This window comes from Toxorhynchites rutilus, chromosome 2 (genome assembly GCF_029784135.1).
Source record: "Toxorhynchites rutilus septentrionalis strain SRP chromosome 2, ASM2978413v1, whole genome shotgun sequence".
NCBI lineage: Eukaryota > Metazoa > Arthropoda > Insecta > Diptera > Culicidae > Toxorhynchites > Toxorhynchites rutilus.
Genome location: NC_073745.1, coordinates 118,761,206 through 119,049,563, shown reverse-complemented (window position 1 = coordinate 119,049,563; position 288,358 = coordinate 118,761,206). Strand labels below are relative to the sequence as shown.

The 288,358-nt window shown below is 39.2% G+C and overlaps 2 protein-coding genes and 1 pseudogene across 5 annotated transcripts; 2 read left to right on the top strand and 1 right to left on the bottom strand.

The window, feature by feature from the left end:
• Positions 1–11,169: 11,169 nt before the first annotated feature.
• LOC129768127 (uncharacterized) lies at positions 11,170–13,621 on the top strand. Its single transcript, XM_055769565.1, has 2 exons — positions 11,170–11,438; positions 11,606–13,621. Exon 2 carries the CDS (start codon positions 11,617–11,619, stop codon positions 13,171–13,173), a length of 1,557 nt encoding a protein of 518 aa, XP_055625540.1. The 5' UTR covers positions 11,170–11,438; positions 11,606–11,616; the 3' UTR covers positions 13,174–13,621.
• A 102,037-nt stretch (positions 13,622–115,658) lies between these two features.
• Positions 115,659–115,735, top strand: LOC129772168 (U4 spliceosomal RNA; annotated as a pseudogene).
• A 13,492-nt stretch (positions 115,736–129,227) lies between these two features.
• On the bottom strand, positions 129,228–279,649 carry LOC129769228 (uncharacterized). 4 transcript variants are annotated; one of them, XM_055771333.1, is made up of 9 exons: positions 279,555–279,649; positions 278,631–279,216; positions 211,994–212,139; positions 200,316–200,577; positions 190,972–191,159; positions 144,564–144,720; positions 144,072–144,418; positions 129,797–130,043; positions 129,228–129,521 (listed from the first exon to the last, which is right to left on the bottom strand). In XM_055771333.1, the coding sequence occupies exons 2-9, from the start codon at positions 279,006–279,008 to the stop codon at positions 129,336–129,338; spliced, it is 1,911 nt and encodes a 636-aa protein (XP_055627308.1). In that variant the 5' UTR covers positions 279,009–279,216; positions 279,555–279,649; the 3' UTR covers positions 129,228–129,335. The 4 variants fall into 4 exon arrangements, with proteins under 4 accessions (XP_055627308.1, XP_055627309.1, XP_055627310.1 ...); XM_055771334.1 differs by having other exon boundaries at positions 279,453–279,634; XM_055771335.1 differs by having other exon boundaries at positions 278,631–279,172; positions 279,453–279,634.
• Positions 279,650–288,358: the final 8,709 nt, after the last annotated feature.

Genomic DNA, 288,358 nt, shown 5'->3' with positions numbered 1-288,358 from the left:
TAATTCAATTGAAAAACACAGTTACTTGTTGCATATTCACAAACCCAATATGAACGTCAGAGTTTTGTCAGCACATGATTTGAAAATTGCAAAACATTAGAAATTAGCGAAATCAATAATGAAATATAACCAAAAATAGGATCAAAATATTTTCGATTTTTTTCATGGGACAGACTGTAGAAGATCATGATCAGCCGGATTCTAAACCATCAACAAGGTTCCTAGACCTTCGACAAAAGTCTCAATAAATCACCCCAAAATGGCCACATTGTTATAATCCGTACCACTCGCTCGTTTTCGAATCACCGCTTGAGGAAAAGCATCATCTTTCACTAGACAACATAGGAAAACGGTCGTGGCAATCTATTCTGTCCCCCGACGATGGGTGACCGTGCGATAAAAGCTAGAGAAGAGCCTCCGACTCAGCATACGGCTTCGCGGGGCGGCAGCAAGGGCGGCGGAAAATTGGGGATGAGATGCACAACTCCTCCGCATAAAAATGTTTTAAAATGAGTGATGCGAGAAAATCTTGCAGTGCCGCGCATCGAATCTCCAAACGACACACAATGACGGCAGAAATCATCGTTCGATTGTGCGATGCCTTTCTTACTCTAAGCGGCGGTGGATTCTCGGAATGGGTAATAATCGTTTTCTCGTAACCACAAACCCCACAAGCAGGACTAGAGAACGAGTGTCCTGGTCGCAAGATTGGAAAGCGTGTATAAATTTCCCCTTTGTTCGCGCGGCGTTGTTCGATCTCAACGTGGCTTTGTTTGCTTTTGCTGCCTAAAATTCGAGAAGGTTTGCTGCTAGTGGGAGAAGTCGAAGAAAAGTGTCGAAAATGGGATATTGAATGGATTCGAAAAATGATTTGTTTGGTTTGGGAGAGGGTGGTGATGGAGGGAAAATTGCGACATGAAAACAGTCTAATCATTAATTTTGATTTCTTATTGTTGCGGTTTGATGCTGTCTGGGAAATATGCTTTCTTCCGACAGCAATCGTCATTATTATGAATCACGTTTCCTGCATTGTTCCGACGATAGATGGGATTTGTTCTGACAAAAGCGTCGTTTCATCGGGGCAAAGAGGTCGCGAGGGCTATTTTAATGCTCCACTCAGGATGAATAATTCGAAACAGTCAACTGTAATCCGGCTTTCACTCTTGACTGTGAAGTACGAAGCAACCTCTCGTATCATTAGTCATTTTATCTTGTAGAGTGATGACGATATCAAAATCCTATGATATAAAATGGTAGCAGCTTTATGAATATTTTTTCTAAACGTATATACGCATATCACACTGTGAAGATAACCACATTGTTAGTAAATTACATCACAGTACAAACCCCTCAAGTTGTAGCCCAGGTAACAATCCAACAATTAATTTATCTCATCACGTACGCTTTGAAATAGTTGCTATTACCCAGCAATGTCTAGAATTATCACATTCTTCTGTTGTCCCTGCTGCTAGGCATGTGCCACTTAGTCATTCGGAGCTCTTCGTACGGATGGAAGGTATTTGCCAAAACTAACAAAACGCAATCAACGTGTGGACAGGACTATAGCTACTCCTATCCTCCAAATCAGGCCCTTGTACCAGCAGAGGCCGGCAGAAGCTTTTTCTTGTTCACCCCCCGGAAGGAACCTTCACTGATAAACGACAAATTTTCAGAGGAAACATTTCGAATCTAGTTTCGGGGAGTAGTTTTCGATGCTCGATAGTTCCCTTGCGATTGGGTAGCTGCCCAATTGCGGAGCATACGATGGCAACTCTTGTTGTTCGCCTCCGAAAGGAAAACTTTGGAAATGTGTATCCTATCACAACATGGTAAACAAAACAGAGTACGAGCTATGAACAGTGATCATGTCTTGTCTTAATGTTTTCTGCACACACACACACACACACACACACACACACACACACACAGAGCGGGTACACTCATACAGCAAGTGTCCTTACCGACTCCTCCCGCCCGATGCCTCCAGGAACTGTTTGAAAGCTGTTTGTTTTATTTTGCGGGTACAAATGAGTTTGTACATGCGATGCATCCTCGTCCATATCCGTAATGCTTCCGCACTATTCGGTGACAGTGTTGCCAATTACACCCATCCATCTTCTATAAGACCGCCTTCAATGTTTTCCAGAGTTATGCATACAATAAGAGTTTTGAGTCAATCTTTGTGGCTCCCGTAGCCATGTGGTTAGCGCCATACACCGGTAAATTTTTCGTCTAGCAAATTTCTTTCGTTACTGGCACGTGAGTATTCTCTTGATCTTGATACAATGGCTCAGAAATTGCAATCAAGTACAAATATGAAAACTAGAAGTGGGTTATATCTGTGATATAACCGCAAGGTAGACGTAGGTCTACCGCTGGCTCTGTGATCATTTGTTTGAAATCGCATCTGAATCAATTCTCAATGAATGAATGAATAATTATGTCTAAAGATTACTGAAAGTTTTCCTTGTTAGTGTGTTAGTGGAAGAGTATAAATATGAAATTGTTATTAACATGAAATTCAACTATTTCGAACTTATTGGTGGTCCAGAAAAGAACAGTTGGGTTTGCGTGGTTTAGCAAAAGCAACTGATGAAGTTTGATACATAATTCTATTTTGTTCTCGTTAGAATAATGCACGACAGTTTACATGACCACTCCACGCGGAAAAAAAATAGAAACTGAGGCTCTTGGATACGATTGCATCACGGGAACCGAATGCGCAAATCTTCCTTTGCTCGAGAAATCACATCCTGCATGTATTCGCGAATCGCGATGACGCTTTCTCCAGATATCTTGATTTTGCGTCCGTGTTCGGGAACATATTCCGATCACCACAAAAGCATTCATCATCAATGAGCTAGATTGTTATGATTTCAATAGCCTGTTTTCAAAGCATTTTTCAAGCAATTGAAACGCTTTTTTGAACCAATAATTGACAACCATATAACTCTTTGACATTTTATCTTTCGAATGAAGTGATTATTATACTACTCCAATCAGGTATAAAGAGGTATAAAGATTTGAAATCTTGCACTCCAGCGTCACTCTCTCGTTTTCGAACCATTGAACTTAAACCCCGGTACAGAAATGAAAGACGTAGTCCTTCGTCAAAACAGCATTTTTTTTCAAGCGGTCGCCATTTTGTCAAGAAACATGTTTTTAAATTGTTCATGCGATACCGGTATCTTTACTGATTCAGAATCTGTTCGATATTTTTGTTTCAGATAACCAGGAAGGCTGGAATCGTGTACGCCATGGCACAACTTTTTGACGTAGAACTACGTTTTTCAGGAAGGGTGTCGAACCAAAAAACAGGTCGCATTTTGAGCTTGGTGGAGCTTGAGCTTGGGTGGAATGTACTTTTAGTAGCTACTCTCCGTGATTGAACTGAACCAGTGAAATTGCACAAAGATCACTCTGAATGACGCTTGGGAATAGCAAATCATTCTCATTGTGCAAGTTTCGGTGATTCCAGCTTTTAATAGTCAATAACGACGCCGGCCACGTCCTTACACTCACCAGGGGAACGGAAGGAATGTTAGTATGACATTCCAGATGGGTCGCCTCTATAGCGTCGTTCTGTAGCGATTATCATGGAAGGGAAAGTTGTTAGTGGAGAGAGGTAAGAAGCAGGATTTACTGAGGTAAGTGATGTGATTATGTAAACGCAAACTATCAACTACTCGACGAAACGAAAATCTGAAAATCTTATGTGTCACTGCCGCATAGAAAATCTTTGTGTATCCTGAAAAGGGAAACCTGTAAAATTTATTGAACCATATACAGTCTACTCTCCCTTACTCGATGTTCTGGAACTCGATATTTTCTCTAACTCGTTGAAATTCATGGCACCTTTGATTTTACAAACAATCTTCTTACCGTAACTCGTTTTCTCCCTAACTCGATGCCTCTCTTACTCGATGAGTTTTGATTCACTTTTCCATGAATTTTCACCTCCCTAACTCGATTGATTTTCGCGTACATGTTTTTGTGCGTTATTAATTTTTCAATTGCTCTTGAAAGTGATGACTAAGTGTTTGTGTCATCAAGCAATTTCTTTTCAAATATGGAAAACCACGGAATCGGAATCTAAAAGCTGGAGCGGTCAATGGATTTTTTGTCTTATCAAGGAAAAAAGAATAATTTACCTCTCTCAGGTTCTATTCTTCGGGAGAAGGCTTGCAAATTTGTCCAGAAACTAAGAATTCTCAACTTTAAAGCACAACCAACATGGACGGAAGCGATAAACTGCCGTTGCTGGTCAATGGAAAGAGCAAAACTCACGATGTTTCAAAAAGAAGAAGTCATCGCCAGTGACATACGAGAGCAAAATAAAAAGGTATTAATTCTGGAATTATGAGTAATGGTCATACTTATAATATCATACTCATATCTATTTCTTCTCAATGGTCATGTTCGTTGATACAGCACACCCAAAATCTCTCCGACCAAAGCTCAAATCGATTAGTTTACATTTTTTCCATAAATCTTTACTTCGGTAGCAGCTGTACTTCACCATAATCAAGAACCTGAATCAGTACTATCGCCATTTTCGATTAGTTAGTACGATTAGTTAAACGAAGACTGCAATGAATGAAGGATTCAACGGTATTTTTGTCCTTTCATGTTATTCAGCATTCTTACTGTATGTAAATGCACTTTATGACCCCTCAGATATACCGGTATTGGATGCAATTGAAACACTTTCACCCTCTAAGATCAATAAGGTTAAATATGAGACTATTTAAAATTGCTTCAGGAAAGCCGAATATTTTCCTCCAAGGATGATGAAGATATAATGCGTCGTGAGCTTGCTGATGTCGACAGTAGAGTACCGTTCAGTTGCTCAAGGTCCTTTAATGATTAGTGTGAAAAGGACCAAAATTTGATTTGCTGTAATCTGATGCCAGATATCGATATACTGGAATGTGTTGAAAAAGCTGAGAAAACGCTGATTATAGTAGTCCTTTCGAGTTGGAGAATATTCATGAAGGTTTAGATGATTGTGTCGAAATTACACCTTCGAACGTTAAATCAAACCTGAAGAATATGTCCGGAATATTTAAATCAACTGAAAATGTTCCTGTGTACTATTTGAACATTTCTACATATGTGACAGTTCTTGCGTGATCGTTACAATTTAGTTTGAATAGCATACTTAATCAATATTTTCTTCGTTAACCTAGTTCCTTATACAGGTCGGACACGATTATATACAGACTCGATTATATATTAGGCTGTCAAAAAAGTCCTGCGGTATTTTTTTTTTAATTTTCATTTGTTCATAAAATTAGTTACAATCATCTGTTTTAAGTCAAATATGCGCCGTCTTGTTCGATGACTTGTTCCCAACGAGATGCCAACTTCATAATACCCCTGTTATAGAAGCTCGCTTCCTTATTGGCAAAAAACTCGGATAGCCAATTTTCACATGCCTCTTTTGTGGCTAACTTCTGACTACCTAGCTCGTTCGCCATGGACAAAAACAGGTAGTAGTCACTTGGTGCACGGTCCGGACTATACGGCGGATGCAAAAGAACCTCCCATCCGAGCTCCCGGAGCTTCTGGCGCGTCACCAAAGAAGTGTGTGGCCTGGCGTTGTCCTGATGGAAGACAATGCGGCCTCTGTTTATCAAAGATGGCCTCTTCTTCATGAGTGCTACCTTCAAGCGGTCCAGTTGTTGGCAGTACAGGTCCGAATTGAGCGTTTGGCCATAGGGAAGCAGCTCATAATAGATTATTCCTTGACAATCCCACCAAACACACAGCAGAACCTTACTGGCCGTTAATGAGGGCTTGGCCACCGTCTGAGCCGCTTCAGCGGGCTTCGACCACGACCGTTTGCGCTTCACGTTGTCGTAAGTGACCCACTTTTCATCGTCAGTCACCATCCGCTTCAGAAACGGGTCGATTTTGTTGCGATTCAGCAGCGATTCACATGCGTCGATACGGTCAAAGATGTTTTTTGCGTCAACGTGTGTGGCACCCATACATCGAGCTTCTTTGTGAATCCAAGCTTCTTCAAATGGTTAATAACGGTTTGATGACTTATCCCCAGCTCTTGGCCGATGCTACGGCTGCTACTCTGCCGGTCTTTCTCGGCTAATTCAGCGATTTTGTCGCAATTTTCGACGACAGGCCTTCCGGAGCGTGGCGCATCTTCGACGACCTCTACACCAGAACGAAAACGTTGAAACCATCGTTGTGCGGTGGAAATGGAAACTGTATCGGGTCCATAAACTGCACAAATTTTATTGGCAGCTTGAAATGCATTTTTGCCTTTGTCATAGTAGTACTGTAAAATATGTCGGATTTTCTCTTTATTTTGCTCCATATTTGCAACACTATAACTCACGAACGACTTAACCAAACAAAACACAGTCAAGGATTATATTATAGCGCGCAAAAATACTATTCCAACAAGCTATAGTATGACTCGATACAATGAATACAACTAGAACTACGCGCATACAACGACACCTCGCGGAAATACCGCAGGACTTTTTTGACAGCCTAATATGATTCGATTATATACAGTTTGAGAAAAAAGTTTTTACAATTCTAATATGACTTATTTTTAAATAACCTTTCAACTTTGAAGTGAAGTTTAAGTGGCTTTTATAAATTTAGTGTTTCAAAAATCGCGATTTTTGAAGATTTTGTTTGAATTTTCACCAGGAATTGTTTATAACGATATTGCAGCGAAATTAGGAAAGATAGAAGGTGGGTTTCAAAGAACAAATAGTAGAGTGGTTAGTGGTTAGAGAGCTTTACTTGATTGATAGAAACAATCAAGTTTAGTATAAATGGTTGGGATAAAATTAATAATTACACATTAAATTACTAACTTTTAAATTTTCCTCTTCCAAAATGTTATGTGAATCCACTAATTTAAATGTACCACTAATATACCGTTCTGAATCACATTTCGGACACTTTGTTCTAATATCTTGAAATGCTGAACACACTGATGATATACGGTGCACCCGTTGCCGAGTGGTTAGCGTCTCACATTATCATGCCGGGTTCGATTCTCGTTCTGGCCGGGGGATTTTTCGTCAAAGAAATTTCCTTCGACTTGCACTGTGGTCACGCGTATTCTGGAGCATGCCCCTTGGAATACATTCAAGGCGTGTTATTTGGCTTAAGAAATCTCAACTAAGTATTAACAAATTAAACGCTAGTTAATGCATACGTTGAGACTGAAAAAGTTCCACAGGGAACGTTAACGCCATTGTAGAGAAGAAGAGAGTCTGCTGCAAATTAAAATGCGACAGTCTTATTATTGTGTGACGATGCGTCAATTAAAGTGAAATTGTAAACTCTCAAGCACACTGAGTACTTGAACTGAGCGAATCGAACGATTGGCGGAACAGAGAAATGACAAAAAACTGATTTGAATTTTTTTAAACTAACTATCAGCTTAAATATACACTGCCTAGTGCTTGTTGTCTGGAGTCAAACTCCAACAGAAAATTAACCTTCATACTTGTTGCACGAATACAGTTTCAGGGCGCAACATGAAATGTATGGGAAATTAGAAGATCTCGATTCAACACTAATTCAACAAACTAACTATTGAATTTTTTTTAATTTTTTATACTGCAATTGAATATTATCGACCCAAATCGACTGAGCAATAAGCGCTCAAAATTTGATGTTTTTCTTGACGCAACCGATTTAAAGTTTTTCAAAGTTTTTTTTTTAGGGTGCCAATGAAAATGGTCATCTCGAATTTCAAAAAGTTACCCCATAAACAATGTTCACCACCTCGAAAAAACACGCTCTGCAAAATATCAGCTCAATCGGACTTAAAGGAGAGTGGCGCAAAGCGATCAAAATTTATTTTTTTTGAAAATCGAAAAATCACCCAAGGGTTTTCGAAAAAAAAAATGTTATGCCAAAAGTCTTAAAATTGCATGATCGTCGAGATTTAGTGTCATATTTGGAGCGCCCTTATTAGTTCCGCTTATGTCGAACCAGCCTCACTTTAGTTTTTGTTTATTCGCCAAATTTCCGTGGGGGAAGTTCAACATAGCGGTTTGATTATACAACAGGGGTTCGCGTAGAGTCAGCACCACTGAAACGCGTGCGTACGATACTAGCGCGACCCAAAATTTAGTTAGTGAATAAGAAATTGTAATTATAAACATAAGATGAAATAAAAAGTACTGAGCCAGTCGGGCCAGGGTGTAGTATGATTAGTATGCTGGATAAAATTATACCGCGTTGTCTTTTTACTGCCTGGTGGCAAAACCAGCGCATTTGGTGACAGCGGTGGGATGCTGTCCAAACACATTTCGTAACACATTTCCTTGAAGATAATCTGGGAATCGAAGAGAATCCCTAGTTGAGAAAATGTGCGAAGATAGAGATTGTAGTGTAAGAAGAAGAAAATCGAAAAAATATGAATCGTAAAACGTAAAGCAGTACAAGAAGTGACGTTCGAAAATGAACATATCGTAGTGAAAAAAATGTGGGAAATTATTAGTATAGTTAAGCCAAGTAAAACCATCCCCCTGTGGTAGTGGTAGAAAAATGATTCCCGCACGGAGTCGGTTGGAGAAACTCATTTGGTTGAGCCATCGTTGTCTGCTGAGAAGTTTGATTCACGATCGATATTTTCGCTGGACTGTGGCCCCGAGATGTCTATCTACATCGGATCGAATGTGGTAAACTATCCGTTGGTGAAAGGAGGAAGACAGGAACAAACGTTCTCGGAAGAGCAAATGTGAGCCGGACAGACAGTAATCTCGCTGCAATACGGATCTAACAAGGTGACAATCTAGAGGAGCACTAATTTCGGTAATACTAGACATAGGAGCTATATGATATTATATAAACTTTCCCATAAACCATTAAATTAAAAAAAAAAATCCCAAAATAAATTTATAAGTCAATTAATTCATCAAGGGAAATAATCGTATTAGATGTAGGGCAGTTATTTTTATGTCAATATTTAGACGATTGTCATACTTGGAAAGTATTCAAAGTTAACATAAAGTATCTAAATCAGATTCCGATTTTTATAAAATGGAAAATTTGCATTAAAGTTCATGAGAAACTAAAAATGTGGGTTAAAGTTATATTATCAAACATATAAATGAAACTGAATAGCGCTGAAAATGCGAAGAAAACTAATGGAAGAGGCATACACACCCTTCAAATATTAGGCTGTCAAAAAAGTCCTGCGGTATTTTTTTTTGAATTTTCATTTGTTCATAAAATTAGTTACAATCATCTGTTTTAAGTCAAATATGCGCCGTTTTGTTCGATGACTTGTTCCCAACGAGATGCCAACTTCATAATACCCCTGTTATAGAAGCTCGCTTCCTTATTGGCAAAAAACTCGGATAGCCAATTTTCACATGCCTCTTTTGTGGCTAACTTCTGACTACCTAGCTCGTTCGCCATGGACAAAAACAGGTGGTAGTCACTTGGTGCAAGGTCCGGACTATACGGCGGATGCAAAAGAACCTCCCATCCGAGCTTCCGGAGCTTCTGGCGCGTCACCAAAGAAGTGTGTGGCCTGGCGTTGTCCTGATGGAAGACAATGCGGCCTCTGTTTATCAAAGATGGCCTCTTCTTCATGAGTGCTACCTTCAAGCGGTCCAGTTGTTGGCAGTACAGGTCCGAATTGAGCGTTTGGGCCATAGGGAAGCATAATAGATTATTCTTTGACAATCCCACCAAACACACAGCAGAACCTTCCTGGCCGTTAATGAGGACTTGGCCACCGTTTGAGCCGCTTCAGCGGGCTTTGACCACGACCGTTTGCGCTTCACGTTGTCGTAAGTGACCCACTTTTCATCGCCAGTCACCATCCGCTTCAGAAACGGGTCGATTTTGTTGCGATTCAGCAGCGATTCACATGCGTCGATACGGTCAAAGATGTTTTGTTGCGTCAACGTGTGTGGCACCCATACATCGAGCTTCTTTGTGAATCCAAGCTTCTTCAAATGGTTAATAACGGTTTGATGACTTATCCCCAGCTCTTGGCCGATGCTACGGCTGCTACTATGCCGGTCTTTCTCGGCTAATTCAGCGATTTTGTCGCAATTTTCGACGACAGGCCTTCCGGAGCGTGGCGCACCTTCGACGACCTCTACACCAGAACGAAAACGTTGAAACCATCGTTGTGCGGTGGAAATGGAAACTGTATCGGGTCCATAAACTGCACAAATTTTATTGGTAGCTTGAGATGCATTTTTGCCTTTGTCATAGTAGTATTGTAAAATATGTCGGATTTTCTCTTTATTTTGCTCCATATTTGCGACACTATAACTCACGAACGACTTAACCAAACAAAACACTTATAGCGCGCAAAAATACCTTTCCAACAAGCTATAGTATGACTCGATACAATGAATACAACTAGAACTACGCGCTTACAACGACATCTCGCGGAAATACCGCAGGACTTTTTTGACAGCCTAATATATGACGAATGAAATAAAAGTGTAAACAAGGGGATATTGATAAACGTATTATACAGGGTTTTCCAACCTTAAATTCTGAAAGTGAATTGAAATAAAACACACTTAGAATTCGAATTTCGATGAAACTTTTATTTCAAATTAAAGTTTGGTTTATGCCATTATGTGTGAAATACAACATCATTCAAATGTCCACCTAGGGCTTCCTCGCACACCTTGATCCGGAACAGGTAATTTTCGATGACTTTTCGGCACATATGGGGCGGTATCTTGTTGTTGAGTTGGCATAGACATGGTCTTTCGCATAACTCCACAAAAAAAAGTTTAGCGGGTTCAAATCGCATGATCTGGACGGCCAATTGGCATCACCAAAACGCGAAATTATGCGCCCCTCAAATTTCGTTCGCAATATGGCCATGTTCGGTCGTGTTGTGTGGCACGTGGCGCCGTCCTGCTGAAACCACATGTCATCTGTATCCATATCTTCAATTTGTGGCAATAAAAATCGGTTAACATGCGGCCATAGCGCTCACCATCGCCAACAATTGACATACAATATAAAAATCGAACATATACAGATATACACATACATATAATTCGATCAATTTTCCAAAAACATTATACAATGAAATGTTAGGATATATATGCAGATATTGAAGCCACTCAAGAACACATTTTAATACAATTGTAACCATTTACATATTAAAAAAATTGCATTAAGGTACACTGGGGCAAGTGGAATTTGGGGGTAAGTGGATCAAATATAAAGTAAACAAATAACAAAAAATATTTTGCTTTGTTTCCACACAACATCTGCCAAACAATCAATAAACATCTACTAAACGTACTTTTTAGTCGTTGTGAACCACCAGACGCAACCAAATATTGCTTTGTTTACAATCGCATTTCTGCAGCTGCGATCAGAGTCGATTACGCTGTCAGTAAAATTACATTTTCGACGATCGGCAGTTCGGAAAACTGGTTACATTTCACTACTAGGTAATTGAAAAATGCTTATTTTTGTGTTTACCGATACAAAATGTGAAAGATTGTCTTTTTACTATAAAAATCGGCCTGTTTCCACTTGCCCCACATGTTTTTGTAATTGGGTTAAGTGGAATACGTGAAAGTAAACATTGCTTATTGAATGTTTTTAATCTTTACAGCCACCGGAAGAATGGTTCGCAAATACATTCGCAAGCGTTCTCCTGCTAAATACAGTGGACAGGACTTGACAGATGCGATGGATGATGTAAAAAACGGCAAGATGAAGATAAAAGCGGCAGCAAAGCACTTCCGAATCCCATATGCAACACTCTTCAAGCGAGTGAAAGGTCTGAGAGGCATTAAAAGTATAACGGGAGGCCGACCCACTGCTTTGCCGTTGAAGGTTGAAACACAGATCGCCGACTGTATCAAGAAAATGGATAAGTGGGGCTTTGGACTATCCAAAGAGGAGACAATTTTGGCAATAGCAGAGTACGTAAAAGTTAACAAGCTTCAAACACCGTTTGTAAGCGGTGTTCCGGGAGACGATTTTTTCCGGAATTTTAAGCGCCGGCATCATCTATCGCAAAAAAAGCCCCAAGCCGTTGAGGTCGCACGGAAACGAGGAGCTGATCCTTTCGTGATGACCGAATACTTCAAGCTCCTAAAACAGGTGACCACGAACGTTCCTCCAGAGCAGATATATAACATCGATGAGACTAGCTTCTGCCTCGATCCGAGTCGGGTTAAGACTGTGGGAGAAACTGGAAGAGCTGCTCATCGTGTCACGGGCGGTTCAGGAAAAGAAAATTTTACTGTATTGATGGGAGGAAATGCGGCTGGTGACAAATTACCACCACTTATTATTTTCAAAGGATCCAACGTATGGAACAGCTGGATGGCTAGTAAATGTGATGAATTTCCTGGAATAGTTTATGCTGCAACCAAAAACGGCTGGATGGAGACGGATGTTTTCGCCAACTACTTCGAACGGTCCTTTCTGAGCGCTACCGCTGAGGGACAATTGGTCCTACTTTACGATGGCCATGTATCACATGTTTCTCTTGCTCTCATCCAAAAAGCAATCGAGAATAATGTTGTGATACTCAAACTTCCGCCCCACACAAGTCATCTCTTGCAGCCTATGGACCTGGCGGTGTTTAAACCATTGAAGCAAGACTATGACAAGTGCGTTATCCAGTGGCAACGGAATCACTATGGGACGAAGCTGTCTAAATCAGCTTTTTCAAACATTATCTCCAAAGTTTGGAGATCATTTGATTCACAAATAATTAAAAATGGGTTCCGCAAGGCCGGCGTATACCCGTTTTCCGATAAGGTGATTCCGGAAGACAAATACGAACCGAGAGCATGGGCACGTTTCATCGCATCACAGCAAGCAGCTCAAACGTTAGATGACAACACTGTTGAGATCGTCGAAGGATCGAAGAAGGCGCTTCCAAGAGTAACAAACACCAGAGATGCAGCTTCAGCAACTTGTAATTGCATTGCTTCCTCAACAGGGAATGACCAAATGGAAAATGATAATCCACAAAATAATTCTTTTGAAGCGATTCTCCTTGACCATGTGAAACAGATTCCTGTTTCCAAAGCGCAGAGAAAAAAAGTTTGTCCTGGGGCAGAAGTTATAACATCGACTGATGCCGTTGTGAAGCTGGAAACGATCAAATCGGTTAAAGAGGCGACACAGAAAGCAAAGCGTAAGAGAGCTTCGAAGAAATCATAACTGTGGTTAGCGATGTACCTGCTATTTTTATCTATTGACCTGATTTTGAAGACTTGCGAAGCAATAACGATATTTATTGCATTTTTTTTTTATTTCCTTAAATGCATTGATTAATTAATTTTGTATTATCAAAGAATAAAAGAAAGTGAATACAGTTTGTTTTATTCATTCCCAAACACCTTTTTAACAGAGTTTAACTTGTTGTAAACATAAAATTCCAGGTTTCCACTAACCCCCGTATCAAGGGGTAAGTGGACTTTGGGGACTTGGAGATTATTTTTGGCCAAACTTAAAATCTAGTTGAGGAATTCATTTTTCGGTTCCATATATTAATAGCTAATCGGCTACAGTAGTGATGTGTATAATTCGTTTTGAAAAATAATCAAAAACAGGAAAAATAGGACACTTTATTTTTGAAATAATGGTTTTTGGGGTTCCACTTGCCCCAGTGTACCTTATACAATTTATAACATTAAAAATTCAAATAATATATCAGTTATATAGGAAAAACTAGCCGTATGAACCAATTTTAGGGAAACTTTTCTAGTTTCCTCTAAAACTCATTAAGTAGGGGGAGATGAAGCTTGATTTTTTTTTTGACAAAAATCGACGCTCTGGGACTTTCTTTGGTATACGAGACGAAACATATGGTTTTGGGTGTCAATAAAAATAGTTATCTCGATTTTTCATTCGGAACTTGCTGCAAAATGTTGATTTGCATGATAATATACCTTATACAAAATATTAGCTCATTCAGACTTCATTTACTAGTGTCGCAGACGCTGAAATTTGTGTTTTTTGAAAACCGAATGTTCGCCGAAAATCGAGGTTTTTCAATAAAAATTTGATATCAAATGTCTTAAAACTGCATGACACGTCGAGACTAACAGTTATCTCAAAAAAAAAAACACTAAATCTCGACGTTTCATGCAATTTTAAGACATTTGACATCGAAAAAATATTTTCGAAAACCCCGATTTCCTTTACTCCCCCCTTGGGTGATTTTTCGATTTTCAAAAAACTCAAACTTTGACCGCTCTGCGCCACTCCCCCTTGAGTCTGATTAAGCTGAAATTTCGCATAGAAAGTTTTTTCGAGGTGGTGAACGTACTCGTTGATCACAAAAACTCTAAATCTGGAAACCCTTCCACCCACTACCTCCAGCAATATTTCTCGTAATCTGTCCTTAGTAGTTGTTGGCATGTTCGGTTTGCTCCACCGAAGAAAAGTTTCATCCACTGCTCTGCAACCGATGGCCGGAATTCATTTAGGTATGGTACTTATTTGATGAACGTGACTATTAGACAATTTCATTTGTGCTTCTGACTGTTCTGTCCTTTTCATATGTGTTGCTGCTTCTGAAGCTGCTGCTGCAGCTGCCACCCTTCACCCTTTACTGGTGGCAGCAATGAGAATGCGATGAAGATTCACCATCTTGGCAACGAGCACAGCTCATCTCTGCAGCTGACGAACGCATTCCAACTGAGAAGTTTTGTTGTCTTTTCCCCGAGCGACTTTCCTTGCCTTCGGTGAAATGGCTACAGGAAGTTCCTAATGTTGCAAGAGATAAGTTTTGCCGTCACGAACTGTACAATTTGCGTCAAACTGCATGCAGAAGACGATGCGTTTCTATGGGATTGTTTCTCGAGAAGATGGAAGTTTTGCTGATTTGGTTTTCTTTCCTTCGAAATCAAGTACATTCGAGTTACAACTGGGCTCACAACTATGATGTTCAATGTGTAATGAGTATTTGAAGTTTAAGCTTAGCCTGGTCCATGCTGGGAGGAAAGAGTTTCTAATTCCTCTTAACAAATAAACACTAATATGACCGCCTGACTGAACAAATGCAGATGTCAGAGCGCATTTCCACAGCTGTTCACACACCACATGTGAGCAGTTAGAATCAACGGGAGAACGGATGCTAGCGCATGCATAGTCCCAAATAAATAGCAAAATCTGCAAAAAGAATCCCAAAATACGAGTGAAACATTCCGAGCAAAAGAATATTTTAACTGTTTTTATAGTTTTTTTTTCGTGTTTCGCCTAAGCGCCATTTCCTTGCAGTGCACAGTGCAAATGCAGACATTTGGAGATTTTCGCCTCAGAACAATATCTTGTACCAAGCCGGAAAGCGCAAATGGGCCTCCCCTCGAGCATTGGATAAACACGAAAAAGGTTAACGCTGCATATACAAACTGCTGCAGTTGCAACGTTTCGTTCTTTTTTTCTTCTTCTGTTCGCCAGAACGCACACATTTACTTCTGGATAGAATCCAAATGCAGAAAACATAAAATAAAAGCTTAAAACTGACGTTATCTCATAGATTCGAGTCCCGTTCCACCGTAATGGTGAAGGCACCACCGAAAACAGTACCCATAGTCGAAAAAAAATCGCTTCGGGATATCTGCGCTGAAGCCGTGGCTGTTGAATTATATTTTTTTTGCCAGAGATTTTCACATACACGCGTGAAATAACGGCGGGTTCGTTACATGAGCAATGACTGACACGAGGGGTTATGCTGATCCTAAACTTTAGATCGCCCGCGCTCCGATGGTAGCGAATTACACCAACCACGGAGTGTTCACCCTGTGGTACAATATTTTCGGACAAACTAAAATTTACTCTTGTGAGTTTTTTCTCCTGCGTTTCGATGGTAGGATCGACACGGCGTGTTAGTTTTGACTCGAATACCATGGTGAATTATTGAGGGATAGTTTCTAAAGTGAAAAGGATTCATTGCGATCTCATAACCACTCACAGAACCCCTAGCCAACCTAAAAAATTGATATGAATTTCAACCTTTCCCAATAAAATGAACTATTCCAGCACCGCTTGCCCGAAACGACATCTCTATCTGCTGCGCTTTGGCCCCGTTGCATTCGCACCAGTGTTACCCACCATATACGCGAAAATCCGAACCACCAGTGGTGTCCTTTTTAACCACCCTGATGCCACCACTACTGACTGCATTTTACAGCAATAAAACCATGTTTTACGTCTGTTTGCAGTTTTTATTCCTCACTCCAATCCAATTTTTTTTTTTGTTCGGATTGCGTTTGCCGCACTCCGATTAAACGAAAGAACTTTAAGCGATTTGTCCATTTCTGGTCCGCAGTGCGTTGCTATCTCGCAAACTCTGTCCGGCTGGAGCTGGACTTGACTCGAAAATTGACTTGGCTCCACTTTTGCTGAGATCGTATCTTGCTGCTGCTGAAGTGATACTGCTGAGTAGAAATTTATGGACTCCTATTCAATTTGGCAATACTTTGATGCGTCTAATGGTTGTCTTTCGAGAAAGGCTTTATTGAGCCCAGCTCAGGCCATGAAAGACAGACGAGCTTTCGAAGTAAAAATTGGCTATAAATTTTCGTTTATTGTTTACACGTTTTTTTTTCTATAGTCGTTCGACATCACATTCAACTGCATCACAATTTTGCCAATAAACTCGGTCCATGACTACAGTTATCCTAGCGATTCACCAATTATCTATAACTCCTTGCTCGCAAGGCTTCTCTTCTTCTTGGCGTTACTTCGGCAACACTGGCCACATGTCTTGCCGTTCGCATCCTTTAAATCTAAGCGACCTTCAGGATACTGTGTTCGCCGTTAAATTAGACTAGCTCGTGGTTCATCCTTCTTCATATTTAGTTTTCCTGTACACCACAGTCGATTATTCAGGGCACTCCGGGCTCGAGTTGATTTAAGCTTCTTCACACTTCACACCAAGAAAGTAGCCGTGAAAAGATTTTACAATATTTTTATAATTAAACAGATACCAGTTCACCTTAAAACATTTAATAGTTTTGTTTCGTTTCCTTATTCATCCAATAGTACATTTCACATAGTCATAAGGGCGGACAGAGTTTTCACAGGGCACAAGAGGATACACACGTATTGGTTTCGGAAGGATACATAAAAACATACGGTACTTAAGGGTGAGGCCAGAGTGAGCGCGACACGCGATGCGATGCGACATAGTGGCCAGAGTGGACGCGATTGAATGCGACAGACATAAGCGACAGATGTAAACAAGAGGTGTTATTTTCATTTTGTGTACAAGTTTTGAAATAGATTCTGACAAAGAATATTTAATGTTCGAAAGCGTACGTAACTTTTTCTTTCGGAAACAAAAAAGACTTCGGAATCCATTCAATCAATAGGAAAAGAGGAGAATACGGAGAATACCTTCAACTATATCAAGACCTGGTTAAAGATCCGAACAAATTTCGCAACTATACCCGTATGAGCATCGAAACTTTCGAATATACCAACTTTATTAACACTCCAATTGAGCCTGACGAAAAACTTCTGATCACATTGAGGTAAGAAAATATTCAAAAATTATCTTTATGTTCGATTTTGAATCTCTTTCCCCTTCACGTAGTTTTCCGGCATTATTTCACAATCCTTTTTTCTGTGTTTTCTAGGTTTCTTGCAACGGGATTATCGTTCAATGCACTATCATATTCGTTTCGCGTCGGAAGATCAACGGTCGCTGAAATTGTTAAGGAGACCTGTTTTGCACTATGGGTTAAACTACAGCCCCTTCACATGCCACAACCAACTGAATAACTTTTTTTTAGAAATTGCGTAAGATTACTGGAAATTGTGGAACTTTCCCAATTGTTGTGGCAGCATTGATGGGAAGCATATTCGAGTACAATGCCCACCGCTTTCCGGAACAATGTTCTTTAACTATATAAAGTAACCCGACACACTGGCCAGAGGATCTCGCACGACTTCCGGACCTGTTAGACTTCGCTGTCACAAAAAATATTAATAGTAAACGAATTCGATCGAAGATTCTTCTGAACTTATCATCTGATCACTCACCAATACTCCTGGAATACTTCATAGAAAAGAAAGTGAAGCAGAAGTCATCTAATCTCACTAACTTTTCAACGAACTGTACAAAATATAAGACATATATCTCCTCTAACAATCTCGACCTACCCCTGGATAACGAACATCATATCGAGGACGCAGTTAACCAGCTCAGCGTACTCATGAAGAATGCTGCGAAGATAGCTACACCACCTATGAAGACCCAGAAACACAAAAAACTTATTACTGCCTCCCACATAAAAGCAGCAGTTGCAGAAAAGCGACGACTAAGACGTATCTGGCAAAACAAACGATCACCAGAATCTAAAAAACAATTCAATGTGGCACAACGTAAATTAAGAAAGCTATTACAAGACGAGAAAGATGAAAAATTCCATAATTACTTGACTGAATTGTCGCCAAATCAAGATACTAATTACTCACTATGGAAGGCAACTAAGAATCTAAAACGACCTCAGTTACAGTTCCCGCCGTTTAGAATGCCTTCTGGTAATTGGGCCAGAAGTGACGATGAAAAAGCAGCAACTTTTGCAAACCATCTTCAGAAAGTTTTCACTCCGAATCAATCGGGACCAAATCAAGAAACGCTCGAATTTTCTGGTGCTACAAACCGAAACAAAATGAAAATCAAACATCGGCTGGTGAGACATGTTATCAAAAATCATATCAATGTGAAAAAGTCACCCGGTATCGACCACATCAACGGAAATATGATCAAGGAACCTGACCTAGCAATTAAACATCTCACGATAATTTGCAACGCAATGACTCATATAGGATATTTCTCACAAGCATGGAAAATTTCGACCATCATTATGATTCCTAAGCCAGGTAAAAACGCACAGAAAGTGGAATCTTATAGACCTATCAGCATCCTTCCAATCTTCTCAAAAGTATTCGAAAAAATTATCCTAATGAAATCAGCGCCCGAGATTGAAAGATTAATCCCGAATCACCAATTCGGATTCAGAGCAAAACATGGCACTATTGAACAAGTGCACCGATTGATAGAAGAAATTCGTAATGTATTTGAAGGCCACGGATATTGCTCAGCGCTCAAGCATTCGATAAAGTCTGGCACGAAGGACTGCAGTGCCTCAATCGAATGAAATTAAATATATCGGTGTACATCTAGACCGCCGTCTAACCTGGAAGAAACACAAAGCAAAGAAAACGCAATGTTAATAATACATTTGTTAAAATCTAAACTTCAAGGTTGGACGGAGGAGAAATTCACCATTAGTCATCAATATGTGATGATTCGTTGCTTTCGATCGAATCGGATCTATTCCTGCGGGTAGTATTGGTGCCATAAACGTGCAGCAAGACTGTCTGTTGTAGTTCCATGCGCAGTTGTAGCTTGGCAGATGAATTTATTTTTTTCACATGGGATAGCAGGCTAATGAAGAAAGCTTCATCTTCATCTTTCTCTGTAATATATGAAGTTTTATTCTCAAGCAGTTCAAGCTTTCGTTGTTCTAATACCAGAAGTCGTTCTGCATTCTTTCCGTAGTTCTGTTTAATTTTTTTCGCAGGAGCCAGAACTGATTGTACGGTGGATGTCTCGGCTTCCTGGAACATTTCAAGTTGACTCGGTGAAACTTCGAACCTTCCAAAGCGTCGATGTCTTCGTATAAAACCGTACTCTCGCTGTCGGTCACCAAAAGCTTGAGATTACCACTGCACTTCCTGGGCTTCATTTGTTGCTTCAAAAATAGCAAACTGCTGATGCATGGCCAGTTAGTGGAAATGCTTTCTTCACCGGGATTCCCAGATCTTGACTGCGGCAGCTTTCGCAGTTCACGGCCAGAAGTATCCCGTAAATTTTTCCATTTTTTTAGCAGCATACTCTGAAATTCGAAAAATCGTTTCAATATATATTCAAACAATTTCATTTGTCTCACTTACCAGTGATTCCTAATTCATCCGAAACTTCTTTCCAACACTTACTAACAAGAACCCGGTTCCTGTAGTTTCGAGTTTGCTGATTCCAAAGTGCACTTTTTTGAAATATAGCTCCGATTTGTGCTTCCACTTCCACAGACACATCTTCTTCCGCCATGATGTAAACAAATAATAAAACTGACATTCACTTGTCGCGTGTTCATCCCGCGAAAAAGCTGTGCATGTCGATGTTGATTCTGTGTCGCGCAGAAATTCGCTTGTCACGTCGCATCGCACCGCGTTTACTCTGGCATATGAAATAGTTTTTTGCCAGAATTGAATAAATGGAGCTTGCTCGCGCGACAACGCGCGGCTTGTCAAAAATCACGTAGTGTCGCATCGCATCGCATGTCGCGTTCACTCTGGCATCACCCTAAGGCAGTATTCTAGTCTAGAAATTTGAAACAAAAAATTCTTCATATTTCTGGAGTTTAGACGTTCAATATGTAACAAGTCGGTTGAATTGAAGTATATAGTGTAGAATATAATAACTATCTCCATTTATAAGACTGGCTATTTCAACTTTATTGTTGTATTCAGGCGCGAGACATTCAAAAAACTAAAATTCCAGTGTTTCATAACTATAGAACCAGATAGAAAAACTATCACTCCTTTACAATAAACGTCAATTTAACATGAATTACGATAAGTTCCTAATTCGTAGGTCATCTCTAGTCCTCAATCAGTTCAAATAACTCATTCGGGGTGGTTACGACCAAGCTGCGTCATGTTGTAGTGTGTATCTCGTCCTACGCAGAGGATACTGCTCGTTTAACCTCTTTGACTCACTCATACTGCTTGTAAGCTGCATCTACTATTCGTTATATACTATGCAAAAACAGCAGTAAATGATTCTGAAGTACTTCGTTGCACTTCTGAATCTTCATTCGTGTTGATGGTAAACTATCTAAACCAGGCCTTTTTTACGAAAGTTCTCCCCAAATCGTAAAAATCCCATTTTTAAAGCTGAGAGCTTGAGCTTGAACTTGGATAGACTGTACAATTCGTAGTTGCTTCCCGTGATTGACCTGAACCAGCGAAATTACACAAAGAACACACCGAATGACGCTTGGAAGTAGCAAGTCTTTCTCATTGTACAAGTTTGGGTGATTCGAACTTTAAATAGTCAATAACGACGCCGACCACGTCCTTACAGTCACCAGGGGAAGGGAAGAAATGTTGGTATGATTTTCGTCGCCCGAAAGCCAAAAGGGTCGTCTCTATAGCGTGGCTTCTGTGTTCAACATGGAAGAGATAGTTGTTAGTGGGTAAGGGTAAGAGTGATGTGATTATGTATATGCCAACTATAACACTCGACGAAACGAAATTTCGAATATATCTTTTATTTACAACACACGGCAGAAATTATTGTTATGTAACCTTAGAAGGGAAACCTGTAAAAGTAATTGTTCGGCTATATATTTATTTATCGCACGTACTCGAAATCTAATCGCAGCAGCGGAGAGTTAATTTCAAGAAACCTGGGAAGGTAACCGAGAGTACTCTAAAACCAATCGGAGAGGCGATTATTTCCATTCCATTCATTCCAACTTCATTCCTGAGAAGGTAACCAAGGGAACTCCTCTAAAATCAATCGGACCGTTAATCTTTAAACGTATTCTTCATCGAATTTCAGTCGCGATGGCGGGAGAGAATTAAAAGATTAAAAAATAAAAAATTAAATAATAAAAGAGTCCTAGAATAATAGAATTGTAGAATTAAATAATTAAATAATTTAACAATTCAAGAATGAACGAAATGAAGAATCAAAGAATCAAAAGTGACAAAGAATTGTACAAGAATGTACTCAATGAACGGTTACTTTCTTATATAGGGGAAGTGGGGGCTAGTGGTCACACTAAAGGTATGTGGTATGTGAACTCTGGAAATGGACATCATTTCCAGAGTTCACATACCGCGTTTTACGAAGAATATTATATAGTTCAATTTATTGTTGTTCAAGATAGCAAACGGCTTTTATCATGAAAATTCAAAATAGTATCATCATTAGAAAGAAAGGCGAAAATCTAACTTTTTTTTTGCTTGGTGGTAAAGTGGTCACCTAGGGGGGGCAAAGTGGTCACTCGCACATATCAAGCTAAATGGGACAGATTTACGCGTTTTTTCGTCCAAATCTGTTCAAATCACATTTGATATAGTAGGTACATTTAAGAAATAAGCTTGGTCTATTCACCTATAGTCTCAATTTAAATTTCCTCATGCATACAAAAATGTGGTAAGAAACACATAACGTTCCGCATAATGAGGCTTGGTTTAGTTAGGGTGGCATACTTTCCTTGCCACAAAAGGAACCTCTTCAAGAGCAGCATGTGATGACGGATATCAGCTTTAGTAAACAGAAAGTCGTTATTCCCCTATGACCACTTTGCCCACCATGAAAGTTATTTCTATGTTAATTAATCGCTGAGATTAAACAAAATATCTGTTCACCTCTCCTAGAATATGTGAACAGTCGTCCAAACTAATGATGTGTCCAACATATCAGATTGAATAAATTAAATTTCACGAGAAATTCCTTAGATACCATGCGGACAGAATTACGGCCGAATGACTATCGAGAGAGCAATTTCTGTTTTTTTTATATTTTGACATGCGACAGCACTACTGGAGTACAGGGCGACTCGAAAGTCATTAAATGCTTCAAATATAAGTGATAGTTATAGTACCAAACAATCAGGTGACCACTTTGCCCCCCATGACCAATTAGTTAGCTATTCGTTTCCTTTATATGTTTTTTTGAAGTTGTGTTTGATAATCCTGATATAAAATCCGTATAAAGAGATTCAACTATCAACAATTTCTCAAGGATCGTTGTTCCAATACTCTATGTGCCGTAGAGAAACATATTACGTCACGAAACCTCTCGCGGGGTTATTGCACGTTTCACCACTTAACAGTTTAACAGCTTAACACACGATGAGCGAGCGACACACACACTCCAAAAATCCCATTTTCAAAGCTGCGAGTCAAAAAACTTATGTGGAAGCTAATCCCATTAGTTTGACTATTTCAGGAGAACTTCTCTGATGAAATGAAATTCAGCTTGAAGAGCTTTGGTTTGGAGAGAATTTTCTCAAAAAGGCCTGGTTTAGATAGCTTATCATCAACACGAATGAACAGTCAGAAGTGCAACGAAGTACTTCAGAATCATTTACTGCTGTTTTTGCATCGAAAAACAATTCGATTATTGGGTAATTTGGCATCAATTCATAAAATCTGGAAGGTCATGACATGATTTAATGATTAGAGGCTTCGTGCTCCCGTGGCCGAGTGGTTATCGTCAAACCTAACATGCCGGGGGTTCGGGTTCGATTCCCGTTCTGGTCGGGGACATTTTTCTTCAAAGAAATTTCCTCTGACTTGCACTGTGGTCACGCGTATTCTAGAGCTTGCCACTCAGAATGCATTCAAGGCGTGTTATTTGGCATAGAAATCTCAACTAAGTACTAATGAAAATGACGCAAGTAATACTACGTTGAGACGGCGGAGTTCCTCTAGGAACGTTAGTGCCATGTAAGAAGAAGAAGAAGAAGGCTTCAGATTCTGGACTGGTCAGCTTGTTTATCAAATCAAAATCCTGTAAGGAACTTATGAGAAGTGATCGGACGAATAGTAGATGCAGCTTACAAGCAGTATGAGTGAGTCAAGGAGGTTAAACGAGCAGTATCCTCTGCGTAGAACGAGATACACACTACAACATGACGCAGCTTGGTCGTAACCACCCCGAATGAGTTATTTGAACTGATTGAGAACTGAAGATGACCTACGAATTAGAAACTTGTCGTAATTCATGTTAAATTCACGTTAATTTTGTAAAGGAGTAAGAGTTTTTCCATCTGGCTCTATAGTTATGAAACACTGGAATTTTAGTTTTTTAAATGTTTCGCGCCTGAACACAACAATAAAATGAAGATTATTATATTCTACACTATATACTTCAATTTTTACATATCTCATACCATACCGACTTCTTACATATCTCTGGAAACTCAGAAAAAATGAGTGGTTCTATAGTTGTGAAGCGCAGTCTACATCACAGAAAGGACTTTTCAAAAATCCCATTATTTACCGTGTTATGGCCATTTCAATTATGCGGTATCTAATCTGGTACAACCCTAACAATCAACTTCAAACGCGTTTTTCTCGAAACTATTTTTTTAAAAACGGCGTACTCAATATCTCAAGTTCTACTGAACCGATTTTTGTCGAATTTATATGAACACAATCTGTACGCATCTCTCTATCGCATGAACCAATAAAAAGTCATATTTTTTAAATTCAACTATTTAAAAAAAATCAAGAAAACGTAAATAAAACAAATAACATTATATCGGTTATTTCATGAGATAGAAAAAAAATTGTTCTACAAAGATGTCTCAAATATTGTCGAACTATGTTTATCTCTATTTATAAAGATAAGAAAGTTATATTTTTTATTTCATCGACAATTTTGGTCACCCTATTTTTTATAACATAAAAATGAGCGCTCTATCATGTAACAACTTTTTCGAAGACAGTTTTTGTCTAGTGAATTACTGTCGAGCTCCAAATGCTAATTTCCACCTCCTGGACCATTGTGCAGTGGGTTCGTTGTTTGCGCCTTCTGGTGTGGGGGTCAGTGGGCGCTATTCAAAAACACTGTTTAACTATCGAGGGAACATTCGAAAAGCATTATTTTCGTTGATAACTAGCTTACATTGGAATTAATATTTACCTATTTTAAAGACAACGAGCACTGTTGAATCCATCCATATATTTAGATACCGGAAGATGAGTAAATATGAACACATTAATCATCTAGCTTCAATAACTCTATAACTGGGAACCGAATAGCATATTACAACCCAGTTATTCGGATTAAGCAATTACTCCATTCGCAAATACATATATCATGATTAACTTTCCCTATTTCGGATCTTTATTGCAGTCGATAAATTAAATTTTGCCAAAACTATCTGCCCTCGATGATTGCCTATAGCTCCGGTGCTAGCTTAGTTCGCAACCCCCTAATTCACATCGGCCTTCTACCCTCTCATTTCCGAAAGTACCACCAGAAGGACCATCACAACAAAAGCGTATACATTAACAAAATAATTTATCTAACGATACACGTGATACTTGAGCGGTAAACGAATGCTGATGATTCGAGTACGAAATTGAAGCAAAGAACGACCCTCAAGGCTGACCATTGTTACGGCTTTCATTTTTCCGCTGCCTTGTTCCTCCTGTCTGATGTGGTTTTGCATACTTTCGGACTTCGGACATTCCCAAACCCAGCACAGATGAATAGAGAGGTGAATTTTGGTTTACTCACTAAACTAATAGAATATTTTATTGTTTCTTGCATGTGTCCGTCCGCCCATCCGTGAAGCCTGTGGTCAGAGCCGATGAAGGAAAGTTTCGGTTCGACCCCCTTCCGAGTGGACGAATCGTTCTGCCTACCACGGAGTTCCGGAGTAATGAGTGTTGTGTCCGTTCGACCCGTCGAAACTGGCCAACTGTGCTCGGCACTCCAGCGTCAGATGATGGCAACATGCAACAACAAATCGGACCAGGAGTTATTCTCCGGATAGCATGAGTGTGTAACTTTAATTTATTTGCGGAATGGCTACCAAAAGACAAATTACTGTATAATTGTTTCTACAGCCCTTGTTTTGTTGCTAGGTTGGTACTTTGACTTTCCCCGGGTGGGTTAGCATGGCCGGATTTCGATTGCCGGAATGAATTTGCTGGAGAATGAAAAATTTTTGTTACAATTTTGCCGGTTCAGGGAAGCATTGCTGGCCAAATCTCGCCCTGCACCAAGAAATGGATTATGCTAACAATTTGAACACCGCTCGGGATTGGGACAAACATTTAATGAAGTTGTCAAAAGGAGGAAACCATGCTGCGTTAAATGAACTTTTTTTTCATTCTCAAATCGAATTGGTGTGAAATAATATTTGCCACGTCTCACGTGTCTTATGTGAACTATCGCGATATATGCCAATAATTTCGCATAATCAGTTCAATTCTCATTTCAAGGGCCTTATCAAGAAACTACACTCGGATCACATCAATATTAACCGAGAAGCCCCTTTCTTGTTCAATAACTTGTACACCAAAAGCATCGACCGCTCGAGACGGGGAAGCGAATTCAATTATATTCCTTTTCATAAGACAACACTGTGTGTGATTAGAATGCAAATGTGAGCGTATCAGTACATGGATCTTTTTAATCTACCAGCTATCGTAAGTCTTAGGAATGGTGGGTGGTAAAATAGAATACTTTGGGTGAATTTTTAATGTCTCCATATGTATTTATGCGATGGCACCAGCGACAGCCCTAGCCCGGCAAACGCATAACTTATTCATCTCGAATAAAATATGGAATTGTCAAAAGCACTTAAAACAGGCTCACTTTCAGGAGCCAACTCGAAATTAACAGCCCTCGCCCCCGGGTCTAGTCTCCCCGAAGAAAGGGTAGTTTTGCGATACGACTTACACATCCCTTCCTTCCCGCAGGCTTGGTTTACGTTTCCTTGGTGTTTATATGCATTAGAGCGCAGAAAGGGGGGAAATGGTTAGTACTTTACAGAAAGCAAATAGGATCGATCGTTTGTATACCTTATGGCACTCTACAGTTTATGTGCTCCAAGCTGTTGCAGGTGGATGGAAATTTGTGGCATAAAGCTAAAGCCCATCCGACAGTGGGCTGATGAGTCATTGGCAATCGATTAACTTGTTGAGTGACACGGTTTAATAGCGACCCTATGGAAATTTTTAAACGTGTAAGGGCCAGCGTTTCTTACAATTTTGGGAGGTATTTTTTTCGAAAGGGAATACTTATATGTTTATATAAGTTACCTTTATTATCATATGTTATACTGTCAGTCACCGGTGACTGACGCAGTCTGAGCGAAAATTCGGTGTCAGTCACCGGTGACCCCTCCCACGATGTTACCCCTCCAATCAAACCCTCTTATCAAGTCTTTTTTTTTGTTTTCTAATGGAAACTAAAACTTACTGGACCAAAAAAAAATCATTGTAATATTAGACAAAACGAGCAAGAAATCACACAATCTTAACGCGTCTCGAGTCAAAAGCATTGTTTAACCCCTTATAAGTCCGTGGAAACTAAGCTAGGAATCGACTCAAACTTTAGAGAATATAATCCTTACATGAGGAAGAACGTTTATTTACCTTTGATGAAAAATAAACTATTGAAACAGTTGAAATCATTGATGTCAATATAGCTGCCACTGCCCGCTAACCTCAAAAACACTGTTTGACGCTGCCTTGTAAGCTTACTTTATTGCACCTTTGGTTATGTAAAAATTGAAACAATATTTCTAGTGCAGCGAAAAAAAATTTATATAGACTTACAAAGCAAAAATAGAAAATTTGAGTTTTTTATCAAATACACCATTCATTTTATTGAAATAAAATGGGTGGGTTATATCTATCATATAACCGCAAGGTTAACGTGGGACTATCTTAGCTTAGCAATCATTTGCTTGTATTGATAAAATTTTTGATTGAATGAAGTAATTTCCGAATTCAATTGAATTCAATATATTTGCTTTGTGAGTGAAAGGATTGTATAATGCCATGCAAGGTCAATTCATGCATTGTAAAAAGTTATGTTCTTCGTTACAAGTAAATTTCATGACAATCCTTTTACGTTTGATGTGATGACATCTTGGTTTAGAAGTCTGTATTAGGTAAACACATTTCAGTCGGAACAAAAATAACCCCGAGTCGGCATTGCAAATACATAATGCCGACTTTCCCGACGCTGCTTGGTTTTGAAGTCTGTGTTAGGGAACACATTTCGGTGAGAACAAAAATCCCCGTAGTTTCATGTATTTGCAATGCCGATTTCTACAAGGCTGCTTGGTTTTGATGGCTATATTGGGAAACCGTAAATCGGGCCAATCAAAATGAAGCAGTTGGGGCGTTTAGATAACGCTTAAAATTTTACAGTTATTCAATTATTTATCTAATGAAAAATAACATTTCATTAATTGCGATTGAAGCGTAGAAATATTCCGTATCAATTGATGCAAACATCTTTCCGATCCAGTAAGAAATGTCCGAGTTATAAGCATTCGGAATCTTTAATTTTTTCCTGCATATTCTGTGTCTTAAGTTTTCATTTTACCCCCCGTATACTCCGGTTAAACGTAGTCCCACGTCAAAATTGTAAGGGGTTGTATATAAGACACGACCGCATTTTCGACGTAGAACTACGCAATTTTATAATGCAATCCGCTTGTTTGCCACTTCCAATATTATTTTAGAATACATCGTTTTTTTTGCAAAAACTTCTTAGGTTTTTTATTGTTACTACTTCAGTAGTAAAAATTTTTATTTGAAATTCGAACATTTTCAAACTGATAGGCATGGTCTGGTAAACTGATAGAGAATAATATGAATATCGCTACCAGACTGTAGATTTACATATTAGATATATAATATATTAATATATTACATTTACGATTGAACAGCGCTGCCGACCCGCACCATAATTTCCCATTCCCACTCAGACATCGATCACAAAATATAAACACTTTTGCTTTTATATTCCGCTTGCGGTGGAATCGATCCCCACAACATTCAACAATAAGGTATAATGACAATTTTCCCAGGTTTCTCAGTTTAAAAGTACGTTTTAGGGAAACCTATTCCGGTCTACACAACGACAAGCAAGTACAAAAGTACCCAACACCAAAAAATACCCTGAACTGCATGTATCTGCAAAGCGGATCCCCCAGGCACATTAATTTTGAAGTCCGTGTTAGGGAAACACAGCTCGATGGGAATAAAAATACCCCCGACCAGCATGTATATTCGCAAAGCGGATTTCCACAGGTACATCGATTTTGAAGTCTGTGTTGGGGAAACCGTAAATCGGGCCAATCAACCCTTGGCAGTTAGGGCGATTAGATAACGCTTGACATTTTACAGTTATCCAATTGTTCATCTCATGAAAAATAACATTTTATCAATTGTGATACCCGCGTAGAAATATTTCCTATCGATTGATGCAAACGTCTTTCCGATCTTGTTCGAGTTATAAGCATTAGGGTGGGTTTAGACTAGTGATATATTCATGTGAAGAAATATGATGAGATTTATAGAAATCGCATTAACCGATTACACTAGCATGAACTTCTATAATGAATATATTCATATTTTCGGTGAATTTATTCACCTGAAGTAGAACTGCATACAACTTTAGTGATTTCTCACCAGTGAGAAACTCACAAGCGTTTACATATGCTGAGTTTATTCAAGTTATATATACCTCGAATAAGTGTATCATATTTATTCTCACCCGTTTACACCTATTTTTACGTGAATAAATCCATCTATAGCTATAGATCTCCCTTATGTAAACCCGCCATTAGAAACACGGAAGGGAGTTCTTCCAGTTTTCATGAATTTAAACCGTTTAGAGATTAGCGAATTGTAATGTATAGCATATCAAACAAATCTTAGAGAATTTCCGATTCGAATTCATTCACAGTGAAAATAGTTATTAACGTTAAGTTTATTTCATAAAAACGTGACCTGTTTTCTGATTTGGCACCCTTAATGTAAGACGTAGTCCTACGTCAAAAATGCTAAAAAAAGAATAAGCTTTCTCCGTACAATTACCGGCACCTGGTGGGGAAAAAGTGAATAAAGAAATAAAGTTAACGTTACTAGCTATTTTTGCTGCGAACGGATTGGAACAATTTGTATACCAATCGAATTGGAAATTTTCCAAGATTTGTTTGATATGCTATTTATACATTACAATCCCATAGACTGTATATGGTTTAAATTTATGAAAACTGGAAGCATTCCCATTTCTCCATACATTCACAGTGAAAATAGTTGTTAACGTTAACTTTATTTCACAAAAACAGGAAGTGGATTATATCTGTGGTAAAGGGCGAACACGAAATTATTGCGACACATTCAACAGGGCATAACTTTTTTACCATTGGGTAAAAATCAACCAAATTTTGCACACTTTCTCATTGATGTGTATTGTTTACATGCTGTCAAACTCTAAGTCGTGTTTTTCGATTCAACGAGAATGGAGGTGAACCAACGCGAGTCGAGAGAACAAATTCTTTCCAAACACCTGGAATTTCCTGACCTGTCGCACCGGCAGTTGGGGAAAATGTTGAAAATTCACCATTCAACCGTCTCCAGAGTGAAGCGGTTCCAGGAGCGGTTGACGTTGGACCACGGCAAAGGAGCTGGAAGAAAACCGGGACCGGAGAACAAAAAGACGGAGGGAAAGGTGAAGCGGATGATTAAAGCAAATCCCAACGTCTTAAGCCGTGATTTGGCTAAAAAGATCGGCATGTCGCAGAGCCACGTCCAGAATGCAAAGAAGAGAGCTGGACTACATACATGCAAGGTACAGAACTTCCCAAACCGGACTCCTTGCGGTTTGAGGAGTGAGCCTTTCGTGACAAAGGGCACAGTAAATAGCGAGATCTACAAATCTGAGTGCCTCGAGAAGCGCCTTTAGCCGTTCTTGCAGCAGCACGACGAAGCTCCGCTGTTTTGGCCAGATTTGGCATCATGCCACTATTCTAAAAGTGTCCTGGAGTGGTATGATGCCAATTCTGTCCATTTTGTTCCAAAGGACATGAACCCGCCAAACTGTCCGGAGCTGCGCCCGGTGTAGCAGTACTGGGCAATAATGAAGCGGGAACTTCGGAAGAGCAAGGAGACAGTCAAAGACGAGAAGGACAAGTAAGAAAATGGAAAAAAAAACTGAGAAACTGGTACCGGATGACACTGTAAAGACTTTGATGGAGGGCATCAAGCGAAAATGCGCTCAATTTTACACTCAAGACTCCATCGATTAACTTTTCTTTTAATTTTTGAAGTAAAGGGTGTGTCACATCAAATTGCATCACGGAAAAAACGCTGTAGAAATTTAATTTTTAGGAATTATATCTTCAGCTTTCGCTTATAATCAGATTAGAGTGTACAGATCACGTTGGCCATGCTTCACTGTCAATTTTTCGTAAATTTGGAAAAATGTCGTCGAACGAAAAAGAGCGTCGTGAATTAATCCTGTACACTCATTTCGAGAATCCGGAGTTGTCACATCGGGACATCGGTAAGATGCTGGGAATCGTCCAATCCACGGTCAGCAGAGTACTAAAACGATACTTCGAGAACCTAACCATCGACCGGAAGGTGAAGAACGGCAAAAATGAATGCTCCGTCAGTGAAAAAGATCACAAGCGCGTAGTTAAGCAGTTTAGAAGTGGTCCGAGAAGTTCGGTCCGGGATGTCGCCAATAAGCTGAATTTGTCAAGATCATTCGTCCAGCGGACCAAGCAGCGGGAGGGCCTGCGTACATACAAGGTTCAGAAGGCTCCTAACCGCGACGAAAGGCAAAACATGGTGGGGAAGACGCGATCCCGGAAGCTGTACACTGAAATGCTGACGAAGCCGCATTGCCTGGTAATGGACGACGAAACCTACGTCAAAGCGGACTTTCGTCAGCTGCCGGGCCTGTTGTTCTTCTCCGCAGAGGACAAATTCAGCGTTCCGGAGGAGATTCGCAAGCAGAAACTATCCAAGTTTGCCAAAAAGTACATGGTGTGGCAAGCGATCTGCTCTTGCGGAAAGTGGAGCGCCCCCTTCGTGATGACCGGCACGGTAAACGGGAAGGTTTACCTTAAGGAGTGCCTACAGAAGCGCTTACTACCACTATTGAAGCAGCACGAGGGCGGGACCAAGAGAAAATGGATTTCTGTTCAAAAAAAACTACAACCTGACGTTGTACAGAACCTTATGGACGGGGTAAAGAGGAAGGTGCGAGCATACGGGCTTGGGCTCGAAGTATGAATAAAAAGAAAATGCCAAAAGTTGTTTAATAGTTTTTATTTTACTGTCTAAAATTTTCAAAAGGATCGGTCTACTGGGAAAATTTCTACAGCGTTTTTTCCGTGATGCAATTTAATGTGACACACCCTTTAAATATATGTATAAAACTATCCTAAAATTTTGGTTTCATTCTAAACAGTATAAGAAAATTGGCATGACATTTTCGGTGTCGCAATAATTTCGTATTCGCCGTTTATAACCGCAAGGTTGACGTAGGACTATCGTTGATTTAGTGATCATTTGTTTGATGTTAAATCTTAATTCATTCTGAATGAATGAATATTTGGGGGACTTTGGGGGAAAAACGAGAGTGTAACGTTGGAGGCACAAGGTTTTATGCATATAATATTGGCTACGAAAATATTCTACTGATGGGGAAGAATAATCTTCAGAGCTAATTGCACTTGATTGAAAAATTAAAAAACCAAATGTATTTGGTCGCAGTATTATATGGAAAGAAAACATTGAAATTATCTCTTTCGCTTGAATCTAATTTTCAAAACTGAGGAACAAGGGGAACTGGCAGATTATTTTTCAGCAACGATCAAAATGTTGGAATCTATATAATATATGATTTTCCGGATTCTTCTCGATAACCAGCAAACGAAAAGAGTTGCGCGTGTGTATGTGTGTGTGGCGGCTGCTATGATGTCTCAAGCGGAACCAATTTTCTATGCTGGTACTCTCTTGGTCGCCTTCCTCACAAAACAAACTGTATTTGGTCACAGTGCACAATGGTCCAGGAGATGCATTTAAGTGGATATTAGCATTTAGAGCTTGACAGTTATTCTCTAGACAAAAACTGTCTCCGACAAAGTTGTTACATATGATAGAGCGCTCATTTTCTATTGCCAAAAATAGGGTGACCAACATTTTCGATGTAGATAAAAAATCTAACTTTCTTATCTCTATAGATGGAGGTAAACATAGTTCGACAATGTTGTAGTCCCAGCTATTTGAGACATCTTTGAAGAACAAAGTTTTTTTTCTATCTCTTGAAATAACCGATATAGCGCCTTTTTCCTAAGTTGCGTTGGGGTCACCATTAAAAAACTGTTTTTTTTTTGCTCTAACTTTAATATTTCAAATTCTACATACAAACTGTCTTCGAAAGACTTTTAGAACATACTGATACAAACATTTTGCGATGCAGAACTTGTCAATACTTCAACTTCACTCAAAGTTATTGATATTTCTTCCCATACGCTCTCTTCAATTGCTTGCCATTCTTTCTGGGGCAAATATAAAAAATGTTTGTTGACGGAATTTGAAAAAACAAATTCCACTCTATACAATATGTGATTTTCAAAGATATGTTACTTTTTGTGTTCGAGTAAATTAAAATTGAAATCATGAGTTTTTGGGTGAAAACCCATCAATAACTTTGAGCAGGATTAAGATATTGACAAATTCTGCATCACAAAATGTTGGTATTGATTAGCTCTAAAAGTCGTACGAAACAATTTTGATGTAGAATTTCAAATATGAAGTTAAAGTAAAATGACCGGTTTTTTCATGGCTACCCTAATGCAACTCAGTTAAAAACAACTTTGTGGGAAATATTTATTCTTCAGACAAAAACTGTCTTCGACAAAGTTTTTACATATGATGCTCATTTTTATGTTATCAAAAATAGAGTGACCAAAATTGCCGATGAAATAAAAAATCTAACTTTCTTATCTTTATAGATGAAGATAAACATAGCTAGACAATATTGTAGCCCAAATTATTTTAATGAACTTTGAAGAACAAAGCTTTTCTCTATCTTTTAAAATAATCGATTTAGCGTTTTTTCCGAAGTTGCATTAGGGTGACCATGAAAAAGAGGGTTTTTTGCTCTTACTTTTATAATTCGAATTCTACATCAAAGCTGTCTTCGTACGACTTTTAGAGCTTATCGAGACCAACATTTTGCGGTGCAGAACTAGTCAATACCCTAATCCTACTCAAAGTTATTAATGGTTTTTCACCCAAAAACTCATGATTTCAATTTTAATTTACTCAAACACGAGGTATAACATAGTTTTGAAAATCACACAGTATGTAGAGTGAACTTTGTTCTTTCAAATGCCGCCAATAAACTTTGTTTATGTTTGCCCCAGAATGAATAGCAAGCAATTGAAGAAAGCGTATTTTTTGGGAAGAAATATCAATAACTTTGTGTGAAGTTGAGATATTGACAAGTTCTGCATCGTAAAATGTTAGTATCAGTATGTTCTAGAAGTCTTTTGAAGACAGTTTGTATGTAGAATTAGAAATATAAAAGTTAGGGCAAAAAAACATTTTTTTTAATGGTGACCCTAACGCAACTTACAAAATATAGAAAAAAAAACTACAACATTGTTGAACTATATTTACCAACATTGTTGAAACAGATATTTACCTCTATCTATAGAGATAAGAAAGTTATATTTTTTTATTTCATCGACATTTTTGGTCACCCTATTTTTGATAACATAAAAATGAGCGCTCTATCATATGTAACAACTTTGTCGAAGACAGTTTTTGTCTAGAGAATAAATGTCGAGCTCTAATTGCTAATTTCCACTTAAATGCATCTCATGGACCATTGTGCAGTGTTATATGAATAGAAACGATAACGAAAACGAAAACGATAGCATTTTTCCAGATTCTTCTCGATACTCTAAGATAACCAGTGGTTAATGCTAACTCGATAACAACTTGTTAATCGTACTTGATTGAATAATCACAAAACCAAATGAATTCAATCACAGCGTATCATATGGATAGAAAACCTTAAAATGAACTTTTTTGCTTGAATGTATTTTTCAATTCCAAGGGGAATTGGCAGATTATTTTTCAGCAACGATGACATATTTCCGGAATCTTCTCGATGCTGGACAGCAACCAAATGAAAAGAATTCCGCGCATGTATGTGTGTGTGTGTGTGTGTGTGTGTGTGTGTGCGGAACCCTTTTTCGATGCTGGTGCTCTCTTGGTCACATAGCTCTCCTCCTGATGGATTCCCTTCTGGACTAAGATGCACAAACAGGCTCTTGGTGACACCGTTCATCAGCGCTTTCATGATAAACGAAGTTAGCTTCACCACAACAGCGATAATATGCTCTAATCGATGTTCAATTATAACTGAGTGGATCTCTAAGCGGCGCTCGCTTATATACCGATTGATAATTTTAATAGCCTGTTTGAAAACAATTTTAAGGCTATTGAAACAAGTTTTTGGATCAAAAAGTAGCAAGTATTTAACGCGTAGATATTTTATCTTTCGAATGAAGTGTTTATCATACCATTTCTTTCAGTTGTGTAGGAGCTATTAACGCTCAAAATCTCGGTCTCCGGCGTAACGCTTTCGTTTTCGAAACATTGATTTTACTCCCCGGTATAGAAATGAAAGACGTAGTCCTACGTCAAAACGTGACCTGTTTTCTGATTTGGCACCCTTCTTGAAAGACGTAGTTCTACGTCAAAAATGAAGACTGCATGAAACTTCTGATATTTTGCATTTTGCGCTTTTCATATGCATACATGTGCGGTTTCATCATAATCTCAGCCGGCATAGATTTCTTCCCGAAAATTATATCAACCCGCTGTTGAACAACTGCTGCAGTCTTAATCCATCGCACTGCAATTTCTCTCGATACCGGAATGATAAGACAAATTAAATGTTGTGTCGTACTTTGAGAGAAACTCATGTGCCTAGAGCTGAATTTAAGAGGTAGAACGAGAACAGATTAGAATAATGAGCATAGGGGCGGTGCTGACAAGTTTGAAAGTAATGCGAGGAAAACTTGCACCAATGCACTCTTAGTATAGGAACTAAATGTACCCCAGCTTCTCGGATGAAAGTAGCGTGGATATTACGGCTTCCTGTCCTCTATGAATGGTGAATCCGTTTCGCTCTCCCGCATTCATCAGAAAATCATTTCCAATGAATATCTTAGAAAGATTTCTTTGATCCGTCTCTCCGATGGATTTCAATCTCTTTCGCCTTAGATATAATACTATTCGTATATATACCACCAGGGCTGAAAATACGCTCCGGTGAGAGTGAATTAAAACAGCCCCTGGAAGCAGATATTATCAATCCTTCGCCGTAAATAAACTGCAATAACTTTATTTATACTATATGAATATTTTATGAAGTACTTAGCATAATTGAAAATTATTTCCTGAGCTGCAGGTTGCTCTTTTAGCAGCCAGCCCGAGAGCCTCTTCTTTTCCGTTCTCGTTCGTTGATCTCAACCGTATCAAATTTGCAAAACGGAAGCAGCAGCAGCAACAACGCCGAAAAGGGTGGTTTTGCAAAGACGGCGACAGAGCCAAAACAGTAGCCCCATTTCTTATACTATTTTTCCGCTCGAAACAAAACCGATGCCTCCGGGAAAATGTGCGTGTAATTTTAAATTTCTCTTGAGATTTTGAAAAAAGAAAAATTGTGTGTTTTCCCGTGGCTGAACAAAATGTATGAGCGTGAGCTCGCGAACGGAATGAGCCCTTGTCTTTGGATTAACGGAGAGAAACTTTTCTAGTGGAAAAATTGTGCTCGAAGTCGACAATTGAAGAGAGACCAGAGTGTGCTCGAAGTCTTTATGCATAAAAAATTTTAATTTTGCTCTGAATTTGGTGTACTCGTGATGGTGTGTCCAAAAGAAGCTTCCATTGATTTTATGATTTTATGATGTTAATTGTCATAAATTTGAATGTATACGAAAACCGGAAAAAGTAACCCACTGAATCTCATTTTAAAAGACTGCACTCTGAAGAATTGTGGACAAAATTTCACGCTGCAGGAAAACAGTTTCGAATTAAAAAATGCGATCTTCACCGTGAGAATGACCAGCAGAATCATTACACTTCCAACGAAACAATATGCAAATGCGACAGACAGATTTATGTTTAGGAATAAAATTATTCTTGCATGTTGTCCTTCGTTTGTGTCGCCGCCGCCGCCGCTGCTCTAAATTACGCTACATTATTTATGATTAATCGCTGGACATTCTGCTGCCAAAACGATTTACAGTTCATCTCGAACCGGATTCATTTACATACTCATTGACAGCAGTAGCAAAGAAGGACACTCTTGCCAATTACTTTTTTTCTTGTCATAGCGGGAATAATTATGAAAATGGCCTCGGGCTTCAATGAACGGGAATCCATCGTTCGTCAATGATAACTATATGATAACTTTTTCATTCTTCATCGTCTGTAGTGCTTTAACGTTCCTAGGAGAACGTTACAACTTAAAACTGGTATACTTCCCTTTTTGTTTTTGTTAGCATTTGGCTCTGATAGATACATCAAATAACACACTCTGATTGAATTTTGAGTGAGACGTTAGAAAGTGTTCATGGTCTAAACGAGAACTAGGTTTAAACTCCCACTTTGATATTTGCGATCTACGCTGATGTCGCTAATCACTCAATTACGCGAACTACACATCCTCCATATGATGGAAATCAATTCGTTGTGTTCCATTACAATAATAATAATTCACTTTGAGGATTATAATGAGAATTTTGACTGTATTCTATAAATATGGAATATTAGATGGTACGAAAAAACAAACCAACAATTTTCCATTTATTTTGAAATTTTAATCTCATTTTTCAACACATGAATACAATCCAAGATTCGAAATGCCCATCTTTCTCATTCGCGTTTGAGCATTTCAAAACACACATAGAGTAAGACGATTGTTCTGCTGTGTGGCTGACCCTATTTGCACAGTTAGAAAATACAAATTCTCCTCTCGCGGTAGTACCTTAAAAATTATGGCGTGCATCAACCAAACTCATTCAATTTTACGTTTCATTTTAGCAGTTAGTATAACCGTAAAGCGTGCTGCGATTTATAACCGTGTACGACGGCGTAGAACATCTGGTCCCACCGGAGCCGGAGTTCGAACATTGCTGTAACCTACTCCTCTGGAATCCTCCCATCGAGCAGGAAGCCCGCAGAGGAATAAATTTTGATGCTCTCGGTATTTATTATGCAAATAATATTTTGTCATTTTTATGTGAGATTTAATACGATTTACCTACACACACACCGACATTGCTCGACAGGCTCGCTGCTGTCTGATCTCTGGCAGAACTTATCAACCAACCAAGAATGAAGCTGTGGCAGCGAATGGCGGGTTATGGAGATGCTTGCATTACTGTTGGTCAGAATAGTACTAGACATCTCACAGTAGATCTAAAATCCGAATTGGATTCATCCCAAATTATTAATCGATTGATCGAACCCATCAAAATACTTCTCAAAAGCACTGCCTATGTTTCTCGTTCTTTCAGAGACACTCCTAATATAGTGCGTTCAATATGATGCAATCGTATTACTTTAGTTGATTTTCTCCAAGTAATTTGATAGACGGCACTGTAAAGCAGACAAATCAACAGGCAAATGTATCATTCTACCTTTTACCGAGCAGAATGAGGTTATTTATTAGTTATTTTTGGAACTATTCTCCCGAAGGAGCTTCCGCTGTGGACTTGCAAATTCAAGCATCCTGAGGCACAAGAACGATTCGTGTTCGCTCTCTTGTTATCGATCCAACGTGTGATGCAATATTCTCCGTTTTAGACATCGATTTTCATGCCGTTTGGTGAAGAGTGTTTTTGCGTGCTTTGCCAAAGGTGGATTGAGGTGGAAAATAAATGTGGAATAATGATGTAGAACAAAACGACAGTAATAGCTATACCAAAAGGTAAAACGCACTTTTTTTGACTTTGTGATGAAGTTTTCATTCACGATTTATCATTCATCCAGCTAGTGACTGGATGGCAGCAGCGCATAGTGGTCCCTGAAAAAAATTAGGGGGTCAATACTCAGATTTTTGAGCTAAAAATCAAATTTTTGGTAAACTGGGGTTTTTTGGATACGCTGATTTCTTTTTTCAACTCTGTTTCACCAAAAAACCAAAAAAAAAGAGGAAGGGAGGAGAAGCAAGCGGGCAAAGTTAAAAATTTTCAGTTTTTATCGTGTTTGGTATCAAAGTGTATGTTTTCGGATACGCAGTGTTCGCCGCTTATATTTTGTTACATCTATTGCTTGTGGAATTGTAATAGTCAAAGCTGAAAACACAGTTTAAATTTAAAGTTACGTGGTTCTATATCAGTGATTTTCAACCGGTGGGGAATTCCTCCCTAAGGGGGGAATTTGGTCATTAAAAGGGAGGAATTGTGCAAGGGAATATTGTATATTTACTTCGCTTTGAAGATGGCAATTGTTAGCAAAATTTTTCACAAAAACTTTATTGGGGACGCTAAAGTTTGAGATCCTCGGCAAACATTTCCAAATCTGAAATGTAGTGTTCAATTGAACAACTTCATAATGTTTGAAAGACTTTCTTTAGTGAATGATGATGGAACAGACGACGAAACAGTACAGAAGACCATAAAAAAGGAAATTATACAGCATTTGTCAAGACTTTTTACAACAAGTTAAACTTGAAACATATTTTCCTTATATCAAAGAACAAGATCTTGACATGATTTGAAATCCATTCCAGCTGGCAGTAACGAAAGTTTCGAATCAATTTCAGAACAAGCTCATCGATCTTCAAATGATCGATTATTATCTTGATATGCAGAATAAGCGTTTCGATTGTTGTTTTTTTCGTAGTGTTTTTGTGAATCTGGACTTCCTACTATGCTGCTGTAACAGTGTGGATATCGAAGATGGCATGAAGTGTGCTTTTCTACAACGTTCTCAAGTATTACGAGTTTGGCGGAAAGCGTTCAGGCGCCATACTGACTTGACAGACTGTATATACCTTTTTTGTAATCAGATACAAGTATAAAATCAAATTTTCTGCGAATATAACTTGAAAACCGTTTGTATTCTTTTATTATTTTACTGATTTACTACAGACTTTCTTCCGAAATACTGATAAGGGGAAGCACTGGGATTAGTTTTCAGGCCTCCTCCTAGAGATGAACCATTTTCACTATTCGGTACCGCAGTCACGAAATAACATAACAAATATTATATCCTATGAAATATTTTTAAAGCACCATTTATAAGAAGAACACACTACAATTACCAGCTTCTGAAGGAACTACAAATTCCAACTTCAACCATGCATCTTCTTTATTTGAAAATCGGTCCACCATATTGTTTGTAGAGCCCCAATTTTCTACTAATTTACTAACAAATATCCCAATTTTCTTTCGTAGAAGCGCTTGCAAAGTTGATGAAATGTTGGCTAAATAAGTTTTTCCTAGAACGAAGTAGTATAATGAATTCCTCACGGGAGTTGAGGCAGTTATATCCAGCCCAGTTGTTCTTAAATGATCGAACAAACCCTTATTACATAACTGGGAGGCCATATCTACAAAAAAATAATCACATCTATATAAATAAAAGTGTAAGGCAAAATATGTTGATAAGCGGAAAACCCGAAGATGGGATGGTCCGATTTCAGTCTCCTATATTTTGTTGTATTCGGAAAATTCGGAAAATTGAATTTCCATATGTCCGAAAATTACATCATAATAAGCGTTGTTAGTCCATTCGATATTTGCGCTATCGAAATTGATCTTTGTTCGTAAGTGGAAATGGATTTTCAGGCGAAATAACGCATTTCCATATCTTATATTTGTATATTAGGCTGTCAAAAAAGTCCTGCGGTATTTTTTTCGAATTTTCATTTGTTCATAAAATTAGTTACAATCATCTGTTTTAAGTCAAATATGCGCCGTTTTGTTCGATGACTTGTTCCCAACGAGATGCCAACTTCATAATACCCCTGTTATAGAAGCTCGCTTCCTTATTGGCAAAAAACTCGGATAGCCAATTTTCACAGGCCTCTTTTGTGGCTAACTTCTGACTACCTAGCTCGTTCGCCATGGACAAAAACAGGTGGTAGTCACTTGGTGCAAGGTCCGGACTATACGGCAGATGCAAAAGAACCTCCCATCCGAGCTCCCGGAGCTTCTGGCGCGTCACCAAAGAAGTGTGTGGCCTGGCGTTGTCCTGATGGAAGACAATGCGGCCTCTGTTTATCAAAGATGGCCTCTTCTTCATGAGTGCTACCTTCAAGCGGTCCAGTTGTTGGCAGTACAGGTCCGAATTGAGCGTTTGGCCATAGAAAAGCAGCTCATAATAGATTATTCCTTGACAATCCCACCAAACACACAGCAGAACCTTCCTGGACGTTAATGAGGGCTTGGCCACCGTCTGAGCCCCTTCAGCGGGCTTCGACCACGACCGTTTGCGCTTCACGTTGTCGTAAGTGACCCACTTTTCATCGCCAGTCACCATCCGCTTCAGAAACGGGTCGATTTTGTTGCGATTCAGCAGCGATTCACATGCGTCGATACGGTCAAAGATGTTTTGACGTAGTATTACGTCTTTCGGGAACATATTGGGGTACAAATTGAAAATCGAAAATCGAGCACATCGTGAAAATTGTCCAATTTCAAACGCTTATTGCTCAATCATTTCATGATGGATTGATGAAATTTTTGCGTCAATCGATTTCGGCACTCCATAACAATTTTTTATATTGAATAAAATATTATATGTCATGAAACTAACTATCGAACAATTGAAAAATCTGAACCCCTATCGTAACGGAAATATCCACTTCTGATTGGTCGAAATTGACGACACATGCGGCGGTTCCCTAACAGAGACATCATAACCAAGCTGCCTTGAGTAAATCGGCATTGCAAATACATGAAAGTAGGGGGAGCTTTTGTTCTCACCGAAATGTGTTCCCTAACAGAGACATCAAAACCAAGATGCCCAATATAGCAAGTCGAAGGCATTTTTATAATGCAAGTAAGGTGAGTGATACGATTAATTGCACCAAATAACACTTAAATTTTGAACTTTGATGTTGGTTGCTTCGTGAAATTTCGAACAGATCGTGTATTGTGAAAAATTTAGCACAAGTGTAAGTGTAAAATTGTATATGGTAGCAGTTGTGTTAACACTGAACCTACCGATATTCATGTATACCTATTCCTACCACAGCGGGTCAAATGACCCTTCTTTGAAATATTACTATGTAATGCTCAAAATATATTATTTCGCTCAATTTGATAAGGAGTAAATATTCAAGAATACACTGATGATTCTTTTAAGAAAAGAAGTAAAGACAATTGACGGTGAGGTAATGTTACTTTCATAGCAATTTTTAAAAAATCCAAAAGGGGTTATTTGACCGCGCCGTGGCCAGGTTTGTTCCCGCTCGAGAACGGGTCGTTCTGTTTAAGCTGTCCCTTTTGTTGTGTTCATTTTCATCTAAAGAAAGTTCATACGGCGAGAACAATTGGAAAAGTGAAGAAATATTCGAAAAAGTGATTTCTCATATGCTCTACGTATAGTATTAGGTGTTGTTAGTCCAATTAAAATTCGCATTGGGTTTAAAAAATACTCAGAAGGTAAAAATTATAAAAGAAAGTTACCTTTTCCATTTCAAATATGTTTTCTATATATTAAAGTAACATGTTTTTACTGATAATTGTGTTCGGTATTGATAATTATCTTAAATTACATTTGTGAGCTTTTTTTTCTTTATTTCATCCATACATAACACAGGAGGTATTTAGTCTAGGATCACAGAAGGCAGTTTTCATCATATCTCATGTCACTTCGGCATCTTCTATCTGATACGTACCATCCAACGATCGTTTACCATCCTTCCGTCAACATCATCTGGTAAACACTGGTGAAGTGAACAAACAATACCCAACAACCAAACAAAACGGCATCCTAAAAACAAAATTAGGCATATTGAGATTTTAGAATTCAATAAATGTTTCTATGATGGTTAGACACTTCTATTCTCTCTAGGGGGGGCTGCCATACAAATGAAACACAAATTTCAGCACACTCAAGAATTAATCGAGCAAATGAAACCAAATTAGGCATATAGAGGTTATAGGATGCAATAAATGTTTCTATGGTGGTTAGACTCTCCACCCCCCTCTCAAAGTGGGGGCTTTCATACAAATGAAACACATATTTCTACATTACTCGGGAAATAATCAAACAAATGAAAAGAAATTTGGCATATGGAGGTTTAAGGGTGCAATAAATGATGTTACGGTGGTTAGACTCTCCACCCCCCTCTCTAAGGGGAGGTTATCATACAAATGAAACTCAAATATCTGCATTACTCGAGAATTAATCAAGCAAATGAAACCAAATTAGGCATATGAAGGTTTTAGGATGCGATAAATGTTTCTATGTTGGATAGACACTCTACCCCCTCTCTAAAAGTAGTAGGGTAGTAGGTAGTAGGTGGGAACGTGAATGTTTGAAGGTGTTGATAACAAAAAAACAAATTTTGGGCGGGACGAAGTCAGCTAGTCTATAAATAAAAATGAAAGGCCAGATGTGTTGGTAAGCTTAAAACCCGAGGAAGGAATAGTTCAATTTGAGTCATCTATATTTCGTTGTATTCGTCTCTTCCCGTAGATCAATATAGCGGAGAGAAAAATCGGAAAATTCGGAAAATTGAATTCCCATATGTTCTAGAATTAGCTAAGCGTTGTTAGTCCATTTGATGTTGGCGCTAACGAAATTGATTTTTGTTCGAAAGTGGAAAAGGATTTTCAGACGGAATAACGCATTCCCATATCTTCTATCTATATAAACAAAAATGGAAGGCTTAATGTGTTGGTGTGCCCTAAACCCGAGGAAGGAATGGTCCGATTTGAGCTGTCTTCATTTTGTAATATTCTCTGTATCGAACATGTATTCCAAGCAACGGAGAAACATGTTATTTCCAAATGTTTGAAGAATATTGAACGAGAATTTTGTCTGAAAATAATTTTATATTATAAGGACGAATTTTTGACGTAGGACTACGTCTTTCATTTCTATACCGGGGTGTAAAATCAAAGTTTCGAAAACGAAAGCGTTACGCCGGAGACCGAGATTTTGAGTGTTAATAGCTCCTAAACAACTGAACGAAATGGTATGATAAACACTTCATTCGAAAGATAAAATGTCTACGCGTTCTATACTTGTTACTTTCTGATCCAAAAACTTGTTTCAATAGTCTTAAATTTGCTTTCAAAATAGGCTATTGAAATCACCAAACGGTATATAAGCGAGCGCCGCTCGGAAATCCACTCAGTTCTAATTGAACAGCGATTGGAGCATGTTTTCGCTGTTGTGGTGAAGCTCTTCATTTATCATGAAAGCGCGGATGAACGGAGTCACCAAGAGCCTGTTTGTGCCAGAAAGGAATCCATCAGGAGGAGAGTGATGCCACAAACGGTTCCCCGGGAAGATCTCGAAGCAGCCGCTACACACACACACACACATACACGCGCGGAATTCTTTCCGTTTGGATGTCATTCAGCATCGAGAAAGATCCGGAAAATAATCTGCCAGTTCCTCTGGGAATTTAAAAATACATTTATGTGAAAGAGTTTATTTGAATGTTTTCTATCCATGTAACACTGTGACCAAATATGTTTCAATCAAGTGCTATTAACAGATGGTTATCGAGTTAGCATTAACCACTGGTGGGCTTCCAGTATCGAGGAAACTGTGGAAATATCCAATCGTTACTGAAAATAATCTGCCAGTTCCTTTGGGAATTTAAAAATACATTCATGTGAAAGAGTTTATTTTGATGTTTTCTATCCATGTAACACTGTGACCAAATACATTTGGTTTTGTGATTTTTCAATTAATCGCAATTAACAGGATAGCTTCTGAAGATTATTCTTCCCCATCAGTAGGATATTTCCGTATCCAATATTGTATGCGCCCGCAATCGATTATTGCTCAGTTGCCGAAAGTTCCGAGCTCAGAGAGTTCATTCCCCTCTAGTTTGCCTTCCAAATTGCCATCGTAAACCACGCCTTCTCTCGATTCAATCACGCACAAAAAGCATACTGAGGCGATATTCTGGTTGTGAGACGCATTCATTTTTCGTGAGGACATCGACAAAACAACATCGTTGCTGAGGGTGCTGGACGGCGAAGGATCGAGAACTGCCCTGAAACGCAAGCAGTTTGTTTGAAACTGTGAGGGAACACAGAGAAGCCGATCCTTCAGGAGAGGAGAAGGTGACCATCGAAGCAGCCGCTACACATACACATACACGCACGGAATTCTTTCCGTTTGGATGCCGTTCAGCATCGAGAAAGATTCGGAAAATAATCTGTCAGTTCCTCTAGGAATTTAAAAATACATTCATGTGAAAGAGTTTATTTGAATGTTTTCTATCCATGTAACACTGTGACCAAATATGTTTCAATCAAGTGCTATTAACAGATGGTTATCGAGTTAGCATTAACCCCTGGTGGGCTTCCAGTATCAAGGAAAATGTGGAAATATCTAATCGTCACTGAAAATAATCTGCCAGTTCCTCTGGGAATTTAAAATTACATTCATATGAAAGAGTTTATTTTAATGTTTTCTATCCATGTAACACTGTGACCAAATACATTTGGTTTTGTGATTTTTCAATCAATCGTTATTAACAGGATAGCTTCTGAAGATTATTCTTCCCCATCAGTAGGATATTTCCGTATCCAATATTGAATGCATAAAACCTTGTGCCTCCAACGTAACGCTCTCGTTTTCAAAGTTCTCCAAATATTCATTCATTCAGAATGAATTCAGATTCAACTTCAAACAAATGATCTCTAAATCAACGATAGTCCTACGTCACCCTTGCGGTTATACCATAGATATAACCCACTTCCTGTTTTTTGGGGATTAATAAGTGCCACCCATTTTTTAGAATTGAACTTCCACCTATTGGAGGGATCGAAGCTGTTGCTTGTCATGCAAACATCAGAGGCAAAGACCTCTGTATTGTCAGTTTGTATTGGCCTCCGAGAGCTGCGGTTAGCTGCAAGCAACTTGTTGACATGTGCTCACTCCTTCCTGAGCCACGATTGATCTTGGGAGACTTCAACTCTCACGGAACTGCCTGGGGGAACAGTACGACGACAATCGTTCATCGTTGATATATGACCTTTGTAACAGCTTCAATATGACCGTTTTGAATACTGGGGAAACAACACGTGTACCTAAACCTCCTGCTAACCCAAGTGCTCTTGACCTCTCGCTTTGCTCGAATTCACTATCGTTAGATTGCAAGTGGAATGTAATCCAGGACCCCAACGGTAGTGATCACTTGCCAATCAAAATTTCCATCACCATTGGGTCGAATTCTTCTGAATCTATAAACATAGCATATGACCTCACAAGACACATTGACTGGAAAAAATATGCGGACGCGATTGCTCTAGCCATCAATTCCAGAGATGGTTTGCCTCCATTGGAGGAGTATAACTTCATTTCTCGTTTGATCTATGACAGCGCGGTTCGCGCTCAAACGAAACCCATCCCAGGCTCCACTATTCGTCGAAGGCCTCCCAATCCATGGTGGGATAGCCAATGTTCCAAGCTTTATCAGGATAAATCGAACGCATTTAAAGCTTTTCGAAAACGTGGAACCATTGAGAATTTTCAAACGTATTTGGACCTTGAAAATCAATTTAAAAACTTGATCAAAGGGAAAAAGCGTGCTTATTGGCGAACTTTCGTGGGAGGTTTGTCACGAGAAACGTCAATGAAAAAATTATGGAAAGTGGCTCGAAACATGAGAAATCGCTCTTCATCGAATGAAAGCGAAAAGTATTCACATCGATGGATTTTTAAATTTGCACGGAAGGTTTGTCCTGATTCCGCTCCTGTGCAAAAAATTGTTCGAGATATACCACAAGGTAGGTGCGATCTTGATTCTGAGTTTTCGATGGTAGAATTCTCTCTTGCTCTGCTCTCATGTAACAATTCTGCTCCGGGATCGGATAGAATTAAGTTCAACTTGCTGAAAAACCTCCCTGATGTGGCGAAACATCGCTTGTTGAATTTATTCAATCGGTTTCTGGAGCATAATGTTGTTCCAGATGATTGGAGACAAGTGCGAATTATAGCTATTCAAAAACCCGGAAAACCCGCGTCCGACTTCAATTCGTACCGCCCAATAGCAATGCTGTCTTGTATACGGAAATTGTTGGAGAAAATGATCTTGTTTCGCCTTGATCGTTGGGTTGAAACGAATGGCTTACTCTCAGATACACAATATGGGTTCCGCAGGGGCAAGGGGACGAATGATTGTCTTGCGTTGCTTTCTTCAGAAATGCAAATGGCTTACGCCGAAAAAAAAACAAATGGCTTCAGTATTCTTGGACATAAAGGGGGCCTTTGATTCTGTTTCAATAGAGGTTTTGTCAGACAAATTACACTCTCGGGGTCTACCGCCTCTATTGAATAATATGTTATATAACTTGCTTTGTGAGAAACATTTGAATTTTTCTCATGGAGATTCGGCAGTAAGTCGGGTCTCTTACATGGGCCTCCCTCAGGGCTCATGTTTAAGCCCCCTTTTGTACAACTTCTATGTAAGCGACATTGACAATTGCCTTACACAAAATTGCAGCTTAAGACAACTTGCAGATGATGGAGTAGTGTCTGTCGTAGGACCAAACGAATCCGACCTGCAAGGACCCTTACAAGATACTTTGAACAATTTTTCAACCTGGGCCATTGGGCTAGGGATCGAATTCTCCACGGAGAAAACAGAGATGGTGGTTTTTTCTAGGAAGCATAGACCAGCAAAACCAAAGCTTCAACTTTTGGGTAAACCGATCACTCATGCTATGTCATTCAAGTATCTTGGGGTCTGGTTCGACTCCAAATGTACTTGGGGGGCCCATATTAGGTATCTGAGTAAAAAATGCCAACAAAGAATAAACTTTCTCCGTACAATTACCGGCACCTGGTGGGGAGCCCACCCAGAAGATCTTATAATGTTGTATCGAACAACTATTCTCTCAGTGATGGAGTATGGCAGTTTCTGTTTTCAATCAGCTGCCAAAACACACCTCATTAAACTCGAGCGAATTCAGTATCTTTGTCTCCGTATCGCGTTGGGATGTATGCCCTCAACGCATACCATGAGTCTCGAGGTTTTGGCAGGCCTACTCCCACTAAAAGATCGCTTCAATTTATTATCTCTTCGGTTCTTCATCCGGTGTAAGGTCATGAACCCATTGGTGATCGGAAATTTTGAGCAGCTGATCGGGCTAAATTTTCATTCTGGATTCATGACTTCATATCATGAATTCATCTCCATGCAGGTTGATCCTTCTTCGTATATTCCCAACCGTGTTTGTTTTCCTGACTACATCAATTCCTCTGTACATTTTGATCTGTTCATGAAGGAGAAAATCCATGGAATTCCAGATTATCATCGATCGGGGATCGTTCCTACGATCTTCAATGCAAAATATGGGCGTATCAATTGTGATAATATGTACTTTACTGATGGGTCCTCTATGAATGAGTCCACAGGATTTGGAGTGTTCAACGAATTTTTTAGCACCTCCCACAGTCTTCAGAATCCTTGCTCAGTGTATATTGCTGAATTGGCAGCAATTCATTGGGCGCTGGACAGCGTCGCCTCACGACCTGTTGAACACTATTACATTGTAACGGATAGTCTTAGCTCTGTCGAAGCTATCCGTTCAGTGAGGCCGGAAAAGCACTCGCCGTACTTCCTTGAGAGAATGCGAGAAATTTTGAGTGCTTTAACCAGACGCTGTTATGTCATTACCTTTGTCTGGGTCCCCTCACATTGCTCAATTCCGGGTAATGAGAGGGCTGACTCATTGGCAAAGGTAGGTGCAATTGAAGGCGATATTTATCAGCGTCAAATCGCCTTCAATGAATCTTATTCTTTAGTCCGTAAAAATACCATCGTTAAATGGCAACGTAAGTGGAACGAAGATGAATTGGGTCGGTGGCTTCACTCGATTATCCCTAAGGTTAGCCTCAAACCATGGTTCAAAAGTCTGGACTTGAGTCGGGACTTTATTCGCACCTTCTCTCGACTCATGTCCAATCACTGTTCGTTAGACGCGCTACTCTTTCGTTTTAATCTTGCCGATGGCAATATCTGTGCTTGTGGCCAAGGTTACCACGACATCGAACACGTTGTTTGGTCGTGCGAGGTGTATCTTGTTGCCAGATCGAATTTAGAAAACTCTCTTCGGGCCAGAGGAAGACAGCCCAATGTGCCGGTGAGAGATGTGTTGGCTCGGTTAGACCTTGATTACATGTCCCAAATATACGTCTTCTTAAAAGTTATCGATCTTCGTGTGTGATTGTCCTTATATCCTTATATTTTCCTTTTCCTTTTCCTTCGCGAGAAATTAAATCCCTTCTTACTAACAATAGAATAAGGTGAAATGTAAATACATGTTAGATATAAGATAGGCTTAAGAATTGAGTATGATGAATGTGAGTGCGAATGTGAGTGTGAACATTGTCAACATATCCTTATATCCCTTCCTTTTCCTGAAAAAAATGTCACCCTTCTAAACTCGAGCAAACCGCGAGTAATCGGTTCTCTACTTCATTAACACTAGAATTAATGAAAAATGATTATATATACTTGTAACAATACAGATAGGAGTTTGGCTAAACTTATGTAACTGAGCCTGTAAAAATAAACGATTTAATAAAAAAAAAAAAAAAGGACGAATTTTTGTAGAAATACTAGACAATTTATAGTAAAAGGAAATTGTAAAGGGTCGAAGGGTAATCGATCAATGAAGAGTTCAGTGATTGGACTCACTAACGTTCACTTAGTAACATTTTGGGTTAATATTGAGAAAAATCCAAAAGGGGCAATTTCGGGTGAGAAATTCAAGTGCTGAGTGATAAAAGATATTTTGAGGAACACTTTCGTTAAAAAAGTTTTGCGGGGAAATGCGGGGCAATTTTATAAGTCCATCCGAAGCCAAATAAAACTTACAAAATAGTACTTACTTTGTGTGGTGTTAACACATACTACAACCAACTGAATTTTGAAATTGACAACAAATGCAAATTCTTCGTTAGAAATGATTCAAGAAACACAATGAACCAAAAAAAAATCGTTCAGAAACTTCACCAAAACACATGTTAGGAAAAACACGCGAAATAGTGGCACTCGCGAGCATGCGTAACTGGTATCTTATGGCGTTGCCAGGGCAACGATGCGCGCGCGGAATAGGGTGAAACTCGTGATTCTAGATGCCTTGAACATTCTATAATAAGGATTTTTTCCTGTTTATGAAACTTCATTTTTTTGGGTTTTGTAGGCGGCATTTTTTTGAGTTTTCTCAGGGACCACTGTGCGGCGGCGAGGCTCCCAAATGGTTTCATTTGCTGTTTGCAGGTTTGTCTTTTTCTCTAATGATCATGACCATTTTTCCTCCGATCCACTGATTCAACCTTTCTCTCTATACGATCGTATGACAAGCACCAGAATATTTTACGCTATCTTTTGACATAGAACTAAGTCTTTCAGGAAGGGTGCCAAATCAGAAAACCGGTCACGTTTTTATGAAATAAAGTTAATGTTAATAACAATTTTCACTGTAAACGAATGCTCATGCCAATCGAATCGGAAATTCTCTAAGATTTGTCTGATATGATATACATTACAATTCGCTGATCTCTAAACGGTTTAAATTCATGAAAACTGGAAGAACTTCTTTTTTTCCCATGCATTTATTCTGCTGATTCGTGTGCAAGCCCTACCCGTATTTCGAATGCTTATAACTCGAACATTTGTTAACAGATCGGACAGATGTTTGCATCAATTGATAGGAAATATTTCTACGCGTCTATCACAATTAATGCTGTAACGATTGAGCCAGTGCTATAAGGACCATTTTTTATACAGTGTAAGTGTTGCTTTTGAAGTGTTCTGTGTTCATTTGTGTTGCTTCCCTTGACCTATCATTGCCATTTTGGTACAATGTTACCTGTTGACCAAATAAACGAATCACTTACTTTAGATGATGAGTACATTTACATCCTCTGAGGTTTCTCTCCATAGTACATGAGTTTATTATTATAATCATACATCAACTGGGCAGTGTAATTGCATTTGATGATACAAATAATAAACGAATGTTGGTTTAATTGTCTCGTCCTGTTGCCACCAATGGTGTTACACAAATGGACCACAATAATGGTGTCGAATATCCAATTAACGGGTAACAATTCAATCTCCCATAATAAACAAACAAAAACACCACAAAAAAGTGAAAAAATTAACTTCGGTTCGTTTCAGGACTTCAACCTCCAGTCAATTGATGTCATTAATAGTACGAAAGCCATCAAAGAACTGAAACTGAATTTCACCCCCTCTCGTTTTCCCTTCCATTGTCTGCATTGGTGCAATCGAAGCCTCATCACAATCGACGGGTTTATAAATGAGGCTGCCATTTCCGGGTTGCATTCAATTTAACTTTCCAGCAGCAGCGGACAAAGAGCTAGACAAAAAGCTAAAACTCACCGTTCCAGTATTGAGCGAATAGACAAATTTCCAACTAAAAAGTAATCATCCGCATTCGTTTGTGGGCGTTTTTGTCGTCGTTTCCGCTCCAGACAGCGCCCCCGAAGAGTGGTTCAATCGAGATACGAGAGGAAGCGAAAAAAAATGGAACTCTGGCTAAATATTACATCAGCATCTGCGGAAGTGGATCAGTTCAAGATCCACTTTGTTGTCGCTGCGTTTGCTTTGTGAAAAAATGGAAAAGATTCTGTATTCGGGATCCAGTAGGAAATGCGTAGTTAAAGTTTTAATTCTGTTTGCACTTTTCTCTCTCTCACCCGGTTGCCACCAACTTTTTTCTCTGGCTTACAAATTCGCTTCCCAACCAGCAGTGAACCAAGTTCGTTCCTTCGGGATTTTTTCCCTTTGTGATGCAATCCCTCGCTCTCCCGAGCAGAAATTGGAAGTCGCTTTATCCACTTTGCTCCGGTAAATTCGGAATAAGCCATTATTGTTACACGAAAACGGAAAGAGAAAAGTTGGGTGGATGAGAAGGGATAAAACACAAACGCCAGACTGCTGCTGGCGGGGAAAGTGCGAGTTTTCGCTAGCGTCAACTACAATCACGAGACCATCAGAAAGCCACAGTTGCATCGCTCTGCTCATAAATAAGCATGGCACGTATTTCAATATAAATTACAAGAAGAAAATGGTTCTTAAAAAAATTAAAACTTTTGCTCTGGTGGGATGTTGATTTGATTGAAGCGAAAAATAGCATTGGCTTGGTGCGGCTCGAATGTGATATTTGTAGAATAGCTTGTTCCTTCTGTGACAGTGGAAATGGCGCAACAGAAATTGGTTTCTACAGGACCCGAAATCTTCGAAGCTGAAAATTTCGAAATATCGACACTCCTCTCAGTCGCTTCGCTTCGACTAGCACTACTTCTGCATTCGCCGTCAACATCATTAGACTTGACTAGAAAATGAATTGACGAGCGTTAAAAGCGAGGATGACTGATGAGCTATTCTAGTCAACAGTGACTAATGAATACAAATCTGCCTCTTCATTCAACTGACTTCAATCCACACTTCTACTTCCTCTTGATGCGGATCTCTTTACCCGCGTACACAAACTCATTTTTTAGCCCGTATAAAGCAAAACGAAAACTTGATTTCTTTGAAACTTGGACGGTTTATTGTCTACCCACCGTGAACTCAAACCAACGAACTTTGACAGTTATCAAGTATGCTATAAATAGGCTGACCAAATAGTTCAGGAATAAAAACTTTTATATCATAACATAGCTGCCCATGATTGCATAGGAGACGTAATCGACAACACCATTACTGCCCATATTTGCATAGGAGACGTAATCACCAACACCATTAGTGTTGGAAAAACGCATTTTTGTTGTTTCTTTGCCTACAAGCGTAACAATGCGAATTTCCCTTGAAATAATCTGTCCAATTGAAGGGTATTATCGGCAAAAAGAGGGCCTAGGAGATTTTGCGGATTAAAACATATTTTTTCCATTTGGGAAACGCTTACGTCTATTTATGCGGACAATCAATCGTTTCAATGAACATTTGTTCGCATAGCTAGATGTAATCACCAAGTTGCTCTGTCTGTAGCGTTAGTATTTACATTTCCGATAATAGTCAGAGCAGTATTTACATCTCCGTCGGTAGTTTCAGTTGTTATGGGAGAAAACCAAAAAGGTTTGGAAGAAATTTAGTGAAATGTACTAGTACTTTTTTCTGAATACTCTTGTATATGATAAAAACAGCTGGTTCGTGTTTGATTGAATTTGATTGAATTTGTAAAAGCGATCCGCCATGTTGGTCATTTGAGCAACATAATTCACCGATATCACGATGAATCACATCAATATGGTGGAGTGACTTACAACAACGGTATGAATAAATCCTGAGTATGTGGAATAATTCGATGTCAGGTTCGAGGAGGTATATTGCTAAGAACCAGTATTATTTTAATATAACTACTGACCTGATTGTTTCATTATCACACAATTGCTTCTCTTTGTTCATCATGTACAGAAAATAGTAACTATATGAGCAGTGTTTCAATGGCTATTAGGAAACTCTAAGTAATAAGACACTATCGTGAAGGGCATGTTTGGACTCTACAAAGAATGTGATTCAAATGTAGATTTAGTTTATAGCACATAATACTGACAATTGTTGATTTTCGAACGATGTATGAAAGCTGTATGGAACTACGTCTGTTATGCGGACAAACAGGGATTTTTCGGAAATGTTTTTTCAAAATTGCTGAAATGTTTTCGAACAAAAAATTTTTGTTTGCAAGTTGAGCAAACATATTACATTGTGTAGAATGCAAAACGGCATAAAAATCGATTTTGTTCATTTTGTCGTTTACGTCTCCTATACAATCATGGGCAGATAGGGTTTACAACTTAATTCGTTCCATTTTATGCATGAAAAACACATTTATTGGAATAATAAAATGAGTTGAAACATTATTCAAAGTATTGGCCATCGCTAGCCACTTCTTTCTCCATCGGATTCCGTCGAGAAGCGTTCATCTTTTGAGCTTGAGCTTGGGTAGAGTGTACACTTCGTAGTTGCTCTCCGTGATTGACATGAACCCACGAATTTGCACAAAGAACACACTGAATGACGCAAATTATTCTCATTGTGCAAGTTTCGGTGGTTCGCCATTTCATAATGGAAAGATATAAGCTCCAACAACGAGTCGAGATTATTAAAATTTACTACCGAAATTCGGAGGCCTCGACTTTAATAACGATACGTCGTTCTCAAGCGTTGGGCATCTCTGTGACGTCGTTGTTGCGAATTTTGCGAAAAGATCTTGGCCTACATCCTTACAAAATCAAATTGACGCAAGCACTGGAGCCGTTTGACCACCAGAAGCGTCGTATATTCGTGAATTGGGCAGAGCAACAACTTGAAAATGATCCGGATTTTCATCGAAAAATCATCTTCAGCGATGAGGCTCATTTCTGGCTGAATGGCTTCACCAATAAGCAAAATATGCGTTATAGGTCAGACAGCAACCCACACGTACTCCATTAGTCACCATTGCATCCAGAAAAAATACGGTTTAGTGCGATTTATGTTCCGGAGGGCCGTATTACCTGCACGTTACTGTGAATGGGAATCGCTACCACTCAATGATAACCGAATATTTTTGGCCTGAATTGGATGATATGAACTTGGATAATATGTGGTTTCAACAGGACGGCGCCACAAACCACACAGCGAATTTAACAATCGGTTTATTGGAAACCAAGTTTGGTGAGCGTGTTATCTCACGAAATGGCCCAGTCAATTGGCCGCCTCGGTTGTGCAATTTGACGATGTTAGACTATTTCCTGTGGGGCTACGTCAATTCGATAGTCTATGCCAACAAGCCAGCGACGATTGATAAACTTTGTACGAATATAGAAAGTGAAATTTCAGCAGTATCGTCCGATTTATGCTTGAAAACCATCGAAAATTGGGTTCAGCGTCTGGACTTCTGCAAGCGTGCCCTTTCACATGAATGAAGAATTTCATTGATATCCAAAACCGTTTTTGTTTTATTTAAAAAAAACTTTTGTAGCGCTCTTATTGTAAACCCCGATATACGTCAAACCACGTTGAACTCAAACATCGATACATGCATACGGGATACATGAGAGAGAGAGAAACGAATTCATTTTGAAGGAAGTCACTTCAAATGCAATGAAGTCCTTTTGACGGGGAAGAATGAAATAAGATAGTCGAGTCGTAGAGGGAGATAGCGACTAAACGCCCGAATGACTATTGAGTCATGTTGACGGAGAAACTACGTGAAGAAGCCAAAAGTCATTTCCAAATCAAAACGAAGGGGAATTTCTTCATAGTCCGCTGATTATCCTCAGTTGAATATGATTATGCCGAGCCCTGGGTTTCTAATTTAAGAAGTAATATGTGCACAGCTAAGTTCCCGTTGTTTGTCATTCAATAAAATTTGATTTCAATAAAAACATCATGAACTATGTTTAGACATATGGTGAATAAATCGCTTAGACCACTTTCACCACCCAACACAAATTGATCATAGACAACATAGAAAAGGCTCACGCTTAGTGCTCAGTTATCAATTCAGTCCAGTTGTCAAGTTTCTTTCGTTCATTTCAATGGCAAACATTGCGAATTTTTTTTTTATTTTGGCGTCATATAGGGTAAACTATGTTGGTTTATCCAATCGGAAAAATGATCTTGGTTTGTCCACTTTTTGAATGCTCTAGTTCAGCGCACCTATGTCAAATCAGTTATTCAAAATATATAAATAAAATTATCTTTTCCTTGATTTACAGTTTTATAGGATATTTTCACGGATTCACATGTTTTATGGTTTATGAATTCCACCTTCTCTTGGTGTCAATGGGCCCCTCATTTGGGCTAACTTTTAACCAATCACCAGATGATTATTTGGTACGTATTCAGACCTTTTCTAGATTATAACACTTACAAATATTGTAAACATCATGCTTCCACACTATTTTTATAAGATTTATATATCTAAATCATGTAATTAATGCATCTCGATTACCTCAATTCTGATCATGGTTTGTCCGTTGCACTGACGTTGGTTTGTTCACATGATTACTAAAGGGTGTGTCACATCAAATTGCATCACGGAAAAAACGCTGTGGAAATTCGCCCAGTAGACCGATACTTTTGAAAATTTTAGACAGTAAAATAAAAACTATTAAACAAATTTTGGCATTTTCTTTTTATTCATACTTCGAGCCCAAGCCCGTATGCTCGCACCTTCCTCTTTACCCCGTCCATAAGGTTCTGTACAACGTCAGGTTGTAGTTTTTTTTAACAGAAATCCATTTTCTCTTGAAGTCCGCCTCCGATTTGACAACTTTTGGGTTCTTCCGGAGGGCCTGCTTCATAATCGCCCAATATTTCTCTATTGGCGAAGCTCCGGCGCGTTGGGCGGGTTCATTTCCTTTGGCACGAAGGTGACCCCTTTGGCTTCGTACCACTCGAACACGTCCTTTGAATAGTGGCACGAAGCGAGATCCGGCCAGAAGATGGTTGGGCCCTCGTGCTGCTTCAATAGTGGTAGTAAGCGCTTCTGTAGGCACTCCTTAAGGTAAACCTTCCCGTTTACCGTGCCGGTCATCACGTTGGGGGCGCTCCTCTTTCCGCAAGAGCAGATCGCTTGCCACACCATGTACTTTTTGGCAAACTTGGATAGTTTCTGCTTGCGAATCTCCTCCGGAACGCTGAATTTGTCCTCTGCGGAGAAGAACAACAGGCCCGGCAGCTGACGAAAGTCCGCTTTGACGTAGGTTTCGTCGTCCATTACTAGGCAATGCGGCTTCGTCAGCATTTCGGTGTACAGCTTCCGGGCTCGCGTTTTCCCCACCATGTTTTGCCTTTCGTCGCGGTTAGGAGCCTTCTGAACCTTGTATGTTCGCAGGCCCTCCCGCTGCTTGGTCCGCTGGACGAATGAACTTGACAAATTCAGCTTATTGGTGACATCCCGGACCGAACTTCTCGGATCACGTCTAAACTGCTTAACTACGCGCTTGTGATCTTTTTCAATGACGGAGCATCCAGTTTTGCCGTTCTTCACCTTCCGGTCGATGGTTAGGTTCTAAAGTATCGTTTTAGTACTCTGCTGACCGTGGATTGGACGATTCCCAGCATCTTACCGATGTCCCGATGTGACAACTCCGGATTCTCGAAATGAGTGCACAGGATTAATTCACGACGCTCTTTTTCGTTCGACGACATTTTTCCAAATTTACGAAAAATTGACAGTGAAGCATGGTCAACGTGATCTATACACTCTTATCTGATTATAAGCGAAAGCTGAAGATATAATTCCTAAAAATTAAATTTCAACAGCGTTTTTTCCGTGATGCAATTTGATGTGACACACCCTTTATGGCAGCCGCTTGGCTCGCTGCAGATTGTTTATGTTGTCCTTCGCGCTGTTCACCTTTAAAATGACCAACCAAAGGCAACATTCTGAAAAAAGCCTAAATTATGAATGGATCAATATGATGACAGTAAACTCAAGTACATCTACTTGAAAATTCGTATTTTTTCCCTCAAAAGTGGTGGTTTCTAAAACCGGACAAACCATGATCATTTTTCGGACAAACCATGATCATAATTTCTCTTTGCAGTCATTCCATGCCAAACCGATATAGTAGTTCTCACATTTTCGTGAAAATTGGTAGTTTTGTTCTTTATCGCAAAGCATTTGACCCTTATTTTTTTCTTTTTTCATTAGGGCGATCATTTTGTTGTCTGAAAAATCAACTTTTTCCTCTTTTTTCCGAAAATGACTTTTTTTTAAATTCATAACTTTTGAACTACTAGACCGATTCAGATGATCGACATATCAAATAAAAGCCATTCACCTGGTCTTCTTTGAAAAAGTACTATACCTGCAGAAAATACGAATTCTGCTCTCGTTTTTGTTGATTGTATTAGTTTTTCATTTTTTTCATAATCTTGGAACCGAAGGCGCTATATTTTTTTATATCATAACTCAAAAACGAAAAAACGCCTCTCTGGTTTCGACATATGTTATGAGAAAAATCCTCAGCTTTCCAGAAAAAATATAAAATAATATATCGCCTTTATTCCCGAGACTATGAAAACAATAAAATACCCTCAAATATAACGAGAGCAGAATCGGATTTTCTGCAGGTACAGCATTTTTTCAAAAAAGACCAGGTGATTGGCTTTTATTTGATATGTCGATCATCTGAATCGGTCTAATAGTTCAAAAGTTATGAATTTTTGAAAAAAGTCTTTTTTGGAAAAAAGAGGAAAAAGTTGATTTTTCGGACAACCCTAAAATGGAAATAGTCACCCTAATGAAAAAATAAAAAATACGGGTCAAATGTTTTGCGATAAATAACAAAACTACCAATTTCACAAAAATCTGAGATCCACTATATCGGTTTGGCATGGAATGGCTGTTTGAAGAAAATCGTTTGACTTGGGGATTTTCAACAAACCCAAACACGTCTAGATTACATGTGATTTTCATAAGAAAAATCGATTTGCATTTACTAGTTGCGTAAAAACACCCTCAATCGGACATACCAACATCATTTACCTTAACCTGTTGCTGTTTTAATTATGTCCGAAACAAATATTCACTACTGCACGAACAGAACTCTCTACCAGAAAAGAAGATGTTGTAAATCACTTTAAGATCGGATTCTAGGGTGTTTGGCTTTGCTATATACAGGGGAAGGTTGCCCGCTTCCGTTTCCCTTTCCGTTTCCGTTTCCGTTTCCGTTTCCGTTTCCGTTTCCGTTTCCGTTTCCGTTTCCGTTTCTGTTTCCGTTTCCGTTTCCGTTTCCGTTTCCGTTTCCGTTTCCGTTTCCGTTTCCGTTTCCGTTTCCGTTTCCGTTTCCGTTTCCGTTTCCGTGGGAATAGTTTCGCTGCAAAAAATCGAAGGTCGAGCCAGGACCACCATTTTTGAAGATGTCGAAAAAAGGGACTTCCGATTTGGCCTCTGTTTTCCCCCTTTACATCACTCATGATCCATACCGATCAGCATAAAACATAGTTTAAGAGTTGTAGTATTCATTTCAATGCCGAATTCGTCAAAAAATGAAAATTTTATGTGATGAGTTGTCGTTGAAAAAAGGTGGTCGGGTCAGGCCCTCCTTCCCCTAATGTAAAGAACACTGAAATAGACGAAAAAGATTGAATTCATTGCATCGCAATCGCAAATACAAATCGCGTTCAGGCAAAAGTGACCAATACGGAAACTAAAGCTTCGGTGAAGAAATGAACCTTTGAGAGAACGCTTCATTGCAAAATCCACATCCTCATCTAGAAGCTGACTACTTCCCATTGTTGAGCGCAAATGCTTTGATGAACTTTTTTGATTGAGTTCTGCTGTTTTCCCACTGCAAAAGGCCACTATACTGTTATCAATATTTGCCCAGAGTTTAGCACCAAAATGCGCTTGACTGAAGGTAGCGTATTGTCTATCTGATGGGTCGAAACTTTGCCCTTCTTTCGCAGCCCGCAACAATACGAATAGTTCATCAAAGACTAGACACATCGCAAAACTCGTTCTGTGCGGCAGAATGTGTGGATTAGCTGGTAAGAATCCTGTCGGGGGTGTGGGGGATGGAAAAGTTACGAACAGTGATTTTCCCCTGGCGCAGTCCGTTGTATCTTTGTTTCCGATCGGAACTTTCCGTTTTTACTCTGTCTGGCCCAAGCTAGAAAACATTATAAGTCAATAAAACTCAATCAAAGTGTAAACGTGTGTAAAATAATTCCCTTTCTCCGCAATGTGCTGCTTTCGACTTTCCTTTTGCTTTTCCTCCTGTCGTTCTGCGGAATGGTTCGGTAGTCAATAGATGCCCTTTAGCCGTCTGAAGGATAGCGGAATGGCTTGATACCAGCAGATCAATCAAAGAATCGCTCCATCATGCAGACAAAGAAAGGCGCCACCGCTTTGAAAGTTCAACAGAAGTGTTTTGGATCGTGACTTTTCGGGTATGTAAACATGTAAATAGAAAAGTTAAAATTTTATTCTTCGTTCTATTAAGATAAAAAATTCCAATGCCGTATCGTATCTTCCAATCATCAAATGGTTGTCGAAAGTGTTCGCATCACAAACGGATTCATCATACCTAATGAAATTCATCCCCCTCCCATGCAGTAAAGGTACCGTAGATCCCTATCTGCTCCGAATCCACATCCAATCATTCGGTTCCGCAAATCACCCGCAATTTCGCCACTGCGCCTAACCTGTCATCGACAAAATCATGACGAGCAAGAAAAAGTTTTTCCCCGGGAGAAGCAACTAATCAATCAGGAAATGTGCACACGTCGACATTCGGGGTGTCGATGTGCCTTGCGGTATTTTCCCACCCCGCAATCTGTCCGTCACAATGGGTGATTCGGCAATTGCCAGCGGCTAATAGAGCGGGTTGATGTCCACCGCATGGAAGGATGTAAATAAACGATGACCAACCGTCATAAGCACTGTCCGGGCAGAGAGCTTTTGTGTGTCGTCAGTTTGAAGATATTCAGGAAGCTATTGAGAGGTTCAATGGATGCGATTTGGAGATTCGCTCCAAATTGGCAACGCAGATAAATAAAAAATACTGCTTAAGATCGTTCGTATTTGAAGATGAAAATAGTTCGTAACTTCGTAACCGAAGGTTTCTGTGAGCATTAAGTAAGCATTAAGTGGTGTATCATTTTCCATTTACATAATTAGTATTTTTTTTCATTCCGCAAGTATTGTAAAGGGGGCCTCCGTAGCCACATTGGTTGCGCGTTCGCTTAGTAAGATCGATCGTGAGTTCGAAACTCAGGGCCCTCATTGACCATCTTTGTGTTGTTACAGAATAACTACGTCCACGCAACAATCATCAGCGATGGAGATCGATCCACGGTCGAAATATGATCGATTCATCCATACAACTGCTCTGCTCTGCAAGACACATCGGGCTGCTGTTCTATAAATAACTCAACAATGATCAATCAACTGTCTCCGCTGTCCGGTCTAACTGGATAATGAAAGAACAGATAGAAAACTCTTACGCCTAAATGGCTGCTACTGTGTAAATGTGTGTACCATATGGAATGGTATAGAAGGGAATACTCTAACGCCGAAAAATGGCAACTGTGTAATGTGCTAATTATAGATATGATAAATATGTGACATGTACACGATTAAAATTCGGCTCTGTTACAGCTAAAATGTCAATGAGCCTGAAATAAATAAATGGGACAAAAAAAAGTATTGTAACGCATTAAACTACGAACCATTACCATTCAAATAGAATTGGAAGGCAATGATGTAAGTTAAGAATCATCTTATATTTGCTCAAAATTTGAAAATTTATTAACTGTGTCATTATTCAAAATCCGGACGCTTTTTTAATCATATTTTGAATTCCTGACACTTTTGTTTCAAATTTCGAATACATTTTGTCAGCAGCATTGATTTGTAAGAAATTAGTTTTTGATATTAGATTAGTTTTCCATTGTTATTCTATTATTATCTCAAACCAAACATCATACATCGAAATCCTTGGCGCATTCTTTCTAGGGCTTATAACATGCTCTAACGAAACTCTTGCAATAAGAAATTGCAACTTGAACTTCTGATCCATTCGGATGTAGAATCATCTTCTGAATGTGTTTTTATTCCGGACAGCTACACTGCCGTTCTACGCATAGTTGTCCCATGTTCCAAAATCAGCACTGAGAACTGAGAAAAACGCAATCAAAGTTTTCTCGCATATTTGTCTACCAAAAGCTTTAAGCATTTCAATATAGCAATACACCAGGTTTTTTATAAGCACTATACTATTGTTTAATGAAATGTGATGAGATCCCCTCACTGAACCAATCAAGCTTGATTGCGGATTTAAAAATTCATGGTGGGACTGTTATGACTGTTATCAACATGGGACAATTGAACTCGATGTTGTTTTTTGATATACTGGGAACAAACAATATTTTTTTGTGTTTTTCCGAGAGATTATGCATAGAAACATCGTTTTATGAAGAAATGGGTGATTTGCAACACCTTCGCAGAATATGAATCTCATTGTTATCAGGCATTCGCTAACAAGGTGCACACGTGTTCTAATAAACTTGTTCTTATTTGTTTGAGAATTAGTTCGTTCTTCCAAACCAGGAAAGAGTGCATTAGGGCTGCCGAAAGTGTGACATGAATTTTTTGTACTTGAACTTATTCGATACGGATCTACAAAAAACTATGGATGGGTTATATCTATTATATAACCGCAAGGTTGACGTAGGACTGCCGTTGGCTTAGTAAACAATTGTATTTCTTCAATTAGCAATAATCCCACATCGGATCCTCCTCATTGGGTACGATATCGCCGCTGCGCAGAGCTATTTTTTATGTGTATTGGGTAAATTATTGATTAAACTAGTGAATGAATGAAACTATTTACGAATTCAATTGCAAACAAATCCCAATTTAAGTCAATTCATGCATTATGGTAGTAGTTATCCCAGCAAATAGTTATCAACAGTTCAGTGAGTTGACGACATGAAGCGATATCTTCCAATGCAGTCTTGAATAATCGAGCCAGAGCGTTACATTTGTACCTACTTTTGTAGACCGTGATAGTAAAAAGAATTCCGGAGTGTAAAAATGCATGGGGGCATAAAAGTATTGCCGACTTGAATGCATCTGCAATGCCGATTTTCCCAACTTCTTGGTTTTGGAATTTGACACATTCCGGTTTGCAAAAATGCAAGCGAGTACAAAAGTACCCGTAGTTTGCATCTATTTTGCATTGCCGATTTCCCCAGGCTTCATGATTTTTGAAGCCTTCTTCTTCTTGAATGGCATTAACGTTCCCTGTGAAACTTTTGCCGTCTCAACGTATGGGCATTAACTAGCGTCATTTATTAATACTTAGTTGAGATTTCTTAAGCCAAATAACACGCCTTCAATGCATTCCGAGGGGCCAGCTCTAGAATACGCGTGACCTCAGTGCAAGTCGAAGGAAATTTCTCTGAAGAAAAATCCCCCGGCCAGAACGGGAATGGAACCCGAACACCCGGCATGATAATGTGAGACGCTAACCACTCGGCCACGGGTGCACTTTCTTGGATTTTTGAAGCCTGTGTTAGGGAAATATTCCAATTTGCAAAAACGCAAACGAGTACAAAAGTTCCCGCTGCTTGCATCTAATTTGCTAAGCCGATTTCCACAGGCTTCATGGGTTTGAAGTCTGTGTTAGGGAAACATTCCGATTTCCAGAAACACAATCGAGAACAAAAGTACCCGCTGTTTGCATCCATTTTGCAATGCCGATTTCCCCAGACTTCGTGGTTTTGAAATCTGTGTTAGGGAAACATTCCGATTCACAGAAACCCAAGCTAGTACAAAAGTAACAGTAGTTTGCATCTCATATTGATGGGGTTCTGAGAAAATATGTAATCCACTATTTTGCAGCGGCCGCCATCCTGGATTTACATTTTTCATCAATAATTGTATTTTACTAGTGAAGCCCTTTCATTTGATGTCCTGTTGATGGGGTTTAGAGAAAATATGAAATCCGCCATTTTCTAGCGGCCGTTATTTTGGATTTTCAGGATCATGAAATACGCAGTTTCATAATGACTGCAGAGATAAAGGTGTGTTCCAATTTTTGCGATTTCCCGGATCGAAAATCTTTGCTCCACACTCCATACTCCATACTAAGGCTTCTACTATACCCTTATGCAACTCCTTCAATGAGAAATTTAATCTTCAACTTTTGACCCGTCCGGATTTAAAATCATTTTATGAATGTGCTTTTTATTCCGGACATGGGTTTGTGAAATTCACATTGATTTTTGATGTTTTACATTTTTAATTGTTAACAGCTAGGTACTATGTTTGACACTAAACTAAATTGACACAATAATAACTATCAGTCACATTAATTCAACATGCAAAAAAGGTCATGGTTTAGGCATGATTTTGAATGTAATGAAAAAGTGTCTGGATTAAAAGTGTCCGGATTCAGAAGCATCACTCTATCGAATTCCATTCATTGTTTTTTTTCAGTTTAGATTCGCGATCCTGAGGCTGGATGTCCGGAACCTGGTTAATCGAACCCAACTTCCTGATCGGTCAATTCACAAAGTCTTTTTTGTTCTAATTCTGATTTTTGAAAATTAAATTGAATCTGTGAAAATTTACTAACTTCGAACCAACTCATTCGATCGATGTTTCTAGAGTCCCAATAAATTTTCCTCGGCGTTGAGGTTTCCTTGCATACAATTTCACATCGATGATAGCTTTTTAAATAATAGGTCTCCCATTAATCCTCCTGTACTCGCGTGCAAAATCATAACACGTATACTCGCGCACGGTGTCACAGACCGAAAATTGAACTTCTCTGTAATGTTGCCATTGTGTATTTTTCAGGCTTTATTGACATTTATTTGAAGAAGAGGGTATGATTGAATGAAAAAAAACTCCAAAAAAATATGTTTTCTTCGTCTTTATTATGTTTTAATAGTCATCTAATTCAGCCTCCTCAAAATAGAGTAATTTTTGATACTCCAACACAAATAACGAAATTAGAATTTTTCACTGTTATTAATTAAAAGTAAGCAACTGAATATAATTCATGGAAGTATAAACACCTATAAAATAACATAAAAACGTAATTATCGATTGTGGTTTCATCGGAATAAGAATCAGAACATAGCATAACTGCGGGGGTCCCCGTAGCCACATTGGTTGCGCGTTCGCTTAGTAAGCGATCGATCGTGAGTTCAAAACTCAGGGCCCTCATTGACCATTTTTGTGTTGTTACAGAATAATTACGTCCACGCAACAATCATCAGCGATGGAGATCGATCCACGGTCGAAATAAGATCGAGATTCATCCATACGCTCTGCTCTGCAAGACACATCGGGCTGCTGTTCTATAAATAACTCAACAATGATCAATCAACTGTCTCCGCTGTCCGGTCTAATTTGGATTTGGATAATGGAAGAACAGAACGAAAACTCTTACGCCTATATGGCAACTGTGTAAATGTGTACCATATGCAACGGTATAGAAGGGAATACTCTAATCTAACGCCGAAAACATGGCAACTGTGTAATGTGCTAATTATAGATATGATAAACATGTGACATGTACACGATTGAAATTCGGCTCTGTTACAGCTAAATAGCTAATGAGCATAAAATAAACAAAAGGGATGAAAAAAATAGCATAACCGCATTCTCGAAACAAACATATTTTTTACATTTCATGCAGTTGTTGCGTGTTTTTCGCGTCTTTTATCGAAGAGAAGAATGTATAACGAACTTCTAGATAATTACTAGATGATAAAAGTTCTGGAATATAAAATTTACATATTTCTAATATTCTTTTTCTCTGTTTTCTTGGTAAACTAAGATTTAATGCCTTTTGGGGCATAAAAAGATGAAATAAAAAGATTTCTAGGAACTTCCTTTTCTTTTTCTTGTTATCTTTTCGATATTGTCCATTATAAAAACAAATCCCCGAAACTGTAATTGTTAAAAAATTCCATAAGCTACCGATTAGTTTATAGTTTATTGTTTACAATTCTTACACAAGCGAAATTCTTTCACAAGGGTTTATATGTATGACCATTATATTTAGCGAATAATTATGCGAAAGTCAAACATTTACATTTTGCTTTTGAACGTATGAATCTAACGACAAATATATCGACGAATAGTTAATATATGGATCCGTTCAATCCAGTTACAAAACGGACTGAAATCACATAAGAATAGTCCGGTAATGATCTTATGCATCATATTAATTAAATATTCCACGCCACTAACAATAATTTATACATTCCATTCAACAATATTCTGGAATATGAAAAAAGGCACTTGTCCAAAAAAGTTACTCCTATACTCGCGTCGGTGTGTCAAACCGAAAGTGTTAAAAAAGTGGCACACGTCCCCTTTGTACCAACACATGCGATACGCTAAACGATGACGAACGACGAATAACGAAGCTAGAGAGAATCGCAAAGTCGTAGTGTTGATATTTTCTGAGAAATGAACGGATTATTGATTTCTCGGTCTGACAGACCAATGCGCGAGTATAGGAGTGTTAATGCAATACCGTAGTAGGTGCGGTGTCGCGTAAAAGGTGTTGGCAACAATTATCCCCAAAGTTCAATCAATTGCGGCTCAATTCACGTCTTTATCGTGTAGGTCTTGCTAATAACAATTTATGTAATTGTGGTCCAGGATATCATGATATCGAGCATGTTTTTTGGTAATGTAAAAATGCAATTGAAGATTTCAAAAGGTTACTGACTTAGAGATTCGAAAGGGTATACTCATACATGTCAGATCATGATAGCTTAAGTAGTCGCGATCTTAGTATCATGTTCCCCATAAATGTCTTCCTTAGATGTAATTATAATCATAAGTAATATTGCCCGCTTCACTTCCCTGAATTCACCTGTCCATTCTCCATTCCCTTCGCTATGAATAAGCAGAACTTAACACTCGATGAGATCAATTTATTACAGCAGCTACACGAAATTCCCAAGAGAGCACTCATGGCCATAGAATACTTAATATACATCATCTGGCTACAAAGTTATTACAACCCTCAACAAACAGTATTCCGGATAACGTGACAACGAAGGAGCAAATGCTATTTTTATCCATAATACATTTCTATAGTCATAGATTTATTTGACTTAGGTTGATATTTATGTAGATCCTAACTATCTTGACTTGTGTTTGAAAATGTTAAATGCTGACTGCTTGTATTCTTCTGCATAATTGAATAAAAAGAAGAAAAGATTACTAATGTCTTTAATATTATTCTTGTGTACATTTTCGAATAGAATGTACAGGAAACATTTTTTTTCAGGGCTTTCATTTAATTTATTAATGGAGAAATATACAGATTTTGAACAATAAAAAAAACCTAATTCAAAAATTCAAATCACAGTCCTACGTCAAGATCCTGTCTGTGGTCCTAGGTCCAGACCCTTCAACAAAATTATGAATATTTTTCTCCGTTCAATTTTTGTGTTAATGCTGGAAGATAGATAAACAAATAATGATATAATGGATAGTAAAAATATTCTTTGTTATATTGTTCCAGAGCTCGAAAAAACGTCCAAAATTCGTGCCTCTACACAAGAATACCCCCCTTGAAAAAGACTACTTAGAAGATTATATAATGAATAATTCATGAATAATGAATAAAAAACGTGTCTGTTTTCTGGTTTGGTACCCTTATTAACAGACACATTCCTACATCAAACATTGTGCTGGCTCGATGTGGTCCTCTCTAAATACGCGAAAACGTTAGAATTAGCAAAATCTTCCATGTACGATGTGCTCAAATAAATCCACGAAACGATCAGACTGCCCATGTTTGTATAGGAAACGTAAGCGACAAAATGAACAAAATTTACTTTTTCGCCGTTATGCATTCTACGCTATGTAATACATTTGCTCAACATGCAAACAAACATTTTTGTTCGAAGAAATTAGAGCAATTTTGAAAAAAACGTTTCTGAAAAAACCGTTTGTCCGCATAACAGACGTAGTTCCATACAGCTTTAATACATCGTTCGAATATCAATAATTGTCAAACATGCCTGTCACGATAGTGTCTTATTATTTAGTGTTTCCTAATAAATGAATATAAGAAACCATTGAAACGCTGCTCATATAATTACTATTTCCTGTACACTGCACTGCGATGAACAAAGAGAAGCAATTGCGTTTTTTAATGTTTTAATTACCTAAATTTATGCATTTGAATCTTCAAGCAGAGCTGCGATTTGTCGTGACAATCAAGTGATGGTACTCACACAAAGATAATCAACAAATTTTGTACTACGATTATCTTTGGTGACCATCCCAAAGTCAGTCCAATAGTGTGAGAAGAGTATTATCACAACACTAACGCATGGTGAACTTCTACTTGACAGTAGAAATCCGAGCTCCTTGGTGAGTGTCCTGTCGCTGAAATGTCAGAATAGTGCGACACTCAAAAGTCTAGCTGATGGTTTGGTGTTTGGCGATATTCACAACATTCGCCTCTTTGTGTTCGTTCTTCGTGACTAGGGATGCCAGATGTAAATATACAGTTTCATTTTAAATACAATTTGAAGAATATTGTGTTTTCAGGCATGTATTTTCTTTTCAACTTTTCAGACGGCCTTAACGTTTTTAGCGGCACTTCACCGACTCTACGTAGTAATACACGTGTCATTTGTATTAGTACTTAGTTTGTGGAATAACACGCCTTGCGTATCCCCTCTATTCCGGCTCCCGATCGGGTTTGAAATTAGTAAAATGATGCATTTTGTAACCCGTTCGACTTAGATTTTTTTTACGAAATTTGTTTCTCATCATTGCAAGGATACTAAATCTGCAGACATGTTCGCAATTTAATGATATTTAATGTCCTGTCTATCCTGTTGCAAACTTATATTTTCAGTTGCAGACTGTAGGGATATGGTATTTCTTCTCTTTATGACTTGATTCCCTGCGCTTAAAACCCCTTTTTTCAAACATTACTTCGCTATTCTCGCGGTTACAAAAGTATCTGCATCTCAGATTTCATCAACATTTCAGATTTTTGTCGAAAATTTTCAAAAAAATCATCTGGCGTCTCTTGAGGTGATGCATTTACTCTGACAAAGGCCAACACGAAAACAACAAGTCACCAAGTATTTTTGTATTATACATCAAATATTTTTGTGTACAATGGCTCTCTGAGTTGACCGCTACCGATCGCGCCTGCTGTCCAAACTGGACTACCACAAAACGCAAGTTGCACATCTGATTAATCTTCGCTCCCAGGGAGACTTCCCGCATCTCATGTTATACGGTCCTTCCGGGCCAGTAAGAAAACTCGCATCCGTCCGTGGTGGATTAGCTGACCAAAGATACCCAGGATGCGCTGAGAAGAACCATTGAAAATTACGTGTCTAGGTGCAGATTGATTTTGTGCGCCAATTCTACTTCGCGGGTTATTCCCGCGGTGAGAAGTCGTTGCTTGGGAATAAGAAGGCCGGCTCTATCTTAGGAGGATATTCTTAAAATTTTGAATGTAATATTGTCATTTGTTTGTTTCTTGAATGTAACAACACTATTTGCATTTCAACACATTTCTTCGGAGAAAAGAATTACGCTATCCTCATGCTGGAAGCTACCTTGCAAGCTTTCACGGTCAACTAAGAAGTACCGGAAATTGACTGGCAAATATTCCATCGAGAAACCGCCAATCAGATTGTCCTCGAACAAAGTCCACAGAAGCTGGAGGGGGTGAGCGAACGGCTATACGAGCTGCTATTTCAAGGCGTTCTATCGAATGTTATAATCTGTGGATTGGTACCGAATCTGTTTAAAAATTGCGATATGAGTATGAAGACGCAAACATTGAATTTTTCCGGGCATTATGAACACTGGATGCAGCAAGGAAGCAAACATATATTCCATCTGGACGTGTTCGTGGCGCAGTTTGTAACACTGAATAAGAAGTTTCTCAATAAAGCCTCAATGGAAGTGGATGATTTTTGAGCGATTATTTGAGATCGCAATTTTCTTTCGTTTTATAAAAAAAATGAATTTTTTGTGTTCATCTCACGTTTATTAACTAAACTTCAATAGTTCTGGTAAGGCTTAACTCTAAATAAAAAAACAGGAAGTGGGTTATATCTATGGTATAACCGCAAGGGTGACGTAGGACTATCGTTGATTTAGAGATCATTTGTATGAAGTTGAATCTGAATTCATTCTGAATGAATGAATATTTGGAGAACTTCGAAAACGAGAGCGTTACGTTGGAGGCACAAGGTTTTATGCATCCAATATTGGTTACGGAAATATCCTACTGATGGGGAAGAATAATCTTCAGAAGCTATCCTGTTTTCCTCGATACTGGAAGCCCACCAGTGGTTAATGCTAACTCGATAACCATCTGTTAATAGCACTTGATTGAAACATATTTGGTCACAGTGTTACATGGATAGAAAATATTCAAATAAACTCTTTCACATGAATGTATTTTTAAATTCCTAGAGGAACTGGCAGATTATTTTCCGGATCTTTCTCGATCCAAACGGAAAGAATTCCGTGCGTGTATGTGTGTGTGTGTAGCGGCTGCTTCGAGATCTTCCCGGGGAACCGTTTGTAGCATCACTATCCTCCTGATGGATTCCCTTCTGACCTAAGGTGCACAAACAGGCTCTTGGTGACACCGTTCATCCGCGCGTTCATGATAAATAAAGAGCTTCACCACAACAGCGACAACATGCTCCAATCGCTGTTCAATTAGAACTGAGTGGATTTCCGAGCGGCGCTCGCTTATATACCGATTGGTGATTTCAATAGCCTATTTTGAAAGCAAATTTAAGACTATTGAAACAAGTTTTTGGATCAGAAAGTAACAAGTATAGAACGCGTAGGCATTTTATCTTTCGAATGAAGTGTTTATCATACCATTTCGTTCAGTTGTTTAGGAGCTATTAACACTCAAAATCTCGGTCTGCGGCGTAACGCTTTCGTTTTCGAAACTTTGATTTTACACCCCGAAATGAAAGACGTAGTCCTACGTCAAAAACGCCTTGTCGGTTTTTAATCGGATCGTTTTCATGATCCGCAAATAATTATGAAATGGTAAATTTATCAACTTACTTAAATACCATTTCATTCAAATAATTGTTTTGGCTGCACCATGTTTATTTGAAAATTATATTTAATATAACTTTTAAAATTATGACACCATAATCTTTTTTATTTTAAATGTTTGTTCATTTTAACTGCAAGAAATAAATACTCGAATACTGAAAGGCAATTGTTCGAATGAATCGAATATTTGAAAATGGCCCCACGATTAATCGATAATCGAATAAACGATAAATTTAGACATCTCTAACAACAACTTCTACTTCAACAAACAAACCTAAACCAAGGAAAGTGAAGTGGAAGGTAAAACCTAATGTCAGAATTGCCGTTCAGACGTATCTCGTAAGTTTGAATTTATTTACATAGATGGTATCCAAACAACACTAAACATTGGCTACAGTTTCATCGGCACAGTTGATTGCCGTTATAAACCAGCACAAAAAACAAAGCTGCAAATTATGCACCATGTCGGTACCACGATCAAAGCATTCCCTGAATAAATCATATCACATTAGCCGAGCCAGCTTGAGGAAGCATTTGTCAATTTGATGATCAAAAATGTCAAAAATGATTGGAAATGTCTGATCACTCACATTTCTACTACCATCATACGCCACAATCACCGCTCTCGTAACGTAAAGTTGTAAACAGAGCGATCGGCAGTGAGAGGCATTGGAACCAACCGTCATTTGGTTAGGTGTCAGAAACAAAACAGTGAGTATCACTACTGAATATTTGGATCTCACGTGCCGTGAGAGGAATTGAGTGACTATGGTCAGCTTTTTTGTGACATTGACGGTGATGGATTGCAGCTCTGTCTTCAAGTAGATAATGAAACAATCAGATCAGTAGTAAAATCAAAATAATATTGGTTCTTAGCATTATAACTCCTCGAATTCGACATCGAATTATCCCACATACTCAGCATTTACTCATACCGTCACTCCACCATCTTTATGCGATTGATCACGATCATGTTGCTAAAATTACCAACATTTCAGATTACCTTTACAAATTCAATCAATTAAAAAAAGCCCAGAGTAATCGGTAAAAAAGTACTATCATAGACTCGCAACAAATCCAGATTTCTTCCAAACCTTTTTGATTTTATCCGATAACAACTAAAACTACCGACGGAGACGTTTCGACTGTCATCGGAAATGGAAATAAAAAACGCTACAGACAGAGCAACTTGGTGATTACAAATGTTCATTGAAACGATTGATTGTCCGCATAAATAGACGCAAGCGTTTTCCAAATAGTAAAAATATGTTTTAATCCGCAAAATCTCCTAGGCTCTCTTTTTGCCGATGATATCCTTCAACTAGACAGATCATTTCATTGAAATTTTGCATGGTTATGCTTGTAGGCCAAAAAACAACATAAATGCGTTTCCCCAACACTAATGGTGTTGGTGATTACGTCTCCAATGCAAACATGGGCAGCAGAGTAAGCCTCGAAGTTAAACTTACGATTGGTAGCTGCGTTTAATAACATTGATAACAATTATTGCAAACCCCGAGCTTTCGGATACTGATGTCGGCAAGAATACAATTCCAGCCAAGCTGCTGTTTGGTTTTTTTTTTTTTTGTGCGGAAGGGTTGTCGTTATCATGTCTCAACCAATGATCATTGGACGCTGAAACAGAATCTAAAGCTTCAATCATTCAATATCTGGACGCAAAAGACGGATTTATCTCGGAACAATGTGAACCCGTTGAGTACCACGGCTTCATAGCGACTCTATGGAAATTTTTAAACGTATTAGAGCCATCGTTTCTTATCGTAGTGGAGGGTATTTTTGTTCGAAAGGGAATGCTTATAAGCATATATGCTTTTATTAGTTACTTTTATTATCATATCTTATACTGTCAGCCACCAGTGACTGACCCAGTCTTAGCAAAAACTCGGTGTCAGTCACCGGTGACAGACGTGGCAGTCAACATGTTAATGAAATAAATATGCAGAGTACTCAAAATGTAGGTCATTTATCTTATTGCATTTTTGGAAAAATAACGTGAAAATTATTTCGATTTGGTTTTGATGGAAATTCGATTTTTTCTTCGAATGCTATCATCATATTTTAAACACTCTTTTGGCGAACTCGTGTGACCATTTTGTTCCACCACCTCTTTATCTCTGTCGCATCCCGACTCATTATTCCATTCTTGTTCAACCTTGCTCGACAATATTTCTCAATTGAGCAGAATTGAGGGCAGTTGAGATTTTCGAAGAAATCCACCCCTTTGTCTCGAAATCACTATAGAACTACTCCGCTGTATTGGTAACTTGACAAATCAGGTCAAAGCTTTACAAGTCCATCGAGAGCACTAATGTATGAAAAATTACGTTTTACCAGGCATTCTTGCTGGGCTCGGAAAAGTCATATCCAACTGAGGATGGTCAGGGAACTATAGAGCCAACGGCCTTCGCATTCAATTGGAAATGAGTTTTGGCGTAGGACTAGGACTTTCTTTTCTGTACCGGGGTGTAAGTTAAAAGTTTCGAAAACGAAAAAGTGACACTAGGAGTGCAAGGTTTTGAACGTTAATAGCTCTTTGCTGGCTGAACGGAGTGTTATGATAATCATTCCATTCGAAAGGAAAGATGTCCAAGAATTATATAATTGGAAGTCAGAGGGGATCAAGTTGCAAAATTTTTAATTTTCAAATTATTGATTGCAAACTTCAACTTCATTTTTCTCGAAATCATAACAGACCATTATTTGATCAGAAAAATTGTTTCAATAGCTTAAAAATAGCTATGAAAACAGGTTATTGAAATCACACAAATGCGTGTATAAGCTGGCACCCGCTCGGAAATCCATTTAATTGTTATTACGATGTGAGCCGGGGAACGTCACGCCAATGCATTATGCTGTTGTCTCTCAATTCCCTTCTGTTTCTGCAGTCGAACTGAACGGAGCATTAAGCGAAAATCGAAGTATTGATGATAATTCGATGCCGATGGGTGTCATTATGGATTTGATAGTAAAGAATACGAAATGTTTAATATGTTGAATTGGATATTTGACCACATCGAAGAAATCACATTAATGAAAGCAGCGATATAAAATTATTTGTATACGAATGTCGCATTCGATCGTCATTTCCAATAGTCGGGAAGGGGATATTATTTTTGCTCTGTAATTCCGAGAAGGAATCCAATCCTTCTTCTAGCGGTCATAATTCTTCTGCTGAACCAACGAAATGATATGATAATCATTTAATAGAAAAGACAAGAATGTTCAAGAGTTATATGATTGCTACTTATTGACTCGAAAAATCGTTTCAATAGTTTAAAAATAGCTTTGAAAACAGGCTATTGAAATCACACAAATCCGTATATAAGCTGGCGCCCGCTCGGAAATCCATTGAAGCCTTTTAAAAATAAAGAATCGAATCGAGAATCCATTGAGTTGTTATTACGATGTGAGAAAAGGATGGTCATAAGGATGGTTTCTGCAGTCGGACTGAACGAAATGTGGCTGATGAAAGCAGCAGTTTTATTATCGAATCATTCCGAGTAGGATTCCTCCTTTTTAATCATTTCCGGCTACATGAAGTAGTATGACACTCACTTTATTCGAAAGATGAAATGTTTATTGGTTATTTTAGGTTATATCACAGATATAACCCACCTCCAATTTTTGCCTTTTCCAGCAGTTTCTCTGTCAACACAAATAAAAAATCATTCGGTCGTTTTTGTAACTATCTCAGAGATCAAGTTTTCGTTTTATTTTATATGGACGTTAAAATAAGATTGTGTTCGGGGACAACGAGGTACATATCGGAGTGGAGTAGTAGAGGTAGAGTGAGGTCAGGGTGATTAGGAGGCAGATTTGTATTCTTTCACAACGTCAATTAGAATAAACATTGGCTTCAACTACAAATGATTTGACGAGCGTTTAGAGCGAGGATAACTAATGAACTGAAGATGAACTGATGTCATGTAGACGGCGAATGTCTTACTCGAAGCGAAGCGGCTGGGAGGGAAGACGATTTTCATGTTTCATCTTCGAAAATGTTGGACAATGGTTTGTATATTTTGGAATCCCGAAACGAGTAGTTCGTTTCAAGAATATATGATTCGAGTTACGCCTATTGGTAGATTACTCGCACTGATAGAATCAGACGTTTCTTATAATCGATGAACATATAAGTATACTCGATGTAAATTCTGCAATACCTGAAAACTTCAGGTTCATTTCAGGTTATTTCAGTTCAGGACAGGGAAGTCCATCAACGCCAGCGAGGTTTACCAGAACTAACGTCGGTGAGAGGTGTATGAGCGGTGAAAGACACCACACTGCTCTACCTATTGAAAACCCTCACCGTAGCTGCAAGCCATACCGGCATAGGAATTCCGAAGAGTGAGTACCCTGAAAAAATCAATACATGATAGCACGGATCACCATCACCGTTACACAGAACACCAAATTAGTAGGGACACCACACTGTATTAGTAGGAAAATTACAGTTTAGATAATCACACATAACAGAGTGACGTCACAAACGAAAATTTGTTGAAAGTTAGAAGATAGGTTATTGACGAAAATAAGAACGAAAATCAAGAAAATTTCTGAAAAATTTCATTAATTTTGATTAAAGTTTGGACGGCTTAAAATTAGTAAAATAAGTGAATTGTTTTGGTTGGAAGAAAAGACAAGATCGATTTTTCCCGAATCGAAATAGAAGCTTTTCGAATTTCGGTGAGTAAATTGGGAGAGTGTGAGAGAAACGATTTGAAGGAGGATCCTGTAGCGAGGCCTACGGTACGCGCTAGTCTGGGCTACGATTAATCCGAATCCCGAAAGAGGACATTAGTCCTCTGGCGCAAAAGTCAGCAATTTTGCAGACCCGCACGGAACCCCCCTTACAATCCATAGACTTGTTTGTCACGAAAACCTGTTTTTTTTTGTTCGCAGCTGCAAATACCTTGCCAGATCATAGCTTTCTTACGAATTTATCGGCAAAAACGAATTTAAACTTGCTAGGGACATCACCTCGACCAGTGGCCTGTGATGTTGACGTAGGATTATGAAACTTATTTATTTAATGTAATTCATCACTTTCGACTTTATTTAAGAATGCATTGAAATTTCAATATTAATTCTTTTCATACCAAGCGTTCGAAAAATCGAACGGCAACTTTGATAATTTTTCGTGGCTTTGGAAAGTAAGTAATAAATCATTGCTGCTGTAAAACTTTGATAAAAGAACACATATTACACTGTAGATTCGATTGAGCGCGAAATGGAAATCGGAACAAAATTAATTATTAATCATTGACATTTTCACTGACAACAATAAAAATAACAAAATCAGTTTTAATTTTTTTCAAAATCTGAATTTTTAGCGTAACGTAATTTGTGCACCACATTTCCTCTCTCCACAGCGTCTGTAGACGCTGCATTTACATGTCGAACGTTCGATTTACGCGCGTCCGGCTAGCAATGGCATTTAGAAAATGTGCCTCGCCGTTGCATTGGTTGCTCGCTATTGACAGCACAAGTAGGTAAACACAGAAATGTACAGAATAAATGTAAATGTATGGAAAAATGAGGATGCTTCCAATTTTCGTTTATTTAAACCATTTACGGACTAGGAATCGTAAAGTATAGAGAATTTCGCAGCAAAAAGAAGGAACTCACGTTAAAAGTCTTTCATAAAATTGTAAAAAATAAAATTGCTATTCCTAATGGTAACTGCTTTTGCAATTGAACATTACCCTGAGTTCAAAACCAGTGGTGTTTTCCAGTGTATAATTTTCTCAAACAGTTACCAAATCATGAGTCATTGAAGAAGCTATAAGAGAAAAATGATGTTATACATTTTCATTCCTCAGGCGTTTGACACATTATGACGTTCAGTGGAAAAGTTATTGATCGTTAGGACAAACATCAATTCACTTATCGATGATGAATAGATGCTCCCAAGTTATATTGGTTTTAGACACTTTTCCTTAAACAAAAAAGACCCGAACGGAGATCGATTAGCGCTGGTTAATTAATGCTGTCCGCGGGTTCCAAAAAGCTGCGGTCGGATGGAAAAACAGAAAACGCAAATTCGACTAATGCGTTCCCGTTTCGGGGCGACGGGACTATTTCGCTAATAGAATGATGAGTTCCGTCCCTTTCATCTGATTAAGATTAATTACCGAAGTGGGTGAGCGTCGGAGATGGTGAAATTGGACTGGAAGATGCGATTGTTTTTTTTCGCGCGTTGCTGTTCGGCTGATCTAATGAAATGCTAATGTGGCATTTTTTTTTTCAGCGATATTTGGCGTCCTAATTTGGCTGTCGGAGATGCTGTGTTTATGACAAAGGAAAATAATGGAGGAATGGACAAAACGATAGAGCGAAATTGGCTTTCAAAGGACGCAAGATGATTTACGTTCGCTCTAAGCTGAAGCTTTTAACGATAATTTGCATGATGTTGTATTAGAACAGAATATTTTAGCTGGATGATGAAGGCTATTAGAAGAGCTTCAGTTTTATAAGACTTTTACATCTATAACCTTTAACGTTTCGGATCGAAATAAAGAAGACTTTCCAGGTTGAGTGTTGAACGTCAATAGAGGAAGACCTGCTCCCAGTTTATTTGTTTTATTTCGTTGACATGCGTTATGAGCGTTATGCTTTTTCAACACTAATATTACACTAATAAAAACATCTGTCATTTGACATCCGTTATTGTACACTACAACTCTTCCCCCTTAATTTGAGTGAAAGCATTCAAACTGAAGACATTTATCTTCCAAGTTTAAAACTAAAATTTACAGACTACAGTTCACAATTACAATTTCATTAAGAAATCAATCACAATTCATTTCTTTTTAATTTCAGTATACACATAATTTACATCTGCCTTTGCAGTTCTCTTCCTTTTCGAACGCCTTATATAATCTGGCTTCTGCCATTCCATTTTCCGTTTCCTTCTGATCGGCTCCTTAGGTAAACCTTCGAGTTCATCTTCTTCGATGCTGGGGACTATTTCCTGCCTTTCCGATGGGGTAGTTACCGCCACATTATGTTGCTCGAAGTTGTGTCCTTTGACATCCTCAATTGTGATCTATGAGCTGCGATTTGTACGTTTCCAGTTTCCACCTGGAAGATATTTTTGGATATTCTCTTAATAAATTTTGTTTTGAACCAGCGGAAATTATTATGCGGATTATTATTGAGATACCATACAGTATCTCCCGCCATCAGGTTATCCAATAAATCATATGATTTATCCGCGGTACCTTCACAATTTGTTTGTGCTTTCACATCATTAGGCGTTGGAAGATGTAGAAATTTTTTATATTCTTTCTTTGGATTCAATAAATCCAAAAGAATTTTAGGTTTAATTGAGAATATTCTCTCAGATGGCAATTTATCATCACCCGTCAAACAACTATTTCTATAGTTAAACAAAAATAAATTAATCTGATCCTCCAACTTTAATTCAACCATTTCAGGATCTAATAGAAACTTCTTTAAACCTTCTTTCACTGTTCTAACAAGTCGTTCAGCTTGGCCATTGCTCGAAGGATTATAAGGAGGACTTTTGAGTACTTTTACTCCTTGCCTCTCTAGAAAGTCTATAAACATAAACGAATTAAATGGAGGACCACCATCCGATACCAGAACATCTGGTAAACCAAAACGAGCAAAAAATGATACCAGTTTACTGAGGACTTTTCCTCCATCAGTACCTTTCTTCATCCATTCTACTTCTATCCATTTGGAATAACTATCGACTAGTAGTAGGAATGTGTGGTGCATAAAATGGAAAAAATCAATATGAATCCTGCTGAATGGTCTAATAGTAGGCGTCCATTCAGAAAACACCCTTTTTCTTGGAACTACTGCCATACTGTTGCAAACATCACAACTTGATATAATTTTTTCTATATCCGAATTAATCCCGAACCAATACACTGTTCGTCTAGCCATTTGTTTTATTTTTACCATTCCTATATGGTTGCCATGCAAAAGTTTTAAAATCCTGCTTTGCATTAGCTGCGGTATTATAACTCTGTCCTGATACAACAAGCACTCGTCCACAATTTCCAATTCATGCTGATTTGCGAAAATGTTAACAAAGCGTTTGTCAATTCTTTTAGGCCAACCATTTGTCATGAAGGATATGATATCCTGCAGAAATTTATCATTCGCTGTCATTTTGGCTATTTCGACGAAATCTATCGGGAAATCTTTAGAAATATTTATGCTTCTAATGTGTTCTCTCTCAATTCCCTTTGGAATCGGTTCTTTAAGTGGAAATCGCGAACAGAAATCTGCGTTCCCCATTTTACTTGATTCTCTATATCTTATATCGAAGTCATATATTGATAATTCCATATTGTATCGTTGTAAACGTGTCACCACTATCGGATCTTTGCCCGCTTTACCAAAAATTCCTACCAAAGGTCTGTGATCTGTATAAACTGTAAACTTTTGACCGTATAAATATTTGTGGAATTTTTTTATGGTCGATACTAAAGCCAAAGCTTCCAAATGAAGAATAGGATATTTTCTTTGAGCATCATTTAAGGAAAACGATGTAAAATAAATTGGTTTTTCCTTGCCGTCGATCAAATGTGCAATAACACCACCTAGTCCATATCCAGATGCGTCTGATATCACAATAATTGGTTTATTGGGGTCATAATATTCCAGAAAATTTGTTGAAATCAATGAATTTTTTGCAAAATTAAAAGCATCTCTACAATGATTGTCCCAATTAAATTTAACATTCTTTTTCAAAAGATTGTACAAAAATACAACTTTGAGGACAATTTTGGAATAAACTTGTTATAATAATTTATCAACCCCAAAAATGATTTCAATTCAGTAACATCTGTTGGTTCTCTAGCATTCTGGATCGTTGAAATTTTATCTTCACAAGGTAATAAACCTTTCTCACCAATTATATGGCCCAAATATTTCAACTCTTTCACAAAAAAATTACATTTATCTGCATTTATCTTGATGTTCGACTCAGACAATCTTTCGAAAACCTTTAACAACTTTTCCTTACAATTTTCATAATCAGTTCCTGCGATTAACACGCCATCTAAATAGCAAAACACATTTTCAAGTCCTCCCAAAACTTGATCCATTACCTGTTGAAAAATGGATGCACTAGACGATGCACCTTGAGGTAATCTATTATAAATGTACAGCCCTTTTATTGTATTTATCACCATAAATTTTCTGGATTTTTCTGACAATGATAATTGTGTATAAGCACCTTCTAAATCTAATGAACAAAATATCTTGCATCCCGCTAATTTAGCAAATAAATCTTGCGCAACAGGTAAAGGGTAAGTATTTGGAATTATCACCTTGTTTATCGAAACTTTACAGTCAATCACCAAACGAATTTCGTCATTTTTCTTAATTATTATTATCACAGGTGATGCCGATTGGCTCGTTTTTTTTAATTGGAGTTATCACTTTCTCGTTCTCCAATTTTGTCAAATAATTTAAAACTTTGTCCTTTAAACGATAAGGAACGTCATAAGCTTTTTTAAAAATCGGATTATTCTCTTTGAGTACTAAATCTGCTTCATATCCAAAAATTGGATTGGAAAAATCCTTGTCAAAAACATTTGGGAAATCCTCGCAATTTATTTAAAGATGTTTCCTTATTCATTTCACTTAAAGAATTTATAGATTGAGAATTAGAGAAAAAACATCACAATCTATAATCAACAGAAGAAGTTGTTCTGCTTTACCCTTAAATTCGGCATTTACCGACACTTCTCCAATAATTTTCAGTTTATTCCCGTTCACAACAATCAACTGTTTATAGCATTTTTTTACATTTTTACTGAATGTTGAATAATATTGATTTTTATTCATAACCGAAACTGACGATCCACAATTTACCTCCATTTTTATGGGCTTTCCCTCGATTAGTGTCTCCACCAAACATGGATTACTTATTTTATTAATTGACGAAACATACATACACTGGAAATCACCTTCATCGTTGTCGTCACTGTCCTGATCGTCCGTGTTCATCCTCTTGAGTAGGTCGCTTAGTCCGTCCTTACTGGTTCCTGGCCTACCTAAATAATTCACCGAATCTCTTTTCATATTCTTCAATTTGAAACAATTCCTTTTAATATGGCCCGTCATTCCGCAGAAATTGCAAACAATAGCTGAAAACTCCGAGCTTTTATTTTGCTGGTTAACTCTCCAGTAAGTTGATTTAAAATTTTGATTCTGGTTGGCATTTCCAAAATTGTGTTTAAAATTTGATTGGAACCCTTTACCTTTGAATCCCAATCTGTTTTTTACTGGATCCTTCTTCATCTCCGCCATTTTATATGTATTCAATAGTTTTTCCACAGCTTTACCACCATTTGCTTTATCATAATTTTGCATTGAGGATATTCTATCAATGGAAGAGTTTCCACCAAGGGATTTTGCATTTGCACTAGCCAATTCCCAGGTGGTTATTATTCTCTCTGCTGTTTCTAGGGTTAAATTTTCCTCATTCAACAAACGTTGTTGAAAAGATTTTTCACGTAAACCGGCCACGATCCTATCCATAATTGCCGTCTGTTTAAAGTTTTCGAATGCACAAAATTCCGCTTGTAATTTAATAGAGAGAACAAAATCTTCCGCGGATTCATCGGGTTGCTGAACACGATTATTGAATTTGAATCTTTGCATTAGCCCAGATTCTGTTTTATCTAATCTATATTTTAGCTTGTTTATTAAATCGGGATAATTTGCAGTCTCCAATTTATCATTGGGGAACAAAAGTTTCAGCTCTCTGAAAACAATTGCTCCGCCAAGCATAATCAAATGAGCTTTTTTATCCTCTTCCTTTACTCGGTTCAGAATAAAAAAATATCCTAACCGGTCTGCCCACTCGGCTAAAGAAACTCCCTTTCTATAGGGCTCAATTGTGGATAGCAACGTCTGTGCCATAATCCTCACAAAATTTGTCTTCACTTTTATTTATATAAAAAAATCTAGTTTCAGATTCAAATTTAATAAAAAAATTTTTTTAAAAACACTCACCAACTGGATGAACAAGTAAATTTTACCAGGATTTCCTGTCCCTCTATCAGTGCCAGTAGTCCACGGCCAATTTCCGTCGAGCGATTTCGTTTTTAATCCTTGTGTTCCGCTGTTTGCGGGAATGTGGTGGACTGCGTGAATTTCCGTTTACGGGAAACAGCGATATTCAGCGGAATTTCTCCGGTAGATGCAACAGCACTTCGTTGTAGCTGTTTTTCGAGCACAATGAGCACTGTCACTTTCTGCCAGTCTAGAAACTACTTACTTTTTTTGTCACTTTTTCCAATGAATAGTTTGTCCTCTTTTCAAGCTTTTTGAACAAAAAACTCCTGCCCACTTTTTTTGCTAAAACTAGTCTTTGCCGCCTTTTCTTTTAAAAAACTATTTCTTCGCTATACTTTCCACTAAATACTTCACTTTTTTTTATCCTCGTCGCCACTTTTACATCTATAACCTTTAACGTTTCGGATCGAAATAAAGAAGACTTTCCAGGTTGAGTGTTGAACGTCAATAGAGGAAGACCTGCTCCCAGTTTATTTGTTTAATTTCGTTGACATGCGTTATGAGCGTTATGCTTTTTCAACACTAATATTACACTAATAAAAATATCTGTCATTTGACAGCCGTTATTGTACACTACAAAGACCATTGGAGGAAAAATATTTTCCATCTCTTTTGATATATTTTCACATGAAATTCAAATGGAAAATTTAGTTTATTTCGGAAACAGGGTGCAGAAGATGTCTTGTTTAATCGAGACACATTCTACGAAACAAATAATTCCTTTCTAATAGCTCGTGACATCTAAGTCAACATCACCCCGACAACTTTGTTTAGCGACTCCTCTCACACATAACTCAACTCACCAAAAGTATCGTCGGTAATCGAATTGTAGAAACTTTGTCTCTAGCCACACATGCCAACAGCAGATATCAACACTCCACTTGCCTTCACTGGTTTCGCTGCTCCCATAATGGAATCCGAAAATCGAGTTTTTGGGGGTTTCAAATTGCACCTCCGTAGTGGGGGTTTCCACTAATATGTTCGCTGCAATACATCAGAATCAACACTCGAGAGGAGAGAGAAAAAAAAATGTTCACTACCATCCCCAGTTTCAAAGATCTCCCGTCCCTTCCGTCAAAAAGTTTCGAAAGAAAAGAATTTCTTTTCCCCAGCACCTTTAACTGCAGCTGTAAATATACTCGTACTTGCTGCTTTTATCTATTACGGAAAAGTTTCTCCTCGTGTACGCCATCTTTCAAGTCCAGAACTCGTTTCGGCCAAAAACGAATTGTGGAAATTTATAGGACTTTGCTCACTTTTCAAATCACCGGTCGGGTTCCCATCTTACCGCTGCATATCGCCATTCGTGAGAAGGTTACAGGTTTTTTTTTTCTTTTACAATTTTTTTCTGTGGGTGTGGGGTCGCAAGAAATCCAAACGTGTCTGGTTTGATTTAGGATTTTTTCCTCCGCCGCCCTTCACACATACACACACGGACACGGTGGCCGGCATTGAACGAGGGAAATAGAATTGATCAAAAGCCAATGAAACGGAAAATGGTCATTTGGAAACTTTTCACCAGTAGCAGCATCATGCACACAACCGGTGTTGATTGGCTAGGAAAGTTTCACCCGTACAGTTGAATTGAATTTGTTTCCAGACATGGGTGATGAATGGCGCTAGAAAGTTGAGAGTTCCACTGAACCGTTTTTTGAAGAAGAGTGATTATTGATTCGGTCCCAGATTTTAGTTCATGATTTAAGGATAAAAACTGAGAACGGAACCGGTTGGGGTAACGTTGACTAATTGTTCGCTGGGTTAGTTCAAACTTGATTCCATGCCACCGATTCAAGATCGATTCGTAGTCAGGTTTTTCTTGTTCTCAAAACAATTATTTCAATATTTGAAAACATAGTTAACATAGTCCTTGAAGATTAGGGCGACTTTGAACGTATGCTGATTTGGAAATACGATGACTGCAACGGGAGCGCAGCGAGTGGTCACACAACTTCGAACCAGACTCTCTGGTGCAGGCAAATTGAAGACTCAGATCGCGTGAGAAACTCATTTCGTTTCTTGGCCCTATCAATTTCGTCCAAATCTGGAAGAAGTTGACGAATACTAATGAGAGCACCAGAACGACAGATTTGGGCTGTCGCTCAAATCTCAAATTATTATGAACTAGCTGACCCGGCAAACTTCGTCCCGCCCAAAATTTGTTTTTGACGTAGGACTACGTCTTTCATTTCTATACCGGGGTGTAAAATCAAAGTTTCGAAAACGAAAGCGTTACGCCGGAGACCGAGATTTTGAGCGTTAATAGCTCCTAAACAACTGAACGAAATGGTATGATAAACACTTCATTCGAAAGATAAAATGTCTACGCGTTATATACTTGTTACTTTTTGATCCAAAAACTTGTTTCAATAGTCTTAAAATTGCTTTCAAAACAGGCTATTGAAATCACCAATCGGTATATAAGCGAGCGGCGCTCGGAAATCCACTCAGTTCTAATTGAACAGCGATTGGAGCATGTTGTCGCTGTTGCGGTGAAGCTCTTTATTTATCATGAAAGCGCGGATGAACGGTGTCACCAAGAGCCTGTTTGTGCACCCTAGGCCAGAAGGGAATCTATCAGGAGGAGAGTGATGCCACAATCGGTTCCCTGGGAAGACATCGCTACACACACATACACGCGCGGCTATTAACAGGTGGTTATCGAGTTGGCATTAACCACTGGTGGGCTTCCAGTATCGAGGAAAATGTGGAAATATCTAATCGTTACTGAAAATAATCTGCCAGTTCCTTTGGGAATTTTCAAAATATATTCATGTGAAAGAGTTTAATTGAATGTTTTCTATCCATGTTACACTGTGACCAAATATGTTTCAATCAAGTGCTATTAACAGGTGGTTATCGAGTTGGCATTAACCAATGGTGGGCTTCCAGTATCGAGGAAAATGTGGAAATATCTAATCGTTACTGAAAATAATCTGCCAGTTCCTTTGGGAATTTTCAAAATATATCCATGTGAAAGAGTTTAATTGAATGTTTTCTATCCATGTAACACTGTGACCAAATACATTTGGTTTTGTGGTTTTTCAATCAATCGCAATTAACAGGATAGCTTCAGAAGATTATTCTTCCCCATCAGTAGGATATTTCCGTATCCAATATTGTATGCGCCCGCAATCGATTATTGCTCAGTCGCCGAAAGTTCCGAGCTCAGAGAGTTCATTCCCCTCTAGTTTGCCTTCCAAAGTGCCATCGTAAACCACACCTTCTCTCGATTCAATCACACACAAAAAGCATACTTAAGCGATATTCTGGTGGTGAGACACATTCATTTTTCGTGAGGACATCGACAAGACAACATCGTTGCCTAACGTGCTGGAGGAGGTGGACGGCGAAGGAAAACACATACACGCGCAGAACTCTCTTCGTTAGGATGCCATTCAGCATCGAGAAAGTTCCGGAAAGATCTAATCATTGCTGGAAAATAATCTGCCAGTTCCTTTGGGAATTTTCAAAATATATTCATGTGAAAGAGTTTAATTGAATGTTTTCTATCCATGTAACACTGTGACCAAATATGTTTCAATCAAGTGCTATTAACAGGTGGTTATCGAGTTGGTATTAACCACTGGTGGGCTTCCAGTATCGAGGAAAATGTGGAAATAACTAATCGTTACTGAAAATAATCTGCCAGTTCCTCTGGGAATTTTCAAAATATATTCATGTGAAAGAGTTTAATTGAATGTTTTCTATCCATGTAACACTGTGACCAAATATGTTTCAAGCAAGTGCTATTAACAGATGGTTATCGAATTAGCATTAACCACAGGTGGGCTTCCAGTATCGAGGAAAATGTGTAAATATCTAATCGTTACTGAAAATAATCTGCCAGTTCCTTTGGGAATTTTCAAAATATATTCATGTGAAAGAGTTTAATTAAATGTTTTCTATCCATGTAACACTGTGACCAAATACATTTGGTTTTGTGGTTTTTCAATCAATCGCAATCAACAGGATAGCTTCTGAAGATTATTCTTCCCCATCAGTAGGATATTTCCGTATCCAATATTGGATGCATAAAACCTTGTGCCTCCAACGTAACGCTCTCGTTTTCGAAGTTCTCCAAATATTCATTCATTCAGAATGAATTCAGATTCAACTTCATACAAATGATCTCTATATCAACGAGAGTCCTACATCACCCTTGCGGTTATACCATAGATATAACCCACTTCCTGTTTTTTGTTATCAATACCTTCAAACATTCACGTTTTCTTACTATGAGCAAGTTCATGGGTTCAATCGCAGAACTGTTCATTGATTGATCTTCTATTCGACCCCGTTGAATTTACCTTTTACTATAAAATTCCTAGTATTTCAAACAAAACTCATCATCATAATATCAGATTATTTTCAGACACAATTCTCGTTCAAGATTTTTAAACCACTTGCAAATAACATGTTTCTCCGTTACATGGAATAAATGTTTTATACAGAAAATATGATGTATATGAGTGCGTTTCATCACATTAAAATCCATTTTCGAACAAAGATCAATTTCGCTAGCGCAAACATCAAATGGACTAGCAGCACTTGTCACTATGTAATTGTAGAACATATGGGAATTTAATTCAAAAATTTAATTCTCAAACTATCACAAAAACCTTCCCCGGCCCCTAAAACCCCTACATACCAATTTCCATGTTGATCGGTTCACTAGTTTCCGAGTCCATAAGAATCAGACAGACAGACAGACAGACAGAAATCCATTTATATATTAGGCTGTCAAAAAAGTCCTGCGGTATTTCCGCGAGGTGTCGTTGTAAGCGCTAGTTGTATTCATTGTATCGAGTCATACTATAGCTTGTTGGAAAGGTATTTTTGCGCGCTATAATATAGTCCTTGACAGTGTTTTGTTTGGTTAAGTCGTTCATGAGTTATAGTGTCGCAAATATGGAGAAAAATAAAGAGAAAATCCGACATATTTTACAGTACTACTATGACAAAGGCAAAAATGCATCTCAAGCTGCCAATAAAATTTGTGCAGTTTATGGACCCGATACAGTTTCCATTTCCACCGCACAACGATGGTTTCAACGTTTTCGTTCTGGTGTAGAGGTCGTCGAAGATGCGCCACGCTCCGGAAGGCCTGTCGTCGAAAATTGCGACAAAATCGCTGAATTAGCCGAGAAAGACCGGCATAGTAGCAGCCGTAGCATCGGCCAAGAGCTGGGGATAAGTCAACAAACCGTTATTAACCATTTGAAGAAGCTTGAATTCACAAAGAAGCTCGATGTATGGGTGCCACACACGTTGACGCAAAAAAACATCTTTGACCGTATCGACGCATGTGAATCGCTGCTGAATCGCAACAAAATCGACCCGTTTCTGAAGCGGATGGTGACTGGCGATGAAAAGTGGGTCACTTACGACAACGTGAAGCGCAAACGGTCGTGGTCGAAGCCCGCGGAAGCGGCTCAAACGGTGGCCAAGCCCTTATTAACGGCCAGGAAGGTTCTGATGTGTGTTTGGTGGGATTGTCAAGGAATAATCTATTATGAGCTGCTTCCCTATGGCCAAACGCTCAATTCGGACCTGTACTGCCAACAACTGGACCGCTTGAAGGTAGCACTCATGAAGAAGAGGCCATCTTTGATAAGCAGAGGCCGCATTGTCTTCCATCAGGACAACGCCAGGCCACACACTTCTTTGCTGACGCGCCAGAAGCTCAGGGAGCTCGGATGGGAGGTTCTTTTGCATCCGCCGTATAGTCCGGACCTTGCACCAAGTGACTACCACCTGTTTTTGTCCATGGCGAACGAGCTAGGTAGTCAGAAGTTAGCCACAAAAGAGGCCTGTGAAAATTGGCTATCCGAGTTTTTTGCCAATAAAGATGCGAGCTTCTATAACAGGGGTATTATGAAGTTAGCATCTCGTTGGGAACAAGTCATCGAACAAAACGGCGCATATTTGACTTAAAACAGATGATTGTAACTAATTTTATGAACAAATGAAAATTCGAAAAAAATACCGCAGGACTTTTTTGACAGCCTAATATGTATACAGGGTTTTCCATTTCGTGCTTCCGAAAGTATACAGCCCTGCGCTGACAATCGTTTGACATAGCTGTCAGCCAAAGCGTTATATCGTTAGTTGAATGTCTGCCATTTTACAATATGGATCGTTTTAGCATCGCACAACGTGTTAATTTTGTTAAATTATACTATAAAAATGATGAAAAACCGGCAAATGTTTTTCGAGCATTACGGATGGATTTTGGTTGTCATGGACGGCCTACAGAGCACACAATCGCTAATGTAGTGCGTAAATTCGAACTAACTGGATCCGTAGCGGATATTGTGAAACCTGTGCATCATCGTAATGTGCGTTCGGCCGAAAATATTGCTGCTGTTGCTGCCAGTGTGGAGGATGACCCGAATGTTTCGATTTCACGGCGTGCTCAGCAAATGGGCTTGTCAAACACATCATTGTGGCGAATTTTGCATTTGGACTTGCAGCTACATCCAAATAAAGTGCAACTGGTACAAAAATTAGAGCGTGGTGACCATGGAATGCGTCGGGCATACGTCGATTGTGTGAACGAACAACAGCAGCAAAATGCTGAATTTTCGCATTAAATTTTCTTCAGCGATGAGGCACATTTCGAGCTCGGTGGCTATGTGAACACCCAAAATTTCCGTATATGGGGCTCAGAAAATCCACACGTGATTGATGAGAGGCCATTGCATCCGCCAAAAGTCACTGTTTGGTGCGCATTATGGTCTGGTGGAGTCATCGGGCCGTATTTCTTTGAAAATGAGGACGGCGAGACGGTAGCTGTGAATGTTGAGTGCTATGGCCGCATGTAAACCGATTTTTTTTGCCACAAATTGAAGATATGGATACGGATGACATGTGGTTTCAGCAGGACGGCGCCACGTGCCACACAACACGACCGAACATGGCCATAATTTCGCGTTTTGGTGATGCCAATTGGCCGTCCAGATCATGCGATTTGAACCCGCTAGACTTTTTTTTGTGGGGTTATGTGGAAGACCGTGTCTATGCCAACTCTCCGCAAACTCTTGAACATTTGAAAGACAACATTCGTGAAGTTATGACCGAGATACCGCCCCATATGTGCCGAAAAGTCATCAAAAATTACCTGTTCCGGATCAAGGTGTGCGAGGAAGCCCTAGGTGGACATTTGAATGATGTAGTATTTCACACATAATGGCAATTTGAAATAAAAGTTTCATCGAAATTCGAATTCTAAGTGTGTTTTATTTCAATTTACTTTCGGAATTTAAAGTTGGAAAACCCTGTATATATAGATTTATTAAGCTCCGGCTTAATGGAAGCTGTGTGGTACACCAATGCCGAGTCGGCAACACTGATAATATCACCTGTCGCTACTGTCATACATTGAATCGGTGCGTTACTATCACAGACGTCACTGGTGTCTTCCGCAGCATAAACCTCTTCGTTGTCTGGCAGTGAACGCAGTAATTCCTTCTCGAATATACGGTAGAGCGATGGGTGATTCCTTAGCTCCGGACTATTTACATTGGCGACTCCGGCAAGAGCCTGCTGGAATTTAATCAGAAAATCAGTCAGCAGGTTTTGTTTTTGTTGCCGCTTAGAAATCACTTAGGAAATTTTATAATTTGTGAAAGTGATGAATCATAGGCTAAAAAAGAAAATGGCAAACATATATCGGCAGCTGTAAAAAAAAATGGAACGGACACAAATTATCTCTATTTGTATTTCGTACAGGATGATTGCAATTCAGGTCCTGGTATCGAATCGAGATGATCGCGTTGGTGATTGATGGTAGTTTGAGAATCTAAAAATAGTTATTTCACTGTTAGATTTCTAATGGTGGCTCAAAATGGTCACTTATTTGGTTTTATAGCGGACAGGAAAGGTCGCAGTTCAGATTACGGTGGTGGTTCGGGACGACTACCTGTTCGTTGGGACGTGATCGGTAGATACCACGATATATACAATGGTAGCGGATCGAGATGTCCGATTATTTTCCCTTGTAGCGGATGAAATTACCAGAATTCGGATAGCGGTGGCGGCTCGGGATGGCTGCCTGAACATCTACACGTGGACAGGAGATACCACGATTTTGATTTTGGTAGCGGATCGAGATGACCGCGAAAGTTTTGGGTCGAAAGTTGATGCAATCTCGGTGTGACTCTAAATGGAATTAGAATCAATAAAAAGTTGATAAAGTTGGCAATAACATAATAATAGAATATTTTATCTCTGGTATCATACGTATGTTTAAAACATTCGAAGATCGAATCGAAAACCGAAAATGTCTAGTGGTGGAAAATATGTACGGGCTCCGGAATTCAACAACGATTCGGTTCCGATATTTCTTACGATAGACCTGAGACCGTACCTGATAAAGGGCGTTCGGATCAAAAAGTGGTCAAACTAAATTGCGTGTAAATCGATTATTTGTTTATTAAAAAAATCAAAGTATCTTTCTTTTTGAAGTTCAATATGTACAAAAGACGGAAAAAAATCTCAGTTAAGATTCCGGATTCCGGATTCCGGCAAATTGGCGAGCCTTTCGTTTGACGCCTGCCATTAGATTTTGTACAGTCACCTTATCCACTTTCTTCGCCGGAGAACGCCAGTTTGCTTTGAACTGCTTCTCGCTGCTAACAGTTTTTTGGTTCTGCTTAACTATCGCCCAATATTTTTCGATTGAGCGAAGTTCTGGTGTGTTGGGAGAGTTCTTATCCTTGGGCACAACCTGCATCTTTTTAGCGGCATACCACTCCATGGCCTTTTTTCCATAATGGCAGGATGCCAAATCCGGCCAAAACAACACAGACAAGTCATGTTTCTTCAGGAAAGGCAGCAAACGCTTTTGAAGACACTCTTTCACGTAAATTTTCTGGTTGACGGTCCCGGTTGCAACGAAAATGTCGCTTTTCAAGCCACAGGTACAGATAGCTTGCCAAAAGAGATAATTCTTGGCAAACTTTGATAGTTTGATATGCTTGAAAATGTCTGCCACCTTTCCCCTTCCGGTTGCTGTATAATACTCTTATCCGGGAAGCTGTCTGTAGTCTGCCTTAACGTAGGTTTCGTCGTCCATTACCACGCAATCAAACTTTGTCAACAATGTCGTATACAGCTTCCGAGATCTTGTTTTTGCCGTAAGGTTTTGCTTATCGTTGCGATTTGGAGTCACTACCTTCTTATAAGTCGATAGTCCGGATCGTTTTTTAGCTTCATGCACGGTTGTAGACGATATTCCCAACTTATTTGCGACATCTCGAACGGAGAGGTTGGGGTTGCGCTTGAAAGCGCTAGCCACTCTTTTGTTTTAGATTTCGATTTCCCCCAGATCCAGGCTTTCCAGTTGTCGAAAAACGTTCGCCGAACACTTTTATTACTTTGGGTTGATTTGGCCACATTCAACGATTTTGCTATTTCTGCGTTCGTGTAGTTTGGATTTTTACGACGCATGTACAAAATTTTGATTCGTCGCTTGCTTTGACGCCACATTGTTAACTAAAGATCTAATGTCAAAATCCAAATAGAGGCATCATTCTACACACACAAACACTCACAAAATGAGGGGTGATCAGGTTTTTTATTAGAAAAATTTTGATTAGAAAAAATACGGCGAATTTAAGTTGACCACTTTTTGATCCGAACACCCTTTAGAACCAATCTCAATGTAGATACGGATGACAACATATCATATTCCTCGAAGCTAAGCCTGAAGGTGAATATATCCAGAGAACGCAAAAGATAGAAAACACCTTGAATCAGCGGGTGGAAAAGTTAAATTCAGACCAGTTTTCTTCAGAAACATTGAAACCTATCTGCTTTCAATGGTGGACACTACTGCCGAGCTTGTAATGTTTCTGAACTTCAAACAGAGTCCTGATGAATCGACAATAGCATTTCACGCACGACTGATGGATAATGTATGTCTCTGCAGATACAGCAACTCTGATGAAGACCGATTGATCCGAAAGCGGCTCCTGAAAGGAATGCGAAACAAAGAATCAGGTAGGAATGCTTGAATGTTTGGATATGAAACAACGTTTATAATCCAGTCAGCTACCCAAGAAGAAGCTTATGTCGCTGCAATTTCAAAGACAGAGGGCCTGATTCTCGAATACACTTTACGGTGGAAACTAAATAAACGGCACGCCATTGAACTACGTTTTACGAGTTAGTGAAGTGTCGAAGATAATACTGAGTTTTCAGGCAGAATGACCACTTTTCAAATAAAAAATCATTAATGAAAATTAACTTCTTCGTATCAAACTGTGTGAGTGGAAAACTTTGTTTTCTGCATGTGATATAATAATCTCATATAAAAATTTCATCTGAAGATAATTTGATATTATAATGATATGTTTAGTGGGAAATTAATCTCGTATCTAGATGTCGACACCGCACCGTTGTCATCGCGGATACGTTTCATTCCGTTTCCACCGTGAAGTGTATTGGAAGTGTATTCGAGAATCAGGCCCAGAATCTTTTCAAGTATTCCTGGTTGCACGAAACGAACGATGGCACATCAATGACAAATTGCAGCGCAAACGTCAGTATGACGCAACTGTTAATGATGGAATGCATATTAACGCATTACGGACCGCTCACGAGTTTTCTCGTGTTTCGCGTTCCGTCTGTTAGGCTAGGCGCGAATTGAGAAGCGTATAGCGCTCGTAAGCGAACGCGAGACTACCAACACGACTCATACGTGCCACAAACGTAGCGTGGTGGAGCGCATATTGAGTCGCAGTTTGGTGTAAATAACATGCCACTCGCATACAATGACTGATTAACACAGAGTTGCGCGATATATTTATTTACTAACACAATCACCCGACCAGTACAGCCATACAGTGTCAAACCCACGGCGTTATATGATTGTTCACCAACACAACTACCACAACCGGCATGACCAGCACGAGAAACTGTGGTTTAGCCACAGCGTCGCGCGAGTCGTGCCTCACGAGCGCTCCACCATCTCGCGTCATCTGGCCAATTTGCGCCGTTCTATCTGTATTCATTAGCCACAAAAACAGGCGCTATATCGCGCCAAGTTACCCGCGCTATATGCGTCTCAATTTGCGCCTTGCCTTACGGATGGATCATGAAATAACCCGTGTTTTCTTCACTTGATGGTTAAATCCTTGGTCTACCAAGAATCTAACAAGGCCTACCGATGACTCGCGTTCGTCGAATCCAAACCGAAGGAAACGATCTCATTCTTGGAATCCAAACAAATGAAGCGTATAAGTTTGCCCCAAAACGTGCGGTCCTTAATGTGTTAAGAAGCAGCGAACCGTCAATTCCGACAAATGATAAATTTTTGATAAAACCAAAATTCGTTTCCTCGGGCACGAGATTGATGAAAATGGTTTTAATATGAAGGATGAAGTAGAGATTAAGGATATTCGAAGATTCAGACCTCCTTCTACAGTTTCTGAACGCAGGAGTGTCTTGGGTTTGGCATCATTTGTAAGCCCCCATATGAAAGGTTTTGCTGATACAGCCAGTCCTTTGTGGGCGAGTACAAACTTGAAAGAACAAATTGTAAATTGCACGACATCCCTTGGGTATATCACAAAGAATGAAAAAACTATCCTTTACACTGATGCATCGCTGAATGCACTCGGCGCTGTCCTAATTTAGCAAGGAGATAATCAAACTCCTCGAGTGATCAGTTTTGCGTCCAAATCACTAACACCGACAGAAAAAAGGTATCCACAAACCCAACGCGAAGCCTTAGGAGCCGTATGTGCTGTTGAGCATTTCGCTTACTTTTCACTAGGACGGCCATTCACGCTTCGCACAGATACGCAAGGATTAACGTTTGCATTAAAAAAATGAACAAAAATTGCCGATTTTTCATGGGTTCATTTTCACACGCACTGACGAAACATGCAGCATCAATCTTAGTAACATTAGTCAGCAGAATAAATTTGACAGCTCGATCAGGCGAACTCCGCGAACCATGATGGCGAAAACAGTGAAGCTACTCCGTTCAGAAGAGTGCGCGTTCAAAGAACGGTACCCCGCCGCGTCGAAAACGGACATCGTGTGGCACTTTGTGGACGCCAGTTACATCAGCCCGTTCCGGCGTCTACAAAATCTTGGCACTATTGGACAATAATCAAAGCATCGAAAAAAAGCACGGTTCCGGACGGCCGACGACCCTGAGCGACAAGAAGCTGCAAAGGATGCTGAAGAGGGAGATCGAGGGAAAAGTGGCTACATCGCTGCGTGCACTTGGCCGGGAGGTCGATGCAACCGACCAAACAGTGAAAAAGTACCTGGGGAACATGGACAAACATGTCAGGAAGCGGAAGTCCCGTCCACTGGTCTCGGAGCTGCAGGCAATGACGCAGCGGCAGTGGCTGAATAAGATGGTCAAGTCGATTTTTCCGACGAATCGCGACGTGGCAGTGGTGATCGACGACGAGACCTATCTCACCCTGGATGGCAACGACGGGCAGAGTCCTTCGTATTTTACTTGAGCTCCCTTGAACGCTGAATCAACCTCATTTATTCCACTCCTCTACACCCTCACCAGAACGGACCAGCCGAGAGCTGTATGTAGCTAGTCAACAAAGCGATGATAGCTGCATCTTCCGGTGGAATATCTTATACGGAAGAACAAAATGATACAGTTCCCGCGCTTAATGCAGCTGCCCGCTCCATCACAAAGATACCACCAGAAGAGGTAATGATGGGAAGAAAAAATAAACTAGGGCTTCCTTTGCTCTACCCCGGCAAAGCAACATTTGATGACAACCTGCTGAATGTCAGAGATCGCGATTCTGAAGTTCAAGGCAAGGATCGAGAAGATCTTAGACATAAAGCTCGTGAATGCCGAGTTAAGCATGGAGAACACTTGAAAACACACAAGATCAAGTAGTAATAGAGCGACAAGTCCGAGGCAAAGGCGAGTCTCGATTCGATCCACGTGAATACAAAATCATGGAAGAGAAGAACGGTATGCTGATTTTGAACGATGAAACTGGTCAATTACTGAAGCGTCACGTGTCACAAACCAGGGGACTGGAGGGAACCCAGCACACAGAAGAACAACAATGCGACCAAACTGCCAGCATCGAATTCCATAATACATGTGGATGATCAAATAAATCGACGCCCTGAAAGGAACAGACGATCTCCGATACACCTGAAAAACTACATTCAGGTCGCGGAGCGATGATTAAGGTCGCGGTAGATGATTAAACTGAAGCCCTGCAAATCATTTTTTTAATCACTGTAATAAAAAATCATATCGAATGTCTTCACTAACAATGTCCTTTACAATTGAATCCAAAGCGGCCCCGCTCCGAAAATAGCAGGTATTAAAATTGTTTTTGTGTTCGGAAGTTATTGGAAATTCATTTCTGGCATTCTCTCTCGTTAGATCCGACGAAATTTGGGACGAATGAGAACAGTTCAGAAATGACGTTTTATTGTTTACATATTGTCAGTCGTATTGGGAAAGTTGTGTGAAACGAAGTGTCAAATGAAGGAATATACAGAATCCATCTATATAAATCATAACCTCAAAATGAAAAAGAACACACTTCTGAATTTCTGATATTTTATGTAAAAAATCCTCAGCTTTCTAGAAAAAATATGAAAAAATATAGCGCCTTTGGTTCCGAGACCATGAAAACCATGAAAAACAAATACAATCAATAATAAAGGAAACAAAACTTAAATTTTTCGCAACTGAAGTATTTTTTCTGAAAAGGTGATTGGCTTTAATTTGACATGTCGATTATTAAAATCGGTTTAGTAGTTCAAAAGTTCTAAATTTTTGAAAAAAGTAATTTTAGGAAAAAAGGGATTTTTCGGACCACCCTATAAATACGGGTCTAATTGTTTGCGATAAAGGACAATTCTATCACTTTTCACGAAAATCTGAGAACCGCTATATTGGTTTGGCATGGAATGGGTTTATCAGATTATCAGAGTTTAAAAATTTTGGAAAAATCAACAAAACTGAGAGATGATTGTGATATGGATAAGATAATTTCGAAAAACAGATTGTAACGGCATAACGTTTCGCATTCAAACCAAGACATTTTCACGTGTTTATTCGAAATCTCATTTCACAATCTGCTTTTTTTCTCGAGTGGATAGGGAGGGGGTGGGTGGTGTGTGCTACACCAATAACGAGTCAGCAACACTGGTAATATCACCTGTTTCTACTATCATACATTGAATCGGTGCGTTACTATCACAGACGTCATTGGTGTCTTCCGCAGCATAAACCTCTTCCTTGTCTGGCAATGAACGCAGTAAGACACAGTAAGTCCTACTCGAATTCCCCCTGGAGGACAAATAGATTGGCATGCTGTCACTGGCTTGAATACCTCAGAAGTATCGTTTTATGGAAAATTCTCGTTTCTGCTCTTCCTTTTCCTGTTAGAAAACACTTTCCAACTCCATTTTATAATGGGGTGTAATATTATCACGCAGTTATGCAACAGTACCAGTAGCTATGTGGATAGCGTGGTCGTGCTAAACAGCCTTGCATTCCATCTGGCCTTGGTTCGATCCCCGTTGACATCGTATGGATTTCCTTTTTGTTCAATCTCAAAAGAGATGGAAAAAAAGACGGGTGGGTAATATCGGGGACATAACCTGAGTGACGTAGGACTAAACTGCCTTTGTTAAAAAAAATTTATTATGATTAATTCGAATATTATTTTAGAATGCATCGAACTGTATTTTAATAACTCTTTTTTGAAAGGCACTGAAAAGCGCCGTGTTTATGGAACGTTCCAATTTAAAAACTTTGTAAACTCGTGATTTTGAAAAAAAAACATTTTGAACGCCCTCGACGCCTTGTTCCGGATGCTAGTCTGTGTTGTTGCCAAAATCGTATTGAGCGAATCAGTTTGTATAATAAACAAACTTTATGCTACCGCTCCTGCTGCCGTTTAGCGATCGCGTTTGCCACTCACCACAGCTTTCACAGTTAGAAAATTTATTTTTCCCATCCGGCTTGTACCATGTTGTACTTTCAATCTGGAAGAAATGTACGAATTCGTGAAAATTGAATAATTGAATTCATTGATTTTTAGGATAAATAAATATCGCTTTGACTCAAGATCCGAGCATTCAATGTTTTACTCAAATTCCGAACACTTAATTTAAAAAAAATTAATTAACTGTTAGCGAACAAGTGCTGTAATTATCATTTCAGAAAGCGGAACCAAACTGCCATACTATGGATGAAGATTGAAAAGTCTTTAATAACCAGTTAAATTCGCCCAAATCTATGCATCCGGATTGCATTTGTTGCAATTCTGAACGCATTTTGCTAGGCAACGGGTAAACAGCAATGGCACATCGTTTTATCATTTGCCCTCCAGAACTAGACAAGAAATATGTTTTTGCACGATCATAAGCAGATTTGTTAGATTTGCCCCTGCCTGGAAAATAGGAAAGTGACAGGGTGAACATGCAAATTGCTAAGCCAAAGTTTGTTTGCCAACTAGACGAGATTATTAAAAAGTTTTCCTTTGCCCTGGAGAACAGAGTGGACATTAGTAGAAGTTAACAAATAGTAACAGATATATAATGCATTTTATTCCGATTCACCCCTGGCCCTTCCAGTGTGTGTATCTGTTGCCTCCCACTTCTGGTTGAATGTGGCTTCTACTAAGGCTTCTCGTCTGATCCCCGAGAGAGGAAGACGCCAGAAGAACCCGATGCAACTCGCCAAAAGAACCAAAGGTACATAAATTTTCGAAGGCTTAAGCTCAGACTAAAATGAAAACACGAGTTCATACGAGCCGGCGAGCCTTTGCCATTGCAAAGCCAAAAGCCCGAAAGAAGAAATTAAATGCAAATGTGTAGATTTCTCGGCTTCGGTTTCATTCCTTTGCCCCATTTGGTCGAAGATTCCACTGCCCTCTAGTAGAACGAGCGGGTTTAGTCAGATTAGAGCGACTAGCAGTAGGGAATTGGCCGGGAAATTTGCTTTCGCTCTATCGACCGATGAGGACCTTGAGGGGCGGACCCTGTGGCGTGTGGGTTGGTTTCTGCCCAACAGAGCCCCCGTTCCGAGACTAAAGCTGATGAAAGCTGTTTGGACAATAATTGAATTGATAGCAGAAGGAGTGTTAATTTGATTAAAACAATTAGTTAAAATGTTTATGCAAATTCATCAGGAGATTGTTTCAGATTTAATGTGACATTAGGTGAATAAGGAATTTTTCTGTTAGGAAAATAATGGGATGAAATGGCTCGTTTCAAATGGAAATTTTTGGAAGACAATGAACATTCAACAAACCAATTCATGCACTCATTCTGGCAGTATTCCACTCTCTACCACAAAAAAAACTACATACTTTAACTGAGCAACGGGAAATGAGAGCTCAAAAATTACTTCCATTAATTATCCAAACAGCAATCTTCCCACGGAAGCGTTCTCGCGATAGTTTTCGCTTAAAAGTTTCATTATGTATTCAAATAGTATCCGTTTGCTACTGATTGTTTATAATTAGCATGTGCAGCGCTTGCATGTGGCAATTCTCGTTGCGAGAGCTAATCATCCAAGTAAACAGCACCCACAGCGCCAGAGTTGGGTTAGAATATTAAAATTGGGCATGCATAATGCAATACAACACTCCGGTTGCGCTTTCCCAAACGGATTACAAGCGAAAGGCGAAAAGCTTAGATTAGAAACGCAAATATGAAATTATAAACTCGTGATTGGTTTGTTTTCAGAATTTAACAACTTTACTTTATTGCTGTTTGTTCTATCGAGAAGCGTCTAGCATTGACAAGCTAGGAAAAATCTAGTTTTTATCTGAAAAAAGAGAAATTGGTCCATTGCTTCCAATTATTGATTTCTGTATGAACATTCGGCCTTCCTTACCTAGAAAGAAATACCAATATTGGTCAAGTTTCAGGTAATGTCGACTCCCTAGATAAGCTATACTTACTCAACCTGCGGCCCTCTGGCCCACTTTGGTTGACTCACCTGATGTTACCTCTTTTTAAAGTATGTTGTATGTTTAAGAATCGTGAAAACCTAAGGAAACATTATCTACTTTTTGACGTAGGATTAGGTCTTTCACTAATGGGATCAAATCAGAAAACAGAGCACGTTTTTATAAAATAAATTTAACGTTAATAGCTATTTTTGCTGCAACCATATATTAATGATCTCATACATGATCATACCAATCATGCTAATTAGAAATTCTCTAGGATTTGGTTGATATACACTACATTACGATTCTCTTTTTCGCAGAGGCAATGGCGTGTGTGTTTTCTTTCGCTTCCATCGACTTCGTTCAGCAGAAAATATATCATTTTGGCAAGAAAGCGCATTGGTAGTAGTGATCGCTTCATACATAGCTCACTGTGTTTGCCATGTCGCACTTGAAGATGCAACAAACTGTTTGACTGACAGCGGGTTCAGATGAAAGGTTAGAACCCGGTGGTCAATACTGTTTATTTCTTAGTTTTGTGTTGTGTGGTGTAGTCACGTGTCGCTATCAGATCACATGATTCACAGTGGACAGTGGAGAAGTTTCACACAAACAAAAAAGAAAACTAGAAGTGGGTTATATCTTTGATATAACCGCAAGATGGACGTAGGAATAACGTTGACTCATCAATAAATGAGTAACTTATCTATATATATATAAATCTCGTGTCACGGTGTTTGTTACCGAACTCCTCCGAAACGGCTCGACCGGTTTTGATGAAATTATACTCAAAATATTTGGTAGGTATGAGAATAGGTTGTAAACTATATATGATACCGGTAAGATACCGATAACCATACATTTAATACCGAATAGGGTGGCTCTATGCAGAAAAAAAGATCTGGATATTTTTTTTTCAAAAATTTGACTTCATACCATACATATAACCTTAAATTTTTTACCCTAATCCCCTATTTTTAATTGCGATTTTATTATTTTTGTGTCAAAAATATTCTAATAATTTAACCATTGTTCGTTTTTTCAACAGAACGAATTTATTTAAGTTGTTCAATAACTGATGGCGTAACGCCCGCTTCATTGAACATTCATCTACAAATACACAAGTAACATCAATTCATCTAAAGCAGGGAGCATCTCCGACGAGCTGGAAGCCTTTTTCAATGAGCACAATGAGTTATCAAAATTCTTCAAATCACATTTGCTCGGATTACAAAATGACAATCACGCTATTGCCATCAACCCTGATAAAACATCAGCTGGAGAGCACGTGTGTAGATCCAAAGCACAAGCGCTGCTGAAATCATGATAGCACGGTGACACGAGAAATTTAATACGAAGAAAAAACAATAATCTGGAATTCATCGTTGACACACACCGTTCATACGACCCTCGCTATGTTCTTCTTCAATGGCACTAACGTTCCCATGGTTTGCCTTCTCAACGTAGTACTACTTGCGTCATTTTTATTAGTAAATAGTTGAGATTTCTATGACGAACAATACGCCTTGAATGTATTCTGGAGTGGCAAGCTCGAGAATACGCGTGACTACAGTGCAAGTCAGAAGGGTTTCTTTAACGAAAAATCTCTTGCATAAACATTAGACCAACGAGACCCCGTCACAGATACCTAATTCATTATGCACATCATTTCTCATTTTGATTTAATATTTATGAACATGCGACGAAACAAACAGAGGGCGCGCTCGAAGGATTTTTATGTTTATCATATGGTGCAAATTTAGGGGGTCTCCGTAGCCACATTGGTTGCGCGTTCGCTTAGTAAGCGATCGATCGTGAGTTCAAAACTCAGGACCCTCATTTGACCATCTTTGTGTTGTTACAGAATAGCTACGTCCACGCAACAATCATCAGCGATGGAGATCGATCCAAGGTCGAAATAAGATCGATTCATCCATACAACTGCTCTGCTCTGCAAGACACATCGGGCTGCTGTTCTATAAATAACTCAACAATGATCAATCAACTGTCTCCGCTGTCCGGTCTAACTGGATAATGGAAGAACAGAACGAAAACTCTTACGCCTATATGGCAACTGTGTAAATGTGTACCATATGCAATGGTATAGAAGGGAATACTCTAACGCCGAAAACATGGCAACTGTGTAATGTGCTAATTATAGATATTATAAACATGTGACATGTACACGATTGAAATTCGGCTCTGTTACAGCCAAAATGCTAATGAGCCTGAAATAAACGAAAGGGATAAAAAAAAAATATGGTGCAAATCACCATACATGGTCAAGAAACGCCAATTCAAGATATCGTAAGCTGTGCCAACAATTTATGGTCGACATATACGCGAAGGTAGAGATTGAACGACTGCAATTCTTACTGCACAATCAACAAAAGCGGTGCGAGGAATAATACATTCACTTGCGAGACACTATCATGAGCAACGCCGACACAGCTTTAGTTATAGCCAGGCCAAAGCGCAATGCATTGTCATGACATTGCGCGTGTGTTCAAACACAAAATGAAGTTCGATCGTATTCCCACATATTGTTGGTTGTATTCTGTTGAATGGAAAAAGCGCAATTTTGCATTCTGTTCAAGCTCAAGTCCAATCGAGTTGAGTAAATGTGACAACCTTGCCACGCAATTCGACGTAAACAACATTGGTCTCCATGTTCCATTTCTATGAAGCAAAAAAAGGTAATGGTTTTTCGGGGGGAATAAACACGCAAAAATTAGCATTCAAACACATTCAAAACAAATTTAGCATCCAAACGAAATCGAATAATAATTTTCATTCAAATTTCAACAACTTAGAATTATTTCCGAAATTATGCCGATCAAATAGAGAATAAATTGAACCACAAATACGGATGACTTATTTTGACCATTGTTTCGCGACAAGGCGAACGAATGTAAGAGTGTAAAAGTCGATTTCGATCGAATTGTAAAATCCGATCACTCATATGCATATATGAATATTGAGTTCTACAAATCGGTGAAGAGTAATAAAAACATCCATGAATAAAGGAAGCAATATGGCTGTGTTTCAAACTTAGATTACCGATGTGAATACTCCTCGTTTGAATGACAACGATAAAATAACGCGATTCCAAACAGGTCGTTACTCCCATTCCTGCATCCACAGAACCCGCAAGCAGGAGGGCATTGTCTGTCGGAAGAAGACTAGGTCTTCAGAGTACACGAACGAGCAGATAGCGACCGTGAAATCTCAGTGTCGGTGGATGACGAAGAATTATCGCGATACGTCGTTCGTGCTGGACGACGAGAGTTATTTTTCGCTGTCAAAGTCCCACATTCTCGGAAATGACAGATACTATACCAGCGACAAGACGTCCTCAAACTCAAGGCATTCAACTGCCTTTCAAAACTATCAGGCAATTAATTTATACCCCCAATGGTTAGCAATTTAGCTATGAGCGAATTTTACAATTAGTGGTGTAAGAAATCATAAAGTAACACTCAAGACACAGCACTTCCAGGATGACTAAAAACTAGTATTTTACCCAATGTGAATACGTTGTATTCCATGTAGCATAATGCGACACGAACCTCCAATATCAACAAGTTCGAAAGAATGATATAAAGACGAAAAGCCGCCGGAAAACAATGAAATTCAAATATGGAAAATCTCAGCCGAAGATATGCTGTCATTGCCGATGTCTTCTCCAGGGCGCGTTTCCGAAGGATGGATGAATTTTCCACCACTTTTCGTTGCCATAGGTCCCCGAGCAGAGTGTAGCGACAATGACGCTACGAACCGGTTGTCGGGCAAAACCGGTGCGAGAGGAAAAATCTTCGAAAAATCGAGGAGAAAAAAAAGACTTCGAACAATATCTATGCAAATTTATTAATTAAAATTCTAATTAACTTCATAAATAATTATACCACCACTTCATCAAAGTTGTAATTAAATAAAATATATTTTCACTTGCCTCCTCTCGATCCTGAACATTTTCCGCACGAATCGTCCTTTTCTGGATCCCCACATCCTCGACAGCGAATAATGGCGGTGGGAGTGGGGGCGTTGCCGTCGGCCAGGAAGTTGAGATGCATTTTAGATTCAGGCCAACGCCAACGACGATGCCACGTTTTTCCTCATCCTCCGGCATCCTCCACTGCATTGTTTCGAACGAGTCAAAGTAAAATGGCTCCACTGTGGGGCAGCATCTAGTATCCAGGAGCATAAGAAGGAAGAAAAAAATGTTATCTCCCAGCGACATGACACGAAGCAACCTAGTGAAGATGCTGTTTTTTTTCTCGAGTCCTTCCTGCCCCTAAGAACTGGATCTATTGTTTGTCAAGTTTAGCTCGGCGAAAGCGATAAAGGTAAATAAAAGTTTTAACGGTTTTTTGTTGTTGTGCCACCGGTAAAGCGTTAATTAAATTAAGCTCAGATTATCGGGATATAAAGGTGAAAGAACCAAACGCGTAATCATCCCGCGGTTAAGGAAGCAATCATAGCGCTTGGAAGGGGATTGCGCTGGAAACAGTTTAGTGATCTCGTGCTATTTACGTCGCCTGTAAACTTTTCTAATAACGAAGCGAATAAACTCTAGTCTTGAGTAGCTAGACCCCAATTTAGTAACATAGCGTAAAGTAAGTAAGAGCATTTCTTATAACGATTCTCGATTGCAATGATTCCTTTTTTCTAGTCCGATCCGTCAAGTCCCTCGAAATCCTCATCCACAGTATTGACGACGCCCTCATTATTCGCATTTTTCCTTCTCCTTCTCCTTCTCCTTCTCCTTCTCCTTCTCCTTCTCCTTCTCCTTCTCCTTCTCCTTCTCCTTCTCCTTCTCCTTCTCCTTCTCCTTCTCCTTCTCCTTCTCCTTCTCCTTCTCCTTCTCCTTCTCCTTCTCCTTCTCCTTCTCCTTCTCCTTCTCCTTCTCCTTCTCCTTCTCCTTCTCCTTCTCCTTCTCCTTCTCCTTCTCCTTCTCCTTCTCCTTCTGTTGATAACCATTTGCTGCAATAATGCCGTTTAATTCAACAATATGCGTTCGACAAGCATGTCGAAAACGAAGCTTAGTGCCTATAGTTCATCAAATCAAGCGATTTTCTGGTTCGAGAAGCAAGAACATATGAAAAATGCAATAACTTCAAAAGGAACAGTAGAATACAATGATCGCTCCACAATTCTTCCGTTCACATATGTCAAATGTCCAAGGTATCATGCCATACGTAGAAGGATAATGAACGGTCAGACTTATTCTTTAAATTTATTTGTAAAGAAGAACGTTATCTATCGCTATGCATCAATCAACCTCACATGAGATTTGCTCAAACTCTTAAGTTACAAAGCAAATATGCTGAATTCATTGTTTCATTCAATAATTTGATCAAAACAAACAAATGTTTACTAAGCCAACGGCTGACCTACATCAACCTTGCGGTTATATCATAGATATAACCCATATTTTTTTTATTTTAGAGGAGCTTTAACCCGCTTTATCGCTTCGTTGCAGGACAGTTGTTTGGATTATTTACACCCAGTAAGTTGAAAACAGACGGAACAGAAACTGCAACATTTCTTCTCTACACATTGTCTGTAGAACATACGCAGCATTTGCGTTAGATTCGCAGTAGTTTTGGCAAGTGGTTGGCAAGTGATCACTATCGTTGGGATCCTAGATTGCATTCCACTTGCAATTTAACGATGGTGAATTCGAGTTATGAGAGAGATATAGCAGAGAGATATAAATATAGCAATAGCACTGAATTTAACAGGACAATTAGATACTGGGGTTGTTTCCTGTGTGGCATGCCCAGTTCTGACAACACGGGCATCGTCATCGTTTGAAAAATGGAAAACTAAACGGCTAAAAATGGAAAACTGCAGTTTCACTTGAATGATAGCAAAATTGAAGTTTGTTGCCAGAAACAACGATTTTATTTTAAATTAATGCAGCTCAATACTTTGATTGCTATAGGGTAGCAAAACTTTTTTTTTTAAATTATGTTCCTATTATTAGTATGCGATAAAAAAAGTACTGATGCACCTCTTGTAAATCCATTGCATTAATACATATTACTTCGCAGTAACGCATTGAAACTCAAGATTACGGGTCATATATTAATGATGAGCGTTACTCTAAAGATGGAAAACGAACAAATTATTAACACCGATATGTTCCACTTTTTTTAATATAGCAAGGTAAAAAAAGATAAACATTTTATAATAAGCAAGGATCAGGGCGACCGTACGATGAAACTAAAGAACAAAAGTGGATATGCGTGGATCGAGACAACCGCACAAACAAGTACGGCTCAGGACGATTTTATAAAAAAAATGATAATGATAACAGTGCGGATCGGGACGACCGTGCTGTGTAAAAAAGGGGGTAAAATTATTTGCAGATCGGGACGACTGCGCAAGTACGGACTACGAACGACCGTATGGAGAACAGAGCTTGACTCGATATTTTGTTAGTTAAACGTGATCTTTTAGCTCATACATGCCAACCTTCCTAATTTTTCAGGATTTCCCAAACTTTTGGCACGTTCCCTGATATCCTGACAAACACTATTTTTACTGATTTTACTGATATGATCCTGATTCATCCTGATTTTTGTATTTACTGTATCAGAATAAAAATTATCCGCAATAATTATAATGGGGTCCCTGATTTGATTGGATCTGAGAGCTGTTATAATTCGCGTTGATGGCGTTGAGCTTCCAAATAAAATAGCGCCAAATATAATTATTGATTTTCAGGAGGAATGAACATGGTTTTAAAATAAAAGTTATGAATGAAAATTAACTTCTCATTATGAAATTAGTATTCTATATAAACTAAGAACAGTTTTTTGCAGGTGGTGAAAAAATCCCATACGAAAATTGTGTCTGGAGACAATTTTATGTTATAATGAAAAGTTTCAGTAACGATATCGGAAATGTACAGGCAAGTTGTTAAATAAGAGTCAGGAATACGTGTTTGAAGTAACTAAATAGCATGACGCAAAAATTTTCATTCATGTTTGTTTGATGTTTTTTGGCGATGGAGGCGATCTGGCGTAGTGGTAACATCCATACCTCTCACGCAGAGATCACGAGTTAAATTCTCACTCCCGACATTCTTCCAAAAAATGGAAGTAAAAGTGACGAACCAGCCAAAATGTGTTGAAAGTCACTATAATAGAGAAAAGAAGAAAAGAAGGATGTTTTTTGAAGCTCTCTTGCATTTGTCATATACATTTCCTCCAGTCATGGTGATAATACCACTGCAATAATAAAACAGTGTTTGTGGCAGTTACCGGAACCAAACAACCATCAGACGTTTTAACACGTGATAACAAAGTTGTTTACATTTCGAGGGCATATTTGCAAAAACTTTTAGATCTCGAGAGATTTGTAACTCTATTCGATCTACCGAGCTCAAAGAATCAAGATTGTGTAACACAACTGGGCATATAAAACTGAAGAAATGTATGTCTGCCTTCAAAATGATGCTTTTGTTCTCCCAAAAATCGGCACGAACATTCTGGATAACCCAATATGAACTATCCTGATTTATCTTGATTTTTATTTTCATTCTTCCTGATTTTTTAAAATTATAGTTGACAACCCTGCATACATCCCAAAGATGGTTCAAATGTTTTCGGTGAAGGATAATACGCTGAAACAAAATCCACATGCATTTGTTCTTTTCGTCTTTTTTCATTCAGAGAAGATATGTGGTATGCCCAGTTCTGGCAACACGGGCATCGTCAGTATAGCGATCAAGTGGGCTGGGCCCTCGGCACATTTTCCGCCATCTTATCAGCAGGCAGTCATCGTTCGGCTTCGGGAAATTTGGAATCCACAATGAACCATCACAGGGAAATCTGATCTAGAAAAGTAACTGGATCCGTACGGAAGAAATCACTTATATCTCAGAATGGATTAACAGGCTATCCAATTGTTAGTGTATGTTTTTATCCGAGAATTATTATGAAATTTAGCTACACGGATGCCGCTGCAAAATAGAAAACGCATAAGAATTATAACTGGACAATGTTTTACTCTGATCTTTTTATAGGCATCTCTTCGTACCAATTATCTTTATTGTGCAAATAAAACTCTTTAATATCAATGGATTCAAAGCATCTTCGTTAGACTTCTCATTGAAATTCCAAACATCTTCAGCAAGGGTTCATTTTTCCTCTCCACCCTCTCGTTCTGGTTGAACGTTTTCCGCCGGAAGCACTGCTTCAACAGTCTACCGTGAAAATGTTCCTCTGACCAGATGCTTATTTAGCCCCGACACTGTGGCACACATTCACCATTCTGCTCCAAAGTTCTATCATTGCAAAAGTTTAACAATAAATATAAACAGAGCAATTTTCGCCTGAACCCCTTCCGAAATGTCTCGTGCTCCCATACTGGAAAACAAGTCTTCATCCCCCCCACCACCCCTCCACTCCAATGACCCCTAAGCTTTTGGAGCAGTACGTGTCCCCCGAAATCTTGGTTTTAACAATGCCAGCATCCGGCAGAAGCATCTTTCCACGGATCGGAAAAGCCACAATTCATTTTATTATTCTTGGGAGGACTTGTTTGCAGTGTCTCATTCAGCGCCACTCCGTTTCCCGTGCCCGGGTAATAATGACTCCGTCCAAAGTTTAACGATGTTAAAATGTCTTTCTTTTCGACAAACAGTACTGCGGAAAATGCTTCGTTTGTGGCAACCGATTTTTTATGACGTCTGCTTCAATTTCGTAGTCGAAAGAGTCTATTAGATGTGTTTGCTGTTCGTATGTTGCTTAGGATGGGGTTTACAATTGGATTGATTCGATAAAATCTGTTTCTCAAATCCTATGAATCAAACGGAAAATATTGTGTCACATGATTGAAGAGCTGTGGATGGAGGAACGAGCGGAGGAAAGCGATGAAAAAATTTTAAGTTGCAATCGTATGCTAGCGAAGTCAAGAAAAAAAGTCGAGAGCTAATTTAAAAATAAATGAAAGAACTCGACAAATCATGGAGTGAGGGGTAATTTGAAATTGTGAACAGGTAACTACAGTGTGTAATTGGACTGGTCGTAATGTTAGTGGCTGTTTATTCCCGAATAACAAAGACGACAGCGAGCTATGACACTGGAATAGCTTACCATGACGGTTTCCATCACATGAGCATAATTGGATATTAGGCAATGAATTCAGCTCGGTTGCACAGAACGTTTTACTGACTTTTGATCTTCCATTGCTCAGCACCGAAAAAGTGATTCAGAATTTACTATCGCACCGACTTCCTTTCATTTCAGCTTGTCACATTTTCCCAGAGCTAATTTTCCAGCGCTCCACAAATTACAACTTGTCATCATCACATTCCACCCTTTTCTTGCTAAAAGCTTCTTTTCTGTTCGTTAGAAACCCTGAGAGTTAATCAAGCCAATGATGACAATCGTTCCCCAGCTTGTAATGTGAATTTCGTCCCGCTCGCTCATCAACCGACGCCAATTCACTGCAACCCATTCATTGCCCAGGATGCTGATTCGAAGTTTGTGCACAAAGCAACATCACATCCCTAATTTAGCTTAATGAAACTGAGAGGGACCACCATAAGGAAATGAGAAACTAGAAACTACCCGTCCGAGATGGTGCAAGTGCCATAGGAATCAAATCTGCTTTTCTTGATTTCTTTGACTCGCATTGTTACTGCCGGTTGGGGGGTCCACTATCAACAATTTGAGACATAAAGCAGAAAATTTTGGTTCGCGGAGCGGGTATAATGATGATGATGGAAATCCTGCGTCTCAATCTATCCAGAGGGCTGTACAGAGAGCTGATGGTTAGACCAATTTTATTCATAACCAGAATTGGATTGAGATGCTCGATTTTTTCTTAGACCGGACCACAGACTTATTCGAATTTCCAATTTTTTCAATTTTTCATTATTCGAATAAAAAGTCGTATTCCGTAAAATTACTTTAAATATGAAAATCAGTTCATTATATTTGAAAAAAAATCTATATCACACTGTTGAATTCAAATTTATTAAACCTTTAAACCTGATTGCCTTTTTCGATCGCGCGATTCAGCAAGGTTAAGGTTAAGGTTTAAAAAATTCTGAATCCGGAATGACAAAACCAGTTGTATCTCGGGCTTAATTAAGGGTACAAAAAATGTTTTCATATCAAAATAAAGATAATTTATTGTTCTTTTCTGAAAAAAATTGTAAATATTATTTCGTTACAGTTTTGATGAATTTTCGTACTTTTCTTGGGATAACCTTCATCAAAGTTTGAACTTCTTGTTGGTTTTATTCCACGATCTCTTGATGTCTGAACCATCCCGAGTCACTTAGGCACCCATTTTCAATTTCGACTTGACAATTGTCCAATATTTCCAATACTTTTGTCTAATTTTGGAAGGGTTGAGCCCTTTTGACGAATGCGACACCTACGTTAGAGCTCAGAACCACAAAAGTGATGATGTGTGTTTATTCTACACACTTAAAAGCAAGATTCCGACGTGATTATTCATTTTATTTGTATTTAGATTCATTTCAATCATTAAATGTCGTCAGTATATGGTAAGCAAGTTAGAGTTTTGTATATTTACGATGGTTCCAACACGCGATTTGACCAGAGTCATAAATAATCTTCGAGAATTTTAAGATTGACAATGCATACAGATTATGAATACTGTGGATAATGGCAATGAAATCGATATCATAGTAAGATGACTGATATCATTGATTATGTAGGGGCCGATACGAGGAAGATTTGCAGTATTTTTAATGCAACACATACTACTCATCGTTTACCTAGATGAAGAAAATGAGGCAGCACCATCTCACATAGTAGTGAAACGTTGTGGGTGTAAAGACATGGGTCATTTAAACAACTTTGCATACTTGAAACATTCGAAAAAAAATTAGACTACTTTTTGGAAAAAGACAATTTTTTTTCTTAATTTTTTACAAAAATTTATAACTTAAAAAATATGATACCTACAAAATTCTTGTCAAAGGATGAAGTGTAGGAAATTGTTTAAATTTTCACAAAAAAATACTACAATTTTTTTTACTATTAATGTTGAATTCGTAACATTTTTATGTATAAATTATCGCAATTTACATGCTCTGCTAAGTTTTCTCTATTTAGAAACATGTCAAGAACATGTAAAACATGAGAATTTACACACAAATATGTTACGAGCATAACATATTTTTTTTCAGGAGTCTTCATACAAAAATGACTTTTATTCCAAAAACTATAGAAGATAGAAAGTTGATGTCTTCGACAAAAGTTTATATTTTAACAAGATCTAAAACTTTGTCAAATACAGTATATCGCTATCCTGACTTTAAACAAAATTAGGATAAGTTGTATTTTTTTCAAAGAAAACATGAAAAAGTTGTTGTTCGAAAAACTTTTTCCCTGTAAAAGTGCCCATCTTCCGATGTATGGACGACTTGTTGGAAATTGTAAGGGCTATTCATATATATATTTTTTAAAAATTAAAAAAAAACTTTTTTGAGAGGAATCAATTTTAATTTTTAAAATAACTTTTAAAATAACGTTGTGGAACATCTAATTTTTATGAATTTTCTGAACATCGAAATAAAAAAAAATATAAATACATATTTTAGATATTACAAATTAATTTGTTTTTAATAAAAAAAAATAATAAATAAATAAAAAGAGTACTAATTCTTTTCACAGTGTATATTTGTTTTACGTTTGAACAACAATACTCTATAACTCTTTCTAACACACTTTTTCGGTACGACTCATAGCTTTTGAGATATAAATTATCAAAGATTTCTCTTACCAAAATCGATACACCATATTGAAAAAATACACTTGAGTCGGAAAATTCCCAATTGTTCTGGAAAACTCATATTTCTTCGAGAACTCGAGAACTAATAAGGGGCTGTCCAAATACCACGTGGACAGAAAAAGCATGATTTTAAACTCCCCCCTCCTCCTCCGTGGACTAGCGTGGACATTGACTATACCCCTCCCCTGTTGTCCACGTGGACATTCTTCCATATATTTTAATTGAAAAAATGGAAATAATTGCATTGTGCCTATATTCAATTTTAAATTAGTATTATATTATACTTGGTGTTTTTAATGATAAAAAAACAATTCAAGGAAAAACACATTTTTCTTTTTTGTTAATGGTGACTAGAAATCTTCCGATTCATTCATCGCTACAAATCATATATTCTAAAAATGAAGTAGGCAGACGTTCTAAAACTTATCAACTGTACTTTGGCCTGCTCCAGTATCTCAACTTGACTGTTGTCAGTGCAATACAAAACCTTTTCCGTCATCGTTTGGAGGATTTTCAGAGGACGCGTTCCATTCCATATGTTGGTTAAGATTACACCAGCGCATTGAAAATATGTTATATGATTTGCAACATTGAAATCGTTTTATTCTGTTTATAATCGTTTATAATCTTAAATCAAATAACCTTTTTTGAAAAAAAAACAATGCAAATAGGCTTTATTAGTAGTAGCAATTGTTTTCCATTCTTTGATTTTTTCATTAACATTGCCCGAAAAGTTATTCCAAATACTTATATAATAACTTATTTGAATCGCTCTTCAGTTTGTTCCAAATTCTATTCATGTAGTATTGATCACGCTCTTCCTACCAATATATCTTAGAGTTAAGAAATATGTGAAATCGTTGGCTGCAAGAAAAACTCGGTTATGGCAACTGTTTGAAATGGTGGGTTGAAGTTACTATAAAAAAAAATCATTCTTTTTCATCGCATTTGTTCTAATGCGTATGGAAACCTATTTAATCATTTATGTAATAACTCCACTACAATAACTGGTATTAAGCCCAAAATACTACTCCTTCAAAATCGATTTTCGGGGAAATTCGAGAGAACCAACGACAAATACATATCTGCTTTTCTAAAGGTGTTTCCAAAGCAAAAACGAAAACACTATTGATTCCATCCGACATTTGCACCCTAAATAATACTACTGAAATTAGAAACATTTCTTCTGTGACTTCAAAGTACTGTAAACACTGCACAATCAAGAAAAAAAAGAATCAAGGCGGAATCAATAATCTATAATCAAACAATGCATAAAATAACATCTGAAGAAATGTAATTCGCCTGCAGAAAATCTCCGAAAAACAAGTGTCTATGGAAAAGAGTTTTTCTGAAGACACAATTTAAAACTGTTTTAATTGAAGCTAATCGAGGTACTATTAAAAAAAAAATGTCGAAAGCATTCGAAGAAAAAACAATCAATGGGTTTAGGCATACTTCTTTACTGAACTTTGGCTGCGAGATACTAGTTAAGATATTGAAACGATAATAAGAACAAAGAAAACAATATCTTGAATGCCTAAAATGCTCCAATTTGAAGAAAATAATTTCAATGCGGCTAATTCCATAAAACGTAGAATTGTCAAGCTTCATTCCAAATACCCTCCTTGTAAAAAAACAAATTTTGTAATAACATATGCTGATCAACGGCAATCTCACTTGTAGAACTCCAATCTTTCTTTCGGTAGCACAAAGTGATTCTTAACACATTAAGGACCGCACGTTTTGGGGCAAACTTGAACGCTTCATTTGTTCGGATTCCACGAATGAGATCGTTTCCTTCGATGTGGATGAGACGAAGGCGAGCCATCGGTAGGCCTCATTAGATTCTTAGCAAACCAAGAATGTAACCTCCAAGTATAGAAAACACGGGTTAATTCGTGATCCATCCGTAACAGACGAAACACGAAACACGAAAAATCTCGTGAGCGTTCCGCAATGTGTTAAAAAGCTGCTCTCCGGTGCTGATCATACCTAACTCAGCTGTATCAAAGATAACGTCGCCAAATGGACGCTTTATTCGGGAAGTATTTGGGAACGAGAGTACTGTCTATCAGAAAAGGTGGACTGAATCTGCTTCTTTCAATACAAAAGTGCAGAACTCTGTTTTGGTATTATAGAGATTTGGATAGCACTCGTTTCGCTAAGTCCTTCTCAAATTATATATATATATATATATATATATATATATATATATATATATATATATATATATATATATATATAGGGCAACGATAGGGAAAATATGAATTGAAATAAATCACTTTTTGTCAGAAGCTCAAACTGGTAAGTCGTAATCTTTCGAAAACCTTTTCTTTCCTTGTTTTAAAAACTCCCTCCCGTTCATCAAGAACGTATTTTATATATATATATATATATATATATATATATATATATATATATATATATATATATATATATATATATATATATATAAGACATGTATATATACATGTATATAAGACATATATATGACATATATATGTATATATACATGTATATAAGACATGTATATATATATGTATATATAAGACATGTATATATATATATATATATATATATATTTTTTTTTTTTTTTTTTTTTTTTTTTTTGAGAACTTTAAAACAATACGTTTTTGAGAAAAATCAATTTTAATTTTTAAAATAACTTTTTTGTCAGCAAAATTTGTTTTTTATTTTTGGTATTTTTTTGTGAAAATTTAAATAATATAGGAATATCTCATCTTTTAACATGAATTCTGTGGGTATCATAGTTTTTAAGTTATAAATTTTTGTAAAAAATTAAGAAAAAAATTGGCTTTTTCCAAAAAGTAGTCTAATTATTTTTCGAATATTTCAAGTATGCAAAGTTGCTTAAATGACCCATGTCTTTACACCCACAACGTTTCACTGCTATCTGAGATGGTGCTATCAACGACCAGTCGAGTTGGCATGAAATTCGTCAGATACTTCCGGGAAATTCAAAGGAAAACATCATCATTTCAATCGCTGCGCCGTCTGGTTGTAAATCTAGCGTAAATTCGTCAAAGTCAAAGTGCCTTACACCGGACCTTTGTGTGCCTTAATAAACGGAAGGAGACGTTTCTGCGGGCACTCTTCCTTATACATTTTGGAGTCCATTGCCTTGTTTGTGACGAGAACCTTGGTTTTCTGTCCACAGCTGCAAATCCCTCGCCTAAACCATCATCATATATGTTTTGTCATCCATTCATTCACATCAGCTTCCGATCGTAACTACCACTACGTAACGTCCTCTGATCCTTCTGAATATCAGTTGTTCGTTCACGGAAACGTTTCAGTACATCATAAAGGGTGTACCGTTTAAAATCTGCACACACTGAACTTGAAAAAACTTGTGATCTGATGGGTAAAATTGATTGAAATTTTGCATAAATATAATTTAATGTGTATTATTTACTCTCTGTGAGTTGATTTCACCAGGTGCACAAAAGTTTTGAAAAAGACGACGAAAAAATAGTGCGCGCGAAGTAGTTTTACACGAATACTTCGAGAATAAAGGATATGTCGCATCGTGCTATCGGTATAAAAGTTGGGAATCGCAAATTCCACGGTGTCTGGTATCATAAAACGGCTCCAAGAACATCTAACTGTTGATCAGAAACGAAGATCCGGAAAAAAAAACCGTCAGGTCAAGGAGAACGATAAAAAACATGTGGTTGGGGCTTTGGAACGGAAACCGAACGCCTCAGATCGAGATGTGACTAAAAAGTTGCATGTGAGCAAGACTTTCGTGAGGAATAGCAAAACTCGAGCTGAACTACGTACGATTAAGGTTCAGAAGTCCCCAAGCCGTGACGAAAAACAGCCGTGCCCGGAAGTTGTACAACCAGAGATTGACGAAACTGCTACGTAATGGATGACGAGACATTTGGGAAGGTGGACTTGAACCAGATTCCAGGAAACCTGTATGTGACTGCCAAGAATAAATTGGATGTTCCCGAAAACCTCCGGATACAAAAGATGTCGAAGTCCGTCAAGATGTTCTTAATTTGGCAAGCGGAGTACACCTTTCATTGCCGCAAGCACCATTAATGGACAGGTGTGCTCGGAAGAGTGGTTCCAAAGGCATCTTCACGACGGTTCTACGATCTTCTGGCTGGATTTGGCATTATGACCCTACACGAAGGACGTGCTAGAGTGGTATAAGGCGAATGATGTCGATTTCGTGCCGAAAGATTTGGTGATAATCGGATAAAACCTCGAATTTTGAGAATAAATTTTGTTTGTGCGGATTTAGGCCTTTCATAAACACATACATTATCTAGAAATATGCGTTCTTATAATGCAGCTTAAGCAATAACTGTAAAACATCGCATAGCATTGGGGGCGCCCAGGCATGCGTAGCGGTAAAATCGAAAGGGAATTTGTATAATCTGATGTTGGATGATTTTGCGAATATCAAAGAGAGGTTATAGGTTCCATGTACGGACAGAAGCAACTACTCATGATGGATGTTTTTTTACCCAATTGAAAAGTAAAATATAATACGGGGAAAAATCGCTATTGAAAGTTCTTGAATTTTGGCGTTCCAACGGGTCAGCGCCTCCGTCAAACGCCGGGTTTGCCACCCGTACACTACGCTGCTGCTTATGACATTCTAATCCAATGGTACTCGGCCTTTTTGACGTAGGACTACGTCTTTCATATCTATACTGGAGTGTAAGTTCAAAGTTTCGAAAACGGAAGCGTTACGCCGAAGAACGAGATTTTGAGCTCCTAAACAACTGAACGAAATGGTATGATAAACACTTCATTCGAAAGATAAAATGTCTACGCGTTCTAGCTTGTTACTTTTTGATCCAAAAACTTGTTTCAATAGCCTAAAAATTGTTTTCAAAACAGGTTATTGAAATCACACCAATCGGTGTAAAAGCGAGTGTCGCTCAGAAATCCTCTCAGTTATGATTGCGCAACGATTGAGCTACCATCGCTGGAATGAATGGATGTTTCCCTAGCACAGACTTCGAAACCATGGAGCCAGGGGAAATCGGCATTGCAAAATAGACACAATCAGCGGGTACTTTTGTACTCGTTTGTGCTTTTGCAAATCGGAATATTTCTCTAACACAGATTTCAAACCCATGAAACCTGGAGAAATTGACATTGCAAATCAGATGCAATCAGCGGGTACTTTTTTAATCGTTTGCGCATTTGCAAATTAGAATGTTTTCTCAACACCGACTTCAAAACCTTCACGACTTCATGTTGCCAGCTCACTGAACTTCTACGCATACCGTTTGATGATTAGACAAAATTCATGTTGCCAGCTCACTGAACTTCTACGCATACCGTTTGATGATTATACAAAATGTTGATAACTATTTGCTGCGACAGCCATTCGCACTACAATAGATCTAACTAATGGTCGCAGTGGCACAATGCTCCTACAGAAGATAACCACTACCATAATGCATGAATTTACCTAAATTGGGAATTGTTTGCAATTCAATAAATACATACAAAAGATAGCTTTGCGCAGCGGCGATATCGTACCCAATGAGGAACATCCGAGGTGCGATTATTGCTAATTGAAAAAACACAAATGATTACTAAGCCAACGGCAGTCCTACGTCAACCTTGCGGTTATATCATAGGTATAACCCATCCGTAGTTTTTTTTTCAGAGAAGCCACATATACGTGTCACGCATGGTGTCGCGAAATAAAGAAGGATGGTGTCCAAGCCAAGCCAGATTTTCAAGAATGAAATTTTATATTACAAACGTTGTGTATTACTGACAAGGGCTGATGAATGAATGCTTTCACTGAGTGAGCGTTTCGCGAAGCAATGAAACGGCAATTTGCGTAGATTTCCAAATCAATTCTCAGAACTCAACTCTCAGAACATGTACTGTTGATTGCACATTTCTAAGAGCAACATTGAAACATTGAACTTACTGAATATCCAATAAGCTTTTCAGTATCTCTTAGCAAAATAACATTTCTAACGCCTCCAAAAACAACGTACAAAGGACACAACAGAAAATTCAATCGAATCCGGTGTGTAGCGGGATGATGGTGGCGTCGACCGTTGCAGAACAAATTTTTACTTTCAGTTTTCCATCAAAAAACAGGAAATGGGTTATATCTATGGTATAACCGCAAGGGTGACGTAGGACTATCTTTGATTTAGTGATCATTTGTTTGACGTTGAATCTGAACCCACTCTGAATGAATGAATGAATGAATATTTGGGGGAATAACGAGAGCGTTACGTTCGAGACACAAGGTTTTATGCATTCAATATTGGATACGAAAATATTCTACTGATGGGGAAGAATAATCTTCAGAAACTTGATTGAAAAATCACAAAACCAAATGTATTTGGTCGCAGTATTATATAGATAGAAAACATTAAAATAAACTCTTTCGCTTGAATGTTTTTTCAATTCCCAGGGGAACTGTCAGATTATTTTTCAGCAACGATAACATCTTTCCGGAATCTTCTCGATGCTGGATGGCAACCAAACGAAAATAGTTCCGCGCGTGTATGTGTGTGTGGTGGCTGCTCCGATGTCTCAAGCGGAACCGTTTGTGGCATCACTCTCCTCCTGATGGATTCCCTTCTGGCCTTAGGTGCGCAAACAGGCTCTTGGTGACACCGTTTATCAGCGCTTTCATGATAAACGAAGTTAGCTTCACCACAACAGCGACAACATGCTACAATCGCTGTTCAATTATAACTGAGTGGATTTCCGAGCGGCGCTCGCTTATAAACCGATTGGTGATTTCAATAACCTGTTTTGAAAGCAATTTTAAGGCTATTGAAACAAGTTTTGGATCAAAAAGTAACAAGTATATAACGCGTAATCATTTTATCTTTCGAATGAATTGTTTATCATACCATTTCGTTCGGTTATTAACGGAGCTATTAACGCTCAAAATCTCGGTCTCCGGCGTAACGCTTTCGTGTTCGAAACTTTGATTTTACACCCCTGTTTAGAAATGAAAGACGTAGTCCTACGTCAAAATGCAACTATCACCGCTGAAAAATGCCTTTTTCACATCCGACTTAAAACGCACTTCCCTTTGAACCCTCTTTGAACCCGGAAACAATCTTCAAATTCACGAAAATTTAGTGATCGAATGATAAAATTTGCCAATAAGTCATTTACCGCTACCAATCTTGACTTTGATGGACTTTCAAGCTTGTCTATAGATTTTCGTTATTTCATTAGCTTTTCAAAACTGGTTTGAAAAGTTTTTGAGCTATGAAAAATAGTTTTTGGGTCACTAAGTAACAAACATCACTCATACATCTTTTATCTTTCGAAAGTGATTGTCATTTAAGGCTCTCGTTTTCGAAATTGGAAATTTACTCCTCAATACGGATGAAGAAATGAAGTGGTGCAAAAATACCGAAGCACTCTCTACCAGGCGGAATGAAACTCGATGCGGTGCCTCCACCGGACAAAATTGAATATCTGTATGCAATATCTTCCTCCCATTCTTCCTTTGTATCGAGTAACACAGTGGTGTCTAAATCAGCATTGCGAAAGACTGTAGCTTGAATCACTCTTCTCTGTAATGGATGTATGTTTTATTTTGTTTTTCAAGTGATCGTGGAATATTTGTTAATTTTTCGGTGTTAAACATTACTATTCGTACGATAACCAGTGTCTCATTGTAAATTCGCCCATCATCGACTCAAAACAATAGAGCGCGGTTGATTTGATTTGGGTTTCCGCAACGGTGAAACAGCAAACGGCGTGATGGAGAAAAGGCAATGTGGAGAATGTCATCTACCCATCAATGAACTCGAGCCAGTTCGCTGTGGTTTTTCTGTAGCTTTCTATCACATCAGCCAGCAATGTTGTGGTTTTAACAGCCGTGCACAGAAAGATTTGTTTGCTCACAGCAAAGCTCTCTTCATTTGCGCTGCTTATAAACAAGAACTGGGTGGCAGAAGTATCCGTGCCTATTTGGCTGAGATGATCAAGAATGTGCCGGTGGTGCAGATAAATGCAACAGCAACAGATCAAATCCAGCAGATTTGTGAAACGGCCAGTACACTCAGCGATAAAGTGGACCATTTGATGCTTTGGCAAAGTCGCTCTGGGGGGGGGTCTCCGTAGCCACATTGGTTGCGCGTTCGCTTAGTAAGCGATCGATCGTGAGTTCAAAACTCAGGGCCCCCATTGACCATCTTTGTGTTGTTACAGAATAACTACGTCCACGCAACAATCATCAGCGATGGAGATCGATCCACGGTTGAAATAAGATCGATTCATCCATACAACTGCTCTGCTCTGCAGAAATATCGGGCTGCTGTTCTATAAATAACTCAACAATGGATCAACGACTGTCTCCGCTGTCCAGTCTTAACTGTGGATAATGGAAGAACAGATAGAAAACTCTTTCGCCTAAATGGCTACTGTGTAAATATGTACCATTTGCAATGGTATAGAAGGGAATACTCTAACGCCGAAAAATGGCAACTGTGTAATGTGCTAATTATAGATATGATAAATATGTGACATGTACACGATTAAAATTCGGCTCTGTTACAGCTAAAATGCTAATGAGCCTAAAATAAACAAAAGGGATAAAAAAAAAGTCGCTCTGAACAGAATTCTACTGCACCTGTGTGGCCAAGACTCGGAGTTAAACGTCGCCGTGATGACAATGGCCAAACTGTGCGCGAATCTTCCAATTGGGGCACTAAGTCGATTGATTTTAACGATCTCTCTGTTGAAACCATTACACCAGCCCCTCCCCGGATAGATGGTGGCTCTATTTATCTGGCTTTCAGCCAACCATAACCGATGCTGATGTGAGAAAGTTGCCTGTTACTGATGTTACTGATGTTACTCGTTGCCTTGCTGATGACGTGAATAACACAATCGATGTTACCCGTTTGGTATAGCACCAGCGTATATACCCCCTCTAGCTTATCGCTTATTTATGGTATGGATTTTCTGAATCCACGCCAGCAAAACCTCATGCGAAACCATCTCGGTAGAATACTCGACTTGGTGTACACCAATATAGCATACGATTGTATTACAATTAACGAATCCTCTGCTTCATTGCTTCGTGTTGATTCTCATCATCCCTCGCTAGTGGTATCGATTTCAATCCCGGTTCAAGCCGATAACGCCCCTACGAACATTGACAGAAATGCACCACGACCACTCAACTACAGGAAACTAGATTTCAATGATCTATGCCACTATCTCACAAACACAGACTGGAATCTTGTCCTGAATTCCGATTGCATAGATAACATGGCCGAAAAATTTTGCTTATATTTACATTTGTCAGTGGCTAACATTGAATGTACCCATTAGTCAACGTCCCGTTTCATCCGCTTGGAGCAGTGCTGAATTGCGAAGACGCGAAATACATGTCAGCGAAGACTACGGCATCATCGCACAATTGAATCAATGACCGCATTTCGCTCTTCTAGTAATGCTTATCGTAGGTTGAATGCGAAACTGTGCAAATCATATATATTAAGGGTTCAATTTAACCTTAGACGTAACCCTAATGCGTTCTGGGGTTCTGTCAATTCAAAGAGGAAGAAATCAGCTATTCCGGCGCATACTTTTCTTGACAACGAGCAATCAGCCTCTGAATCTGAAAGCTGCAAGCATTTTACTGACTTATTTGCATCGGTCTTTGCAGAATCAATTGCTTCCGATCACGAAGTTGAACGAGCAATCGGGGATGTGCCTGCCGATATAGTGGATTTAGATATGTTTGAAATCACTCAGCCTATTGGTATTGCCGCTAGTAATAAACCGAAGAACACGTTTCCCCTGGACCCGATGGTATTCCCGCCGTTGTATTTCGTCAGTACCTCTTTAGCATATCTATTGAGTATGATTTTCAATCGCTCATTCGAACAGCGCAAATTTCCCGAAATTTGAAAACAATCAATTCTGTTTCCCGTGTTCAAAAGTGGCGATAGACGAAATGTTCGAAATTACCGTGAAATTACGAGTCTATCAGCTGCATCGAAATTGTTCGAAATGAAAGTTAGCCAAAACATAACCACTGGTGCGAAATGCTATATTTCTGCTGATCAGCATAGGTTCATGCCAGGTCGTTCGGTTACAACTAATTTGCTGGATTTTACGTTTACTTGTTTTGCTCAACTGGAAGCTAAAGCTCAAGTAGACTTGGTGTATACCGATCTAAAAGCTGCGTTCGATAAAATTGATCACCGCATTTTTTTTTTAATTTCATATATCGTTTATTCCATTCTATTTAAAATATTATTTACATTTAAATTAATTCTCGCATCTTAAAAAGAATGCAAGTTCACCTACATCGATTCTATCGTTCATTGAATTTACATAGGAGATGTATAATATAAATATTTTCAGTATTTGACTTCGTTTGGTAGGTCCGATGTTTGGCAGCGCTGGTTTAATCAATTCTTCGAAAGACAGGAGTTGCCATCCTTCTAGTATTTCAGTTATCTTCCGTTGCACGTACGTTGTAGTGTTTCTACTGCAGCATTACAATGTAAACAGCCTTCACCATCTGCTCGTTGAATGGTTCTCATCAGTTTTCTGTGCTCTATATTTTCGTTTATAAACAAATATAAATTGCTCCGCTGACATGATGATAGCTGTTTCGTCGCAATGTTCTTCCATATTCGTTTCCAATTCGCTTCCGGATTTCTTCTTTCAATACGAGGCGTTTCAGTTCGCTCCAAGAAAAAGCGGTGTATTAGATCACTCGTGGGATGTACTCTAACAAGTGGGGGGAGAAGGGGGATTTGTTGGGAAAGGATTTTGCGGCAGGGAAGGGTCTGCGGGAGGAGGAGTAGCTTGGTTCAGAAGGGATTGATAATAGGGAAGGGAACCACTTGCTTGCATGTGACGATTTACCAATAGCGCTTTGCATTTTATGCCTGGTAGCTGCAGTTTCAATCCACCAGCTTCTTTGTCACGCGCCAGTTGCGCCATTGGAACTCGCGCCACAGGAAGGAGCCCATGATCGCCGTTAATTTTGCTGTGTGGATACAATACGTTGACAGAATTGATGCCACATACCATATCTTTGCGGTAATGAATGTGTTCAGTAAAATAATTTTTTGTTGTAAAGGGTGTGTCACATCAAATTGCATCACGGAAAAAACGCTGTAGAAATTTAATTTTTAGGAATTATATCTTCAGCTTTCGCTTATAATCAGATAATAGTGTATAGATCACGTTTTCCATGCTTCACTGTCAATTTTTCGTAAATTTGGAAAAATGTCGTCGAACGAAAAAGAGCGTCGTGAATTAATCCTTTGCACTCATTTCGAGAATCCGGAGTTGATGCTGGGAATCGTCCAATCAACGGTCAGCAGAGTACTAAAACTTCGAGAACCTAACCATCGACCGGAAAGTGAAGAACGGCAAAAATGGATGCTCCGTCAGTGAAAAAGATCACAAGCGCGTAGTTAAGCAGTTTAGACGTGATCCGAGAAGTTCGGTCTGGGATGTCGCCAATAAGCTGAATTTGTCATGTTCATTCGTCCAGCGGACCAAGCAGCGGGAGGGCCTGCGTACATACAAGGTTCAGAAGGCTCCTAACCGCGACGAAAGGCAAAACATGGTGGGGAAGACGCGAGCCCGGAAGCTGTACACCGAAATGCTGACGAAGCCGCATTGCCTGGTAATGGACGACGAAACCTACGTCAAAGCGGACTTTCGTCAGCTGCTGGGCCTGTTGTTCTTCTCCGCAGAGAACAAAATCAGCATTCCGGAGGAGATTCGCAAGCAGAAACTATCCAAGTTTGCCAAAAAGTACATGGTGTGGCAAGCAATCTGCTCTTGCGGAAAGGGGAGCGCCCCCTTCGTGATGACCGGCACGGTAAACGGGCAGGTTTACCTTAAGGAGTGCCTACAGAAGCGCTTACCACCACTATTGAAGCAGCACGAGGGCCCGACCATCTTCTGGCCGGATCTCGCTTCGTGCCACTATTCAAAGGACGTGTTGGAGTGGTACGAAGCCAACGGGGTCACCTTCGTGCCAAAGGAAATGAACCCTCCCAACGCGCCGGTGCATCGCCCGATAGAGAAATATTGGGCGATTATGAAGCAGGCCTTCTGGAAGAACCCAAAAGTTGTCAAATCGGAGGCGGACTTCAAGAGAAAATGGATTTCTGTTCAAACAAAACTACAACCTGACGTTGTACAGAACCTTATGGGCGGGGTGAAGAGGAAGGTGCGAGCATACGGGCTTGGGCTCGAAGAATGAATAAAAAGAAAATGCCAAAAGTTGTTTAATAGTTTTTACTTTACTGTCTAAAATTTTCAAAAGTATCGGTCTACTGGGTCTACAGCGTTTTTTCCGTGATGCAATTTGATGGGACATGCCCTTTAAATTTAGATTTCTTAACGAGTGTAACCACACCTGCTGAGCAAATTTCGATACAAGTGCGTTCCAATTTATGTTTACCATTTCCCGGATCGAGTTGGTAAAAATCACACCCAGGATTTTCACCTTTTCTGCTGTGACCAGCCACGGAACATTCAATGGATTCTCATCTATGAGCCCGACGTTTATTGCAACAGTTTTTTGGCTGTTGAGTTTTGCTCCCGCAGCGTGCTTGAAATCATTAAATAGATCATTGATACTCTCTATTATATTTGTATTGGTTACAATCACAGATATGTCGTCTGCATAGGCTTACGAAAGCTGGGTTTATTCCTAGCTGCCGCATAGTTTGGTGAAGGTAAGAAAGGGATACCCGATCGAACGCATGGTCGAGATCGTAGCTAATCAGCTTCCCTTTTAGCTTGCTCGCTTTCAGCTGTGCGATTCTATCTTTCAGAGAAAGAGTAGCTTCAAAGATTGAGTGTCCGTCGTTAGAGCACTTTTGTGCATCGCTCAGTACTTGATGAGTCTGTATTACACGCTCGAGGCGAGACTTCAGGATTCTGCTCAAGATTTTGAAGTCCGCATTCAAAAGACTGATTGGTCGATATCCTCGTACAGTGTTTTCTGCTCCTCTCTTTCGTACTAACACGATTACACCGTTCGCGAACTCAGACGGTATCTCCGATACTAGGGCCTCGTTTAACACAAGGTTCAACTCTCGGTGGATGACGTCAAATGTGCGTTGATAAAATTCGATGGGTAACCCATCACTCTCCGCCGCCTTCTTCTTAGCTGATGTTCGAATTGCTGACCAAATTTCTGCTGTCGTTATCTCAGCCATGCAAGCTTCGTTCATTTATTGGTATCACCCTCTCGCATTGGAATGGATACCGTGATGTGTCCTCTACCTCTGTCGCTGTGTACAATCTCGTGAAATTGTATATATTAACGCGTAAACTAAGCCAGCTTGGTGCCTCGGAGAGACTAGTTGAATGGCTCAGCTCGTATCTGCGTGGCAGAGTTCTTCGTGTCAAATTAGGGACATGTACTTCAGCTCCGTCTGAAAACTTAAGTGGGGTACCTCAAGGTAGCAACTTGGGACCTCTTCGCTTCACGATTTCCTTCAATGATGAGGTGCTTTTACTTGGCGATGGCTGTAAACTAATCTACGCTGATGATCTGAAATTGTTTTGTGCGGTAAAGAGCATCGAATACTGTCATCGTCTACAACATTTGCTGAATGTGTTCGTCGACTGGTGCCGAAGGAACAAGTTGATTGTCAGTATTCCGAAGTGTTCCATCATGACGTTTCATCGAATATCGAATATAAATATTGGAGATATTGTGCTTAATAGAGTTAAACAAATAAATGATTTAGGCGTCTTATTAGATAAAAAGCTTTCATTCGCTAATCATCGAAATGCCACTGTTGCTAAGGCCAACCGACAATTAGGTTTTATAACCAAAATTGCCAAAGATTTAAAAGACCCATATTGCTTAAAAGCCCTGTACTGTTCATTGATTCGTCCTATCCTGGAGAACGCATCTCTAATTTGGATGCCCCACCAACTGAACTGGAGCTTGATAATCGAAAGTATTCAAAAACGGTTTATTTGTGTCGCCCTGAAAGATTTGCTTTGGCGAGATCCTGCAAACTTACCACCATATCGTGACCGTTGCAAGTTAATAAACTTTGACACCCTGGCCAGACGTAGGAAGATTCAGCAGGTATCATTTGTGGCGAAGCTGCTGAACAATGATGTCGACTGTCCCCGATTGCTGTCGCTACTCGACTTGCGAGTTCCTTCTCGAGCTCTACGAAAACCCGCTTTGCTTCATCCGAGATTTCATCGCACAGCGTTTGGATATAATGAGCCCATATCATCGATGATTCGCTACTTTACTCACGTTGAGGATTTGTTCGAGTCTGGCGAGCGTCCCAGCTGTTTTTCGAGAAGTGTGGCTAGATCTGAATACTTTCATGATGTATTATGATATTATTCATTAAGACATGTTTTATTTATTTATAATGATACTACATCCCATTGAGAGATTAGATCTTCTTCACAATTTTTCGCCAATAATCCCGATCCATGGCTGCAGTTCTCCAACTCCCGGCTGCACCGATTCTTGCCAAGTCCTGCTCCACCTGGTCCAACCTCCTCGCTCGCTGGGCTCCTCTCCTTCTTGTTTCTACCGGATTCGATGCGAACACCATCTTTGCAGGGCTGCTGTCCGGCAATCTTGCAACATGCCCTGCCCATCGCACTCGTCCAGCCTTGGCGACTTTCTGAATGCTGGGTTCGCCGTAGAGTTGCGCCAGTTCGTGGCAGTTCGTCCATGCTTCGTGCCCATAGAGAACAACCGGTCGAATTAAAGATTTGTACATGGTACACTTCGTACGGGGTCGGAGTTTGTTGGACCTCAAGGATTTGCGGAGCCCATAGTAGGCACGACTTCCATTGACAATGCGTCTTCGAATTTCACGGCTGTTGTTGTTGTCAGTTGTTATCAACGAGCCAAGGTAGACAAATTCCTCTACCACCTCGAGCTCGTCGCCGTCGATCACAACACTACTACCAAGAAGAACTCTGTTGCGATCATTCCCTCCAGCTAGCATGTATTTAGTCTTAGACGCATTGATCCCAAGCCCAATCAGCCCTACTTCGTGTTTCAGTCGGGTATACAAGTCGGCTACCGTCGCATGTGTTCTTCCGATTATGTCCACGTCGTCGGCGAAGCAGATAAACTGACTAGACTTGTTGAAAATCGTGCCCCGCATGTTGAAGCCCGCTCTCCGCATAACACCTTCCAGCGCCACGTTGAAGAGCAGACAGGAGATTCCATTGCCTTGTCGAAGTCCCCTGTGAGTCTCAAATGATTCCGACAGCTCACCTGAGATCCGCACACTACACCGCACACCGTTCATCGTTGCCTGAATCAGTCTTGTCAGCTTTCGGGGAAAGCCGTGTTCGTCCATGATCCTCCATAGCTGTCGTCGGTCAATGCGGCCTTGAAGTCGACGAAGATATGGTGTGTAGGGACCTGATACTCGCGGCACTTTTGGAGGATCTGCCGCAGTGTAAAAATCTGGTCCGTCGTCGAGCAACCGGGCATGAATCCGGCCTGATAACTTCCCACGAATCTACTTACTATTGGCGATAGGCGGCGGAAGAGGATCTGAGACAAAATTTTGTAGGCACCATTCAGGATTGTGATGGCACGATAGTTCCCATAATCCAACTTGTCGCCTTTTTTATAGATGGGGCAGATTACCCCGTCCTTCCACTCCTCCGGTAGCTGTTCTGTGTCCCAGATCCTGACTATCAACCGGTGCATACACTCCACAAGTTTTCTCGGACCTCCCTTGAAGAGCTCCGCTACGAGGCCATCCTTACCAGCTGCTTTGTGGTTCTTGAGCTGATTAATGGCCTCCTTAACTTCACCCATCGTCGGGGGTGGTACGTCGTCGTTGTTCATTGCACCGGTGTAGTCCTCCTCAACGCCGTCTAGGTCTCCTGTCTGCGCGCTGTTCAGGTGTTCATCGTAGTGCTGCCTCCACCTTTCGATCACCTCGCGTTCGTTCATCAAGATGCCTCACTCCTTGTTTCTGCACATTTCGGCCCGCGGCACAAAGCCTTTGTGCGAGGCGTTCATACCCGATGACGGTCTCTGCTGTGCTGCTAATTACTGATTTTAAGGAGTTCCAGCATTCATCGAGGGGAACAGCATCCAGTTCGTCTACCCCCGGTAATGCAGCTTCAAGACGCTGCGAGAATGTTGCAGCAACGTTCGGCTCCTGTAGTCGTCGTAGGTGGTACCGTGGTGAGCGCTGGTGTCTTATGTTATTGACAACTGACAGTTTAGAACGCAGTTTGACCATCACCAGGTAGTGGTCTGAATCGATGTTAGCGCCACGATAGGTTCCGACGTCGATGACATCCGAGAAGTGCCGACCGTCGATCAAAACGTGGTCAATTTGTGTTTCCGTTTGCTGTGGTGATCTCCAGGTGTAAAGGTATTGGAGGCTGTGCTGGAAGAAGGTGCTACGTATGGCCATGTTCTTGGAGGCAGCGAAGTCGATAAGTCTTAGGCCGTTTTCGTTGGTTCGCTGATGGGCGCTGAACCTACCAATTGCCGGTCTGAATTCCTCCTACTGGCCGACCTGAGCGTTCAAATCACCGATGACGATTTTGATGTCGTGTTTTGGGCAGCGATCGTATTCACGCTCTAGCTGCGCGTAGAATTCTTCTTTATCGTCATCGGTGCTAGCCAGATGGGGGCTGTGGACGTTGATAATGCTGATATTGAAGAAGTGGCCTCTCATCCTCAATCTGCACATTCTTTCATTGATCGGCCACCAACCAATCACCCGTTTTTGCATCTCCCCCATCACGATGAAAGCTGTACCCAGCTCGTGTGTGTTGCCGCAGCTCTGATAGATGGTATATCCACCATGGAACGATCGCACCATCGAACCTTTCCAGCACACCTCCTGCAGCGCTACGATGTTGAAATTGCGGGCCCTCAATATTTCCGAAAGAATTCGGGTACTCGCAAGAAAATTGAGAGACTTGCAGTTCCATGTTCCGAGTTTCCAATCTCTAGTCCGTGTTCTTTGCGTGGGTCTAGTCCGATTGTCCTGTCTCGAATTTCTTTGTGAATTTTCCTGTGCGTTTTATTTTTACGGATGGCTTGCAGGGCCTGCACCAACCCCCTGTCTCGCCGGAAGACCGTCGTGCACAGCTCTTTTTAGAGTCCCCGCTGGCACGAAGACAGTGATCAGCCGCCCCTAACATGGGGATCAGACGATGTTTTGAGCCGAACCTCCATGGTGAACAGACGCTCGGATAGGCCCCCTTTCCTGTCAGCATACGACCAAGATCCCACCGGGGTTGGTTACCCGATCTTCACTATGGTTACCACGCCGGCACCACGGGGAGGTAGGGATAGGAGTTACTGGACAGGAAGCTAAGGACCACGAATGGGGTCTATTTTATGCCTGCAGGTACGCGAAGTACCGATGGTACGCTTAGTCCAGTCATTTATCAACCAATTTCATTAAGACATGTCAGTTAGATGAATATAACAATAATTAAAAAATAAATAAATATATAAATAATGATGATTATGGTTCGAATTTAAAGGCTTGAAAATTTCTCAGTTTATTCGCCTCTAGTCTTGTGTTTAGACACAAACAAAATTATTTAGAATGGTGCTAACCATCATCCCATAGTTTGTCATACAAACCCTACATACTATTAAGCTATTGTTCATTACCATTGTACCATCCCGACTACATAAATTTTACATTCTACAAAATTCTACTTAAGGTACCGAATTTCGTTCTAATGATATTGTAAACGAACTGAATCAAAAAAATCTTCAAATAACATGCAATTCTTTGCCAGATAACCTAGCTGTTGAAGGCGAACCACAACATTATCCTAACTGCACTAATACTTATCATCCCACGAGCACTGAATAATTTTAATACCTTCCGTTGACATCATCATCTATGTTTTTCCAGCAGCTCTGAAAACTCAATTTACCTAATCTCCGTCCAACCGGTCCAAGTGATCCATTGTATTCCGAAGCGACTTTTCACCCGGTACCTGACAGCAGCAGCAGCGATAGTAGAGATGAAAAATTATAAAACAATAAAGACTATAAATTAACGTGATTGTTTCGCACTCGTACAGAATTTCCTACGTGCCGGCACATCTCAGGGAAAGTTTTCCACAGATTCTCCACGTATCCTGTCGTACTCCCTGGCGAGAGGCGGCGTATCGTCAGCCAGTTCGAGCCAGGCAGGCTATAGCAAGCAGTAAATTATGCAAATTTCTATACCGACTCCCCCACCAAATACACCCACTCGCGGCGAGTATTATAATGAAGCGAGTGGCGGCGGCGGCGGCGGTATGATGAGACTGATGATCACCAAGTACCATGTTTTTTTTGTATTTTGTAGAGAGTAGCGTTCAGCGCATTTCATGACATTGTGCGACAGCAGAGGCGACTGTTTTGTGGAGAAGAATGCTTTTCTGTGCTCGTTCGGGGAAAATGCGGAAAATGTTCAATATTGGATGGATGCAACAACGCAAGGCGTGTATGGCACATGTTCGCTTTTAATGCAGCAAGGGGAAGAATTTCGCTATTAATTCATTTAGTGACGGATACACATATGCGGAAGAGTGCAAGAGGGTAGTTGTCGTGAATGAGACGTTCAGCTATTGTTTTCTTCATATTTTGTCTATAGAGAGAATGTGGTTCCTAAACTGAATCATTCATGTTTGATGTCTTCGGAGCAAAACTCATTACACAGTGGTTGAGCATATCACCGGCGTTTCTCGGTTTGCATTTTTGGGAATCAACGTGGGTTACGCACAGGGTTGGAAAAAGGAACAAGCTGGAAAATTATTTCATAGTCATTTAAAAACAACAAACTATGTACTCTTAATGTTGTTGACAGCAATATTAACAACTATCTCCGTGCAGCCTCTGATGATGACAAAGACGGCTAAAGCTGATTTACTTATCTCCTTTAAATTGTTCCTTGTGAAATTCAGCATCTGCTGGTGCCACACATCGGAACGACTCGAACCGTGTAATTTTCTAATTGAATTTTACCACTTTCCAAACAACTTTGTATGTACTTCCTCACGCTTCGTACGAGCGACGTCGGAATAAAACGTTTCGATTCATCAAAGATTTACGTATAATAATAAAAGCACATTTATTGCCGCGAAAATTCACTTATCACTCAAAGTTCAATCTCACTAGCCAACACGTGTGGGTTGGTTGTTAATCCGATAGCACCGTTGGTTACAGCTCCAGTTGGTCCAAATTGTTGAGCTCATTCTCGATCCAGCTTCGATAGGTCGTAATGTTGGTGAACAGATGCGGCGCCCGGTTGATATCCGTGGACCATGTGAGGATGCCTCGCAACTCGACGCGTGCCTTTCCATCCTGCCCGAATTCAGTGCAAATTAAGGGCGATCCGCTCAGGTCCTGAAAGTGAAACACAATTATTTCGATAGCTTTCGTTAGCGTTAACTGATGATGGGTGGGTGCTTTTGCGAGAGAGCTGTAACGCCGTGAAGTTTTAGCGAGAAGCCGCGTGGCAACCCGTTAATCAAATGCCGCAAATCAAATTCGTTATTAATCTAAACAAGCTAAACCAAATTTTCAGAATAGCAAGACAAACAACCACCGTGGCCACATTCAGCGGATAATCCTTTCTCTGCGGAAACCATGATTTTAGCAGCGTTTCTACGCAGTCTTACCACGTTTAAGCTGCGACTTTTGTCCACCGGTCCGGCACACAGATTCCCCTGATGCTGGAGATAGTCCCGATGCTCTCGTTGGCATTCGCCGCTGCTACCCGGAAAAATGCTAATATTTGCCGTTATGTAATTAGCGCCATCGTCGCTACGAACCAGCTGCTGCTGCTGCTGATGCTGTTGATGATAGCTTCGCTGTCGCTGCCGGTGATTCCGGCGCTGTCTCCTGTTGCCGGATCGTTGGCCAGCACTGGCGGAACGTACCATTGGAGTTGGAAGGGGGAAGAAGGAAAAAAACAGAAAGATAAATGTGATAATTGAATAAATAATGTTCTCTTGTTGAAACTATTTAACTATCACTTAGCCAAATAGCATTTCCGTTTGCTTAGCGATTGAAGATAGTACACATGAGAAGTAAAAGAGATGTTAGTAGAGCAAACCGATGTTTAGCGTGTTACCACACGTTTTAGATAACCCAACAAAACCGTGAATAAATTGAAGCAGTGTGGCATTTCATATATAAGTGATAGTAAAATGTATACCATACGTCGTTTATATTTTTTTTAAACTCCAGAAAACCCTTAGTTTTTTCTTCTTATTGTCCACAGAGGATGGAATGATTGGTGGAGATCCACTTCTAAGAGTCATGCCAACTAAATTAAAAATGTTTCGCTATAGAAATGCTAAAGTCATATGTGAACAACTAAAGATCCACCGAAAAGTTTACTTTAATGAATCATCCATTGTGGGCGAAGATGGGCACGGGACCAACTTCACCTACCTATATCAATTACTGAGCTAAAATGAACAAGAGAACAAATAGACCAACACCAAGACCAAGATGAAAACATTCGATCAAACTTACTGCCAGTATATGGTGTCCCACATCAAATTGCATCACGGAAAAAACTTTGTAGAAAAATACCTAGTTCACCGATCTTTTTCAAACTTTCAGACAATAAAATATAACCGATTAGCTTTTGGCATTCAACTTCATTACCATAGCCGTATGCTCGCGTCTTACGCTCAACTCAACTCATAAGGTTCTGTACAACATCTGGCTGCAGCTTCTTCTGTACGGAAACCCACTTTTCACGTAGGATTACGTCTTCCGGGAACTTATTGAGGATACAAATCGGAAAACGAAATTACATCGTGAAAAATGTCCAACTTCAAATGCGTGTTGCTCAGTCATTTCATGATGGATTAATGAGATTTTTGCGTCAATCAAAAAATCAAAAAAATTTGAACGAAAATTACATTACACTTGATTATATTTTACAGTCAACTGCGAAACACTTACCAAGCAATCACAGTAACCTGATAACGATGATGAGTACTGATAAAACACGAGAGAAATTTGAATAGGTATTGATGATGGAGTAAATTCTACGTGCTCACGCTAGGCAAACATCAAACATAAACGATAATGAGTAGTGCCGTTGGGTTTTATTTGACGAAGATATACGTCTTTCATTAAGGGTGCTGAATTAGCAAACAGGTCACGTTTTTATGAAATAAAGTTAACGTTAATAACTATTTTTACCGTGAACGGATTTTGGCGATTTACATACCAAACGAGTCGGAAATTCCCTAAGATATGCTTTGATATGCTATACAATACAATCCCATAGTCTGTATATGGTTTAAATTGATGAAAATTGAAAGCATTCCCATTTCCTCATATATTTGTTCTGTCCATTTGTGTGCTTTCCCGAACAGAGCTGTCAATAACGAGCAACTTATCGACGAGCAACGAAGGGTAAATCGTAAGATGTAGATAAACAGTTGATCTCGCTGAGGCAAACTCATTCTTTAGAGGCGAATGAACTGAAAAGTTGGAACCCTCTTAAAGCCAAAAAGAAGTAGAAGAAACTCATTCTTGGTGAGGACACCGACTGGACAACATCATTGCTGGGCGAGCTGGAAGGCGAGGGATCGACTGCCTCTCTAAAGACAATAGAGGCGGAGGAGTAGGAGGATATGAGGAAAGAGTTGAGTTTTCCAATGGTCGTTTTGAAGACTAGAAACGAATGAACTAAAAAGTTCAAAGTCTTCCAACAAAGAAGAAGAAGGCAAACTTTCATTTTTCGTGAGGAAATCGACTGAACAAGATCGTTGCTGGGCGAGCTGGACGGCGAGGGATCGAATGCGCGACCAAATTACTCACTCACTGATGACTCTGGCATTGCAATCATTGCATCAAACTGACGCCATTGTCTTGATGTTTAGAGCTACACAATTTTGTAGGGAATCATCAAGCTTTGCTATCGTCAGCTCACCAAGAATATAAAAGTTCTGGAATTTTTCAGTGATTTGGTTTCGCATGACGGTGGGAAAACTCTGTCCACAAAGGATGACAGCTGAGCTAATCTAGACTGGCAATATCAACATAAAGGGCTTCTGTTGAGAAGAGCGCAAAACGGAGATAAGTGTGTGTATATTCAAATGCTTCAATCCATCGATATATGGATATTTGTGTGCGTAAGTGCGTGCTTCATAACCCGTACGTAAAAATAGTGCATCTTCGCTACGCTGATAGTGTTAACTTTCTTACAGCTGGTTCTTTCGACGCAGCTTGGGTCGTCTGTTGAGGGATCTCTGGGGGAACTTCAAACAATAACTCGCGACAGGAACACAGAACAATGGTAGACACAAAATGGCGGAGAGGCACGATTACAATATACACTGTATAATGGCGGAAAACAAGATTTACTACGAACAATCCAACAAGGAAAAAACACCGCGGTTTGGATGGCCACACAATTTACACTTAAAAATAAATTGATAAATATTTTTTATTACATATTTTTGGTTTTTTTATTATAATTTTCAACTGGCTCGAGCTCACCGGTTTCGTTGCGGCCGTTCGCTGCGTTGGTCGACTTTGACGAATCCTCGTAGAATGGGGCTGGCAGTTCCAGCACGGCTTCGGCTGGACAGAATAGACAGGCAGGACAGTCTCGATAAACTGGATAAGCTGGATGATCACACGGCGAATAACGCCTTTTCCACGTGGCACGGTCGGATATGGCTGTGGCCGGCGTCACTGATCGATCAGAGGGTCGAATCGACTGAAGATTTGTTCGCACCGAATAACTCGGGAAAATCCACTCTTTTCCGGTTCCGGAAACACTTCTTAAGAGCCTAGCAAATTGGCGTCGCTAGCTCACATGCACGAATCACAGGATCCCTTTTTAGGTGGCGGGATTCCTTTTAAAAAATTCAGCAGTGATAACAACTGCGTCCGTGCTGATCCAAATCTTCGCGAAGATTCTTCGAACTTTTTCATTTTTTACTTCCTCCAAACCTTTCCTCTTCCTTTTCCTAACAATTAAATCTCTCGACCCTATTCATATCTTCTGGTAATTTTCCATTAGGTAGTGTTTCCAATGCCTTTGCCGAGCCGTCCCCCTTACGATGCGATGACAAGGAACACGATAACTACTCCGACAACACAAACACAACTTAATACTATTGGTTTCGGTTGGTGTCACGACTATCATTTGAACATTTAAGGTAGCATGCTATACCTTGACACTAAACCTAACACTTGCTTTCCGCGAAAATAAATAAATAAATGAATGAATAAATAAATAAACAATGAACTGAATGAACAAAACACGTAATTGTAAATAAACTTTGAATGTATATATAAATAAATAAATTAATTAATTAATAAGTAAATAAATAAATATGTAAATAAATATATTTCTTTTCCTACTACTAAATAAATACAATAAAACTAACTAACAAAAAAAATAATTCTTTGTGAAACACCAACCTGGGGTTCTGCGATTAACTGTTTTATTTATATTTTAACAAAAATTTGGGCTCATAGGTCATCTTTTTCTACTACAATTAATTACAGACACCCAACACTACATTTCTCTTTCATTTGTCATATGCGAAACTACAGAAAGGTCAAACACAAATTGTGGACATCGATTGTTGGTTTCTCATATGACAATACAACACAAACAAATATTTTACAATTTTTTTTTGTACAATATTGATAAGGCCCAAACCAACGGTTGGCCTTTCCACCAAATTTGACATTGTAACCCAACGGTTACAATATAAACAAGGGGAAGGGAAAGACGGGATAAGACCGCCCGGCAGGGTAAGACGGACCACTTACCCCGCGGGTGGTTCTTCTTACCCCGCCAGCAAAATAAACAGAAAATTTTTATCATTTTAAAAATTAATTTTAAAAAAACGCCAAAGAAGTTAGGCAATCAACATTTACACATTTTTTAGTAGTAGATTATTATATACTCAATGATATGCAGCGCAACAAATAGGGGAAATTCTAAAGGACGTTTAACTGAAAATTGGTTTTCTTAGGGGGGTGGTCTTACCCCGTCTTCCCCTACATGTGTTATCGGCGTTGGCAGTCAATGTTGAAACTGCAGAGAAGAGAATGTTTGATTACATGAAGTTATCATCTCTCATTACATTCATCAGATTGTTGATTTGAAGAATCTTCCGCATCAGCCAAACCAGAATTTTTCAGCAACTTTATATCAGCTTTTTGAAACAACGTGGTCGTGATATAATTGTCCTCTACGTGAGATATATTCTTCTGGTCGTATGTATTCACGTTGTTTTGTGAAATTCCTGGAGTTTTTTTCCTAAAATTAATAGGCGTATTCGGCGTATAACGACAATCTTGCATCATTTGAATCATCTGATCCAACGCTTGGAGTTGATAATCAGCGGCAGAATAAGACTTCTTCATTTCAACTGATGCGAATAGGTTGTATGAGTTGAAAATATCGAACCAGATATTAGAAATTTCTTGAATTCCGCTACAATACTGGCTTCTTTTTCTTCGGCTGTATATATGAACCGTTGTTTCAGAACAGTTGATGTTGTGTGAGACAGAAGTTGAGCGGCCTTTGCAACGTTCTGTTTTTCGAGAGATGTCAGATTGATTTGTCCATGATTAAGAGCAAAAAGTGGAGTTAGCTCACAATAGGATTTGTCTTCAAAGATGATCCTAACTAACCTTGAGTCAATCTTGCAGTTTTTCCAAAGAAATCCCTCTCCCAACATCCAATTTCAACAACATTTCAACAATTTTAAATTATGTGGACCATCTTCGAATACATAAACATTCTCTTTTGTCATAGGATGTTCAAACTACGATTTATCTACGGTCACTCCCAAATTTTTGCGCAGCACTACGTTTCAGGTATTTTGTCCGAACTAATCGCAACTAAAGGGTGTGTCACATCAAATTGCATCACGGAAAAAACGTTGTAAAAATTTAATTTTTAGGAATTATATCTTCAGCTTTCGCTTATAATCAGATAAGAGTGTATAGATCACGTTGGCCATGCTTCACTGTCAATTTTTCGTAAATTTGGAAAAATGTCGTCGAACGAAAAAGAGCGTCGTGAATTAATCCTGTGCACTCATTTCGAGAATCCGGAGTTGTCACATCGGGACATCGGTAAGATGCTGGGAATCGTCCAATCCACGGTCAGCAGAGTACTAAAACGATACTTCGAGAACCTAACCATCGACCGGAAGGTGAAGAACGGCAAAAATGGATGCTCCGTCAGTGAAAAAGATCACAAGCGCGTAGTTAAGCAGTTTAGACGTGATCCGAGAAGTTCGGTCCGGGATGTCGCCAATAAGCTGAATTTGTCATGTTCATTCGTCCAGCGGACCAAGCAGCGGGAGGGCCTGCGTACATACAAGGTTCAGAAGGCTCCTAACCGCGACGAAAGGCAAAACATGGTGGGGAAAACGCGAGCCCGGAAGCTGTACACCGAAATGCTGACGAAGCCGCATTGCCTGGTAATGGACGACGAAACCTACGTCAAAGCGGACTTTCGTCAACTGCCGGGCATGTTGTTCTTCTCCGCAGAGGACAAATTCAGCGTTCCGGAGGAGATTCGCAAGCAGAAACTATCCAAGTTTGCCAAAAAGTATATGGTGTGGCAAGCGATCTGCTCTTGCGGAAAGCGGAGCGCCCCCTTCGTGATGACCGGCACGGTAAACGGGCAGGTTTACCTTAAGGAGTGCCTACAGAAGCGCTTACTACCACTATTGAAGCAGCACGAGGGCCCGACCATCTTCTGGCCGGATTTCGTTTCGTGCCACTATTCAAAGGACGTGTTGGAGTGGTACGAAGCAAACGGGGTCACCTTCGTGCCAAAGGAAATGAACCCGCCCAACGCGCCGGAGCTTCGCCCAATAGAGAAATATTGGGCGATTATGAAGCAGGCCCTCCGGAAGAACCCAAAAGTTGTCAAATCGGAGGCGGACTTCAAGAGAAAATGGATTTCTGTTAAAAAAAAACTACAACCTGACGTTGTACAGAACCTTATGGACGGGGTAAAGAGGAAGGTGCGAGCATACGGGCTTGGGCTCGAAGTATGAATAAAAAGAAAATGCCAAAAGTTGTTTAATAGCTTTTATTTTACTGTCTAAAATTTCAAAAGGATCGGTCTACTGGGCGAATTTCTACAGCGTTTTTTCCGTGATGCAATTTGATGTGACACACCCTTTATGTTGTAACGGATTGCGTGTATCTCGCAAATTGTTTTGACGTAGAACTACGTCTTTCAGGAAGGGTGCCAAATCAGAAAACAAGTCACGTTTTTATGAAAGAAAGTTAACGGTAATAATTATTTTCACTGTGAACGAATTCTCAAGACATACCAATCGAATCGGAAATTCTCTAAGATCTGTTTGATATGCTATACATTACAATTCGCTAATCTCTAAACGGTTTAAATTCATGAAAACTGGAAGAACTTCCTTTTTTCCCATACATTTGTTCTGCCGATTTGTGTGCTAACCCTACTCGTATTTCGAATACTTATAACTCGAACTTTTCTTAACAGATCTTAATATTTTTAATGAGATGAACAATTGAATAACTTAAAATGTCAAGCGTTATCTAAAAGCCCTAACTGCCAAGTTTCATTTACGGTTTACGGTTTCCCCAAATCGTTGTACCAGTGGAAATCCGCTTTGCAAATATACATGCAAGTCGGAGGATTTTTTGTTCTCACCGAGCTGTGTTTCCCTAACACGGACTTCAAAATCAATGTGCCTGGGGGAATCCGCTTTGCAAATATACATGAGATGTGTAATTATTTCAGAGGGAAATGTAAAATACAATGATTGTTTGACAATTTTTCCGTTTAAATATTTTGGTAGTCCTAGGCATCATATCAAACATAAAAGGACGTTCATCAAATTCATTGGTCACGAAGAACATAATCTATTACAAAAATTTCGATGCATTCTAAAATAATATTCGAAGTGGTCAACAAGTGGATTGCATAATATAATCGCGTAGTTCTACGTCGAAAATATGCGATCGTGTCCTAGATACAACCCCGTACAATTTTTTTTTGAAGAATTTGGCTGGTCATTGGTTGGTCAAAAGTAACGAACACAATTTGCTTCCCACTTGCAAACAATCCACGTACCATGATTATTTGTGCGTATTTGTACGGTTGAACATTCTTGGATCTTGACGCATGCTCATTTTATCGTCTGTTATAGAGCATGCCAGCTGCTTTTTTTGCATATCCAAGCCAACAATGTAGGGGAAATGGGGGGAATTTGGACCACCTAAGCAAATCGCCTAATATTTCCAAACCAATATGGTCTAAATATAAAATGTCACATTATACACTGAGTTGCACTTGTTTTCTCTCAATCAATAATGTTTAATCATTATTTTAAGCTTCAATTATCCAGATCAATATATATATATATATATATATATATATATATATATATATATATATATATATATATATATATATATATATATATATAAATGGATTTCTGTCTGTCTGTCTGTCTGTCTGTCTGATTTTTATGGACTCGGAAACTACTGAACCGATCTACATGAAAATTGGTATGTAGGGGAGAATTAATCAAGCAAATGAAACCTAATTAGGCAGGTGGAGGTTTTAGGGTGCAATAAATGTTTCTATGGTAGTTGGACACTCCACCCCCTATCTAAAGGGGGGCTGCCATACAAATAAAACTCAAATTTCTGCATTACTCGAGAATTAATCAAGCAAATGAAACAAAATTTAGCGTGTGGAGGATTGAATACTCGTTCCCCCTCTCTTAGGTGGGGCTTCCATACAACTGAAACACAAATATCTGCATAACTCGAGAATTAATCAATCAAATAAAACCAAATTTGGCATGCGATGTTTATGTAAAGTATTTTGAGATAATGTTACAATCAGTAACATTGTTCTGGAATTGTTACCAGGTGTCTTGGCCAGGTTCCAGACCAGAAAAATTGGATTAAGACCATCTCGAATTCTGCATTTTCACTGTTGTTCTAGCATTTTCAAATACTTTCGATACTTGGTCAAAGACAATCCGTTGGCTTGCGTTGCTCTTTCAAGCTCCTCCTCCTTCTAACGTTGTCTGCCCATCCTCTTTTTGTAATTCAGCGACATCTGGAATTAATTAGACCAAAAAAAAGCCTCAAACCTATAGGACTAATTCACCCCACAGAAACGTGTCCATTTCGCCCCACACAACATGCAAAAATTAAAATGTGATTAATTTCATTAATTGTTATCAAACCTACAGTTTTGATTGTTCGTCTTCTGTAGGCGAACAGAACTTTACTGCACAATACACGAAAAGTTTGTTTAATCAGCGGGAAAACCCTAAAACCACGATCGGAAAACTCACATTTTTTGACAATCAAATTGCTTGCAGTGTTTATGCTGCGGTTTCCTTCCACCTTTCGAATTTAACCAAAGTTTTTTTTACGTTAGGTACATACGATTCAACAATAGAAGGAGATTATTATAAATTATTATTATTATATTATATTATATTATAAAAAATCCAAGTTAAGTCGTATTTTTTTAGATAAAGGAATGAGTTGGACATACGGGGTGATATGTCCAACTCACAAATCAAATCATCGCGAATAAACTTATAACATCGCTTGCTAAAATAGTGAATAGCAAAGGCTGTTGAAATTTCATTCGGAGTCCAACATGGTTTCTGCTTGCGCCCAAGGATGACATCTGATATGATTGACATCACATTGGCTTTTTTGAGTAGTTCAATTCGCTGGCGTTTGCTACTAATGTACTGTGGAACTCCGAAATTTTATCCGCTGTTTGTGTTTTGTGTTTTTTCAACTCCTCTATCTTTTTCTTCAGTTCTTGTATAGTAGCCAAAACCGCGTTAAACTTCAAATTGAACACATTGGAAGTATACAGTTTGTTCTCCCTATTTTAACGACATCCAGGGAACATGCAGTGGTCTCACTAGAAAAAAATCGGACGATGTACTGTGGGAATAGCCAAAAACAATGTGAACCATGCTCTGTACAAATATTTTACAATTTACAGAATAGAAAGTACCATTTGAAAGCAGCATCCTACATTGCTTTGCACCAATAAGCTGGTGACGTATTCGATACCACTCATCATAACTGCCTTCATGAAAATGGCTTTTCAGAGGTTTACAGATCTTTGATTGGCCACAGTAATTGATCCACCTGTCTAATCTCTCTCCGCATTTTGGAAAAGTATGATAAACAATGTCCGGATCACTTTTTGTTAGTATAGTCTTGTTAACGCATCCTTTCACTGCGCAATAATACGGCATCTAAAATGAAGGGGGGGAAAGTAATGTGCGTTAATTGCAGTGATGATATTCCAGAATTTGCACATTGTTGAATTACGTACTGTGACTTTTGTTCTCCGTTTAGCACTGAACTGTTTCTTTTTTCGAAAATTTTATATTTTTTATCTTCACGAGCTGAAATGCCACCGTAGCAATATCGGTAAACAAAAATTTCCGCTGTCATTAATTGTCCTCTCTCGCATATTCCATGTCTCGCATGTTCCATGTAAAAAACGAACCACCCGTCAATTCCAGCTCCTAGCACCGCAATTCTGTATTATCTACTATTCGTTAGGGACAATTCAAATCAAATAGTGACCGCCAGACTAATACCATGGCAATCACTATTTGCTTATCTCCGGCTAATTGAACATAAACTCTTTGTCCCCACCAGAGGATCCAGTTTCCGCATGCAGTTAAAAGTATGCAAACGCTTGAGATTCTTCGTGTCGAATCGAATCCTAGCAGTTTGGGACTCGCACATTGTACGCTTCCACACGCCACCTGGAAAAACTCTGGAAAATTGAAATAAAAATGCAAATTCACCTTATTCCCAACCATCATTATCGTTAAACCCATCATCCGATTCAGTTCCACAGACGACGATACAACTTTTGCTTCACAGGAGCAACAAAAAAAGAATTTCAGATAATGAATTCCAGGATGGAGAGATAGAGAGCGAAAGCGGAAGATCGCACCAAGGAAAAGAGCAAACAGAAAGTTAAAAAGTTTCGAAGTTATACAGAACAATGAGCAAGCTGCGATTAATTGCTCCGGAAATGCATTGTAAGCGAATCGGGGCCAAATGACGACGCGTGGAATGATGTTTTATTGCTAAAGATGTTGTAACTCATTACCGCAGGCGGAAGTGAATGATTACCAAAGAAGATGTAATCTTCTGATACATTGTTTGCAGTCCAACAAACCGTTTTAATTTAGTTTAGAAATCGTTTTTGTTTTGTTTCTAGTGATCTTATTTGCCATAAGGGAAGTTCAAATAGTTTCCCTATGTCCTTCCTTACGCGTCACAATTGAAATTTCTATGGTAGCAGTTCCTGAAACTTCTCCAAAACGAGTTAAGGGCAAACAAATCTGACCCAATATTAACCGATATTTTTTGGCCAGTGTTACCGTAAAGAACATGTAAGATGTAAGTTAATTTATCCAATTACTCAACGGACACATTCTTTACAGATACACGGGCCGAAGGTTGCGCAGTCCACTGATCATTCAACAAGAGCTGAGGATTGTACCGCTCATGGCAACTCTACACTGGATTCCTCGAGTCGAGAAAGACGCACCACGCTAGATATGGGGTACAGACTAGGGGGACGTCGCTGATTAATGGTCAGCTGCATCCCAATAGGAAGTATCCCGTGTCGGGCGCACGTACAAAGCATTGGAGACTGCAACATCCCGATTATGACAATAAATTGTAATACTAATCTCGAGCCAACCGCGAGTAGTCGGTTACAAATCACTAACATAGCTAATAAGAAATATTGTCAAAATATTGAACTCCAGGCCCTGTCAGGCCAACGCCATATGAACTTTAACAAAAATATATCTATTTTGGAAAAAAAAAATTACACAAACGAAGTGAAAGTGATAGCATACTTTATGAACTCCTTACTTGTAATGAATCTAAGGCACTATGCTATGCGCCACAGAAAGTAACGCATTTGGATAAAAAAGCTACATTTCCTAAAGCTTGGTACAACTTATCTGTTTGAATTGAACGAAGTAGTTATAAAATAAAAAGGTAGCGGTCTACTCTATTGACGACAATTAAACAATTAGGTAAAACAATTTCCAAACAATTCAATGGTTCGGTTTGAGTGTGTTTAAACTCGGGATAAACGATCTATAAGAAGTGATGTCTGAGACAACTTCAAATACAAGACGCAGGTATACTCAGAACAAAAGGTAGAGCGTTGTGGCAAGATAATGCATCCAGCCACCGGGCGTTTCAGACTATCAAGAAAGCGAAGTCGATAGATCCATACTCACCCGATTTTAGCCCAACGGGTTACCATCTTTTCAAGTCAGTGAGCAATTATCTAAGGAACAAAAGCTTTCCTTCAAAGGAAAAACTAGAACACCAGAGAACATCGGAGAATTATTTTCAATTAATCCGTATCCGAAGTGTTATGTCAGAGACATAGATATGTTACCAGACCGGTGGGATAGTATCAATGAGAGTGGAGAAAAATAATGCACTATTCAATCAATTCAAAAACTGCTAGTTGTCGCGACTGGCCGGAAGCACACAAACGAAATTGTTGTCGATGAGCACTTCACGTTGGAGTATCGCGTATACAGGTGCGAATTCATTAAGACAGATGGAGTTTGCAAGTTTTTAACAACCCCCTTTGAAAACTTCAAAAACCTGGACTGACGCCAGCTCGGAACAGTTCCCCGTGAAGAGGAAGGAACTGAGTTTAGGTCGTCATGCTCACTTCGAGTGGCTCTCTTCAGCTCCGATGGAACTGAGGCAATCTTTGAGACTTTTCGTGCCTCAGCCCGTGACCTACAGTGACATGATGACAGAAGTTAGGACCAAAATGATGAATGTCAAAAGCTTGTTGAGCATCACTGGTCGTTTATTCCATGGCGGGTATTACCACTTAAAATAAAGATTACCATTTTTTTCGGATCAATGAGTAATTATTTCAAAAACAAACAAAAAAAATCACTGCCTCAAAAGAGAGAACATGTAGTAGACTGCTCAATTCGATAATATTGACGAAAGTTACCAAAAAGACAGTATCGTATAATAAATTACTGCTTGTAGACAAATCGCACCAAAATTCACATTATCCCGAAACTCCAAAGATCAAAACCTATATTCTTGCGCACTTATAGCGCCGATCAAAAATTCAAGTAGCCATCAATTTAACTTTGTTTCGTTATGTTCTTTTAGCGTTACGAGAAGAGCAAAATAAACAATGGTTGTTCGATTACAAGTTTCAATAAAAGAATCAGGGAAACTTGCTGGATAAAGCTTTGGATGAAGCATTCGGCTCTTGCTCTGGCATTGCGAATGACCATGAAAGGGGACATAATGAAATATTGCTGACACAAGCATCACATGCATATCCACAAAAATAACAAAAGTTTTTATGATATGAAATGATGATTTCGTCGTTTCTGTGAGTGCATTTATGAACGGTTATAAATTACCGTTCTTTTCAGGATACTTCAAAATCCACAATGCGCTATAATTGCAAGTTGGAAGCTTTTATAAACCCCCCAGATGGTATGCAGCCTAAAACTTGCTATAGCATATAGTTTGTAGTGGTTTGCAAACGAAGGAAAGCTTTTGAATGTAACAATGGGCTTTGCTATTTCATTATCCAAGGCCAAAAGTTGAAGTCACTATTTTTCGGGATTTGCTACTGAGCATGTTTACGTAATTGTTGGAATGTCTAACACCATTAGAAACACATTGTTGAAAAAAAATATGTTTAAAAATGTTTAAATACACTCGATAAAAAAATTAGAGGAACAGAGTGGGAAATCGAAATTTTTAAGTTTTAGAGTTTTAAAATGCCGTATCTTTGTGAAAAAACAATACGGTTATGGAATGTACATAATTTTAAAGTTTTCACGTTTTGGTATATTTAACGAGCGCCAGAAACAACCAAAAGTGGCCAACAGAAGAGATGTTGTGTTCCATCAGGACAATGCAAGGCCACACAAGTCTGTAGTGACTCGCCAGAAACTCCGGGAGCTTGATTGGGAAGTTTTAATGCATCTACCATATAGTCCGGACCCAGCACCCAGCGATTATCACCCTTTTCCCGCATTGCAAAACTTCCTGGGTGATAAAAAATTGGGATCGAGAGAAGATTGTGAATATCTATAACTAAAGTGTTTCCCAGTAAGGACCAAGATTTCTATGATAGAGACATTATGAAGCTACCTTCAAAATGGTTACAAATTGACCAAACAAAATGGTGCATATTCTACAATATAAAACATCAAAAATAATGTTTTGAATTTACGCAAAAATGGATTTCTTTTCCCCCAAATTAATATTAATGCTCTTTATCAGCACAAGCTTCAGTAGTTATAGATTTGATAAAAAATAACTTATAAAATAGAAACAGTGAGAGGACTAACGTTCCTATAGGAACTTCATTTCATTCGTATGCATCTGAAATACTTTCTTGTATAACCGATTCAATCGAAACTTTTATTGAAGCTATTCCAATCTCCGAGCAGTTTTAAGAAATTCTAAAAACTATAGTATATAGTATATATAGTATAGTATATTATCACTTGTATTTATCAAGTATTGTTTTCTCGATACTTGGTACTACAATGGATAGCTATAAAAATTAGCTACATCCCATTCAGTTATTGAGAGGGATTCGTACACTTCTCCCCTCTCGATATTATTACACTACTATTTTGCATCAATTATCTTTTTTTAAACCGAATCCAAACACTGAAACTCCGCTCTCGTAAGAAAAGTTCACCTCACCATCCAAATAGAAAGAAGATAAAACCCATCATGCATAAAACACTCGTAATGAAAATTCCGAACAGATAAAGCACAAAATTAAGAGCCATCCCCATGCTATGCTACGGATTCGCACACCTCTTCCCATACATACAATATACGTACGCAGCACTTTTCCGCATCTTCCGCCAGGAGTAAGTTTGACAAACATTAGAAAACGCTGAAGAATAATTTATAACTGATGATAAGCAAATATACGGCGAAGGCTCCAGGAGCGTTCGTTCGCTACCGGTGGTGGCCACCGGTAATGTAGCGTAGCCATGCTCCCGTCGGTGGTGGTCTTCTTGGTTGGTGTTACTTTGGGGGGTTGAAGAAATTGAAGACTGTTGCTCCGAGGTGGAAGATGATGTGCTACTTGGGTAGCTAAGATTCTGCTCGTTGGGCCTTCGTTCCGAGTCCTCCTCATTAGCGGTCGTCTGCAATTGTTTAGCTGAGTGTAGCACGAGAAGGGCCTGAAATATGTTCAGTATCAATATTGAGTTGTTAATTACAGTATTTTGGAGATTTAGCTCAACTGTAGCTCAAAGAAATATTGATTTATCACGGCTTCAATTAAAAATATCCAACAGATGCAAATTACACATCGTATACACCTACAACATTATTCTCGAGACGCTCAAATGTGGTCATGAACTGGTCTGGCATAATAATCTTTCGAACGGCACGGGACGGCATTTCCACGGCAGGTGTTGTTGAATTTAGTCGATCATTTTTCGCTGGCCGACGTCGCGCTATTAGTTGTTCCGGATTTTTGCTACAAATTAAAAAAAAAACTGTTAGTAGTGATATACTGATTTTATAGAAACAAAAAGTAACAATGCATTTACAAAAAATGTTTTATTTAAGTCTTCACTCAATTCAATTTTCGACGAGCAAGTTTATCGGACCGGAGCGACATCGGAGTCTCGACAATAAAAAAAACAAAACATCCGGCGAGAATCGGATTGACATCCCCAAACCACAAAACGAAAGCGCAACAGAATGAAAGGGGCAGTGTAATTTGGTTTGCCGCTGAATAATTATCAAAGAATAAAGTTGGAAATTGTTTTAGGTCTTATTATAATCTCTACTCCCGAGTAAGCAAAAGGAATAGGTCCGAGTGAGGGAGGGAAGTAAATCATTCCCAAAGCTAGGCTGCTGATTTTTTCGTCAAATTAATTTTCCTGTTGGGTATGGGAAGTATCCGAATTGCGGCGAGCGGTAAGCAGTGGTGGACTTGGGGTAGTGTGTGAAAATATTCAGATGGAAGAAAATGATTGCTGTTAATAGTAATTTCAAAAAAATTAAGCTGGAGAATAAGTTTCTTTAAGCTAGTAGCTGAGAGTCATAGTTCAATTAAATTTCTGTTAAAGTATTCAACACATATACCAAGTTTAAAATGTTACTCTCTTAACACGCTACTAATTAAATTTTATGGTTTTTATTTTTTCTAAAACTAAAACTCAATCAAACATCCTCGAACTGAATGTCTTGAAAATGACATTACCGAAAAAAAAATATAAATTCGATGCGTTATGCTATCTTGGATGCGACATTTTAACTAAACAGTGGCTGAATATTTTGACGAGGTAACGAAATACAATTAGGTGTGCCGGTAAGTTTCTTCGGTTTTACAACAGATAGCGGAACTTGATTATTATTCCAGTGAATCAAATTTTCAGACATTCGTCGGAAAGCTACTGTCATTGCGCGTCTTTTTTAGTAGATGTCATAAAGTTGAAGCGTAAACAACATAGTTTTTGCCACTTCGAATATGTCAAATTTCGTACAAACGAGAGTGTTTTTGCGGGGAGTGTTACTCCATTACTTCAATATGAAGAAAAAAGCTGCAGAAAGTCATCGCATTTTGGTGGAAGTTTATGGTGACCATGCTCCAACTAAGACGACATGTCAAACATAGTTTACATGGTTTAAAAGTGGTAATTGTGACTTGGAAGACGAAGAACGTTCCGGACCGCCAAAAAAGTTTGAAGATGAAGAATTGGAGGCTTTAATCGATTAAGATCCGTCACAATCGCAACAAGAACTTGAAGATACACTTGGAGAATCTCAGCAAACCATAACCGATCGTTTAATATCAATGGGAATGACCCGAAAAATGAATTGAAGCTATGAGACGTCGAACGCCGTTTCTTCACGTGCGAACAACTGCTCCAACGGCATAAAAGAAAGGTTTTTTTTGCATCGAATCGTTACTGGCGATGAAAAGTGGCGCCAATACGACAATTCTAAACGTTGGGCAACGTATGGATACCCCGGCCAAGCATCAACATCGACGGCCGCGCGAAATATTCACGGCCAGAATGGTTTTGCTGTCTATTTGGTGGGACCAGCTGGGTGTGGTGTACTATGAGCTGCTGAAACCGAATGGAAACATTACGGAGGACCTCTACCGCCGCATGTCGCGAAACCGGTCAAAATATACTTGGAAACGCTGAAATGGGAGGTCCTATCCCACCCGCCGTATTCTCCAGACATTGCTCTGTTACTACCCTTTTCGATCCTTTTCGATCGATGCAACATGGCCTGGTTGAACAGCACTTCTCCAATTTTGATGAAGTTAAAAATTGGATCGATCCGTGGTTAGCCGACAAACCGGCTGATTATTTCCGCAAAGGGATCCGTGAATTGCCTGGAAGATGGGGAAAAGTTGTGACTAGCGATGGGCAATACTTTGAGTATTAAATTTTGAACCATTTTAGCAGAATAAAGCATTAATTTTTGAAAAAAAAAACGAAAAAACTTACCGGTACTTCTATTACCATGATCAAAAAGTTCAAGGAATCACCACCGTGAGGCGCCCTCAGTCATCCGTTTTTATACCATACACAATGCCATTGTTATTCGTGAACATCCGCCAAAAAACGAAACGAATACCTTTTAGCAAGCACCGAATTAACCTAATTTGGCTCCCTGCGACTTTTTACTATTCGAAAGACTCAAGAAACCGCTCCTCGGAACACGTTTCATCCGAGATGAGATGATGGCGCTGATGACCATACCGCAAATCGAATAAAGTAAAAGGATCAAGCGCTGGCATAAGTGCGTTGCAGTCGATATTGATGTGTAATCTTGTATTTTTCATTTCCTGAATAAATTTCGGGAACTGTTTGATCAAGGTAGTGTAGCGAAGGGTGGTCCTGAACCAACCCTCCAAATTGCAAAAGCCATAAAATACCTAAAACGTTAATTTCTTGGCGACTTCGGCGTTGGATTGAATCGGAAGGTTCTTTATTTTGTTTTCTACCAGTTGGGATGGTTCATGTGTGTATCGGATAAGTACTATTTGTTTACTCTTAATGCATGAGGAATACAAACATAAGTTGTGGAGGAAGATAGAAGATCTGTTGTCGTCAAGTATGTGATTCTTTTCCACCGCCAAGTCCTTGAAGTTTTTCGAGTGAGAAAACTGGATGAACGAAAACTTTAAGTGGATTTTTCGGTCATTTGGAGGTTTCCGGTTACTGCTTGTTGTTTTTCGCGTAGTTTCTGGTAATTTTCTCGACGATGATAAGGTGGTACTTTTACGGGAGACGACGCAATGTGAATTACAGCTCTTAGCTTGGAGTTTCCTAGCTGGAACATCCTTCATATTTATGTGTATGTTTCCATTGACTCTTTTTAAGAGTCAATGCTCTTTGCCCTCGCCCTTGCCCTTTTTAAGACTTTCGCTTTTGTTTTGTTATCCGCCGAACACTACGCTTACATTTCGTGGTCATGTCTGGGTCACAATCAAAATTAGAAGGCATTCCGATTATGTTGAGCTGCGCATGCTTCTTACGACATCGGATGTAAATAATGAACAAAAATGTATATCTATTATATATTGACGTAGGATTACGTCTTTCGGGAACATACTGGGGTACAAATTGAAAACCGAAAATCGAGCACATCGTGAAAATTGTCCAATTTCAAACGCTTATTGCTCAGTCATTTCATGATGGATTGATACAATTTTTGCGTCAATCGATTTCGGCAGTCCATAACCATTTTTTATATTGAAGAAAATAATATATGTCATGAAACTAACTATCGAACAATTGTAAAATCTCAACCCCTATCCTAACGGAAATATCCACTTATGATTGGTCGAAATTGACGGCACATGCAGCGGGTCCCTAACAGAGACATCAAAACCAAGCTGCCTCGGGAAAATCGGCATTGCAAATACATGAAGGTAAGGGGAACTTTTGTTCATACATCAAAACCAAGCTGCCTAGGAGAAATTGACATTGCAAATATATGCAAGTCGGGGGCATTTTTATATTGTAAATAAGGTGAGTGTTGGGTTATGTTTTCAAAAATTGTCTTTCAGATCGATTTCTTTGAGCCGGTCACAAATTTGTATTTCGTTGTAACGTAGCTTTAGCTGTAAGTTTATTTGTAATATAGTTTTACAATAGTTCATAAGTATATATTAATCAGACTTACAAAATTCGGTTTGCCGGTGTAGTATTAGACAATTAATTCTTCCGCAAACAGCAAACTTCAATTTCACTTTCTATATAATTATGTAAAGTTAGGTTAAGCTTCGAGTAATTTAGCACCTAAGTAATTTTATCGTAGGTTCTTACAATTCGCATGAACTGGTATAGAATAAGTAACTTTAAGTAATTGTAAGCAACTTTAAGGCCAATAGCTTTAGGAATGCTTTAGTAATAATATAGTTTAAAGAAAGTTCAATTTACGCCACCTTTTGACTGCACACTCTATCTAGGAATGAATGCAGGGAATAGAAACAATGACTACTAATGTTCTTTTTTGCTTTTTTCCTTCTTGCTGTCTTCTGTCAGATCGACGTTTTGACCACCACCGATGCAAACTCGACTGTAACGTCTTATGCCGTGTTGCTAGTACCAACAGTGAATGATACGATTAATTCTAGCAAATAAAATTTGAATTAGGAAATTAAATGTTGGTTGCTTCGTGAAATTTCATATCAATGACCGATCATATATTGTGAAGAATTTTAGTATATGGTAGCACTGCCGTTCTACGCATAGTTGTCCCATGTTCCAAAATCAGCAACTGAGAAAAAAGCATTCAAAGTTTTCTAGCATATTTGTCTACCAGAAGCTTCAGACATTTCGGTTTAGCAATACACTGGGTTTTTTATAAGCAGAGAACTATGAACAGATCCCCTCATTTGAATCCATCAATCTTTGTTACAGGCTTAAAAATTCATGGTGGGACAGTTATGCCTAGAATATCAACATGGGACAATTGAACTTGATGTTGATTTTTGAAATACTGGGAACAAGCAATAAGTTTGTGATTTTCCAAAAGATTATGCATAAAAACATCGTTTTATGAAGAAGGGAGTAATCTGCAATACTTTGCATAATATAAATCTCGTTGTTATTAGGCATTCGTTACGTGTTCTGTTAAACTTTTTTTTATTTGTTTGAGAATTAGTTCGTTTTCCCAAATCAAAAAAGAGTACATTAGCCCTGCTGAAATCGTGACATAAAATTATTGTACTCGAACCAATTTATTCGATGTGATTCTACAAAAAATATATGGTGGGGACAGTTATGAATAGAATATCAACATGGGACAGTTGAGCTTGATGTTGTTTTTTTGAAAGCTGGGAACAAACTATAACTTTTTTTGTGTTTTTCCGGAAGACTAGGCATAAAAATATCGTTTTATGATGAAAAGTGAAAATTGTCAAAAAGTAACATGGGACAATCATGCGTTGAACGGCAGAGCAGTTGTGTTAAAAATGACTTGATATATTAAAAGATTTATTTCAATTTTCATAAATAAAAACCAAGGTCTCGCTCGAGAACGGATCGTTTGGTTTAAGCTGTCTGTTTTTTTGTATTCATTTCCACCCAAGGAGTGTTTATACGGCGAGAAAAATTGGAAATGTGAAGAAATATTAGAAAAAGTGATTTTCTGTATGCTCTACATATAGTATTAGGCGTTGTTAGTCCAATTAAAATTCGCATTGGGTTGAATAAACACTCAGGAAGTAAACATTATGAAAGAAAATTACCTTTTCCATTTCACATATGTTTTCTTTATATTAAAGTAACATGTTTTCATTGATGAGAGAAATTGATGATTGTGTTGAGTATTGGTAATTATCTTATATTACATTGGTGAGTTTTTTTTCTTCATTTCATCCATACATAACACAGGAGGCATCTCGTCTTAAATCACAGATGGCGGTTTTCATCATATCTCGTTCCACTTCGGTATCTTTTATCTGATACGCACCATCCAACGACTGTTTATCATCCTTCTGTCATCATCACTCGGTAAACTCTGGTGGAGTGAACAAACAATACGCAACAACCAAACAATACGGCCCTTTTCAGGGCCACCAAATCATTATTAAAGAGTTTAACGATGTAATCAACAGAAAGCCTAACGAAATACTACGTCAACTATGCGGTCGTGTCTCGGACACAACCTTCCTTTGACATTTTCTCAAACAAACGAGTATTTGCAACCCCAATTCAAGGGGATTCATAGAACTAACATTTTCGGAAATTTTGATAGTCGATGTAGGTACCCTCTGCCAAAAAGTGAATTTTGATAAAAATGGCGTTTATGGGATTTCTCAAACACACGATTCAATTGCCGTTCCGAATCATATTTCGTACGCTTAAGGCATATGATGCAGAAAACAGATCTAAACTTTATGCACAGGTATTTTTTGGTAGATATTTTTAATAAATTAGTTCAATATGCTTTTAAGCTTTCTACTTTGGTACCTATTTGATTGTAAACGTAAGAAAATCATCGAATAAAATGCTTTTCAAATCAAGCGAATAAGAATCAAACTTCGGACACTAAATCAAATTTCGGACAGATTGAATTCAAATTTCGGACACTTTATTTTGTAATTTTATGGACGAAAATTACATTACACTTGATTATATTTTATAGTCAACTGCAAAACACCTACCAAGCAACCACAATAACCTGTTAACGATGATGAGAACTAATGAAACACGGGAGAAATTTGAATATTTATTAACGGGTAAATTCTACGCTAAACAAACGTCAAACACAAACGATAATGAGTGGTGCTGTTGAATTTTTTCCTACTATGTAATAATTCAAATGTTATTCTCAAATGAAGTGATAGTGAAACCAAGGGATCACTCTAAACTTCAAGATATTAGAACGAAGTGTCCGAAATATGATGTTGTCCGAAATATGATTCAGAACGGTACTTTCTTCTGCAAATTTGCAAATTTATTCGCAAATACTTTTCCGGTTTTCTTGTTGTCTGTCGAACAAATCGTGTGAATGTTCAACATTTAATTATTTTACGAGTTCTCAAATTCCGAACATTCAATTTATAAATGTTAATTTAATAAGCTTTAATGCTATGAATAATTAAATAATGAAAGCACTGACATTCTTTGAGGTATAGGCCCCATTTTAACATCATTTACAGGTATTGATACAGCCTATAACGTATGATACTAAGCATTTGCAAAATAAGTGACAATCGAAACCAGTGACAAAATGTTTGCGTTGGCAAATTCCTCAAAAAACAGCATCGTTTATTTTTTAGTTTTGACTATTAACTATTTTGTTTGCTGTTTTCATGTTAAGTGCTAGAAAAGATATGAATCTACTATAAATGTACTATAAATGTTAGAAATCTTCATTGAAATTTGAATTTAAATAGTGTTCGGAATTTGAATCCAGTTTCGATGCATGATTCATATTCCGAACAGTAGATGTTTAATCACTCTATTTTCAGACAAATACAGCAATAGTTCACAAATTAGTTCACAGTCCAATTCTGGAGGAACAATTTAAAAAAACCTAACACCATTTGTAAACAAATGTTTGTATGCACTTTCCTTACGTAGGTCACAGCAACTAACCAACGTAAACAAAACCACAATAACCAAACCGAATTCCTGAAGTAACAGATTGTGTTCGGAATACGGAAAGAAATTCTTTGAATAATCTTCGCAGTTAGTAGATCAAAGCTACAAATATAACTATTTATTAGATAAATTCATTTTCCTTATTTGTTCCCCTCTTACATTTTGTTTTCCTTCCTCTTGCAATGAATGTTCTTTTTCAGAAACTGCCCTTTTCTGTCATTTTAACCCACGCGCTGTTCCTTTTAATCCGTTTTGTGTCCTGTGTTTATCATTTTAATGAAATAAAATATTTAAATTGTGTATATATTTACTCACGGCAATAGCTCAATAAATTCGCTTGAAAATATTATTTTGGGTAGTATAATAAATTCAGAAATAATTGTCTATCAACTCGTAACTCGTGTTTTAACTCGTACTTTTCACCATGATGTTTCTATGTTTTTTACCTATTTGACAACTTGCTAGTCCGAGAGTCAGTCGTAGCTCGTGTTTTGACTCGTCCACTAGCTGACGTCTAAGGAATTCAACACCGCAGGGAACACGACCGGGCTGATCGTGTTCCCTGCGGTGTTGTTTCTAACAGATTGGATTCTATTATATACAGAATCGATTATATACTGACACGATTATATATGATTTAAATGTTATTTAAATTAATCAATTTAAATGTTTCATATAAAATATAAAAAATATGAAATATAAAATATATTTGTTTTCTTATTTTTCAAAAGTAAGCAACAAAATCGTCTAACGTTGCGTACTTTTTGACGTACATCCAATTTTGACAAGTTTTCGTAATTATTGATTGTATTTGTTTTTTTATAGTTTACATGGTTTCGGGACCAAGGGTCCTATATTTTTGATAATTTTTCCTAAAGCTTTTTCTTTTTTCTTGGAAAAAAGTCAATCATGGAAAAAAGCGAAAAATTTGATTTTTCAGACCATCGGTTAACTTTAAAAAATCATAACTCAAAAGGAGGCGATCTGGCGTAGTGGTAACATCCATTCCTCCCACGCAGAGATCACGAGTTCAATTCTCACGCCCGACATTCTTCCAAAAAAATGGAAGTAAAAGTGACGAACCAGCCGAAATGTGTTGAAAGTCACTATAATAGAGACAAAAAAAAACTCAAAAACGATAAAAATCACATTTCTGATAATTGAATATTTTATGTAAAAAAAACCTCAGTTTTCAAGCAAAATAGAAAAAAAAATAGCCCCCTTGGTCCCGAAACCATGTAAACTTTAATAAACAAACACTATCAATAATAATGAAAAGAAAACCCAATTTTTTTTGTATAATATTTTTTCCAAAAAAGACTAGCTAAATATCTACAATTTGATATTTCGATCATCCGAATCGGTCCTGCATTTCAAAAGTTATGATTTTCTTTCAATTGTATTTTTGGTGTTCGGAATTTGGAATAAAGTATTCGGAATATGAGTCAGTGATTAAAATGATGTTCGGAATTTGAGACAAATGTAAAAACATGTTTTTAGTTTCAGTATATTTTTTTGCCATGAATTTGTGTTTATAAATCAATATTATTGCAGTCAAGTGAAAAAAGCCTTTATTGTATCCAAAAATTAAATAAATTTCGCAAAACAGTACCATTTTTAGTAATGAGACACAACAAAGTGATCGGAATTTAATTTTAATTAAATTTCCAAATATATATTTTAGGTTATTTGCGTGCCGCACCCTGTCACATGAGGTCAACCGTTATCATGAAGAAGAATAGCTATATCTCATATATTTGTTCGTATTCCGGTTGTTTTTGTCGCAATTTACGATTTCAACGAATCTAGCCAATACCAATAATCTGTCATGTCGGTTGCAGTCGGATGCAAGAAAAATCTTATGCTAGCAAATTTTCGCATCGCCCAATTTATTTAAATAATTTCGAGCATTCATGTCTCCTTCTGATTTTTTATATCATTGTTCATTGATTAATTTTGACCCTTTACAAATCCCTTTTACTATAAATTTTCTAGTACTTCTACACGAACTTGTCATTATAATATCAAATTATTTTCAGACCCAATCCTCGTTCAAGATTTTTCAATCACTTGCAAATAACATGTTTCTCCCTCACATGGAATACATGTTTGATACATAAAATATAATAAAATGATCACATTTGAAATCGGACGATTCCTTCCTCGAGTTTTATCCTCATCCTTTTGCTTGATTAGTTCTCGAGTTATGCAGAAATTTGTGTTTCATTCGCAATGCGAATATTTGAATGATCCCATAAACATCATTAGTGGTTATTTTGAGCGGCTCTTCTCTGACATGAATGCGTCTAAAATAGTATTCTTGATGCTATTGTTTCGTATATTAATTCTTAGTATAAGTGTCCATTATGCGTGTATTACACTACTCCCCCACATCTCACGTGTATCAAAACCCCTTTTTCCAAAAATTCCGCGTTTCAATTTACCCCGTTCTAGTTGTTGACAAGTTGAAACAATGCATATAAAAATTAAACATTTTCTAAATTGATATTTATTTAAACATCCAGTACGAATCCCTATTTTTTATCTAAAGTCATCTGTTATACCTTGCATATACAACAGATTCCAATTTAGTGATTTAATGATTTTAAAAAATAACTTTCAAGTTGAACTTCGACAAAATTGTTTCAACTTGCCCCGGGGTACTTTACATCAACTCAGATTCTTCGCTGCCATGAACGTGTCTGATGGTCCGTAAGTCCTCATGTATGTCATGGCGTCTTGGGACTTTTCGTTCATATACAGAAGACTTCCAACAAATCATTTGTTCAATGATCTATCGTTTCCTTGCACTGTCAATCACACAACGCTGATTCCTGTTTGAAAACTGGCATCTGAATAAATTTGAAGAAATTTATGTTCTTCATTTGCTGGCTATTCGTTCGATAGTAATTTTTTCCTTGAATCTACAGTCAATTCAGAAATTGAGTATACACCTCGTGCTGCTTTGTTATTTTTGAGTTTTTCGGGGTTAAAAAAGGGTGGGTTATATATATGATATAATCGCAAAGTTGACGTGGGACTAGCTTAGCTTAGCAATCATTTATTTGTATTGAATAAATTTTTGATTGAATGAGACAATTTCCGGATTCAATCGAATTCAATATATTTGATTTGTGAATAAAGAAATTAAATGAATGCCATGTAAGGTCAATTCATGCATTGTGATATATTATGTTCTTTATTACAAGTAAATTTAATGACAGTCCTTTTACGTTTGGTATGATGCCTAGGACAAAATATGTGAACGGAAGAATTATCAAATGATTATTTTAGTTTCCATTTCCATCTAAAGTTTGCATCTCTCAAGTGTACGTACTTCTTGAACCACGAATTTGCTTGATTTGATAAACTTCAGGCACTCAGTGTCTGAAATTCAGTGAGCAGAATAACCGAACCGAAGCGTTGTGTTCGTACCCGTTTATGTAATCCGTGTTAGGAAAACACTTTTCGGAGTGCAAGAAAACATGCGGGTGCACAATTACCCCGACTTGCATGAATCAACAACTCCAACTTACACTTACACTTGAAAGTTCACTCGCCTCTAATGTCTGCAAGATTTTCCCAGGTTCCTAAGATTAGAAGACCATGTTGAGGAAACATATTCTAGTCTGCACAAAGGCAAGCGTTTTAGAAAATACTCGCAGTTTGAATTTATTTGCAATGCCGATTTTCCTAGACACCTTGGATTAGAAGTCTATATAAGGGAAACACATTTCAGTCAAAACAAAAACACCCCCGACTTGCATGTATTTGCAATGCCAATTCCCCCACTCTCCATGGATTTGAAGTCCGTGATAGGGAAACACATTTCAGTCGGAACAAAAACACCCTAGACTTTCATGTATTTGCAATGCCGATTTCTCCAACACTGCTTGGTTTTGAAGTCTGTGTTAGGGAACACATTTCGGTGAGAACAAAAATCCCTATACTTTCATGTATTTGCATTGCCGATTTCCCCAAGGCTGCTTGGTTATGATGGCTGTGTTGGGGAAACCGTAAATCAGGCCAATCAAAACGAGGTAGTTGAAGCGTTTAGATAACGATTATTTCAATTGTTTATCTAATAAAAAATTGCCTTTTATTATTTTCGATAGATGCGTAGAAATATTCTCTATCAATTGATGCAAACATCTTTCCGACCCAGTAAGATATGTTCGAGTTATAAGCATTCGGAATCTTTCATTTTTTCGTGCATGTTCTGTGTTTAGGTTTTCATTTTACCCCGCATATACTCCGGTTAGACGTAGTCCCACGTCAAAAGTAAATAATTAAATGCGACTCATATTCATCGTAAACTCGATCCATTTTACTCTCATGTAGTGATAAGAACAAAATAAAAATGGTCATAATTCTACTTCACATACAAACAAAAAATCTCCAATTAAGACGTGGCAAAATTGAGTGTACAGTCCAAGTTTTTCTTAAAAAGAAATTGAAATCAGTTAAAAAATGTTAACAGATAACAATTATCAATCCCCTAGTATTTGGGGATTTGGGAAGTGCTTTTGGGAAGTGCCTTCCAGATCTCCGTAATCGTCGTTTTGAGTTCCGCTTTGTTCCCTGAATTTTTATTCTTCAGCAGCAGCTGTTTCCCGCAATGTGTAACAATATCTATTTCTTTTCTCTTACTTGCCATTTTGATAAAACTTTTTCAAACATCAACAAAAACCAAAACGTTATTGATATCACCCACTGACGAAAAAAATAAGCTAATTCGCAAAGATCTTTCTTAAAAGGTTAATTTGTTTGGAGAAATTTAAGGTGAACTCTCAATTTGGCAATGCTTAGAATAGAGATTGTTTTCAACTTTAAGGAATAAATATTTAGCAAAAAAAAACTCTTCGCGAAATTTTCTTGCGCGTGTGTTATTAATAGACAACAAAAGAAGAAATGTATTCAAAAGATTTTGCACCAAATAAATGGAGTGTGTCATCAGGTAGCATTTGTACACTCAATTTTGCGAATGACTGTAACTACATGCTCAGAAATACCGAGAGCCACCAAAAGTTCAGCTCTGTCAGCAACAATGGCGGAGAATATGCTCGAGAAAAAAACAAGATAGGAAATAATAAACAACCTCACAGACAAAGAACCACTCAATGGCAACATTACAAACGGTTCGAATGCTCCATCATTATTGTTAGTAATCACCGCGAAGGGATTTGCTGGGGAAAAGAAAGTGAATGCTTCATTTTCAAAATAGGATAAGATACACAAAGCCTTCAGCAGCCCGACAGTCGAAGGGAAGGAAGCTTCGCCGCTAGTTGCAAACAACAATCACATGCACAAACGCCCCCAAGAACGAGACAACACAGAACGAAACAAGAAAGAAAACTGCGCGCAAATGTTTATTTTCATCTGTATTTACATCGTTTCGCCTAGAGGCGAATTTATTTCCGTCATTTTTCGTCTCATTTTTGATGCTGATGCTTTCCCTTAGTTCTGCTGCCTGCTGCTCTGACGCTGCTTTGCATCGCTAGAGGATAAATAGAGGCATAAATGAGGGAAAGTAAAAGTCTGTCAGAGTATAATATATTCAACACAGGAAAAAAAAGTGAAATGAATAATCCAGACCAGCTACAATACCGAGAGGGGAGAAAAACCTTGCGAATGAAGAATGATTGATTAAAAGTAATAAACTCGTGGTTTTCTAGTGCAAAACCGCTCGGATAAACAGAAAGCATCTTGTTCTCGGGCAATTTGGGACACAATGCACCGAATTATTCGAGGGGGATCGTCTGGAAAATTTTTCGGTTACGGTTCAGAGCAATGCCAATGTTTGATCATCCCTTCGTAAACATAAACATACTCTCACTAACTACTCGCAAATGTGAAATTCTCAACACATCACTACTATTAATAGTGTATGTACAGACAGGCGATCAGGGCAATCCAAAATTAAATGAACAGAAAAAATGTAGCGATAACAGCCAGAAGTCCAAACAAACTTCACCAGCAACGTTTGTCTTTGTCCCCAATTCTTATAATTAAAAAAGTTTGAATTGTTTCGTTGAGCCGTGCCGCAACCGGAAATCCAGCTGGAACCCGGGGAACGCCAGCTGGAAATAAAAACGCAAAACTGAAAAATCACAGAACTTCCAAGCGCTGAGTACCACCGCCGAGAGAGGCAGAAAAAACGATCCGTTCCGCTGAAATTATATTTACTTTCACTCAACCTGTGAATTGTACTACTAAATTGCATACGAAATTGTTTTCCTTCTATTTTCTCGCCGGTTTCGCTCGCCCAATTGTACAACACGCTGAAGCATCGTGTGGTGGCGACGAGTTCAACAGAACAAAAAAAAAAGATTCCCGAGAGTTTCCCCAGAGTGATTCTTTTTTTTTTGGATAAGTCAAAATGGCGAGGAAATTCGCTGGCAACGAATAAGCGCGCTTTGCTTTTCATTATTTCCACTTCTAAATTGGCTCCGGGACTCGAGAGCTGTGCAAACATACGCTAAGCGCCGAGTTATACTGCAATTTGGTGATTTTATTTTCTTTACGTTCGAATGCCGGTATTATTTTTTTGATAATTGATAACGTTCTTTGTGGGTTACGGGAGCAGCCGATTATTGAAATGAACTGAGTTGATATTTGTGTTATACAGGGTTTTCCATTTCGGGCTTCCGAAAGTATACAGCCCTGCGCTGACAACCGTTTGACATAGCTGTCAACCCAATGTCCTGGAAGAAAGGTAATGAAGATGGTCGAGTTTCTCGCGACATAGCATGCGTTGCCATAACTATTTCGCAAATAGTGACGTCAGTCGTTGTGTTTATCTTTGATTGCCCACCGCATCCATGTAAAAATGCTATTTGCAGGAAGTGTTTTATCAATTAAAAACGTAAATTTTGTTAGAGTTCCCGTAAAATATGAAGCTAATGTGACAGCGTGCAATGAATATTTATGAAATCACGTCGAAAAAGACGGATAAAAGTGATATTTTAATTTGCCTTTTTCATTCCCCCACGTTCATAGAAACAAACGAGGTTACATTATTTTACCGTTATGAAGTTGATGTTTCGAAAGCTCTCAGTGTCGATGTGTATGTTGTGAGATAATAATCGCAAATTAATCAAAATTTCACCGAAAATGTTACTGCTTTCAAGATCTAAGCATACGATTGCTCTCTGGACCCTTTCACCACATGAATAATCGAAATAAAATCCACCTCTATATGTACCTCATTGCTGTCAACCAAAGCGTCATATCGTTAGTTGAATGTCTGCCATTTTACAATATGGATTGTTTTAGCATCGCACAACGTGTTAATTTTGTTAAATTATACTATAAAAATGATGAAAAACTGGCAAATGTTTTTCGAGCATTACGGACGGATTTTGGTCGTCATGGACGGCCTATAGAGCACACAATCGCTAATGTAGTGCGTAAATTCGAACAAACTGGATCCGTGAAACCTGTGCATCATCGTAATGTGCATTCGGCCGAAAATATTGCTGCTGTTGCTGCCAGTGTGGAGGATGACTCGAATGTTTCGATTCCACGGCGTGCTCAGCAATTGGGCTTGTCAAACACATCATTGTGGTAAATTTTGCACCTACATCCATATAAAGTCCAACTGGTACAAAAATTAGAGCGTGGTGACCATGGAATGCGTCGGGCATACGTCGATAGGGTGAACGAACAGCAGCAGCAAAATGCTGAATTCGAATTTTCTTCAGCGATGAGGCACATTTCGAGCTCGGTGTCTATGTGAACACCCAAAATTTCCGTATATGGGGCTCAGAAAATCCACACGTGATTGTTGAGAGGCCATTGCATCCGCCAAAAGTCACTGTTTGGTACGCATTATGGTCTGGTGGAGTCATCGGGCCGTATTTCTTTGAAAATGAGGACGGCGAGACGATAACTGTGAATGGTGAGCGCATTGGCCCATGTTAACCGATTTTTATTGCCACAAATTGAAGATACGGATACGGATGACATGTGGTTTCAGTAGGACGGCGCCACGTGCCGCACAACACGATCGAACATGGCCTTATTGCGAACGAAATTTGAGGGACGCATAATTTCGCGTTTTGGTGATGCCAATTGGCCGTCCAGATTGCGATTTGAACCCGCTAGACTTTTTTTTGTGGGGTTATGCGAAAGACCGTGTCTATGCCAACTCTCCGCAAACTCTTGAACATTTGAAAGACAACATTCGTGAAGTTATGACCGAGATACCGCCCCATAGGTGCCGAAAAATCATCGAAAATTACCTGTTCCGGATCAAGGTGTGAGAGGAAGCCCTAGGTGGACATTTGAATGATGTTGTATTTCACACATAATGGCATAAACCAAACTTTAATTTGAAGTTAATCAATTCAGATAATCAAGAAGGATATCGGCCACGTTACAATAGACGGATTTCGCGCCAACTCGACCAGATGTTGGCATGCCCCCCTTCAGAACTCAATGAAACTTTCTGGGCGTGAAGACCTTACCTAATTAAACAACTTAGCATACTTAGTTTTCCGAAAATTTATCAATACTTACATTTGGAAAGGACCAAATATTTTTGATCATTTTTTTATTAAAAAAATTTACTCGAAAATGGTAAGTCCTACAAAAAAGTGATCTGTGGAAGAGTTTTAGGAAAATAATTAATTTTTCAGAAAAAAATACTGATGAAATGGTAGATAACTTGTAGATAAATATGTGCCCTACAACTCTTCCGTACATTGCAACTTGTGCATATTTAAGGCAAAAAAGTTTCCCTGACAAAAAATTTTTCAAGATTTTTTCTTGAAATTTTTCTGTTTTGTTTTGTACAGCTATAGAAAAAATCAATAACAGGTAAAAATGGATTGATGGTGGCCCTTGGATGCTAAAGTACAGTTTTCAGCTTGTTTTTGTAGTCAAATACAATATGTTTCAATTCAGAGAGCCACGTCAGCTCTCAAGCAATAGCCATCTGCCATAAATCTCTCGATCGGTCAGTCTGGTATCGAATAGTTGTTGTAGATTTAGGTATCTATTAAGAGTCACTGTAAGTCACTGTAGATATGATAATAATAAATAGATTGTATAGATACCTAAAGGATGAATAAAATGGCTACCATACAAATTGTTGCGGCAATGGAACAGAAGTGCTGGGAGCACTGCGTGCAGCCCTATCACTTTCTTGCTGGGCTCATCGGTGACAGCTACATGCTGCCACACGATAGACGTCAGAAGCTGAACCGGAAGCCGAGTCAGTAGTGATCGGCTATGCAGATAGGTGCCTATTGTAAGATATGTATAACGCGTGTTTTAAGTAAAGAGTTAGTACGTTTACGATCACGTTTTATTATTTCCTCTCGATGTGATTATATCACGGCCACCTCCCACCACGTGACGTAACAGTGGTGACTCGGGTACGCGAATTTTATGTCGTTTTCGCGGAATAATAAGTGATAACCGAAAAAATCGCGCCTCCCACGCGAAAGAAGCGCAAGCTTCCATCACCTTCTGAAAACGATTCCGAGATGTCGGATGAGAACATTCAGCAGCCGTCGTCAATGTCCACTGACACGCTCATCCTCCAAGTGCTGAGACAGCTTCAACAGCAGCAGCTTGTTACGAACGAGCTCCTCCGCAGCCAGCAGCAAAAATCCAACGAACAACAGCGCGTGTTCATCCAGCAACAGGAGAACACCCTCCGGAATATCCAGGTCCAGGTTCCGGCAAATCCCGAGGCGATTCTTGACTCGTTGGCATCGAACGTGAAAGAGTTCCGGTATGACGCCGGGAACAATGTAACTTTTTCGTCATGGTTTTCGCGGTACGAAGAGCTGTTTGCTAACGATGCTGCACGACTTGATGACCCAGCAAAGGTTAGGTTGCTGATGCGAAAACTCGGTATCACAGAACACGAGCGTTACTGTAGTTATATTCTACCGAAAACCTCGAAGGACTTTACCTTCGATGAAACTGTCGCTAAGTTAAAAGGGCTGTTTGGAGCAGCTGAATCGCTGATTAGCAAACGCTATCGCTGCCTCCAGATTGCTAAAAGCTCTACCGAGGATTTCATTACATACACCTGTCGGATCAACAAAGCTTGCGTTGAATTCGAGTTAGGAAACCTTTCAGAGGAACAGTTTAAAGTGCTCATTTTCGTCTGCTGTTTGACGTCGGAAACGGATGCTGAAATCCGGACTCGGTTGCTAGCACGAATTGAGGAGAAGAGTGACATTACACTCGAGCTGCTTTCCGCCGAATGCCAACGCTTGCTGAATTTGCGGCATGACACTGCCATGATTGAGGACACAAGTAGCTCTGTAAATGCCATCAAACATCGGTTCCAATACAAGAAGCAACCCCGAGCGTGGAAACAGACCACCAGTCCGTCGTCATCATCATCGTCATCGTCATCACCCAACGAGAATAACAAAAAAGTACCGCCTAGTTCTTGTTGGAAATGTGGAGCAATGCACTATGTGCGTGATTGTAAATATAAAGACCACAAGTGTTCAAGGTGTAACCAAAGCGGACACAAAGAAGGTTATTGTGACAGTGACAAGAAATCCCCTAAGAAGAGGTTGAAGAGACGATTGAGAAATCTAACTGTGGAAGCGAAAACTGTACAAGTGTCAGTAAACAATGTGCGCGGAAGAAGACGATTCGTTCCAGTTTTTCTCAACGGTGTCGCGGTTCGACTACAGTTCGACTCGGCGTCGGATATTACCGTGGTATCCAGTGCAACCTGGAAACACCTGGGACAGCCACCAACCAGACCACCGTCCGTTCATGCCAAAACAGCATCAGGTGATCCTCTTGACCTACAATCGGAGTTTGACTGCTCGATCACCATCAACGATAAAACACATGAAGGTACTATCTACGTTGTAGCGCAGGATTTGCACATTGGGATTAGATTTGGTAGGGAAGTTCCAGCTAGACGCCATTCCCATGAACGTTTTCTGCCGCCAAGTAAACAACTTCTCTTCGTCCATGGTTGAGCGACTCAAAGCCGCTTACCCACAAGTTTTCAGTAGCACTCTTGGTTTGTGCACCAGAGCAACAGTACAGCTAGACCTCAAGCCAGGACAACGACCAGTTTTTCGTCCCAAACGCCCTGTTGCTTACGCCATGTATCAAACTGTCGATGAAGAACTGGATCGTCTGGAGCGTTTAAAGATCATTTCTCCCATCGACTACTCCGACTGGGCTGCACCGATTGTGGTCGTACGGAAGGCAAGCGGCGCAATAAGGATTTGCGGTGATTATTCGACAGGTTTGAATGATGCCCTTCAGCCGCATCAATATCCGTTGCCGTTACCCCAAGACATTTTTGTCAAACTCGCCAACTGCAAGGTGTTCAGTATAGTCGACATGTCGGAGTCATACCTCCAAGTCAGCGTCAACGAATCAACGAGTATGCTACTCGCTATCAACACCCACCGGGGCCTCTATAAAGTGAATCGTCTGGCACCTGGAGTAAAAGCTGCACCGGGAGCGTTTCAACAACTCGTCGACACCATGTTGGCTGGACTGGAGAACACTTGCGGTTATATTGATGATGTAATCGTGGGTGGAGAAACTGAGGGAGAACATTGGCAGAACTTAAACGCACTCTTCCAACGACTGAAAGAGTTCGGGTTCACGGTCCGTATGGAAAAGTGTTCGTTTGGTCGCAAGCAGATAAAATACCTTGCACATATGATTGACCAACACGGAATTCGAAAGTTCGGTCGTTTCTCGGAGCCGTAAACTTTTACGGGAAATTTGTGCCGAATATGCGTGCCCTGCGTAGCCCTATGGATGATCTGCTGAAAGCGGGAGCCAAATTTGTCTGGACGCCACAATGTCAGCGAGCATTCGACGAATTCAAAACCACCCTTTCGTCGGACCTGCTCTTGACCCATTATAATCCCAAAATGGAAATCATCATTTCAGCCGATGCTTCATCTGTCGGATTGGGAGCAACCATCAGCCATCGCTTCCCTGATGGATCAATTAAAGTGGTTCAACACGCTTCGAGAGCCTTGGCAGCTGCCGAGCGCAACTACAGTCAGACCGATCGGGAAGGATTAGCCATCATATATGCGGTAACAAAATTTCACCGCATGGTTTTTGGTCGCAAGTTCCTGCTTCAAACTGATCATCAGCCTTTACTGCGCATTTTCGGTAGCAAAAAGGGCATCCCGGTCTACACCGCTAATCGTTTGCAACGCTGGGCCCTTACGCTACTATCCTACGATTTCACCATTCAATACGTGGCAACAGAAAAGTTCGGTAATGCAGACATCCTTTCCCGACTCATTAGTCGACATGCGAGATCCGATGAAGATTTCGTAATCGCTTCCGTTACGCTGGAGAGTGATATGAGGTCAGTTGTATATAATACTTTTAACGTGTTTCCCTTGAGTTTTAAAGCAGTACAACAAGCTACCAAATCGGATCCGGTGCTCAAGAAAGTTTATCGGTGCATCCAGGATGGCTGGCCGAATTCCCTAGCCAGTAATACTGACCGAGAACTTCTTCGTTTTTACAATCGCCGTGAATCGCTTTCTACGGTGCTGGGCTGCATCATGTTCGGCGAGAGACTTGTGATTCCGTCTCCGCTACGTAAGCGATGCCTTGTGGAGCTCCACAGAGGACACCCAGGGATCCAGCGGATGAAGGCTCTTTCGCGAAGCTACGTTTATTGGCCGTCGCTGGACAACGAGATCGCCGATTACGTAAAGACGTGCTCACCATGTGCTACAACAGGGAAGTCACCCGCCGCAGCCACACCTGTGCCATGGCCCAAGCCAGTTCGCCCTTGGCAACGCGTCCATATAGACTATGCCGGCCCCATTGACGGTGATTATTATTTACTCGCCGTGGATGCTTTCTCAAAATGGCCGGAGGTTATCCGTACACGTCGCATCACGGCATCCGCAACTATCGACATCCTACGCAATATTTTTGCACGTCTAGGTATGCCGGAAACGGTTCGTCGATACATTCAAGCGGGCGATGAAGAAACTCGAAGAAGGGAGAGAGTCAACCATTGAAGCATTGGAAACGTTCCTGTTGGCTTACCGAAGCACACCAAATCGGTCAGCACCTGAGGGTCTATCACCATCGGAAATAATGTTCGGACGGCGAATACGCACCTGTCTCGAACTTCTACGTCCGCCAACTGAACGTCCACCATCAGTAACGCAACCTGTCAACCAGAAGAAGTTCAACATAAGATTCTTTAATGTCAGTGACCCTGTCTACGTCAAAATTTATACCAAGAACGTCTGGAATTGGGTTCCCGGCAAGATAATCGAAAAAGTAGGACGAGTCATGTTCAACGTTCTCACCGAAAATCGTCGCTTAGTTCGTTCACATCTGAACCAACTGAAAAGCCGAGCATCATCTGGTTTTGATCATGTTCCTGAAGTAAGTACATCGCCAAGACAGAAGCAACTTCCCTTGAATGTGCTCCTCGATGCTTGGAATATTTCGCCAATCAGTGATTCAAGCAGCGAAGTAACAGCTACAACTGCGAATGCAAGCGACGTGGTCCGGACTCCCTCGTTATCACCACCTGCTGGTCCGGGCATGAACGCCGATCTGTCATCCTCGTCTTCAAGCACAACATCTTCCAGTTTCGAGTCGGCTGCTGCTAGCACACCGACCATACAACACATCATACCACGTCGTTCTTCCAGACAGCGAAGACCGCCAGTGAGATTTAACCTATAATCAAACCTAAAAGGGGAGATGTTGCGGCAATGGAACAGAAGTGCTGGGAGCACTGCGTGCAGCCCTATCACTTTCTTGCTGGGCTCATCGGTGACAGCTACATGCTGCCACACGATAGACGTCAGAAGCTGAACCGGAAGCCGAGTCAGTAGTGATCGGCTATGCAGATAGGTGCCTATTGTAAGATATGTATAACGCGTGTTTTAAGTAAAGAGTTAGTACGTTTACGATCACGTTTTATTATTTCCTCTCGATGTGATTATATCACGGCCACCTCCCACCACGTGACGTAACACAAATAAAATACAAATTTAAGCGTAACACGAGAATTAATTAAGCAAAAGAACCCAAATTTGGTATGTGGAGGTTTTAGGGTGCAATAAATGTTTCTATGCTGGATAGACACTCCTCCCTCCTCTCTAAGGGGGAGAGAACTGCCATATAAATGACGCACAAATTTCTTCATAAATCGAGAGCTAATCAAGCAAACGAACCCAAATTTAGCATGTGAAGGTTTTAGGGTGCAATAAATGTTTCTATGCTGGATAGACACTCCTTCCTCTTCTCTAAGAGGGGAAGACTGCCATATGAGTGAAACACAAATTTCTTCATAACTCGAGAACTAATCAAGCAACGAACCCAAATTTGGCACATGTGGCTGTTTTGTATGCAATAAATGCTTCTATGATGGATAGACACTCCTCCCACCTCTATAAGGCTGGGGCTGAATAACTCGAGAACTAATGAAGCAAATGGAATCAAAATTGGCATAAAAAGTTTTTAGGGATCAATAAATGTTTCTATGGTGGTTTGACACTCCTCCCCCCTCTCTCAGGGGGGATGCTGCAGAACTCGAAAATCAATGAATAATAATAATATGAGGGGCAATAAATGTATCTATAGTGGTCTGACACCCGTCTGACAACTCGAGAATCAATCAAGCAAACGAAACCAAATTTGGCATGTGAAGGTTTTAGAGGGCACGAAATGTTTCTATGGTGGTTCGACACTCCTCTCCCCTCTCTAAGAGATGGGGGCAGCACTACAAATGAAACACAAACTTCTGCATAACTCGAGAACTAATCAAGAAAATTGAGCCACATTTGGGATGTGACGGTTTTTAGGTACGAAATAGAAAATTCGGAAAATTAAATTCCCATGTGTTCTATAATTACACAGTGATAAGCGTTGTTAGTACAAGCGTAGTTAGTTAGTATTTCCTTGTGCGCCACCGAAATTGTTTTTTTTAAATGGTGATAAAACGCACTCCTATATCTTCTTCTATCTATATGAAAAAAAGATCACCGAATGTGTTGATAAGAGCAAATTCGAAGAAGGAATTAACCGATTTAGGGCTATCTTCATTCTATCATAGTTTCTGTATCAAACATTTATTCGATGTAACGGAGAAATATGTTATTTGCAAGTGATTGCAAAATCTTGAACGAGAATAGTGTCTGAAAATAATGTGATTTTATAATGACGAGTTTTGGCAGAAGTCCTAGGAAATTTATATTAAAAGTAAATTGTAAAGGGTCAAATAGAAGATGAATCAATTAACAGTTCTGCGATTGGATCCATGATCGTAAGTAAGAAAACGAGAATGTTTGGAGGTATTGATAATAAATAATAAATTTTGGGCGGGATGAAGTTTGCCGTTTGCTAGTAATAAATAAAAGTGGCCCTAATACACTGCCCTGTGGTACTTCAAGATTATTCTCTACAGGTCTGGAAATGAAATCGTTAAAAGCAGTCCATTTATATGCAGTACAGTAAAACCTGTTTTTGTGTGGTTTTTTTTGTACAATTTTTTTTTTGTGCGATTTTTTTGTGCAGTTTTCTGTTCTTGTGCGTTTTTTTTTGTGCGGTGTATGAAAAGAAGCATATTTGAAGAAGTTATGGTCCATTTAGTTTTTTTCGATGGTTTATATGCATTTCAGTGCGAAAAAAAGCATATTTGCGTCTCAATTATCCACTTCTGAAATCATTCCCCTCCTCTCATCAAATGCTTTTCATGTCATGTTTTTGCGTGACATGATTTCTAACAGCAACACGTTTCGACATGCAACTAAACGCGCAACCGAAAAGGAAAAGTGTCCCATCGCAAAGCAGGGAATCAAATGGAAATTGAACGGTGAATGACGTGGATTTGAGGTATTTTCTTGGGGGAAACTTTTTTTATGCGGTCCCTATCTACCGCACAAAAAAAAAGGTTTTTTTCAAAATGTGTACCGAACACGATTTTTTAAAGCTGCTGGTGAAGTTTTGCACGACTTTTTTTATGTAACTTTTTTGTGCTATCTCTATCCCCCTCACAAAAAAAAGGTTTGCCTGTACTCGTAATTCCAAAGCGCTTAATCGTGTTCAACAACAAGGGCCTAGAAATTGTCTCAAAAGCGCGTTCTGGATCCAACAAAACAGCAACAATGGTTTCTTTATGTACTAATTTTTCATTTCATTTTGCTAATATTAAATTCAATTCGGTTTCACAGGAATGAACTTCCCGATATCCCGATTGTTCTGGTATTAGTTAAGAGTTACAATCTAAATATTCCAACAGCTGGCCTTTTTTTCTAATGAAAAGCAAATAGTTTTTAACTGACCTAATGTAATTGGGTGGAAATCTTCAAATCTACAATTACTATTATTCAATTAATTATTTCATCGGGTTCATCGAGCAATTCATTAGATTGATTGATCAATGAAACACTATCGACAAAATAATCGTTAAACTTAGATGATATTACTTGCTCGGATTGTTCCAATGTCCAAGGTCAAGGACCGCGGTTTGCAATCACTGGTCTTTAATATAGATTTTAAAATTTTCCATAACTGTTTGCTGTTGTTTTGATGCTGATCAATTTTCCTCTGAAAACATTCACAACGATTTTTTTTATTGATTGTGAATATTTATTCCGCGCGATCGTGTACCTGTTCCAATGAATATCACTATTCGTTCTACAAAACTTTTTGTACCATCTGTCCCTCTCACGTTTAAGACGTAAAAGATCCAAATTGTACCAGTTGTCCAAAGATCCAAATTGTACCAAACACTATCAAAATTGGAATACACATGATCAATTAAAGTTTTACTGTGCCGGGAATTGTGCGTAAATTCATTTACAGTTTGTTTTAGATTGAAAAATTCAGCTAAACGCTTCAAATGATTCGAATTATGGTTATCACACCAATTAATATTAAAGTCACCAGCCAGTATATTTAGTTTACTAGGATCAATGAACATTTCGACCCAACTTTCTAACTTTTCAACGAAACGTTGGTCACTAGAGCTGGGAGAATGATATAAAACACCATAATTACCCATCTCCATGCCACGAGCAACTGTTATGCCTAAGAACCAGTTTCCATCGATCATTTCGTTGATGCGAAGATTGAATTGTACTGATTCTCTGACATAAATAGCAACACCGCCAGTATGTCTAGAATGTGATAAACAAGCAGCAACATTATATCCCGGAATACTACATTGATCAAATGATTCAATTTTAACAATGTGGGTTTCTGATAATAAAACTACTTCCTCAACAATCTGACGTAACGAGATTCACAAATTCGCATTGTAGTATCCAACGGATGGGTATATCCTAGAAAACGTATTTTCTCTATTTTTGTTAACCGACGTAGTTTATTACGGTTACACTTGGGGTTGTTAATACCAGCACTGCATTTGTAATCTTTGTGAATCCTGGAGATCACGGCTTGACTCATGATGCTAAACAATGTCACACTTTTGTTTGTTGAATTCTAATGATTACACAAAAACAAAATAATGCTATTTATTTTCCGTCACTTTATATTTGCAGCCGGTCACGACTGATAATTTTCAAACAACTGCAGAGCGATTTTATTCATCCGTTATCTATACAATCCATTCATTATTATCATATCTACAGGGACTTACAGTGACTCTTTATAGATACCTAAAATTTTTGGCAGATGGCTATTATTTGAGATCTGTCGTTGCTCTCTGAATTGAAACATATTGTATTTGACTACAAAAAAAACAAGCTGAAAACTGTACTTTAGTATCCAAGAGTCACCATCAATTCATTTCTACCTGTTATTGATTTTTTCTATAGCTGTACAAAAAAAAGAGAAAATTTTCACAAAAAAATCTTGAAAAAGTTTTTGTTAGGAAAAAAAGCTGCGGTTAGCCGCAAGCAACTTGTTGACATGTGCTCACTCCTTCTTGAGCCACGATTGATCTTGGGAGACTTCAACTCTCACGGAACTGCCTGGGGGGAACAGTACGACGACAATCGTTCATCGTTGATATATGACCTTTGTAACAGCTTCAATATGACCGTTTTGAACACTGGGGAAACAACACGTGTACCTAAACCTCCTGCTAACCCAAGTGCTCTTGACCTCTCGCTTTGCTCGAATTCACTATCGTTAGATTGCAAGTGGAATGTAATCCAGGATCCCAACGGTAGTGATCACTTGCCAATCAAAATTTCTATCACCAATGGGTTGAATTCTTCTGAATCAATAAACATGGCATACGACCTCACAAGACACATTGACTGGAAAAAATATGCGGACGCGATTGCTCTAGCCATCAATTCCAGAAATGGTTTGCCTCCATTAGAGGAGTATAACATCATTTCTCGTTTGATCTATGACAGCGCGGTTCGCGCTCAAACGAAACCCATCCCAGGTTCCACTATTCGTCGAAGGCCTCCCAATCCATGGTGGGATAGCCAGTGTTCCAAGCTTTATGGAGATAAATCGAATGCATTTAAAGCTTTTCGGAAACGTGGAACCATTGAGAATTTTCAAACGTATTTGGACCTTGAAAATCAATTTAGAAACTTGATCAAAGGGAAAAAAACGTGCTTATTGGCGAAATTTCGTGGGAGGTTTGTCACGAGAAACGTCAATGAAAAAATTATGGAAAGTGGCTCGAAACATGAGAAATCGCTCTTCATCCAATGGAAGCGAGGAATATTCACATCGATGGATTTTTAATTTTGCACGAAAGGTTTGTCCCGATTCCGCTCCAGTGCAAAGAATTATTCGAGATATACCACAAGATAGGTGCACAAAATTGCAGCTTAAGACAACTTGCAGATGATGGAGTGGTGTCTGTCGTAGGATCAAACGAATCCGACCTGCAAGAACCCTTACAAGATACTTTGAACAATTTTTCAACCTGGGCCATTGGGCTAGGGATCGAATTCTCCACGGAAAAAACAGGGATGGTGGTTTTTTCTAGGAAGCATAAACCAGCAAAACCAAAGCTTCAACTTTTGGGTAAACCGATCACTCATGCTATGTCATTCAAGTATCTTGGGGTCTGGTTCGACTCCAAATGTACTTGGGGGGCCCATATTAGGTATCTGAGTAAAAAATGCCAACAAAGAATAAACTTTCTCCGTACAATTACCGGCACCTGGTGGGGAGCCCACCCAGAAGATCTTATAATGTTGTATCGAACAACTATTCTCTCAGTGATGGAGTATGGCAGTTTCTGTTTTCAATCAGCTGCCAAAACACACCTCATTAAACTCGAGCGAATTCAGTATCTTTGTCTCCGTATCGCGTTGGGATGTATGCCCTCAACGCATACCATGAGCCTCGAGGTTTTGGCAGGCCTACTCCCACTAAAAGATCGCTTCAATTTATTATCTCTTCGGTTCTTCATCCGGTGTAAGGTCATGAACCCATTGGTGATCGGAAATTTTGAGCAGCTGATCGAGCTAAATTTTCACTCCGGATTCATGAGTTCATATCATGAATTCATCTCCATGCAGGTTGATCCTTCTTCGTATATTCCCAACCGTGTTTGTTTCCCTGACTACATCAATTCCTCTGTGCATTTTGATCTGTCCATGAAGCAAGATATCCATGGATATTCAGATTACCAACGATCGAGGATCGCTCCAACGATCTTCGATGAAAAGTATGGGGGTATCAATTGCGATAATATGTACTTTACTGATGGGTCCACTATAAACGAGTCCACAGGATTTGGAGTGTTCAACGAATTTTTTAGCACCTCACACAGTCTTCAGAATCCTTGCTCAGTGTATATTGCTGAATTGGCAGCAATTCATTGGGCGCTGGACAGCGTCGCCTCACGACCTGTTGAACACTATTACATTGTAACGGATAGTCTTAGCTCTGTCGAAGCTATCCGTTCAGTGAGGCCGGAAAATCACTCACCGTACTTCCTTGAGAGAATACGAGAAATTTTGAGTGCTTTATCCAGACGCTGTTATGTCATTACCTTTGGCTGGGTCCCTTCACATTGCTCAATTCCGGGTAATGAGAGGGCTGACTCATTAGCAAAGGTAGGTGCAATTGAAGGCGATATTTATCAGCGTCAAATCGCCTTCAATGAATTTTATTCTTTAGTCCGCAAAAATACCATAGTTAACTGGCAACGCAAATGGAACGAAGATGAATTGGGCCGGTGGCTCCACTCGATTATCCCTAAGGTTAGCCTCAAACCATGGTTCAAAAGTCTGGACTTGAGTCGGGACTTTATTCGCACCTTCTCCCGACTCATGTCCAATCACTGTTCGTTAGATGCGCTACTCTTTCGTATTAATCTTGCCGACAACAATCTTTGTGTTTGTGGCCAAGGTTACCACGACATCGAGCACGTTGTTTGGTCGTGCGAGCTGTGTCTTGTCGCCAGATCGAATTTAGTAGTCACCCTTCGGGCCCGAGGAAGGCAGCCCATGGTGCCGGTGAGAGACGTGTTGGCTCGGTTAGACCTTGATTACATGTCCCAAATATATGTATTCCTTAAAGCTGTCGATCTTCGTGTGTGATTGTCCTTATACCCTTAGTTGTTCCTTTTCCTTTTTCTTTGTGAGAGATCGGATCCCTTCTTAAGAATAAGATGAAATGTAAATAGATATTAGATATAAGATAGGTTTAAGAATTGAGTGTGACGAGTGTGATAGAGAGTGTGAGTGTGATCATTGTCAACATATCCTCATATCCCCTCCTTTTCCTGAAGAAAATATGTCACCCTTCTAAACTCGAGTCGACCGCGAGTAATCGGTTTCCTATAATATTAACATTAGAATTAAGGAAAAATGTATATATACTAGTAACAATACAGTAAGGAGTTCGGGTCCTTTAAACGTATGTAACTGAGTCTGTAAAAATAAACGATTTGAAGAAAAAAAAAAATAGGTGAGGTCTTCACGCCCAGAAAGTTTCGTTAGGTTCTGAAAGGGTCATGCCAATCCCATAGACGAGTTGGCGCGAAACCCGTATATAGTCACGGGTTATCCTACGATTGGTGAAGAATGGAATTTACTGCGCTAAGTGATACAACCTTCCCACTCGAAAAGCTGTATTCTTAGAGCTCGTATCTTAAACACCGCCTACAAAGAACGCCCCGAACATACGGAGGAAAGTCCGTTTCTGATGCGGTGAATATAGAAATCACGAGATATTCCCAGGGAGTAAACACATCCTGGGATTCTAAGTTTAGCTTGAAGTAAGTCGGGTAACCAATCCAGACGCGATTAACGTAGTAGGACTAGAAAACAATCTCAAATCTTCCTAATCTTTGCATCGTGATAGCTAGCTAAGACAGTAATATACGAAAAACACAATAAAGTCATTCCAAAAAGTTATTTCCCATTTCAAGGGGCAACCTCTTCGGTTCCAATGGCCACCACACGTTGTTGGAAGCGAATACTAGAACAGACGCCACCTAGAGCTGCTGGTGGAGGACGATTCTTCCACACATCACAAGGCAACGAACGTATATCAGCAGAGAGTGGATAGCAAATAATTAAAACACAAAGGGAACTTGTTGACGAGAGGACTCGGAAAACGCCCGAGGAAGTTAAATTTTCATTTTGAAAACCCTCATCTCCGCGCTGCCTGGCGAGACGGGAACGGGTACACTCGTTACACAAAGCAAAACGGAACTCTCGTTTTGTGCAAATTTCCCGAGTGTATGTCCAAAAAAACCCACACCCTCCCATCCGGAGGTCATATGTTACACAAAGTTTGGCGATAGAAATCTCATTCCTGTGTATCGCCGACCAAAAAACCCCGAAAGTTCGACTGCTGCTATGTGATTGCACTGTTTTTGGTACTTACAATTACACTTTCTGGCTTACGGACCGTGTAGGTGTGTACGCTTTTGCGGCTTTTCATGAATGCACAAATAACAAGAGAGAGGAATCATCCCTTGGGATCCTTTGTTTCATCACCTTTTGAGTCCCGGTGGAACTTTACACCACCAATCGCTTGCAAACGGTTCGGTAGCAGTGCCAATGGGTGAAAAAAATTGCCAACCGGACAGTAATAATGGCTTTTATCCTTCTCACCCTTGTTGATAAAGGATGCTATTGTTCTCCAATAACGATCTTTTTCTCATTTGCACCTCTTTCCGGCACCGGAAGTACCATTTATTTCGAAATTTCATTTATTTTGAAATTTAAATTAATGCATTCATGTGGTGCAATATTAAGTAGATATTTGCAGCGTCGTACCCGGGATAGAAGTTTCCCGAGTGCAGCGGGTGCTATATCTGCTGTGACCGCACGCAATTGCAAACGAGAGTTTTATAATTTTGGGAATACTTGAGCTCAAGTCGCAGTTTCTAATTTACCAGCGGTGGCAATAAGCAGTAACTTTTAATTCCAACGACGTGCGCCAAGTAACGAACCAGTTCACGAAATTTGTACTTTAGGTGTAGCAAAAGTTAATATACGGACGAACTCCGACCGTGAATCGATCTCCATTGCCGATGATTGTTGCGTTTAGGTAGTTGCTCTATAACAACACAAAGATGGTCAGTTGAGGGTCCTGAGTTTTGAACTCACGATCGATTGCTTACTAAGCGAACGCACAACCAATGTGGCTACGAAGACCCCCTGGGCGAGATTTCTGTTTCCTCATGAAAATACTTAGGGTATTTGATGTTGGTTTGTCCAATCGAGAATATGATCTTGGTCTGTCCACTTTTTTTAAATGCTTTAGTTCTGCGCACCTGTGTAAAATCGGGTATTCCAATGTTTCCAAACATATCAATAAAATTTTCTTTTTAATGTTTTACACTAGTATTATAGACTAGTTTTAATGGTTTATGAAGACCACCTTCTATTGATGTCAATGCTCTCTTCATTTGCACTAACTTTTAATCAACCACCGTACCAAATAATCATGATACGTATCCAGATTTTTTCTGGATGGTAATACTTACAAATATTGTAAACACCATGCTTGCACACCATTTGTATCACATTTACATATCTAAATCTTGTAATTAATGCATCTCGATGACCTCAATTCTGATAATGGTTTGTCCGATGCACTGATGTTGGTTAATCCACATAGTTACTGTGGCAGCCGCTTGGCGCGCTACAATTGGTTTATGGCCTTCGCGCGTAGCAATAATAAAATCTCTCTATGTTCTGTTCACCTCTAACCCTCCTGTACTCGCGTGCAAAATCATAACACGTATACTCGCGCATGGTGTCGCAGACCGAAAATTTAAATTCTCTGTAATGTTGCCATTGTGTATTTTTCAGGCTTTATTGGCATTTATTTGAAGAAGAGGGTATGATTGAATGAAAAACTGAAAACAATATGTTTTCTTCGTCTTTATTATGTTTTAATAGTCATCTAATCCAGCCTCCTCAAAACAGAGTAATTTTCGATACTCCAACACAAATAACGAAATTAAAATTTTTCACTGTTATTAATTGAAAGTAAACAACTGAATAAAATTAATGAAAGTATAGAGAGTTATAAGATAACATAAAAATCGATCGATTAATACGATTGTGGTTTCATTGGAGTAAGAATCAGAACATAACATAACTGCATGCTCGAAACCAACATATGTTTTACATTTCATGCAGTTGTTGCGTATTTTTCGAGTCTTTTATCGAAGAGAAATATTATAATGATCTTCTAGATAATTACCAGATGACACCAATACAATTCTATGTAGTTCTGGAATATGAAGTTTGCATAATCTTTGTCCCTGTATTCTTGGTGAACTAAGAATTAATGCCTTTTTAAAGACGGGGCATAAAAAGATGATATAAAATTATTTCTAGGAACTTCCTTTTCTTTTTCTTGTTTCCTTGTTGATATTGTCCATTATAAAAAAACCCAAAACTGTAACTGTTAATAATTACCATAAACCACCGTTTAATTTACACTTTACTGTTTACAATTCTTCCACAAGAAAAATTCTTTCAAAAGTGTGTATATGTATGACCATTATATTTAGCGAATAACTATACGAAATTCAAACATTTATATTTTGCTTTTGAACGTATGAATCTAACGACGAATAGTTAATATATGGATCCGTTCAATCCAGTTACAAAAGGGACTGAAAGCAAATAAGAATAGTCCGGTAATGATTATATGCATTATATTCAACAAATATTCCACGCTACTAACATTAATTTATACATTTCATTCAACAATATTCTAGAATATGAAAAAAGGCACCTGTCCAAAAAAGTTACTCCTATACTCGCGTCGGTGTGTCAGACCGAAAGTATGAAAAAAGTGGCACACGTCTCCTTTGTACCAACACATGCGATACGCTAAACGATGACGAACGATGAATAACGAAGCTAGAGAGAATCGCAAAGTCGTGGTGATGATATTTTCTGAGAAATGAACGAATTATTGATTTATCGGTCTGACAGACCAATGCGCGAGTATAGGAGTGTTAAAATGCCAAAAAAAGAGAATATTCTGAAGATAATGAATGGATCAATATGATGACAGTAAACTCAGAACAGTGGACAAACCATGATCCTAAATTCTCTTTGAACGCCCTATGCTATTATTAGCAACTAGAGACTTGGGGCTTTTCAACAAACCCAAACTCGTCTTGATTACATTTGATTTTCTAAACATCCATTTGAGGAAACATAGGATTCAATCACCTTTATTCCAGCTTTTTATCTCAGCAGAACGATCGGGACCGACCTTCCTTTGAATCGATTCAGCATGTAAAGGAATGATGTTACAAATGTTTATCCGGCTGTAACGCATCAAAACCAAGTATTCAACTATAACACATTTCTCTACCCCGCGATGCAAATTTGAGAATGAAAAAACAGGAAGTGGGTTATATCTGTGGTATAACCGTAAGGTTGACGTAGGACTATCGTTGGTTTAGTGATCTTTTGTTTGAAGTTGCATCTGAATCCATTCTGAATGAATGAATGAAAGAATATTTCATTTTATACATCCAATATTGAATACAAAAATGTTTTACTGGAGGGGAAGAATAATCTTCAGAAGCTTTCCTGTTAATTGCACTTGATTGAAAAATCTCAAAACAAAATGTATTTGTTCGCAGTATTATATGGATAGAAAACATTAAAATAAACTCTTTAGCTTGAATGTAACTTTCAATTCCAAGGGGAACTAACAGATTATTTTTCAGCAATAATGACATCTTTCCGGATTCTTCTCGATGCTTGATACCCGCCAGTGGTTTTGTTTTGAAAAGCAATTTTAAGGCTATTGGAACAAGTTTTTGGATCGAAAAGTAACAAGTATATAACGCGTAGACATTTTATCTTTCGAATTAACTGTGTACCATACCATTTCGTTCAGTTGTTTAGGAGCTATTAACGCTCAAAATCTGGTTCTCCGGCGTAACGCTTTCGTTTTCGAAACTTTGAACTTACACCCCAGTATAGAAACGAAAGACGTAGTCCTACGTCAAAACAATCGCGTGGAGGCGTTCACACTGTTAGCCATAACTTCCCGAAAGCAACTCGTATCACTCTAAGAGCCCCCGCAGACTGCAGACTGATTTGTCGGCCGATAGTTTGGTAGGCTTCTTAATCAGTACGGATGTGCGCACATTACGCCGATTCAGTTGGGTCGGTTTTTGCACCAGAAGCCCGACCCGACCAAACTATTGGTTGACAGAAAGTGCGGGGGCTCTAAATGTCTGAATAAGAACACTGCACAAGTGACAGATTGAGATGGCGTTTTACAATATGACGCTAGGTGGCAGGATCGTCGTTTAGAAATAGAAAAAGTCACATTTCACAGAACATGTTAATAGTAGAAAACGTTAATATATAATATTTATTATTTGGACTGATCAGAGCTGAATTGATATCGGTTTCTCAGTGATTCCGGGCACCCAGTATATCCGATTGTCCTCTTCAGCAATGTACATTAAGTCGCGGTGTCGCGCTTGATCAAAGGATCAAACATATTCAATGATCCACCTCTTCCACTTTTCTTCCACTTTCGGCTTCCTCCTGCATTCGCCAATACGAGTCCCACACTGCTACTGGTGGATTGATAGAGAGTTCGTTTAGATCGAATCCGTGGAGAATAATTTCCGCCTCCTTTTATCGCAGTTACCAGGATTTGATCTGTCAATCGCCGGAGGAATGAAATTCCATTTCATTTGGACTGATGTAATTTGGCGTGCACAATCCTCGTTGATCTAGCGCAGGGGTTTTGAAATGGTGCTTCGCGGGAAATTGCCCACTCTACACTGTTGTGACAAATCGGTCCCAACAAACGGTGTCGACAACGGTGCCGATATCGTGCCATCTTGCAATGATTTTGTCGACCCATCCTTCGTATTCGACAACCAATTATGAGACAACACTGTGCCAATCTGGCACCACGTCGACCGACAGAAAAATTGCTCGATCCTCATTATGGCACTATTCTCTTTTCAAAGAAATAGATATAAAAAGTGAAGAAAAAACAAACCGTTGATGGATATTATTTATTTCATTATAAATATATACAAATACATCATACATTACATTTGCTATTAGCAGCTAACAGTTTGAGCGCAACGAATGATCCCTGAAAATAATCAATGACCGATTTGTTCGCAGTCCACCTAGACATCAGATTTGGTCTTCATGTTGTATCACAGTCGAGCGAATCATCTCCGATCGCGACAATAACGCCACCCTCGCCAGTCCATCCATCAGCTCCATCGACTCCAAATCGGAGGAGGTATGTATGTGACGACCAACTATTTGGCGTTGCTATGTGAATATGTAGCAGCATAATGTAGGCAGCCCACTCTGCTAAAACCATTTGAACAAGCTGAAAAAAGAGCAAAATACATGGAGGTTGTAATGAAACAATACATTGTAACTTAATGGAAAAAACTTTTCATACCTACGAAATCTGATTCTCTATCCATTCTCTGTTTTGTTTTGAATGACAGTTCAGAGAGAAAGAGAAAAAACAATCACTGCAGTGATGCCATTTCGGTCAGTGAAAGTATCGAGTTCATTTATAGCTGCAACTATAGGAAATGGTGCCAGCGGGGGGCAAAGAGGAGCTAGATTCCAACACTTTTGTAGCACTTTTCGTCGCCCGACCGACGTGGTGCTTATAACCGCTTGAATATATTTGAAACTGGGTGTGCTCCGCGAATTTATAGCAAATGCTCTCACTTGAAAACCGACCTCGAAAAAAACATTCTTCAATTTAATTTCACTTGGCATATAGTGATTTATTTTGTTCACTCCGGGTGAAATGTAGTGTAACTGTGACGTACAACCGAAATAGAGTTGTTTCCAGTTGGGTAATAACAATGCAAAAAGGATTTGTTTTATTGACTAAAATATGCAAGGGCTCCGTCAAATGTTTTTGCTATAAATAGTGCTCTGCTATAAAAAAATCTGAAAACCCCTGATCTAGCGTATTAGGTACAAGGTTCAAGAACTTCCTTCTTACTCCTTTCGATTTGATGCCATTGTAAAGGGTCCCTTACACCCTTAGAAAAATCCTCGGTCGAAAACTACTAAATACATTTGGTAATGCAAAATTAGTAGAATGTACAAATTTGTTGTACATATTGTCAACAAAACCGCATCCCTACCAGAGATTAGTATATTTTACTCGATAACATTAGTAAGCTTGGATATTGTCATATCTGAAAATTGGTGAGAAAAGCGCGTATTAACCATTTTCATTGTTCCCATAAGGCAATACGGAGGTATAATAAGGATATAATTCTGATACGTGCATTTTCGGCGAGAAAATGTAGCCGATATTGGGCTTCCGAATCATGGTTCTGCTTGACATATGTGTTTATTAGTACGGTCGAAAATGACTATAGATTGGTAGTATTTACCAAAAAATTCGTTATATTTACTAATTATTTCTCTCAGTGCACGATAAAAAATAATGGAATTATTTCATCAGAAAGACAATAATGATGATCGTGTAAGGTTGACATATTGATTTTGTCAACCTTACAATAATGATGCAAATCCGGATTTTCTGATCTCGCTCCATCATTAATGTAATAGGACAGGGACATTGTCATTCGAGGTGTCTAGGATACTAGGTCAATCAATATTATAAAATTTTTCTGAAATTCTTACTAAAAAGTATTATTATAAAATAAAACTATTACCAGGAATAATTTTAGTTCAAGATTTTCATCATTTGCGAAAAACCCTGTTACTCTATTTGATAAAAACCCTGTTACTCTATTTGATAGTGCAACATATTTAATGCGAAGAAAATAACTTTCATTTATATTTTTTGATCTTAAAAGTTTGATCATTTCACCTGAATATCCGTTACCATTTTCGCTTTACAATGATGGGATACGAAGCTTAAAATGTTAATTCGCGATGGCGACGGAACAATGTCCACATCTATTGCCCAAATAAGTGGATGGAACAAACGGATAAAATACGGTGTCGACATCTACAAAGGCATTAAATGGTAATGAATCAAGCATAAGCTATTAAGATTACCAGATCAAATTGTTAAAATTATAATTAAAAACAATTATTAGGAACAAATTTCGTTCAAGATTGTTTCATTGTTTGCAGAAAACCTTTCAAATTATTGATGAGGATCTTCATTTGATATAATAACATTAATTTCCAATGATAATTTTCATTCCAAAAATGTGTTTGTTTCTCTCGCGACTATGAAGACTAGAGTTGCTGCATTCCCTCAAGCAAAAAAAAGTCACAGAAGGTTGTGTCCGAGACACGACCGCATAGTTGACGTAGGATTACGTTAGGCTATCTGTCGCATGCTGATTTTGGATGTTTGAAAAAATATATTGTTAAACTCTTTGATAATGATCTGATGGCCCTGAAAAGGGCGGTTTGATTTGGTTGTTGGGTATTTTTTGTTCATTTCACCAGTGTTACAATCGAGCTTTCGGTATCAGTGATAGAAAGTTGTTTCAGCTCCGATGCACGTTTACGAGATTGGCGCTCATATTGCGTGAACATATATTCCGACATATTTACTCGCGTAAAACTTTATGGAGCAACAAAAACAACAATTCACTTCTGTTGTTTTTTGGCAGCGGTAGCTTTTTCGGAGCCGCTGCAGCTTATTTCTGTTTTTATTTTGGTGGTTTTCGTTGACACCATCACGTCGAGCTAAACGGCGAATAGCGAATTTGATACACTGGATATTGTCATGTAGAACCTTGCGATACGCTTCGATCCTCCTTTGCCTTCCTTGCCGCATGAAGTCATGTTGGTTGATGTTGATCTGATGTGACCACACTTAAAACACTAAAAACATATATGTTTACCGATCTGAGCGTCGAACAAAATGAGAAATCTGACTGAGCAGCAGCATCAGCAAAAAGAGAGAACATGCCTGAAACTTTCTGCTCATGATGTTTGCTGTTGCCATCAGTACTGGACCGATGCGGGACACAGCTCGATTGTTGATGTTAGGCCTCGATGTTTACCGCCGCTGCTGCTTCTACTGCCACTTAAGTTCGATATGAGACACAGCTCAATTGTTGGCCGCTCAGATTCGATGCTCGTCTTGAAGTTCACTGCTGCACATTCACGATTCCAAGAAGCGTGTGCTCGCACTTCTGATGGAGAGAGCGTGCCCGAAATGCTCCGCTCGTGATGCTTGCTGCTGCCACTAGTAGAGTAGTAGTAGTTTGTCGCTGCTTATACTGCCATAGAAGCTTGATGTGAGGCACACCTAGCCTATTGACCACACAGCTTCGATGCTCGTCTATATATTAGCCGCGTCCACCGCTGCTGCTCTCCACTGTTGTCCGTTCCACGTCCGTTGTAAAAATGAATAAAATCCACGAACGCTCCATCCTTTTATATCCTGTGGTATGTGTGAAGTACTCCTCGATTGTCATGCAGCTTGTCGGTGAACGAACGAATCGGGCGCGAAAAAGAAATGACGTTAACTTCGATCAATCAGGCCTAGGTATCTTCTGTTTGGATAATGGTTGAGATTTTTTAATTGTTCGATTGTTAGTTACATGATATATATTATTTTATTCAATGTGAAAAATTATTATGGAGTGCCGACAACGTATGATGCAAACATCTCATCAATCCATCATGAAATGAATGAGCAATAAGGCGGCTCGCACACCGCAGCAATAAGCAACTAGCAAACTGCAGTACACAATATGCAACAGGAAACATATTTTGTTGTTCTTCGCATACCAGAGCAATAAAAACCCCTGACATTATGCAAACAATCGCCTTAATGTACGAAACTTGTCAAAATATGAGCGATAAGTTGCTATTCAACCGACACGCCGTGTTGCTAGCGACATGTGTTGCTCTGTAAAGGCGACAGCGATATCGTATTGCGTCGGTGTGCGAGATCAACAAAGATTAAATGGAAAAATCCATTGGTGATAATATTGCTTATTGCATGTTGACAGTTGCTAGTTGCTCATTGCTCCGGTGTGCGAGCCGCCTAAGCGTTTGAAATTGGACGGGTCGCTCATTTATTTTCTAACGATCATTTATTTTCTAACCGGGAAGCAGTTGACATACTACGCTGCGCTTTTATGTACATGAAAAACCACTTTTAACATGCGGGGAAAAAATTTTATATGAAAATTGCCAGATGTCAATGTTGCCAAGCGTAGTTATCCCATCCGTTACGAGCGTCGTCTATAGACGACATCCGCGCGACGTCCTGTGTGTACGAATGTCGTCTATAGACGACATCCACGCGACGAGCTGTGTGTACGAGCGTCGTCTTTAGACGACATGCAATTCATACTGCTCTTCGATCACACCAGCGCGATGTGCATACTTTTCGGCGCAGTGCTTCGTACAGGGGTAGCACTTCGGCGGAGCACACTGCCGTAATGAAAGGGTTAAACCAACGCCGAACCGAATAGCGATGAACGCACCCATATCACGAACTTCGACAATTGATTTGCTATTATGGTGCTACTCGCCTGTGTAGTTCGCGCAAAGGCATCGGCAAAATATTATTTTAGAAAATTCCTTGAGGCATTTGTCTGAAACGTGCTGTGTATGACCGGAGCCGTTTCGCTATATATATGCATACATATGTCATTCGCCTCCCTTACCGCATCCAGTCAGGTTGGTTGATGGAAAGTATGTTTCTGACGTGATAAGTTTCCTGTTAGTTGCACATGATCAAAGAAAATGTAAAAGTAAACAGTATTTTTGATCGTAGTTTTATATCATTTTTATGATAAGTGGAAAACAATAAATTAAACTCTTTCGTTTCAAAGCAATATCGAAAGTCCTGAAAAGAACTGGAATGGTTAAATGGGTTGTATGGAATCTGCTGCGTGCTAATGTAATGAGGTTTCAGTCGGATGTAGTAGTTGTTAACTTTTTGGTAGCGGTAGTTTTTTCGGAGTCGCTGCTGCTTTCCTTGGCTTTGGCATCTTCGGCTTCTGTGCGTCGGTTTGCAAGGGTTTCGTTGACACCATCACGGTGAGCTAAACAACGGATAGCGGGTTTGATACACTGGATGTTGCCATGTGGAACCTTGCGATACACTATTCCTTAACCGGGTCCTTTGTCTTCTTTACCTCCATAACCGCATCCAATTGTATTGGTTGATGTGAACAGGAGTACCAGCAATGCACACTAGAAACACGTATGTTTATCGATCTGAGCGTCCAACAAGAATAAGAAATCTGACTGAGTAGCAGCAGCAGCAGCAGCAGTAGAGAAATAGAGAATGCCTGAAACTCTCTACTCATGATATTTGTTGTTGCCAACAGTAGTGGACCGATGCGAGACACAGCTCGATTGTTGAGGTTCAGCCTCGATGTTTACCGCCGCTGCTGCTGCTACTGCCACTTATGTGAGACACAGCTCAATTGTTGGCCGCTCAGATTCAATGCTGCACTTTCACGATGCCAAGAAACGTTCTCGCACTTCTGACGGAGAGAGCGTGCCTGAAACGATCCGCTCGTGATGCTTGCTGCTGCCACTAGTAGTAGACCGGTTTCAACAACCGTTGCTACTGTTTGCCGCTGCTTATGCTGCCATAGAAGCTCGATGTGAGACACAGCTCGCATTTTGACCGCTCAACTTCTATGCTCGCCTATATATTAGCCGCTTTCACTGCTGCTGCTCTCCACTTGTTGTTGTCCGTTCCACGTCCGTTGTAAGAATGAATGAGATCCACGAATGCTCCTTGCTTTTATATCATTTGGTATGTGTGATGTAGGCGTCTCCTACTCGATTGCCATGCAGCTTGCCGGTGAGAGAACGAATCGGGCGCGAAAAAGAAAGGACGTCAATTTCGACCAATCAGGACTGGGTATCACTGTTTGGATAGGGGTTGAATTTTTTCAATTGTTCGATAGTTAGTTATATGATATATACTATTTTATTCAATGTGAAAAATTGTTATGGAGTGCCGTAATCGTTTGATGCAAAAATCTCATCAATCCATCATGAAATGAATGAGTAACAAGCGTTTGAAATTGGACATTTTTCACGATGCGATCGATTTTCATTTTTCAATTTGTACCCCAATATGTTCCCGAAAGACGTAATCCTACGTCAAAAATGATCGTGTAGGGTTGAAAAATAATGGTAATGCGGAATGGAGTGATTCTTGCTAGTATTGTCATTAATGTTACTGATCGTGTAAAGGCCGCTAAAGGAAACACTTCGATAATTTGAAATTGTCGTCAGGCATGACTGCGGAAGAGTACAGTTTTGAGGGAAATTACCGTGACTGGCCGCCGATAAATAGTTACTCGCCTACATTGTGGGCAGCTCTCGATGACTTGCATTGGATACAAACTTTGGCTTCTTTCGATACTATTCATCAATTGGGGAAACTATTCATCAATCGTTGTCTCAACTCATTCTTCATGGTTTCTCTGTAAATGTTACTGTAATTGTGATAATACTGCACGACTTTCCAGATAATGAAATGTTACGGCAGAAGGTTATTTCAACCAATAATAAAGGGTGAGTCGATAATTAATGCGACTACTTCAAACTCATGTAATTTTTTTCATACTTGACCGATATTAACCAAATTTTACCCAGTTTCTCTCTAGGGTCTTTGTTCACCTCCGCTCAATTTTGCGGTTGCCAGTAAGATTCCGGTTGGAGTGAATAAAAATCAGCAAACCGCTAGGAAAGGATTTTGTTCACCCACATGCAAAATCGATCGTTGTAGCATCGCGTCTTGGAAAACCTGAACATTCAAAATAGCCGTGCTTGTCAGCATAAGTGAGAGACATGAGTATCAACATATTGCCACAAAAAAAAATCTAGAATCGAATATACGTAACCCGCATAAATTCGAAAGTCGCGATACAGGCCTCGTATAAATGTCATAATATTAAATATATTATCTGTTATTCTTTGGAATCACTCATTTTATTTTTTTCACAACAATCCATTCCATAATACCAATGACAGTTTTTTGTGTTAGACAAGCATTGGTTTATTGGACATAATAAAAAAATTATAAGAGGTTGTGTCCAAGACACGACCGCATTGTTGACGTAGAACTACGCTGTTATTTTATTCAAGTCACTTGTTTATAACTTCGGATATTATTTTATAATGCTGTGAATTTTAGAAATAACTGTTTAGTATAATGGTTTGATCGCCCTGAAATGGTATTTTAAATTATAGAATCAGTTGTTGATAATTCATTGATGATTCATTATCGCCCTCGCAAAACAATACCCTAGTCCTATCGTATGTCACAATTTGTTTCATATCAATGCATTGAAAATTTACCTCGAACGCTATTCCTTTGGCCTTTTTCGCAATTGACATAGACTCGGCTGTAGTCGATTATATACTTGTTGCACCAGTACCATTATTCCACATCTTATAACTACATCCATATATCTTCGGCACCGTATGGAAACAACAACAAGAACAATATTCGCAAGCATCAAATATCATGCTACCTGTTATTTAGTATTGCCTCAGTGGAATCGCACCTCTAGGAATCGTTCGTACAACGTAAATCAAGCGCCAAACAATCGTTTGTTCTAGCATGCACACAGAGCCATACATTGGTGGCTCAAAGCTACTATAAATATAAACACTTCTCATCATTTTGTGCTATTCTCAAAAAACGCTTCTGTTAATATTGGCTGGCCTCGAAAAAAGTTGCATTACTTTCTCATGCTCAAGATAAGCGCAGCTGTCATCCTTAATGGAGAAAGTTTTGCTACTGGCGAGTGAAACCAAATCACATACAAAATTCTAGAACGACATTTACTTCCACCTACTTCGAAAAGAGTAGCATTGCTGAATCATTGCCTCAGCAGAGGTTCATTACTAATACCCTAAATATTTCCCTCCCACTATCTCCCCTCCTTGTTTAAATTTATCATTACGGCTGCATAATTTGCACCACCAATGCACACGAGAGCAGATACAAATGGGGTTTCAGCGTAGCGAAGATGTACTATTTTTACGTACGGGTTATGAAGCACGCACGTACGCACACAAATATCCATATATCGATGGCTTGAAGCATCTAAATATACACACATGACATGAGTAACTTGGTCGCGTCCACCCCAATTGCTTTAAGAAAGGCACTCGATCCCTCGCCATCCAGCTCGCCCAGCAACGGTGTTGTTCAGTCGGTGTCTTTACGAACAATGAACGTTTGTCTCAGCGAGATCCACTGTTTATAGGCACTGTAGGCATATATTCCCCTGCGTTCTTCTTCTTTTCCTTTGTTCACGGAGATAGTGATCCCCTATAATCGTTCGATTAATCGAATACTTCCTACAGAAATCGATTATTAATCAAACGAATACTGCACAACCAATAATCGAAGCGAACGAATAATTTATGTCGATTAATCGATCCAAACTCAGAGAGAATAAAACGTACGGCCGCTGCAGTTTTATCCTGAAAACAAATCATTATCCTTGACGCTCCCCTAAGTTCGTAAACAAAGCTCAATGTCGTCAACGTGAATTGAGCTTCGTTTACGACTTTAGGGGTGAGTAAAAGATGATAATTGATTTTCAGGCGAAATGAACTAATTATTTCTCTCAGTGTGGCGATTAATCGATTAATCGATTATTTGGGCCGATTAATCGTATCGAATAACAAACTGCTGAAAACTATTCGATTAGCTGGTGAACGATTGATTTCAAAAATCGGGGATCACTTTACGGATACTTCAAATCTTACGATTTCCCCTTCGTTGCTCGTTATTGACAGCTCTGTTTGGGAAATCACACAAATGGACAGAACAAATGTATGGAAAAATGAGATTGTTTCCAATTTTAATCAATTTAAATCATATACAGACAATGGGTAGTAATGTATAGCATATCAAACAAATCTTAGGGAATTTCCGATTCGATTGGTGTGTAAATCGTGAAAATCCGTTCACAGCAAAAATAGTTATCAACGTTAACTTTATTTCATAAAAATGTGACCTGTTTTCTAATTTGGCACCCTTAATGTAAGACGTAGTTCTACGTCAAAAAAGTAGATGGGTCTGGGTCTAGTCCACGGACGGAAGCTTGACGTAGGACTGTGACTGAATTGAATAGATTTTTTTTATTGTTCAGAAATCTGTCATTTTTACTCTTTTGATACATCGAATGGAGGTTGTGGAAGAACTGTGTCTTATGTTAACATGTATCCTTTAAATTAAAGCCAATACTACCCTTCCTTTCTATTTATTTAATTATGTAGAAGAGGACAAGGAGTCATCGTTTATCAACGCATTTTTAACACAGGTCTAATTAGATTAGATCTACGTAGATATAAACCTAAGTCTCATAAATCTATAACTACAGAAATATATTATGGATAAACATTACATTTTCTCCCACCTTGTCCGGATTCATTGTTCGTAGAGGGTTTTAACAACTTTATATCCAGGTGATGTATACCAAGTATCCTACGGCCATGAGTGCTTCCCTGGTTAGTTCGTATAGCTACTGTAGTAAATTGATCTCATCAGGTGCTAAGTTCTGCTTATTTACAGTGAAGGTAATGGAGAACGAACAAGTGAATTCAGTGAAGGGAAGCGGGCAAAATAACAACACAGTTACTTCTAAGGAAGGCATATATGGGTTACATAATATTAAGATCGTGACTGCTTGTGCTATCATGATCTGACATGTATGAGTATACTTTTTCGAACCTCTAAATCAGCAACCTCTTTAAATGCATTTTTGCATTACCATACAACATGCTCGATATCAAGATATCCTGGAACACAATTACCTAAATTGTTAGTAGACCTACACGATAAAAACATGAATTGAGCACGATTTGATTGGATAACAACCTGAATGTTTAACCTTTTGAGCCAGAATCTCGTTAAATCTATGGGGAGAATAGAGTAAAACCACCCAAGATTATCTCTAAGATCATTCCAAGATCATCCCTCCATCGATACTGGCAACTGATAAATGTTCATTATCGACAAATAAAAATGATTCATAATACGCAACGACTCACTCTGTCAGACAAAAAACGCTCTCTCGGTAGCCATTCTGCCGTAGTTTTGTGCGTTTCGAATTTAAGGAATTTCTAGTAAAATTAAGTTTATTTGACCTGATATTTGCGACAAATCAACAGTTTGGACGACTGTTACCATATTCTAGGGGAGGTGAATAGATATGTTGTTCAATTTCAGCGACTATTTCGGATTTTTCGCATTTCGTTTTTTGGGGGCAAAGTAGTCAGTGGAGACTACTACTGACAAAGTTCTCTTTTCAAAAGCTGATATACCTTATCACCTTCTGCTCCTAAAGAGGTCCCTTTAGTGGTTTTGACCCAAAAAAAAATATGCCACCCCAACCAAAACCAAGCCTCATTTAAAAAAAATTGTGTTTCCTACTACGTTTTTGTACGTATGAGAAAATTTCAATTACGATTCTAGGTGAACAGACCTAGCTCATTTCATACATGTACCTACTATTTCAATAATGATTTAAACAAATTTGGCCAATCAAATACGCATAAATCTATCTCTTTTAGTGTGATATGTGCGAGTGACCACTTTGCCCCCCACATGTGACCACTTTACCTCCTCACTAAAAAAAAGTTACAGGAGGGTTGTGTCCGAGACACGACCGCATAGTTGACGTAGGATTCCGTTAGGCTATATGTTGATTTTGGATATGTTTGAAGAATCACACCGTTAAACTCTTTGATAATGATTTGAGGGCAATTTTGTTTGATTGTTGGATATTGTTAGTTCACTCCACCAGTGTTTACCGAGTAGTGATGACAGAAAGATGGTAAACAGTCGTTGGATGATGCGTATCAGATAAAAGATACCGAAGTGGAATGAGATATGATGAAAACCGCCCTCTGTGATCCTAGACGAGATGCCTCCTATGTTATGTATGGATGAAGTATGAAAAAAACTCACTAATGGAATATAAAATAGTTACCAATACCGAACACAATTATAATTTTTTCTCATCAGTAAAAACATGTTACTTCAATATAGAGAAAACATATTTGAAATGGGAAAAGTAATTTTCTTTTATAACTTTCACTTTCTGAGTGTTTATTCAACCCAATGCGAATTTTAATTGGACTAACAGCACCTAATACTATATGTAGAGCATATGAAAAATCACTTTTTCTAATATTTTTTCACTTTTAAAATTTTTCTCGCCGTATAAACTTTCCTTGGGTGAAAATAAACACAACAAAACAGACAGCTTAAACCAAACGACCCGTTCTCGAGCGAGAACACACCTTGGTTTTTATTTATGAAATATGAAATAAATCGTTCCATACATCAAGTCATTTTTAACACAACTGCTACCATATACAATTTTACACTTACACTTGTGCTAAATTTTTCACAATACACGATCGGCCATTGATATGAAATTTAACGAAGCAACCAACATTAAAATCTAAATTCAAATTTGATTTGCTAGAATTACCCCCTACTTTCATGTATTTGCAATGTCGATTTCACCCAGGCAGCTTGATTTTGATGTCTCTGTTAGGGAACGCATGTCGGTAGGAACAAAAGCCCCCCCCCCTACTTTCATGTATTTGCAATGCCAATTCCCCCAGGCAGCTTGGTTTTGATGTCTCTGTTAGGGACCCGCCGCATGTGTAGTCAATTTCGACCAATCAGAAATGGGTATTTCCGTTAGGATAAGGGTTGAGATTTTTCAATTGTTCGATAGTTAGTTACATGACATATATTATTTTCTTCAATATAAAAAATTGTTATGGAGTACCGAAATCGATTGACGCAAAAATTTCATCGATCCATCATTAAATTACTGAGCAATAAGCGTTTGAAATTGGACAATTTTCACGATGTGCTCGATTTTCGATTTTCAATTTGTACCCCAATATGTTCCCGAAAGACGTAATCCTACGTCAAAATGTTCGATTTTTCAACCTTTTTCTAATAATAAAAAATGTGCTATTTTCAATATTCGTAATAAAAATCACTTACTATCTTGAACTACAATAAGTTGAGCTACAACATTCTTCGGAAACGGAACGGAAATTTGTGGACACAGGAAATTGGCATGTTCCTTAGGATGACCACATTCCCCCCCATTTCCCCTATATCGTGATAACGATTTTGCGTAATATGCATTTGAAATCCCTTAATGCATCGTTACATGTCTTATTTTCAATTTCGTAAAGTGACCTACCTATATAGAAATCAAAGACGTAGTCCTTCATTAAAACAAGATTGTAATTTGATTGAAGGTAGAATCGAAAGAATTGACCTTCTGGTAGATGCCTTACCCTTTGTGTTTTCCGTACTTTCAGGTTTTTAACATCGCTTCCGACGATTATCATTTATCTCTTATTTTTTTAAAATTCCTCCAAGGAAAGAAATTCGTGGATTTTTTTTGTCCTCGAAGTCGAGCACATTGAAAGAAATACGATTGAATAGCTTAGTCTTCCTGGCAGGTGTAATTCCGCAGACTATGGACAAATATACAAATACAAAAATATATTAACCGATTCCATGAAATTCGGTGACCATTTATAATACAATTCTTTCCAATACCATCCGAATATTTGCTCCACTCAGGTGCCACCATCGAACAGCATACGCTCTGGTAGTTATAGAAACTTTGTCGCATACACATGTTTCTCCAAATGAAAATCCAACCATTTCCAGGACACTTTCCCATCTCAAGCTAACAGAATGAAACCAATACCAATCTTTCATTGGGACAGCAAATGACAAAAAAAGAAACAAACAACACTTACTTTATCACGCAGACTGCAGTGGTTAACAGCACATTCGGATGGATTAACGACCCGGCGCAAATTGTGACCTCTCTTTCAATTAAAATCACTCGATAAAGCCAGGGAAACTGCTCCTGCTGCTGATGCTGCGTCGGCTGGGATTGGTCAATGCCGCTTCGGCCCTTCCCGTTGCTCGAAATTGCCATTTGCTGGTTAAAATAGAAGAGAAACAGTAAAAGAACGAATATAAATTAGCATTCCACGTTTATTGCTCCAGTGGCGGACAGGTTGGAGGCTACCCTCCGCAGCATCTACCTCTGTAACCACTGCACTGACCTCACAGTCAGCGGCTGCTGCTGTTGCCACTCCTAGTGAGGGGCAAGCGGACCGTGTAAGCCAAGGGTCGGAAGTGAAATTCACTGATGAGGACGTTCATATCCTGAGTGGTTAGCTTCGAGCAATGGCATCAAACGAATGGTCCAAAACAGTACGCAGCTAGGCTAGTTTGGGGTACGATTTTCGTTGTGTCTAAACTACAGTGATAGGCACAAAAAAACCACTTTGCATATTTAAAAACTTTTCTAAAATTCTTGACTATTTCATCGAAATCTACTATCGTAATAGAATTGTATACTTACTATTATTCTTTCAAGTTTTCGACAAGTTTTGTCATTTTTGTTAGATTTTGTTTACTTTCTTACATGACTTCTTTAAAGTATTCCTTTATACTTTAAAATATGCGACGACAAAAATGAAAATCCACCCCCAAAAAATAATTTCAAAATCATTCAAAACCTTTGCGTAACCCCTCGTTTCCACATGTTATGACAACTAGGGCTGTGTGATATTATTTACTACCTTTCAGTGATTCAGTGGACGCGATATGAGCAAGAGGTTGTTTACGTTGGCACATAAAAGTCGATTGTTATTGTCAACACAAAAAGTTTTCAAAAATAAAACAAAATGGGTGCAAAGAAAATCCGCATGCATGTCCGAAATCCGGAAGATTGCAGAGTAGTTCGGAATAAGCCGGGGAGCAGTCTGTGAAATTGTGCACAAGCACGGTTCACTTGCTGACCGATAACCGGACGGACCAACGAATCACCCGGGAAGTGGAGAAATCTCCGAAAGTATCAGTCAAAGTCATTCAGGAAAACCTCTCGTTGGCGGTATCGGCCAGAACCGTACGCCGCAGACTAGCTGAGCATGATTCACAAAAAAAAACTGTAACCGTTTGTTACAGTTTAGTTAGTTTGTTTTATTTGAGTGTAATGTTGTTTCAAATATTGTCACCTTTTTTCGTAATTGTTGGTCCAAAAAAAAATATATAGGGAATATTTTTGTGAAGAAGGGAAGTAAACACAATTGATGTGTTATATTTGTAATGTAATCGAGCGAAAATGGTGGCGAGTCGGTAAGGTAGGATACAACAAGGATTGCGAGAGGGGTTGGCCATAGCGGATAGAAAATGAACGCTGTACCAGGAAAATTATTGAGAAAAGCTCGAGAAAGAATCCGCGAGACAAAACGGGGCTTTTTGGATTCAGACGTGATGTGTGACGGACGTTTGTCCAAGAGTTCTGTCGAAAAGTGTGGACAAGGAGCCATCGACGAACTCCTTTCCTTTTTTTGAGCTTTTCAACAAGAAGCGTCACGATAGAATGCGACGGAAAAATGATGAAGGATTGCAGGAACGTCATTTTCAGGTTACAGTCAAGCACGAAGGAGACAATGTAATGGTTTGGGGATGTTTTCCTGGGTTGGTATTGGAAATCTATATCACTATTTTATAATTGTGGGTAAGTTTTGTGTACGATACCAAAAATCTACGAGAGTGATGTTTTTTGTTGGCTTTGCTTGTTGGATTTATGAATTGTGTGACTCTCACATGTTACACGGTAGATGGAAGTGATGAACTTTTTTCCGCGATGAATAAGAAAGAAAGCGGCTTCTGATGAGCGCGCTAGATTCAAGCGGAAGCGGATCGAGATGACCACGCTAGGCCCAATTAAAAGCGGTTCGAGACGACCGCTCCAGGGTCAATTAAAAGTGGATCGTGACGACCGCGCTAGGTTCAAATGAAAGCGGATCGAGACAATCGCGTTAGGCTCAATTGAAAGCGTATCGAGACGACCGCGTTAGTGTCTATTAAAAGCGAATCGAGACGACCGTGAGAGGTTCAATTGAAAATGAATCGAGAAGACCGCGCTAAGTTGAATTGGAATTTATTTGTAAATATTTCGTAATGAACTGAAATGATAAAGATACTAGATTAAAATATCTTCCGTGAAAAATAGGTTCGCGCTCCCAAATTTTAAAGTGACTCGAAAAAATCGATGAGATTTTATCGTTCGGATCGGACTACGAAGAAACAGAAAAGAGGCAGTGTAATTTGGGATGCAATGAGAATAACAGCTGCGATATCGAGCGTGATGAAAGAGAAAATGGTCTGAAAATGGTTACAACGAAGGATTAAGCAAAAGGGTGTAAAGATATCGGCGATGCAAAACGATTATCGCGAATAATACTAGCGGATGAAGCAAATCGAAACCTCCATAAACTGGGTCGTGGGAGCTTTGAATGGAAACCAGCAATTAAATGGGCCCAAAAACAGGACCCAGTTGACCATAGCTCTAATGTTATTCCAGGACCATTATGTAGCACGGAAAATATCCGCTGGGAGAACTTTCAACCGTTCCTTGATAAAATGTAGGAAGATTGGTATCGATTCGTGAACACGAAATATGGACGAAAACAGCGGAGAAGACTGAAAAATGTTTGAAGGTAGGAATATTTTGATTGACTTTACACGTCCAAAAATTTCGGAAAAAAACTGACAATATGAAGAGGAATCAGATAAGACCCCAAACCGAAAGAAAATGAAACAAAACGTTGCACTTAAGACTGCAGGAACCCCGAAGGATATTAGGATAACAAACACTGAAACAATAACTCAAGACAATAAAATCGAAAAAGAACTAAAAAAATGGGTGGGTTATATCTAGGATATAACCGTAAGGTTGACGTGGAACTACCTTAGCTTAGCAATCATTTGTTTGTATTGATTGAATGAAACAATTTCCTAATTCAATATATATGAGTAAAACGATTGAATAAATGCCATATAAGGTCAATTCATGCATTGTGATAGATTATGTTCTTCGTTATAAGTAAATTTAATGACAGTTCTTTGACGACGTTTAATGACGTTTGGTATGATGCCTACGACAAAATATATGAACGAAGAATTATCAAACGATTATTTTATTTTACATTTCCCTCTGAAGTTTGCATCTCTCAAGTATACGTACTTCTCGAACCGCGAATTTGCTTGATTTGATGAACTTGAACTCAGTTTCGATTTTGACATGTATTTGACATGTGTGCATCCCATTCTCAGTGATTCGCACGGCACGTATATCGGATTCCAAAATTGAGAGCGAATTTAACTATCGACCAATAAACAATCGTCGTATGGCCGCAGGTCAAAGCTAGCCAGTACTGATTAAACAGACGGCCGATAGTTTGCCGACAAAACAGTTTGAATGCAATCGGGAAGCCCATCGAACTTTTTATCGGCCGATACTGAATCGGTGTAGTGTGTGCATATGCATATCGCTTCGTACTGATTAAGTCGGCCGATCAAACTTTCGGCCAACAAAAGTCTGCAATCTGTGGGGGCTTTTAGGGGAACACATTTCAGTCGGAACAAAAACACCCCCGACTTTCATGTATTGGCGATTTCTCCAACGCTGCTTGGTTTAGAAGTCTGTGTTAGGGAACACATTTCGATGAGAACAAAAGTCCCCATACTTTCATGTATTTTCAATGCCGATTTCCCCAAGGCTGCTTGGTTTAGATGGCTGTGTTGGGGAAACCGTTAATCGGGCCAATCAAAACGAGGTAGTTAGGCCGTTTATATAACGCTTAACGTTTTACAGTAATTCAATTGTTCATCTAATGAAAAATAACATTTTATTAATTGCGATAGATGCGTAGAAATATTCCCTATCATTTGATGCAAACATCTTTCCAATCCAGTAAGAAATGTTCGAGTTATAAGCATTCGGAATCTTAATTTTTTTACTGCATGTTCTGTGTTTAGGTTTTCATTTTACCCCCCATATACTCCGGTTAGACGTAGTCCCACGTCAAAATAAATAAGGACTCAGAGATCTTTGTGGGAACATTGGCAATGGATCGTGGATCGTTTCGAAATCAATATGTCTCTTGGCAAAATTGAAGAACCGGTGAAGTTCACCCAGAATTATTCATATCGATGGGATAGAAGCTACAAGGAATCTAAATTACGGACCAAAAAACGAGAAGACATGCAGTCCATCGGTTCGTTTGTATCGTGTTCGACCTAGAGAAACTATGATTCATGTACGTCAGGTTCGGGTGAAAGCAGAATCGCGGTTCGACCCTCGTAAGTATACCGTGAAGGAACAGCGAAATGGTATGTTGGAACCAGCTAATCCAGAATCCAGTCAGTGTTATGTGTGAAGAAAATTATTTAAAATAAAATGCTGCCATTGAAGGGTGACATGGATTATCGGAAATAAAAAAGACTGAAGAAAGACTAGTTTTCTTCCATTTATTCGACAGATTTCATTTTTTTATAGAGGGGGGAGGATGTGTGGATTCCAGAATGCACATTGACAGCACTGCCAGCTATAACTGTCTCACCATATTCGCTCATCCCACAATTCGTACATACCCAGATCACAGCAACCTGACGAGCGAACCTTGAGCTTGACCTGACAGCGGATGGGAACACATCACACAGGAAATCTGGCTCTTTCTTTCGGGCAGCAGTGGTAAAACGTGTTACCGAGTTCCGGGGCAAGATAGTATTCCCCGCGGAGCTCGATTATTAACAGACACCGCAAAGTTCTGATCTCAACCCGATTGAAAATCTGTTGGCCATTCTCGACAACAAAGTGGTGGAGGATTTGTTTTTATTTTTATTATTCCGTTTATTTTTACAGGCTCAGTTACATAGGTTTAACCCTTTCGTTAAGAGCATCGTCTTTAGACGACATGAAATTCATACTGCTCTTCGATTAAACCAGCTCGATGTGCATACTTTTCAGCGCAGTGCTCCGTAAAGGGGTAGCACTTCGGCGGAGCACGCTGCCGTAATGAAAGGGTTAAAGGAGCCAAACTCTTAACTATATTTTTACTAGAATATATTAACATGTTTCCTTAATTCTATGGTTAATAAAATAGGATACCGACTACTCGCGGTCGACTCGAGTTTAGAAGGGTGACACATTTTCATTAGGTAAAGATGGGATGTAACAATGATCACACTCACACTCACTTCCAAATTCTCATTCAAACTTACACATCACACTCAGTTCTTAAAACTATCCTCACACCTAATATGTTTAAAAATTCAACTTATTCTAATGTTAGTAGGAAGGGATACCGATAGCTCGCGAAGGACGAAAAGTAGGGGAAAAGAACATTTGGTCGAGTATAGTATTACCAAACGTCTTCAAAGGTCATTGAAGCTTCAGGAAGCCACACTAAATATTGATACATTTAACTTTTATTGTGTGATTTGTTATTTCTCGAACAGGGACTGCGATCCTTGTTTTCTATTTTTATTTTCTATGCAATTGAAATAAAATTGCAATGCGATTGAAATAAAATTGAAAGAGTTTGGCAACTCTGTTTTGTTTTGTAGTTGTGTTTCTCTGTTGTCTTCGAACAATCATCAATTTCACTGAACTTCTCCACTCGTACCTGCTCTGCGCCACGTCATATCATCCTCAACCGCTTGAATTCTTCACCACCATAGTTAGTTACACCTCGCAGTCAGGTAGGATTAGCGAACCAATCATATTCCGAGCTGGCTAGAGTGTTGGTCTGAGAGAACATGGCATGCGTACTAACTAACTAAGTTCTACAGGAAAACGACGAGTTGTGACTACGACGTAATTGTTCTGACCGAAACGTGGTTGCGCCCAGACGTAGTGAACACTGAGCTTGCATCAAACTACTGCATTTTTCGATGTGACCGCAATGCTAACACAAGCACTCTACAACGCGGCGGTGGTGTTTTGGTAGCTGTTAAATCCGATTTTCGTTGTAGTGCAGTTACGTTAACAAGCTATACTCATCTCGAACAAATGGCCGTTTTGATGTTTATGAATCGCACGCAGCTGCTGTTCAAGAGATTTTCGACCTGTCCTCAGTATACGATGTCATTGTTGCACTTGGCGACTACAATCTCCCACATCTGTTATGGTGTTTCGACGAAGACTGCAACAGTTACCTGCGTTTGCAGAATCCATGCTCACGTCCGGACTTCACCAAATTAATTCAGTTCGTATCGCAAACGGACGCCTTCTTGACTTGGCGTTTGTGAGTGAATCTACCTATGTAGAGCTCATAGATCCGCCATCTTCGCTATTAAAAATTGACCCTCACCATAACCCGTTTGTTCTACGGCTTGAAATCGTGACTGGAAATCAAAATCCTATTGGCGTAAGTAACGTGGATGACTTGGATTTTAAACGATGTGACTTCGTTGCGCTTAATGACCTGCTTGCGGCGGTTGACTGGGATGCTACACTCGGTGACGCATTCACGGACCAGACAACTGCACTGTACTACGAGAAGATTTTCAGCATACTCCACGATCATGTACCACGTAAACACAGGAGTTCCGCAGTTCACTCAAAACTCCCTTGGTGGATACCAGAACTACGACACCTACGGAATATCGTTCGGAAAGCGCTTAAAAGTTTTTTTCCGTGAAAGATCTTAGTCCAACAGGGAAAGATTTAAAAAACCATGAAGCGCTCGACAGCGAATGTCAAGAAAACGCGTTCCGAAGCTACACTAACCGCACCGAGTCGAATTTGAAACGTGATCCGTCATCTTTCTGGTCATACATTAGGAACCTTAAAAATACCAATAGAATTCCTTTGGAAATGACGTGCGGAGCAACTGCAGACTCGCCAGAGAAAATCGCTGACTTCTTCGCGAACTTTTTCAGCAGCGTGCACAACAGTGACTCGCTCTATATTTCAGCGGCTGGTCGAATTACGAAAGGCTTTTGAAATAAGCCTTCCGCAATTAACTTTTGTTCCAAATGACGTAGCAGCTGTTTTGAAAAAACTTTACGCTTTCAAAGGTGCCGGTACAGATTGTCTACCTCCAGTATTTCTCAAGGAGGGAGCGGTTGAAGATTAGACTGATCGGAGGTTTCAACTCCGATCAGTCTAATCTTTAACCGCTCCCTCCGCGAGCAAAGGTTTCCAGAGGTGTGGAAGAAGGCTCCGATCACTCCAATCCACAAATCTGGTAGTGTACACGCCATTAGCAACTACCGAGGAATCTCGATACTATGGTGCATCGCCAAAGTTTTTGAAGAACTCGTCCACGGGAATCTCTTCAATGCTGTTCGTCCATTCATAACTGATGCTTAACACGGTTTAGTGAAAAAAAGGTCAACCGTTTCTAATCCGATGAGCTATATGAGCGTTACCGTAGAAAGCCGCAACCAGGGAGATGCTATTTACTTTGATTTCTCTAAAGCTTTTGATAAAGTTCCTCACGAACTGGCTATCGAGAAACTCAAACACATTGGACTTCCTGAATGGATAACTGAGTGGCTCAAACCTAACCTAACAAACCTAACCTACAGAAAAGCTTTCGTGAATGTTGGAAGTGCTCGTTCCCGTACATACCGTATTACATCCGGCGTCCCACAAGGCAGCGTTCTTGGACCGTTGATTCTCATTCATCTCTTCGTCAATGATCTCGCCAGCCGGATGAAATCTGGTAAGCTTTTGTACGCTGATGACTTGAAAATATTTAGAGAAATATCTTCCATTCTGGACTACTGTGCTTTACAAGCCGACGCGAATGAATTGATTGCATGGTGTGCTGATAACGGCATGGAGCTGAACATCAGCAAGTGCAAGACAATAAGCTTTACGAGGCGTCAATCATTTGTATCTCATGACTACGTTACTTGCTCTGCCGTTATCGATCGCGTTAACTCCATTAGAGATCTCGGCGTTATTTCCGACACCAAACTGAAGTTTACTGAACACATCAGCACCGTCATCGGAAAAGGATACGCTGTCTTAGGGTTTATCCAGCGGAACTCGTAGTCCTTCCGGGACCCGTACACGCTGAAGGCTTTGTACAGCTCAATGGTACGAAGTGTCTCATACAACGCATATCGTCATGATTGAAAAAATGCAACGCCGTTTTATCCGCTACGCCTTAAGGCAACTGCCATGGAATGATCCCACTCATCTTCCTGATTACGATACTCACTGTATGCTCATCGACTTGGAAACTCTGTCGGCTAGGAGGACGAAAATTCAACGCTTGTTTGTCTTCGATTTGTTGTCCGGAAACATCGAATGTGCGCAGTTTATAAACGAGATACGTTTCTATGCTCCCACCAGACAGCTCCGCGGAAGATAACTATTGGCGATACGACCACATAGAACCTCGTACAGGCAGAATTGTCCCTTGACCATCTGCTTCCGTGCATTCAACGAAGTTGGATGTAACTTCGATTCTAATATGTCCAAATGTGTTTTCAAACGTAGAATTAAGAATATTAGGTAGTTTATGAGCAGTCTGTGAGATCTGTCTAAGACGAAGTAAAGTAAATAAAAATGTTTGTTTTAAGTTTTATGAATTTAATCCAGCTAAATATGATAGAAAAGCAATGAAAAATATTGTTTTTATAATGAAGAATCATAAAAATAGCAATTTTTATTTAACAAAATTGTTTTTTATTATTAAAATTTAGAAAATCGTTATCTAATGCTGCTTTCAATACAATGTAAACAACACATCGTTTATATAGCTTCAATATCGATTGCTAACAATACCGCACAGCTCTGACTGTCATAAAATCAAGAAACGAGAGACTACACAAAAGTTTCGAGTGTTTTTGGTATTATTTTTTTAGTAGTTTTTAGTATTATTTTTTGGAAGTGGGCTTTCATTTTTGTCAACGCATATTTGCACACACTAAAGAAGTCATGTAAGGGAGTACACAAAATCTAACAAAAATGGCAAAACTTGTTAATTACTCGAAGGGTAATAGTTAATAAACAAAAGTTTCCAAACATCCAAGGTGGGCTTTTTTGGTTTTGGAAATGTGGTTGTTCGCTTTATTTTTGGAGGAAAACGGCCAGCAAAATTTAGCCAATTAGCAACATTTCACAAATAAAACCTACAGTCGAACACTTTTTTTTATGGGAATTATCTATGGTATTTCATTGCTTAGAATAAGATATATGACGTTGATATTCAGGTTTCCGATCCTGGATACTAACGATTACTAATGGCTGTCTTATTTTATTTATTTTTGTACCTACATTGACAATGCTACCTTCGCAATTCCAACGCCGCTGTCGTGCCGCGGGTTGAGGCGCTGGGGCTGAGCTGTTCGTCGCTCTGACGAGGATCCCTGACGAGGGTGGGGACATCACGCCGGCCGACGGTTGAGGCTGATTACGGGTTGACACGAAGGAATTATGACGGAACACCGCGGCGACGGCATTCTGAATCGTGGGGTCGATCGAGCGATTGAATTTTTTCTTCCGACAGCAAAATTCACCGCACGTTGTGTGGAGTTTTCTGCGAGATACAAAGAGAAGGGAGAAGCAATCAGAGATGTACAGCATCGCTGGGTGAATAATGTGCGCTAAGGGACATTAATAACATAAAAGATTGTTGCCTCTTCGAGATGTATCATTTAAAATAATCGCGCTAATAATTGGATGGTATTTTCCCACCTTTCGACTGTATAATTTACTCTGATGGTTGGCATGCTATGCAGCATGTGGCATTCGAGGAGACGATAAAAGTAAAGCGTGGAATTGTAAATGCGGGATGCGCAAGCTACAAGTCTTCAAACTGTCACCATTAGCACCTCACGCTGTCATTACCAATAATGGTGCAAATTAGCGGGAGGGAACGACACAAACAAACCTCTTTCACTAAAACTGTTTTTGACGAATACTGCAAAATCCGAAATTCCATTTACGGATCGACACCAAAACAAACGCCCATCCTGGCACTGTTCCATCAATGGTTGTCTCTGGGCTGTGCAATAAAATACAACCGTAAACTAATATCATGATTCATTAGTCGTCTAATCAGGCGCAGCATAGGAGGGAATCTAATAAACCGTGTCGCATCCGTGCCATTACATAAATTACATCAGATTTAAGCGGATCTCCGGAGGGCGGTGGGCGCTTTGTGAACTGGTGGAAGTCCTCCCCCCTCACGATGCACACGTATGTCAGTGCCACCACCGATGATTTAACAGGGATTCAATCGCCAACGGAAGTTTGCGTTTGGCTTCGATGGAAATTCATCACATAAATCGTACATGCATTTTCTCTTTCAACATTGGGAAAGCTTCCTGTGTGCTGTGTATTTGTGTATGTAGGTGGAATGAAGTCCCCAGCAATACATACCACACACACTATGTGAACTACTACTCCACAAAAGAGCCAACGGGACGGAAAGTACATTTCGTCTAATGAAAAGGACTCGCCTGATATGCCCCAACTCAATGGAACTACTGATTTATTATTTATGAATTAATTAGATTGGTATTTGAGCAGAATCGTGTACCATGTGTGCATCCCCTGTATGGGACAATTCAGTGAAGCAGGGAGAAGTGAGTGCATTTCGTCCTCTACTCTCCATATGGGGGACTCTCCACAAGGGGGAAAGGTATAAAAGCAATGCGAATGGAAAGCTTTCATCCAGCTGTTTGAGATCTATTGATTAATATATGGGCTCGATGCAGTTCAGAGGAGTGTTGATACAACAGTCGAGACATTCAACCATTTCTATAGATTACCTTTTTAGGTTGAGTAAACCACTGTAATAGAAGTAACTTCATGTCGAATATGTGAAATTTGTTCTTTCAAGTATGAAGTAAATCAAAAACCATCCAATAAAGATCAGAAAGAGCTTATACTTGGGTAGACTGTATGCGTCCTAGTTGCTCAACGTGATTGACCTGAACCAGCGAAATTGCACAAAGAACACACTGAATGACGCCTGTGCAACACACTCATTCTCATTGTGCAAGTTTCGTTCATTCGAGCTTTAAATAGTCAATAACAACGTCGCACAGTGGGGCCGTTCTGAAAAAAGATGGTCAAAAATCTTTTCTCGTACAACCTTACATTCTGGAGTTTGGATGTCTTCAGTTGTTCAGAATGTTGATCGAGATTATTGTACGTTTTCATTTAAACTCTTACTATGTTTGAATATAACTTAGAAAAACAACTTTTTGTACTTGCGAAATAGTTGAGTTTTGTCTCCAGAAAATTGTTGAACTAACAATTTTATGAAACTTTTCCGAAGATATATCTCTTGGTATTACAGAGATATAACTGTGTTTCCCAGAAGAGAACCTTCAAACTAGTTTTGAGTAAACTATAGTTGAATTCCATCTAAATTACCTATATCAACTTAACATGTTCCACAAAGTTGTATGTGACATTGAAATGCATAACTTTGCCGAAGACACTAATAAATTACGATCAAAAAGTACTGGAAACATTTTATTTAAAAGTTCGGTGCATGCGGGAGTCGATTTATTTTATTTATTTTTTCTTATGTTGGTACGACCTTAAGATGCACATCTATCAGGTTTCAGTGCCATCCGAACATTAGTATCTGCCTGTGCGTCGCATACGGCCGAAAATGTGGGCCGACAATTCTTGGATTTGGCATGATGATAACGCGCCATCGCACCGAGGGACTGGGTCAAGCGTCGGCACATGCGTGTTGCTTCAGATGGATCATATTTTGAAGGAGACAAAATAAATTTGCCTGAAATTTAACTCTATTTTGTTTTATTTGAAAATTCCCGGTATTTTCTGATCATAGGGTACGTTTTAATGACACCATTTCGATGTACAGTCGTTACAAAGAAGAAAAAAAATGTCACTTTTTGACGTAGGATTACATCTTTCGGAAACATATTGGGGTACAAATTAAAAATCGAAAATCGAGTACATCGTGAAAATTGTTCAATTTCAAACGCTTATTGTTCAGTCATTTCATGATGGATTGATGAAATTTTTGCGTCAATTGGTTTTCCGCACTCCATAAAAAAAATTTATATCGAAGAAAATAATATATATCATAAAATTAACTGTCGAACAATTTAAAAATCTCAACCTATATCCTGACGGAAATACACACTTCTGATTGGTCGAAATTGGCGACACATGCGGCGGGTCCCTAACAGAGACATCAAAACCAAGCTGCCTGGGGGAAATCAGCATTGCAAATACATGAAAGTACTTTTGTTCCCACCGAAATGTGTTCCCTAACAAAGACATCAAAACCAAGGTGCCCGGGGGAAATCGGCATTGCAAATATATGAAAGTGGGAGACATTTTTTTATATTGCGAGTGAGGTGAGTGACACGATTAATTCTTGCAAATAAAATTTGAATTTGATTTGATTTGATTTGATTTTTGATTTTTATTTATGTAACTTAAGGGAAAAAAACCTATTCATCAACGTTAAACTGTGGTGGGATATTCTGATAAAAAAAATTCAAACTATCATAACAAATTCCTGAATTTTGAATTTAATACAAGTAAATATTTTATCAAGTCCCCCGAGTAGACCCCTTTTGAAGCTAGAAATAGTTATAGACGATTCAAGAGCAGGTGATAAGCGATTCCAATATATAACACCTCTCACTAACATTGATTGCCCATAGTAAACAGATGAATGCTGTGGAATTAAAAAACTCATGGTCCTCGTGTTTCTCATAAACTGAAGTTGTTCGGATAGGTACTGTGGCATGCAACTTTTAACAATTTTGAAAAAGTTTATGCATGTACGATACACATCAAATTTGGTGAAAATACATCCTAATAAAGTGCTATGTAAGTGTGAAAAACTGGAATATCTCAATGAATTGTAGACATATCTTACACATGAATTCAAAGCAACTCTTAGTCTGTTGAGTGTGGCCGCAGAAGCATTAGTGTAAATGAAATCTCCATACAAAAAATGAGGAAAAATCAGTGACTTTAATAATTTTATTTTCATGGATGTTTCCAAATGCCTAGTCACTAAATTCAAACGTTTTAAGGCGCCGTAGATCTTACCACATTGAGAATTGATGAAAACATCCTCTGCCAAATTAGATGTAAATATAACACCCAAATTATTGAGTTTATCGACATATTCGACAACTTATTGGAGGTGGTGTAGGTGTAGTTTTCCAAACAAAACGACCCTTTTCAGGCCTACCAAACCATTATCAAAGAGTTTAATTCTTCAAACATATCCAAAATGAACAGATAGCCTAACGGAATCCTACGTCAACTATGCGGTCGTGCTCAGACACAACCCTTCTGTGACTTTTTAATGACACCATTTCGATGTACAGTCGTTACAAAGAAAAAAAATAGTCACTTTTTCTTACTAAATTATTGAAAAATGTGCACGTCGGTGCATCCAAACTCAACATAATTTTTTTGTCAAAGTTTGACGTAAAACACAAACTACTTTTCGAACTTTCGGGAACATTATTTTTTATGTCAATTTTTGCAGCTCTATTTACTCCATATTTTTCCCTTTTTACTTCATACTTCATTTAGAATTGATGTTTATCTACAATATATTGATTTACAATTCGATTTCTATTTCTAGTTCGCTATCAGAGCTCAAATCTGAGTTATTTTGCAAAAGTTTCACTGCAGATGGTGGAAGAAATTGGATTTTCTTTGATCGTTGCTTTCGCGAGCTACTTTTCAGAGGATCGAATGTCATATGCAATCTTACGGAAACATTCTGATTGTTGACCTCTCTGCGAATTGAATTTTTTGTATATCCTTTCAAACCGCCTAATCAGCAGCCAGTTAAATTCGATGCGAAATGTGGATTATGACATGGTTCAAGGTGGCACTCTAGGGCCTACCTTGTTTAATTGCTATGTAAACAATTTGAAGGACCTCCGAGATGTCTTGTTCATGATGCGGATGATATAGTATTGACTAGCTAACCCGGCAAACTTCGTCCTGCCCATTTACTTGATTAATTCTCGAGTAATGCAGAAATTTGTGTTTTATTTGTATGGCAGCCCCCCTTTGAGTGGGGGAAAGACTGTCTAACCATCATAGAAACATTTATTGCACCCTAAAATTTTCACATGCCAACTTTGGTTTCGTTTGATTGATTAATTTCCGAGTAATGCAAAAAATTGTGTTTCATTTGTATGGCAGCCCCCTCTAAGAGAGGGGGAAGGAGTATCTTATCACCATAGAAACATTTATTGCATCCTAAAACCTCCACATGCCAAATTTGGTTTCATTTGCTTGATTAATTCTCGAGTAATGCAGAAATTTGTGTTTCATTTGTATGGCAGCCCCCCCTTTGAGTGGGGGAAGGACTGTCTAACCATCATAGAAACATTTATTGCACCCTAAAACTTTCACATGCCAACTTTGGTTTCGTTTGCTTGGTTAATTTCCAAGTAATGCAGAAATTTGTGTTTCATTTGTATGGCAGCCCCCCCTTAGAGAGGGGGGAGGGGTCTCAAAATATCACGAAAACCTTCCCCGGCCCCAAAAACCCCTACATACCAATTTTCATGTCGATCGGTTCAGTAGTTTCCGAGTCTATAAGAATCAGACAGACAGACAGACATCACTCCATTTTTATATATATATAGATAGATTTATGTTGGCGAACCCTGTGAATTTCAAAGTGAGATTAACGAAGATCTTTGCAGTTTAAGAGAGCGGATGAATCAACACAAGCTCACTGTGAATATCTACAGAACAAAATACATGCTGTTTAATATTCCAAAAGGGGTGATTTGAATGTTTTATACGAAGGTAATTTTATTGATCGAGTGGATATTTTCATGTACTTGGGAGTATGGCTTGATAGTGCACTAAAGTGGTCTGAGCATATCCGGAGACTAAGTGCTAAATTGGTACAGGTAGCTGGCGTGTTCAGAAGAATCTGCGGTTTGTTTCCAACCGGCATAAAACGAAACCTCCACCTTTCACTGTTCCATAGTCATTTAGTCTATGGAATAGCAGTCTGTGCTTCAGCCAATAAAACAACAATGAAATCTCTTCAAGTCATTCAGAACAAGACCATTAAAAAATGCTTTGGATGTTCCTGGAGCGCATCAACGGAGTTCATCCATTCTAAACACCAACTGTTGTTGGTAGAAAATGCTAACAAAGTCAACGCGTGTACCCATATACACCAGATATTACAAGAAGCGGTTCACACAAATACTCATCTGAACAGGGCTTTCGAACAGCACCATCACCACACCAGAAGCAGGACAAACCACCAGCACCAGCAGAAGCAATACAAAAAGATTTGGTCAGAATTCAGTGTTGAAAAAATCAATTATGTTTTATAACAACCTTAGTGACAATATGAAGTCTCGTAATATATGTTCCTTCAAAAAACACTTCAAAACAAGTCTGCAGTTTCCAAATATTTGAAATTTTTCTGTTTTTGTTAGTTTTGATCACAATTGTAATATTAAATAAATATATTTACATCCGTTATGCTTTATGCGTTGAGCCACCATAGGAACATTTATTGACCACTACGGTACGTTTGCACCCGCATGCATTTCCGCAGACTGGAATGAGTTTCCCCAACACAGATTTCAAAACAAACGAGCCTGGGGTAATCGGCATTGTAAAATAGATACAAGTTGTGGGTACTTCTGTACTCGCATACATTTCTGCAGACCGGAATGAGTTTCTCCAAAACAAACAAATTTCAAAATCAATGAGCCTGGAGTAATCTGCATTGCAAAATAAATACATGTTGCGAGCAGTGTTGCCACACGTACAGATTTATCTGGAATGGTATAAATTTTTTCGTTATTTTAGGTACAGATTCTGTACGGTACAGAGTACAGATTTTCGTCAAAAAGTACAGATTGGTACAATTTTTCCCACGCGTGAAATTTCTTACGTTTGAACAAAGCAACATTGAGGTATATGATAAATTTTACACCGCAGTATCACTTGGTGCTGCTGATCATAAAAACATTTACAATGCAATGATTGATCAGTTTCATAAGGACGAAATTCCTTACAAGGGTTATCTGAAAGGATTCGCGTCGGACGGTGCAACGTATGTTTTGCCCCAGATCAACAGATTGGATCGTTTGTTCCAGGCTGAAAAACCTGAATCCACGATGCTACATGAAGAGCTGAAAGATTTTTATTTGATTATTCTCACTAATATCTGCGAGGAATCTTACGTTGTTTCTATGTCCAATGCTATTAAATATGAAGATAATTTGAAAAGCGACATGAATTTTAGGTTGGAATAGCAGCAGAAAAAAATATCAGAATAATGGACAGCGAAAGGCAGATCTTTTCAAAGGATATTTTTTGCAGTTTTTTCGTGGAACTGATCAAACAAATGAGAAAAAGATACGCTTTTGATGATTCGAGACTCAAGTCTGCGACAATGTTAAATCCCAGAAACTTTTCCAATTTGACCAGCATTACCGTTGTGTTAGAAGCGTTTCCATGATCCTATAATAGTAATGTACAAGATATGGAGAATTAATTCCGTACCCTAATGATAAAATTAATCCGTAAGGAAATCACGATTTCAGAAAACGAGTATGTGCAGTGCGGAGTAAAAATAAGCTTCGAAATCGGCTCAGCAACGATACGATGAAAGCTATTTTGAGATCAAAAGATTTGATCAATAATCGTGGCGGCAGCTTGAAAATTTTAATAAATGATAGTATGCAATCTAGATTCAGAAAAAAAAACTATATATAAGCATCAAACACACATAAATGAGTATTTTTACCATGCTAATATTTTTTTTTTCACTACAACGAATAAAATTTTGCCTTTGTCACATACACGGCCCAGACTGAAAAAGATATAGATTCAAGTTTATGTTCTGCTTTTTTCTTTTAGAAAACACTTTATAATTTCATTTTTCAATGAGTTATATTATTATCACGCATTTATACAACAAACACCATTAGCTGTGTGGATAGCGTGGTGGAGTAAAATAGCCTTGCATTCCAGCCGGCCTTAGTTCGATCCCCGTTGACGTCGTTTGGACCTTTTTTTTGGGTACAATCCTCAGCTGACGTTCAGCCTGAGAGAAAGAGATGTCTGCTTCCATACATACAAACATTTCAAAGCTTTTGAAAAAGATGCTTTTATTTGTTCAGCTTCAGCTTCAGAGCTTCAGCACACGAAAAAGCCTTTTTTTTTGCCGAAGATAAAATGTGTTCTGCCAACGTTAGTTTGGGTGTAGGCTTGTATTCGGAAAATTTTCATCGAGTCAATTATACTTCTGATAGTCATGAAAATGGCCGTCAAATACTTAAGACATCCGTTGGATGTGCGCCGATTTACGATATTCACCGATCATAATCCTTCATCGCATGCCATGACCTCGAATTCTGCTTGTCGTTTACCCCACGAAGAGAGAGCGCTGCAGTACATGTCTCAATTTACCACGGATATCAAACGCCGATTGATTATAGAACCATTACACCGGACCGATGCAGAGCTACAGAGTTTACTCACATCAACTAGTTCTTCGTTAAATTTGAAACAAGTTACCTTGCAGTCGTTTACCAAACCCCTATACTGTGATGTCTCTGTAAATGGCTCCGCACATCCATTTGTTCTAGAGCCACATCGCCTGATTATGAAGCACTTCCATGACATTGCCGATCCAGGCATACGAGCAACTCGAAAAAAAAGTTTCTATCAAGTAGATTCAAAGTTTCTATCAAGTAGATTCGTATGGCCAAAAATTAACAAAGATGTCGCCGAGTTCGTGATTCATTGTGTGACATGATAGAAATCAAAAGTTGTACGTCACATAACTGAATTCATCACAACGGATCAAGTCCGCCAATTCGAGTCAGAATTATCCAGCGAATTGACGTATATACTTGGAACAAATCATATTCGAACAACCGCGTACCACAAGTGAAAAGCAAATAGGATGGTCGAACGCTTCTATCATGCATGGAAGGAAGCAGTCATGGGTGTAGACGCAAAGAAATGGTTCTTCCGACTTCCTGTGATTCTACTGGGTTTAAGAACCACATTCAAAGAGAACTAACTGCTCTCCAGCTGAACTTGTGTACGAATTTTTTAAAGTACCTACTGTGAATGTGACTCGTTCAGAAATTTCGTCCGACCTTCGTCGTGTTATGGATCAGATTGCACCGGTAGAAACCAAACCGCACACGGAAGGTCAATTTTTCGTGAGTAAGAATTTGAAGGACTGTTTTCGTTCGTTACGTCGGTGTTAAAAAACAGACAAGTACATGGACGTTATGATCAACCAGAAGCAGCAAAACATATCTATTGACCGGATCAAGCCAGCATACACTACAATCGACATCCCTTCCGATAGCTCCGGAACTAGCAAGACTATATTTATTCCAACGGGCCACCGAGTTAGGCTCTCGGTGTAACTGGGGAGCGCCTGTGGAGATTGGCACACCCCTAGTTGCCTCTCACACCAACGGAGAGAGTACTGACAGGAGTCAGAACTCAGAAGAGTAAAGTATCGCGATCGTGTCGTCACGCGTCGAGTTGTTTATCTACATAAGAGTGGCAGCGAAAATGGTCATGTCAAATTTCAAAAACCGAATTTTGTTTATTGGCCCAAAAAAATGACCTGTACTAAATTCCAGCTCAATCGGACATGGCTTAGAGGTGCCTCAAAGCGTTCAAAGTTTTGATTTTTTTATCCTCAAAAATAAAGGAAAAATATCGAAATTTTTTTTCGATGCCAAATGACTTAAAAAAGTAGAAATCTGGTGATCTGGTGTCATCTCGAAAAAAAAAATTTGACCGAAAATCGACCTTTTGGGACTTAGCCTGAGAGGCAATGAAGGTATGGAAAAAAATTGTCGAGTTTGAAGAACAAGTTTCTAGTTTCTAATGCTATCACAAGGCATTTTTCAAATGTTTATGCTTTCAACGATTTTCCTCAAAGAGAAATTATTATCATGGTTTGTCCACCCCTGATAATGGTCTGTCCAAAAAATGATCATGGTTTGTTTGTTTTTAGAAACCACCATTCTTGAATGAAAAAAAAATCGAAATTTTAAAGTTCTGAATAAGTGCCAAATAATCATCTAGTGATTGATAAAAAGTTAGCTCAAGTGAGGGGCGCCTTGACAACAATAGAATGTGGTTTTTATGATCCTTTAAAACATGTGAATCCGCGAAAATATAATATAAAACTACTGTAAATCATGAAGAAGACAATATTATTTATATGTTTTGAAATGTTCGAATACCTTATTTGACATAGGTGCGCTGAACTAGAGCATTCAAAACAGTGAACAAACCATGATCATGTTTGCGACTGGACATACCAAAATCATTTACCTTACATTTTGTTTATTGGCAAGTCAGCCTACTCAAAGCGCTCAAAGTTTTGTTTTTTTTATTTTTCCGATAATCAAAACTTTGAGAGCTTTGAGGCACCCCTAAATCATGTCTGATTGAGCTGAAACTTTGCACAGGTCATTTTTTTGGCCAATCAATAAATTGTACATGGTCGGTTTTTGAAATTCGATGATCCATACATCCATTGCCACCCTAATCTACATAAATATAATACGGAAAGTTAAATTTGCCATTTTTATTCGGTTTCCGTATTCGTCCAAATCTGTCTACCACATATGATTAGATGCTTTTTTGTTCACGTTATAACATATGTCATGATACATTCAGGAATCTAGAATGTCTGGTTGAACAACATATTTCAACGACTTCTCGCTCTTCATAATGTAATCAAGTTAATAAAGCCTCGAAAGATCACTGACCCTAGAGAGTTGGATTTAGCCTCAATTCCTTCCAGCTCATTAATTAGCAAATGCACATATATTTACACAAACACAGGGTTGTTAATATCGAACGGATAATGCATGTTGAACGCATCCAAATCTACACATTGCGATATTCGCTACATATAACCATGAGGGGCCGATAAGAGACCCCCTGTTTTAGAATCCCCATTACTTACTGACCGGATCGAGTATTTGCCATTGGATTGCTCCGAATGCAGCCATACCTCACTCGGTTCTCGATTGCTAAATGGGTGCTATGTTTTCCTCTAATCCAAAGCCATGATTCACTCAAAAGCCTTTCGTTTGGTGAAAGATTGACGACGACTGACTGATGATTTCCTTGCACTTCCATACACGAACATACGTCCGGACAGCTCTGGATTTGAAAGGATGCTAATGTGTGTTTGTGGCAATCGTTCAACTTCTGTCCGGCTCTATTAGCATTGCCATAAATCACTTTAAAACCCCACATTTCGGTGTGATGCTGTACTACGGCTCCAGGATGGCCGCACCCGACCGTCCCATACCTCAACCGTCGGCGGTAAGGGAAGTTGGAAACGTGTTTCACTTCCGTTAAGCCTTTTCGTACTCACCTGGACGACTGCATTCGTCCAAATCAGAATGGAAAGGTGAGGATCGTCCTGCTGGGAGGTTCGTGGGACTAAATCATTCATCTGTTCATCAAACATCACAGAAAAACTTCACCTTCAGGCACACAATGTTGAAAAGGATTCCGAGCATACAAGCACTTCTTCCATTCCTCTATCTCGTGCATTGAATCGGACCACTGACCGTCTCCTCAAAATAGGAAGCTGGATACGCGTATATCAGATCCGGTCATATCTACGGAATCATCATTCCATGTCTCATTCCTACACAAATCTCAACCGCAGCATGACGGACGATGTCAGTCAGGATGATGCGCGTGAGTGTGTGACTTCATAATCACACCGGTTAGAGTTTGACAACTTCGGTGCACCTTTTCTCACCTTCAACCGGGGACACTGTCCCATTATTATGGTTGAGATTTTCATCTGATTTTATATGACGAGTATTAATTAGTTGATCGTTTACAAGGTTAGCATTTAGTTGAACAACAGTAAAGCAAAATCTTTTCTTCTTCCCAACCGTGAATATATCAATTGTCATCACATCGCTTACCTCTGATTGACCGAGTTGAGAGGTGAAGAACCCGACGATAATGTCAGCAAGTCCTTGCACGAGTAGCTCTCACAGTCGCAGTGTTTAGTGGTAACGTTGATACTCGACGAATTCGCCAAACAGGTGATTAATTCCAGCTGTGGCGGCTGTCACAACCCAATCCCGGCCAACAGCGCCAGACACCAATCAGTTTTTTTTGGATGGTTGGATGGTTGGAACGTTTCCCGTAAGCGTGGCGTCAGAATCGTGACGATCGTTGAATAGTCCACCGCCCGAACGATTACCAGATACGATGGGGAACACATGAAACAAACAAGAGAAGAAGCAGAAAACAAAATCGTCAGCAATCAATTATGTATTCCTCGTTGTACGTTGGCCATTATTTGTGTCCATTTGGACCTGCTGCAGCATAGGTTTTTTTTTAACCGTCACAACATATTGGCCGCGCGCGCTCCTGATTAAAAGATGGCTAGGTCCGATAATAGACCAGACAATTTATTTTACATTTCAATTTCTCATCACCATCTGGCTGCGGGGGGAAAACCAACCAACCACAACGTGGTCCCAAAACGGCGTGCATGACAGGAAGCTGATTGAAACATTTTCTCCCCAACAATCAGCGCCCTCGAGGGTTCTGGTCCCGTCAGCATCGAAAGTGGTCAGAAGGCAAGCTGCATCTCACTGTCCCTTCATTGGACGACGGTTGTTATAAATAATGATGATAGTAAATAATCTGTCTGTACAAGGGATAATTGTTCTAGTGGAGGTCATTTTTCTGTTTTCGATTTGCGGGATGTCAGCAGACGTTTTTCCCCCTCGGCTTTGTCACGCCGAAACGGGCGAAACAAATTAATGCTACATTGTATACAACACAACCTAGCACAGTGTTTGAAAGGGTTGAACACTTCCAGAGGATTGTCATGTGGAGACGTACCATCCGCACAGGAGCTGTTCTATCGAATCGCGCCACAAAAGTGAACAGATGTGGAGCAGCTCACAGTTAAAACAAGTCTCCTTTCGACTGAGCAAAAAGATAAAATTATGTTTTTCTTGTATCAAGGTGTAATGTATATTTTTAAGACTCCTATACTCGCGCTTACGGTCTGACAGACCGAGAATCAATGAGTTTACTGAATTAAATGACTGTAAAAACTGATTGAAGCGTTGAAGAGATCCTAGAACACAGACCATAACCTCAAAATAGTTGATAAGAACAGAGAAAAAAAAAGGAAACAAAATAAAATGGAAAATTAGTGAATAAAACACGTTATGTTTTTCTTATATTGAGTATAAGAGACGAATGAACTCTCAGAGTTTAAAGTCTCTTTAATTCAATACCTTCCTTCCTTATATTGAGGTATAACAACAGTTTGAAAAACATAAAAGGAAGGGGCAACCGCTGCACTGCCGTAATCTCGTGAAGGGGCGTAAGCGCCAGAATTGGCATTTGAATTTTTTATTATAAATCGATATAGAATACCAGATACTTCCAAAAAACTGCGAAGTTTTACAGAAATGTGAAAAAATGACCTCGTAAAAGCTTGAAAACGGAATGGCGTAAGTGTCATTTCCCCTATGAAGTAACGTAAGGTTCATTTTTTTTTCCAAAATATATTTTTTATTAAGGCACATGTGGCGTTAGCCTGACGGGGCCGGGAGTCCAATATTTTGACAATTTTTGTCTTACAACTATGTTAGTAATATGTAACCGATTACTCGTGGTTGGCTCGAGGTTAGTATTACAAGTGTTCTCATAATTGGTATGTTGCAGTCTTCGATGCTCTATACGTGTGCCCGACACGGGCTACTTCCTATTGGGATGCAGCTGACCATTAATCAGCAACGCTCCCTAGTCTGTACCCCATATCTAGCGTGGTGCGTCTTTCTCGACTCGAGGAATCCAGAATAGAATGGTCACTAGCCGGCGCAATCATCAGTTCGTGTAGAGTTGTCATGAGCGGTACAACCTTTGGCTCTTGTTGAATGATCAGTGGACTGCACAACCTTCGGCCCGTGCATCTGTAAAGAGTGTGTGTATGTATTGCCGCGACTATGTAAAAGTTTATCGATCGGATAGGAGGGATATGAATCGGGGACACAACGAAGGAAACATCATTAAACGTTGACATCGGCGTTTCTGAGGAACAGGTATAGATGAAGCAGAAGATCAGGATCCCGGCTACCTAAGATATCCCGGACGGGGATATCCGATTTTCTGCCTTGTGCTCTCAGTGCTCTAGAGAGCTGAGAGCGAGCAGCATGGAACCGGATACACGACCAGACAACATGCTCGATGTCGTGGTAGCCATCGCCACAATCACAAAGATTGTTTGCTGCGAGCCCAATGCGATAGAGATGCGCGTTTAGGTTGTAGTGATTGGACATAAGCCGAGATATCACGCGAATGAAATCACGACCTACATTCAATCTCTTTAACCATGCACTCGTCGAGACCTTAGGGATAATCGTGTGTAACCAACGACCGAACTCATCTTCACTCCACATGCGCTGCCAACTAACGAGTGTGTCCTGACGAGGAATGTGAAAAAATTCTTTATAGGCAATTTGCCTTTCAAAAAGTGTGCCTTCTGAAGCGCCCACCTTAGCTAGCGAGTCCGCTTTCTCATTCCCCGGAATCGAGCAATGAGAGGGAACCCATGCTAAGGTAATCTTGAATAATTTTTCGACCAAAACACTCAATAGATGTCTTATTCTTGTTAGGAAATAAGATGAGCGTTTATCAACCTTCATTGAGCGGATTGCCTCTATTGAGCTGAGACTGTCTGAAAAAATAAAATAATGGTCGATGGGCAGTGTTTCAATGATCCCTAGAGCATAGTATATCGCACCCATTTCTGCGACATACACGGAACAAGGATCTTTGAGTTTGAAAGAGGCACTGGAATTTTCATTGAAGATGCCGAAGCCAGTGGACCCGTTTATGTATGAACCGTCAGTAAAGAACATTTTATCAGATCCAACTTTCCCATATTTTTCCGAAAATATCGACGGAATAACATTGGAGCGTAGGTGATCTGGTATTCCATGGATTTTTTGTCGCATGGACAGATCAAAAATGACAGAGGAATTGCAAAAGTATGGGAAGCAAACTTGGTTGGAGATGCCTGGTGAAGGGTGCACGTCGTGGGTAAGGTACTCATGGTATAAAGACATAAAACTTGACTGAGGAGTCAGTTGGAATAGATTTTCGAAGTTATCAATCACCAATGGATTCATGATCTTGCAACGGATGAGAAATCTGTAGGATAATTCTGTGAACCGAAGAGTAAGCGGGGGTACTCCTGCCAAAACTTCGAGACTCATCGTATGTGTCGAATGCAAACACCCCATGGCTATACGCAAGCAACGATATTGTATCCTCTCCAGCTTGAGAATATGAATCCTGGCAGCTGATCGGAAGCAAAAACTGCCATATTCTAACACTGACAATATCGTTGTTTTGTACAACTGAATGAGGTCTCCTGGATGGGCGCCCCACCATGTTCCGGTTATTGTTTGGAGAAAATTGATTCTTTGCTGGCATTTCTGTTTCAAATACGCAATGTGTCTCCCCCAGGTACATTTAGAATCAAAATATACACCCAGGTATTTGAAAAACATAGAGTGTTGGATCGTTTTGGCGGATAGGTGAAGCTGGAATTGGGCGGGTTCGTGCTTCCTAGAAAAAACGACCATTTCAGTTTTCTCCGTAGAGAATTCGATACCCAGCTTGAGGGCCCACGTGAACAGATTGTTCAGGGTATCTTGCAACGACTTTTGCAGAGCGACGGGATTAGTACCCATGATGGAAATAACTCCATCGTCTGCAAGTTGTCTCAGCGTGCAGTCTCTAGTTAGACAATCATCCATATCATTGACGTAAAAACTGTACAAGAGGGGGTTTAGGCAGGAGCCTTGCGGTAGGCCCATAAAACTGTATCGAGAAGATTTCAAGCTGCCATGATTGAAAAACATGTGCTTTTCTGACAGTAAATTGTACAGGAAATTATTCAGAATTGGTGAAAGTCCACGATTATGAAGCTTCTCTGAGAGAATTTCCATGGAAACTGAATCAAATGCCCCTTTGATATCGAGAAAAACGGAAGTCATTTGTTCTTTGCGAGCAAATGCGATTTGGATTTCAGAAGATAGCAGCGCGAGACAATCATTCGTCCCTTTACCTCGGCGGAAGCCAAACTGCGTATTTGACAGCAAATTGTTCGCTTCAACCCACTTGTCCAAACGAAGTAGAATCATTTTCTCTAACAATTTGCGAATACAGGATAACATTGCAATCGGCCTATACGAGTTGTGATCGCAAGCCGGCTTGTTGGGTTTCCGTATGGCTATCACTCTCACTTGTCTCCAGTCATGCGGGACAATATTCAGCTCCAGAAACTTGTTGAACAAGTTCAGCAAACGCTGTTTTGCCAAGTCGGGAAGATTCTTCAACAAGTTAAATTTAATCTTGCCCGACCCCGGAGCTGAATTGTTACATGAGAGGAGGGCAATTGAGAATTCCACCATCGAAAAATTCTCATAATCGCATTGGAGCGGAATATCGCGTACGACGCTTTGTGCAGGAACAGAATCGGGACAAACCTTCCTTGCAAATTTGAAAATCCAACGGTCAGAGTATTCCTCACTTTCATTGGTATGGTTCCAGCCACGCATTCTCCTAGCCGTATTCCAAAGAGTACTCATAGCGGTCTCCCTTGACAAACCATTGACGAATTTCCGCCAATATCCACGCTTTTTTGCTTTAATCAGACCTTTTAGTTTGGCTTCTAGAGCTTGGTACTTTCGAAACCATTCCACTGATCCAGTTTTCCTGAATTTTTTGAAAGCGGATGATTTTTCAAGGTAGACCTTTGAACACTCCTTGTCCCACCAAAGTGATGGAGGACGACGTCGGAAAGTGGTAGCCGGTAGGTTCATTGTTGATGTAATTTGATTTTTGATCTGATCTGATGGCATAGATGATTATTTCTTGTAAGAAACCACTTTTCCGAAAAGCTCGTCATGCTAATTAATCAAAAACAGTCCATCCGGCAAGCAAGGACAAAGCAAGGACAAATGATGAACGAAACCTTTGTCCTTGCTTTGTCCTTGCTTTTCAATTTATCGCTAAAATTGGCAATATTTCCTTCTGTCTGAAAAAAATCATTCCTACTACCCATATTCAAATCTGGTAACCGTTCTGACATAAATAACTATCGTGGCATCGCCATATTATCTTGTATTCCCAAATTATTTGAATCTATTGTCAATACTAAAATATTCAATCAGTTAAAACATTATATTTCACCGAATCAACATGGTTTTTATAAAGGAAGATCCACTGCCACAAATCTGTATCCTATTCTCTTGCGGTAATGGATAGAGGCAACGTTGTCGAGACTCTTTATACAGACTTCAGCAAGGCTTTCGACAGAATAGATATTCCAATGCTTATTTTCAAGCTCCAACGTATGGGAGTAACTGGAACTTTATTGAAGTGGGTAGAATCTTACCTCACCAATAGAACACAGTTTGTTCGCTTTAGAGGAAAAATCTCCAATCCAGTGAATGTCACATCCGGAGTTCCACAAGGTTCTCACTTAGGCCCTTTACTTTTCATCCTATTCGTAAATGATGTGTCACTAGTATTAACTAACCTCAACATTCTAATATATGCTGATGATATGAAATTGTACATGGAAGTAACCAAATGTAGTGACCTAGTGATTTTCCAACAAGAAGTAGATGTTTTCTTCGAATGGTGCGTGAAAAGTTTTGTAATGTAATATTATATCGTATACTCAAAAACATGAAACTTATGACTTCATATGTTCTCTAGGATTTGAAACTGTAGAGAGATGCGTCAAAATTAGAGATTTAGGTATAATTCTTGATTCGAAACTCACTTTTGGCGAACATTACAATACAACGATCAATAAAGCAAATAGTATGCTCGGTTTCATAAAAAGATTTAGTTACAATTTCAGTGATCCATACACAATAAAAACATTGTATATAAGTTTTGTAAGATCTATTTTAGAATATTGCAGTGTTGTATGGGCACCCTATCAAGAACTGTACTCCAATCGAATAGAATCAGTACAAAAACAATTTTTATTATTTGCCCTGAGAAAGCTAGGCTGGACAACATCTCCCCTTCCCCCATATGAAGCTCGTTGTATGTTAATAAATGTTAAAACACTTGAGAAACGCAGAGAAAATGCCACAATTTCATGTTTAATTGACTCAGTTTCACACAGGATTAGCTCTGAAAACTTACTTGAAAATCTAAATTTTTATGCACCAACACGAGCCTTGCGAGCACGGAATTTGTTCAAACCAGCTTCATTTCGAACTTTATATGCTATGAATGTTTGCTGCGTTGCAGTTCGTAATTTATTATTAATACTAAAGACATGATACCTCTTATAATTGATTTTCATAAATATAGCTATAAATTATTCATTAAGTATATTGTAATTGTAATGTAATATATGTAATTTGTTGTCTACTATAGTTTGACGAAATAAAGAAATAATAACATTTATGTCAAATTTATGTCTAATCAAATATTTAAATTCATAAAATCAAACTCAGCTTAAAAAATAATTTATCCTTGATTGAATTGTATTGTTGTTCTCACATATTGCACATAAAGATTGTAACTAAATAGTTAAAACTCATCATTACAAAGATTTGCTCAAAAGCTCAAAGTCTTTAGGCACGACGATGTTTACTTTCCTCGCCTGCTCAATTCCTCTTTCGGATTAATCGAAGCTGAGTGTTGATTGAAGTGTAAATGTCGGATTTGTTGAACTGTTGCTCTCTTCTAAATTCTCCATCGCAACGCATCTCACAACAAAACTCAAAACATCTTCGCGTAAACTGTATCTGTTTTACATCGGATAATCTCGGACGGCGTTATCTTATTGACCACGGAGAAAATCGCGAATGAGATTCGCTGTTTCCACAACAAACCGACGTTGGTAGCATAGTTTAAATAAAACTGTTTTTGTTCGAAAATCAAGCCGTTGGCAATGTTTTAGCGTCAATTGCACACGTTTTGTACAGATCTGATTTTTGTAGTATACGTGTATGCTGATTATACATGCAATTTCAAGAAAAGCCTCGTACTGAAAATTCTTCCCTCTGGCGCTTACTCCAAAATGTGAAATTACGGTAGTGCAGAACCCATTTTCACTTTTTTTATAGATGATGATGATGGCCCACCTCATCCCCCAACAAAGGTTTGAGCAGGACGATTTATCTTATAGATAATAATTAAGTTTAAAAATATCAAGAGACCAGTATTATAAAAAACAAAGCGAACTGGATCTGTTGCAGGCATAAATATCTATTAATAGAACAGTAAAAAAAAATTGGTGGCTGCTTTCTATAAATAACTCAACAATGATCAATATCAACTGTCTCCGCTGTCCGGTCTGCTGAACAATGGATGAACAGAAAGAATACCCTTACGCCTAAATGGCTACTACTGTGTAATTTACCATAATGTAATGGAACAGAAAACTTAACGCCTAAATGGCTACTACTAACTACTGTGTAATTCACAATTCATAGAAACATAAACATATGTACATGTACACGATTAAACCCGGCTCTGTTACAGCTAAATGCTAATTAGCCTAATAAATAAATGGGATAAAAAAAAGAACAGTAAAAATAGGCACAAACTGCGAAAAAACAAACAATGTTCCTATCCATATTGACATTGACATAGTCATAGTCTCAACTTCAAACCCAATGCATGGCATGTCAGGAAAATTTCCAACCCGGGAAGATCCTTGACTGATTGGGAATTGAACCCAATATCTAAAAGTTTCTACTTAGAACATAAAAGAGATCTACTACAATCAGAAATAATCGATATAACCATCTGATGAAAGATAGCTTACGACAATTCCGAATGAGCTATCCCAATTCCAGTTTCCACTCCAGACCCTATATAAAAATTTCATCGTGTATCAGTTTTCTGCCAGTGTTCATTATTAACATTTGTCCAGACCCACCAAGCGCGCGCGAGGCTCAAACTTTCGTAGACAACGCTCATGTTTTTTTAATAATCTACAAGTTTAACAAATTTAACAATGAAAAAAACATCATCATCATCAGTACGAACATGGCAGTTTGAGATACCTGTAAATAAATTTTCTAATTTCAATTGATATTAAACATAAATAAATCATTTGACAAAAAAAATTACGAAAACCTATTACAAAACAGATTGTACGTGGGAAATACACACTCTCTTAAACTCTGCCATTGTTGCCACACGTTTTATTTCTCTGGGCATTTTTTTTTTTTTTTTAATTCGTTTATTTTTACAGGCTCTGTTACTTAAGTTTAAAGGAGCCGAATTCTTAAATATATTTTTAAAACTATATATATATAGAAACAATTTTCTTACATCTATGGTTAGTAAGGTGGAAAACCGATTACTCGCGGTGTACTCGAGTTTAGAAGGGTGACATATTTTTAGGAGAAGGATGGGATATAAGGAAATTGTAACAATGTTGATGAGCACTCAATTCTTAAATCTATTCGTATATCTATAGTTTATTTACATTTCAACTTATTCTACTATTTATAGCAAGGGGACGAATTACCCGCAAAGGAAGGAAAAAAGGGTATTAGGATGTAGGGACAATCACACACGAAGATCTATAGCTTTAAGGAAAACATATATATGGGACATGTAATCAAGGTCTAACCGAGCCAACACATCTCTCACCGGCACATTGGGCTGTCTTCCTCGGGCCCGAAGGGAGTTTTCTAAATTCGATCTGGCGACCAGATACACCTCGCACGACCAAACAACGTGCTCGATGTCGTGATAACCTTGGCCACAAACGCAGAGATTGCTGCTGGCAAGATTGAAACGGAAGAGTAGTGCATCTAACGAACAGTGATTGGACATGAGTCGGGAGAAGGTGCGGATAAAGTCCCGACTCAAGTCTAGACTTTTGAACCACGGTTTGAGGCTAACCTTAGGGATAATCGAGTGAAACCACCGGCCCAATTCATCTTCGTTCCACTTACGTTGCCAGTTTGCGATGGTATTTTTGCGAACTAAAGAATAAAATTCATTGAAGGCGATTTGACGCTGATAAATATCGCCTTCAATTGCACCTACCTTTGCCAATGAGTCAGCCCTCTCATTACCCGGAATTGAGCAATGTGAAGGGACCCAGACAAAGGTAATGACATAACAGCGTCTGGATAAAGCACTCAAAATTTCTCGTATTCTCTCAAGGAAGTACGGCGAGTGCTTTTCCGGCCTCACTGAACGGATAGATTCGACAGAGCTAAGACTATCCGTTACAATGTAATAGTGTTCAACAAGTCGTGAGGCGACGCTGTCCAGCGCCCAGTATATCGCTGCCAATTCAGCAATATATACCGAGCAAGGATTCTGAAGACTGTGTGAGGTGCTAAAAAATACGTTGAACACTCCAAATCCTGTGGACTCATTCATAGAGGACCCATCAGTAAAGTATATATTATCACAATTAATACGCCCATACTTTGCATTGAAGATTGTAGGAACGAACCCCAATCTAAGATAATCTGGATTTTCATGGATTTTCTCCTTCATGAACAGATCGAAATGTACAGAGGAATTGATGTAGTCAGGAAAACAAACACGGTTGGGAATATACGAAGAAGGAACAACCTGCATAGAGGTGAATTCATGATATGAATTCATGAATCCAGAATGAAAATTTAGCTCGATCAATTGCTCAAAATTTCCGATCACCAATGGATTCATAACCTTACACCGGATGAGGAACCGAAGAGATAATAAATTGAAGCGATCTTTTAGTGGGAGTAGGCCTGCCAACACCTCGAGACTCATGGTATGCGTTGAGGGCATACATCCCAACGCAATACGGAGACAAAGATACTGAATTCGCTCGAGTTTAATGAGGTGTGTTTTGGCAGCTGATTGAAAACAGAAACTGCCATACTCCATCACTGAGAAAATAGTTGTTCGATACAACATAATAAGATCTTCGGGATGGGCTCCCCACCAGGTGCCGGTAATTGTACGGAGAAAGTTTATTCTTTGTTGACATTTTTTACTCAGATACCTAATATGGGCCCCCCAAGTACATTTGGAGTCGAACCAGACCCCAAGATACTTGAATGACATAGCATGAGTGATCGGTTTACCCAAAAGTTGAAGCTTTGGTTTTGCTGGTCTATGCTTCCTAGAAAAAACCACCAACTCTGTTTTCTCCGTGGAGAATTCGATTCCTAGCCCAATGGCCCAGGTTGAAAAATTGTTCAAAGTATCTTGTAAGGGTCCTTGCAGGTCGGATTCGTTAGATCCTACGACAGACACCACTCCATCATCTGCAAGTTGTCTTAGGCTGCAATTTTGTGTAAGGCAATTGTCGATGTCGCTTACATAGAAGTTGTACAAAAGGGGGCTTAAACATGAGCCCTGGGGGAGGCCCATGTAAGAGACCCGACTTACTGCCGAATCTCCGTGAGAAAAGTTCAAATGTTTCTCACAAAGCAAGTTATATAACATATTATTCAATAGAGGCGGCAAACCCCGAGAGTGTAATTTATCTGACAAAACCTCTATTGAAACAGAATCAAAGGCCCCCTTTATGTCCAAGAATACTGAAGCCATTTGTTTTTTTTCGGCGTAAGCCATTTGAATTTCTGAAGAAAGCAACGCAAGACAATCATTCGTCCCCTTGCCCCTGCGGAACCCATATTGTGTATCTGAGAGTAGGCCATTCGTTTCAACCCATCGATCAAGGCGAAACAAGATCATTTTCTCCAACAATTTCCGTATACAAGACAGCATTGCTATTGGGCGGTACGAATTGAAGTCGGACGCGGGTTTTCCGGGTTTTTGAATAGCTATAACTCGTACTTGTCTCCAATCATCTGCAACAATATTATGCTCCAGAAACCGATTGAATAAGTTCAACAAGCGATGTTTCGCCACATCAGGGAGATTTTTCAGCAAGTTGAACTTAATTCTATCCGATCCCGGAGCAGAATTGTTACATGAAAGGAGAACAAGAGAGAATTCTACCATCGAAAACTCGGAATCAAGATCGCACCTATCTTGTGGTATATCTCGAACAATTTTTTGCACAGGAGCGGAATCAGGACAAACCTTCCGTGCAAAATTCAAAATCCATCGATGTAAATATTCTTCGCTTTCATTCGTTGAAGAGCGATTTCTCATGTTTCGAGCCACTTTCCATAATTTTTTCATTGACGTTTCTCGTGACAAACAACCCACGAAATTTCGCCAATAAGCACGTTTTTTCCCTTTGATCAAGTTTTTAAATTGATTTTCAAGGTCCAAATACGTCTGAAAATTTTCAGGGGTTCCACGTTTCCGAAAAGCTTTAAATGCATTCGATTTTTCTACATAAAGCTTGGAACATATGCTATCCCACCATAGATTGGGAGGCCTTCGACGAATAGTGGAACCTGGGATGGGTTTCGTTTGAGCGCGAACCGCGCTGTCATAGATCAAACGAGAAAGGAAGTTATACTCCTCCAATGGAGGTAAACCATCTCTGGAATTGATGGCTAGAGCAATCGCGTCCGTATATTTTTTCCAGTCAATGTGTCTTGTGAGGTCATATGCCATGTTTATAGATTCAGAAGAATTCGACCCAATGGTGATGGAAATTTTGATTGGCAAGTGATCACTACCGTTGGGGTCCTGGATTACATTCCACTTGCAATCTAACGATAGTGAATTCGAGCAAAGCGAGAGGTCAAGAGCACTTAGGATAGCAGGAGGTTTAGGCACACGTGTTGTTTCCCCAGTGTTCAAAACGGTCATATTGAAGTTGTTACAAAGGTCATATATCAACAATGAACGATTGTCGTCGTACTGTTCCCCCCAGGCAGTTCCATGAGAGTTGAAGTCTCCCAAGATCAATCGTGGCTCAGGAAGGAGTAAGCACATGTCATCAAGTTGTTTGCGGCTAACCGCAGCTCTCGGAGGCCAATACAAGCTGACAATACAGAGGTCTTTGCCTCTGATGTTTGCATGACAAGCAACAGCTTCGATCCCTCCAATAGGTGGAAGGTCAATTCGAAAAAATGAGTGGCACTTATTGATCCCCAAAAGCACCCCTCCGTATCTATCATCACGGTCCAAGCGTATAATATTAAAATCGTGGAAAGAGATATCATCTCGCGAAAAAAGCTAAGTTTCGGACAGAGCAAAACATCACAATTGAAGTTATGAATTAAAAATTTGAATGTATCCAATTTAGGGATAAGACTACGACAATTCCACTGAAAAACAGTGATATCTCCGACCTCTCTATCTAAATTAGACATCAAGAGAGATAATCATTGCAAGGAGGGGCCATGTTTGCATCAATTGCTGTAAAATTGTCTTTAATACTGGAAGCATTGAGATGACAAGGGTTCTGATGGAGTCGGAAACATTAAAACACTTGAAGATTTGATCCAAAAGGTCAGACAACTTTATAAATCCCGATTGGGAAGTTGAGCTGGACGGAAAAACAGGGACAGTTGAGGTTTTTGATGTCCCCTCGAGTGCTGGGTCGTTCGAAGATGAACTATTCCCACGGAAGCCAGGAGGAACCTGATTTTGCTTGTCCGCTGCACTCGGTTTTTTAGGCAAGCTAACTGGGGGTATCACCGGGGGGACTTGTTCTTGAACTTTGGGAGTGGTCACATTTTTGCGCCGGGGATTCCCTTTGAAAATAAACGGTGTGCCCCCGCTAGCTGTGTCCACTTCCATTTCATCAACTGGCAACGTGGAAAAGATATTGTGTGTTGAGATTGGTTGTTGTTGTTGTTGGGCCAGTGGAGAAGCGCCCTTTAAAATATCCGCAAAAGTGCGCTTCGAGCGTTCCTTTAAAGAGCGGACCCATCAGTAAAGTATATATTATCACAATTAATACGCCCATACTTTGCATTGAAGATTGTAGGAACGAACCCCAATCTAAGATAATCTGGATTTTCATGGATTTTCTCCTTCATGAACAGATCGAAATGTACAGAGGAATTGATGTAGTCAGGAAAACAAACACGGTTGGGAATATACGAAGAAGGAACAACCTGCATAGAGGTGAATTCATGATATGAGCTCATGAATCCAGAATGAAAATTTAGCTCGATCAATTGCTCAAAATTTCCGATCACCAATGGATTCATAACCTTACACCGGATGAGGAACCGAAGAGATAATAAATTGAAGCGATCTTTTAGTGGGAGTAGGCCTGCCAACACCTCGAGACTCATGGTATGCGTTGAGGGCATACATCCCAACGCAATACGGAGACAAAGATACTGAATTCGCTCGAGTTTAATGAGGTGTGTTTTGGCAGCTGATTGAAAACAGAAACTGCCATACTCCATCACTGAGAAAATAGTTGTTCGATACAACATAATAAGATCTTCGGGATGGGCTCCCCACCAGGTGCCGGTAATTGTACGGAGAAAGTTTATTCTTTGTTGACATTTTTTACTCAGATACCTAATATGGGCCCCCCAAGTACATTTGGAGTCGAACCAGACCCCAAGATACTTGAATGACATAGCATGAGTGATCGGTTTACCCAAAAGTTGAAGCTTTGGTTTTGCTGGTCTATGCTTCCTAGAAAAAACCACCAACTCTGTTTTCTCCGTGGAGAATTCGATTCCTAGCCCAATGGCCCAGGTTGAAAAATTGTTCAAAGTATCTTGTAAGGGTCCTTGCAGGTCGGATTCGTTAGATCCTACGACAGACACCACTCCATCATCTGCAAGTTGTCTTAGGCTGCAATTTTGTGTAAGGCAATTGTCGATGTCGCTTACATAGAAGTTGTACAAAAGGGGGCTTAAACATGAGCCCTGGGGGAGGCCCATGTAAGAGACCCGACTTACTGCCGAATCTCCGTGAGAAAAGTTCAAATGTTTCTCACAAAGCAAGTTATATAACATATTATTCAATAGAGGCGGCAAACCCCGAGAGTGTAATTTATCTGACAAAACATCTATTGAAACAGAATCAAAGGCCCCCTTTATGTCCAAGAATACTGAAGCCATTTGTTTTTTTTCGGCGTAAGCCATTTGAATTTCTGAAGAAAGCAACGCAAGACAATCATTCGTCCCCTTGCCCCTGCGGAACCCATATTGTGTATCTGAGAGTAGGCCATTCGTTTCAACCCATCGATCAAGGCGAAACAAGATCATTTTCTCCAACAATTTCCGTATACAAGACAGCATTGCTATTGGGCGGTACGAATTGAAGTCGGACGCGGGTTTTCCGGGTTTTTGAATAGCTATAACTCGTACTTGTCTCCAATCATCTGCAACAATATTATGCTCCAGAAACCGATTGAATAAGTTCAACAAGCGATGTTTCGCCACATCAGGGAGATTTTTCAGCAAGTTGAACTTAATTCTATCCGATCCCGGAGCAGAATTGTTACATGAAAGGAGAACAAGAGAGAATTCTACCATCGAAAACTCGGAATCAAGATCGCACCTATCTTGTGGTATATCTCGAACAATTTTTTGCACAGGAGCGGAATCAGGACAAACCTTCCGTGCAAAATTCAAAATCCATCGATGTAAATATTCTTCGCTTTCATTCGTTGAAGAGCGATTTCTCATGTTTCGAGCCACTTTCCATAATTTTTTCATTGACGTTTCTCGTGACAAACAACCCACGAAATTTCGCCAATAAGCACGTTTTTTCCCTTTGATCAAGTTTTTAAATTGATTTTCAAGGTCCAAATACGTCTGAAAATTTTCAGGGGTTCCACGTTTCCGAAAAGCTTTAAATGCATTCGATTTTTCTACATAAAGCTTGGAACATATGCTATCCCACCATAGATTGGGAGGCCTTCGACGAATAGTGGAACCTGGGATGGGTTTCGTTTGAGCGCGAACCGCGCTGTCATAGATCAAACGAGAAAGGAAGTTATACTCCTCCAATGGAGGTAAACCATCTCTGGAATTGATGGCTAGAGCAATCGCGTCCGTATATTTTTTCCAGTCAATGTGTCTTGTGAGGTCATATGCCATGTTTATAGATTCAGAAGAATTCGACCCAATGGTGATGGAAATTTTGATTGGCAAGTGATCACTACCGTTGGGGTCCTGGATTACATTCCACTTGCAATCTAACGATAGTGAATTCGAGCAAAGCGAGAGGTCAAGAGCACTTGGGATAGCAGGAGGTTTAGGCACACGTGTTGTTTCCCCAGTGTTCAAAACGGTCATATTGAAGTTGTTACAAAGGTCATATATCAACAATGAACGATTGTCGTCGTACTGTTCCCCCCAGGCAGTTCCATGAGAGTTGAAGTCTCCCAAGATCAATCGTGGCTCAGGAAGGAGTGAGCACATGTCATCAAGTTGTTTGCGGCTAACCGCAGCTCTCGGAGGCCAATACAAGCTGACAATACAGAGGTCTTTGCCTCTGATGTTTGCATGACAAGCAACAGCTTCGATCCCTCCAATAGGTGGAAGGTCAATTCGAAAAAATGAGTGGCACTTATTGATCCCCAAAAGCACCCCTCCGTATCTATCATCACGGTCCAAGCGTATAATATTAAAATCGTGGAAAGAGATATCATCTCGCGAAGAAAGCTAAGTTTCGGACAGAGCAAAAACATCACAATTGAAGTTATGAATTAAAAATTTGAATGTATCCAATTTAGGGATAAGACTACGACAATTCCACTGAAAAACAGTGATATCTCCGACCTCTCTATCTAAATTAGACATCAAGAGAGATAATCATTGCAAGGAGGGGCCATGTTTGCATCAATTGCTGTAAAATTGTCTTTAATACTGGAAGCATTGAGATGACAAGGGTTCTGATGGAGTCGGAAACATTAAAACACTTGAAGATTTGATCCAAAAGGTCAGACAACTTTATAAATCCCGATTGGGAAGTTGAGCTGGACGGAAAAACAGGGACAGTTGAGGTTTTTGATGTCCCCTCGAGTGCTGGGTCGTTCGAAGATGAACTATTCCCACGGAAGCCAGGAGGAACCTGATTTTGCTTGTCCGCTGCACTCGGTTTTTTAGGCAAGCTAACTGGGGGTATCACCGGGGGGACTTGTTCTTGAACTTTGGGAGTGGTCACATTTTTGCGCCGGGGATTCCCTTTGAAAATAAACGGTGTGCCCCCGCTAGCTGTGTCCACTTCCATTTCATCAACTGGCAACGTGGAAAAGATATTGTGTGTTGAGATTGGTTGTTGTTGTTGTTGGGCCAGTGGAGAAGCGCCCTTTAAAATATCCGCAAAAGTGCGCTTCGAGCGTTCCTTTAAAGAGCGCTTCTGTTTCTCCCAGCGACTCTTGTAAGTTTCACAAGCTGAGAGCGCGTGTGGGGATCCTCCGCAATATGGACACTTATGCTCAGTCGCACTGCAGGATTCCCCTCATGTTGCTCTCCGCAAGTGGCACAGCGCTCCTTGTTGGCACAATAATCCGAAGTGTGACCAACTGACTTGCATTTGTTGCAAGTCATGGGCTTTGGCACGAAGAGTCGCACAGGTAGTCTCAATTTGTCCACCATAACGTCAGGGAGGGCGGCACCAGCAAAGGTGACTCGAAACGAGTCTGACGGCGTAAATTTAGTTTGGTCCCCATCATGGGAGAGTTTCCCGAGTTGGCGACAGTCCAAGATCTTTACTTCCATTGAGGGAAGCTTCTTGAACTTGCCTTTTCCTTCTTTTTTTATTTGTTCGCTCGTCAGACCCGTTTCAGTTGTCACCCCCTCAATTTCTACGTTATGGGAGGGTATAAATGTTCTATATTCGAGAGTGAAGTGTTGGTCAGCAACAATCTCGTTTGCGTGTTTCCGTTCATTCACGACAACCCGCAATTTGTTCGGTCTAACCCTGCGAATTTCAGATACAGAAGTGTATCTGGCCAGATCTTTCATGATCTGAATCATGTTAAGGCTTTTTCCTTTTGGTTTTGGCCGGAGGAAAACAACCCAAGGGCCAGTTCCAGGTGCATCTTCTGGATAAACTCTGACACGTGGAGCGGAGACAACAGAGGGAGAAGACGAGGACGAGGACGAGGACGAGGATTGGGTTGGATCGGAAACATCAGAAGGGGGAAGCGAAATCGATGATGGGAGAGGGGGAGTGGAAGTAACAGTGGGTTCAGAAGGGAGGCTTGCTATTTTCTTAGAGGGGGGCTTGGAAGGATGAGCAGATTCGTCCCCAGAAGAATTATCATCTTTTTGAGGGATCCGTTTATGTTTTTTCCCAGATCTTGAATGGGATTCATTATCGGAGATCTCCATCTCTGGAGATCCTCCACTATTCTCCATTTTACAGAAATTTTTGTCTTATTTCTAATCTATTATTGATTTTAACAATAATCTCAAAAAAAAAATAACAAAGCAAACAAACAAAAAATTATGATGATAATATTAAGCAATGCACATATGAGTTGAACAATAATATTAATATTAAATATGTGTACCTTAATATAAAAGTTGTTCCGATACTGCGCTCTACTGCCCTAACCAGGGAGAGACAGAGGCTACGCGCTATGGATCAACACAATAGCGCAAGAATAGCTCACACGGTCACGTGATGATAATTCCCGTTAACGACAGCCACACGATGGCGATCCCGTTATGCCAATGTTCAACAGCCGCCAAGGGCTGCAAGCTGCAAGAGCGCTGCTTCCTTTGTTCCACTTCACAAAAGGTCAATTCGAAAGCGGACAGCAATGACCTTCACTCGTACACTATACCAATCGCACAATAGTAAAAGTGGCAACGCACAATAACGAAACTGAACTTTACTCGTCAAGAGTTGGATAGCGAATGTTCTCTGGGCATCGAATTGAAAAAAATTATTCCTTTGTATAACAACGAGTTCTGCGACCTACTGAATATAAAGTTAGGTGTTCTTGCATCATCCGCGTTTCTAGTATTGTATCTATGAACATCACTTCCTCTTTCAATTCGATCACACAAGTATCGAGGCAGCATACCGTTCAAAATTTTGAAGACGAACACCATTGTCAAGTAATAAATTCTTTGCTTCACAGATAGCCACTGTAGCGCGTCCAACATCAAATTAGAGGAAGTGTATCTACTACATCTTAAAATCAAACGCATAATCTTATTTAGTAAACGCTGCAATCTCGTTCATTGTGTATTGTTTGCAAGGAATAGGATCGACGAGTAAAAGTCTATGTGCGGTGAGATCAATGATTTATACAATTTAATTTTACTGTTCACCGTCAGTTCTTTTTTCAAACGACACAAAACGCCGTACTTCTTGGCAATCTTCTTGATGACATTATCAATGTGAGACTAGAATGTTACATTGTCGTCAATGATAACTCCTAGGTTTTATTTGATTTCATTCACGCGTTCTAATGTCTCACCATCTATTTCAAAATTTACGTCAATACTGGAGTTTACTGAAGAAATTAGCATGTATTTTGTTTTGCCAACATTTAATTTCAATTGTTTAAATTTAAGCCACTGAGCCAGAGAATGCAAATCTTCGTTTATGTGATCCTCGGTTTCTTTTATATCCTTAGCTGTGATGAACAGGACAGTATCATCCGCGAACAAATTAGTATCACAATATCGTAAAACCCGTCGCAGATCATTTATATATAAAATAAACAAAATGAGCCAGATTTCAGATTTCCGCCGAAGAACACAACACTCACCGCTGCAAAATACCTTCTTCATATTAGAAATTAGCTATGTGAGTGTTGTGTTCTTCGGCGGAAATCTGAAGGTGGAAATGAGTTCTGCACTGCCATAATCTCGCGTTTTGGCAGTCGTCTTCATATACCAACTTGAAATGCGCCGTACTTTGACGCCACGCTCAACCCGGAAACATTACTCGAATTCATGAAAATTAAGTGATCGATCGAAAAATGTCACTCATAAGCCCGAACACACTCTTGAATTCTCACATGCTCTCTTCCAGAAAAAATATGATGAACAATTAGCTTTCTGTTACTTCAGGTGTTGATTTAAAATGCATAGCATATTTAGAGATGTTACAGTTTCGTTATGTAGGCTCTAGTTTTTGACGTAGAACCAAGTCTTTCAGGAAGGGTGCCAAATCAGAAAACAGGTCACGTTTTTATGAAATATAGTTAACGTTAATAACTATTTTCACTGTGAACGAATTATCATGATATGCATAACAATCGAATCGGAAATTCTCTAAGATTTGTTTGATATGCTATACATTACAATTCGCTAATCTCTAAACGGTTGAAATTCATGAAGAACTTCCTTTTTTCCCATACATTTGTTCTGCCGATTTGTGTGCTAACCCTACCCGTATTTCGAATGCTTATAACTCGAACGTTTCTCAACAGATCGGAAAGATGTTTGCATCAATTGATAGGGAATGTCACAACTAATAAAGTGTTATTTTTCATGAGATGAACAATTGAATAACTGTAAAATGTCAAGCGTTATCTAAACGCCCTAACTACCAAGTTTTGATTGGCCCGATTTACGGTTTCCCCAACACAGGCTCCAAAATCGATGTACCTGGGGGAAGCCTGGGAAAATCGTCATTTCAGATAGTAGAGGTGAATGAACTTTCGCGGTTCGAGAACTACATGAACATGAGATGTGCAATAATGTCAGAGGGAAATGTAAAATACAATGATCGTTTGACAATTCTTCCGTTCACATATTTTGGTAGTCCTATGCATCAACGTAAAAGGACGTTCATCAAATTTATTTGTAACGAAGAACATAATCTATTACAAAAATTTCGATGCATTCTAAAATAACATTCAGAAAACAAATCAGAAAATGAATGAAAAATGAATTGTCATGAATTACGGAACATTGGTGCTTGAAACTGATGTAGTCTCAATATCTTGCGATGTCAGTAAAATGGATTTGAGATTTTGCTATCCTGATCTCAACTAAGTACTAATAAAAAAAACACAAGTAAGACGTTAAAACGGCAAAAGTTCCTCTAAGAAAGTTAGTATCATTTAAGAGGAAATTACTCTATATTTTCTTATATTTAAATTTTACATTTATATTTTCTTGCTGGTTCCAAAAACAACAAACAACCGAGCACCCGAATAAAAATTATGAATGAAAATGAACTTTTAATAATCAAATATGTAAGCTATGTGGTAGAGTAACACATTTTCTGCGAGCGGTGGGAAAAAATATGTGTCTCATAATTTAGCGAAAACACTGGGAAATTTAACGGAATAGTTAGGTAAAGATCTAGACGACACGTTCTAAATATTAAAATAACACCAAGTAATATTATTTACACAAATTCAAATAATTTAAATTGTAATTAGGTCTGCTAAATTGATAGAGATTCTCGAATACGGATGAAATGTTTTAGAACCGCTCGGGTTCCGTAATGTACATCATATACCTCATTTGAACCAAAGCACTGGTATCCGGCCATCTTTTTGTAACTCGAAAACTATAAGCATACTATAAGCGTAGAAATCAATCCCAATCCACACTCTCACTCCGAAAAAAGTCACAGGAGGGTTGTGTCCGAGACACGACCGCATAGTTGACGTAGGATTATGTTAGGATATCTGTTAATTTTGGATATGTTTGAAGAATTACATCGTTAAACTAGACTAATTGTGACATCTACCGCATAAACAAACCTTTTCTAAACGCTCTTCGAAAAATTCGGTTTTAACCGTGTAAATATTTTCGCATCGTATGAATATTCCGCAATAAGCAGTACGCGATTCCCGATAACGTGTGTGCAATACCATACAGTGTAATCTGCGTGCCAAAATCATCATAAAATCTGATTTTCGGACTCTGTATACATCGCCACAAGCGATAAACGGTGACATTGTAGCTTTCTATTGAAGCAAAGCCTCTCCGAACAACACATATCTTTCAACGTTAGAATGGCTAAAAGGTGCGAAGCAAACCCTTGCTACACGACATCAGCTCGCAGCGGCAGAATCGCCTGCTGGAAATGTACCACCTCAAGTGCGCCGGCATTTCGGGCAACCAGCACAAAGTCATTCGTGATTGCTCCGGTGCTGAATGGTTATGCGCACTTTGTATCAACACTAAAGAAAGTGCCAACCAACAACTTCCAGTGTTGAACTTAATCTACGATCGCCTCTCGTCCATCGTTCGGCTCATCGGAGCCCAAATAGATGTGACTCGCTCTTTGTGCCGTGCTTACGGCCGAAATTTACCACGCCGGAGCTGTTGTGGACACGCTCCCCAGGCTACTGCGCCAGAAAACTTACGAAACTTCGAAGATGAGATTAATAGCATGCAGTTCGAATTTAGCAAAGTTTTCAACTCATTCTTTGCTGACAACGATCACCTTGCGGAAGTTAACTTGAACAAAAGGAACCGGACTAGCAGCTTGTCCTCATCACGTTTAACATCTTCCCGAATAGGAAAACGAATCAGAGTAGATGCGTCGGTGGATACATCTGATCTGGTAGTTTTATCAGGTAATGCTGAACATGGTATATGTCCAGCCACTAGGGTTGATGATACTGCAAGAGACTTTCTTGCTCGGTTCCAGTCAACTTCGTTTCGAGCATGAATCACAGCGTAATTCCAATAAATGAAAACAACAACTGCTCAGTTTTGCCGATCATGTATATCGCGAATGAATCCTCGCCAATTAGTTTGCGCAATCCTGAAACTTCGAGTAACACGGACTATCCTCAGCTTCCTCCGCCTGTGCCAGCGACTTCTTCTACTGTCACAGGTAATATTTATACTAGTATATGTCCAACCGCTGCTGGGGAAGATGCTACGCCCCTGTCAAATTCTCCATTGTCGTCAGATAACTCCAACATGAAGCACCCGCAAACTATAACGGTCGATCATCACGCGTGCACTCTTGCTACTACATCTGTGTCATCAAGACCACATATCAGTGGTAATCAGCACTTAGTGGCTTCGACCAGCCTCGCTGCACCAGTGTCCTCAACACGGAAGCAAGGGAAACAAGGGAAACCTACCGCACGAAAGCCCAAATGACACCGATGATCGCTATACCAGCAATGCCATAAATTGTTCACCTGTGCCAGCCACGTCATCAGTTCTCACAGGTAATTTACACTCCGGTATATGTCCAGCCGAAGCTGGTTATGATACTACGCCACTGATTCAATCTTCATTGATACCAGCTACCAATCAAAATGGACAACGGAAACCCACAACCAGTACCAACACTCGTCATCCGAGATCCGGAACCAATTCACTAAACATCGCAACAAACTTGCGTCTACCAACTAACGCAGGCAATGCTAGTAGTAGGTCTACTGTAGCTAATGTAAGCCGCACGCCTACACTTCCTACACTCTCTGTCGCTCCTGTTGTACGCCGTTCTGGTTGGTTCATGCCAACAGAAACAACAGAGAATATAACTCATTATATTTCGAAGAGATGAAACTGTGACTCGTCAAATATTCGATGTCACAAGTTGTTACGTCAAAATCGAGAAGGGGAGCCGCCCTTATCATTTATTTCATTCAAAATAAGTGTTCTAATCGGAAACCATCTAATCGGAAACCATCAGCAGAGGCAGTTCAGCTGCTGCCATCTGATGACCTACAACTTGAGTCAGTTGATCATCAAAGCAGTTCCCAAACAACACAAGCCGCTTTTTTGTACAAAGCTCCCTCACCCACTGTGACTCGAGCCACGACATAATTATATACTACCAAAATGTTGGCGGAATGAACACTTCGATCAACGAATATTATCTAGCATGTTCTGATGCGTCATATGATGTCTATGCTTTCACCGAAACGTGGCTCAATAGTAATACGTTGTCGCAACAATTGTTCGGTTCCCCGTACACAGTATATCGTTCAGATCGATCCGTTGAAAATAGTACGAAGACCACTGGTGGCGGAGTTTTACTGGCCATAAATTCGAAATTCATATCACGAGAGTTGCTTCCTCCTGACGGCTGTTGAGCAAATTTGGGTTGCCGTGTCGTTCTATAGCCACACCACTTATATTGGCATTGCATACATACCTCCAGATCGCATAAACGACTCAACTGTAATAGATTCGCACATCTCCTCGCTCAATTGGATAACAAATCGAATGTCACTGACTGACAACATTCTTTTACTTGGTGATTTCAATTTGCCGGTATTGGGTGGACTAAGAGTACAAGTAAACACTTGTATCCGTATTCTTCACGCTCATCTATGAACTGTTTAACCGAACGTTTACTAGACAGTTTTAGTGTTGCCGGTTTGTGTCAAATGAACGGAATCCTCAACGATAATAATCGTATGCTCGACCTATGTTTCACCAATTCAGAAATGGTTCACAACACAACGGTGATCAAAGCTCCTTCCGCTTTAGTTAAAATATGTCGTCATCATCCTCCGCTTCTTGTTTCGTTGCTCGAAGCGTCACCACTCGTCTTTATTGAAACCATCGAATCTACTTACTACAATTATCGTACAGCGAATTTTTCATCAATGAATCGTTTCTTCACAAGTATCATCTGGGACGACATTCTGATTGACAGAGATATAGAGGTAGCCCCGCAGTCTTTATCTAATGTTATCCTCTATGCGATTGATTGATTTGTCCCCAAGAAAACAGCCTGCAACTCCCGTTATCCGCCATGGTCTAATCATCTTTTGAATCGTTTGAAGAGGGAAAAACGATCTACTTTGAGGAAATTTTCCAATCTCCGTTGTGCTTTTTGGAAAGCCCGTTACTCAGAAATCAACAAAGACTATAAACAATTGAACAGAGCGTTATTTGGAGCTCATCTGGACCGTGTTCAGAGTAATCTGAAAAAGAACCCACAAGAATTTTGGAGATTTGTTGATGTACAGAGGAAGGAATCAGGACTAGCAACCATAATGACACGCAACAATGTGGATGCTTCAAACAAAATAAGCATATGTGAGCTATTCCGAAAACAATTCAGTAGCGTTTTCGTTAGCGAAAGACTTCACAATGAGCAAATTTATGAAGCCGCCAGTAGTGTACCTTGCCTACCTGCTATCTGTATTAATCCTGCTATAAGTTCCAGCAAAGTACAACTTGCGTGTTTGGATCTTAAGAGATCTTCGAATCCTCTTGGAATCTTTCATCCCTTCTATCGTATTGAAAAAGTGTTCAAGCATACTCTCTTCACCGCTAAGTCTATTGTTCAGTCGCTCACTACGCTGTGGGGTTTTCCCGAAGGCATGGAAAAATTCATTCGTTTACCCCGTTTTTAAAAAAGGCAGCAAAAAGGACGTCAAAAATTATAGAGGTATCGCTTGCCTTTATTCTATCTCCAAACTATTTGAGATAATAGTTTTGGATTTCATCTCACACGCCTGCAGTAGTTACATCTCCGACCAACAACACGGTTTCGTGCCCAGAAGGTCTACTTCTACAAATCTGGTGCTGTACACATCGTTCATCGCCCGCTCTCTGCAGTCTCGTAACCAGATCGATGCTGTTTATACAGATTTTTCGGCCGACTGATCGTGTGATATCAGTGAAAATCGGCGATACCGTTTCATCTCCTTTTCGGGTGACATCGGGCGTACCTCAAGGAAGTCATCTCGGTCCTTATATATTCCTGCTTTACCTCAATGATATTAATCTTTGTCTAAAGTGCCCCAAACTTGCATATGCGGACGATTTTAAATTGTTCTACACTGTGAATAGTGTCGATGATGCGATATTCCTACAGCAACAACTCGATATTTTCTCTAATTGATGCGAAACCTATAGAATGGTTTTAAATCCAGCAAAGTGTTCAGTTATATCGTTCACGCGGAAACGATCGCCTGTAACATTTTCGTATAAAATACGCAATATCTCTTTGAAACGTGTTGTAACTATCAAGGATCTTGGTATCGTCTTAGACTCAAAGCTAACCTTCAACGACCATATCTCATACATCACCACCAAGGCATCTAGGATGTTAGGTTTCATTTTTCGCATCACAAAGCAATTCAAAGACCCACATTGTATCAAAGCTCTTTATTGTGCTTTAGTACGCTCTCATCTTGAATATGCGTGCATAGTATGGTCTCCCTACTACCAACATAGTGTCCAGCGAATTCAGGTGATCCAGCGGAAATTCGTCCGTTTCGCCCTACGCAACTTGCCCTGGAGCGATCCTTCGATCCTTTATATCCGATTTTAATATACGCCCTCGTAACCTGCGTTCACATACATTTCTCTGCCTTCCTCACTCTCGCACAAACTACGGTTACAACGAACCCGTATCGAGTATGTCTCGTGTATTTCACCGCTGTTACTTATCTCATGACTTTCACTTATCTCGCGCCAGTTCAAGAAAGGCATTCTTGACCGCTCTTTCCAGTTAGGCATAGTTTTAAGTAGATTAAGTATTTTAAGTTATTAATTTATTAGGTATCATTAGGGAACTCATGTTCAGGCTTGTTGATAGTAATGAATAAACAAACAAACAAACTCTTTGATAATGATTTGGTGGCCATGGAAAGGGCAATTTTGTTTGGTTGTTGAGTATTGATTGTTCACTCCACCAGTGTTTACCAAGTGGTGATGACAGAAGTATGGTAAATAGTCGTTGGGTGGTGCGTATCAGATAGAAGATACCGAAGTGGAATGAGGTATGATGAAAACCGCCCTCTGTGACCCTAGACGAGATTCCTCCTGTGTTATGTATGGATGAAATAAAAAAAAACTCATCAATGTAATATAAGATAATCACCAATACCGAACACAATTATCAATTTTTCTCATTAGTAAAAACATGTTACTTTGATATAGAGAAAACATATTTGAAATGAAAAAGGTAATTTTGTTTTATAATTTGTACTTTCTGAGTGTTTATTCTACCCAATGCGAATTTTAGTTGGACTAACAACTGTAGAAAAATAACAATATGTAGAAAAATATTTTTTTCGAATATTTCTTCACTTTTCCAATTTTTTCTCGCCGCATTAACTTTCCTTGGGTGAAAATGAACACAACAAAACAGACAGCTTAAACCGAACGACCTGTTTTCGAGCGGGAATACACATTGGTTTATATTTATGGAAATTTAAATAAATCGTTTAATATATCAAGTAATTTTAACACAACTGCTAGCATATACAATTTTACACCTACACTTGTGCTAATTTTTTCACAATACACGATCGGTCATTGATAAGAAATTTCACGAAGCAACCAACATTAAAGTTCCAAATTTTCATTTTATTTGTCAGAATTAATCGTATCACTCACACTACTTGCAATATAAAAATGCCAACTCCCTGACTTGCATATATTTGCAATGCCGATTTCCCTCGGGCACCTTGGCCTCTGTTAGGGAACACATTTCGCTATGAACAAAAGTTCGCCCTACTTTAATGTATTTGCAATGTCGTTTTCCCCCAGGCAGCTTGGTTTTGATGTCTCTGTTAGGGAACACATTTAAGTGGGAACAAAAGTTCCCCCTACTTTCATGTATTTGCAATGTCGATTTCCCCCAGGCAGCTTGGTTTTGATGTCTCTGATAGGGAACCGCCGCATGTGTCGTCAATTTCGACCAATTAGAAGTGGATATTTCTGTTAGGATAAGGGTTGAGATTTTTCAATTGTTCGATAGTTAGTTTCATGACATATATCATTTTATTCAATATAGAAAATTATTATGGAGCGCCGAAATCGATTGACGCAAAAATTTCATCAATCGATCATGAAATGACTGATTTTCTCGATTTTCGATTTTCACTTGGTATCCCAATATGTTCCCGAAAGACGTAATCCTACGTCAAAAAAAAAACAAAAGAAACTTGAGAGCTCTACTGAATTGAGAATTCCAGCCCCTTGATTTCCACCGAGCTCTTTCATACCTTTGAAAACTCAAACAAAATTAAGGGGTTCTTAAGCTCTTAAGTGCAAACAGTCCGAAAAAATCGACCGAATTCAAATTGTCAACAGCGCATATTAGAATGTGGTTTCGTTTCAAGTTCTAATCTGTATTGAAAAATCACCGAATTTTACTATTTGTTGTATTCATTTCAGTTTTGCTTTTATTCATGTTTCCCAGAATTCCAAGAGCATACAAAATTCTGCAATTGCATAATAGACTCTAACAAGAATGAAATGCCTGAAAATTAACAGACACGCTTACCATTCCGGCAACTCAGCTTTGAAGTCAGTCAGGTAAAACAAAATTTAGGCAAACTTGTTTTTGTGCGATTAATATGTGCGGTATATGAGAAGGAACACATTTAGCGAAGTTGTAGGCCATTTAAGTTTTTTGACGTAGAACTACGTCTTTCATTAAGGGTACCAAATCAGAAAACAGGTCACGTTTTTGAGAAATAAAGTTAATGTTAATATAAACTGACCAGACGTCCCGCGTTACGCGGGACAGTCCCGCATTTCAACAAAATGTCCCGCGTAAGATTGCGTCCCGCGAAACGTCCCGCATTTGGCAAAAGAAACGAAAATGTCCCGCGATATCAATATATTTCAATATCACAATTTGATCATGTTGATTTTCTTAAATGGATGACTTCAAAAAAACTTTTATTTAGCAGAGTGTTCAAGAGCGCTTCTAATGCATCCATTTTACGTTGAGCTGGTTTCATCACACCGATAATGGGCTTTTTGTTTAGAGAGTGTCAACTGGAAGCGACAGCAACAAAATTGGAAACAATTTTTATAAAAGTCCCCTATTGATCCGCAGGGATCAACGTAAGTCAGACAAAAAGTTCTTCTTTGGTCCCCTAGCTCGGTCAGCGCTTAACGTTTTAAATAAGTCGAAAGAACTAGTGTATACTCGACAGGAAGAGGTAGGGTTGTTTGATAAAGTATCGTAAATGAAGCGCTGGGTGGTCTTACGGAAGCTGGCCGGAACCTCAACCATGGCCGATAAAAAGATGTAAGTCGACGTGTTCTTTTACCTTTTCGTGGCTTTGGTGGTCGACTGTCTCTCCATTTTAGCCATTAGCCCAAAAGTTTGCTATCGGTCGCAGCAGGGGAATGTTGGGAAGGTTGGCGGTCTTCGCGACAATGTTTATCTCCAGCCGATCCATCCTCCAGTGTTCTTTTGGCATAACGGGCTGATCCCAGGTTCAGCATAAAGACCACATCACCTTCGCAACTTCCAGCAAGCACTTCGTACTATATATCTCCTCTTTCATCGTATGACTCGAAAGAAAAGTGGCTTGGACATTCCCTCCATGTCTGTCAGAGAAGAACCTTCTTCGAGGACTTGATGTGGATGATATATTCGACGTCATCTTGGAGAACGTAAAGTACCCGGTCCCATTCATTGAATTCTAGCATCAAGTACGTCTCATCTTTCATTATGAGCAAGAAAAGAAGTTTTCCACCAGCACCTCATGCTACTCCTTCTGGGTGATTGCATGCTGCTCAGATACGGCCGGTCTCGTTTGGTGCTTCCGCATTAAAATGTCCATTTTGGCCAGATTCTCCTTCACCAGTTGGCCGGTTGCTTCGATCTCCGGGCCTCAGGAGCGACAGGGAGATGATGTTATAAAAAACAGATCGGCTATATGTGGTTGACACAAAGTACCTCAGGATGTCCAACTTTTTCGCTGTAGGGTGGAACTTTCAGTATGAAAAAATCATCAAGTTGCTTGACAGTGCTGCTGCTGCGAATCAACAGCCTTGAATCATTTTTGTTGTAGGCTTAATAAACGTAAGATTCAAGGAAAATTTTTTCCATAAAATTATATTTCATCACCATCCGAAATTGATCCATTTTTTTGAATGCATACTTTAACAATAAAATCGACGAAAAATAAATTGGAATTTTCGAGCATTCTATTCGGTAATTTGAAAATTGTAGAATTCGAATCTTGCTTGCCAGGCATAAATGCTCTGATTGAGCGTGTTGTTTTCAGGCGTAAACAAAATCTAAACCACCGAAAAATCACAACTGGGTGCCGATACTTAGAAAGAAATAATACAGATCAGTTTCGACTCAAACTATGGTTTATGTTCACATAACGTATATACATAACGTTTTGTTTTTGTGTCCCGCATTAGACCTCTGACCATCTGGACACTTTATGTTAATAACTATTTTTGCCGCCAACGGATTTTGGTGATTTACATAGTAAACGAATCGGAAATTCCCTAAGATTTGTTCAATATGCTATACATTAGAATCTCCTGGTTTATAAATGGTTAAAATACATGAAAACTTTAAGCGTTTTCTATTTTCCCATACATTTGTTCTGTCCATTTATGTGCTTTCCCGAACAGAGCTGTCAATAACGAGCAACTTATCGACGAGCAGCCAAGGGGAAATTGTAGGATTTAAAATCTCCGTGAACAAAGGAAAAGAAGAACAATGAAGGGGAATACTTGCCTAGAGTATAAACAGTGGATCTCGCTGAGGCAAACTTTCATTCGGCATCGGACTGTTGAGCAATCCAGTTCACTTTGCTTTCGCTGGGCTTCGATCTAAGTTTGAACCCCACCAGTGGTAATCCAACTTGGATATCGTCGTGTGGTTTTTCCAGTTCGTTTTTGGCGTTATTCGTATGGTGTGTTTTTCCTTCCGCGTCATAAATTGGACGCTTCGCGTAGTGTGTGATGAGCAAGAAGAAGAGGAAGGCTGGCTCGAGCACTGCAAAAAGCGAACGCATTGCCAGGGGCAATCAAATTTCGAGGCCAGCGTCATCTAGTAAAAAATAAAACGATGTTGGTGCACTGAAAAGTGCTCGCACTGAACCGAGCCTTCGCGAGTGTGACACCGCATCGAACAATAGCGAAGCAGGCGACTTCGGCGCATCGGTCGAAAATGTAACCGCCTTTACCAAGTCAGCAACCTAAATCAAGCTCCCCCCGCTGGTGGTGAAGGCGGTCGCTCTTGACAAACTAATCAGCAAATTCACATCGATGGGTGTTACAGCAGAGTACAAGCTGTGTGACATAATTCAGTCTTTTTCCAAGCAGATAACATTGTTTGTTTATCGTTATCATAAGGGCTTCGTTGGTGCCTTTGACATTGCATGAATGCATTAAACTCACGTTATGGCGAAGCAGGCATTAAGGTTGTGCGCCAAAAAATCATTTGGGGAATACCAAACATCTTGAATGTCGTACTGGAATGTTATAAGTTATTTGGGTTCGCGTGCCAGTCGCAAAACTGCATTCAACTAGGAATGCGCTAATCTTGATCATAATAAAGCAATGCTACTGTTTTCGAGGTTGTCGATATTAACAAAAATAGTTTATTTCGCTTGTTTAGAAACCAAAAATGTAAATGTCGTTCTGGAATGTTGTATGTGATAAGGTTTCGCTTGCCAGTAGAAAAACTTTCTCCACTAAGGGTCGTTTTTTTTTAGAATAACGCAAAATGATGAGAAGTGTTTATCACTAGAACTATTTGACGTCAATTTGACGGATTTCAAATTTCATGGTCAAAAATTTTATATAATATTATGTATTGTTCTAGAATTTTGCGACGATTTTTCATTAAATGTAAGGATAGATTATTATTCATATTCAATTTATGTTTACCGGCTTTAACTTCCATAATCAGTTCCATCTATACCTATTTCTACCGAGACCAGTCAAATTGACGGATCTGGCAATTTCAAAGTTTATAACTTAGACATGCAATTTCGTGCAGTTTACGCACAATAATTGTCCAATATGTTTAGAGTTTGGAGTAGTTACGAAATTTAGATTGTAGAAATAGAAATATCTGAAATTGTATCGTTTTACAATAAAACCAAGTTTGGAGTAGATGTAGTTGACCAGATGACACGCGAATATAGCGTAAAAGCAGGGTCTCGTAGATGCCTATTGCAAGTGTTCTACTATATTTTGGATTTGGCAGCAATCATTTCGTGGATTTGAGACTTGTGATGAGAACATAACCAGAAAACAATTCTTGTTTCAATTAGCAGAAGAACTTTCCAAAGAACATAAGTGCTGCAGAGAACAAGCTTCCTCCAAAAAACAACCAAACAAAGCAATGTATTGTACTACAGAAAACTTAACTAAAAGACCTCAAGAATGAAAATCTTGTCAAATACAATTACACAACAAAAACAGAGCCATGTATACTTGCAATACATGCAACAAATACGTTTGTGGCAAGTGTTCATCCAGAATAACATGTTTTGTAAGATATTTGCCTCATAGTCTAGGTATATGAAATATGAATATGGTATATGAAATGTAAATATAAACCTTTTTTTTTTTAATTAAATTTTAATTAAATTAAAATTTTTTAAATAAATTTTAATTAAAAACATATGAAGTGTTATATTAAATGTTGTTTTTGTCAAATCACATTCTTTCATTAATATAAACTAAGTAAAAAACGCGCTAATCAGAAATCCGTCAAATTGACGGGTGCGGTAGAACTAGGTATATATTAAACGTCTAGTTCTAGTTCTAGTGTTATATTCTTAGTAGTTTCAAGCCTCCAATATATGGCTCTGTATCCGTGCTAGGGCGAACGCTTGTTTGGCGCTTGGTTTGCGTTGTACGAACGATGCCTAGAAGTGCAATTCCACTGAGACAATACTAAATAACATGTAGCATGACATTTGATACTTGCATGTGTTGTCATTGTTGTTGTTTCCTCGCGGTGCCAAAGATATATTGATGTAGTTATGATATGTGGAATAATGGTGCTGGTGTAACATGTATATAATCGACTGTAGCCGAGTCTATGTCAATTGCGAAAAAGGCCACCGGAATAGCGTTCGACGTAAACTTTCAATGCATTGACATGAAATTAATTGCGACATATGATCAGCTATTGTATTGTTCTGCGTGGGCAACAATGAATCATCAATCAATTATCGTCAACTGATTCTACAATGAAAACACATTTCAGAGATTATTCTACCAAGCAGTTGTTTCTAAAATTTCACAGCACTATAGAATGATATCCGAAGGTATAAACAAGTGACTTACATAAAATAACAACGTAGTTCTACGTCAACAATGCGATCGTATCTTGGTCACAACCTCCTATAATTTTTCTCGATCTTTGAGAGCCATTGCACTACATAGGTATCATGTCAGCCAATTACCAATCTCATGCCGTGTTTTGTTTGTTCTAACGTGTAAGTTTTTTTTTCTAATAATGAAAGATGTACTATTTCCAATTTTCGTAATGAAAGCCTCTTGCTATCTTGAACAACAATAAGTTGAGTTGAGTTCCTTAGGGTGACCTTTTTCCCCCCCACTTCCCTTAATCATCATACATCTACTTTTTAAAAAAAATAAAAATTAAAAATATATTACTTCTCATAAATTACTCGTTTTATTCAAAAAACCAAATTCTGCACCTTTTATTGAAAACCCCTACCGAAACAATCTTTCGTGAAAGGGTCAATTCGAGACGCTTCTCGCAATTCATTCCAGATGCACACTGCCACATGACACTGAACGACCGTTTCGAAATCATCCAATTTGTTTACATTTCACTTTCCACACGATTTGTTGAGGCTAATTGATTACAAGAGGCAAAGGAAGCCGGCCAACAATTGCGGCCGCATACATTCACCGGCTGTACACAAGAAGCCCAGATTAAAAACCGGCATCGGAATCAGAACGTCAGATTCATTATTCCAAACAGCTAAAACAAACTCATGAATAAATAATTTACAATTCTCGCGTTTGTTTGCTGTCTATCCTCTCCGTTTTGCGCCATCAATTCCAATCATACCAAAACTGCTGTCACGACGGGTCGAAATCGTAGGCCAGATTCCTTCTCCCACCTGTCCTCATCCATCGTTGATGCCTGCCAAGTGTGCGGATACAACAAATCATACTCTACTCGACTGTTCGCCATAGGTCCAATTTTATCCTCCATACACTAGCATTAAAAATGGAAAATACGCTCATAATGAAATTAAACATCCACTCGTTGTTTCATTCTGTCACTGCTGAAAAGGACATCCCCTCCAGAGTCGCTTCAGAGCTGAGATCCTTCTTCGGCACATACTCCGCGTTTCTGTCTAGCGCTAACGCTGTTGTCGACGGTTCCCGCCACGGGCAAAATGTTTTTTTAAACAGAGCATAGCTGACGTCGCACCAACCGCTAAATCCCCGATACAGCGGCATCTCACTCCGACGACGAAACAGAAACCTAGCACAAACCGGCAGCAATTGTGGACAGAACTCCACGTTTCGGATGTGCCCATTCTGCCCGAAATATTGTTCATATCCATGTCGCCTGCTGTTTGTCGGCCGTCGGACAAAACATGTGGCCTGCGCCAGTTTTAAGCGATCCTGTTCCAGTCCAAGCGGCCCACTGACCGGGGACCGGTCTCTGTGCCACGAACAATCGTGTGAATAGAAATAATGGTCACGGATAGAGAGCGTAAACTCAAATCCAAATGGTCAGCTCTGGGGATCCTGGCGGGGATTTTCGCTGGGTAAGTAAACGACAAACACCACATCGGAAGGGACCCTACAGGGGAAGCCAAATCCGAATCTCGAAACACCACTCTGCGAACCTCTCCGGGCTAGGCTAGTCGCAAAAAGGAAAACGTTGTACGGCGTTGATTTATTGTGAATAAAATATTGAGGATATAAATTGAAAAATATCAATACAAAAAAACTTTCTCGTTCGCCAGAAGTTGCGCTTTTTGCTAAATCGGTCATTCTAATCTATGTATTTTCATGGACATTCCGTGGCACTCAGCGCATAAAGTATGGCGCTAGATGACTGGAAATGAAAGTTCGAACCGATCGAAGATAAAAATACAACACGCGAATTAGAGCGCTCTTTGGCAAATTGGCAAATCGGAACACAATTTCTGCCGAAGTTTTTTATTGCTGCTATGGAACGAAATTGATCGTTCAAGAGCAGTAAATTGGTAGAAATGTGTGAAAGTTGCTCAGTTAAGTTAAATTAAGTTAAGTTAAGGTTAGGTATGAAAATCCCCAAATAAGTAGCAGAAGTATTAGTGGGTGCGGTGAGAAAGCCGGAACTGAGAAGGCGCGGAGAATATTGGCAGAGCCAGATGCCTGTGAACGAAACGCCGAACTGGAGACGGCGATCAAACGGGCTTGTAGAAGGTACAAAGAGCCTGGACAAACTCCCTAGCTGAGGAGGGAGAGAGAGAGCTGTCGCGATTGGATATATCTGTGTGTTGTACGACTCGCCGTCTCACTGGTTTCAGGACGAATGCCAGAATGCCGCTAAAAGACCTAGCATGCCAACTATTGACAGATAACACAGAACAGCTGAAACGGTGTCCTGAACACTTCGATCAACTCCTCCGAATCTCGAACTATGATGACCAACAGAGTCCGCAGCATACAATGTTGATAGTGTGTCAACTCCTGCGTCATTCTTGCTAATATGCTCAGAGCTGATCCAACCATAGCAACACAGATAATGCATCAACTCTTCAGCGATATCAGGGTAAGCACGTCTTTTCCGGCCTTCTAAAAGAAGTGCATCGTAGAAAAAGTTAGTAGATGGTAGATTGTACCGAATTTGGCAATTGGCACGACATCACGTAGCTGTGTATGTCTCTCAAAAAACTCTGTAAAGTGATCCTCAACCGGACCCAGAAGAATATCGACACTAATTCCCGACGTCAGCAAGCCGGGTTCCGTGCCATCCGATCATGTAAAGACGAAGACGTTGGAATTAAATATGACCATTTCCTCCGGCTTCACGGTATCGAGGCGAGAGATTGAAAAGAATTGAAAACCTTCCAATATCTTGGTAGCCAGATGGTGATACTAAGCAGATATAACCACACGGACCATGAAAGCTCGACATGACTTTGCAGGTCTCCGAAACAAGGTAACGCCAACCACTTACTGCTTACGAAAACTCGAATATTTAATTCGGAGGAATAATTTAGAGTTTATCGAAAATTGTAAAAAATGGCGTAACCCGACAAGCAGCGTCGCGAGTTGATTCTGCGCAACCACCTGAAAACCCCTCAACTCTCTCATCGGGACATCGTGAAACAACTCGGAATCGTGCAGTCAACGGTTAGTCATGTGATGAAACGTTACTAGGTATCTCAGATCATCGAACGGATGGACAAATGCGGTCCGAATGGATGTTCTATTAGTGATCAGGATCACAAGCGTGTCGTGAAAGCGTTTAAGCGGAATCCCAATGCTTCGGTCAGGGACTTTACGTCAAAGCGAACTTCCGGCAACTTCCAGTGCTACAGTGCTATGAGGGCCTTACGATATTCTGACCGGATCTAGCTTCGTGCAACTATTCAAAGGATTTTCTGGAGTGGTACTAAGCCAATAAGGTCACTTTCGTACCCGAGGACGTGAACTTCTCAACTCAACTTTTTATTTTACTACTGTGTAGAACGGATGTGCAAAATTTTTCTTCTCAGAATGCAGTCACAGAATTTGACCGCAATTAGCTCTATGCTTGCTCTTGCTTGCATTTTTAATAAGTCCTGCAAAATATTAATTAATTGATAATTGATTCAGATGCAACTATAAACATATGATTAGTATCCCAACGGTAGTCCGACGTCAACCTTACGTTTGTATGACAGATATAACCCACCCCTAGCTTTTCGTTGATAAGCCACAGATGTTCTTCACGAATGGAATTATGAAGTTGCCCGGAAAATGACGAAAAATTATAGATTATAATGATACATGAAAAAAATGGTTAGATAAAAAATATAGACATAAAGATTCATTCAGAATTTTACAAACCGTGGACGACAAACTTTTACATTACCCAATATTATATAAAAACGTCTCGAAGCCAGAATTTCGAAAATTATTTTTTGTCTACACTTTTTTAATGCTTACTGTATAGTTAGAACACGTTCTTATGTAACTCCCTTCGGGACAAATCTGTCATACTTGTTTGACTTCTTTCATGCTATTTTCAACAAAGTTGTGCTCCCAAGTATTGAAAATATAAGAGAAATGCTTATTGTTAGATTATATCCCACATATCCGAACCCTAATGAAGACTTGAGATTCGTGTAGTAACAAGAATAGGTTCGAAAAGGTTCATATAGTTCAGGGACACAACGTACAATGTTTGTGTTCTAAAATTCTGCAAATCATTCTGAAGTTTAGATCGAATGATCTATTCTATCAACAACGAATAATACAATGCACAATGGTCCAGGAGGTGCATTTAAGTGGAAATTAGCATTTAGAGTTCGATTGTTATTCTAGAATTTGAAATATGAAAGTTAGAGCAAAGTTGTAACAACATTGTCGAAGGCAGTTTTTGTCTAAAGAATAAATATTTCCCTCAAAGTTGTTTTTTAACTAAGTTTCATTAGGGTATCCATGGAAAAACCGGTTTTTTACACCAACTTTCATATTTAAAATTCCACATCAAAATTGTCTTGGTACGACTTTTAGAGGTTATCAATACCAACATTTTGCGATGCAGCTTGTCAATATCTTAATGCTGCTCAGAATTATTGATCGATTTTCACCCAAAAACTCATAATTTCACTTTTAATTTACTCAGATACAAAAAAAAACATATCTTTGTAAATCACATATTATATAGAGTGAAATTTGTTCTTTCAAATTCCGTCAACAAACATTATTTATGTTTGCCCCAGAAAGAATGGCAAGCAATTGAAGAGAGCGTATTTTTTGGGAAGAAATATCAATAACTTTGAGTTAAGTTGAGATATTGACAAGTTCTGCATCGCAAAATGTTTGTATTAGTAAGCTCTAAAAGTCTCTACAAGACAGTTTGTATGTAGAATTTGAAATATAAAAGTTAAAACAAAAAACAGATTTTTTTATGGTGACCCTAACGCAATTTAAAAAAGGCGCTATATCGGTTATTTCAAGAGATAGAAAAAAAAACTTTGTTCTACAAAGATGTCTCAAATAACTGGGACTACAATATTGTCGAACTATGTTTACCTCTATCTATAGATATAAGAAAGTTATTTTTTTTTATTTCAACGAAAATTATGGTCATTCTATGTTTGATTGCATGAAAATAAGCGCTTTATTATATTTAACAACTTTGTCGAAGACAGTTTTTGTCTAGAGAATAACTGTCGAGCTCTGAATGCTAATTTTCAGTTAAATGTATCTCCTGGACCATTGTGCAATGTTTTCATCAGTGCCTCAACCGATATGTAGACTTCAGAAACCCAATGTATCACGTTCACCATATGGTCTTCAGGACCTGCTGCAAGCGCTTCGGCATGAACCAGGTAATGTTCTTTAGTTCCGGTGAATCCAGCACTTCCCAGGCGCCGGCTTCAAAATACCAGGGTAGTTTGAAAGCCTGTGCAAAGCCATGGCACAACCGGCGATTATTGAGCTTATGTTTAGTTAGTACCATCTTTTGGAAGAACACACGTCAAGTTTAACCAGATCGGTCTGTTTCTCTATGTTTGGCATTCGTTTGAATCGAGGAAGTCGAATAATCTATTTGAAAGGGACCAACAAACTAAAGCAACACTGGACGAAGCGCATATAAGCCTAAAAGGAGACTATGTTGAAAAATAAAACCCAAACCCCAAACAATGAAGTAGTTTTGATTTTTTCACGGACTTTTCAAACGATCCTCGTAGTTATTGTTAGTGGTAACATTAGTTTCGTCAACCTTAGCATCGAGGATCGCCTACAAATTCTCGATGGGGTTGATATGCTTATGTGGAGGCCTTTTCATCAGTTTGATCCGACAAAACCGGAAAAAAAGACTTGATCTTCTTCGCAGCATGCTTCGAGTGGTTGTCCTGCAGTAATACGAACATCTCTTCGTGTCCCATCTGGATCAGCGAAACCTTCAGATTTTCCCGCAAGATGTTGATATTGGAATCTCCCGTCATTATCCTGTTGGTTTTTCAGAAAACTTCCACGAAAGTACTCCCACACCATCACATTTCCTCCTCCGTGGTTCACCGTGTTCTGGATATGGCGTTACTGAAACTCCTCGCCCGGTCTGCGCTATACTCGAACCCACCGCTTTCGGTTGAACAGCTCGAATTTTGATTCATCCATTCGAAGAACCGTTTCCCAGAACCCTAGATGCTTGTCAGAATGCTCCTTAGCAAACTTAAGTCGTTTGGCTTTATTTGGCAGCTTTGCTATTCAAACCCTGTGCTGGATCTCGCGGACTATTACTTCCGGGTTCTTTTTAACTTTGCATATGATCTTGGTGTCCGTTATTGTTGCTGTTTCGCGCATTCTGCCTCTCTACCACTGATTGTACAGGGCGATCCATCACTGATCCGAACGTTTTTAGTTCTCAACAACTGCCTTCGAATACTATCAAATTGCTATCGAAATTACTGCATTCCCCATTTTTTCAACTGAATCAAATTCGATCATGTGCAGATGCACCATGTCGAGCCGTTTGCAGAGATGCAATCCATCACCGTCAATGTCACAAAAAAGCTGACCATAGTCACTCAATTCCTCTCACGGCACGTGAGATCCAAATATTCAGTAGTGATACTCACTATTTTGTTTCTGACACCTAACCAAATGACGGTTGGTTCCAATGCCTCTCACTGCCGATCGCTCTGTTTACAACTTTACGTTACGAGAGCGGTGGTTGTGGCGTATGATGGTAGTAGAAATGTGAGTGATCAGACAGTTCCAATCATTTTTGACAATCGTGACGGTTGTTTAGATTCGTTTGTTGAAGTAGAAGTTGTTGTTGTTAGAGATGTCTAAATTTTTCGTTTATTCGATTAATCGTGGGGCCAATATTCGATTCATTCGAACAATTGTCTTTCAGTATTCGATTAATCGAGCGAATATTTATTTCTTGTAGTTAAAATGAACAGACATATATAATAAAAAATATTATGGTGTCATGATTTTAAAAGTTACATTGAATATAATTTTGAAATGAACATGGTGCAGCATAATGATTTTTGAATGAAATGGTATTTAAGTATATTGATAAATTTACCATTTCATAATTATTTTGCGGATCATGAAAACGATCCGATTGAAAAAGCGAAAAAGCGGATAGCGGTCAACCCAGAGAACCATTGTACACAAACATATTTGATGTATAATGTATACAAAAATACTTGGTGACTTGTTGTTTTCGTGTTGGCCTTTGTCAAAGTAAATGTCATCACCTCCAGAGATGCCGATGTTGTTTTAGAGTCTTCGACATATATCTTTGTAACCGCGAAAATAGCAAAGCAATGTACGAAAAAAGGGGTTATTAGTCAAAAACAAAAAAGGGAATCAAGTCATAAAGAGTAGAAATACCATATCCCTGTAGCCTGCAACTGAAAATATAAGTCTGCAACAGGATAGACAGAACATTAAACATCAGTAAAATTGCGAACATGTCTACAAATTTAGCATCGTTGCAATGATGAGAAACAAATTTGGTAAAAAAAAAATCGAAGTCGAACGGGTTTCAAAATGCATCATTTTGCTAATTTCAAATCCGATCGGGATCCGCAATAGAGGGGATAATCAAGGCGTGTCATTCCACAAACTAAGTACTAATACAAATGACACGTGTAATACTACGTAGAGTCGGCGAAGTGCCACTAAAAACATTAAGGCCACTTGAAAATATGAAAAGAAAATACATGCCTGAAAATACAATATTCTTCAAATTGTATTTAAAATGAAACTGTATATTCACATCTGGCATCCCTGGCCGTAAAGAACGAACACAAAGAGGCGAATGTTGTGAATATCGCCAAACACCAAACCATCAGCTAGACTTTTGAGTGTCGCACTATTCTGACATTTCAGCAACAGGACACTCACCAAATGGGCACCTTACACGATCAACCGGATTGACAATAAGTGTCTTCAATATCGTGACAGCTAGGCTTTCAACATCTGATCTAACCTCAATCAATATTTTTCCACCTTACACGGTCAATATCGCCCTCAACCCGAGACAACGGAAATATCCGCGATGGCTAGTGGCGACATTTGAGTTTGGGATCCAAACTATTCTCTATCAGATTAGAAGGCTAAAAGGCAATTTTCAATTGGGAAAATTTGAATTGGTTTGAATTTGAAAATTTTTGTTTTTTTTTTCTCAACTCAGTCTGGAAGTCTGTGAGGTAAAACGTCAACATCATGCATCCATATGAAATGTCACGATATTTTTTTTTTTATAAATTCGTTTATTTTTACAGGCTCAGTTACATAAGTTTAAAGGAGCCGAAATCTTAAATATATTTTTAAAACTATATATATATATATATATATATATATATATGAACAATTTTCTTAAATCTATGGTTAGTAATGTGGGAAACCGATTACTCGCGGTGGACTCGAGATTAGAAGGGTGACATATTTTTCTCAGGAAAAGGATGGGGTATAAGGAAATTATTACAATGTTGATAATCACACACACTCAATTCTTAAATCTATTCGTACATCTATTGTGAATTTACATTTCATTCTCCTGTTTATAGCAAACGGACCAATTACTCACAAAGGAAGAAATGGAGGGTATAAGTATAATCACACACGAACATCGATAGATTTAAGGAAAACATATATTTGGGACATGTAATCAAGGTCTAACCGAGCCAACACATCTCTCACCGGCACATTGGGCTGCCTTCCTCTAGCCCGAAGGGAGTTCTCTAAATTCGATCTGGCAACAAGATACACCTCACACGACCAAACAACGTGTTCGATGTCGTGGTAACCTCGGCCACAAACGCAGATATTGCTGCCGGCCAGATTGAAACGAAAGAGTAGCGCGTCTAACGAACAGTGATTGGACATGAGTCGGGAGAAGGTGCGAATAAAGTCCCGACTCAAGTCCAGACTTTTGAACCATGGTTTGAGGCTAACCTTAGGGATAATCGAGTGAAGCCACCGGCCCAATTCACCTTCGTTCCATTTGTGTTGCCAGTTAGCGATGGTATTTTTACGGACTAAAGAGTAAAATTCATTGAAGGCGATTTGACGCTGATAAATATCGCCTTCAATCGCACCTACCTTTGCTAATGAGTCAGCCCTCTCATTACCCGGAATTGAGCAATGTGAAGGGAAACACAAAGGTAATGACATAACAGCGCCTGGATAAAGCACTCAAAATTTCTCGTATTCTCTCAAGGAAGTACGGCGAGTGCTTTTCCGGCCTCACTGAACGGATAGCTTCGACGGAGCTAAGACTATCCGTTACAATGTAATAGTGTTCAACAGGTCGTGAGGCGACGCTGTCCAGCGCCCAGTGTATTGCAGCCAATTCAGCAATATACACTGAGCAAGGAAACTGAAGACTATGGGAGGTGCTGAAAATTTTGTTGAACACTCCAAATCCTGTGAACTCGTTTATAGTGGACCCATCAGTAAAGTACATATTATCACAATTGATACCCCCATACTTTGCATCGAAGATCGTTGGAGCGATCCTCGATCGTTGATAATCTGAATATTCATGGGTATCTTGCTTCATGGACAGATCAAAATGTACAGAGGAATTGATGTAGTCAGGAAAACAAACACGGTTGGGAATATACGAAGAAGAATCAACCTGCATGGAGATGAATTCATGATATGGGCTTGTCACGATATTGATGCTCGAAAATCAGAAAATCCGGATTTCTGCGTCGTCGGCCATGTTCAGCTGTCATTATGCTCTCAAATGTCATCATATTATCAATAAAGTTGACCGTGTAAGGTCCGCTAAAGAGCTCGGATTTCTACTGTCAAGCAGAAGCTCACCATGTGTTTGTGTTGTGATAATACTCTTCTCATACTATTGAACTGGCTTTGAGATGGTCACCAAAGATAATCATAGTACAAAATTTGTTGATTATCTTTGTGTGAGTACCATCACTTGATTCTCACGACAAATCGCAGCTCTGGCCGTTTGCTTCAAAACATATTAAAATGTCAAAAATAACAATCGAGGGGTCCTCCGATGGAAACATTTCGAAAATATATCGATTTTTTTCAATACATGTTTTGTTTCTCAAGCAAAACTCTTTTTTTTTCCATAAGTTAAACTTTAAAAGAATGTGAGAAATAGGATATCAAAAAAGATTACAGTGCGTTTATTTTATTTGAATCACAATCAATGAAAGATATTCGAAAAATTATGAGGTGAGCATTTTATTTTGCCTATCAGTGTACGTGGGGTGGTCTAGATTTTCAAATCGTTTTGAAGTTCAATCCAATGATCAAATGGATCAACATCGATTGACACGAATTTTCTCAGGAAAACCAACATCTAATATACTGTTGGGACATAATGTACAACACGATTAACCCATTCAATACGGCAGTGATCTCCGCCGGAGTGCTACAACTGTACGGTTTTTTTGTAAAAAGGGGTGGAACTCCGCAACATACGAAGCCGTTTCATATTTTTTTGCCAATCGTTTAAATTATATGAAAAAATCAGATTCTCATTTTGTGTTCCTCATTTCAATTTTTTTTTTTTGCGCGAAGCAGGCATTCGGCTTCGAAAGAATTCGACCGATAGGAGGGGATACAATATAATCACAGCATTACATTTACGTACCCAAGAATGTTTATTCATTTTAGAGGTCCGGGATAAAGGACAAGACGCGTCGGGGCTATCAACCAGTCAACAGATTCTAGCAAATCTAATTGTAAATTTCATAGTTTTCAAATGAGGGGCACAAAAAGTAAGGGATGTAAGTGACTTGATCGATTCTTTCTCCATCAACTTTTCCTTTCGTTAATAACTCTGCTGCAAAACCGTTTCAATTTGAGTTTAATACAGCTAGGAATGTGTTTGCAGCTGAGTTATGACCAAAAGAGATAGTCGATGAAGAGAAAATCGAACATGTCACTCAAACCCCTTTCATTTTGAACCTTTCAAATGGTCTTCTTCAAGACTATGTGAGAGTTGTTTCTTAATCTCTAATTGGACTTTTGCAGATAGAGGCACATTGAATTTAAGGTTACGTTACTTAATGTGACATAGGGCGGAGGGGGGAGCCATAATCGCAACGCAACAAACTTCCATTGTTATTCCTAAACTAGCAGACCCGGCGAACTTCATCCCATCCACAATTGATATTTTGATTTAAATAATTTCGAACACTCAAGTTCCCGCAGAAATTATTTTTGTATACATGATCTACACTCGCGGTATATAATTTCTTTTTTGACATATAGACCTGACGCAGCCTAAATCGCATCAAATCTGATACTGACTGTTTCAATCCGTTGTTTCGTTCTCGAGTTAAATCGTGAGGAACGGACACCAAATCATTTTTATTTATTATTTATATAGATAAATAAACACGCCCCTATATGATTGAGCAGCTGACTTCAATTCTGGGATGAAATGACGTGTGTTCCCTGAGCCAAAATGATAAAGCACATGTTGTAATGTTGTAATTGAAGAAAATAATATATGTCATGAAACTAACTATCGAACAATTGCAAAATCTCAACCCCTATCCTAACGGATATACCCTCTTTTAATTGGCGATCTAACGCAAAACGTAAACGATCCGTGAGACATCTGGATTTTGTTTTTGAACTAAGAAAATGATGCTAATGTAACCTAAAACTCAAAAACAAATCACGTATATTTTACTTCCTGGCTTTCCAAGGTAGTTCTTACATGCAATAATCGTGCATTTTTCTACTTGTGTTTGATTGTGCCCTCGAATTTCCTTCTTTAATTAAACCATTGTCTACATTTTTATAGTTTTCACCACTGAAAGAGGTAAATAAATAACATGTTATATATAAAATTGCGCAGAATTAAATTTCTTACAAACTCAACGCAATCAAATAATCTTTTATGATTATAACATTGTAATTTATGGAAAGAACTACAAACCTTCCATAAGCTCACATGGCAAAATTTAAAACCATCATCACTTTCACCGCAGCGCCGCCTAGGTGTAGATTTGTACGTTAGATCGCCAATTGGTCGAAACAGACGTCACATGCGGCGGTTCTCTAACAGAGACATCAAAACCAAGCAGCCAAGGGAAATCGGCCTTGTAAATACATGAAAGTAGGGAAAGTTTTTGTTCCCACCGAAAAGTGTTCCCTAACAGAGACATCAAAACCAAGATGCCCGGGGGAAATCGGCATTGCAAATATATACAAGTTGGGGCATTTTTATATTGCAAGTAAGGTGAGTGATACGATTAATTTTAGCAAATAAAATTTAAATTTGGAACTTTAATGTTGGTTGCTTCGTACAATTTCATATCAATGTATTGTGAAAAAATTAGCACAAGTATATAGGTATAAAATTGTATATGGTAGCAGTTGTATTGAAAATGACTTGATACATGAAACGATTTATTTCAATTTTCATAAATAAAAACCAAGGTGTGTTTCACTTATTACAAACTTATTAGAAAAAGTGATTTCCCATATGCTCTACATGTAGTATAGCAACCATTCCATGCCAAATGATTTTTGGACCATCGGCTAACTTTGAAAAATCATAACTCAAAAACGAAAAAAACGCCTCCCTGGTTTTGAGATATGTTATGTGAAAAATCCTCAGCTTTCCAGATAAAAATATAAAAAACTATAGTGCCTTTGGTCCCGAGACTATGAAAACAATAAAAAACGAATACAATCAATAATAACGTGAGCAGAATTTAAATTTTCTGCAGGTATAGTATTTTTTCAAAAAAGATTGATTGGTGATTGGCTTTATTTTGATATGTCGATCATCTGAATTGGTCTAGTAGTTATGAATTTTTGAAAAAATTCTTGGCAAAAATGCGAAAAAAAGGATTTTTGGGATCACCCTAAAATGGAAATGGTCACCCTAATAAAAAAAATAACAAAATACGGGGCTCATAATTTGCGATAAAGGACAAAACTACCAATTTTGACAAAAATCTGAGAACCACTATATCGGTTTGGCATGGAATGGCTGATAGTATAGGTGTTGTTAGTCCAATTAAAATTCGCATTGTGTTGAATAAACACTCAGAAAGTAAAAATTATAGAAGAAACACCTTTTCCATGTGAAATATGTTTTCTCTATGTTAAAGTAACAAGTTTGTACTGATGAGAAAAAATGATAATTGTGTTCGGCATTGGTAATTATCATATATTACATTGGTGAGTTATTTTATCTTTATTTCATCCATACATAACACAGGAGGCATCTCGTCTAGGATCACAGAGGGCGATTTGCATCATATCTCGTTCCTCTTCGATATCTTTTATCTGATACGCACCATCCAACGACTGTTTACCACCACTCGGTGAACACTGGTGGAGTGAACAAACAATACCCAACAACCAAACAAAACGGCCCTTTTCAGGACCACCAAATCATTATCAAAGAGTTTACCGATGTATTGTTTCCAGCATATCCAACATCATAGCCTAACGGAATCCTACGTCAACTATGCGGTCGTGTCTCGGACACAACCTTCCTGTGACTTTTTTAATCAATCGAGTCTGATTATAATAGCTAGGATCCTACCTGTGTTCCCGATTATTTTTCGATAGAATATGTTCTTTTTCCACTCTCCTGACTATTGCTGTCTTTTTAAGCAAAACAAACAACTTTCGAATGTACGGTCATTAAAAAACCATCATTCAAAATTATGTCATCTTCTACTATTGCCTGCAGGTTTCGCAGAAAGCATATGTGTAAAAAGATTCTTTCTGGAAGGTGGTATTCAAGTGATGACATGATGAACAAATCAGCACATCACTTCATACCATTGAGAATCGCTTCAAAACCCATTTGGATTGCTTCTTTCAACGAGCATACTTGAAGGTAAGTGATCACAAAAACACACACATGATGAAAGAACAGAAATCCATCATCCGAAAAAAGCAGTTTCTAAAGTACGTCATTATCGCCTTGTATGGGATAGTTTGTTCCTGATTGTGGTATTCTCTTTCCAATTATGTGTCCTCCGTTGATTTGCGGATCTGCGGTTTGATTGATGGTTGTGATGGATACAAATCGTGGGTCTTGTTTTGCATAGGCATTCTTCGTTTTTTTATTGTTATGGTTAAGAACACAGGGTAACTGGAGGCATTAAAAAATATAAATCTCTGCGTGTTATTTAATTTGCTGATTTGGTGGTGAATCTGTCTTAACAACTCACTAATTTAAAACGCTATTCTTTTGATATTGTCGAGCGTAACTGAACATGACTATTGAATGTTTAAAGCTTTATAAAGATTCCATTTTTTCCCAAATCATAACACGCATTTTAAATTCAATTTTTTTGCTTGGATTCGCCGAAAGCTCCGATAAAACGTGTGGTTATCTCGTTATTCATTCCCCCGTTGAACTAACCCATTCGTGAAGCAGCCGACGCAGCCAAGGTGAGGTCTCGCGTGCGACAGTGGCAATATATCCTATCCGGCGACCGAAAGCACGTTCCTGTGTCCTATTGAACATCGGGGGAATCTGAATATTCGACAAATTGAATTAACAAAGCGTAAAATGTTTGTTCCAAATGAAACAGGTATCCACGAAGGGAAAGAGTTTAGCCATCCAATCAGTGAACGGGGAGCGAAGAAAAAAAATGTGTTGTCCCCAATCACAAAGTTCGTCAAACATCGTTTCCAGTTTTTTTCGCTAGATTGGAAATGAGAAGTACTAAACAAAAACAGCGTCCACCGGTTTAGAATATACAAATATCGATAGGCTTCGAACAAAATTTCGGACGTGGAATAATAAATTTGTAGAATTTTTAACAAGCACCGAAGGTTGTGAGAGCCCAGCGTTCGGAAAGCAGGTGAAATATAGAGCAAAAAAAATCTGATAGAATGAATATCGTTCACGCATATAGATATATCTGGATTAGAATCCAAAACTGATAAAATCCGCTTCAGTTCTTTAGCCGAACTCATTTGCTAACCGATCACGAGCAGTAATTTAGAACATGATAGCTAACGGAAATTCAAATTTATAAGCTACGCTCAGAAATTTCATCCGTGAATTGGCACGAGAACGTGCATTCCAAATCATGTTACGATCAATATGACTTTATCACCTGTATGAGCCGATTGCTGGCAATTTGTCCAATTTGCAGAATATTTTTCATTTCTCTCACATCGCGTCCAGTATCGTGTTTCATTTCATTGTCATCTCTCTCAGTTTGCTCAGCACTTGACAACTTTAAATTACAAGTTCCACAACTCCCCACTTGCCAGGGTAATTTTGCCCGCAGCACGAAATGCAATACCTTGTGGAACTCCAAGTGTAAATTAAACCCGTCATCAGCAGCAATAACTTAGTTTTAAAACGAAATAAAACTTGGTCCTATCTTCTTTGACTTATCTTCCCAGCTGTGTTCCTTCTTTTCCCGCTTAACTTGATTCAACTTTTGTGGTTTACGGTAATTCCGCCACTTCGACATCGTGTTCACAACCAGGAGCACTAGGAACTAGAACGAACAACATGTTGACTTTCAGGTCCCGGTATGGAGGGATGCTGCTGTTGCTTTTCTAGGGTATCACTACCAGCCATCCGTCTTGGAACTAGAGACACGTTTCTCCATCTCTAAATTTTTTTGCCGCTGCTGCTGCTAATCGTTGCAGGTCGTTTTCGTCTGCCGGAATGGCGATATTGTAGCCAGCGACTAGCAAACGAACAAGCAAACGCGTAGTCTGAGCTGGTGTTGTCATTGACCCTAAATTTAACCAGATATGGCGTTTTATTATACACGGAGATGCGTCGCGGGGAACATTCTCGCCATTAGAGAGGTGTGCGTCGTATACGTTTTTGACGTAGGACTACGTCTTTCATTTCTATACCGGGGTGTAAAACCAAAGTTTCGAGAACGAAAGCGTTACGCTGGAGACCGAGATTTTGAGCGTTAATAGCTCTTAAACAACTGAACGAAATGGTATGATAAACACTTCATTTGAAAGATAAAATGTCTACGCGTCATATACTTGTTACTTTTTGATCCAAAAACTTGTTTCAATAGTCTTAAAATTGCTTTCAAAACAGGCTATTGAAATCACCAATCGGTATATGAGCGAGCGCCGCTCGTAAACCCACTCAAGAGACGAATGAACTCTCAGAGTTTAAAGTCTCTATAATTCATTACCATTACCACCACCCAAACCCACTCAGTTATGATTGAACAGCGATTGGAGCATGTTGTCGCTGTTGTTGTGAAGCTAATTTCGTTTATCATGAAAACGCTGATGAACGGTGTCACCAAGAGCCTGTTTGTGCACCTAAGGTCAAAAGGGAATCCATCAGGAGGAGAGTGATGCCACGGTTCCGCTTGAAACATCGGAGCAACCGCCACACACACACATACACACATACACGCGCGGAATTCTCGTTGCTATCATCGTTGCTGAAAAATAATCTGCCAGTTCCCCTGGGAATTGAAAAATACATTCATGCGAAAGAGTTTATTTTAATGTTTTCTATCCATATAACACTGCAACCAAATACATTTGGTTTTGTTATTTTTCAATCAATCGCAATTAACAGGAAAGCTTCTGAATATTTTTTTCCCCATCAATTGAAATTTTCGTATCCAATATTGGATGCATAACATGAAAAACGTAAAATGTTTCACATCGCGAAAATCAAGTCATTTTCGAGCGATTATTTGCTTTCTACTCATATAATGCTGCGAACAAATACATTTCGTTTTGGATTTTTTCAATCAAGTGCGATCAACGTAAGAATGTAATGAACGTAAGAATGCGAATGTCTTTCGGCAATTTATTAGAGGTGCAATGAATCTTTAGGAATTCCCGCTCTACGCGCACTGGCAAACAATGATTACTCAACAATTTCTCAAACGAGAAATGGGTGTTGTGAGAAAGGATTAGCGAACGCGAAAACGACAAACGGGAGAAAGATACGTTTGGAGGTTGAAGGAAATTGGCAGAAAACTTCTTCATTCTATCATTCAAATAATGTGATTCATACCACATCGTTTTGCCAGAAAGAGATTATTAATGTTCAAAGGAGGAATCGAGTCCTCCGAGGAAATTACCCAGCGCAAATTAGAGTCGACTATCGATTGCGGCATTCGTACACAAATAATTTTATAGTACAGTTTCACCAAAGTGATTTCTTCGGATATATTCACTACATCATGTCATGTATTTCATATTCTTTATTAAGAAATCCATATCCATGGCACCTATCGGTAACGAATTATTATCGAAACCACGATTTTCGCTAAATGCTCCTTTCAGTTCGGCCTGTAAAAAACTTTTCTGTACTCTAATCCATCAAATTTGGAGCCCTGAAAAGGGCCATTGATTATATGCTAAGCTAATATAGCACGCTCTCCTCGGATACGATGGACCAGCTGGATGTCCTTGGGCATGATGTGACGCGTTTTGCATGGATAGCACACAAATTGGTATCTTCGAATAAGCCTCCTGCAGCGTCATAGCCGCGGAACTTTGGAAGCGCAAGTCGGTTTTGAAGTCCTGAGCAATTCCACGATCCAAATGCTGCAAAGGTAGCTGCGGATCAGCAATTCGGTCGACTTCTGATAGCGATGAATTTCACGCAAAGTTCCCGGTCGATAGCGATGTGGCTTCTCCACCTATCCTGCTACTGGTGCGCTTATCCGAGCTGGCTTCGTGTGCCTTACCACCGAATGACTAACGAGCTGTCTGCGAAAGACTAACGAGCTCGAGTCCTCACGGTGCGAGAGTAGAGTAAGAAATGAACGAAAGCAAAGGAAGCGTCATTTTATAAACCATAAAAGTATAGAATCTAAATCCCACCCTTATTATATTCGTGAGTATACAGTAAGCTTATACAATAAAGAGGGTGGGGTTTACATTCGATTCTTTTATGTTTTATAAAATGACACTTCCCTTGCTTTCGTTCATTTCTTACTCTACTCTCGCACCGTGACGACTCGTTTCATCGGGACTAAGCAGACAGCTCGTTAGTCCTTCGGTGGTAAGGCACCACGAAAGCAGCTCGGATAAGCGCACCAGTAGCAGAATAGGTGGAAAAGCCACATCGCTATTGACCGGGAACTTCGCATGAAATTCGTCGCTATCAGAAGTCGACCGAACTGCTGATCCGCAAGCTACCTTTGCAGCATTTGGTTCGTGGAATTGCTCAGGACTTCAAAACCGACTTGCGCTTCCAAAGTTCCGCGGCTATGACGCTGCAGGAGGCTTATTCGAAGATACCAATTTGTGTGCTATCCACGTAAAACGCGTCACATCATGCCCAAGGACATTCAGCTGGCCCGTCGAATCCAAGGAGAGGGTGCTATATTAGCTTAGCATATAATCAACGGCCCTTTTCAGGGCTCCAAATCTGATGGATTAGAGTTCAGAAAAGTTTGTTGCGGGCCAAACTGAAATGAGAATTTTCGTTTGGATGCCATACAGCATCGAGAAAATTCCGGAAAGATCTAATCGTTGCTGAAAAATAATCTGCCAGTTCCCTGGGAATTGAAGAATACATCCATGCGAAAGAGTTTATTTTAATGTTTTCTAATTATATGGCGAACACAGCGACCAAATACATTTGATTTCGTAATTTTTCAATCAAGTGTAATTAGCTGGAAAGCTTCTGAAGATTATTCTTTCCCATCAGTAGGATATTTTCGTATCCAATATTGGATGCATAACATGAAAAACGGAAAATGTTTCGTATCGCGAAAATTATATAATTTTCAATCGATTATTGCTCAGTCGCCGAAATTTTCATACTCAGAGAGTTCATTCTCCTCTAGTTTGCCTTCCAAATTGCCATCGTAAACCACACCTTCTCTCGATTTAATCACGCACGAAAAGCATACTGAAATGATATTGTGGTGGTGAAACCGATTCATTTTTCGTGAGGCGTCGTGCACAAATTACGTAACGCGATAAGGGGGGAGGGGGTAGATGTTGCGTTACTTTCTGTTTATTAGAGATAGGAAATTGCGTTACGAAAGAGGGGGAGGTTCAAAATCCGGATTATTGCGTTACGTAATTTGTGCACGACGCCTGAGGACATCAACAAGACAACATCGTTACTGAACGAGCTGAACGGCGAGGGATCGAGGTATTCATTACCTGGCTTGACCTGACCTAAAATGCAATCAGTTTGTTTTAACTGTGAGGAAGCGCAGAAAAGCCGATCGATCAGAAGGAGAAGAGAAGGTGACCAAGAGAGTATCAGCATCGAAATACGGTTCCTCGGGAAGACATAGAAGCAGCCGCCACACACACACATATACACGCGCGCAACTCTTTTCGTTTGCTGGTTATCGAGAGGAAACCTGGAATGAAATGATCGTTGCTGAAAAATAATCTGCCAGTTCCCCTTGGAATTGAAAATTACATTCAAGTGAGTTTATTTTAATGTTTTCTATCCATATAATACTGCGACCACATACATTTGGTTTTGTGATTTGTCAATCAAGTGCAGTTAACAGGAAAGCTTCTGAAGATTATTCTTCAGAACAAGGTTTTTTGTATCCAATATTGGATGCATAAAACCTTGAGTCTTCAAAGTAACACGTCTCTGGCTGGTTTGTTGCGAGTATTCGCAATGGTGACCAAGGCATAAGCCCATAAGCCTAGTACAATGGATTCTGATCCTGTTAGAGCCCCCGCAGACTGCAGACTGACTTGTCGATCGATTTTTCGGTCGGCTTCTTTATCAGTACGACTAGTATGCATGTGCGCACATTACACCGATTCAGTTGGGTCGGTCTTGTCGTCTTTTCCTTCTGCTTCTTTTCTCACTTTCCTTCAATTTCAACTCTAACTTCAGCTTTTATACTATCACTGTACTCTTCAAATAAATTCTTCAATCTAGTTCGTTCGGCGGTCGTGGTCAAAAAGTCCTAGGCAAGCCTCCAAGTTAGACCCGTATTTTTATTTTTTCTTATTATCGTGCTCATTACCATTTTAGGGTGTTCCGAGAAATCAATGTTTTCACTTTCGACGTAGAACTACGTCTTTTTTTTTTATCTGTATTATAGTGACTTTCAACTCATTTGGCTGGTTCGTCACTTTAACTTCCATTTTTGGAAGAATGTCGGGAGTGAGAATTGAACTCGTGACCTTTAGCATAAGAGGCATGGATGTTACCACTACGCCAAATCGCCTCCCCCAGAACTACGTCTTTCAGGAAGAGTGCCAAATCAGAAAACAGGTCACGTTTTTGTGAAATAAAGTTAACGTTAATAACTATTTTCACAGCGGGCAAATCCTGATACTTTGCGAACCAATGGAATCGGAAATTCTCTAAGATTCGTTTGATATACTATACAGTACAATCCACTAATACCTAAACAGTTTAAATTAATGAAAACTGGAAGCATTCTTATTTTCCCATACATTTGTTCTGCCGATTTGTGTGCATTCCCGAACAGAGCTGTCAATAACGAGCAACTGATACATTCGTTTCTGCCCGTTTTCAACATATTTGGTTTGAATAAGCCATCCGTGATTTGAAGCCATACCACTTCTCGTTCGGTGGTCATCGAAGCAACATGGTTGCCGCAGAACGTCGAGCGGGAGAGGATTGTTTTCGGGTGACAGAGGAGTATAGAATAGAGTTTCTCTCCACAAGGGGCCCTTCTCAGGGCTAGAGGCGGAAACCAAAAATAGAATAAAATGAAAACTCAGATGCGAGTGAGCTAGCATTACACAACTAGAGGATATCATACATGCCTAATGCTGATTTCACACACATACACACATTTTTTGACGTAGGATTACGTCTTTCGGGAACATATTGGGGTACAAATTGAAAATCGAAAATCGAGCGCACCGTGAAAATTGTCCAATTTCAAATGCTTATTTCTCAGTCATTTCATGATGGATTGATGAGATTTTTGCGTCAATCAATTTCGGCACTCCATAACAATTTTTTACATTGAATAAAATAATATATGTCATGAAACTTACTATCGAACAATTGAAAAATTTCAACCCCTATCCTAACGGAAATAGCCACTTCTGATTGGTCGAAATTGACGACATATGCGGCGGGTCCCTAACAGAGACATCAAAACCAAGCTGCCTGAGGGAAATCGGCATTGCAAACACATGAAAGTAGGGCGAGCTTTTTTTCCCACCGACATGTATTCCCTAACAGAGATTTCGAATCCAAGGTGTCTGGGGGAAATCAGCATGTAAATACCCTCGTGGTCGATAGTTTAACTAAGGACGCGCACAAATGGATAGTGCTAATTGTAACTAGCGTGGACATTGCTGATTGCATACGTGCTGGCGAATAAGTTGGGAGTGATGAACGAGTGTTTTTTTTTATTATTTTCGTTCCAATAAGAATCTTTCGATGGGTTGATTGAAGAATGATATTTCAATGAACTGAATAGAACTTATGCTTGATAGAATATAAATAAAATTTAAATTTGGAACTTTTATGTTGGTTGCTTCGTGAAATTTCATTTCAATGACCGATCATGTATTGTGAAACTGTGAATTGTGAAGCACAACTGTAAGTGTAAAATTGTATATGGTAGCTATTGTGTTAACATAATTTGAAATATCAAACGATTTTTTCCCCCAAGGAAAGTTCATGCGACGACCAAAATTGGAAAAATGAAGGAGTATTCGAAAAAGTGATTTCATATATGATCTACATATCGTATTGGGTGCTGTTAGCCCAATTGAAATTCACATTGAGGCATTTAGCATCGTGTTCCGTTAGGGTTGAAGCGAAAAGGAAATGGGTTGAATAAACAGTCAGAAAATAAAAAATTATAAATTAAATTACCTTTTCCAATTCAAATATATTTTCTCCATACTAAAGTAACTCTTTTTTTTTGGTGAGAAAACTTGTGTTCGATAATGATTATGGCCAGACAAAACAGACCCAAATCATTATCGAAAAGTTTAACAATGTAATTCTACAAACATATCCAAAATCAGCATGCAGCAGATAGCCTAACGAAATCCTACGTCAATTATGCGGCCGTGTCTTGGACACAACCCTCCTGTGACTTTTGACGTAGGACTACGTCTTTCATTTCTATACCGGGGTGTAAAATCAAAGTTTCGAAAACGAAAGCGTTACGCCGGAGACCGAGATTTTGAGCGTTAATAGCTCCTAAACAACTGAACGAAATGGTATGATAAACACTTCATTCGAAAGATAAAATGTCTACGCGTTATATACTTGTTACTTTTGACGTAGGACTACGTCTTTCATTTCTATACCGGGGTGTAAAACCAAAGTTTCGAGAACGAAAGCGTTACGCTGGAGACCGAGATTTTGAGCGTTAATAGCTCTTAAACAACTGAACGAAATGGTATGATAAACACTTCATTTGAAAGATAAAATGTCTACGCGTCATAAACTTGTTACTTTTTCATCCAAAAACTTGTTTCAATAGTCTTAAAATTGCTTTCAAAATAGGCTATTGAAATCACCAATCGGTGTATAAGCGAGCGCCGCTCGTAAACCCACTCAGTTATGATTGAACAGCGATTGGAGCATGTTGTCGCTGTTGTTGTGAAGCTAATTTCGTTTATCATGAAAACGCTGATGAACGGTGTCACCAAGAGCCTGTTTGTGCACCTAAGGCCAAAAGGGAATCCATCAGGAGGAGAGTGATGCCACGGTTCCGCTTGAAACATCGGAGCAGCCGCCACACACACACACACACATACACGCGCGGAATTCTCGTTGCTATCATCGTTGCTGAAAAATAATCTGCCAGTTCCCCTGGGAATTGAAAAATACATTCATGCGAAAGAGTTTATTTTAATGTTTTCTATCCATAAAACACTGCAACCAAATACATTTGGTTTTGTTATTTTTCAATCAATCGCAATTAACAGGAAAGCTTCTGAATATTTTTTTTCCCCATCAGTGGAAATTTTCGTATCCAATATTGGATGCATAACATGAAAAACGGAAAATGTTTAACATCGCGAAAATCAAGTCATTTTCGAGCGATTATTTGCTTTCTACTCATATAATGCTGCGACCAAATACATTTCGTTTTGGATTTTTTCAATCAAGTGCGATCAACGTAAGACCACGTCTTTCGGCAATTTATTAGAGGTGCAATGAATCTTTAGGAATTCCCGCTCTACGCGCACTGGCAAACAATGTTTACTCAACAATTTCTCAAACGAGAAATGGGTGTTGTGAGAAAGGATTAGCGAACGCGAAAACGACAAACGGGAGAAAGATACGTTTGGAGGTTGAAGGAAATTGGCAGAAAACTTCTTCATTCTATCATTCAAATAATGTGATTCATACCACATCGTTTTGCCAGAAAAAGATTATTAATGTTCAAAGGAGGAATCGAGTCCTCCGAGGAAATTACCCGAATTATTATCGAAACCACGATTTTCGCTAAATGCTCCTTTCAGTTCGGCCTGTAAAAAACTTTTCTGTACTCTAATCCATCAAATTTGGAGCCCTGAAAAGGGCCGTTGATTATATGCTAAACTAATATAGCACGCTCTCCTCGGATACGATGGGCCAGCTGGATGTCCTTGGGCATGTTGTGACGCGTTTTGCATGGATAGCACACAAATTGGTATCTTCGAATAAGCCTCCTGCAGCGTCATAGCCGCGGAACTTTGGAAGCGCAAGTCGGTTTTGAAGTCCTGAGCAATTCCACGATCCAAATGCTGCAAAGGTAGCTGCGGATCAGCAATTCGGTCGACTTCTGATAGCGATGAATTTCACGCAAAGTTCCCGGTCGATAGCGATGTGGCTTCTCCACCTATCCTGCTACTGGTGCGCTTATCCGAGCTGACTTCGTGTGCCTTACCACCGCATGACTAACGAGCTGTCTGCGAAAGACTAACGAGCTCGAGTCCTCACGGTGCGAGAGTAGAGTAAGAAATGAACGAAAGCAAAGGAAGCGTCATTTTATAAACCATAAAAGTATAGAATCTAAATACCACCCTTATTATATTCGTGAGTATACAGTAAGCTTATATAATAAAGAGGGTGGGGTTTACATTCGATTCTTTTATGTTTTATAAAATGACACTTCCCTTGCTTTCGTTCATTTCTTACTCTACTCTCGCACCGTGAGGACTCGTTTCATCGGGACTAAGCAGACAGCTCGTTAGTCCTTCGGTGGTAAGGCACCACGAAAGCAGCTCGGATAAGCGCACCAGCCGCAGGAAGCGTGAAGAAGCCACATCGCTATTGACTGGGAACTTCGCATGAAATTCGTCGCTATCAAAAGTCGACCGAATTGCTGATCCGCAAGCTACCTTTGCAGCATTTGGTTCGTGGAATTGCTCAGGACTTCAAAACCGACTTGCGCTTCCAAAGTTTCGCGGTTATGACGTTGCAGGAGGCTTATTCGAAGATACCAATTTGTGTGCTATCCATGCAAAACGCGTCACATCATGCCCAAGGACATCCAGCTGGCCCATCGTATCCGAGGAGAGCGTGCTATATTAGCTTAGCATATAATCAACAGCCCTTTTCAGGGCTCCAAATTTGATGGATTAGAGCTCAGAAAAGTTTTTTACTGGCCGAACTTAAAGGAGCATTTAGCGAAAATCGTGGTGTCGATGATAATTCGATACCGATAGGTGCCATGGATATGGATTTCATAATGAAGAATATGAAATATATGACATGATGTAGTGAATATATCCCCATATCGAAGAAATCACTTCGATGAAACTGTTTACCGTTTGTCGTTTTTAAGTGTTGGGAAAGGGCATTATTTTTGCTGAGTAAATTCCAAGAAAAAAACCATTCCTTCTTTAAGCGTGATTCATTCTGCTTCGGAACAACGGAGCAGTGATAATCATTTCATACAAAAGATAAAATGTCCAAGAGTTATATGATTGCTATTTATTGAGTCGGAAAATTGTTTCAATAGCTTAATGATAGCTTCGAAAACAGGTTATAAAATGACGTTTCCTTTGCTTTTGTTCATTTCTTACTCTACTCTCGCACCGTGACGACTCGTTTGTTTGGGACCAAGCAGATAGCAGGTTAGTCTTTCAGTGGTAAGGCACACGAAAGCAGCTCGGATAAGCGCACCAGCCGCAGGATAGGTGAAGAAGCCACATCGCTATCGACCGGGAACTTTGCGTGAAATTCATCGCTATCGGAAGTCGACCGAATTGCTGATCCGCAAGCTACCTTTGCAGCTTTCGGATCGTGGAATTGCTCAGGACTTCAAAACCGACTTGCGCTTCCAGAGTTCCGCGGTTATGACGCTGCAGGAGGCTTATTCGAAGATACAAATTTGTGTGCTATCCACGTAAAACGCGTCACATCATGACATTCAGCTGGCCCGTCGAATCCAAGGAGAGGGTGCTATATTAGCTTAGCATATAATCAACGGCCCTTTTCAGGGCTCCAAATTTGATGTATTAGAGTTCAGACAAGTTTTTTGCAGGCCAAACTGAAACGAGAATTTTCGTTTGCATGCCATACAGCATTGAGAAAATTCCGGAAAGATCTAATCGTTGCTGAAAAATAATCTGCCAGTTCCCTGGGAATTGAAAAATACATCCATGCGAAAGAGTTTATTTTAATGTTTTCTAATTATATGGCGAACACAGCGACCAAATACATTTGATTTCGTAATTTTTCAATCAAGTGTAATTAGCTGGAAAGCTTCTGAAGATTATTCTTTCCCATCAGTAGGATATTTTCGTATCCAATAATGGATGCATAACATGAAAAACGGAAAATGTTTCGTATCGCCAAAATTATATAATTTTCAATCGATTATTGCTCAGTCGCCGAAATTTTCATACTCAGAGAGTTCATTCTCCTCTAGTTTGCCTTCCAAATTGCCATCGTAAACCACACCTTCTCTCGATTCAATCACGCACGAAAAGCATACTGAAATGATATTCTGGTGGTGAAACCCATTCATTTTTCGTGAGGCGTCGTGCACAAATTACGTAACGCGATAAGGGGGGAGGGGTTAGATGTTGCGTTACTTTCTGTTTATTAGAGATAGGAAATTGCGTTACGAAAGGGGGGGGGGGAGGTTCAAAATCCGGATTTTTGCGTTACGTAATTTGTGCACGACGCCTGAGGACATCGACAAGACAACATCGTTACTGAACGAGCTGAACGGCGAGGGATCGAGGTATTCATTACCTGGCTTGACCTGACCTGAAATGCAATCAGTTTGTTTTAACTGTGAGGGAGCGCAGAAAAGCCGATCGATCAGTAGGAGAAGAGAAGGTGACTAAGAGAGTATCAGCATCGAAATACGGTTCCTCGGGAAGACATAGAAGCAGCCGCCACACACACACACATACACGCGCGCAACTCTTTTCGTTTGCTGGTTATCGAGAGGAAACCTGGAAAGAAATGATCGTTGCTGAAAAATAATCTGCCAGTTCCCCTTGGAATTGAAAATTACATTCAAGCGAGTTTATTTTAATGTTTTCTATCCATATAATACTGCGACCACATACATTTGGTTTTGTGATTTGTCAATCAAGTGCAGTTAACAGGAAAGCTTCTGAAGATTATTCTTCAGAACAAGGTTTTTGTATCCAATATTGGATGCATAAAACCTTGAGTCTTCAAAGTAACACTCTCGTTTTTGAAGTCACCCAAATATTTATTTATTCATTCATTCAGGATGGATTTAGATTCAACTTCAAACAAATGATCCCTAAATCAACGATAGTCCTACGTCACCCTTGCGGTTATACCATAGATATAACCCACTTCCTGTTTTTGATCCAAAAACTTGTTTCAATAGTCTTAAAATTGCTTTCAAAACAGGCTATTGAAATCACCAATCGGTATATAAGCGAGCGGCGCTCGGAAATCCACTCAGTTCTAATTGAACAGCGATTGGAGCATGTTGTCGCTGTTGCGGTGAAGCTCTTTATTTATCATGAAAGCGCGGATGAACGGTGTCACCAAGAGCCTGTTTGTGCACCCTAGGCCAGAAGGGAATCTATCAGGAGGAGAGTGATGCCACAAACGGTTCCCTGGGAAGACATCGCTACACACACATACACGCGCGGCTATTAACAGGTGGTTATCGAGTTGGCATTAACCACTGGTGGGCTTCCAGTATCGAGGAAAATGTGCAAATATCTAATTGTTACTGAAAATAATCTGCCAGTTCCTCTGGGAATTTTCAAAATATATTCATGTGAAAGAGTTTAATTGAATGTTTTCTATCCATGTAACACTGTGACCAAATACATTTGGTTTTGTGGTTTTTCAATCAATCGCAATTAACAGGATAGCTTCAGAAGATTATTCTTCCCCATCAGTAGGATATTTCCGTATCCAATATTGTATGCGCCCGCAATCGATTATTACTCAGTCGCCGAAAGTTCCGAGCTCAGAGAGTTCATTCCCCTCTAGTTTGCCTTCCAAATTGCCATCGTAAACCACACCTTCTCTCGATTCAATCACACACAAAAAGCATACTTAAGCGATATTCTGGTGGTGAGACACATTCATTTTTCGTGAGGACATCGACAAGACAACATCGTTGCCTAACGTGCTGGAGGAGGTGGACGGCGAAGGATCGACACATACACGCGCAGAACTCTTTCCGTTAGGATGCCATTCAGCATCGAGAGAGTTCCGGAAAGATCTAATCATTGCTGGAAAATAATCTGCCAGTTCCTTTGGGAATTTTCAAAATATATTCATGTGAAAGAGTTTAATTGAATGTTTTCTATCCATGTAACACTGTGACCAAATATGTTTCAATCAAGTGCAATTAACAGGTGGTTATCGAGTTGGTATTAACCACTGGTGGGCTTCCAGTATCGAGGAAAATGTGGAAATAACTAATCGTTACTGAAAATAATCTGCCAGTTCCTCTGGGAATTTTCAAAATATATTCATGTGAAAGAGTTTAATTGAATGTTTTCTATCCATGTAACACTGTGACCAAATACATTTGGTTTTGTGGTTTTTCAATCAATCGCAATTAACAGGAAACCTGCAGAAGATTATTCTTCCCCATCAGTAGGATATTTCCGTATCCAATATTGTATGCCCCCGCAATCGATTATTGCTCAGTCGCCGAAAGTTCCGAGCTCAGAGAGTTCATTCCCCTCTAGTTTGCCTTCCAAATTGCCATCGTAAACCACACCTTCTCTCGATTCAATCACACACAAAAAGCATACTTAAGCGATATTCTGGTGGTGAGACACATTCATTTTTCGTGAGGACATCGACAAGACAACATCGTTGCCTAACGTGCTGGAGGAGGTGGACGGCGAAGGATCGACACATACACGCGCAGAACTCTTTCCGTTAGGATGCCATTCAGCATCGAGAAAGTTCCGGAAAGATCTAATCAATGCTGGAAAATAATCTGCCAGTTCCTCTGGGAATTTTCAAAATATATTCATGTGAAAGAGTTTAATTGAATGTTTTCTATCCATGTAACACTGTGACCAAATACATTTGGTTTTGTGGTTTTTCAATCAATCGCAATTAACAGGATAGCTTCAGAAGATTATTCTTCCCCATCAGTAGGATATTTCCGTATCCAATATTGTATGCGCCCGCAATCGATTATTACTCAGTCGCCGAAAGTTCCGAGCTCAGAGAGTTCATTCCCCTCTAGTTTGCCTTCCAAATTGCCATCGTAAACCACACCTTCTCTCGATTCAATCACACACAAAAAGCATACTTAAGCGATATTCTGGTGGTGAGACACATTCATTTTTCGTGAGGACATCGACAAGACAACATCGTTGCCTAACGTGCTGGAGGAGGTGGACGGCGAAGGATCGACACATACACGCGCAGAACTCTTTCCGTTAGGATGCCATTCAGCATCGAGAAAGTTCCGGAAAGATCTAATCATTGCTGGAAAATAATCTGCCAGTTCCTTTGGGAATTTTCAAAATATATTCATGTGAAAGAGTTTAATTGAATGTTTTCTATCCATGTAACACTGTGACCAAATATGTTTCAATCAAGTGCAATTAACAGGTGGTTATCGAGTTGGTATTAACCACTGGTGGGCTTCCAGTATCGAGGAAAATGTGGAAATAACTAATCGTTACTGAAAATAATCTGCCAGTTCCTCTGGGAATTTTCAAAATATATTCATGTGAAAGAGTTTAATTGAATGTTTTCTATCCATGTAACACTGTGACCAAATACATTTGGTTTTGTGGTTTTTCAATCAATCGCAATTAACAGGAAACCTGCAGAAGATTATTCTTCCCCATCAGTAGGATATTTCCGTATCCAATATTGTATGCCCCCGCAATCGATTATTGCTCAGTCGCCGAAAGTTCCGAGCTCAGAGAGTTCATTCCCCTCTAGTTTGCCTTCCAAATTGCCATCGTAAACCACACCTTCTCTCGATTCAATCACACACAAAAAGCATACTTAAGCGATATTCTGGTGGTGAGACACATTCATTTTTCGTGAGGACATCGACAAGACAACATCGTTGCCTAACGTGCTGGAGGAGGTGGACGGCAAAGGATCGACACATACACGCGCCGAACTCTTTCCGTTAGGATGCCATTCAGCATCGAGAAAGTTCCGGAAAGATCTAATCATTGCTGGAAAATAATCTGCCAGTTCCTTTGGGAATTTTCAAAATATATTCATGTGAAAGAGTTTAATTGAATGTTTTCTATCCATGTAACACTGTGACCAAAAATGTTTCAATCAAGTGCTATTAACAGGTGGTTATCGAGTTGGTATTAACCACTGGTGGGCTTCCAGTATCGAGGAAAATGTGGAAATAACTAATCGTTACTGAAAATAATCTGCCAGTTCCTTTGGGAATTTTCAAAATATATTCATGTGAAAGAGTTTAATTGAATGTTTTCTATCCATGTAACACTGTGACCAAATACATTTGGTTTTGTGGTTTTTCAATCAATCGCAATCAACAGGATAGCTTCTGAAGATTATTCTTCCCCATCAGTAGGATATTTCCGTATCCAATATTGGATGCATAAAACCTTGTGCCTCCAACGTAACGCTCTTGTTTTCGAAGTTTTCCAAATATTCATTCATTCAGAATGAATTCAGATTCAACTTCATACAAATGATCTCTAAATCAACGATAGTCCTACGTCACCATTGCGGTTATACCATAGATATAACCCACTTCCTGTTTTTTGTGCTAGTTCGGATGTGGAAGTGTATCCAGAATTTTGGAATATAGATATACACTGCATTTATTTAGATAAAAGTATATTTCATGAAAGTATGCTTTCAAACTCCAGCAGGGTAACTATACTGTTGCATGTTGTGGGGTTCGATTACATCTCAAGCGAAATATAGGAGCAAATGTGTTTATAGTTTGTGATTGATATATGAGCAGGAAGGAGCGAGTCTGATGCGAGTTGAACCAAATAAACGAGAAATGCTGATAGCTTTCGAGTCTACTGAAGTAATAAAAAATTAAATAGCTAAAAAGATATTACAAAAATTTCGATGCATTCTAAAATAATATCCGAAGTGATGAACAAGTGGATTGAATAACATAATTCCGTAGTTCTACGTCGAAAAATGCGGTCGTGTCCTAGATACAACCCATTACAATTTTTTTCCAAAAATGATTTTTTTCAAAAATTAATAACTTTTGAACTACTCGACCGATTTAGATGATCGACATATCAAATTGAAGCCAGTGAGCTAGAGCTCCATTGAAAAACTATTATATTTGCAACAAAATTTGATTTTATTTTCGTATTTATACATCGTATTTATTTACTATAGTTCACACGGTTGAATATAGAGGGTGCTAATTTTTTGACGTAGGACTACGTCTTTCATTTCTATACCGGGGTGTAAAATCAAAGTTTCGAAAACGAAAGCGTTACGCCGGGGACCGAGATTTTGAGTGTTAATAGCTCCTAAACAACTGAACAAAATGGTATGATAAACACTTCATTCGAAAGATAAAATGTCTACGCGTTCTATACTTGTTACTTTCTGATCCAAAAACTTGTTTCAATAGTCTTAAATTTGCTTTCAAAACAGGCTATTGAAATCACCAATCGGTATATAAGCGAGCGCCGCTCGGAAATCCACTCAGTTCTAATTGAACAGCGATTGGAGCATGTTGTCGCTGTTGTGGTGAAGCTCTTCATTTATCATGAAAGCGCGGATGAACGGTGTCACCAAGAGCCTGTTTGTGCACCTTAGGCCAGAAGGGAATCCATCAGGAGGAGAGTGATGCCACAAACGGTTCCCCGGGAAGATCTCGAAGCAGCCGCTACACACACACACATACACGCGCGGAATTCTTTCCGTTTGGATGCCATTCAGCATCGAGAAAGATCCGGAAAATAATCTGCCAGTTCCTCTGGGAATTTAAAAATACATTCATGTGAAAGAGTTTATTTGAATGTTTTTTATCCATGTAACACTGTGACCAAATATGTTTCAATCAAGTGCTATTAACAGATGGTTATCAAGTTAGCATAAACCACTGGTGGGCTTCCAGTATCAAGGAAAATGTGGAAATATCCAATCGTTACTGAAAATAATCTGCCAGTTTCTCTGGGAATTTAAAATTACATTCATGTGAAAGAGTTTATTTTAATGTTTTCTATTCATGTAACACTGTGACCAAATACATTTGGTATTGTGATTTTTCAATCAATCGCAATTAACCGAATAGCTTCTGAAGATTATTCTTCCCCATCAGTAGGATATTTCCGTATCCAATATTGGATGCATAAAACCTTGTGCCTCCAACGTAACGCTCTCGTTATCGAAGTTCTCCAAATATTCATTCATTCAGAATGAATTCAGATTCAACTTCAAACAAATGATCTCTAAATCAACGATAGTCCTACGTCACCCTTGCGGTTATACCATAGATATAACCCACTTCCTGTTTTTTCTATATTTTTTTAATAACTTTTTTAAAGCTGAGGTTTTTTTACATAACTTATCCAAAAATAAGAGAGGTGTTTTATTCCTATTATATTTTTAATTTTTTTTTGAAAGAAGTCAGCCGATTATCTGAATTGGTCCATTAGTTCAGGAGTTATGAATTTTGAAAAAAGGATTTTTTTTAAAAACAGGGGGAAACATGATTTTTGGGACCACCCTAAAATGGAAATGGGCGCCCTACTGAGAAAATATAAAAAAAAGGATATAATATTTTGCGATAATTTCAACGAAAATCTGAGAACCACTATATCGGTTTGTATGTATGTAAAAATGTATAATTGTATTTAAAAATTCGTATATGTATATGTGAAAGAAAAATGAAACAAAAACTTATCTTAAACGTAACGTATCTAAAGATGCTAGAGAACTACTAAAACTCTTGAAGCAGGTTCAATGACAACTTCATAGTCCAAAAAGCACTTCTGCCGAAATTTCTTCAAAAAACGTCTTGACTTGGGTGATTGATGAGCTTCCTAAGCTCTCCCGTGTGGGGTTGGCGTCCCACATTATCATGCCGGGGTTCGTCTCCCGTTCTAACCGCGCGATTTTTCGTCAAAGAAATTTCTTCCGTCTTACACTGTGGTCACGCGTAATCTAGAGCTTGCCACTCCAGAATACATTCAAGGCGTGTTTTTCGCCATAGAAATCTCAACTAAGTACTACATGGTAACTTTGATATAACGTACATTTCGCTTTCAAAATTGTACGTTGTATCGAATTGTACGTTATATCGAAGCATAATAAAGAACTCAGAAACGTAGCTTATTTATTGTGTTGATGTTAGGATAAGGTTAATGAATAAATTCAACTAGAAGACGAAGCCAGCCTTTCTCATGATGTTTCCCTTCGTACTGTTGATTAAAGCTTGATTCATTTAGAATCCAAAATCACAAAACCAGTTGTATTTCGGCAGTGGTTAAAGGTTCAGAACATGTTTTCGTATCAAAATACAGATGATTTATATTGTTCTTTCAGAAAAAAATTTTCAAAAAATTATTCCTTTACACTTTGAAAATGTGTACGTTATATCGAGTGACGTTATATCGAGGGTACGTTATATCGAAGTTCCTCTGCACCAATGAAAATGACGCAAATAATACCTACGTTGAGAAGGCAAAAGTTCCACTGGGAACGCTAGTTTCATCCAAGAAGAAAAAGAAGAAGCTCTCTGAAGCAAGTTCAATGGCAGCGAAAAAAACTTGCAAAAAAAAATGAGTGGGTTATATCTATGATATAACCGCAAGGTTGACGTGGAACTACCTTAGCTTAGCAATCATTCGTTTGTATTGATTAAATTCTTGATTGAATGAAACAGTTTCCAAATTCAATTGCGTTCAATAAATTTGCTCTGTGAGTGAAAAAAATGAACAAATGCCGTATAAAGTCAATTCATTTATTGTGATTGATTGTTCTTCGTTACAAGTAAATTTAATGACGGACCTTTTACGTTTTGTATGATGACTAGAACAAAATATATGTACGGAAGAATTATCAAACGTTTGATGAACCAGCCTAAGGCTGAAAATCTTTCCAATAAAGACAAAAAAAAATTATCAAACGATTTTTTTATTTTACATTTCTCTCTGAAGTTTTCCCTCGTCCCAAAAGTGCACATACTTCTCGAATCTCGAATTTGCTTGAAACTGGGAAGTTCATTCGCTTCTAGTGTCTGCACGGTTTTCCCAGGTTCCTAAGTTTAGAAGATCATCTTAGGACAGACATATTCCACTCTGCACAAAGGCAAGCGAGGACAAAAGTACTCGCAGTTTGCATTTATTTGCAGAGCCGATTTCCCCAGAAACCTCGGTTTTGAAGTCTGTGTTAGGGAAACACATTTCAATCGGAAAAAAATACCCCCGATTTGTATGAATTCGCAATTCCGATTTCCCCACGCTCCATGGATTTGAAGTCTGTGTTAGGGAAACACATTCCAGTCGGAACAAAAATACCCCCGACTTGCATGAATTTGAAATACCGATTTCTCCAGGCACCTTGGTTTAGAAATCTCTATTAGGGAACACATTTCGGTGGGAACAAAAGCTCCCCCTACTTTCGTGTGTTCTTCTTCTTCTTTTTGGCTTTAAGAGGGTTTAAACTTTTCAGTTCACTCGCCTCTAGGCTCTTTCGTGTGTTTGCAATGCCGATTTCGCTGCTTGGTTTTAAAGTCTGTGTTAGGGAACATTTTTCGATGAGAACAAAAGTCCCCCTACTTTCATGTATTTGCAATGCCGATTTCCCCAAGGCTGCTTGGTTTTGATGGCTGTGTTAGGGAAACCGTAAATCGGGCCAATCAAAACGATGCAGTTAGGGCGTTTAGATAACGCCTAATATTTTACAGTTATTCAATTGTTTATCTAATGAAAAACAACATTTTGTTAGTTGCGATAGATGCGTAGAAATATTCCCTATCAAGTGATGCAAACATCTCTCCTATCCAGTACGAAATGTTCGAGCTATAAGCATTCGAAATCTTTCATTTTTTCCTGCATGTTCTGTGTTTAGGTTTTCATTTTACCCTCCATATATTCCGGTTAGACGTAGTCCCACGTCAAAACTACGTATCTTCGTAAAATTGCTTATTTTTCTAATTCTTTGAAAAATTCGAAATTCAATGTTAAATCTCTTTTTCATTTCAGTTTTCCTAGGGTATATTCTTTCTCGAAGCTTAGTTTGTTTGCAACTTGTTCTTAATCAGTTTTTCTACACAACCAAAGGTATCCCAGCCACATTTTCTAAAATAAAGTTCATGCTGAATGCTAAAAAAATACATGGATCATTCAAGAAAATTATTCTTGAAAAAAAACACTCTTGGAAAACACTCAGTCTCCTAAGCCAAATTGCGTGTACAATATCTCATTAAATATTTCATCCAAAAATAGTCAATTCCGTATATTTTGATTAAAATATTTTTGATATTTTTTTTTGGCCAGAAATGTTCTATTGTAAAATGTCGTTTCATTTATGCATCCCATTCCTAAACATACTCACAATTTCATTCAACATATCGGCCAACAATATCAGCTTCAGCTTCGACAACTTTGTCCGATAGACATTCCTCTCCGATACTGCCGGCGAAGCTGCCCCCGACTGCGCACCAACCAGACTTGCATCCTGAATTGACCTTTGCCTCGGTAATCCTACACTGGAAACCACGACCGGATTCGGTGGCCGTTTCAGCACTAAAAAGGCACCACCGTTGAGATTTCTCGCGCTGCCGCTGTTAACTCCCGTGTCACCAGCGCCACCAATAGTGGCAAGGGTTCCATTTACAGCATCAGAATAGGACACAAGAGTACCCGCTCGAGCCACGGTCAGCGAAACACTTAAAATCACTAATAATCGCATTATCACTGGTAGAATTTGCATCTCATTTGAATTCTTGATGATGAGAACGACGACGGTTTTCTCGCTTCCTTTCTTCGTTTTTTTGTCAGTTTTGTCGTTTGCTTGATTGTTGATTTTTAACTTTATTACGGTTCTCTGGTTGAGCAGCGTAACAAATTCCACAGCAGATGCACAATTAAACTTCACTAGTGATTATGGCAGAAGATGATAAAAAATGTTGGATTTAGTTCTGTAATTAGGGCAAGTAGTGGAGAAAATTAAGATATTTGGTTCAGACTTTTTCGATTCTCAAACTAGAGTGAAATAATTGCATTCAATTGAAGAAATCGGATTTCAACTCAATCCCCGATTAATAGTGAACTCAAAGTATTATTCCGAAACAATTTGTGGCACTACAGTAATGATTAATCCAAGGTTTGAACCTATTCTTGATAAGGATAAGCTATCCTCTCACTGATAATTAACCTTCAAGTGCGAGTTTATCGGAAACACGCTATAACACTCAACCGCCAGCTGTCATATTTTTGGATATTTGATTTTGACTACATGAACATCAAACATAAACACCTTAATGCCACGGTTCCCGGCCAAATCTCCCGCGAACGAAACGCAAACACGCGATCACTACTTCCACTCGCAAGCGCCGACCAAAACGGACTAACACCTTGCGCGGCGAAAAAACAGCCAATGATCTGATGTGATGCGATAATGTCGAGGATGATGATGATGATGACGGTGATGATGATCATCATCAACATCATAAAGCCTGAAAGCCCCAAGTGTGCCTCAAAAAAAAGACCAGCAACACACGAAGTTCTACCTTTGGGGTCCCCTTTTTTTCTCAACGCTCCTCTCCACTGATACGGACGAACAACAAAACATACAGCACAAAACGGATAGCGATGAGATGTCGAATGAAGAACGAGAATAATTTGTGCAACATTGCGACTGATAGTGGAGAGAGAGAGAAGGAAACAGCGAGGAGTCCCCATAAGTTGGCCGCAACCTCAGGGCAGGGTGGCTCAATCGTGCTGAAACTGTCACATTCCATCATAACGTTTGTCGTACTGCATGCAGAGTTTACAGTTACACCAACCTGTCCGAAAATTATCCTTCTTTATCCATTCCGAAACCTGTCCTGAAGAAAAACAAACCGCCCTGCATTTGACCGATCGTAAGGAATTCGAAGGTATACTCGTTTTACGGATCCCTGCAATTGTAGGAGGTCTCTCGGCGCGGATTCATTTTGAAACAAAATTTAACGTTCAATGAAGCCCCTGAAATGGATCATCGATTTACGAAGGTTTTTGAGTGAGAGGGTGAGAAAGGAAACACAAACAGAAAAGTTCACGCAGAAACGATTTAAAAATACTCACCAGGTAGCATTTCCGAGAACTCGAAAGAAGGAGATGAAATATCTCTAATAAGGCAGAAAATTCAACGGCTTAATGTGTCAAATTAATCAAGACGAATTAAACGAAAAAGAACATATTCAAATATTCGTTACGACTCTATCAAAGTAAAACGGTTTGGAAACTAATGAAGTAATGGAAATACGAACAATCTAAATGTATGTGCAGTACAAGTGTTGGGTGATCCCTGCTGAGTTTGTTATAACGTTAATGTATAACATATCTCTCATATACAGTAGAAAATCAGTTATTTAGTGATATTTGAACTGCTACCTCCTAAGCTTTTTTTTCGAAACAGGTCAAAAAATTTTCTAATTTTAATCATAAACAAACGCTAGCAGCAGTCCAATTATGCTGTAATATTTTAGGGTTTCTCAGCTCCTCGGAACATTTTACATGCTCGATGATTGTTTTGTTTTTTACTCATGCAACATCTGCATAAAATTATTTTCAAAAAGTTTATTCAAAATTTGTTTATCGGTTAAAACAAAAATTGAATACACGTTTTGCTATTTTAGGAACATATTTTAATGTTAGCAAACCACATAAAACCATCTTTTATGTTATCACCGGAACGGAATTGATTTGGCCATTTAATATTTCAAATCGAGAATTCATCTGAGAAACCTGATAGCAAATTCATTATTCATTCACAGAGAAAATTCGATAGAAAAAATACACAAAACTGCATCATTCTGCGTCCATTCTAAACATTTGGTTTGCATCACAGTTGTGAGTTCTATTCACGGCATTTGAGACACTTTTCTGCAGATCTTAGACGTAATGGTCCAGGATCGTAAAAGCGTGGAACGCAAACGTTAATTATCATCCACCCGAAGTTAATTTTTAGCACATGTTATGACATCCCGATTTATTACATTGAATGAGCTGAAAAAAATGAGTGGGTTATATCTATGATATAACCGCAAGGTTGACGTGGAACTACCTTAGCTTAGCAATCATTCGTTTGTATTGATTAAATTCTTGATTGAATGAAACAGTTTCCAAATTCAATTGAGTTCAATATATTTGCTCTGTGAGTGAAAAAAATGAACAAATGCCGTGTAAAGTCAATTCATTTATTGTGATTGATTGTTCTTCGTTACAAGTAAATTTAATGACGGACCTTTTACGTTTGGTATGATGACTAGAACAAAATATATGTACGGAAGAATTATCAAACGTTTGATGAACCAGCCTAAGTTTCAGCCTAAGTTTTTTGTCAATAAAGACAAAAAAAATTATCAAACGATTATTTTATTTTACATTTCCCTCTGAAGTTTACATCCCAAAAGTGTACATACTTCTCGAATCTCGAATTTGCTTGAAACTGGGAAGTTCATTCGCTTCTAGTGGCTGCACGATTTTCCCAGGTTCCTAAGTTTAGAAGATCATGTTAGGACAGACATATTCCACTCTGCACAAAGGCAAGCGAGGACAAAAGTACTCGCAGTTTGCATTTATTTGCAGAGCCGATTTCCCCAGAAACCTCGGTTTTGAAGTCTGTGTTAGGGAAACACATTTCAATCGGAACAAAAATACCCCCGATTTGTATGAATTCGCAATGCCAATTTCCCCACGCTTCATGGATTTGAAGTCTGTGTTAGGGAAACACATTCCAGTCGGAACAAAAATACCCCCGACTTGCATGAATTTGAAATACCGATTTCTCCAGGCACCTTGGTTTAGAAATCTCTATTAGGGAACACATTTCGGTAGGAACAAAAGCTCCCCCTACTTTCGTGTGTTCTTTTCCTTCTTTTTGGCTTCAAGAGGGTTTAAACTTTTCAGTTCACTCGCCTCTAGGCTCTTTCGTGTGTTTGCAATGTCGATTTCACTGCTTGGTTTTAAAGTCTGTGTTAGGGAACATTTTTCGATGAGAACAAAAGTCCCCCTACTTTCATGTATTTGCAATGCCGATTTCCCCAAGGCTGCTTGGTTTTGATGGCTGTGTTAGGGAAACCGTAAATCGGGCCAATCAAAACGATGCAGTTAGGGCGTTTAGATAACGCCTAATATTTTACAGTTATTCAATTGTTTATCTAATGAAAAACAACATTTTGTTAGTTGCGATAGATGCGTAGAAATATTCCCTATCAAGTGATGCTATCCAGTACGAAATGTTCGAGCTATAAGCATTCGAAATCTTTCATTTTTTCCTGCATGTTCTGTGTTTAGGTTTTCATTTTACCCTCCATATATTCCGGTTAGACGTAGTCCCACGTCAAAATAACAGAAAATGTTCTACTCCCCAATACGTGTATATCATTTGTATAATATATATGCTAGAGCCAGTATGAGCGAGCGAAAGAGAAGACACATTTAAATGAAAGCATATGAAAGCTTTTCGTATAGTTTGCCAAATACACGGCCCAGACAGAGAAAGATATATCCTCGTTCATGTTCTTCTTTATCCTTTCAGAAAACACTTTCCAACTTCATTTTATGATAAGGTGTAATATTATCATGCTCTTTTATAATAGCGCTGACAGCTATAAAGGGTGTGTCACATCAAATTGCATCACGGAAAAAACGCTGTAGAAATTTAATTTTTAGGAATTATATCTTCAGCTTTCGCTTATAATCAGATAAGAGTGTATAGATCACGTTGGCCATGCTTCACTGTCAATTTTTCGTAAATTTGGAAAAATGTCGTCAAACGAAAAAGAGCGTCGTGAATTAATCCTGCGCACTCATTTCGAGAATCCGGAGTTGTCACATCGGGACATCGGTATCACAAGCGCGTAGTTAAGCAGTTTAGACGTGATCCGAGAAGTTCGGTCCAGAATGTCGCCAATAAGCTGAATTTGTCAAATTCATTCATCCAGCGGACCAAGCAGCGGGAGGCCCTGCGTACATACAAGGTTCAGAAGCCTCCTAACCGCGACGAAAGGCAAAACATGGTGGGGAAAACGCGAGCCCGGAAGCTGTACACCGAAATGCTGACGAAGCCGCATTGCCTAGTAATGGACGACGAAACCTACGTCAAAGCGGACTTTCGTCAGCTGCCGGGCCTGTTGTTCTTCTCCGCAGAGGACAAATTCAGCGTTCCGGAGGAGATTCGCAAGCAGAAACTATCCAAGTTTGCCAAAAAGTACATGGTGTGGCAAGCGATCTGCTCTTGCGGAAAGCGGAGCGCCCCCTTCGTGATGACCGGCACGGTAAACGGGCAGGTTTACCTTAAGGAGTGCCTACAGAAGCGCTTACTACCACTATTGAAGCAGCACGAGGGCCCGACCATCTTCTGGCCGGATTTCGCTTCGTGCCACTATTCAAAGGACGTGTTGGAGTGGTACGAAGCCAGCGGGGTCACCTTCGTGCCAAAGGAAATGAACCCGCCCAACGCGCCGGATCTTCGCCCAATAAAAAATTATTGGGCGATTATGAAGCAGGCCCTCCGGAAGAACCCAAAAGTTGTCAAATCGGAGGCGGACTTCAAGAGAAAATGGATTTCTGTTCAAAAAAAAACTACAACCTGACATTGTACAGAACCTTATGGACGGGGTAAAGAGGAAGGTGCGAGCATACGGGCTTGGACTCGAAGTATGAATAAAAAGAAAATGCCAAAAGTTGTTTAATAGTTTTTATTTTACTGTCTAAAATTTTCAAAAGGATCGGTCTACTGGGCGAATTTCTACAGCGTTTTTTCCGTGATGCAATTTGGTGTGACACACCCTTTATGGATAGCGTGGTCGTGTGAAATCGCTTTGCATTTCAGTCGGCCTTGGTTCGATCCCCATTGACGTCGTATTGACTTGTTTTTTGGCACAATCCCAAATGAAATGAGAAAAGAAAACAGAAAGAGATGCCTGCTGGCATACATACAAACCTTTTTTAAGGTTTTCAAACAGTTCATTATTTGCGCATTTGACGCTCTAACACACGAAATGGCATTATTTCTGCCAAGGATGAAATGTTCTCAGTCCTAGCCCTAGTTTGGGTGTAGGATTAAAAAATCGAAACACACGATATATTCTTTATTATTTTTTTTTTCATTCTAATAAGCGGCCCACTCCCTTGTGCAGATCATAAAATCAACTCTTTGATCCCTTCATTTAGTTCCTACTGACACCTCAAAACAAACAAAACAAATCATGAGACTGTTAATTAGCTGACACAATACCTATGTAGAGTTATGAAATACATATCAAAGATCGAAAAAAAACTGAATGACTGAAAACTTCATCAAATATGATATTTTTAATTGCACAAGAAACGAAAATCGCGCAAAAAAAACGTAAAAAAAATTCGCACAAAAAAAAGGACAAGATGTTACTCAATTCTGATTATTTTGTATTGTTCGATGTCTTGCAACAGATTTTCAGGCATACAAGTTTGTACAAAATAGTGCCATAATTATTGGAATCAACCTACAGATACTACTTAGCTAGACGATTAATTAATGTGTAAACATCTACCTTCAAGCGGTTCATCCCCTCCAGCGACTGCTTCGCATAATCAACGGAGGCTAGTGTGATGTGTACATATGGTTTAACATCATCGGTATCCTTCCCCTTCAAATAGTTGTCATACAATGTACTTGGGAACACTGCTTGACGCAGTATTGATTGACATCCTCTGGGTTGTCGTCAGTCTGGCATGCGGAACAAGAGAGGCAAGTCACATCGAATCATCGTCTCCCTGTGTAAACGATTGGCGAAATACAAGATGACTACCTACCCAATACTCTTCTATAGCAATGCCATATTCACAGCTAGGTCCGGCAAAAAGTACCACATCCTCGTCCGGATGATATTTTTAGATGCAAGACACTTTATGCTGTAAATCTCCCCGTTCATTGCAAGTCCCGAACAAAAAAAGAGCGGCTTCGACATTCCCTTTTCGCTGATGGCTAGCCACAGAAGCACCTTCTCTGGGAACTTGGTGTAGGAGATGTACTTCACATGGGAGCATACCTCCTTGGTTCACCCGGCCCAAAGCCCGGAACGATGTGACCACGTTTCCCTCCGTCTTCTGCTTTAACTTCAGCTGCAGTTTAAGATCGCGCAGCACCGTCGAACGAATAAACGGACGTCGTCAAACAACTGAAATTTTAGATACTTTTAGGCCTCTACAATTTAGAACAGTGGTGGCCAGGTATAGACATGGTGCAGACCGCATTATAAGTTTCATTATAGCCGCGGGCCGCAATGATTTTTTTCTCACTACTTTTCATAATGAAATGTAAAATACACGTTTTCAACTGGTACTTTTTAACTCACTTTTTATTTTAAATTAGAAAGCGTTCATTTCTATACCAGTAAAATTCATAACTCGAGAACAAAATTAGATAAAAACCCAGAACTTTTTATTGAAGGTATAAAAGTATCCAGAATTAACATCTTTGGCACAATTATTGGTTCATGGGTAGTAAACGGTTTGAGCAGCTGTTTTGCCGTTTTCCCGCACTTAAATAACGTGACAGTCGCACACGCTTCGCGTACAGACTGAACTTTATCGTTGCTAGGAAACCAAACAAGTGCTGATGGGACCACGAAACTTGGTGAGAGTGGAGGGGGGCATCGAACTACACGACTGCCGTGTTACTACTTTTCTTCGCTTCAAATTACTTTGCTGAGAGCAGTCGCGTTTTCACTGACCGTCTTATGGCTATACTTGGTGGCTGTCCACATACCACGTGGACAAGTTTAGGGGGGGGGGGGTTTGGATTTACGAAAATGTCCACATTTGTCCACGGTGAGGGGGGGGAGGTATGGATAATGTCCATGTGGACACGTTAAATACATAATTTGTAAAAAAAAAATCAAATCTGTATTTAACACTAAATAAAATTTAATCTGCATTTCCGAGAAACTTATCGGTATTTATCAAGATTGAGCTGTCTGATAGTGCTTCCCGTTCGAAAATCTATATTTTTTTCATATCGTTGAACTTCTTTGTTAATATGTGTATTCTGATAGTAACGTACATCAACCGAGAGCAACCGATTTATTTTCATTTGTTGAAGAGGATAACGACGAAACGACAGGATGAAGACATCGTAAAAGCATGTTAGAATGTTGTAATATTGAAAAAACAAGACATTGTTTTCCTAGATGGGGCTTTCGGTTCAACTTCCGCTCTTGATGAAAAAAAAAACCGTTTCGCTTTCATTTTTTTAAAACTGCCAAGGCTTCACGAAAATGGAATACAGACAAGAAATTCTTTTATGGATACACGCTAGACTAAATGTACTAAAATGGACTAAAAATGAGGTACAAACACGAAATAAAAATATTTCAGCAGAAAACATTTAATGGATCGTATTTCCGTCATCTCGTATTTCCAAACTCACAGTTTTGAAGCAAATCGTGGCTGGTAATGCAAAATCTAAGCATTCATAACGATATTGAGTGAAAAACAAATCTTTGAGCTAACCAAATGACCTCCGTTAGCTATCCTCGAAGCCTGTCTCCACCAGGAGAAAGTCTTTCTTTGTTTCAGATATTGCATGTTCAAATTTTCATTTATTCGGACCGGTGGAATAGAAAATTAAGGACAAGAATTTAGATTCATTGGATATCATAAAAAGCACGTTGCGCAGTTTTTTGACAAAAAAAACTAAGAAGTTCTGCGATTATGGAATGTTCAAGTTGCGTGAAGAATGACGAAAGATTTCATAAGATATAGCGCGGACTCGATTATATACAGTCCAGGATTTTTTTTACTGTATATAATCGAATCCTGTATATAATCGAGACAAAAAAAATTCTTTTTTTTAGTACAGGATGTAATTGTGGAACATCTAAATTAGTGGATTAAATCCATTTGGAAGTGAAAACTTGAATGTCAGGAATTATGTGTTATTATTAATTTTATTTTTAAAAATTCATATTAAACTTGATTTCTTCTATCAATCAAATTAAAGTTCTCTATTCGCTCTACAATTTGTTCTTTGACACCCAATTTCACTCTTTCTTAATTTCGCTGTCGAAAATTCGAGCAAAAATTTCAAAAATCACGTTTTTACCACACCACTTAAATTTCACTTTAACGTTGAAAGGTTACATTTTTTCTTGAAATAAGTCATATTTGAAATGTAAAAAAATATATTTCAAACTGTATATAATCGAGTCCAAAATTGTATATGATCGAATCACATATAATCGAGTCCGACCTGTATTAAGCACTGACTAACGTCCATTGGTTTGAGCAATTTAGGTGTTGATCAAATCAAAACTACGTAACACCACGCTCCATTTCAATATAGCGCGATGATATCCATATCGATTTTTTATACCACTGAGGTATTGTTTCGCTTCAGCTCTTCTTCGATAACTTCGACTAACTCAATTCCACTAACGAAGCCCTTGATTTCATTATTTGCTTTTCTTCAAAACTTAAGCAGCTCAGCCAGTTTACGTCAGTTTATGCTACAAAATGTCCGAGATAAGAATTGTCCGCGTGGACAACAGGGGGATGGGTATAGGAAATGTCCACGGAGGGGGAGGGGTGTCTAAAATAGTGCTTTTTCTGTTCACGTGGTATGTGGACCATGGTGTCTTGGATTTCTACTCCAGATTTGTTTCAGAAGTGCGATTTCCAGAACTAATAAAACATGCTCATTTTATCACTTCTTTGTTTGAATCCACAAATATTTATGAACAGCTATATGGATAGCGTGGTCGTGTAAAGTAACTTTGCATTCCAGCCGGCCTTGATTCGATCCCCATTGACGTTTCCTTTGGCACAATCCCAAATGAAAGAAGAAAAGAAAACAGTAAGAGATGTCTGCTCGCATACCATACAAACCATTTTTAAGCTTTTAAAACAGCTCATCATTTGCGCATTTGACTCTCATGCACAGGAAATGGCATCTTTTCTGCCAAAGATGAAATGTTTTCTGCCAACGCTAGTTTGGGTGCACATGGCTAATGATGCTTCAGCAGTTGTTCAGCAAATACGTGATAATATTGCACCTGATTATAAAATGAAGTTGGGAAGCGTTTTCTAAGAGTG

Bases quoted from the DNA above. Each gene is read 5' to 3' on its own strand.
- LOC129769228 (XM_055771333.1), bottom strand. From the start codon at position 279,008: ATGCAAATTCTACCAGTGATAATGCGATTATTAGTGATTTTAAGTGTT. The intron at 212,140-278,630 runs GTGAGTATGTTT...GGGTTGTGACAG, and splicing joins CCGATATGTTGAATGAAATT to CCGCCACAGCTGGAATTAAT. The intron at 144,419-144,563 runs GTAGGTGTATAC...AACATATTTCAG, and splicing joins AGCGTCTCGAGAATAATGTT to GCCCTTCTCGTGCTACACTC.
- LOC129768127 (XM_055769565.1), top strand. From the start codon at position 11,617: ATGGTTCGCAAATACATTCGCAAGCGTTCTCCTGCTAAATACAGTGGA.